The sequence below is a fragment of the Gracilinanus agilis genome, chromosome 6, assembly GCF_016433145.1.
Source record: "Gracilinanus agilis isolate LMUSP501 chromosome 6, AgileGrace, whole genome shotgun sequence".
NCBI lineage: Eukaryota > Metazoa > Chordata > Mammalia > Didelphimorphia > Didelphidae > Gracilinanus > Gracilinanus agilis.
Genome location: NC_058135.1, coordinates 97,334,783 through 97,599,695, shown reverse-complemented (window position 1 = coordinate 97,599,695; position 264,913 = coordinate 97,334,783). Strand labels below are relative to the sequence as shown.

The 264,913-nt window shown below is 37.6% G+C and overlaps 2 protein-coding genes across 3 annotated transcripts; one reads left to right on the top strand and one right to left on the bottom strand.

The window, feature by feature from the left end:
• Positions 1-64,190: 64,190 nt before the first annotated feature.
• CLCN3 (chloride voltage-gated channel 3) lies at positions 64,191-154,869 on the top strand. 2 transcript variants are annotated; one of them, XM_044681438.1, is made up of 14 exons: positions 64,191-64,347; positions 76,891-77,066; positions 117,340-117,497; positions 119,478-119,577; positions 122,254-122,441; positions 123,283-123,405; positions 124,335-124,541; positions 131,098-131,178; positions 132,321-132,866; positions 138,554-138,740; positions 142,490-142,888; positions 145,937-146,153; positions 150,515-150,590; positions 152,391-154,869. In XM_044681438.1, the coding sequence occupies exons 2-14, from the start codon at positions 76,907-76,909 to the stop codon at positions 152,547-152,549; spliced, it is 2,601 nt and encodes an 866-aa protein (XP_044537373.1). In that variant the 5' UTR covers positions 64,191-64,347; positions 76,891-76,906; the 3' UTR covers positions 152,550-154,869. The 2 variants fall into 2 exon arrangements, with proteins under 2 accessions (XP_044537373.1, XP_044537374.1); XM_044681439.1 differs by lacking the exons at positions 64,191-64,347; positions 76,891-77,066; positions 150,515-150,590 and adding an exon at positions 89,714-89,792.
• Positions 154,870-156,624: 1,755 nt separating this feature from the next.
• LOC123251527 (histone PARylation factor 1-like) lies at positions 156,625-177,796 on the bottom strand. The gene is made up of 8 exons (XM_044680807.1): positions 177,691-177,796; positions 174,005-174,164; positions 169,944-170,130; positions 168,931-169,029; positions 167,129-167,276; positions 163,429-163,516; positions 158,948-159,120; positions 156,625-156,882 (listed from the first exon to the last, which is right to left on the bottom strand). Exons 1-8 carry the CDS (start codon positions 177,736-177,738, stop codon positions 156,751-156,753), a joined length of 1,035 nt encoding a protein of 344 aa, XP_044536742.1. The 5' UTR covers positions 177,739-177,796; the 3' UTR covers positions 156,625-156,750.
• Between the last annotated feature and the right edge of the window lie 87,117 nt (positions 177,797-264,913).

The following is a 264,913-nucleotide window of genomic DNA, read 5'->3' as shown; positions in this document are numbered from 1 at the left end:
CTCCCTGACTCAAGCCTCTCTCTTTCACCAATCACACCTCCACACAGCTGACCAAGCAATTTTCCTTAAGCATACACATGACATGTCCAACTCTCTCCACAGGTGCTAGTGATTCCCTATTGCTATGTATTGGTCCAAAAATTCTGGCAAGTAATTTAGAATTATATTGAAAGTCAGTAACTGCATATCCTCTGTGAGCCAAGGATTCTGCTACAGAAGAACTGATCTAAAGAGGTCAAAGCCAAAAAAGTCTCAAGTATAACAAAATATTCCTAATAGCATTCTGGATGGTAGCAAAAAAAATGGAAATATTTCATGGGTAATGGCTAAATAAACTGTGGCATATTATACTGTAATAGAATATTATTGTTCTATAAGAAATGTCAAATATGAGGAATTCAGGAAAAATGTGGGACGATCTGAATAAAATAAAGCAAGTGAAATGAGTAGAACCAAGAGAACAATATCACAACTACAGAATGGCGACATTAAAATGAAGCCAAGTAATTGTAATGCTCGATTTTAGCCCTGGAGAGGAGTTGAGAAAGCATCTTCATCACTCTTTTATACCCTTAACATGAATACTGACCCTCCCTTGTGAATTTCTACAATAGCATCTCCAAAACAAACAATATTATGTTTTTTCTCAGTTGCCTAAATGAGAGTTTCCAAAAACCAATCTCTGTACACTTAACAATCCAGCCAAACTGGTTTACTTTCTATCGAATGTGTCATACACACATCTATGCCTTTGCTTGAGAACATCCCCAGCCCACTTCATGTACTGAAATCCTACTAATTCAAATCTTTCTATTGCCTCCATAAAGCCTTCACTGGATGGTAAAGACCTATTATCCCTTGTGCCTTGCACAAAACTGTTTTAAAAACTTTCTAATGTTCTTATCATGGCTATGAATGATAGTTATCCACAATGTGTCTTATGTTTCAACATGTAAACTCCATGAAAGCAGAAATTGTCTTATCTAAACTTTGATCTTCTCTAGGACCTAATATTGTACTGTATATAGTAGGAATTTAATCAATATTTATTTGAAGAATAAAATCTACAAAACTAGACATCATTATAAACAAGTTATTTTACTAGTTTAAAAAAAAGCCAACTTTTTAATGACGCTTTCAAACATCCTTCAGTGCATTTAACAGACATTTGTACCACACAAAAAAAGGTTTAGGATAATTTTCTCATAATAACCTTGTGAAGTAAGTATTCTAAGTAATATTATCTCCATTTTTTGGTAATGGAACTGAAGCTCTGAGAAGTTGTGACTTGTCATCAGTCATATCTCCAGTCTGCCTCTAAATCCAGGGCTCTATGACACTACACTGCCTCTTAGGTGAAAAAACCTGACTTGAGTCTTACATCAATGTAACATTATGCATCAGAAAGTGGAAAATAATTGTCTTATCATAAATAAGGAATCTGTAACTTTTCCCTCACAAATCAAGAAGACTTACTTGCTAGTAGGTAAATTTCAGCTATAAGGAGGGAGAGAAGAGTCAATCAATAAACATTCTGACAGTATTTACTATATGCCAGCGAGGTGGTACAACCTCAGACACTTACTAGTTGTATGCCCTGGGCACATCATTTCACTATCTGCCCCAATTTCCTCATCTGAAAATGAGCTGGAAAAAGAAATGGCAAACCACTTCAGCATCTTTGCCAAGAAAACCCCAAAGGGGTCATGAAGAGTTGGATATGACTAAATAACAACAAGGCATAGAACTAAAAGTGCTAGGGATAATGGAAGGTAAAAGAGAGTTCTTACTCTTGAGGAGATCAAAATTTATTGGGGGAAGACAACATGCAAATAATTATATAAAAACAAGTTATATAGAGGATAAACTAGAAATGACCAACAGAAAGAAAGTAGGGGAATTGGGAAAGGATTCTTGTAGAAGTTGGAATTTTAGTTGAAATGTGAAGGAAGCCAAGATTTGGAAATGAGGAGGGAGAGAATTCTAGCTATTGGAGACAATTAGTAAAAATATCTGAGGTCGGGAGATGGAGTGTCTTGTTCTAGGAACAACAAGGAGACCAGGCTCACAGAACCACAAAGTAAGTAGAGGTAAGTAAGATTAAAAAGGTGGGGAGAAGGGAGGAGAGACTGTGAAGAGCTTTGAAAGCCAAAAGGAGGATTTTTTTGATCCTAGAAGTGATAGGAAGTCACTGGAGTTTATTGTCTAGGGCAGTGATGGGCAAATTTTTAAAGAGGGGGCCAAAGGAAAGGAAATGCTCGTCTGTCAGTCTGTTTCTAAGGCAACTCTTTCAAAGTTTCATTGTATTGTATCCAATCATTGTATCTGTCAGATTAGGAATAATGTCTCACAGCAGGATAGAACATTTCAGGGGGCTGCATCTGGCCCCTGGGCCATAGTTTGCCCATCACTCATCTAGGGGGATGTCATGGTCAAGCCTTCACTCTAAGATCATTTTGATGGCTGAGTAAAGGATGGACTGGAATGGGAAGAGACTTGAGGCAGGCAGACCAATCTAAAAGTTACCTCACTAGGGTTAGATATGAGATCATGAGGGCCTACATCATGTTACCAGTGTCAGAAGAGAGAAGAAATATATACCAGTGTGATTACAAAGATAAAATCTACAAGCCTTGCCAAGAAACTGGATATAGGAATGAAAGTGAAAAGTTGAAATTACACCTAGATTTTGAACATGGATACTTGGGATAATGGTGTACCCTAGACAGTAACAGCAGAGTTATGAAGAAGAAGAGTGTAGGGAAAAAAGATAAGAAGTTCAGTTTTGGTCATGTTGAATTTAAGGCACAAGAAAAATCATTTGATTTGGAAATAGAGGACCTAGATTCCAATCTGTAAGCCTCAAAAGTAGAATTTGTGAACAAAATATGTAGAGATAGCACAAAGGCATTTAGAACATGATCAACAGGGAATGAGAATTTGAAAAAACCTCTTACAGGCTGAAGCAACTGAAATGAAGGAGTAAAGGAAGCCACGCTACCGCTGGAGCTTATCAAAGCAATTTACTCTTTCTATATTTTCCATACAAGCAAAATATTGTGGAAGCCATTATTAATTCCTTGAAATAGCCCACTCCAAAAAAAAAAATGCTCTAAAGGCTAACTCCATAATTCTGACTGAAAGTTCCCAATGACATATAGCTTTTATAAAACATATTAATTTAACATTGGACAAGCAATTTTTTACATGGAAATAATTTATAGATAACATTGAACAATTTAAAATAATATTAGGGCACTTTATTAGAAGCATCTAGATGGATCACATAGAGCACTGACTCAGAAAGATCCATGTTCAAATCCAACTCAAGACAATTAGTAGCTGTTTGGCCTTGGGCAAGTCACGTAATTTCTGTTTGCCTTAAATCACTGGAGAATGAAATGGAAAACCATTCCAGTATCTTTGCCAAGAAACCCTCATGAGCAGCACTGGCATGCTATGATTCAAGGGGTCACAGAGTCAGACAAGATTGAATGACTAAACAAGGGACTTTATAAATTTCATTACCACTTTTTTATCTACCTTATTTCATCTCCAATTCCATCATCTTCACAATATTGTTATATCATAAAAAGAATGCATAAGTCATTTTAACTATAGCTTGAACTATCACACAAACATTTATTATATGACACTCACCAAAGCAATAAAGGAATTCTTCTTGGGCTTGAATTTTTGGGTTTTACTCACATCAGATAAAGTGAAACAGGCCTGTCAACAGAGACATGAGAAGAAAAGAAAAAGAAAATTAGCCTAAATCAGACCACAGGAGAACTCTAAAGATGCAGAACATGTAAAATATGAACAAACAAATAGAGAAGTTAATCTTAATGTTTTAAAGCAATTTTATAAAAACCATTTCCCTTTTCTAGCTATTTTATTTTTATTGGAGCAGTATCATTTTTGTCTTTGAATCTCTAGAGATTTCTATAGTGCCTTGCATGTGGGTGCTTAATAGAGGTTAATTGAGTGGATATAAGGTATTGGTAAATATAAAACATATTAGCAATGAAGTAAACTGATATGCACCCTTATCCATTATTATTCACCTATGTCAACTTTTGAAAGGCTCCTGTCACTTGGTTTTTAGAAGCCTTCACAATTCTGACAGCAACCTACCTTTCAAGCCTCATTATTCTCTTTTCTATACTCTATATCTCAGTCAAACCAGTCTTCTCTTGGTTTCTCATAAAGAATACACCCTTCTCCTATCTTTCAGTGCTTGCACTTGCTCTCTCTCCTACACGGATTGGATTCCTCTTCACTTTGCTTCACCATAGCCTTTCTTCAGGATATAGCCCAAACATCACCTTCTAAATGAAGCCTTTCCTGATCCCCACGACTGCTAGCTCTTGCCTTGTTGTATTCATTCAACATTTATTCAGAATATACTTATGGGCACATACTGTATCCATGGATAGAAAATAAGCTACTTGCATGGAGGGAGTTTCAGTTTTTCTCTTTATATTCCCTGTGATTAGCACAGTGCCTTACTATAGCTGAATAGTGTAAACTTTACACTGTAAAGTCTCTCAATTAAGATCAAGAAACTTTCGATTAAGTTCCAATGTGACACACAAAGTCAGAGGGAGGAAAAAAACAGTTCCTGCTTTCAAAGAGTCTATATTCTATCAGAGGAAAACAAAATGTGTCACACAAAAGTAAATTTGAAATACAAAGCAAGGATCTGGGCTGGTACAAAGAATTCCCAGGTGATACTAAAGCAGTTTGGCACTTTCTCTGCAACTTAGTTTTTAGGAGAGTTGCATAGTGAACTAAGAGTAACAGAATTGCCCAGGGTTACATAGTTCCGTATGTTAGATGTGGGACTTGTAGCTAGGTTTTCCTAGCCCTATCCACTAATGTCTCTAGCAACCTGCAAAATAAACATTATCTATAAGCTTCCAAGGGCTGGGGGTACTTCAGTTCTACAAGTACCTGTAATTTCTTATTAGCTCTGACCATACCCTTAGAAGGCAAAGGAAAGACTGATTTGGAAACAGAGAACCGGAGTTCCAATTCGTAGCTACAAACTTCCAAAAACTGAATTTGTATACAAATATAGGATCCACATAGACTTTAACTTGTATACAATATAGTCAACAAAAAGCTGAACCTGTATACAATAATCAGTCAGTACAAAGTAATCTTAGACCATGATCAACTTGGTTCAAGGTAAGAGATCAAGAAAGACCTTCAACTGAAATGAATGGCTAAAGCAATTTGCCAGATATATAGCATATGTATATATACATATATATGATAAATTGCTTTAGCCATTCATTTCCCAATTAGGATGTAAGCTCCTAGAGTGAATGGACTTGGCTTTTGATTTTGCATTTTCTTTGTACTCCTAGTACTTACTCCAGTGTCTATCGTAGAGTATTTTATAGTATATTTTATATAGCATTTAACGTTTATTGACTGAGGGGCATGCCACAAGTCTTCAAGACTCAACTCAAATGCCACCTCCTGTGTGAAGCTTTCCCCAGGCCTGTTTCCCCCTGAAAACACCTACCTTGTATATACAGCATATATCTTCTATTTGTCATCTCTTCTATCAGAATGCAAGTTCCTAATCATTAAGCCTGGCACATAGTAACTACTTAATAAATGCTTGTTGACTGAGAGACACACTAGAGTCCTTGGAGATTCAGCTCAAATTCCCACCTTCTGAAGGAGATGTTTTTCCTCTCCCCTCTTTCTTCTACTGAAATCTTCTCTGAAATTACCACTCCTTTAAATTGTATACATGTGTCACCTGGATTCCTTCAAATCCCAGCTTCTATAGGATGCCTTTCCTGATACTTATTAATTCTTAGTAATTTCTCTGTTATTTCTAATTTATCCTCCATATATAGCTTGTTTGTATACATTTGTTTGCATGTTACCTCCCATTAGACTGCTCTGAGCAAGGTATCACGCTAAGTGCAGAAAACAAACTTCTTATTCTCAAGGCATTCCCATTCAAACATGGGAGAAAAGCAGGCAATCACTGCATAGTCATTAAGCATTTATTCAGCACCTGCTTGGTACCAGGCACTAAGTGCTGTGACCAGTCTCTGCTCTCAAAGGGCTTCCATTCAAATAGGAGAGACAATAGGCAAATAATCATGTATATAGTCATTAAGCATTTATTAAGTGCCTGCTGGATACCAGGCAGTAAAGGCAGAGGCCAATCTCTGCTCTCGGGGCTCTCATTCAGGCAAAGGACACGGCAAACAGTCAGGTCCCCCGTCAGTCAGGAGGGATTCATGGAGCGCCCGGCTGAGCCAAGCCGGGCCGGGCGGAGGTGGGCAAGCCAAAGCCTAGCAGAGGCGGCCCGGTCCCCCCAGTCCCGGCGCGGGCGTTGGCACGGTCTCCAGGTCAGTTAGTTCGAAGCCGGCTCCATCCCCATGACTGCGCGGAGATGGGGGCGGCCCGGGGGCCACTCCCAGCTGCTGCCCGGGTCGGAGCCGGAGACAGCGGGCTTCTAACGGCCCAGCAAGCGCCTGCAGCCCCCCGGCCCTGGCCCGGCCCCGGCCCGGCCCCACGAACCAGCTTCCTGGCGGCGTCAGTTCTCCGTCTCTCGCCGACTTAGGGCTTCTCCAACTTCTCGGGTGCGGGGGGCAGCTTCTGGGCCAGGGCGAGCCCCGGCCTCCGCCGGGCCCTGCCGCCCCGCTGCCCCGGCCCCCCAGAGTCCGGGCGGCGGCAGCACAACGCGTGCCCAGGCTGGGCTACCTCACCAGGACCCACCCACAGCCGGCCGGGCTCCGGAGCCGCGAGCTGGAGGAGCGGGAGGGGCCGGGGGAGGAGAGGGAAGGAAAAAAGGGGGACGCGCCCCTCCACGCTGACGTAAAGACGCCACGCGCCGCCTAGAGACACGCCCCCTCGCGCGCCTGCCGGAAAGCCCCGAGGAGAAGAGGAGATCAGGGGCGGGGCCGAGGGCTGTAAGGGCACGTGGGCGGGAGCTGTGGGCACTTGAGGCTGGGGGTGTAGGCTTGGAAAACCTAGAGGCGGTCCGGGTGGATCGAGAGGGGGCTTTTAGGCCAGCTCCCTGGCCCGAGGAGCTCGATACCGAGGAAGCCCCCGATACCAGGCCAAGGGGCCTAGGGGCGAAGCCAGCGAGGCGTAGGGCCTCGTGCAAAGGAGGCCGAGGTCCCAGCGGGGCCGGACGCGCAGGCAGGTAATGAGGGCCTGGAGCAGGGCGAACGAGTTGGGAGAGGGGAGAGAATACCCTGGAAATAGTAGAGCAAAGAGGGTGGCATCACTGCGAGGTTAGGGAGAAAAAAGCATGCTACAGGGAGTGCAGAGAAGAGAGACCTGAACCCACAGTCACAAAGACCTGAGTTCGAGTTGTGCCTCAGATGTCAAGCTTTGAGCTCTATAAATTCAGTTTTTCCCAAGTTTAGGATTAGGAGCAAACTTTTTGTTCTTATATGGAGAAGGATCTGTAAGAGAACCGGTGCAGGGCAGCGGGTTCTAGAAGGGACCTCAGAGACCATATCTAGAAATTTTAACAACTTTTGAAACTAGCCACCAGGATGTAGGAGGTCCTAGGCCCATAGGACCATAGCAAGAGAACTGGAAGGTACCAGTTCTTGAAAGAAATAATTTAATCCAATCTCTTTCTTCTTGGATGAGGGAACAGTGGCCCAAAGTTACACTGTAAATTGCAGACCCATGAATTGAGTTAGTATCTTTTGTTTTAAAGTCGTGAACCCTTTCCTTTGTACTATGCTGTTTTCCTAGGGTGTGGTCAGCACCTATGAGAAAGGACCCAGCCTGAAGAAATTACCGTTCCTTGGAGGACTGAGATCCCTACCTACTGTTGGCTTGTTTGTTAATAAATAGCAATTCAGATCATCTCCTCTGTGGCTCTGCCATATTCCATTCATGCAAGCACAGGCTACTTTTTTAAAAATACAATTTTATTTTAAAAATATTTTTCTATACATGATTCTTGTTGTCTCCCTCCTTTTTTCCTCCCCCCTCCCAGAGCTAACAGCAATTCCATTGGGTTATACATGTATTTTCACTCAAAACTTATTTCCATATTATTCGTTTTGTAATAATCTTTTAAACCCTAAATCAATACATACAAGTGATAAATCATATATTTTCTTCATTTCTACTCCTACCGTTCTTTCTCTAGATGTGGACAGCATTCTTTCTCATAAGTCCCCTGGGATTGTCCTGGATCATTGCATTGCTTTTAGTAGCAAAATGTATTACATTTGATCATCCCACAATATTTCAGTTACTGTGTATAATATTCTTCTGATTCTGCTCATTTCATTACACATCATTTCTTGTAGGTCCTTCCAGTTCTTATAGAAATCAAGCGATTCACCATTCCTTATAACACAATAGTATTCCATCACCATCATATACCACAATTTGTTCAGCCATTCCCCAATCAAGGGGCACCCCCCTCATTTTTCAATTTTTTGCCACCACAAAAAGCACAGATAAATATTTTTGTACAAACAGATCCTTTCCTATTCTTAAAAAATCTCTTTGGGATATAAACCTAGTAGTGGTATGTCTGGATCAAAGGGCATGCATTCTTTTAAAGCCCTTTGGGCATAATTCCAAATTGCCTTCCAGAGTGGTTGGATCAATTCATAACTGCACCAACAATGCATTAGTGTACCAATTTTGCCACATCCCCTCCAACACTTACTATTTTCCTTTACTGTCATATTGGCCAATCTGCTACGTGTAAAGTGGTACCTCAGAGTTGTTTCGATTTGCATTTCTCTAATCTGGAGGGATTGGAACACTTTTTCATATAATTATTCATAGTTTTGATTTCTTCTTCTGAAAACTATCTCTTCATATCCCTTGATCATTTGTCAATTGTGGAATGGCTTGATTTCTTGTAAATTTTACTTAGTTCCTTATATATTTGAGAAATTACACCTTTGTCAGAGAAATTTGTTATAAATTTTTTTTTGCCAATTTGTTGCTTCCTTTCTAGTTTTGGTTACATTGGTTTTGTCTGTTCAAAACCTTTTTAATGTGATATAATAAAAATTATTCATTTTACATCTTATAATGTTCTCTATCTTTTGCTCAATCTTAAATTCTTCCCTTCCCCATAGATTTGACAGGTATACTATTCCACATTCCCCTAATTTACTTATAATATCACTCTTTATATTTAAGTCATATACCCATTTTTAACTTATCTTGGTATAAAGGGTACAGACCACTTTTACCAATCTTTTAGTTCTAGACTGCCCTCCTTATGTTAACCACTCCCATATCTAGTTGTTTAGCAAAAATCTTAAGCCTCTCTATAGTTTTCAAGGAGTGGTTGCTGTTTCTCAAAATTGTTTCACATTCTTCTTTTGGTCCCCTTTTTGGCTAGCATAGCAGCTTGAAAGTGTTGCCAAACTCCTTTGCTGGAATTAAGTTAATTTCTTTTGCTTTATCTCTATGGAAAATAGGTGGTTGGTGTTATCCTCTGACTGATTCCTTTCTACTGAAGACCAGACTACCAGACTAAAAACATTTTGACTCCTTTATGCTATTTTTCTTCCTTTTAACCAACTAAAAATGATGGTGTTACATGACTGGGAAAACCTGAAATTTTCTACTATACTTATATTTGTTTTTTAGTTTTTAGAATGCTCTTTGCTGAAAACATTGGGATTATTCCTGTTATTTTCCAGGGAAGCATCAGAGCAACTAAAACATTTATCTTTCAGTAAGAAAGATAATATAATTAGCTTAAGAGGTAGATAATAGAATTTACATTGAAAATTTCTTCTTTGAAATAATTTTATTATAGATAACTTTATTATATAAGAGACACGCTGTGGTCTACAAAAAATCTTCATTGGATCCCTCAAGTTGGCATTTCTTGTTTCAAGTAGGCCAAGTTTCTTGGCATAACCCATTACTTAAAAGTCTTATTCAAATACATGGGCACACACACAAAGTCCATGCCCATCATCATGGCATGAGGCCTGTGAGTCAGTGCTTTACTTCTAGCCTTGGCAAGGTAAGGAGACTCCCCTCTCCCTGCCCAGATTCCAGAAAGAAAAAAAGGAAGGAAGGAAGGAATAGAGGAAAGAAAAGAAAAAGATTGTAAGTGGCAGGCTTACATTAAGGACATGGAAAGAGAGCACAAAAGAGATCTAGAAGGGACAGTTCTAAGATAGGAAGACAGTAAGTTTCCTGAAGTTGTCTCTGGAGGGAAGGGAGAAGATAATACCTAGTAGGAGTAGATAGCTTGGGGAGCAGGGACCTTCAAAAGGATCCAAGAAGTTGAGGACTAAAAGAAAGCCATTGTTTTTCACCATTTGGAGTTTATTGGTGACTTCTGTGGGAGCAGCTTTGATTGAGAATTGGGGTTAGGAGCTGGGTTGCAGAAGTTTTAGGAGAACAAATCTGAAATTTGTGTCTTCAGAAGGCTTTTCTTTTTTAGGAAATGTTGAAGTACATCATTCTTTCTGAGACACAGAAAATTTATTCAAAGTTAAAGAGAAAGTTCTCTAAATTTCTAAAAATAATCACAAGATTAAAAGCAATAAAGCAAAAGCAAAATCAGTTAATGTATGAAAACAGACCATTCATTTGAACATTTATTAACTGTACACAGCAGTATGTGATTAAACTCTTGTGTCTGTGTATTGTCTCCTCAACTGGATTATAAGCTTGACAGGGACTTCTTTGTATTGCCAATAGCCTTAGTCCAGAGCTGAGCATATCATAAATACTTAAAGAAACTTGTTGAATAGAATAAAACCTATTAAGTTCACTAGAAAACAGTTAAGTATTTGCTACTACCTATTCATATGTTTAATATCACAAACATGTTTAAAATACTATTAAAAGTAACAAAAATTGTGGACTGTTAGGTTTCTCATCAAAGTAAGCTGTATATTTATATATAAAACAAAGGGACAAGTTTCACAATTTAGAAATAATTTTGAAGAAATACACTTAAACAGAAGTAGTCAAAATTTTTAAGGCTTGAAAAACAAATTTCTTATCCTTATAAAATAGTTACAAATATTTCTTTTACCTCAAGGATTGTTAATGGAAATATTTTATCTCTTATCAGTTGGGACACAAGAGAAGCAAATCACAGATCTGATTCACTACTTCTTTCTTTTGTTCCCCTCCATATTTTCTAACGGTTATCTTAATAAGATATATTGACTCGGTTTATCTGAAACCACTGTCAGAAACTTCTTGACACAAAGAGCCCAGATACACTTTTGTGTATAGTTCCAAATTGCTTTCAAGGTTTGGATTAATTTACAGCTCCACAAACATTGCATTAATATACTTGTTCTCTCTCTGTGTCTGTCTCGGTCTCTCTCTGTTTCTCTCTCTATCTCTCTCTCCCCCTCGCCCCTCTCCTTCCTTTCTCTCTCTCCTCCCAACATGCACATGAAGTTGGGGGCCTTTCTGGATTGGTGAAAATCCCAAGACTTTTTCAGCCAGTAAACCCTGCCCTTAGGACAAGACTTGTTTCCATATGAGAATGAGGAATTACACTCAAACCGAGTGCTGAAATATCCTTCTTGTTATACATAGGTATAGCTATAGCTAAATCAACATCCATTTGTTAGCTGTTGTATGAGCTGTAAATCATTTCTGGACCAGCCTGAGTCTGGCATGCTCCTAAGACCCACCAATAATTGTCCTTTTTTAACATTGTTTCCAGTATAATAAGTATGAGGTAGGATCTCAGAGGTGTTTAAATTTATATTTACATTACATTACATCTTATCATTAGTGATTTGAAGCATTTTTATATGAATGTTAATTAAAGAACTTAAATTTCTTCTTTCAAGAATGCCCTACACATATACTTTGATAGTTTATCTATTGGAAAATGGTTCTTATTCTTTTATATTTAAATCAGTTCTTTATAGATCTTGGATATCAAACCTTTATCAGAAATAAATTTTGCTGAACTTTTTTAAATTCCCTTCTAATTTTGGCAAGGTGGAGTTTCTTTGGTGTAGAAGCTTTTAAATTTAAGGTAATCAGAATTGACTGTTTTCATCTTCTTATATGCTCTTCAGTGATTGTTTAGTCATGAACTTCCCCATCTTTAATTGTGAAAGATATCATCTTCCTTGCTGATCTAATTTATTTATGATATGACCTATTGCATCTAGGAAATGTATCCATTTGTGCTTTATTATGGTATTTGTAGTGTGATGTGATGTGTGTTGGTATAAATCTAATTTCTACCAGACTGCTTTCCCTTTTCCCCAGTAATTCTTGTTGAATAGTGAGTCCTTATTGTAGTAATTATAGTCTTTTGATTGTAGAAGAATAAGTTATTTTCATTTGATTCTTTATGATCCAAACTGAATCTGTGCCACTGATAGACTTTTCTGTTTTTAACCAGTACCTAATACCTTTAAGGATTATGGCTTTGGAGTATAGTTTCAGATCTAATACTATGGTCTTTTTTTTTTTTTTAATTTTTTTGAGATTTTTGGCCTTTCCTTTTCTAGATGAATTTCGTTATTATTTCCAGCCTTCTAATCCTTTAGTAGTTTGATTATGGTACAGAATAAGTAAATTAATTTGATTTTTATTATATTGGAGTAACCCAACCTGTTAGCTGTTAATTATCTTTTCACATATTTTGTTTTTATTTTATGGGGAAGAATAGTTTGCAGTTGTAGTTATATAATTCCTTTATGTTTCATAGTGGCAGGTTCCCAAATATTTTATATTTTATGCAGCTATTTTTCATGGGATTTCTCTTTCTCTTTTTGCTACTCAGTTTTGTTGGTAATGGGGTAGGGGGCAGGTTGGTTATATACATAAGTATTTTATATCCTGATATTTTGCTGAAGATATTGCAATTGTTTAGTTGACCCTTCTCTACCTTACATCATATATCTGTAAAAATCAATTATTTTACTTTCTTCTTTGCCTCTGCTTATTTTCTGTATTTTTTAAAATATATTTTTAAACCCTTAACTTCTGTGTATTGGCTCCTGGGTGGAAGAGTGGTAAGGGTAGGCAATGGGGGTCAAGTGACTTGCCCAGGGTCACATAGCTGGGAAGTGTCTGAGGCCAGATTTGAACCTAGGACCTCCCATCTCTAGGCCTGGCTCTCAATCCACTGAGCTACCCAGCTGCCCCCTATTTTCTGTATTTCTTAATGCTATGCTTAGCATTTCTAGATCTGTCAGATATTATTGGTAATAAAGGAAATCCTTGCTTTTTCTCTAAGCTTGTTATAAAGTCCTCGAGTTTATTTCCATTACATATAATGCTGGTTCTAAGTTTTAGGTAGATTTTATTTACCATATTAAGGAAAGGTCCATACATTCCTTTGCTTCTGTAGTAGTCAAAAAGGTTTGTGTGCCAAATTGTAAGAGTTAAAAAAGTTGTAGTTGCTGTTTATAATAATTAAAAATTAAACTATTGAGTATGTTAGTAGCTTTATTACAGCAAAATAGAGATAGTAAAGAGAGGGAAATGTAGGAAGGAGGTAGAAAATATTGCCTAGCTAAATACCCCAAGTCCAAATCCAAGTGCCTCCAGACCACAAGTGCAAATCCAAATGTGAATCTTACCAGTCCAGGAGAATGTTTCCAGCCAAGCATTTCACCAATATTTTGGGGTATTGATGGTGGGGGGGGTGTATCTAGACTCCCCCCTTGTTAGCTTTTAAAGGGCCAGATCAGCTATCACTTACCCCCACCCTAGGGAAGACTTATGAGGGAATAAACTCAAAAAGGTTCCCAAACTGACAAAGCTGTAGCGGGGATGTTGAAGGAAGGTGTTGGGGTTCAGTTGTGACCCCAATGGGTTGGATCCCACCCTCAGAGCCAGCTCAGTTCAGACAAGCCTCCCCCACTCCTAAGTTCAAATTAGCTTTTGCCCATCAAGATGGAGTCAGGTAATGGTCTGCCCCTCAGCCCCAAGATCAGTCACCTCCCCCTTTCCCACTCAGTGTAACTGCTCCAGACTCTAAGTATCAAACTATCAGAGGTTTTTTAAAGGATAACTTAAATTCAGGATACAGGGGGGAAAGGTATAGGGGAATTAAGGAAGGAGGGAAAGGATGAACTTCCCTAACAACTATGTCTTCTTCCCAAGAGAGCAGCTCTGGACTTCTTCTGTGGCTTGGTCAGAGTAACCCACTCTCTCTTCTCCCCTACAGTCTCCTATGAAATATGTCTAAACTAATATAAGAGGGAAGTAACAGGATCAATGGATTCAGTCAGGATCAGGGAAGATTCTCCCCCTCATTCAAGGCCACTCTCCCAAGAGTTTGGACTCTCTGACCAAATTGAAGAATTGCTGTTCGATGTCTTCTTTGTTGGTATTTGTGATCTCCCAATAGTCACTAAGAGAAGCACAGAGGAACCCAATTCACTCAGGATCCACCCCAAAATCCAAACCTCCCAACCAAAGAACCAACCCCCCAGGGTCCCAGTCCAGTCAGGAGTGAAGTGACAGTTGAGAAGCCTCTTCCAAACTCCTCTTGCTGTTGGCCCCTCCCAAACGGAATTCTGAACGGACAACATTCTACTGGGCTGTTTCAGGGTCCCTTCCAACTCCAATTGCCTGCTCCTCTTTACAAATTCAGTTCACACTGTTACACCAACAAAAAAGAGAATCTGATGCCACAAAGACTGAGGCATCAAAGAGAGTCTCACGCCCAAGAGAGTGCCCTGCAGAAGAGAACGTCCAACTGAAGACAGGAGACCTTAACCCAAGTGAGTCACCGAAGCCAAACTCCTCTTTCAGCGAGAGCCACCAACACAGAATCTCCAACACTGAATGAATGCTCAGCTCTTCAGTCTCCCCTTTATAAACCCTTTTCTCACATAACTTCCTGTCTTTCTGGTTTCTACTTCCTTTCAATGCGAGCTGATCTATCTCTGCACATCTCAATGGTGTCGTGGAAAAATTATCCACCACCCTGATATAAACAATTTAGGTAAATAAAGTCAATTAAATCAAAATTCTCCAAGTTGAGGCAAAAAGTTAGATTTTTATTAGAAGAGGACCAAGTCTTCAAGTAAAACTGGAATCTCGCACATATTACACAGTTGGACCCCAGGGAGAGATAATGCCCAGCAGCAGTCCTGGTTTATATACTAGGACAATAACAAGGAGAATATTTCCAAACAAATCTTATGACATATCACAAAACTTAACATCATATAGACCTTTTTTAGAAACCATTGCCCAACTACACAGCTGATTGGTTAGTTCATTTAGGAAAACTCATTAGTCTAGAACAGTGATGGGCAAGCTTTTTAAAGAGGGGGCCAAAGGAAAGGATATGCTCATCTGTCAGTCTGTTTCTAAGGCAACTCTTTCGAAGTTTCAATGTATTGTATTCGTCAGATTAGGAATAATGTCCTGCAGCTGGATAGAACTTTCAGGGGGCCACATCTGGCTGTAGTTTGCCCATCACTGGTCTAGAAGGTCAAATAACAAGACAATACCCTTATTTAGAGAATAGTGATGACCATTACCTCAGATTCATGGAGGAGAGTGCATGTGTTTGCACCATATCTGGACATGAAACTCAGATGGTCAGCATCTTATGATAGAAGGGAAGTGCAAACTTAGGGAGGAGTTAGAAATCCCCTTAGAAATAGTTTTATGCTTTAGTTAGAAATCCTTATAAAGATTTGATTGTATCTGTAAAGTTTCAAGAGGATCACATGATCATAGGAGGGAAAAGTGGAAGAAGACCTTTACACAGAATAGGTATCTAATAAATTCTTGATTTATTTTTAAAGAATGCCTTTTAACTTTTAAGGCTATACATATGATACTAACCATACTATCTTTGTTTCTAGGAATATATATCAATGATGAATAGTTTCTGGCTAATACAGGTGCTTCTGATAAAAGAAACAGCCCCCACCCTCCATCTCCTTTGATGGGGCTCCAACTCTTTATGGAAAAAAAGTGGATTGCTAAGGTTATGTCCTGACTATTGGACCCATAACACCATTCTGCAATACTGAGTAGTCCATGCTCTGCCCTCTGCTATTTCTACCTGTTGGATCAACTGCACTGGGCCTAAAGATTTATTTGGATTCATCAGACATAGAGGTGGGAATGGGAAAGCATTGGATATGTTTTTTCAGTACTCCATGAATATAAGGTCACGCCTTTTGAACTAATTTATGCCCCTGAAACTTTTTAATTGACCTAACCTTTTAGCTCTTGTAATTGGTAGGTGCTCTACATTCCTGAATGTCCCTGGGTATTAACTTTCTCACTTTCTGACCTTCATACCCAGAACAAGAGAAGATTTGATCTAAATGGTGGGTCTTGGCATATGCCCTCCTTAGGGCCTGGACTATCTGGAATAGTACTAAGCAAGAGTGAAGCAGTATATTATATTATTGCTGTGTTATATAGTCTTATGTGTGTGTGTGTGTGTGTGTGTGTGTGTGTGTGTGTGTGTGTGTGTGTGTTTTAATGGTAACTCTTAGAATTTCTGGGGGGAAGAAAAAAGGGTAAAGCAGGAGTAGCTTATCCCAACTAAATCCTCCTAAGTATGGGGTCAAAGGTAGGCTGTATGGACAACCCTAGCTAACCATAATCTTCCGTTGCAAGGTCAAATGGAAAGGAAGTCTCTTAACATTTGAAAGCTCAAAACAATATAAAATGGATGGTCAAGAACCACCAGAGCTCACTTCTTTAGAAATTCAAGTCAGTATTCTGTGGCCATTTATGAAGAATCTGCAAAGCTTATGTTAAATTTCCTGTTCAGGTATGAAGGTTGAAGACAGCAGAAACAAAGGCCAGAATATACTGATTTGATAACTTGAGATTCTGGCCTGGCAGCCATAGAAGTCTTCTTGCCTGGGTTATGACTATCTACTGTGTGAAGGAAATTTACCCTCCCCTTCTGGTGTCTCAAATATACGGAAGCCAGGGAGTATATCTAACAGTTTAGCTAACCATGAAAGTCAAATGAATGTTAAATTTGTTTATGAGATTAGGGTTTTAGAAATAAACCATGCCAGGGCAAGCTGCCCCTTGCCACTGTGGAGACTTCTCAAGACAGATGAAATTTTTTATTTATCTTGAAAGGATTTCCCTAATCCTTGCTGGTAGTGCTGAAGCAGTTTTAAAACTGCTCTAAGCTGAGGTTTTCACCTCCCCATCCCTGCATGGATGATTACCATCTCCTGCCACAACCCCCAACTCCTCCTATGAGGGACCATTTTGTGTGAGCTTTTGAGCCCAACCCAGGCAGTCCTGACCTCTGTCAGGGCTGCATGCAACCACTTCCTCCTGTGGAGAGCAGCAGAAACAGCAGCTATTGCTGCAACCAAGCATGCTTAGCACCCCACAGTCAGTGAGCTCAGTGCATCTAAAGGCCAGGGCATGTCCCTGCAGCTAGCCCAAAAGATGTAGCCCATACCCCGCAGGCGACTGCCAACCTATGGAACTCCATGGTGGCCCTACCCTGACATACTTAGCCCCAGCTGCTGGGCCCATGAGGCCCAGTCCATCCCCAAGCTCATGCCCCTCAATGTAGGCACTCCTGACACTTTTAACACACAGCCTAACAAACCCATGCTTCCCACACTGCAGGTGGGAACCTATTCAGGTAATAGCTGCTCCCCACCCCCCCCCCCCCCACAGCATCCTATACACATCTAGTATGTATGTATGGGCTTTTCCCTTCAGACCTGCCCCCAGCCCTGACGGGCACTCTGGACAGTTCCTGCAGCCTCTAACCCACCTCGAAGCATCACCTGCTAGTCATTAATAAAAAATACATGCAATTTAACAAATTAAATGGAATAAAATTAAATAATATCATTCTAAAAAAAAAATAGGTCTCCGCTCACCAGAACTGGCTACCACATATCACTCTTGTTCTAGTTTTGTTGTAGAAAAATATAGATTTTAGTTAGCAGGGACTAGACTTGACTGGCAAGAGAATTTAGAACCTTGAGAGTGACGCAGGGACAGTTTGAACCTGTCTTTGAGGACCTGAGGTCTAATAGTGGATTTTGATGAGACATACCATCTCTGAAGCTGTTTCCTTGGATTTTGGTAATCTATCAAGCATCCCAGTGTAAAAGGAAGGTAGAGAAGTGGATTTGTCTTTTGGGGTGGACACAAAGATCATCCCTTCTCCCTCTCCACACTTTTGGATTATCTTCCTGTGTTCAAGTCTCCTGTGGCTATCTGTGAAGACATCATTGGAAATCTTTTTGAGATCCCCGTAATCTCCTTTCCTAGCAAGACCTTGTTCTTAACAGTCTGCTGATAGATTTTAGCCAGTAGAGTAGTTTTATCCATCCTTATACAATGGCCTTAGTTACCATACTCCTTCCTTGTTTGTCCTTTCCCAGATACCTAGGTTGACACATTGAACCCACTGTGTAATCAAGCTGTTTTCCCTGGTTGTTTCCCCAGCTAAGTGTTGTTACCTGTGTGTTATTTATTCCAGTCTCCCTTAGTAAGTTTCCTTCTTTCAGGTACCCATTCCAGTTAATCTACTCCAATTTCCATACTTTAATTACTTTATTTCTTCAGTTACCCTTTCCAATTCCCTTTAGTCAGTTACTTCAGTTTCAATGCCATGTATCAGTGGTGAGCCTATGGCATGTGTGCCAAAGATGGTACACGGAGACCTCTCTATGGGCATGCAGGGTGCCCTCTGCAGAGTTGCTCTCTTCCCCCTCTCCACCCTCCCACTCTCCTATCCTTGTCTGTGATGAGGAGCTGGGGGGTGGGGAGAGGTTTCTCCACTTCCTACACGGGGCAGCCACACTCCCTAAAAGATCTCCACTTCCTTCCCTGCCAACCATCAGTCTGGGGGGTGACCAAAGGCTAACTGTGCACCCTCTGCCCGCTGCTTCCCCTCCCCCCCACTGTTCCCCCTTTCCCCTGTGGATTACACTGATAAGCAGGCACGGTTGGTTGTAGGGGTGGGTTCTGTGGCCACAGGAGGCAGGCTTCCCTGGAGCCAGTCAGCTGGGAGCTGGCCCTACCCCCAAACAGAGTTGGAGCACTGGGGCTCTGAGCTGTCTACCCCCTAACCTTGCCCCACCTTCCTGGCCCATCAAAGCCTGGCAGCAGTCCCTTAGTCCGGCCAGCCCCTCCTTCCCCCTTCTAATGCAGGGGGCAGGGCACTGCACACAGTGGAGGGGTATAGCCTAGGCATGCAGTCTGGGGGGTGGGGCAGGGCACAGCACCAGGTCCCTAAAAGATTCTCCATCATGGCCATATATAAACCTGTTATTGAATAATAGATTGCACCATTTTTAATTTATTAAGTGAGATGCCAACAGCCATGCTTCTTGCCATTATTCCAGTTCAGTAGTACATTGCTTTTAAAGCTTTTATTACCTTGCATAAATTTCTTATTTAATCCTAAATCTATATCCTGCTAATACATAGTAGACTAGTTTTAAAAAATGCCAAAGTCCATCTCTGTTGATTTTAAATTAAACTTCAAGAAAGTTACATTTTTATTAGAGTATTGGTAATATATTGTGATGCTTTTAATTATTTGATCCCATAGAGCTCCCAGCAACCCTCTAGTGGTGAGTCCAGGCTTGCCTCAAGTCTCTGGTGGGCTCCAGCTCCCAATGTCACACAACTGGTTCTGGGCCCAACCTCTAACCCCACTGCCTAGGTTGGGTTTTATCTTCCTCAGCAGCAGCCACGGCTAGGGCCCCAAACAGACAGGCAGAAAGGAGCTAGGGAAGGAAGACTAGGGACCTTTCTAAATACAGAGAACAAAAACCTTCTGGGTAGAAAATCAACTAAGTCCTTTTTTAATTTCTTTAACAGCACCTTATGAGTTAAGCAGGACATCATGACAGGGAAGCCCTGAACATAGATTTCCTGACCAGATTTTTCTTTGGAGAGATAAAAATGGGAAATATTGGTCTAAAGTAGAATCATGTATGTCAAAGAAAGAGATTGTTTCTCTATGTAAGAAATGGTCTGTTTGTGTGTTCAGCTGGCCACATTTTGGCTCATTCAAGAATAAGGTCTTAAAAGAATTGAAACTGGCAATTGGCATCAAAAATCCCAGAGAGTTTTCCTTTTGGTTACTTCTGTCATATTGCTTTTATGGCTCCACCAAACCAATTACTACCAAAAACCTCTCAGTTGAATCTGAAAGAGCATAGGTATTACAGCCAGAACCTTGCCTTATTTCAGAATCTAAAATTGGCACCCTGGCTTCTTCCCAGCCCTCCTGCCATGAGGCTACTCCTTCTCTTGATCCAGCCCATCCTGACTTGATGCCAACCCCCCCCCCAATGATGCCCCTCTGACCTCCCATCCCACCTCTGGTCCCATCTCTCTCCCCCTGCCCAAAGTCTCCCTTACCTTGCCCACCCTATCCTTTGCCATGCTCAGCCTCTCTCTTACCCTGCCCATTCTTTCTCTTACCTTGCCCAACCTCTCTCTCCCCAAACCCCTACCTCCCACCCATCTTCTCCCTCCCCCTGCCTAGTCTCTCTCTACCTCTCTTCCCCCTTTCCCCACGGTATCATGGATATTGTGCTCATCTCCACCCAAACAACAAACAAGCACCAGATACCCTAGACAACTCCAATATAGACTTTTCCCCCCAAGGGATGTTCCCACCCATGATAGATGAGGGATTTTGATCAATATTAGACATCACATGCCCTTCAGTCCGAGGGACATTGGCAGATTCATGGAGAAAACTCAATGGGGATTAAAAAGTTTGAAAATATATTTAGGATGTGTAACCCAAATTGGTCTGATGTTACAGATTTTCTTCATGCTTTGTTTATAGAAGGAGAAAGGAACATGATCCTTTCTACGATAAATGTGTCTCAACATGAAAATGCAATGTGTTGTCCACTGAAGAATCCCCACTGAGACCCAAATTCTGCCACAGATTATACACAACTATGTGAGGCCAAGGAAGCTTTATTAAAGGGAATGAAGTAATTGGACTAACTTTTACCACATTGAACAGGGAAATAATGAGAGACCATCTCAATTTTATAACAATTGTTGAACTAGGATCTAGGTATCTTGGCCTGGATGTCTCCAAAGAGACAGATTCTAGGATCATACAGAATCATTTTGTAAATCACTCTTCCAGAGAAATTAAGGAATATTTTCAAAACAGTTGCTCAGATCAGACTAGCATGGACACAGAACAATTAAAGTGGGTAGAAATATATATGAAGGCCATGAAAGACAAGAAAGGGGAATTAGAAAGGCAAAAGAGGGAAAAAGTTGAAATTGGAAAAGTGAGAAAAGGAAAGCTGAAAAAGAGGAATTAGAAAAGAAAAGGAAGAACAAGGTAATTGAGGCGGTTACTTTAGCTCTTGTTTTAACAAATTTAGTTGAGGAGGTCGTAGTTCCTTTGAAGGAATCCATGAAAACACTAGTTGATAAGCAATTAATAATTGCTATTTTTCTGGAAGTCAAGGTCCTGTAGCTGTGGATTATAGAAAGAGGAGCCAAGAAAATAGAAACAGAAACTGGAGAAATAACAATACTGATAGAAACTCCAATAGGGCTAGTAATTCAAATGAGACCAATCATAACTCACACCAAAACATCTGTAATGGAGCTTGTGCTTACTGTGAAGACCCCACCCAGTGTGGGGGATTCCAGAGAAATACCCAGAGATCTTTATTAAGTGGGGGTGGGGGGTGGGGCAGAGAAGAAACCCTGGAGTTGGGGAGTTGGCGGGGTGCCTTTGACTTCCCAGACCCTGATATTTTAATGTCAGTTATCCCAGTCCACTCCCCTCCAGAAAATAAGAGTCTCAAATGTCCCTAAAAGTTTGGAATCCTTGTTATGATCACCTCCTAGACACTGAAGCTTCCAGATCAATTTTAATGAGTAAACCTGATTCTGAATGTAATTGTATTGATTCTTTAAATGTAGTATGTATATCAGGAATACCCCCAAAATGTCTCCAAACTCTCCTTGGGACCCCTGTCAGAACAACATTCTTTCCTTCTAATGCCCAGTTCCCATACAAACTTGCTAAGGAGAGATCTTTTGTGCAAATTTAGAACCATGATAACATGCTGCCCAGATGACTATATGATGTTAGAATTGCCTGAGGAATCTCTAACCTTGTTCTCAGTTCTGCTTTCAGTCAGTCAGGAGGTGAAACCTCCCCCTTCACACTTTGAAATCCCAGCAGATATCTCTGAGTCTTTCTGGGCCATATCTTCTTCCAATATAGGCCTACTTAAGTCAACTGTTTCTATTTAGATTAGGACAAAAGATGGCACACCTCCTTCTATCCTTCAGTATGCCCTATCAAGAGAGGCAGTTGAAGGAATTTTCTCAGTGATAGATTCATTAATTGAACAAGGGATAATAATTCCATGTAAATCTGAATATAATATGCCTATTCTCGCTGTAAGGAAGGCAAAGCCAGAACCATATGGAAAACCTAGTTATCAGTTTGTACAAGATCTTAGTGTAGTAAATAACATGTCATAAAGAGACACCCTGTGGTTCCTAACCCGGTTACAATTATCTCATCTATTCCCAGCATAGCCACATATTTTACTCAGGTGGATTTTGCGCTCTGCATTTTTCTCCATCTCCATCCATGAAAATTCCAGGAATATATTTGCTTTTTACCTGGAAAGGTTCCCAATGGACATGGTCAAGGTTACCACACGGGTTCTTCAACAGCCCTACCCTATTCTCACAAATTTTAAGACAGGATTTAGCTAATATTTTTCAGGAGAGCTGTCTAATACAATTTGTGAATGATTTGCTATTAGCTGCACTAGACGCCTCAATATGCCAGGTAGACAGCAGACATCTCTTGGAGCTACACAGGAGAAGCCACAAGGTCTCTAAGGCAAAAGTTCAGTGGTGCTGTGGTGTCTTCCAAAAGTAAAATATTTAGTTGTGTTCTAACTGCTGGAGCCCACTCCCTTTCCCCCAAGTGCATTGAGGCTATTCAGAAGCTGACTGCCCCCTTTACTAAGAAGCAACTGAGAGCAATTTTAGGGGCAACAGTTTTGTAGGTAATAGATCCCTCGCTATGGGAATATTACTAAATCCCTTGTGGCTCTGACAAAAAATTCAGCCCCTGAACTGCTCCTATGAGATAAAGAAACCTATCATCTCTCTCAGAATTAAACCAAGCTATTTCTATCTGCCCCTGCTCCAGGAATTCCAAATTACAAAAAGCCATTTACCTTGTATATATGTATGGACAGAAGGAATGTAATCTCAGGTGTTTTAACTCAGCCTTTGGGTCCTGTTCAGCCTCCTGTTGCTTAGTATTCAGTATAGTTGTACCCAGTAGCTGCAGGAGCTCCACCCTGTCTTAGAGGCATAGCTCCACAGCTTTGTTAGTAACCAAATCTGTTGATTTAATATTGGGGTGTCCATTAACCATAATATGCCCACATAAAATCAAAGCATTACTGTTAAGGAATAGAACACAAGTATTTTCAGATCAAAGACTTGCTATGTATGAGATAATCTTGTTCGGGAATGAAAATATTATCTTGAAACACTGTACAGTCCCAAATCTTGCAACATTGCTTCTAGATTTGCCTTGTCCATGACCAAAAAACCTCGTGATAATCTTTCAGACACATCTTTAGAAAACCCAGATTTGGTTTTATTCACTCATTGTTCTTTTATGAGGGATGGCTTATCCTACACTGGAGCTATGGTCACAGAATGTGTCACTACTTGGTCAGCTTCCTTGCTCTCAAATATTAGTGCTCAAAGTGCAGAACTACTGGCTCTAAAACATGCCTGTACACTTGCCAAGGTAAAGAAAACAATGATTTACACAGACTCTAGCTATGCTTTTGGTATATGCCAACTCTAGCTATGCTTTTGGTATATGCCATGTGGTAGGTATGATGTGGCTCCAAAGAGGGTTTCTAACTTCTGATAGAAAGTGTATTGCAAATGCAGAGATCATTAAAAGGATGCTTTCTGCTTTCCACCTACCTGCAGCTCTGGCTATAGTCCAGTGTTCTGCACTGACCCTGTCTCTAGAGGGAATCATCAGGAAAATAATGCAGCTAAGCTTGCTGCCTTAGAAAGACCTGAGTTGATTTTAACTCTGACACCTAGTAACGAACTAAATTTATCCCTCTCTTATAATGAACAGGAAGTGAAAAAAAAGGAAACAAAAGCAAAACAGATTGATAAGGAGTGTGGGTTTCATCTGGGAAGTCCATATTCCCTAGAAGCTTCAATTATCAAATATGTTTATCTGTTCACAGGAGTAGCCACTTTGGCTACATCTATTTGTGCTAAAGTAAAACTAAGAAACTCAATGAATGGGACACATAAATCCATGTTTTTCATGACAGTTACAGTCTCATCCCAGGTAAAGGAGGATTTCCTATGGGGCTTGGTGACCCCCTAGACAGTTATATGTTTGTAACTCTTAAGCTTACTCTACCCTTCCCTAAGGCTGGTATGGTACATGTAGTTTGGCTTATGATACTCCATGAGTATCAGTGTGAGACCACTATATTGGCTTTGTAGACAGTCCATGGCCAGGATTCTAGGTTCTTGATGGCATTCCAGACTCAAAAGGTCAAGGCCAAATTCAATAGCATCTTCATTAGCAGTACAGAGGTTTTTCTGGGCACTCCTGCTGAATTTTGGAACATTGGCAGTGATAGATTCTTTTGGAAATATCTTGTCTAAGCTTGAAAGATTGGCTCAAGATACAGCTCAAGCCATCTCCTGTACTACTAAGCTCTTTCCTACAAGAGGAGATTAACTCCTTAGCAAAAATAGTTATACAAAACCGACTGGCTCTTGGTGTGCTTATAGCCGCATTGGGAAGTGTTGTGTGCCCTTATTAATCAATATTCTTGTTCTTATGTATCTAGATCTGGAGAAATTGTGACAAAATTCATGAGCTTCAAAGGATTTTAAATGACACTCAGCAAATTGCTGTAGAGACTCATGCAGCATCTGATGATACATGGTGGGACCTCTCATGGCTGCAGGGAACTAGTTTGTTACTATAACCAAATGGGCTCTTCTAATCTTGGAAATTATGGACTTTTAGAATTTTATTAGCTGTTAAACTACAGTTTATACCAACCTTTTACAGATGAAAAAATTATGAACAATCACACTGTGGGCTAAAGAGGAAATCGCTCTTGTTTTCAAGTGAAAAATCTTTGTTTTATCTCTGTTTGACTGACCCATTGTTTAATGAGATGTGAAATATGATTTTCTTTTTGGCTTTTTTTTCTCTTTCTCTTTCATCCCAATTGGACTTTGATTTTTTCTTCTCTTTTTTACTTGAGAATATGGAATCAGTATTAGTATTTTTTATTTTGAAGGATAAGTTTACAATACCTATTAGCCCTATAACATTGCATACCCAAAAGCCTTAGACTATGGAAGTCTGCCATTGATTGTTAAATACTATGGGACTTTAATATTTGTGTCCGATTTCAGAAGAAGGGACTGCTAATGAGCCACTGCACAATGCAAAGAAGCACAAGGTCAAGGAGACCAGAAATCCCTGTGGGATTGGTAAGTATCTGTGCCAAGACAGAGAACTTGTCTTAGGGGTTCAAGGAAGTGGCTATTTGGCAAATCCAGACATTGGACTTCCCCTTGCCTAGTTTTTACAAGAAGCCTGGTTTGGCTTTCACTTTGGCTTTCTTACCCCTATGAATGAAGGAAGAATCAGACCAGGGAATCATACTTCCCTTTTATCTCTGACTTTTGTCCCTTTTCTCTTTTATAGTATGATAATTTTCTGTAGTACTGGCTGCTGACAGTTAAATGCAGTATTGCTGCAATTGTCCTGCATGCTTGTAGGATATAAGCTATCTCACTTGGGCCTTGCTGCTAATTAAAGAACCTGTTGAAATTTTAATTTTTACTCATAATTTTTATGCATATTGAATTTGGTATATATATTTTAATCTACTTTTTTCTTTTTTATCTCCTCTTGTTTTTTTTTTTTTTTTTGCGAATTGATTCATATACCTCCTAGCTTGGCCATGCATCCTGGGGTGATTCTAGTGTTGGTCAACACTCTCCTAGGGTGGGATGGGGAGACTGTATAATTATCCAAAAATCCAAAGTTTAAGATCTTTTAAAGTAATTTTAGAAAAAAGAAAATCACCAACACCCTGGACCAGGAAAGTGGATCTTCTGGAGAAGACATTATGGGGATGCTTGTGGAAATCACACACTACATTAAGAAATCCAAAGTGAACTTTTGAATATAATGAACTGAACTGAAGGGGGTTGAACCTATCATTTATTCTGATTGTAAACTGTTTTGCCAAAGGATAGTCCCTCTAATTGGCTTTTTGTCAATGCATCTATCAATCATTTTTTCCCTCTTTCCTTCTTATTCTCCAAATGGTTGTAATTCCCTCTATATAAAGGGCAATATTTTATACCCCCTAGTGAGAGAATCTTAAGTGTATAAACTCCACATGTGGAATGATTCATTGGGGAAGCCTGACATGTTAATCTCCTAGAAAATCCAAGTGAGGAGATTTGACATGCTGGTCTCCCAAAGAATCTGAGGGGAGGGTTGTATGAAGGAAATTTACCTTCCTTCTCTAGTGTTGCAAATGTGGCATCATCCTCTGTCAAATACCTGCATACCTGACGTCAGATTAAATGTAACACTAGTATGAAGGGCAGGGAGCCAAGGGAGTATATCTGTGAGGGACAAGGAGGTAGTCCTGCTTTCTCTTTACTTACCTTGGTGCTTGTTATTGCCCAAGGAGCTACTGGAGAGAAAGCAGCTGAAATGGGGAAACTAGATTAGGAAATTACCTCTCTCTTATTCCTTTCCTTCTCTTATCTCTATCCATAACTCATAATAAATTTGTTAAGCCTATCCAGACTCATATTTTGACACTAGCAAAGTGATACTTTACGTTAAAAGTCATGTCCTTTAACAAAACAAAATGTTTGTCTTATTTTAAAATAAATTTAAGTATGAATTGGATATGATAATAGGATTTTGGTGGACTTTTAAAGAATAAGAACATGGATGATTATATCCATTTTTACTTATATGATAAATTTTTTTAACTTTACAAGTATTAGAATACAAATTTTGTATAAGAAAATATAAAATCATGAGTAAAGAAAACACAAAAAACAATAATCCATAACACTCTTTCCTCCCTCCTACACATGTACCCAGATTTTGAATTAATGTACATATAACTATTAACATCAATTATTTTTTGACTAATCCAACCCCACTCCCTGCTGAAAGGCAATTTAAAGCGGACTAGCCTTGGAGTGAAGCCTGGTTTCAATTATGTCTTTGGCAGTACTAGCTGTATGACTGTGGGCAAATCATTTAACCTTAGAGCAACTCCCTATGGTGCTAAGTTACAGATGTGTTGGATAATAGTGTGTATATGCTTTTCATTTTTTCCCCTCCATAATACTTCATAAGCATCTTATTATTTGAATTGTTAAAAACTGTTTGTTTTAAATGATACACAGGATGATTGGTGGGTATACAGCTGGTCTTGAATTCAGTACTTAGGTTCAAGCCCTGCAAGTCTGTACAGCTTAAAAGTACGACAAAAGGAAAATGTTAGCAGAAAAGTTAAGTGTATTTCTTATGACACATTTAAATTGTCTGAATTCTCCAGTGAAAAGAGAGAAGAGGTCATGAAACAAGACCTATCAAGGTATTGCTTTCAAGAAATAGATTTATTCTAAAATCCTATCTCTATTTAAATTAAGAAATTGTTCTAAAATGTACTATGAAAATGAAAGTTTAAAAATTCAGTATTTGTAGTGAAGACACCTAATAAAATAGGATTCAAACTAGGAAACATTAGATGAGACAATTGTAAATGGAAAAATAAATAAACAATAATTCTCAAGAAGCATCAAACAATTCAGTTAATTTCCTTAAAGAAAAATTAACAGTAATACAAAAAGATAAAAGATGATTAGTAATATTATCCAATATCAAGACAACAAGCATTTATTAAATGTCAACCATATGCCAGGCAAAAATAAGAAATTAAAGGCTTGAATTACTAAGCAAATGAGAGGATGATGAGATAATACATTCTCTTCAAGAATACATGAATACTCACAAAAATTGATTACATAGAAGGAATAGAGATCATATGCAAGTTTGAAAAAGCAACAGCTTTGTCAACAACATATATATTACATATACTCTTTTTTCATGGATCAAGTAAAAGAAAAATGGCACGGAAAGCAGTAAAAGGGGAAATTTATAGAAACATGGCAATAATGGTATACCATATGAAAATTATTGGGTGGAAACCAAAGCAATTTTTAGAGACAAACTTATGTCATTACCTACACAAATAAAAGAAAAGGATGAATCCAGTTTGAAAAGGTACAAAGCAATAATCTGAAGGAAAATTTTTAAAAGATTATAAAAACTAGATAAATAGAATAGAACCGTCCCCCATAATGGAATTGATTAAACTAGGTTTTTCCAAATTCTACTAATTAAGATGGACAAAGTTTGAATTTTTTTTAAAGTAGGAAACACTGAAATCAGAAAATTACAAATAATAAAGTAATCACAACAAACATTAAAAATATTACATGATTTATACAATATACTCTAATGGAACAAATATGTTCTGGCCCAGTTGTATCAAATAGAAATGGGGCCACTGAACTGACAAAGATCCCTGCAGGCTGCATATTGACAGGAAACCAAACATTTCTTATTTTATTAATACGTTAACACATTAAAATCAGAAAGGTACTACTTTTAATTTAGTTTGAGCTGAACAGTGTTGTTTACCACATGCCTTGTGTTTTTGACACCTCTGCTCACTGATGTGTCTTCCTCCAGTGAGGCCGGCTACCTGTTCTCTGTTCTAAACATACAACTGAGGAGTTAGTGTCTTACCTCTTTAATGTTATTGACTCACACTCCTCTTCTGGTGTAGTTCTACCATTATTCCAGGTTCCATTTACTTATTTGCTCTTAGTTTTTACATATGGGTATTTACTGTGAAGATGTAATAACAAAAGTAAAAATATTTTCCTTAGTGTCCTGCTTTGTACCTTGGTCTCTACAGAGAGTGTGCAAAAACTTAGTACAGTTTCTACATAGCATCGATCCCTCTGTAATGAAGGATATATTTGAGAGTATTTAGATGGCATGGGGAGGACAGACTTGAGTGTGAGTGCCTGTCAACTCCTCTCAATATATCCCTATTACCAGGACAAAGGAGGGGATTTCTCTATAATGATGACTAACCAGAGAAAGGAGCCAGCACTTATGGCTTGAGGGAAGCCATTCCTAACTGGTGAGGTGGGTGATATCTCTGACTGGATAAGCACAGACCCTCCCCAGACAGAAGCCTCCCCCTTGGGTAAAGCCCACACTGTAGGGGGTCTCACTCAGAATGGAGTCTGACCTGAACAGCCCTCTCAGACCCCTTTCCCCTCTCTGTCCCTTGTAATGACTTGTCCTTTTATCTGACTGCGAATTGTTTATTAAGGTGAATCTAGGTAGCTGAAGATGGGGAAGATAGAGGTAATCAGGGAAAACCCTAAAAGTTTAAATCTACAAGGTCCTTCCCCCTGGCCAGCTTTAAAATGGCTGAAACCAAAAGTTCACCTTCCCTTCCCCTTAAATCTTATTTCTATGCTATATGAACTAAGGTAGGGTCCTTTTGTAAGGCAGAGTATGGGTTGAGTCTTCAGGGTCCGCACCCAGAGTCCTAGACCCCTCAGGGATCAGGAGATCTCAATCTCCTTTCATTGGTATTAGATGCTAACAGCAACACCAGGCTTTTGGGATATGACTGTTCAAGAAACCCTTTGGTTTCGCTTCCCAATCGGTCCCCTAGTGAGCTACTCTCCTCCTCTCCTTGAACCAAAATCCCTCCTCCAGGATTCTTTCTCCCACGATGCCTTGCTTCCTCCAACGGACGATCCATGTCAATCAGCCTGCTTTCAACATTCTAAAAAGGTTGCTTCCAACCCATACTGCCTTTACACTACCAAGTTTATGCCCAAGTATGGAATTATTACCAGATGATTCCTTGTCTCAGTTACTGGTAGTTAGAGTCACACAGGCACTCCTTGATCCTGTGGATACTTTGGGCATGATGCTGAAGTGATGCAAAATCCAGCGTTGATTTGACTTCTGGACTTAGGAGCAGCTAGGTGGCTTGATGGCTAGAGAGGCAGGACTAGAAATGAGAGGTTCTGGGTTCAAATGTGGCCTCAGGCACTTCCTAGCTGTATGACAGTAAGTTACTTAACCCCAATTGCCTAGCTCTTAACACTCTTTTGCCTTGGAACCATACAATAGTGGTCATAAGACAGAAGATAAGGCTTTAAAAAAAAAAAAGACTTATCAGCCCATCTTCTTTTATACTAACAAATTAGAGGTATTAGGGTAACATCATGTAGATTTAAAAGATTGCCGTTGGAGCCAAGAAGACATGGGTTCAAGTCTTGCTTCTGACATAATAGCTGAGTGACACTAGACTTAATGTCTAGTCTTGTAAAGTTCTCTATATCATTGAAATCACAAGTCCAGGCCATATGCCCTTAGAGATCCTGAAGACTATTAATCTGTAAAATACACATTACCGAAACTGACAATATAAAGTTAATCATTCAAGCTGAAAATCTTCTAAGAACAAATAATTACTACTTACATAAATTATCCAAAATATGAGAGACTATTGGCAAAATGGCTACAGAGCCAGCTTTGGAGTCAGCATGGCCTATGTTCAAGTCCACACCACCCACTGCAGGACTGAGTAAGTCATTCAACTCAGTTCCTCAGGCAACACCATACATTTTAAATAGCAACAGGTCTACATTAATGAGGGGGATTTTGTTCATAGAGAGTTTCCTACTCAGATGAAGTCACAGATCTGGACACCTTCATCCCTAAGACAAAAATGTACAAATACCGAAAAGGAAGGAAGATTATTCTAATGCGTTTGCTTAGACAAACACGATATTGCTGGCAAGGATAAAAAAAGAAATGTTTATACCAGTTTCAACTATAAATAGAGATGGAAAATAGCATTAAAATTATCAGTATAATACAAAATTTAAACACCAAATCTTAAAAATAATATGTGATTATGGGACAGCTAGACAACACAGTGAATAGTTCCAGACCAGGAGTCAGCAGGACCTGGGTGCATATTCAGATACTTCTTAGCTATGTCACCTTGTGCCAGTCACTGAACCTTGTTTGCCTAATCCTAGCCACTCTTATATCTTAAAATCGACACAGATAGAAGGTATGGTTTGTTTTTTTTAAAGGGGGTTAAAAATAGTATATGATTATGTGAGTACATGGTGTGAAAAGAAATTCTTGGTTCTCTTTGTCTATTCTGAAACAATAACTTAAATGTCCCCACTTAGTACCTCACTAGATTGTGAGGACAGGATTAACTCTCCTTTGTCTACTTTTGAATTAATCAACAAAAGCTGAATACACCCATACTTAACCCTAAAATAAGGGAAACTCTTACTATAGGAGTTTGCACCTTCAAAAGGAAGACTACAACCTATGTGCTAACTCATCCACATGTGAATGTAAATTGGATGAAAACTCAGAAACGAGTGAATCCTAGGAGGAGAATTAACACCTTTAGGGGTGACAACTCAATCCCACAGATAATGCCCCTGGGCAGGGCTGGACAATTTGGAAACTGATTGGCCCTGTGAAAAGGGGCAAGAACAGGAAACCACCATAAAAGCCACAAAATCCCTGAGCAGTCAGGGTGGTAAAGTTGAGCCTAGTGGAGAGTGTCTCCTGGAGATAGTCTTAGAAGGAAGAAACTTCACTGGAGATTGTGGCTTGGATTGTGGCATCAATTCTAACTTCTGGACTACTTCTTGCCTGAGTAAAAAGGGCTGACTACTTTCCTAGTTTCCTAAGAGACTAGCTCCCATCTTGGAGGAGGCCTTGTAGTTATTCACTACTGGTCCTCCTGACTGAAGACTAGTATAGGTATTTTCTCTAACCTCTTTCACATTTCTCTACTTTATTGTTTTTTCTCTATTTTGTAAATAAACTTCTGACTTGAGATATAATAACTCCAGTGACCATGTTGTTTCACATAATTTTAAGTCCAACCACTAAATTTAACCTTTGCAATAGACAAAAGTCATTAGACAAAAATTCATTTGACTAATAGCTATTTTAAAAGTCTAGAAGTAGAGGGCTTTTTCCTCAAGAAAATTAAAACTCATTCAAACCAAAAGCCAACAAAAAGAATTTTCACTAAAAAAGTTCTAAAACCAGGAAAGATGTTTAAACTCACTCTTATATATAGTGCTGAAATTCTACCAGATGATATATAACTGAAAAAAAATATTAAAGGGATCATCATTGGACACGGTGAGGTAAAAATATCAGTATTTTCAGATGACAATACCATATCAAAAAATCTAATTATTAAATTTTACTGGAAATGATTTGAACAGGATCTGAATTCCTGGAAGAATTCCAGCTGGAGGATAGAATTAAACATTAAAAATATAGAATATAATATTCATTAATAAAAATGAAAAATTACTTGTAATTTTTTTACTATGCATAAAGATCAATAGAGTGTCATTAAAATGAAACTTCACTTAAAACAATATTTTTTAAAAATCAAACATTTGAGAACTGACCTAACTACAAATACACTTAACTCAAATAGGGATAGCCATTTTAAAAAATGATTGAAAGGCAAGCTTAACTAATTAGAATGAAATTTCATGTTCATGGATAAGGCAGATTAAAATCTAAAAATGGCATTTCCAAAACTAATCTACATATTTAATGCAATTCCAGTCAAAATATCTTCTTTATAGAAGTAGATAAAATTTAATGAAATTTATGTGAGAAAGCTAAATGATTAGCAAGAGGCACACCAAAAAAGAAAAGTTGGTACAGCTGCTACTCTGACTGTAAAACATTACAAAGCAATTATTATTAAAACTAGTTCTGAAAATATACAAGGAGCTAAATCAATTGTATAAAAAATCAAGCCATTCCCCAATTGATAAATGGGAAAAGGACATGAATAGGCAATTTTCAGATAAAGAAATCAAAACTATCAATAAGCACATGAGAAAGTGTTCTAAATCTCTAATAATTAGAGAAATGCAAATCAAAACAACTCTGAGGTATCACCTCACACCTAGCAGATTAGCTATGTTAGGGTCCGAGTCATAGCCCACCACCAAAGAAGACCAGCAGACAATGCAGTTAGGCAAGAAGGGCCATTTATTGATCTGGTGCATACCAGGGGAGCTCAGCCTAAGAGTTCCGTCTGTGGCTCGTGAGTACAGGAGTTTTATGCCCGCCCCTTATCAGCCTAACGGGTTTGCAGGCATCTCTTGCAGTTAGGGCGTTGACACATCTATGTACTTGTCAGGGGTCTACAGTTTAGGGCGTTAGCACTGGGTCAGGGGTCTGTAGTTAGGGCGTTGACACATCTATGCACTTTGTCAGGAGCCTGCTTGCCATGTCTTGAAACGATATGTTTTGCAAGGGTCAAGCAGCTCCCTGCCTTGGCCTCCTTCAGCTAAAATGAGAGAAGGGGAGAGCAATGAATGTTGGAGGGGATGTGGCAAAATTGGGACATTAATGCATTGCTGGTGGAGTTGTGAACTGATCCAACCATTCTGGATGGCAATTTGGAACTATGCTCAAAGGGCTATAAAAGAATGCCTGTCCTTTGATCCAGCCATAGCATTGCTGGGTTTGTACCCCAAAGAGATCATAGATAAACAGACTTGTACAAAAATATTTATAGCTGCGTTTTTTGTGGTAGCAAAAAACTGGAAAATGAGGGTATGCCCTTCTATTGGGGAATGGCTGAACAAATTGTTCATATATATGTTGGTGATGGAATACTATTGTGCTCAAAGGAATAATAACCTGGAGGAATTCCATGTGAACTGGAAAGACCTCCAGGAATTGATGCAGAGTGAAAGGAGCAGAGCCAAAAGAACATTGTACACAGAGATGGATACACTGTGGTAAAATCAAATGTATGGACTTCAGTACTGGCAGCAATGCAATGACCCAGGACAATTCTGAGGGATTTATGGAAAAGAACACTACCCACATTCAGAGGAAGAACTACAGGAGAGGAAACACAGGAGTAAAACAACTGCTTGAACACATGGGTTGATATGGACATGGTTGGGGATATAGACACTAAATGACCACACCAATGCAACTATCAATAATATGTAAATAAGTCTTGACTGATCACACAGGTTAAAACCAGTGGAAATGCACATTGGATATAGGAAGAGGGGTTGAAGGGGGGGGGGGGTGAAGGGGAAAGTAAAGACAGGAATCATGTAACCATGGAAAATTTTTCTAAAAAAATAAAATATTTAAATCTAAAAAAAAAAAACCTAGTACTGGACAAAAAGATCAAGAATAGTGGAATAGATAAAAATGCCAGCAAATTATTCAAAAACAAAAGATTTGTTCTTAGCAGATGTATTTTGGGGAAATTGTTTTAGCAATCTGTTGGGAAATGGATATAAGCCACTTCTATCACTATTCCTGGAAGAATTTCAACTGGATGATAGCATTAAACATTAAAAATTTAGAATATAATGAAAAATGCAAGGCTTAAAAAAGCATAAAAGTACACATTATTTTCAACTATATAGGAGGTAAAATGGATGAGAATGAAGGGACAAGCTTTGTTACAACAGTTTGAGGGATGAATTTTATATTTAAATGTAAGTAATTGCAAAACAAAACTAGTATTGATATTCATTTCTGTTCTTAGAAATTATTTTTAAAACTAAGAAGAAAATAAGTAGAGGGATACTTTCTTGGAAGGGAAAAAATAGAAAATAAATTAAAGGTAGAAAAAATTTTGGAGTATTTGGTTTTTTTAGTCATTTTTCAGTTATGTCTGACTCTTTGTGACTTCTTTTGAATTTTTCTTTGCAAAGATACTTGAATGGTTTGCCATTCTCCAAATCATTTTACAGATGAGGAAACAGGCAAACAGGGTTAAGTAACTTGCCATAACTATTAAGTGTCTGAGGCCAGATTTCAATGCAGGTCTTCCTAACACCAGGCCCAGTACTCCATCCACTGGGCTACCTAGGTTAAGAAATGTAAAATTAAGGAAGTTCATGTCAACCTTAAAAACATGTCAGAGGGGATATGGCAAAATTAGGACACTGATGCATTGTTGGTGGAATTGTGAACCAATCTAACCATTCTGGAGGAAAATTTAGAATTATACCCAAAATGTTAAAAAAAAAACTGCATACCCTTTGATCCTGTAATACCACTATTAGATCTGTATCCAAAGGGATTGTAAAAAAGGAGGAAGAACCCACTTGTACAAAAATTTTTAGCTGTTCTTCTTGTGGTGGCACAGAATTGGAAATTAAGGGGATGTTTATTAATTGGGGAATGGCTGAACAAATTGTGGTATGTGTAAGTGATGGAATACTATTGTCCTATAAGAAATGATGAACAGGATGATTTCAGAAAAAGCTAGAAAGATCTATATGAACTGATGCAGAGTGAAATAAGCAGTATCAGGAAAATGTGCACAGTAACAACAATATTGTGAGATGATCAACTGAGAAACACTTAGCTACGATCAGCAATACAATGATCCAGAACAATTCTAAGGGGCTTATGACAAAGAATGCTATCCACCTCCAGAGAAAGAACTACTGGTGTTAGAATGTGGATCAAAGCATACTATTTTTTATATTAGTTTATTTATGGTTTTATTTTGAGGTTTGTTTTATAGAGTATTCTATTACAACAATGACCAATATGGAATTATGTTTTGCATGATAACACATGTATAGTGCAGGTCAAATTGCTTACCATCTCTAAGAGAAGAGAAGGAGACAATTGGGATCTTGTAATTTCAGAAAATGTATGTTGAAGATTATTACATGTATTTGGGAAAATAAAAAATATTTTCCCCTCTCTATACACCAGAGGGAGCCCATTCACTAGGAAACATTCTCAAGAATATATTTCTCAAATTTTAGATGTAGATATATAATTTCATCCTATTAGATCATTATTCAATATTAATTAAAAGCTAATTATATCAAAACTTTTTCTAGGCTTGGAAAATAGAAAATTTCATGACAACATAACGATTATAGTCTATTCTAAAACAGCAAATTTGGGAGTCTTAATTACCTTAGATTTAAAAAAAATGGCCCAACAGAGACTTTTGATAGGAAAATGAGGTCTATACAATAGCTTCAAAACTAGTAAATGTCACTGAAGGTATTATTATGAGTGTTTTACAGATGAAACCTCTCTGAGAAGTTGAGTTACTTGTCTATGATCACCTAGCTAATGAGTGTCAAAGATAAGATTAAAATGTAGGTCTTAATGGTTCCAAGAGTATTGCTTTTTCCATAGATTACAACCACAAAACAGTCCATTACTACTTCATTTTACATTTTCTTCTAGTTTAGAGAAATTACATTTTTAAACTCTAGTAATTAAGGGACTGGCCAAAGAGGGCCCAGTTCTTGGGTCATGGGGACAGGGTCTTGCCTCAGTGTTGTGTTGATGGTTGCTGATTGATCAAGGTGGTGGCTGCTGAAGTTTGGGGGTGGTTGTGGCAATTTCTTAAAATAAGACAACAATGAAATTTTCTTTAACAATAGACTCTTCCTTTCATATGAACATTTAGAAACTATCATAGGGTTATTAATTGGTCTGATTTAAATATTATTGTGTCTCTGGGAGGCCTGAGGAAAGGGAGGGAGACTGGAATGGTTGGTCAGTAGAGAAATCAGAAAACACACATCAACCAATTAGGTTTATCATCTTATATGGGTGTGGTTTGTGGTGCCCCAAAACAATTACAGTAGTAAAATCAAAGATTAATAACTACAGATCATCATAATGGAAAAGATTGAAATATTGTGAGAATTTTTTAAATGTGACACAGAGACATGTTTTTGGAAAAATAATGCTGATAAACTTGCTTAACACAGGGTTGTCAGGAACCCTTGATTTATTTTATTTATTTATTTTAAAAAGCATAATAAATGAGGAGCTTAAGAGCCTGCTTTCATCCCAGAGGGACTAAGGTTTGGTGAGGAGTCCTTTGGTTGACTGTGATGCTGGAGTTGTTGATGGCTTAGAAGGCACTAAGCCAAAACTGAGTTTACATACAGTATATTTGATATATACTTCTTTTAGCCTCTGTGTGTGCATACCCATATGCTTTGCCTTATTTACAGTGAGCAAGGCAAGAATTTCTGCAAGCTTCTGGGTGGAGAGACAGGCAGTAGCCACCCTAATTCCCACCTAGTGTGTAAATAGAATCAGCACTAGCCCATTCCTAGTTAGACGCGTACTTAACCTAGGCATAGAAATGACATCACCCTCACCTTCCTTAGTGGGGAGGGGAGATGAGTTACCCACACATGACAATAAGTAACAAATCAAGAACAAGAGACGGCCCTTTGGGCAGTCCAAATCAGTGTAGAGGCTGCCATTTGTCCACTTGAATCAGAGGTGGACCCACAGGAAGTGAGGAGAGACACTTTCTCTTCAAGTATGTTGGTTACTTCCTGGGGAAGGGAGTTCCCGCTTTGAACTTGGTGCTGAAGGATCTCTGGAGAGACCTCAGGCAGCTTCTACTCTGAATGGTCACGTGGGTAAGTTAGGCTGACTTCCTTGGCCTACCTAGGCCACTTCTAAACTCTGCCTTAAGCAGGCATTAGCCTATCTGGTTGCTAGGCCTTGAGGCTTGTAGCCTGATTTATTTAGTCTTTTAACCTTCTCTCCCTTTCTCTTTATTCCTATACCTTTTACCTTCCTAATTGAAAATAAAACTGCCTTAACCTGATGGCTGACTTGGGTCTGATTTAATTATGGAATCAACCTGAATTGTTGATTCCTGGCGGCCACACTTTAAATACATATCTATAAAATACCTAAATTTTCTCTCTTACACTAGATAGCATGTATACATGCACACATGGTACTTTTGTGTCTTTTTTATTTATTCTTTCCTGATGTTAGGTGAACATGTACCTCGAGATGGAAGTGACCAGGTTACAACCATGCAAACTTCAAAAAGTTGGAAGATCCCTTAGAGCAGTGATTCCCAAAGTGGGCGCCACCGCCCTCTGGTAGGTGCTGCAGCAATCCAGGGAGGTGGTGATGGCCACAGGTGCATTTATTTTTCCTATTAATTGCTATTAAAATGAAAAAATTAATTTCCAGGGTGCTAAGTAATATTTTTTTCTGGAAAGGGGGCGGTAGGCCAAAAAAGTTTGGGAACCCCTGCCTTAGAGGTTCCCCACCAATTGAACACAATAACAGTTCACTAGAGGTGATAACAACAGCAGTTGAAGAAACTGCAGGTGGAGGTGGAAACTGTCTCCTAGTCTGGACTAAAGAGCTTAACTTACATTTATTTCATTTAATTTCTTTTTATATCATTTAATATGAAACTAATTCACCTTATGTAATCCTTTAAGTAATATATGTAATAGACTGTGAGAAAGGCTAGTCCTAGTTGTTTATTAACTATGTATAAGTAGTGATAGATAAGATAAGAAGAGAAGAGCTCCTGTTGTAAACTTTCTTACATTAAGTACACATCTTTCCTATCTCCTGATTCTGAATTAAGATAACAGAAGCAATCATAGAGTCTGTTATAAAAACAGGACTAGAATTTGCTTTTCTAAGAATGTATGTCAGTAAAGTAGGGTCCTCAGATTTTATGATTCAAAGAGAACTTTGTATATCTTTATACAAAATTGTCTGCTATATTTTTACAACTTTTATACAAATATTGTCTGTTATAATTCAATAAGTCTTTTCCTAAAATATCGTCTTAAGATAGTAGTGATAGGATCAATAAAATGCTTGGACCATATACTAGAATTTATTAACTATAGTTAACATACTTTGAATATTAGGTTTTGTTCATCAAGGATTTGTATCAACTGTCAAAACAACTGTCAAAAACAACTATGAATATCTACAAGATGTCTTCCATCACAGAGTTGGAATGATGATGGGACCCCTGATTTTACTTATCCTTGAATGAAGTCAGTTTTTCAACACAGTATTATGGCCCAGAAATTTCTTTATTTCTTTACAGGATGTGGTTTGTCTCATCACTGAGTCTGATCAGGTCAACAGGGCACCCCAAATAAACAGGCATGCTTAGAGGACTCACAGCTGAATAATCCCATACATGAGTTCCCCTTTTCTTAGAGATTATATTTCCTCCAAAACAGAGATCAGGTAGAGAAGATTATTGGTTATGGACTCTAGAAAGGTATTGGTGTAGTGTGCCTATCTTGTACTTTAGGTTTGAACACAAAATTGACATCTGTGTGCATGGGGAGGATGTATGCCTTGCTTTGGAGAAATTATTTCATTACTATTTTACTAGCTGACATATTGTAGGCACTTACATTATAATTGACGACTATACCTTTTCAATAAACAGCTTTTTATCAGAGTTAATTGATGGTATTTGGTTGTTTGCTCTTAGCATACTAGATAGGGGCTCAGGCTTATTCCTAGAATCCCAAGGGAGGAGAAAGCTGTTCTCCCCTCTGGGAACATATCCTGCCAATGCAGTGCAAAGTGGGTAAGTGAGTCTCAAAGTGGATGCTACATATTCACACCTAAAAACTTTTCTCATATCTCACATTCCTTTTAAAGATGTTTTCAACCAAAGTACAATAATGAAATTTTAAAATGTATGTAAGAATTGCTCTACTTCTACAAAGCCTTATCTATTGTATATCAATGGATATCCAGAAATTTCCAAGACCCACTGCAACTCCTCTTCCCCTGTACCAAGCATTCTTTCCTTTTTTTCCTTCTTCTTCCTGTCCAGTTACCATCTGTTCTACCTAGTCAAGGATCAGTTCAGGCTGGCATCTGGCAGTATCAACTGGGTCTTTTTAAGTAAATCATAGGAGATAGCTGAGTAGTACAGTAGATTGGTAGCCAGGTCTAGAGACAGGAGGTCCTGGGTTCACATCTGGCCTCAGATACTTCTTACCTGTTTGACCCTGGACAAGTCACTTAACCTCCTTACCACTCTTCTGCCTTGGAACCAAAACAAAGTATTGATTTCAAGGTCGAAGGTAAGTGTTTAAAAAAAAAATAAAGTAAATCATGCTCTTCCTGTGAGCTGCCCAGGTAATCACTAAAATGGAAATGTATTTGATCTGGATAACCCCGCAAAAATCACTCAAGTCAAGGGGTTCAAGATAATCTATGAAAATGCCCAACCTATTGTAGTATAAATATCTGAAAGTTAACAAGTTTTTGAAACATGCCATTTAGTGGTTAATATTAGGAACAATGTGTTCATTTCTACTTAATCAAAAATAGAATTGGCTGATGTACTTGTGCCAAGCAGTAGACCTGGACATAGGAACATTATTTCAGAAAGAGTGATGAGTTCTTGCTACATAGGCTAAAAAAATTCAGAAAGAAATAGAAAAGCTAAGGGTATGGATGTGAATTCTTCCTGTCATTCCTTCTTCCAACCCTTTTCATGCTTGAACCCCTGCCAATTACTAGAGAATCTGCCAATGGGAAGTCTTAAGGTCCCACTATTGAGAAAGTAAAAGGAAATAAGAGAAGGACAAATCTCAAATCTTCCTTCTGGAAATATCTTTGATCATATTTTTTTTCTTCCATTTGTGCATTTTGAAATGGCTATAAACCCTGGGAGACTACATCTCCCAGGACTTTCTTCCTCAGACACCTCCCACTTCCTTTGTGGGAGGTGTCTGAGAAAGATATATAAAGAAGAGGAATCACAGGTTTTGGTGCCTTTTTTGGAGAAGGAAGGAGAGAGCCTTTTTCCCTAGCGAGCCTTCGTCCCAAATAGCTGTCAGAGATCTATCTCCTAACTTACCCAGATCTTTCTTTCCTAACCCAAATAAACCCAGTTAAATATCCCTATAGTCTAGCATGATTTTTATTCTGTTCCGAAGGGCTCAGGTTAATTTCCCCACCAGGGCTGGGTGCTACCCTGGCTTCCTTTCCTTTCTTTCTCTCCTCATCATCCTTCTTTCACCCATATCACACATTGAAACAATATTATATCTGTTTAGGTTTTATACTCCTAATAGTCAAGTACTAGAATTCAGGTAAATTCTGAGTTAAAAAGAAAGTTTTAGTCAAAATTTAGTTTCTCCTGGAAACCTAGTCATGAAGTGTCACCTTTTTGGTATAGAATAAATGTAATAGAATTCTTACCTGACTTGCAAACAAACACAAAAATTGAGTTAAAGCTGGGAAAGTCTTACATTAAGACTTGTAAAGCATATTTTAAATTTCTTATAACAGTCTTGCTCCCAAACATAGTTGATCATTTCCCCAATCTATTTGTAACTCTGGTCATAGACTACCAAAAGTCAAAAGCAATGTTTTCATTGGTAATCCACTAGCCAAGAGAAAAGCCACAAATATTCAGATTAAAGGTAAAAGGTTCAAAAAGTTTGAAGGCTACAGTGCCAACATAGTTGACATGGAATCACCTCCTTACTGATGTGAACCTCAAATTCCTGAGTCTGGCTGTGAAGTGCAATCATACTACATGACTGACTCTTACCTGAAGTCAAACAGCATTAAAAATCTTTTCCCTGCTTTATCCTTTATAGAGCAAAAAACAGGATATCCCACACAGTCAATTAAATTGGTAATTGAAACCCCTGAAATTTGGATGTGCATAGCTATATCGGTACCCCACTCTGTATCCATTCTTTTCCTTTCTTCTGATCTTGTCCTTTCCTGTTCTCCCTGCCACTCTTCTTCATATCCCTGCTCTAACACCCCTATTCTCCCTCCATAATATTCTCCTATTAAGATCTTTCAGAAGACGGCAACCACCAATCCAGACTGAGGGATGTGGATGGGAACACAAAAGAACAAATAACACATCACCCCTTTTTCTGCAGGAAACAGTTGTTTGTTTGTTTTTTTAAACCCTTACCTTCCATTTTGAAATCAATACTATGCTTTGGTTCCTAGGGAGAAGAGCAGTAAGAGTTAGGCAGTGGGGGTCAAGTGGCTTGCCCAGGGTCACACAGCTAGGAAGTATCAGAGACAAGATTTGAACCTAGGACCTCCTGTCTATAAGCCTGGCTCTTAATCCACTAAGCCACCCAGTTGCCCCCAGGAAACAGTTTTGATGATCAAGACCATCGCCCACTTATCCTTGGACTCATGGCCCTTCTCCCTTCCTTCCCCTGCCATGAATGAAAGATTATGGGACCAAAACCCCTTTTCCCCTTCCTTAATCCCTGCTGATCCCAATAGCCCCCACCTCCTCTGCACCAGCTGGAACTCCAGAACAAAGCAAGTAGTTCTATTTTATAGGGCACTGTTACTTCCCATGCTATGACCTGACAAATCCATGATGGATTGATGTTCTGGACTTATAGTGTCTGTACTATTCTAAGGATTATACAAACCTGGAAACCAAAAGACCCCTCCCCCCAAAGCCAACCCCCTTAAGGCTATCCAATCATCTGGATACAAGTATCCAAACTTTGCCCAATAGAGACAATCCAGGTTACCTTATCCAAGACCACCACCCTATAAAATATTGGTCTCTTCTCTACCAGGTGGAGACTCCTAGCCATCTGCTGATTGTGGGCTTCACCCTTGCTCTCCTTTCCTCTCCTCCCCTCACTCCTTTCCCACAATATAACCTTGCTATATTACTCAACCACTCTGTCTCATTACTCTCAGGTCAGAGAGGGTGGTCAGAAATCAGACTCACCCGTGAGAACTATTTCCCTTAGGCCCCATACACCATTCACCCCCTTCCCCCTGGATATTGAGAGATTCAAGCAAAATACTCCTTCCTTTGAAGATGAACCTACTATAGTTATTAAAAGGCTTGAACGCATTTATCGGACATATTGTCCTTCATGTCTAGATATAGAAAATTTGCTCCAAACTTTTTTGACAGAAAGAAAAATAAAATCATCTCTCTTGTTAATCAGGCCCAAGGAAGGGGAGCAATTCATTGGCCCTAAACTGAACAATGAGTAAGATTACTTAAAACTATGTCAGGCTAGAGAGCGTACTAAAAGCAATGAGGACTTGTTCTGATAAATCTGGTACATGGATGAAGTTTGAAAATCTTAAGCAAAAAAACAATGAAAATCCCTCCCAGTTTATGGATAGACTTATTGAGCTGGGAGGTAGATAGATAGACCTGGATCTTTCGAGAGAAAGAGATATCAGGCAGATAAGAAAGCAGTTTGTAGAGAAGTATTCTAAAGCAGTCAAAGATTATTTTGAAGCCAACTGTCCAAATTGGTCTAGTATGGACCTTGAAGAACTGAGGAAAGTAGCAGTTTATGTATTTAACGGTCACTAGAGGAAAGATGAAGATAATAGTGTAAACTGATTTTATCACTATGCCAAAAAATGGCATTATAAATTTTGGACATTATAAATTTTGTCTAGTTATACTAGATCAACTGACCAGATGGCTGGAAGTAATTTCTAGCACCTAAGCCGCAGTGGCTTTTCTTGCCAAGGTACTCTTCTCTTTCTTTTCTTTCTTTTTTTTTTTTAAACCCTCACCTTCCATCTTGGAGTCAATACTTTGTATTGGCTCCAAGGCAGAAGAGTGGTAAGGGTGGGCAATGGGGGTCAAGTGACTTGCCCAGGGTCACACAGCTGGGAAGTGTCTGAGGCCGGATTTGAACCTAGGACCTCCCGTCTCTGGGCCTGACTCTCAATCCACTGAGCTACCCAGCTGCCCCCATAAGGTACTCTTAAAAGAGATTATTCATCTCTTTGGCCTGCCAGCACAAATTGATTCAGACAGAGGAACTCATTTTGCCAATTTGGTTCTGTTCCAATTTATTCGTGTTTTCACTCCCAAATTCAATGTACCATATCATCCCCAGGGCTCAGTCCAAGTTGAAAGAATAAATAGGGATCTTAAGATTATGATTGGAAAATTGTGCACTGAGACTCACTTAAAATAGCCTGAAATTCTTCCTCTAGCTCTATTTTATCTTTGAAGCAGGCCCAGGGAAGATCTACACATTTCACCATTTCAGATGCTTTTTGGACATCGTCCCATACAGGCTAAGGTGTTTTCTCCTACATACACATCATTACTGGGAGAACAGGGGCAGGGAAAGATACTTCTAATGCTTCCTATATATAGGACTTGTAGATCAAATTGCAAAAACTCCATAAATATATAGAGCTGCAGTACAAGCAGGACCTATAGATTTTTCACTTCACGACATAAACCCAGGAGACAAGGTGTACATAAAGAACTTCCAGTGCACTGGAGCAACTCAGCCTGCCTGGGAAGGTCCACTTCAAATCTTCTTAACCACTCCAACAGCTATCAAAATTGGAGAAAAGGACTCTAGGATTCATTGCTCACTTGTAAAATGGTTACCTTCTATTGACGCTGCTTGACTGTTTCCTGTCACATGCATTGGAGATAAAAGTCCATAAACAAGTGCACACTGTTTTGGCTGACACATTGAATTCCTGAATTTTTTTAAAATTGCTTTTCTTTTTGTTTTTTTTCAATAGAATATTTGAGTTTTTCCTTTCTTATTTTTTGTACTTGAAGTATATTTAAAAAGGTTTTAGATTTTGAAGGATAAATTTACAATATCTATTAGTTCTAATATGAATGCATACCCAAAAGCTTTAGACTATGGAAATCTGCCATTGGTTGTTAAAATATTGTGGGACTTTGATTAATAATCATGTCTGATTCCAGAAGGATCACAATAGAGCAACTGTACAGTGTGCCAAGAAGCACAAGGTCAAGGAGACCGACAATCCTTGTGGGATTAATGAGATCTACACCAAGAAAGAGGATTTATTTGAGGTTCAAGGTAGCAGCTGTTTGATTTATGTCAGACACAGGTCTTCCTTGTGCCACATTCTAATAAGTACCTTAGTTTTGCTGCCATTTTGGCTCTCCTATTCCTGAGAATGAAGGTAAAATCAGACCAGGGAAATATACTTCCATTTTACATCAAAATCTAGTCCCTTTTCTCTCTTATAGTATGGCAACTTTCTGTAGTCCTGACTGCCGATTGGGTAAGTGCTAGATTACTTCATTTGTTGTACAGGCTTGGAGGACATAAATCACTTTAACTGGGCCCTAAATAAGGACCTCTTATGGATTTATTCTTGCTTACTCAGAATTTTTATGTACATAGATTTTAATATTTTGGTTTTGATTTTGATTTTCTTTTCTCCCAAAGTTCTTTTCTTCTATTTTTTTCTTTTTTTATATTTTTGGTTTTTCTGTTTGACACTTGATTTATATACTCCATAACTCAAACATGTATCCTGAGTTGATCCAGGTGTTGGTATAATAGGTAACTTCTGGAAAAAGATGGAGAACAGCTTGAGTCATAGATCATCAGTTATAGAGCTTGGAATTTACCTATATGGCATGAGCCAAGGGCAAAAGACAGTTGAGACCACCTCTATAAAAGTCCAGGGGCAGAAGACTTTGGGGTCTTATTCTTGAGAAGGGATTTCTGGAGAGGGAAGTGGGTGGTGAAGGGAGGGTAGGCTTATAGACCTGCATATCCAACACCTATCCTTATTGCCTCAAGCACTCAATTATCCTATTACTGAATAAGGCTGAGAGATAAACATCAACATCTGCCATCAAGAAGAACATCACAATCCCATCCTTTCACCTGGTCTAGACCATGGCAGGGTCTCACCAGGGTCTGTGAGGGAGAGAAGCATCTCCAGCAAGTTGCCAGCCTGTTGCTCATTAATTAGCCTGTTCTAACTCCTATAGAAGTAACATGGCCATTCCCAACACCACTTCCCTTATCATGAACCCTACTCCTTTGAGTTTATAGCATTAAACCCTTTGAAACATATCTCGAGAGAAGACTGGTATCTTTCTAAGAGCTAGTGAACAATTACAGCCAAAGGGGAAAGGAATTTTACCCAGATAGCAGTCATTCTGCATTATCCAACCCAATACCAACAACCATCTTAATTAAAACCTTTAACCTTTAGGAGTTCTAGGGTAATATGGCGGTAGAGTAAAAAGCAGCTGCTTAACCTCTCCTAACCCACACATATAGGACTTCTCAAGAGGACATAAAAACAAATCCAGACGAACGAAGGGACCCCACAACAGGGTGCAGCATTGAAGGTACATGGGATTGGGGGCATTTCCATGCTATAAAGGGGTGAAATAGCTCTTACTAAAACACGAACTGAGAAACCCCCTCCCCCCACACATCACCTACAGGGCCAAAGCCAGCACACAAGAGTTAGAGCAAGTGTGGGGCACCCATTGAGTCCTTGGCAGCTACCTGGGATCACCAGGGCCTGCTCCTGAGAGCAGCAAGACTTAAGACCCCAAGAAGCTAAAGAACATGCAGACTTTGAACTCAGACCTTGAGCGCAGGTGCGGATGCAGGTGCAGACACGGATCCTGAAAGCAGGTGCGGACCTTGGGTGGGGACCCAGTGCAGAGGGGTGCATGACTGTGGAAGCAGCTCCCTGAGACTGTTAAAGGAGCTTTGGGCAGAGGAACAAGCAAGGGGACCAACAGGAGGCTTGACCCTGAGAACAAGTAGACCTGAGACCTCGGGAGCCTAAAGAGCCCAGAGAGACCCTGGGCGTAAGTATAAAGCTGAGAGGGCACTGGGCTAAAATGGCAAGCCAGACACAAGAACTCCAGAAGAAAAAGATCAAGAAGAAATCTTTAACACTCAATAACTTTTACACAGAAAAAATCCAGATAACAGAGCAATGGGCAAAGGAGAACAAATAAGTAATCATATCCAGACCTTCCCAAAAAAATGAAAACTGGTCACAAGCTCTTGAAGAGTTCAAATCTGAGATTATGAGAAAGATGGAAGGGATCTGGCAAGAAAATAACAGTTTAAAGTCAGAATTTCGCAATTGAAAAGTGAGGCTCAGAAGTCAAATGATTTGATAAGCAAATTGAAGACAAGAAATGACCAGCTGGAAGCCTTGAAAAACCAAACAGACAGATCGAAAAGGAAAACCAAAAGATTATAGCCAAAAACCAGTCTCTAAAGGCTAGAATTGCACAATTTGAAAAAGATGCCCCCAAATCAAAAGAATTGATAAGCAAATTGAAGACCAAAATTAAACAGCTGGAAAACAGGATAGATGAAATCAAAAAGGAAAATCAAAAGATTATAGCAGAAAACCAGTTCTAAAGATAAGACTTGGGCAAGTAGAAGCCAATGATCTCTCAAAACAGCAAGAACAAATAAAACAAAGTCAAAAGACTGATAAAATAGAAGGAAACATGAAATATCTCACTGAGAAACTGACAGATCAAGAAACAGGTCTAGAAGAGACAATTTGAGAATCATTGGTCTTCCCGAAAAAGAAATTATTCAGCAAAACTGCCCTGAAGTTCTACAACAAGAGGGCAATATAGACATTGAAAGGATCCATAGATCACCCTCTATACTAAACCCTGAAAAGACAACCCCCAGGAATATAATAGCCAAATTCAAGAGCTTCCAAGTAAAAGAAAAATCTTACAAGAAGCCAGAAAGAGACAATTTAGATATCAAAGAGCACCAATCAGGATCACACAGGATCTGGCAGCCTCCACACTACAAGACCACAAGGCTTGGAATATGATATTCAGAAAGGCAAGAGAACTGGGTCTACAACCAAGGATCACCTACCCATCAAAACTGACTATATACTTCCAGGGGAAAGTGTGGGCATTCAACAAGACAGAAGATTTCCAAGTATTTGCACAGAAAAGACCAGTACTAAATGGAAAGTTTGATATCCAACCACAAAAACCAAGAGAAACATAAAAGGGTAAATAAGAAACAGAGGGGAAAGAAAGAAAACTCTTATTTTTAAATTTGCCTCTTTAAGGGATTCAATAAGATCTAATTATTTGTATTCCTATATGGAGAAATGTTATATGTAATTCCCTGTAGTGAACTCTATTCACTATTATAGTATCCACTATTATAGTAATTAGAAGAATTATTCACAGGGAGAGGTTGGAGTACTAAATGGTCTAAGATGATATGGGGGTGGGTGGAAAAGAGGGGGTTGAATAGTAGATGGCACCAAGAGAAACTTGAATGAATAAGAAAAATAGGATATTCTATTACACACAAAGAGGGCATGGGAAGGGGAGGGGATGAATACTATTATAAGGAGAGGAAGAGAGCATTAAGAGGTAATATTTAAATCTTACTCTCAGTGGAATTAACCCTGAGAGGTAAGAGTAGCTATATCCATTGGGATATAGAACTCTATCTAACACTACTGAGAAAGTCAGAAGGGATAAACCAAGGGGAGCAGGGGAGTGGGGAGGTCAAAAAAGGGAGGGGAGGAGAAGGGGGAGAGAATTCATTAGGCTTTAAAAAGAAATAGAGGGGAATAATAAGGGAGGGGGTAGAAATGGTAGTAAATCAAGGGAGGGGACAAGGGTTACTGGTTCAAAACAAATCACTGGTTTTAAAAGGAAATAGCCTAAGAAGAAAAGGTAGAACTAGGAGAGGATACCAAAATGTTGGGGAATACACAGCTGATAATTATAACTCTGAATGTGAATGGGATAACCTTGGCCATAAAACAGAAAAAAAGAGCAGAGTGGATCAGAAACCAAAATCCTACCATATGTTGTCTGCAAAAAAACACATATGAGGCGGGTGGAAATACACAGATTTAAGGTAAAGGGTTGGAACAAAATATTTTGGGCTTCAAATGAGAAAAAGAAGGCAGGAGTGGAGATCATGATTTCTGACAAAGCCAAAGTAAAAATAGATATGATTAAAAAATACAGGAAAGGTTATTACATGCTGATAAAATGCAGTATAGACAATGAGGAAATAACAGTGTTCAATATGTATGCACCAAGTGGCATAGCATCCAAATTCCTAAAGGAGAAACTGGCACAGCTCAAGAAGGAAATAGATAGTAAAACCATACTAATGGGAGATCTAAATATTCCTCTTTCAGATCTAGATAAATCAAACCAAAAAATAAATAAGAAAGAGATAAGAGAGGTGAATGAAGTCCTAAAAAAATTAGATTTAATAGATATGTGGAGAAAAATAAATAGGGACAAAAAGGAATACACCTTCTTTTCAGCTGCACATGGTACACTCACAAAGATTGACCATGTAATAGGGTATAGAAACATTGCAAACAAATGCAAAAGATCAGAAATAATACATGTAACCTTCTCAGATCATAATACAATAAAAATAATAATTAGTAAAGGAACCTGGACATGCAAATCAAAAACTAATTGGAAATTAAATAGTATGATTCTCCAAAACTAGTCAGTTAAAGAAGAAATCATAAAAACAATCAACAATTTCATTGAAGAGAATGACAATGAAGAGACATCCTACCAAACTCTGTGGGATGCATCTAAGGCAGTACTCAGGGGGAAATTTATATCCTTGAGTGCATATATTAACAAATTAGGGAGAGCAGAGATTAATGAATTGGGCATGCAACTTAAAAAACTAGAAAGCGAGCAAACTAAAAATCCCCAGATGAAAAGTTTATTAGAAATACTAAAAATCAAGGGAGAAATTAGTAAAATTGAAAGTAAAAGAACTGTTGAATTAATAAATAAGACTAGAAGCTGGTATTTTGAGAGAAACAGATAAAAAAGACCAAGTACTGGTTAATCTAATAAAAAATGAAAGAGAAGAAAACCAAATTAACAGTATCAAAGATGAAAAGGGAGACCTTACCTCTAATGAAGAGCAAATTAAGGCAATCATTAAAAACTATTTTGCCCAATTATATTGCAATAAATATAGCAATCTCAGTGAGATGGATGAATATTTACAAAAATATAAATTGCCTAGATTAATAGCAGAAGAAATAGAATACCTAAACAATCCCATATCAGAAAAAGAAATTGAACAAGCCATCAAAGAACTACCTAGGAAAAAATCGCCAGGGCCTGATAGATTCACAAGTGAATTCTATCAAACATTCAAAGAACAACTAATCCCAATACTATACAAATTATTTGATATAATAAGCAAAGAAGGAGTCCTACCAAATTCCTTTTATGACACAAATATGGTACTGATTCCAAAGCCAGGGAGATCAAAAACAGAGAAAGAAAACTACAGACCAATCTCCCTAATTAACATAGATGCAAAAATCTTAAATAGAATAATAGCAAAAAGATTCCAGCAAGTGATCAAGAGGATTATCCACCATGATCAGGTGGGATTTATACCAGGAATGCAAGGATGATTCAACATTAGGAAAACCATCCACATAATTGACCATATCAACAAGCTAACAAACAAAAAGCACATCATTATCTCAATAGATGCTGAAAAAGCCTTTGACAAAATATAGCACCTATTCCTATTGAAAACACTGGAAAGTATAGAAATAGAAGGACCTTTCCTAAAAATAATAAACCGTACATACCTAAAACCATCAACAAGCATCATATGCAATGGGGATAAATTAGAAGCCTTCCCCATAAGATCAGGCATGAAACAAGGATGCCCATTATCACCTCTATTATTTAACATTGTACTAGAAACACTAGCAGTGGTAATTAGAGAAGAAAAAGAAATTGAAGGCATCAAAATAGGCAATGAGGAGACTAAGCTATCACTCTTTGCAGATGGTATGATGGTCTACTTAAAAAATCCTAGAGAAAAGGGGGCAGCTGGGTAGCTCAGTGGATTGAGAGCCAGGCCTAAAGACGGGAGGTCCTAGGTTCAAATCTGGTCTCAGATACTTCCCAGCTGTGTGACCCTGGGCAAGTCACTTGACCCCCATTGCCTACCCTTACCACTCTTCTGCCTTGGAGCCCATACACCGTATTGACTCCAAGGCGGAAGGTAAGGGTTTAGAGGAAAAAAAAAATCCTAGAGAATCAACTAAAAAGCTAGTAGAAATAATCAACAACTTTAGCAAAGTTGCAGGATACAAAAGAAATGCACATAAATCATCAGCATTTCTATACATTTCCAACACACTAGAGCAGCAAGAAGTAGAAAGAGAAACACTATTTAAAATCATCCTAGAGAATATAAAATACTTTGGAATCTATCTACCAAAACGAACACAGGAATTATACGAAAACAACTACAAAACACTTTCCAAACAATTAAAACTAGATCTAAACAATTGGAAAAACATTGATTGCTCAAGGGTAGGATAAACTAACACAATAAAAATGACCATCAAATTAATTCATTTATTTACTGCCATACCTATCAAACTACCAAAAAACTTCTTTACTGAATTAGAAAAAACTATAACAAAGTTCATTTGGAAGAACGAAAGATCAAGAATATCAAGGGAAATAATGAAAAAAATGTGAAGGAAGATGGTCTAGCAATACTAGATATTAAACTATACTATTAAGCAGCAGTCATCAAAAAGGTATAAGCATATGAGAAAGTGTTCTAAATCTCTAATAATTAGAGAAATGCAAATCAAAACAACTCTGAGGTATCACCTCATACCTAGCAGATTGGCTAAAATGAAAGAAGGGGAGAATAATGAATGCTGGAGGGGATGTGGCAAAACTGGGACACCAATGCATTGCTGGTGGAGTTGTGAATTGATTCAACCATTCTTTTTTTGTTGTTGTTCTTTTTTTTTTAAACCCTTAACTTCTGTGTATTGACTTATAGGTGGAAGAGTGGTAAGGGTAGGCAATGGGGGTCAAGTGACTTGCCCAGGGTCACACAGCTGGGAAGTGACTGAGGCCGGATTTGAACCTAGGACCTTCCATCTCTAGGCCTGGCTCTCAATCCACTGAGCTACCCAGCTGCCCCCTGATTCAGCCATTCTTGATGGGAATTTGGAACTATGCTCAAAAGGCTATAAAAGAATGCCTGCCCTTTGATCCAGCCATACCATTGTTGGGTTTGCACCCCAAAGAGGTCATAGATAAACAGACTTGTATGAAAATATTTATAGCTGTGCTTTTTGTGGTGGCAAAAAAACTGGAAAACGAGGGTATGTCCTTCTATTGGGGAATGACTGAACAAATTGTGGTATATGCTGGTGATGGAATACTATTGTGCTCAAAGGAATAATAAACTGGAGTAATTTCATGTGAACTGGAAAGGCCTCCAGGAACTGATGCAGAATGAAAGGAGCAGAGCCAGAAGAACATTGTACACAGAGACTGATATACTGTGGTAAAATCGAATGAAATGGACTTCTGTACCAGCAGCACTGCAATGACCCAGGACAGGTCTGAGGGATTTATGGTAAAGACACTACCTACATTCAGAGGAAGAACTACAGGAGAGGAAACGTAGAAGATAAACAACTGCTTGAACACATGGGATGAGGCAGACATGATTGGGGATGTAGACTCGAAACTACGACACCAATGCAAATATCAATAATTTGGAAATGTCTTGATTGCTGACACATGTTAAAACCAGGGGAAATGAGCATCGGCTATGGGGGGTGGGGATTGTGGGGGGTGAAGGGGAAATTAAGAACATGAATCATGTAAACATGATAACTTTTCTAAAAAAAAAATTACTTAAAAATAAAACACCTTTAACCTTTAACCTAACCCAAGGCAAGTAACCAGGGGAGCTGTGTAGAACAATACACAGCTTCTCAGTTGATAACTTTGGCTTGGGCACTGTTTACAGGGTCAAGGGCTTAGCTGAGATGAACATCCATAAACCCTGGTGGTTACCAGCACATCTTGGTGGCAAACCAGGCATCCTAACCTCACTTAGACTAGATCCATCTACCATCTATGGATCTTGGGCCAGCTGATCAGGCCCACCTAACAGAAGCACCACACACCCCACTTGTATAACATTGATCAACACCCTACTCAGGAGGGATTGTATAATTTTTGCAAAATCCAAGATTTAAAAAAATTTTTGAGAGAAATTTCAGGAAAAGAAGCTCACTAACTCCTTGAATCAAGAAAGTGAACTGTTTGAAGAAAGTGCCATTAAGAAACCTACACTGCATCAGAAGATCCAGAATGAATCTTGGGATGTAACTGATTGAACTAAAAGGGGTGAAACATATCATTTATTCTGAATGGATACTCTTATGTCAAAGGGGACTGCCCCACTTGTTTTTTTTTTTTTGTAAAAGTACTTAGCAAACACTGGTTTTGCTCTCTTTCTTCTATTTCCCTCTTATCTCCAACTATTACAGTTTCCTCTTAGAAAGTGTAATATTGTATGAACCTTTAGCTAGAAGATCTTTAGAGGTATAAGCTAGTTATGTTAATGATTCATTGGGGAGACTAGTCCCCCAAAGAATCACAGGGGGGATTGTGAAGCTAGAATTATATCTCTTTGTTATTTCTAATGTAATCAATCAGCAACCTTTAGTTTAATCAATCAAAAACTGAAAACATCCCAACTTAACAGTTCATCAGTCACTAGGTGGAAGAGTTCACAAGTCAAAAACTCTCACCTCCAAAGGGGACTGCCCAGCCCTGGGTAAGGATAAACAGTTTTGAAGCTGTGATTGGTTTCTGTGAAGAGGGGAAGAGACAAGAAGTGATGTGGAAAAAGGACTATAAAAAGGCCATGGCTTCCTTGATTCAGGGCTGCTTCTTCTTTCTTCAGATTTTCTGGCTAGGAGTCATTCTTGTCTTGGTACTTGAAGAGATGCTTCCCTTGGATCCTTAGGTGGTGAGTGAGGTGATTCTTTCCTTGGTTCTTCAGTGAGGAGACCCTCTCTATTCGTTGGCTCTTTGGTGGGATACTTTCTTCAATGTGAGTTCTGGTGAGATTCTTGGCAGTCTTAGCTTTGTGTGCACTGAAGGTTCTCAGAGGATTCTTCAGCGACTTCTGGCTCTTCAGATTTCGGCTTCCTAATTAGGACTTTGGATGCTGGTGAGATTTGCTTTCAAATTCACATTTGTGGTCTGGAGACATTAGGATTAACTGTTATAGGCAAATTTATAAGATAGAGTATAGGGCAAAATCTTGGCTGGAGGACATGAACATTCTTTATGGAATGCAGGGAGAGAATGAACTGTCAGGGCTGGAGGAAGGAGATTTTGGAGCTGTGATCCTGCCTACCAGTTTGTCTATACCCTGTAACCTGTTGGAGATCTCAGGAGTGAACATCCAGCAAGAGGCTAAGTTGAGATAAGGTTAAGCCTCTGCAATTTTGTGGATAAATTGCAGTCTGCCTTTCTCCCTAGTCCAGTGATGGGCAAACTTTCCATTTATTTATTTATTTATTTATTTGCTGCTTGGGTATTGTCTTTTTTTTTTTAAATATTTTCCCTTAGTTACATGTTTCATGTTCTTTCCCTCTCCCCCAAACTCCCCTAACCCCCCCTTAGCCAACACACAATTCCACTGGGTTTTACATGTATTGATAGTTGGACTAGAGTTATAGTTTAGTGTCTACATCCCCAATAATATCCCCATCAGCCCATGTGTTCAAGCAGTTATTTTTCTTCTGTGTTTCTCCTCCCACAGTTCTTCCTCTGAATGTGGCTAGTTTTCTTTCTCAGAAGTCCCTCAGCTTTGCTCTGGATTCTTGCATTGCTGCTAGTAGAGAAGTCCGTTATGTTCGATTGTGTACAGTCTCTGTGTACAGTGTTCTCCTGGTTCTGCTCCTTTCGCTCTGCATCAGTTCCTGGAGGTCTTTCCAGTTCACATGGAATTCCTCCAGTTTATTATTCCTTTGAGCACAATAGTATTCCATCATGAACAGATACCACAATTTGTTCAGCCATTCTCCAATTGAAAGGCATCCCCTCATTTTCCAAATTTTTGCCAACACAAAGAGTGCAACTATAAATATTTTTGTACAAGTCTTTTTCTTTATTATCTCTTTGGGGTATAAACCAAGGACTGCTATGGCAGGATCAAAAGGCAGATAGTCTTTTAAAGCCCTTTGAGGATAGTTCCAAATTGCCATTCAGAATGATTGGATCAATTCACAACTCCATCAGCAATGTATTAGAGTCCCAATTTTGCCACATCCCCTCCAATATTTATCACTTCTTTTGCTGCCATATTGGCCAGTCTGCTAGGTGTAACTTTTTAAAGAGGGGGCCAAAGGAAAGGAAATGCTCATCTGTCAGTCTGTTTCTAAGGCAACTCTTTCAAAGTTTCATTGTATTGTATCCTACTTGTTGTATTCGTCAGATTAGGAATAATGTTGAGTGGGCCATGTAGAACATTTCAGGGGGCCACATTTGGCTGGCAGGCTGTAGTTTGCCCATCACTGCCCTAGTCCATTGGATTTTTTTTTTAATTTTAAACCCTTAACTTCTGTGTATTGACTTATAGGTGGAAGAGTGGTAAGGATAGGCAATGGGGGTCAAGTGACTTGCCCAGGGTCACATAGCTGGGAAGTGTCTGAGGCCGCATTTGAACCTAGGACCTCCCGTCTCTAGACCTGGCTCTCAATCCAATGAGCTACCCAGCTGCCCCTCCATTGGATTTTTACTAGCTGAGGAAGAATTTGGTTCCTGTACCCTGAAGTCATCAAAAGATCAGCTTGGACCAGTTCTGAGAATCCCCTTGTCTCCAAGCCCGCAGCAGCCTCTCCTGTCCCAGGCAGCCTGCCTGCCTGTCTGTGCTAGTGTTAGAGGAAGCCAGCTTAACTCCCTATTCTAAGTGGCAGTTGTTTGAGCTTTCCTGTTAGAACAGTCAAACCTCTCCCATTTCACCTTTCCCTATTATCATTAAACTGTTTCTTATCAATTCTTGTTGTTCCTTCTCTACAACCCCAAATGACCCACAGTAGAGTGATTGAAATCCATGGTAAGCAGAAGGGCAGTTAGCCCCAACTGCCATTCACCCATTCTGTGCGTTTTCTGTCACTATTCATTCCCCAAGCTCAGTCCTTTCGTCCTTTCCTTGTTTTTGTTTTTGTTTTTTTTAACCCTTAACTTCTTTGTATTGGTTCCTTGGTGGAAGAATGGTAAGGGTGGGCAATGGGGGTCAAGTGACTTGCCCAGGGTCACACAGCTGGGAAGTGTCTGAGGCCAGATTTGAACCTAGGACCTCCTGTCTCTAGGCCTGACTCTGAATCCACTGAGCTACCCAGCTGGCCTTCAGTCCTTTCCTTGTGAGAGTGGGTGTGATCCCCTTGTGTTGTTAGTGTTTGGCAATTAATAAGACTAACCCCAATATTTCCCCTTCTCCCCTGTTTATTTAGTTGCTTCATAACTTAGGGTATTTTTAGCTAGTCAGTACTTTCTATCACTTTATCTACATTTTTCCACTTTCACTCTTTCTACCTCTTTGTAAATAAAGCTGCTAAAAGTCATTTTGACTTAAACTATAATATTTTTTAAATTGGTGACCACAATATTACTTTAGAACTTTCACATTAGCATAAAAACCTAAATTTAAATTCTTACACTGTCATACCCCTAATAGGTCTGTATTGCAAAGATACTGATTTTTTAAAAAGTGGAAAGGACATACTTATACAAAAATATTTATAGCTGCTTTTTTTTTGTAGAAGCAAAGATTTGGAAATTGAGAAGGAGTCCATCAACTGGGCAATGGCTGAACAAATTGTGATATATGATGGTGATGGGGATACTATTGTGCTGTAAGAAATAATAAACAGGATGATTTCAGAAAGAACTGGAAAAATCTACATGAACTGATGCAGAGTGAAATAAGGAGAACCAGGAGAACATTGTATACAATAACTGTAATATTGTAGGATGATCATCTGTGAATGGGTTAGCTATTCTCAGCAATATAATTATCCAGGACAATTCTGAAGAACTTATGACAAAGATTGCTGTCCACCTCCAGAGAAAGAACTATTGGAGTCAGAATGCAGATCAAAGCATATACTTTTCCACTTTAGTTTATTTGGGTTTTTATTTTGGTGTTTTAATTTTATATGAATATTCTCTTATAATAATGAACACTATGGAAATAGGTTCGGCATGATAATACACATGTTTCAGATTGAATTACTTGCCAGCTTAGGATGGGAGAGAGTGACAATTTGGATCTTATAACTTCAGAAAACATATATGGAAAATTTTTATTATATGTAATTGGGAAAAGAAGGTATCTTTAAAAAATTATAAAACTGAATTTATTATTTTAAATTTGTCATTGTCATTAAGTGTCCAAAACTGAATATATTTTCTTTCCCTCCAAATTCTTCCTTCTTCCAGACTTTCTAGTACTGTCGTCCAGACACCAAGGCTTGAAAGGTTGCTTGTTATCCTCAACTCCTCCTTTATACTTCCTCCACAAAGTCAATCTGTTCAGTCTAACTTTTCTCCTATAAATGTTCCCTACTTTCTGCCAACACGGTCACAGTCTTAGTCCAGGCTCCTATTACCCCAGAGCTATTAGGATAGCTTTCTAACTGGTCTACCTACTTCTAGTTCCTCTCTCCATTAAGTATATATATCATGTCAGTTGCCCTGCCCTCCACTCAATGAGCTCCAGTGGCTCCCTATTACCTTCTAGTGCTAGCGCCTTTCCCTCTCAGATTGCCTTCCATTTTCCCCATGTCTGTCTTGTATATACCAAGTTATATGTATTTCAAGGGAAGGGACTATTTTTGCTTTTGTATCCTTCAGCTTAGTCCTGTGCCTAAGATTTAGTAAGCAAATGCTTACTGAGTGAGGGATTTATTCATCATAATCTATATTTAAAGTGATGTTTTTAATTTTATTCTTTTCCTGAGGTGTGGAAGAATAAATAGGTAACAAGTGATTAGGTAAGAATATGGAAGAAACATTCAAAAACCTTTCCCACAGAGCTTTGACAGTACATGGCATATAATAATAGAAGCTTAGTAAATGCTTGTTGACTAACTTTCCATTAAAATGCTTCCAGATTGACAGAAGCTAAAATTAAATGTAGAAAATGAACCAATGGGTTCAGTGTAGAGGGACTAGGTAGATATTTCCCAAATTGGAAAGGGGGAGAAGGGAACAAATATTTTCAAGCACCTAGAATATGCTAAGCTTACAAATGCTATCTTATTTGAGATGAAAGGGATGTGTTAATATAGAAGAGACCCTTTCTTTGGTGGACCCCAAGATAGTAGAATTGGAATTAGATAGCTGATCTTATAAATTAAGTTTTATCCAATTTGATTAGTGGTTTTCTTTTCTTTTCTTTCTCCTTTTTTTTAAACCCTTACCATTTGTCTTAGAATCAATACTGTATATTGGTTCAAAGGCAGAATAGTGGTAAGGGCTAGGCAATGTGGGTCAAGTGACTTGCCCAGGGTCACACAGCTGGGAAGTGTCTGAGGCCAGATTTGAACCCAGCACCTCCAGTCTCTAGGTCTGGCTCTCAATCCACTGAGACACCCAGCTGCCCTCTTCTTTTCTTTTTTTAGATCCTTACCTTCTGTCTTAGAATAGATTCTTAGTACTGGTTCTAAGGCAAAAGAGTAGGCTAGGCAACTGGGGTTAAGAGACTTGCCTAGGATAAACATAGCTAGAACCTCCTGTTTCTAGGCCTGCCTGGCTCTCTTTCCACTGAGCCACCTAGAAGATGCCCAGCATTTTTCTTATACATACTTGTCTCATAACTAACCTGAGATTATTAGGGCAAGCACGAGTGCTAATAAAAGCACTGAATACTCTACCTCTTGAGTAAAAAGACAGGGTATTAATTGAGATCCAAGTATATGCAAAATAGAAGTCTAGACCAGACCAGTACATGAGTTTCCTCAGAACATCATTTAAAAGACTGAGAGAGAATCCTGAGACTGATCACAAAAATTTAGCTTGGTAGCTCAGTACTGAATGAAGCTACATACAGGGAGTGTCACACTCAAGCTGCCTTCCCAGAGCAGCTTATGCTGTTTGTATATCCTACTTTCTCTTCATAATGTTGGCATGGTGACAGACTTATTATATTATGCTTCCTTCTGTAATATTGAAAAATTAATATTGAAAAATTAATATTATAGAAAATGTAATATGCTAAATATAATATTTAGAAATTTGTTTGGAAATACATTAGTTAAAAAAATTATCGTGGTCACCGTTTTTAAAATAATTAACCCTTAAGTCACGAGGATGATAGTAGCTTTTAACAATATAATTTTAGTATAAATATAGTCCAAGAAATAAGGAGGGAAGGAAATTAAAAAAAAAATGTCCTAGCCTACCACTCTAATCTTACCAGCCCATGAGAGTGTCTTCTGCCTAAGCCACCAACTTCCAGAGAAGGACTCCTTCTCCTCTACAGTCTCATTTCTATTTCTTCCTTCTCCATGTCACTTTCTTTCCCTGTGCTCTGGTCTACCGCACCTCAGGAACCAATCAAAGTCTCTGTTTTTAGCATTCCAGCCACGTTAATGGGCTGGTTTAAATGAGCAGAAAGTTCACAACCCTGGGAGGAAGGGGTTCCCTTTACACACCTCTGCTTCCATCATGCAATTACTCATGGCTCAGAAACTAATTGTTTAACCTTGATATACTATTTCTGAAGTGGCATAGTCTCTTTTCACTAAATCTTAGAAGCAGTCTTCAATCAATTCAGTAAGTCTTGTACTTTGTAAATACTTGGAAGTACTTATTATATGCCATATATATTTTTTTAAACCTTTACTTTTCGTTTTAGACTGAATACTGTGTATTGGTTCCAAGGCAGAAGAGTGGTAAGGGTTAGGCAATAAGAGTTAAGTGACTTTTCCAGGGTCACACAGTTAGGAAGTATCTGAGACCAGATTTGAACCTAGAACCTCCCATCTCTAGGCCTGGGTCTCAATTCACTGAGCCACTTAGCCTCCTCCCATACATTTTTATAGTGTAGTTCTCAATCCAGATAAAACAAACCAAGAAAATTCTAGTTCCCTTTGGATCAAAGGTTTTAGAAATTGTAGGTTAATCAAATATGTACCAGGAACTGGAGGAATTCCATGTGAACTGGAAAGACCTCCAGGAATTGATGCAGAGTGAAAGGAGCAGAGCCAGAAGAACATTGTACACAGAGACCAATATACTGTGGTAAAATAGAATGTAATGGACTTCTGTACTAGCAGCAATGCAATGATCCAGGACAATTCTGAGGGATTTATGGTAAAGAACGCTACCCACAGAAAAACAACTGCTTGAACACATGGGTTGATGTGGACACGATTGGGGATGCAGACTTGAAACCACCACACCAATGCAACTATCAATAATATGTAAATAAGTCTTGATTGATGACACATGTTAAAACCAATGGAAATGTATGTTGGCTATGGGGGGAGGGGGTTGAAAGGGGTTGAAAGGGGGGGGGTGAAGGGGAAAGTAAAAACATGGATCAAGTAACCATGGGAAATTTTTCTAAAAAAATAAAATATTTAAACCTAAATATATATATACATATATATTTACCAGGTATAGAGCTAATCACTGAGAATACAATGAAAAGTTCCTGTTCCTCTGGAATCAGCAATAGTACCACTAGGTCTGTATCCCAGAGTTCAGAGATAGGGGAAAGAGACCTACTTGTACAAAAATATTTGTAGCAGCTCTCTTTGTGGTGGCAAAGAACTGGAAACTGAGGGAGTGTCTATCAACTGAGGAATGGATGAACAAGTTGTACTATTAGATTGTAATGGAATACTATTGTACCATAAGAAATGACAAACAGGATAAGTTCATAAAAACTTGGAAAGACTTATATGAGCTGATTCGGAGTAAAGTGAGCAGAACCAGAACAGTGTATACAGAAACAGAAATATTGTATGATGATTAAGAGTGAGGAACTGTAGGAATAAGTTAGGCATAGTCTGGTTTTCTAGGGTTAGTTGAAAGAAGGAAATTTTTTTTAACATTTATTAATATTCATTTTTAACATGGTTACATGATTCATGCTCCACCTTTCCCCTTCAACCCCCCCCCCCCCATCCATGGCTGATGCGCATTTCCACACCCTCAATCATGTCCACCCTGACCCATGCGTTCAAGCAGTTGTTTTTCTTATATGTTTCCTCTCCTGCAGTCCTTCCTCTGAATGTGGGTAGCATCTTTACCATAAATCCCTCAGAATTGTCCTGGGTCTTTGTATTGCTGCTGGTACAGAAGTCCATTACATTCAATTTTACCACAGTATATCAGTCTCTGTGTATAGAGTTCTTCTGGCTCTGCTCCTTTCGCTCTGCATCAGTTCCCGGAGGTCTCTCCAGTTCGCCTGGAACTCCTCCAGTTTATTATTCCTTTTAGCACAATAGTATTCCATCACCCGCATATACCACAGTTTGTTCAGCCATTCCCCAATTGAAGGACATGCCCTCCTTTTCCAATTTGTTGCCACCACAAAAAGCGCAGCTATGAATATTTTCATACAAGTCTGTTTATCTATGATCTCTTTGGGGTACAAACCCAACAATGGTATGGCTGGATCAAAGGGCAGGCATTCTTTTATAGCCCTTTGAGCATGATTTCAAATTGCCAGCCAGAATGGCTGGATCAGTTCACAGCTCCACCAGCAATGCATTAATGTCCCAATTTTGCCACATCCCCTTCAGCATTCATTACTCTCCCCTGAAAGAAGGAAATTTTAAGAGAAGCCCTGGGAAAGAATTCTGGGTAAGAAAGGAATTGTGGGTCTACAACTAGAAATAACTGAACTTCACTTCTTTCTTGGATTTTGACCAAGCTAGAGGGGAGGTTTTGTCTCTCTGCCTACAATTCCCATCAAGCTGAAGGAGGGTTTTTCCTCTGAGAGATTCTCTCTGGAGGATTGAGATTTCTTGGAGAAGTCCTTGGCATCTAGGTAGAGGATTTACTTGGAGGGAAACAATTTTCCTGAGTCCAGGTTTCATCTGCCAGTGGTCCAGCTGCCAGAATTACTATTGGTTAAGGTAATCCAAAGCTTTCCATCTATAACTTTGGTTACTTAATACAGCAGCCAAATCCAGGGTTTCCCCCCCTTTCTTTCTTATTAATTATTGGTAATAAGTTTAGATTAAGTCAGATAGCATTGGTGGGGTTTCTTAGCATTGGGAGGATTAAGCAGGGCCCATAGAAGAAAAAGAAGGCTCTCCTTCAGCAGGAGACTTAGAAGTTGGTTGGAGTTAGTTTGAATAGTGCTAGGGTCCTACCTACCAGTTTCTTTCTTTCCTTCCTTTTTAAAAATAAACTTTATTTTCATAAGCCAAGGATTTTTGTGCTTCACTGGCCCTGGGGAGTTCCTAGGTGGGTTGTAACATCTAACATCCTTCTAAGACTCTTCCACAATACAGAACTAATCTATTATCAGCAAAACAAGGTCCCAAGATAACCCTAAGGGACTCAGGATAAAAAATGTTATCCATAGCCAAAGAAGAAACTATTGGATCTGATTGCAGATCAAAGCATGCCATTTTTCACTTTATTTCCTTTATGAGTTTTTTTATTGTGTGACATGTCTTCTGTCATGACATGGGGAATATGGAAATATATATTACATGAAAGCACTGGTATACTTTACCTGGTATAAATTATAATAGCCCCATACTAAAATTACTTATTGCTTCCACAATCCTTTGATTGTATACAGGTACTTGGGGAGGAGTAGTGCAGCTTTTTTCTGTTCCTTATTTGACTAATTGTTTTAAAAGTCTGTTTCTCCCTATATTTGGGGTGCAGCCTTAAGCTGAGGAAGGGGCCTGGTCCAGATTTGTTAGGCAATTGGCATGCATTGTTCAATAAATTGATATGTTCCAAAGAATAAAACCTTTGTTTCCTCAGTCATTTCATCCTTTACTCATCTACACATATATGTACATTTATACTATATTTTCTATACATATATAAAATGCTACTATGAATAGTTTGTTATATTTTATTTATGTAAATATATTGAATATGTATATAAAGTAAATGTACTTTATATATACTATATTAATATATTATATATAGTACTATACAACATATATACAAAAGTAGCATATATATCTATTTCTGTGTATATATGTATATGCACACACACACACACACATATATTGTTGATTAATCCTACTAGCCCCTTTGTGACTCCATTAGAGGTTTTCTTGGAAAAGATATTGGAATAGTTTGCCATTTCCTTGTCCAGTTCATTTTACAGATGAGAAAAAAAAAACTGAGGTAGAGGTTTAAGTGACTTGGCCCAAAGGTCATACACCTAATTAAAAAGCCGAGGCCAGATTTGATCTTGAAGTCTACATAGAAGCACTTTTTGGTGCTACTGACTGAATCTATTATCTACTGAATTTATTTTCTTTTAATAAGAAATGATTGAAGAAACTGTAGTATAAGAATGTAGTGAAACATTACTGTAGGAAATGCTGAATAGGAGGAAATCAAAGAAGCATGGGAAGATTTTTTTTTAAATGCCTTGATGTGGTGTGAAATAAAAAGAAAAATATTCAGCGTAGAGGAGAGGGCTATGAGAGCAGAATACTGCATACACTGTCTTTGTTATAAGAGAAGATTCATGGGGGCGTGGGATAATGAGAAATGACACTGATGTGGAAATATAAATTATTTTTTAAAATAAGAATAAAAGGAGAGGATTGCTCAGTATGGAGTAGGAGACCTGGGGCTTATCCCCACCTGTCAGATCAAGTCCACCAGGTGGTTAAGGCTTTTCACAATATGAGTATTGCTACTTAATTCTTGTTAGAAGAAGCTGACATTTGTACAGTGCCTCCACGTTTCCAGAGCGCTGCATACGTGCGATATCGTTCCGCCATACCCGTTTCCCTCACCTCCCTGTGGAGAACACACCGCCAGCAGGTCGGCTGACCCAGCGGAGACCAGGCTCGACCAGAAATGGATATTCTGTTCACGTTCACGCCCACGTTCACGTTCACGCCTAGCGCGATGACATCACCACGCAGACGTCGGCGACGGCCCGCCCGGCCTCTTCCGGCTCCTTCTCCTCTATCTTCCCTGGGTCGGTCAGGTCTGGCGCGAGTTCTGATCCCCGTCCAGTAGTCGTTGTCCAGGTCCGCGGCCTGGATCCTGGGGTGGGGTGACGAGGCAGGGCTGGAGGGCTTGGCGCCGGGCCGAGTCGGGCCGGGCAAGGTCCTCCCCTGTCCCTCCCCCCGGGAGTTCCAAGCATGGGTCCCGCCGGCATCCGCTGACGGCTCTTGAGGGGGATTCATTTTATTGTAGGGGAAGTGGGCTGAACCGAAAGCGAGAAGCAGCTGACTTCATGCCGCTCCCGTGCTAGTAGGAGGACCCCCCCCCCAAAAAAAAAAGTCTCACCTGGAAAACATTCCTTGTTCTCTTCATCATTAGAAACAAACCATCAGGTATCTCCTCAGCCGCGATAGTGGTTGAGTTTGCTTTTTTTTTTTTTTTTTTTTTTTTTTTTTTTTTGTCCGTGGACGCTCCCCCGCGTAGCCAAGGCTCCCGGGTGAGACAGATGCAGGATACCGAGGCCTCATCAATTCCAGCCACGGTTTTTGCTATGCCTTTGAGCTGTGAGGTGAGTTAGAACGTCTGGCAATAACGAGTACCTTGGTAGTTGTCACGTTTAAGGCTTGGAGCTGGGTTAGGGTGGGGGGGACCCGCCAGAATCCGGTCTATCTGCCTCAGCAGTCCTGCATGGTGGCTTTCTGTGGTGGCTGACAGATGAGCCCATGTGATATTTAACTCACACGGATTCTTTTTACACCTTGGTACTTTCTTCATCCTTGCCAGTTCACTCCAGGAGGTATCGTCGAACCTTTTTACATGGCGCTGGAAGGAAGTAAAAAATTTAATGAAGATTATTTTTGAGCACAGACTGTTTTTTTTTTAAATTGTGTATTAAGCACCGCCCAGTTTTGAATGAATCCTTTTGATGTTGCTCTCTAGGCTAATAAAGATAACTAAAATTTATAGAGGGCGTTAAGGTTTTCAGAACGCTTAATACTTGTAATTTCTATTGTTTATTGTCCACATTCATATTCTTTCTCCCTCCCTCCTCCTTCCCTCCCTCCTTCCTTTCCTCCCCTTCCCCTCCCCCCCTTACTGGATAAAAGTAAACAAAAAAACCAACACTTTTTCATTACAAATGATTTATTTCAAGACTTAACCTAGGACAAATTTGAAACCTTTAAATATGATACCTTTACCATTGTGGTTTATATAATTGATATACTTGATTGAAGTCCTTCAAAAAAAATCTTTGCTATTTTCACTTCTGCAAATATGTAAAATTGTTCTTCTAAGTCTTTTTTATCTTTCAGGCTAATGTGGGGATATTTAACTGATGTAAACTAATCTCTCTTGCAAGTCAGTAGAAAATAAGTTTACAAGTACATATATATGTACATATATATATATATGTATCAGTTTTATATATAAGATGTTCTCATTTGTGTTCTGTCCCCAGGAAAGATATCTGAAAATCACATGCAGAGACTACAGGGCTTCTCTTCTCTCCCTCCCCCCACCATTGAGAATAGTTGTGACCTTTTGGTTAGCAGCCATTGCAATATTTGGGACAATTTTTGTGGCAGAAAGTATGGTGGAGATTTGAAATGAACAGATTCTCCTCCTGTAGTGGTAGTAGATTTAAGAATTTTCTAATGTTTCCTATAGTTCAGTGGAAGTCCACTTGGGAGTGAAAGGTTGGTGTGCCATGGCAAGGGTATTGGTTGTAGAATCAAGAGCTGAAAGGATCATATAGATAAATCAGGTGGAGGCCCCTCCTTTTAGAGATAGGGAAATTGAGGCCCAGAAAGTTTGTGCCTGGTCCAAAGTAAGTTGTAGAGATGTCCATTTCCATTTCCATAGGTTTGCCCATGACATCGATGATGTGAATGTTGCCTGTTTTATTAATGAACTTCAGGATTAAAGAGTCATTGCTGGTATAGAGCAAACTATTTTCATGCAGCCTAGTGTACAAAAGTAGTATTTCCAGAATAAGTAGCTGTGAGTTTTCAAGATTTTCCCCCTTGTTTATCATTCTTTTTTTCATCATTTTTATACTTGTATTTCTCCATCCAGCCCTATATACTTTAAAGACTATCTGTTTTCTACTAATCTTGGCCTTTATTCATCATAGTATGAAGATAATTCAGTAATTCTTAGTATTTAAAATTATTTTTGCTTTTATATCGCTGTACACAAAACATCTCTAATCCAATGTCAATATTAACATAGCTGTTACAGCAATCAATTTAAGTGCAATAAAATGTTTTAAGATATTACTTTAGTGTATGTAGACATCTGTTCATATATACATCTAATTCTTTAACATTTATACACACAAATACACATTCACATATAGATTTTGTGAAAGATTGATAAAGGTGACTTTATATTTCATTAAATTGGAGAATAGGGAAAAGGATCCTCAAGACTCTGCTCTTCCTCAGATCTTTTCCCTATCTATTAGGGCAGACTTACAAAGACTTTGGGACATACCTTTCTCTTTAGGGATTCAATTCTGCTCTATAAATGGATAAGTGAAGGTTCCATTCTTGAACTTTCTTTGGTTCAGTAACATATTTACAAGACATCTCCAAATATATAGCCTGTCACTAAACATGGTGATGACACAGCTTTTTATAATCTTTATACTATTTAACTTCATCTTTAAAATGTCCACTTAAGCTTCTAGGAAAGAATACAGATCTCCTCCACACAAGGAAATTTATAGAAATTTTAAAATTAATACTACTCCTTTGTTGGCAGCTTTGATTGCTTTTCCTTAATATTTCTTGAATCATCTCTTTTCATTCTTTTATAAATACAACCTTATTTTGAAGCATGGATTAGCAACCTATGGGAAGAATGTCAAAGAGGATGCATGGGTTGATCCTGGAGGTAACTGGAAACCTTTTAAATTTATTGACTGGGAGAGAGGGAAGTGTGTAACATGATTAGTTCCAAACGTTTATAGATTACTTTGACCCCTTAGAGGGTGGACTGGAGTGGTAATAAATTGAGGTAATGAGATCAACTAGCATTAATCCACGTGATGGTGGCAGTTATAAAAGTGGAAAGAAAGAATGTATATGAGCTATTGGGAAAGTAGAACTGGCAAGATTTGACAATAGATTTGGATATTCACTATGAATGATGAGGTAGGAGGACACTGAGCCTGAGTGAGTGTGGAATGAGAGTGTTGCCACCAAAAATGTCTAGGAAAATTTGGGAAAAAGGAGGGTTTGAGGGGAAAAGATAATTTCGAACAAGATGAATTTGGGATATTTACAGGCCATCCATTTCAAGATATCCAAGAGGGAGTTGGTGATATGAGATTGATGATCAGAATAGATATGGGAAATCTTCCAGATAGAGAAGGTAAATTGAACACCTTGAGATTGATGCGATCACCAAGCAAAATAGTCTGTAGAGAGGAGTGCTGAGGACAAAAACCTGGGAGATACTCATGTTTAATGAGAATGACTTAGAAGAGCCAGCAAAGGAGACTGAGAAGGAGTGGTCAGTTATGTAGGACAGTTATAAAAATGCTCTTTTTGGCATTTAACTGATCATAAACTGTCCCCTTCCTACCTTTCTAATCTGACATTTACTTTCTTGGTTTCTTTCTACAATCCAGCTACACTTGCCTACTTCTTGTCCCTAACACTGCCTTCTTTCATCTCCTTTGCATTTGTACTGACATTCCCACATATTCGGAATACTATCCCTCTCCACTTCTGGTTCCTAGCTATATTATGGAGATCAGAATTTAGTTCATATTCCACTTTCTACAAGAAGACTTTTCTGGTCTTCTGAGTTTAACTTTCATTTATACCCACAATATCATCATGTCTGTACGAAGTTATTTGCATATTGTATTTTTCCCTCTTCTCTCTGAGAATGTGAGCTCCTTGAGAATAGGAACCCTGCTTTTGCCTTTCCTTGTATTCACAGGATTTAGAATGGTGCATGGTAATGAGTAGGTACTTAATAAATGCTTCTTGACCAACTGACGGAAGTAGTAGCCCTTATTGGAAGTATGGTCGTGAATTTCCTTTGCTTTTGACTGTCACAGTTCCAAAATCTGTGCTTATTTTCCTGATTTCATGTAATATTCCCTAAGTAGTGTTTGTTTGACTATCTTCCCTTCAGAGCTGCTGGTATTTCTGTTCATTGCTGTTAGTTCCTACCTGAGGGCAGGGTCTGTTTCTATTGATTCATTTTATATTATTACTTAGTATTTTTACCTTGTGGATGTTGGTTGTTAATACTTTTTCTTTTTCTTTCTTTTTTTTAATAATGGTAATCTCTGCACACAAAGTTGCTCAGTATATTGGATAGAATACTGTTGGCCCTAGGAAGAGTTTTTAAGTTCTGCCCATGATACACACTGACTTTGTGGCTGTGTTTGAATCATTTAACCTCTGGGAACCCATGGAAAACTTTAGGACTTGTGAGTTGCAGAAAGTTATTAGGAAAAATTACTGGGAAATTCCTTCTACCAGTATGTGTTAGTAAAAGGAACTTTTTTTTTTTTTTTACATTTTTAAACCCTTAACTTCTGTGTATGGCTCCTAGGTGGAAGAGTGGTAAGGGGTGAGCAATGGGGGTCAAGTGACTTGCCCAGGGTCACACAGCTGGGAAGTGTCTGAGGCCAGATTTGAACCTAGGACCTCCTGTCTCTAGGCCTGGCTCTCAGTCCACTGAGCTACCCAGCTGCCCCTAAAAGGAACTTTCTAATAGGGAATTCACTATGACAATGAATTACAAATTTGGATGATGAGAAAGACTTGTTTGTGTATGATGAGGTTGAAAGTGATATCGAGATCATGAAAGTGGTAATAAATATAAGGAAAACATAAAAAACTTGATTTTGTTTCCTTTTTTTCCACCGTTGGCAGAGTTACTTTTTTCTTGGACATCAGAGCCAGCTAGTCTGGTTGTGACTGCCTAGGCTAGTCTTGTGAAGCTAACTCAATATTGCTACTGCAGCTGCTTTAGAGCTTTTGCAGAATTTTACAAAGTTAGATGGTTGAAATTCATATTGGGCTTTAGGAGTTATTCAGATTAAGCTACTTTTTAGAAAACTCAATAAAGGTATTGAGTAATTACCATGTGCCCTGACTTGCCGTTATGCCTAGGAAGTATTAGAATGAACAGTAAACTTGTGTAGAATTGGGTTTTGACATTTATTAATGACTGGGATGGTAACTCAATCTTTCTGATCTTTGGGTATTTTATCTGAAGTGAGGATAATGAAACTTATACTTCCCATTTTGCAAGGTTATTATGAGGATATAAAGATGTAATATTTGTACTAAATATAATCTATTAGAATTCTAATTTCAGACTGTTTATTTCAGACTTTCCAGGAACAGAGAGCTGGCCTCAAAGCTAGGAAGTGCTGGATATATAAGTCGTGCCACTGACCCAAACCAGCTCTGTGACCTGGGCAATTCATTTGATCCCTAATTGCTCTAAGATAGAGAAGTAGAACACACACTTGAATGCTGCCAAAATAAGATTAAAATACAATTGGGAAATATGTAACAAATAAAAATATAATAAAACATCGATAATGTTAATCTGTAGTTCTCGAAGTCAATATGTACCTACAGGAAGAGCGTAAAAATGCCTGCCTTTGGAGGCAGCTGGGTAGCTCAGTGGATTGAGAGCCAGGCCTAGAGACAGGAGGTCCTCCGTTCAAATCTGGCCTCAGACACTTCCCAGCTGTGTGACCCTGGGCAAGTCACTTGACCCCCATTGCTCACCCCTTACCAATCTTCCACCTATAAGTCAATACACAGAAGTTAAGGGTTTAAAATTAAAAAAAAAAAAATGCCTGCCTTTGTTGGATCTGACCCCTTTAGACTTTGTCTTGAGGCCTTGATAGTTACCACACCCCTGCCCAGAATAATTTTCTGAAGGGAAAGGACCTGCTTTTACTCTAGCTAAGTGCAACTGTATTCTTATTAAATAAAATATTTTCCATTTGATAACTAAGTAACCTTTAAAAATGTTTATTTTACTTTCACGAAGATCGTGGACCCTCTCTCCTTCTCTACTCCCTCCCATTGAGAAAGTAAGGGGGATCTGTCCCTTAACAAATTGTCTTAAAAAAAGGCCAAATCAGCATCCTGAGCCCATTACCTCTGTCGAAAAGTCATGTTTCAATGTGAGTCCTCGGGAATCATAGTTGGTATTGCATTGATCAGGGTTCTTAAATGTTTCAAAGTTGTTTGTCTTTACAATGTTGTTATTATATAAATGAGAAAACCTTTTGTTAGCTGTTCAACAGTTTATGAGTGCCTCTTTTCATTCCAACATCTAACCTTAGGCCTGATAAACAACTGGGGGAACATTTAGTATTTATGAATGGGTTAGGCTAACAGTAAAAATTGCAATTTATATATTTATACATTGAATGCAATTCTTATCAAATTGTAAAGGGCTTCTTTATAGATGTAGACAGGACTTCTGGGATGTGGAACCAAGATGACAGAGCATCTCTGTGCCACTATAAAAAATCCTCTCCAAACAAGATTAAAACAAATAACAGGAGTGAAAGAACTAACAAGGAGACAAAGTGAAACAACTTTCAAGAAAAGAAAAACCCAAAAGTTAGGCAAAGGTATGGGTATGGGAGTGAGAGGAGAGCAGAACCAGCAAGAAGTTATAGCAAGGAGAGAAGAGCAAGCCAAGAGCAAACCACCCCCACCTCCACTCTTAATCGGCTGACTGAGGTTCAGGATTCTATGCCCCAGCCATCATCCAAATCCTGAGATCCTGCCTGGGCAAATACTGGTACAAGCCAACCCATACTCCTTGAAATTTCAAACCTGTGGAGAAGTCCAGACCCCAGGGAATTCTAGTCTGGGCTTGAGATAAGAATTTAGTTCACACTTTGGGGTGGTGGATAATACTAAATACTAAGTACTGATCTTTTTGCCTAAAGCTCATGGCAGAGCTCCAAGACAGGACAATCAAGGGTGTGCCAGATTGGATCAAGTATACAGCCTCTGACTTGATCAAGATCAGAGTGAGATCAAAAGCTTATACCTAAATCTGGGGCAAGTCTTTAAACTATCAAAATCTCAAGGGTCAATTGAATTGGTAGGGGGAGGGGGCTCTTAGAGCTCACAGCCCTCATACCATCATCCATCCAAGCCTACCTGTAATTAAATAGGAAAAATGAGCAAACAACAACAAAAAAAAGCACCTAACTAAAGAATTTTTATGGAGACAAAGAGCAAGGTACAGGTACAGAAAGGAACAGTGAAGGCAAAGGAAACACAAAGTCCTAAAGAAAATTATGGATTGGACAGATTCTGGAAGAGCTCAAAAAAGAATTCAAAAACCAATTAAGAGAAGCAGAAGAAAAGTGGGAAAGAGAAGTGAAAATGATACAAGAAGAAATGAGCCAATTAAAAAAGGAGAACCAAAAACTAACAGAGAAAAATCAGTTTTTAAAAATCAGAATTGACCATTTAGAAACTAATGATTTCATGAGAAATAAAAAAAAAATAAAGCAGAATCAAAGGAATGAAAAAACAGAGGAAAACAAACTATCTTATTGAAAAAAATACCTGACCTAGAACATAGATCTAGGAGAGATAATTTGAGAATAATTGGACTACCTGAAAGCCATAATCAAGAAAAAACCTTGAACATTATATTACAAGAAATTATCAAAGATAACTACCCAGAGATCTTCACACAAGAAAATAAAATTGAAATTGAAAGAATTCATAGATCGCCTCCAGAAAGAAATCCTCAAATGACATCTTCAAGGAATAAAATGGCTAAATTCATGAGCACTCAAGTAAAGAAGAAAATTCTGCAAGCAGCCAGAAAGAAACCATTAAAAAACCATGGAGCTACAATCAGGATCACACAGGACTTAACAATTTCTCCATTAAAGAATCTAAAGGCATGGAATATAATATTCAGGAAGGCAAATGACAGGTTTACAACCCAGAGTCACCTATACAGCAAAAATAAGTATATTGTTTCAGGGGGGAAAATGGACATTCAATAAGATGGAAAATTTCCAAGCATTCCTGAGGAATAAGCCAGACCTAAACAAAAAATTTGAAGTCCAAACACAAGACATAAGACAAGTCCAAAAAGGTAAATAAGAAAGAGAAAATTTAAGGGACTCATTGAGGTAAAAATATATGTCTAAATGGAAAGAGGATTCCTGCAATTTTTGAAAATCAGTCTTAATAGTAGAGAAGATAGAAGGATTTTATTCAGAAAAAGGTGGAGAAGTAAGCTTATTTTGATGATAGGATGTATCTGATGATATATACTGGTAAGATGTGTATGTAAATGTGATGATAAGGAATGATATGTACATATGATATGATATGTATGTGTATGAATGATATGTAAAAAATCAATCAAAGGCTGAAAGAGAAAGTTGCACTGAGAGAAAAAGGAAGGGAGAGATAGAATGGGGTAAGTTATATAACATAAAGAGGTATAAAAAATCATTATAGAGAGGGGAGGATAAGGGTGGTGATGGGTAATACTTTACTCTCAACTGGCTCAGAGAGGGAGAAAAAGTATACTCAATGGGGTATAGAATTCTATCTTACCCTAATCAGTGGTGTATAGAATTCTATCTTACCTCACAGAGAAATAGAAAGGGAATAAGAGAAGGAAAGAGGGAACCAATTGGAAGGAGGGGAAAGTATGTGGGGCAGGGGTGACAAAAAGCAAAATACTGGTGAGGAGGAACAGAGAGAAAGGGAATAGAGCAGGACTTAAAAGGGAAAATATGGTGGAAGGCAATATACAGTAATCATAACACAGAATGTGAATAGGATGAATTCACCAATAAAATGGAAGCTGATAGAGTGAATTAAAAACGAGAATCTACTATATGTTGTTTACAAGAAACACATTTGAGATAGGATGATACACACAGATTCAAGGTAAAAGGCTGGAATAGAATTTATTATGCGTCATCTAAAGTAAAAAAAAGCAGGAGTAGCAATCATGTTACCAGACAAAGCTAAAGTAGAGATTAATCTGATTAAAAGAGATAAGGAAGGAAATTACATTTTGCTAAAGGGTAATATAAACAATGAAGTAATATTATTCCTAAACATTTATGCACCAAATGGTATAGCATCTAGATTTCTAAAGGAAAAATTAAGAGAGTTCAAGGAGGAAATAGATAGTAAGACCATACTAGTAGGGAATCTCAACCTTCCCATTTTAGAACTAGATAAATTGAACCAAGAAGTAAGGGAAGTGAATGAAATTTTAGAAAAATTAGAGATAATAAATATCTGGAAAAAACTGAACAGGGATAAAAAAGGAATATACTTTCTTCTCAGTAGTACATGGTACATATACAAAGATCGACCATGTACTAGGGCATAGAAATACTGCAAACAAATGCAGAAATAATAAATGCAAGTTTTTCAGATCATAATTTGATAAGATTTACAATTAATAAGGGCCCATGGAAAGACAATTTTTAAATTAATTGGAAGCTAAATAATCTTAATTCTTCAAAACTGATGGGCCAAAACAGAAATCTTAGACTTCATTAAAGAGAATGACAATGAGGAGACAACATATCAAAATCTGTGGGATATAGTTAAAGCAGTACTCAAGGGGAAAGTTATATATATGATTGCCTATAGCAACAAAATTGAGAGAGAGAAGATTAATGAATTGCGTTTACAACTTAAAAAATTAGAAAAAGAACAAATTAAAAATCCTCAGATAGGGCAGCTGGGTAGCTCAGTGGACGGGAGGTCCTAGGTTCAAATCTGGCCTCAGACACTTCCCAGCTGTGTGACCCTGGGCAATTCACTTGACCCCCACTGCCTACCCTTACCACTATTCTGCCTTGGAGCCAATACAAAAGGTAAGGGTTTAAAAAAAAATCCCCAGATAAAAACTGAATTGGAAATCATAAAAATTAAAGGAGAAATTAATAAAATTGAAAGAACTATTGAACTAATAAGACTAGGATCCTGTTACTTAAAAAAAAAAACAAACAAAATAAAGTACTGATTAATCTAATAAAAAAGAAGAGAATCAAATTAACAGTATCAAAGATGAAAAGGTTGATCTCATCTCTAATGAAGGGGAAATTAAGGCAGTTATTAAGAACTACTTTGCTCAATTATATGACAATAAATATGACAATCTAGGTGAAATGGGTGAATTACAAAAATATAAATTGCCCAGATTAACAAAAGAAGAAATAGAAAGCTTAAATAATCCCATCTCAGAAAAAGAAATTGAACAAGTCATCAAGGAACTTCCTAAGAAAACATCCACAGGGCCAGATGGATTCATAAGCACAAATTATTTGACAAAATAAGCAAAGAAGGATTCTTATAGATGTAGACAAAATCATAGTGAGCTTTATGTGGAAAAAAAATGTCAGGAAGACTATTAAGGAGTATATTTTAAAAAGAAAGGCAAATGAACTGAATTTTGTCATTGTAGTCCTTAAAACACAAAGCAGTTGTCATTAAAATTGATACTTGACTAAAAAAAGATCAATGCAAAAAAAGAGAAGATGGGTTGGTCATGTGGCAAGTGTAAGGGATAACTGACAGATGGCAAGGATGGTTCAACCGATACCTTCTCCAAGGGTTTCAGCAGGTTTCACTTCTAGCAATTGTTCCCAATAGTTCTATTGGGAACATAGTGATAGTGAAAAGAGTTGTACAGGAGAGGCAGGTATGGATACACTTGCCACATGACCAACCCATCTTCTCTTTTTTTGCTAAACAATCCATTGAGGAAATACTTTATACAGACCACCCACATATATATGTATGAATATATGTACCTATGTAATTATATTTACACATAAAATAGTGTTTGACAAAATTTTAGACTGATACTTAAAAATTAACTAGGTAGTTAGAATATGAAAGCCCTTGTTTTCCTTATTTCAAAGAGGTTTTCAGTACAACTGATATACTGGCAAGGACACTTAATTTGAAGTAAGAAGACCTCGATTCAGATGGCTTTGAGAAGTCACTGACCATAAGACTCTTTCCTGTTCTATAAATTGGAGGCAACAATATTTGAAAGATATGCCTCACAGCAAGGAAGGGTCAAAGGATATAACAGCAGAAGAATAAAGAGATAATAAAGCATTTTTAAAGCATTATGTAAATATATACTATTAGTAATATCAATACTCTTCCTGCAATTGTGTTATAGCCAAGAGTGTTATGTCTTTATATTTCTATTTTATCCTTTGCTAGGTAGTAGTACTGCTTAATAGTTTCCAGACTAGTCTCACAACTCCATGGAGGTTAAGTGAATTACTATCTAAATTAAAAAGAAATAAATGACAGTCAGTTTTCAATCAGTTTTCACTTATAGTTTCTATTATACTTTTTGTTATCTTTGAAGAAATTAGAAAAGCAAAGATAATCCTGCCTCAGTGATTATCAACTGAGTTACTAGTGGAAACTGGTTACATTTCTCTGTTTTTGATGAATACTGTTTTCTCCAGGAAATTTGTATTTCTGCAAATGAATGTCAATATTTTTTGTTTAATTACATTTTTACAAAAGAGTCATATAAGTTAGTTATGAGTGTAGGTTTTTTTAGCTATTCTCTACCATTATTTTACTATAAGCAGATTGTTTTTGACATTCATTTCTTAACATTTGTTTAGAAAATCTCAATATAACAGTAGATAATAATTTCTGCTCCTTTTCTTTATGTCTTTGGTATAACTCATATTAGGGGATTTTTTTTAAAACCCTTACCTTCTGTCTTGGAGTCAATAGTGTCTATTGACTCCAAGGTAGAAGAGTGGTAAGGGCTAGGCAATGGGGATTAAGTGACTTGCCCAGGGTCACACAGCTGGGAAGTGTCTGAGGCCAGATTTGAACCTATCACCTCCGGTCTCTAGGCCTGGCTCTCAATCTATTGAACTACCCAGCTGCCCCCAGGGGATTTTTTTAAATTAAGTTTTATCATGTTTTTAGATACATATTTTCTTCTATCCCACTTTCCTCCCACCCCTCCTCCTTCATTGAGAAAGCAAGAAAAGCATCCCCCTATTAGAAATATGTATAGTCAAGCAAAACAAATTTGTATAGTCAAACAAAACTAATTTCTGCATTGGCTAAGTGCAAAATCAGAAAGTCAATCTATACTCTTGAAGCTCTTAGCAGTTTCAGGAAGTTGGTAATATATTTCAAGTCCTCTAAAAAATTGTGGTTGGTCATCTAATAAACTCCTTTTATAATGCTATACCTTCTTGAAGTCTGCTTGTACAAGACTAACATTTCAGCCCATACTCTTAGATCTTTTAAGACGTCTATCACCTGATACACTCCTGTTAGAAGCTCATTTTTGAGTCGGACAAGTTTAGAGGTAGAAATGGCATAGAAATCATCTGGTCTAATATTTTAATTTTATAGAAAGGAAATTGAAATCTATTGAGTTACATTAGTACCTAAAATCATCTCCAAAATAAGAAAAGCCTATCTCTTAGAAATGACAAAAACATTGTATCCTAAGAGTGTCAATCCTTTGTAGATCTCTTAGATATAACAAAATTGGATCAAATAGGCTATGTTACTATAACTTGGCATATGCTTTACTAGGTCCTTTCCATTATCATATATATGTATATTTTTGCTTTTTGGTGAAGAGTAAGCAAGTAGAAATTTAAATAATAAATAATGAATACTAGTTCTCTATATAATTACAATGAATATTGAAAATAAGAATGGTAAATATTAAATCGTGGTTTTATTTATTGATACTGATCATTAAAAATATAATTGTGATTTAATCTTTCATTAGGTAGTAACCATCTACTTACCCCATGAACATAAACTCATAATATAAATACTGAATTAAAGAATTAAAGAACAGGGATATGACATTGAAAAACCAATAAAGCAATCATTCAGCACCTGATTTGTATCTTTGAAAAAGAACTTTTAATAAGTAAACGGTTCGTACTAGATAAGTGTAATATTTCCCATAAACATTCTGAAATGTCATTTAGATTTTGTCTTTTGGCATTGTTTTAAATTGCATGTTGTAATATTACATATGAAGAGAGAGTATTAAAACAAAGCTCTTTTAAAATTTTCTTTAGTTCATCAAATAACTAAATGGAGTCTGAGCAGCTGTTCCATAGAGGCTACTATCGAAACAGCTACAACAGTATAACAAGTGCAAGTAGTGACGAGGAACTTTTAGATGGAGCAGGTGTTATTATGGACTTCCAGACCTCTGAAGATGACAATTTGTTAGATGGTGATGCCTCAATTGGTAAGTTGACGTTCCAGCTTCTGTTGTGGATGATGAATATTGTTTAAAGTATTTATACTGAGTATTTCATTAATGCTAGATTTTACAAAAATAAACTATTTTGCTCTTTTGTTTATAGTAGTTCACTGTTTTCAAAACTGGTAATAATTTTTCCTTTCTTTTTAACTTAATTTCATATGAAGAAGCTTGATTTATAGATAATTTAGCAGTTGTGCAGGACCTGGCAATGTGTAGTTTACAAGATACACTGAAAATGAGACAAACATAGAGTGAAGGTGAGGGGCTGGAGTAGAAAATATCATCCCTCAGCTGATCCAGAGAAGGCAGAGGTAGCAGACACGATCTCTGACAGAGTTGGATATAATTGGAAGGGATGAACAGGGCAACTATATTATGTTGGGGAGGAGGACTACTATAGATAATGAAGCATTATTAATATTGGACTTGTAGTCATCAAGTTGTGATAGCACCCTGATTTTTAAAGGAAAAATAAATGAAATACAAATGGAAATAGATTTAAAAAAATAATAGCTGTAGACTTTGATTTTGCTTTCTCAGAACTAGATATCTAACTAAAAAATAAGAAAGAAGTTAAGGAAGATAGCTATTTGGAATGCCCTTTCTGGTGTTTCTGGTGGGACAACAATGGTTTAGAGAGCAAACTATTCTGCAAAAGTCTTACTTTAACACTCTTCCTACTATTTAAGTAATCCTACATCCCTGAGGGGTTGTGGCACAGGAACAAAAATTCCACTGGGTAGGACCAAGCTGGAAAGGCTTCTTTTAGAAAGAGTATGATCCTGGCAACAGATTATGTCTTCCATAAGTAGACATATCTAGTGAAATGTGGCCCTGGTAATATATGTTAACTGAGAACCACATAGTCTAAAGTGATCAAATTAAATGCTGAAAGGAACATGGAGAAACAGACCTAATATTAGATTGCTGGAGCAGCTGTGAATTGTTTTTTAGAAAACTAGATGGAAATATACATGAAGAGCTGTAAAGCTGTTCATGCTCATTGACCTAGAGATCCCATTTCTAAGGGTAGGCCCTATGGACATTATTGAGAGGGTAAAAAGTTTTGTATGTATGAGAATATTCTTGGAAGTTTTATTTGTTATGATAAAATAACTGGAAATAAGACAAATACAATGAATGGGAAAAGTGACTGACTAGATTGTGATATTTTATTATAATGGATTGTATTATTATGTTATCAGAAATGACAGATATTGGAAATATATAGAAAATAAAGGAAAATATGAAGAGATGAAAAGAGAATAAGAATAATACATACCATGATTACATTAAAAATCAAGAGAAAAAAGTATCCAAATAAAACAAATACAAAGAGAACTCAAAAGTAGAGGATGTTTATATTGATATACATATGTAATTTACATATTTTAAAACAAATTGTAAGCAACGTTGAGTTTGTGGTTTTGTGTATAATCTTTTTTATGCATTTATTTAGTTAAATGGCTTTTGGTATTAGTAATGGTTATTAAGTATATCATAAAAAATTACTCAATTAAAAAAAAGTGTATTTGACAGATTTTATACTATAACAGTTGTTTCTAAACTTTTCATGGTAAAGAATAACTCTTTCTCTTCTGAAGCAATATAATTTTTCCTATAGGAGATAAGTGAGGCTGATAGATTTTTGGGGGAATGAGAAGGATTCAGGTGAGGTAGTGGGAAATTGATAATTTTGGAGTCAAGACAGGTATTGAATGTTCCTGGAACTGGCAGCATGACAATCTCTCTAAAGCATCTCACCTTTATTTCAGTTGGCTAAGATGTTGGAGCTGCTTTATTCTGGATGGAACAGTGATGGGGACAGATTTTAGTCATGCTCTAGTCTAGAGAGTGAATCATAGTAGTAGCTGCCTACACGCTGCTATCATGACCTGTATGATTGACTAGGAGAACACAATTGACCTTTTGTGAAACTCTTGGAGTACAGTGGCTTTGCAAACTGTTGGTGGGAAAAAGAGCCTCTTTAACTTTTTGCCTTTGCCTTGATTCAGAGAAGCTGGTGGTGTTGTTAGAAGGGTTTGGAATAAGGACAGGGTAATATTCTAGGTCTGCATAGATCAGAATAACAGAAGAAAAGTGCTTGCTTTTTATGTAGTTGTGTGTGGCAGTTTTTTATGAATTTGAAAAATGTTTAAAAGTATTTGCACTTATTAGTTTTGTACCCTTGAGATTAAGAAAATAAAAAGTTATTAGCTATTTTAAAAACATTTGACTTTTTCTATGTAGACGAAGAAAATAGTGGAAATAGTACACTAAAGTATAGGAAAACATGTTTAAAGATCACAGTAAAGATAATAAATCAGCTAGCATTTATTGGTTGCCTCTTTTGTGTTCTGCACTGTGCTAGGTGTTCTGGGTACACAAAAGACAAAAAAAGTAAACCTTACCTTTACTCAAGAAGCTTAACTTCTACCTAACTTCTACAGGGGTATGAGGGTGGAGTTCATGAATGCAAACAAGTAAATAAAAAAATAACAAAGCACCTTTGAGAGTGTGATCTGGGATCAGGAAAGGCCTAGGATGCTGAACCTGAGATATGCTTTGGAGGAATCTAGGAATTCACTGAATCTGGTATGAGGAAAGTGAGTTCCAATGGATTACCCTTTTTGGAAAGGCATAGAGGCAGGAAATGGAATGTCATGTACTTGGGAACTGCTATCAGGTTAGTTTGATTGGAATAGAGAATGCATGAAAGGGAATACTGTAATAAAATAGTAATAATTAGGATTTAAGATCACATATTTAACTTCTTGAGCATTAGTCAGTGGAACTAGATTTGGGCTGGAGGATTTCATGGTGAATTTTGTTGTCTGTCACCACAGAGATAACCAAGGACAAACCACTTAACTTTGCTGCATTATTTCATCATCTGTAAGACATGGTATTTGCACTCATAAACTGTAAAATTCTACATAAATTTTGTTCATATGCTTTTAATTTTTTTAATGTGGAAGAGTCTTAAGATGTTTATCTAGTTCATTCTCTTCATTCATAGATTGGGGAACTAAATCCAAAGAAGTTAATTGACTTGTCCAAGGTCTAAAGGGTAATAAGCTGTGTCATTGTCAAGATTCAAACTGGGGCTCTGAATTCACTTTTCTTGATGAGACCTTTTCCCTTAAGAGGATATGCTATTGTTATCAACATTTTTTATTCTATGACATCTTGTTTGCTTGCCATTGGGCTTTGTTTTTAAAAATAACTAAGTTATTTGGTCCCAATAAATTTTTTTTAATGTTAAAGGTTTATCTGACATTAGTTAATCTTGTCTTCTCAGTGCAAATATTATAGGATTCATTTGATTAAGAACCAAAGTTTGTCCTAATGGCTGTGGCCAAATTAGAGAGATTTGCCGAAGATTCAAGATGGCTGAAACCTTGAAATACTCTGTTTTGAACTAAAGAGCATTCAAATCTTCAGGTTTATTTAGATTGTGTCAAACTATATTGCAGTTTTTAAGATTTTTTTTCTCAGCAGTTCTTGTCATTAAAGAGGAGCCATACAATTCTTGCATTATTGATAATGAAGTATATATAGTCATGGTATATAGTCGGTTATAGTAATATACTCAAAGATGCTAATTTTACTTTTACTAAGTATATATATTTATAAAAGTCATTATGGGTTTCCAGTATGCGAAATAACAGTCAGGTACATTGGCAAATGATTAAAAATACTTTGTTTGGTCTAGTTTGGTCATATTTTAAAAATAGCTTTATTTACTCCCCATGTGAAATAAGTTAATTACCTTTTCCCAAAGATGAGGGACACAGAACTTGGCATAAACGAATAGAGAAACTCTCATAGGATTTCCCATCTCTTATAGGTCTATCTTTTTATGAAGTGGGTTAGAGATAGAGATATGAAGATCAAGGGGGAAATATTTTTATTTTCACTTTTCCCCTGAGGACTTCAATTCCTATCCAAAAAGAAAAAAAGGTTATACATATATTTTTTTTCTTTTTTAAATTTTAAACCCTTAACTTCTGTGTATTGACTTATAGGTGGAGGAGTGGTAAGGGTAGGCAATGGGGATCAAATGACTTGCCCAGGGTCACACAGCTGGGAAATGTCTGAGGTCGGATTTGAACCTAGGACCTCCAGTCTCTAGGCATGGCTCTCAATCCACTGAGCTACCCAGCTGCCCCCTATACATATTTTTACAGTGATAAATAAAATACAACTTAGAATACACTCATCCAAAATGATTTCTGAAAATGAAATGATTGGGAGACTTTATGTAAAAGTATCTACCATTTCAGACTATTACAATATTTTACATTGATATAGTAAAACTCAAGGACTATTAGTCCTGCCTGAAAGGGTCACTGCAACATCAGTTGTAAAATATGTGCTTTGCTACTATAGGGAGACTTAAGATCCTAGGTCAGAGTTTTAGGGCTAGAAAAGGGATCTTAGAGATTCCATCCTGTTTAACTCCCTCATTGTATACATAGGGATACTGAGAATTTGAACCCAGATTCTTTGAGAGCAAATCTACTGCTCTTTCTAGGTACCATGCTACTCCTGTTTTATTTGCTTTGCAATAAATCTGAAAGTTCCCTGGTTGATGGTGCTGGGAAAATATTCACATTGTAATTGCTTTAGGTTTGGTGACATTATTTGCAGAGAATCTCCTTACTGACTTTACTGGGAGTGCTAAAACCAAGAACACAGAAGACAGATAATGATTGAGTTGACTAGGAATTGGGCTTCCTCTTTGCCAGGAACTAGCCTTCTTTGCCCGAGGCCTGAATTTAAAGAGGACAATGGAATCTAAAGAATAGAGAGGCCCATTCTGCTGCACTAGTCCCTGAAGCCTTTGGGAACTCTAGTAACCTGGCTGTCGCCCCTCCCCCATTTCCAAAAGATTATTCAACCCCCCTCTTCCTGTAACAGATTTGGAAACTCCTAGTACCATGGTATGTGGTGCTATGGAGGAACCCAGATTGCAGTCTTTCTGACCTCTATTAAAGACCCTCTGTTATAACTACTTTGGTAGTTGATTTTTTTCAGGTTGTTGATTTCATATTGTAAACTTACCTTTAATAATATCAGGAAGTTGGCAAAATGTGAAAATTAATGTTTAGAAAAAACAAAATCTATAATAAGGAATTAGGTCTTAATGATACATGTAAAACCCAGTGGAATTGTGCATCGGCTAAGGGAAGTTAGCGGGGTTTCGGGGAGAGGGAAAGAACATGAAACATGTAACTATGGGAAAATATTCAAAATAAAAGGAAAAATATAATAAAAAAAAAGAAAAACAAAATCTTCTGGAAAAAAAAGAACACAACAAATCCAGTACACTATTAATTCCAAGACAGAAGGCAAGTATAAAAAAAAAAAAAGAAGAAGAAGAAGAAAAGGGGTAGCTGGGTGGCTCACTGTATTGAGAGCCAGGCCCAGAAGATGGGAGGTCCTGGGTTCAAATGAGACCTCAGATACTTCCTAGCTGTGGAACTCTGGGCAAATCTAAACTTAATCCCCCATTGCCTAGCCCAGCGATGGGCAACCTTTTGAGCTTGGTGTATCAAAATCTGCCAAAAAACCAAGCATAACTTGGGTGGTGTGTAACTTTGAGAAAAAAACCCCATAATTTAGTGATATTTATAGTTTAAATAACAAAAATGTATAATTGTAATATATAACTGTATTTAACAAACCAAAATAGGTATATTAATATAGGTAGAATAGTCATCTATAGTGCACAGAGTGTCTATACTATACTACAGCAAAACTTATCCTTGGCATATGGCTGCATACTTCTCTGTATGCAGCCGCATGTGTCATCGAAAATGGCTACGGTGTCATGGGTTTTCCATCACCAGCCTAGCCCTTACCACTCTTCTGCCTTGGAACTAAAATCTAATATTGATTCTAGGATGGCACGGGAGCGTTTTTAAAAATAGATTTATTTATTTTTGCCAGCTAGTTTGTGCTTTTGTATCTAAGAAGAGGGGAAGGAGAGCATAACAGGTGTGTGGTGGACAGTGTATATAAAGGCACAAAGGCAGGGATTGAAATGACAAGTGGGAGGAATTATGAATAGTCTAGTTTGTCTGCAACATGGTATTATGGGGCAGAATACGAAATCAGCCTGGGAAGGTAGGTTGGAGCCAGATTATGAAGAACTTTAAATGCCAAACAGAGCAGTTTGTATTTTACTTTAGCGGCATTAAATAGGAAGCCACTAATGTTTTATGAGCAGGGGACAGACATGATGAGAACTGTGTGTGAGAGATATTGTGAAAAATGTGAAAAAATTGAAATGAGGAGAGATTCAAAGTGAGGGTGAACAATAGGAGGCTGTTGAAGTAGTCTAGGTGAGAAGTAATGAACTTCTTCCTCACTTCTGCCTCTTAAGGTCTTAATCCCTTGTTTCTTTGCTGCAGTTCTCAGTTGAAGTGCCACCTAAATCATGAGGCCTTTTCTGATCTCCACTATTACTAGTGCTTTCCCTCCCCACTCCCAAATTACCTTGGAGAGTATGACTTGGCAGCTAATTGGATATATACACAATGAGGGAGAGTGAAGAGTCAAAAGTGTTTTCTACTTACTAAGATCACATACCTGACCTTCTGGGTGGTCGTGCTACTGACAGAAAGTAAGGAATTTAGAAAGAGGGATGTTTTGAGGGGAGACAGAGTTCTAGTTGGTTATGTTGCCTTTAAGATGTCTTAATAGGCTATTGATTAGAGATTTTCCTCTTGTTAGGTCCTCAAATGGAACTAGAGCTAAGGTATGAGAAAAGGGCAGGATAGGTAGCTGGGCACCTGTGGCTATATATGATCATTGAGCCTCTGAAAGCTAATGAAATCAGCATGAGGGATTGTAGAAGGAAACAGGGTCTCTGAGGGTAGAACATGGTGATAATAGCCAAGGAAACTGAGAACTGAACAGTCAGGCAGATAGGAAGAGAACCAGGTGAGAGCAGAGTAAAACAAAGTCCCTTGGAGGAGAAAGTGTTAGGTTTGCAGAGAGCTCAGGTCTGAGAAAGAAAGACTATCAGACTTAGAATTAGAGAACATTTATGATCTTTAAAAAGAACAGTTTCCATCAAGTGGTAGGTTCAGAGACCAGTTTGCAAGAGTGAGAAGAGGAGTAGAGTTGAGCAGGTATAACTAGTAAATGTTCATGATTTTCTCTGAGAGTTTGGCTGGAAAAAGGAGAAAAGAGATAGTCTAATAAATTGAGAACATGCTAGGGTCCACCAAACATTCTTTAAAGATGGATAAGAGGTTGACATTTTTGTAGGCAACAGAATAAGAGCCAATAAGTAAAAGGGCAGAGATAGCAAAGAAATTGAGGGTAGATATATAGATCTGGGAGTCATGAATTGAGAGAATAATTGAAATCACTACTAGTAAGACAAATACACATAATAATTGCTTGTTGAGTGATAGTAAAAGTAAGTTTAGTTGTGATTAAAGTGCCATATTTCTGTTTTTATGGCTTCAAAAATAATTAATATTATCAAAATTAATGTTTTTATTTGGAATTAGGCAGATGAGGTGACCAAAATATCTATATTCTTTGACCCATTAATTCCTTTAGTAGGCTTATATCCCAGGGAGGCAATTGTTAAGAAGTAAGTCCTATATACTCCAAAATATTCGAAGCATGACTTTTTTTGTGGTGACAAAGAGTTGGAAGCAAAGTTAATTGGGGAATGACTAAACAAATTATGGTGAATGAGTGTAATGGAATATTACAGTGCTGTAAGAAATTATAAATATGATGAATACAGAGAATTGGAAAGATATACACAATCTGATACAGAATGAAATAAGCAGAGCCAAGAAAACAGTGTACACAATATATACAACAATGTAAATGGAAAGAACAACCACAAAAAAAAAATTGAAAATTACAAAAAACAAGTATGGATCCAAAGAAGAAAAATAAGAAAACTTCCCCTATCCAGATCCTTTGCAGAGTTGGAAGGTCTAGATATGATGCATTGCATATATTTCCCAGGTCTTTATTATATTGATCAGTTTTATGAATTTTTTTTCTCCTTCACTTTTTTCTTTTCATTAAAAATATTTTTTGTTATCTGAGATGGCTCCCTGGGAGGGTAAGGAGAGGATACTGTGAGAAATTCTCATGATATAAGAAAGCAAAAGATATCAATATCCTGGGCAAGCCGCTTAACTTTTTAAAAAGTCTCAGTTTTCTCTCCTTTAAAATGAAGATAAAAATAGTATTTATCTCACAGGATTGTCATATGAGTAAAATAAATAATACATAATGGGTTTTGTAAAATCTTAGAGATATATAAATAATAGCTATCATTATTTAAGTGTTTTTTATTCATTCATAATGATCTTAAGTAACTAAAATTTTTTTTCTTAGTTTTCTGAAACTGCTTTTTACTCAGTAAATACATTGACTAGTACAAATTAAAATGTACAAAATATTAGTATCATTTCATTTGTACTGGACCACTTTTCACAGGAGAACAGACATTTTAGTCAAGTCAGTTTTCCTTTATTGTTGAATATACCAATGAATTTGTTTTGCTGTCCACTGGAGATGAACTTTTTTTCTGATGTGACTTGACCCATAATAAAAACCCATGCTTACAGTGGAAAGTAGAATTTTCTCTTATTAAAAATGTGCATTAATTAAATGTAATGTCAAAAATTCACTTTAACTACCCTTAGTTGAACCCACATTTCATTATTTTCCAGACATGTCCTATGCTTTCTTAAATTGCCATCTTATTCTTTGAATGCTCTTTCTTCTCCTTTTGACTCTTAAATTCTACCTATCTTTAAAGTTCAACTTTAATATGCTTTAACAAATTTTCTTTGCTCCTTCTCAAAAACAATCTTCTCCCTTTAAGACTTTACAAAGTACTTTATTTTTCCTCTTTTCAACACACTGCAGGTGTTGAGTTGTCTGTGTTACTGTTATATTCCTTTTCTAGGCTCTAACTCTTTGATAACAGAGATTGTATTATGTGAAACTTTATATTTCTCCAGTGCTTAAAAGTATTCTATATACACTAGATAATTGATAAATGTTTCTTCAACTAAGCTAAATATAGTTACTTAAATCCCACTTTTCCATTCCTTGTAGCCCAAAGAATTTTTATATTCATATTAAAAATAACGTATGAGGTGGTTAAATTTGAGGCTGATAACACTTTCTCTAAAGTTATTATGGGTGAACATTAAGTTTCTATTTTTGCCTGCTCGTGATCTTTCTTGTTATACAAGTTCCTAGTAAAATAACTTGACTTGTCCTGGTGTAAATATTAAGCATGTATGGTAAAAAAGTCTTGACAAACCTACAAGTTGTTTGTAATCTAAAACAGTATCATTTTCTTAATATTTTGCAGTGTTTTGAGGAGGAAAGAAAATGTTTTCTAGTTAGTTGACTTCATAGAGGTATCATCGCTAAAAAAAATTTTACTTGGTATTTTTAAGTTTATCCATTTTGTGTACCGCTTGGGCACCATTTAACCCTAGTTATTATAAGTCAGTTAAAGCTAGTCTGAGTCAAAGGCTTCATTTACAACACCCTCTAATCTGTAGACCTTCCAGCCCTGCAAGTGGATGGGAAGCACTTTAGCTTAGAATCAGCAAGTTTAGGAGATTCATTTTGATTATTTACAACTTTTCATATGTATTTTAAAAGTAATCTAAGGTTCAAAGATAAAACTTTTTCTTCAGAATATTGGGTAAATATATTCTACACTAAGGAAATTTTTGATACGTCAAAAACAACTTTTCTGTTCAATGTTGACCATATGTCTTTTACTTTTCCTCTTCCTGTATTACCAAACTTTATGTCAGGAATAACAAGTTGTGAAGATTTCTAACAATGACAATAAAACACATTTTAATTTGGGGGTATCAGAATCAATATGTAAAAGAAATATCTTAACAGTGCTCTGGATATAATAGGCCTATATAATATTCCTTCTTTGTGCTGATAATCTATTGACATAAAGATTTGTGATTATGACTACTATTTTGAGGAAGACATTTCTAGATGAACATAATTTATACACTGTACAGGAATAGTCTCTTTGCTATTGCTTCTTACCAAAAACCAGATTCTATGTGTAGTTGGAATGGAAAGGGGAACAATCTTTATATTGGCTTCCTTATGTTACACTCTGGATCATTCATGATCCTTCTTGATAGCTCCTTTAGTATAATGAGACTGTAGTATTCTGCTTAGCTTTAGGAGAATGAGTTCATATCACTTAGTAAAGTTTCAGTGTTTGAAATTTGGTCTTAAATCATCATCAACAATATTATTAGGGGGCAGCTGGGTAGCTCAGTGGATTGAGAGCCAGACCTAGAGATGGGAGGTCCTGGGTTCAAATCTGGCCTCAGACACTTTCCAGCTGTGTGACCCTTGGCAAGTCACTTAACCCCCATTGCCTACCCTTACCGCTCTTCTGCCCTGGAGCCAATACACAGTATTGACTCCAAGATGGAAGGCAAAGGTTTTAGAAAACAACAAAAAAACACCAAAAAAACAATATTATTATTTCTTGGATCATCACAAGAACAGTTTTGCTTTATTTCTGAATCTGTAAGACTGTCCAACAAAATTGTATTTATGTTGTAGAAATAATTGGAGTCATAAGATTTAGAGCCTGAAGGGGACAGTCTTTTCCCTTATTTTATAAATAAACTAATGCCTTAAGAGATCCATGACTTGTCCCAGTCACACAGAAAGTCAGGTTTTGGATGTGCTTTTCCTATTACTATACTCTAATTTCAATGTAAATGAGAAAAAGATCAAGCTTACCTGTATGCTTGGAATATATTTATGTGTTCATATCTGTATACATGTATGTGTGTGTAGCTCAAGAAATAGAAAATTGAAGCAAACAAATATAAAATATTTTGTGAATAGGTATAAATCCTGGGTATTATATTAGTATGTTATAGTGGAGGGAATGCTAAACTTGGAGTCAGAAGATCTGGATTTGAATTTTGGCTCTACCACTTGTGATGGTTATAGGAGAATCACTCAATTCTGTTTTGAAGCCTCAGTTTCTTCCTCTGTAAATGGAGATAATAAACTACTTCACAGGATTATTATAAGTAAAATGGGTTTGGTAAACTTTCAAGTATGATTAGAGACTTTAGCTCATATTATTTCAAACTATATGTGTAATAGATATGTATATATATAACATGCGCATACTTATATATAAAACATTATATACACACATACATTTGTTAAGTAATATATAAAATGAGTTTTTATATCTGGAGGGGCAGCATGGTTTAGTGGAATCAGGAGTCCTATATTTGAGGCATTGTTCAGATACTTACTAGCCATGTAACCTGAGTAGGTCAGTCATTTCAACCTCTCTATGAGCCACAATTCCCAAATTTGTAAAAGAAGGATATTACTACTTACCCCATGGAGTTTTGTAAAGAACACATGTGTGTATGCCATATATACATGTATGTATACATAAAGAATGTAACCTTGCATTAGGTATAAAATCCCATATTACCTAGTTTTCACATATAATTAAATGATTAGATCCTCTTCTTTGTATTTTCAATCTCTTCATTATTTAAATTTTAGCAGCTAGTCCCTTGAAAAGAATGCTTAGGGGGGCAGCTGGGTAGCTCAGTGGATTGAGAGTTGGGCCTGGAGACAGGAGGTCCTAGGTTCAGGTCCTGCCCCAGACACTTCCCAGCTGTGTGACCCTGGCCAAGTCACTTGACCCCCATTGCCCATCCTTACCACTCTTCCACCAGGGAGCCAATGCATAGAGGTTAAGGGTTTGGAAAAAAAAAAGAAAGAAAAGAATGCTAAGGTGATGGGTTGAGATCATTGTATTCAGCTGGATGAACTTGGACCTTTCTTTATGGAAGGTTGCTGTACATTGAGCTTTTTATTAGTGTAGCTATGCAAAATTGTTGTCATTTCCTTGTAGCTAGGGTGTTGGAGTGCCTTAGTATGTTGTTGCCTGAAAATGTAGAGAATCCTGATTTGTTAATTTATTCTTCAGTTGAGGTCATATTGCTATATACAAAATATGTATTTATAATCTAAGCAAATAGACATACATTGCAACATGCCGGATGCACAATGTGTATCAAAGGAAAATAAGTATGGTCCATTTCAAAACCCACCTTTTTCATACATGACTATTAAAAGAGTAAAGGTTTTTTTTAATGTTAAGAAAAATTGCAAGAGTTAAAAAATGTTTGTATTTTCTTCCTTTAGTTGCTTCAGAAGCTATGTGTTTCCCCCACCCCCCAAACCAGTTTTGTCTGTTATTACTTGGAGCTTAGTCATCTTTTACGTAGCTGAGCCCCATTAAAAAGGCTGTTCCGCCCCTAAACCCTGCTAGATTGTAGCCACTAGCAACCGGGCTGCAATAATTTCCCTTTGATGACATCATTGGCAGTGGAAGGGCCGGCAGTGGCTGGAGCGGAGGAGCAGCCGCCGTTCTAAGCCGGATCAAATATGGCCCCTTCGCAGCCTGCCGCCGCCGCCACCACTGCCGGAGAGCCGGGGCTCTCGGGCTTTTAAGCAAGCAAGTCAGCCCTTTCTTTTATTTCCTCCTTCCTTCCTTTCTTTTTTTTCTTTTTAAAAATTTAAGTCTACTCATGGATGTTTCTTCGGATCCTTATTTGCCCTACGATGGGGGAGGAGACAACATTCCCCTCCGAGAATTACATAAAAGAGGTAACTGCACCCCGGGGTCGGAGCTGGGTTGCGTGCATGCCTGCGGGCCCACCGCTGGGCCCTGGCCGGCTCTCTTGCAGCCTCCGCTGTCCTCCCTTCTACTCCTCCTCGTAGTCTTCTTCTTCCTCCCCCCCCTTCTTTTCCTCACTCTCCCTCCTCCTTTCTTTCCCTCCCCAGCCCTCTTTCTTCCTCCCTTTTCCCTTTCCTCATCCCCTTCTACCTTCTCTCTCTTTTCCTCTTCCTCCTTCCCCTCCCTCTCCTCCTTTTGCCACCTTCCGCTCTTCCTCCTCCTGAACACTGCTTTCTGTGCTCTCGTGGTCTGGTCGGCTGGGCTTGGGGGAGGTGGGATGAATGAGAGACTACAGTATTTTCAGGTCTTTATGCAGTCCTGCTTTTTTCCCTTCCTCTGTGGCAATGTAAGGTTGCTTCAGATCTCATTTGAGAATGCCTCCATCTTCCGTGTATAGCAGGCATATTTATCACTTGTTTTACTGGTTTACTGGTTGACACTGGAAAAACAATAATATGCTTTACTTCTTTAGAAAACAAATCTTTGATAATGGAGAACATAATTTTATTATTTTTCTTTATATTTTTTCACTTAATATCAATTTGCATTTGTCTGGATTTTTTCCCCCACCATGCCTGGGGAAGCGTTTCTTTTTAAACTTATAATTTCTTTGTAAAAACATAAATTTTGATGTGATTTCTGCACATCAGATAAATTTGTTTTTCGTACAATTCAGCCAATCACATTAACTATCTTGGCATAAGTTTTTTGGTCAGCATTTTTATTTCTGATATTTATGCTTTATTTTATTCTCTCATTTTCATTCAGTTGACTTATTACAGTCTTGTCACCATTTAATGTTTTAAAAAGGTGTTGATATTCACTGAAGACAATTTGGTGTATCTTTTTGGATGAGGACTTGGTTTATAAACTGAAATTCCAAATTTATTTTGCCTTTACTCTTACTCTTACATGGAAAAATAATTAGGCCATGAATGTATTTTGCTTTTCAGCTTATAGATTTCAAGACTTTGTATGCTAATGTTATCTTATACTTACTTTTAGCAAATTGCATTAGAATTAACAACTATTTTATTATCCTATAAGGTTTTGGGTGATTTCTTGATTTTTAAATAATGAACTTTGTTCAGTAGAATGATTTAACTTAAAAAAAATTAATCTGAAATGCTTTTTTTTGTTCATAATTAACTGCTTATGTTTCTCAGCCTCTCAGTTTTACAAATAGTCCTTTCTTAAAACAGGGGGAAAAAGGTGAAAGCTAAAAGAAGGTGAACTTGTTCACTAGTTGTAACATTATTCACTGCATGATAATCAAGCAATAAAACAAGATAGCCTGTGTTTTCTCTGGTCTATTACAACATGCCTTCAATGTGAATGATAATCTTGGGGATCGAGAAATTTGAATCCCTTATATGAAATCTGTCAGCCCTTGTAGTACTTGTTTTACAGTGTATCTTTTATGGTCAGCTAATGGAAACCATACTATGATCTGTGAGGGAGATGGCATAATCATTATTAGTAGTCACCAATGAGGTACTTATGTTCTTTAACCTGTGTGTAGTGTAGTAAGTCTTCATAGTTTTAATACTAAGTCTGTTTTCTTAGGAAGTTATTTGTTTAACATCTATAACAGGAAGTCCTAACTTGAAATCCTCAAACTTTAAAAATATATTTGATAGCTATTTTATTATATTTGGTTTTTGTGTTGTATCCAATTCATTTTTTTTTTTTTTTAAATTTTAAACCCCCAACTTCTGTGTATTGACTTATAGGTGGAAGATTGGCAAGCGTAGGCAATGGGGGTCAAGTGACTTGCCCAGGGTCACACAGCTGGGAAGTGTCTGAGGCCGGATTTGAACCTAGGACCTCCTGTCTCTAGGCCTGGCTCTCAATCCACTGAGCTACCCAGCTGCCCCTCCAATTCATTTTAACCGTATTTAAAAACATCCTGAGAAGAGGTTCATAGACTTTTCCATACTGAATCCATAACACAAGAAAGGCTAAGGATTCCTGGTCTAGCGGATCCCTAATCATAGGAATAAAATGACCATGGATTTGTTACCAGCTTTAGCAATATTAGAACAGAGGTGGAAGAAGATTTGCTTTTAAAACTTGATAAAGAATTTTTATCCCTCTAAAGAGAATAAAGATCATTTAAAGCTATTAAAGCTTAAGGTACGTTAAACATTTTGGGATACTTTAAAAGGGGTTTATTTTAGGGATTTTTAAAAAGCCTATAAACCAGTTGTGTTATGTAGGCTAAGTATATATGTAGGTTATTAGAGTAAGGTATAAGTATGTGAATGGATGATATATATTGGGTTATTATATGGAAATGGGGCTGTGTATAATATTCTACTGCCTTTTTAGAATAAGTTTGAAGAGAATTTTCCATTTTCACCCACATAATGTCTCATCTTAATGTTGACAGACCCAGAATCTAGACAGATAGACAATGGAGTCACAGTTTGGCTTTTTCTATGATTTTGTGCATGGGTTTGAGAGAGGCTCTTGAAGGTTTGGATTTTTCCCACCTTAAAACAAACCAACTATAACAAAAAATCCTTTGCCTAAAAATCTTGTAACTTATATTCCATTGATCACAAGCCTATTAGCACATATTGACAGTGACATCTAGTTCTGTGACAGACACCTGCCCTAGACACTATCAGAAAAGTGAATCCCTACTTTCCAGGAGTACATATTAGTAGTGAATATAATTATATACACAAATTATTACAAAACTGGGCAGTAACATGGTATATGAATTGTATGAATACTATTTAGTGCAGAGGAAGGAAAGTTCTTTTCTGGCTGTGGTATCTAGAAAATATTTCATGGAAGGAGGTGGCATTTGAGCTGGGCTATAAAGAATGGGTAGGATTTTCATAGTTTGGGTTAGGAGAAGAATTCTTCTCAGAAGGAGAAATCAGCTTAATTGAGCTAAAGTGAAGAAAAAGGAAATAGGAAGGTATGTTTGGGGGGTTTAGCAAATTGGATAGAGCCAAGAGTTTTCTTTAAGCATATAGTTGGAGATAAGGTTCTTATTGTGGAAATCTTGCACATTTTAGGCACTTAACAAATTTTTGTCAACAACAAAAAAAGAAAAGGGCTTTGGATCTTTCATCTTCTTCTGTGAAGCTTAGACCATTTCTTAACAACCTGAATGCATGTGTTATTACAGCTTTTTGGTTTATTTTCTGATGGCTAAGTTTCTTCTCATTCTGTATATATTACATATCATCAGCTAGGATTCTTGACACTTCATTATGAATCCAGGTAGTTCTTTGCTCCTAACTCCAAAGGGAGATCCTGTAGCTCATTTAACATACTGCCATGGGACTAGTGGGAAAACAATTTTAATATACTTACTTCATCCAAAAAGAAAATTAAATTCCTTTGGATTTTTTCTTTTTGTAATCCAACTTAATAATGATTATAATTTGATATAAATCAGAAGAACAAATAGTATTTATTTGCTATCAAGAATTTTGTTTTTGTACTGAAATAAGAATAGTACATAGCCTTTCTTTAACTGTCTGCCTTTGCTACGATGCCAAATTTTAATTTCTTGTTACCTACCTCAGCTCAACTGTCTAAAATTAACTGACATTCTACTATAGTTAATTTTATAATGTCATGATATGCCATAAAGTCAAGTGGTATTTGAATTTGTGACCTTCCAACTGGATAGGACACCTCTGCCATATCCTTGTGGGACTTGTTTTTTTTTTTGAGTTGGATTTTTCATGGATTGTAGGCCTCTCCTGTCTTAAGTATTTGTTTTTAAATCATGATACATTTAAAAACGTTGAGATTTCTTTGTTTCTTTTATGAATTCTTAAGCTTATTAATATCTTAACTGTTAAGCCTTTTATTGGTATCTTCAATTTTAATCTGTTAGGAAATGTTGAGAGTATTATTTTATTAAATGATTACATTATACATAAAATTATAACATATGTCTAACAAATTAAAAGAGAATTGGGAGTTTATTTTACTACAGATAATTTTATTTCTTAAATTGTGAAGCTGTGTTTATCAACAAACCCATTACCTTTATCTCCCTAATCCATGATGACTATTTTTTATCAGAGGGCTAACTGGGGAGACCAGATGAACCCGAGGTTTAGACCCTTTCTCTTCTTTTACTAATTTAATGGACTTCTTAGATATTGCTTGCAGGTATTGTTTCCTTTGTACAATTCTTGAACACTTATTTTTCCAATCTTCCAAATTCAAATACCAAATTGAATTTTTTAAATGTCTGTGATGGAATAGTTTATGTCATCATATAGAGGCTAAGCTTTAATGACCCAGGTTACTTGGTTATTTTCCTTTCTCCTAAGGCAGTAAGTAAGAAGTAGTTTTACATTTTGTGTGTCTGCTTGTTGATATGAAACCATAAATTGGTTATCCTTTGGGAAAAGGCATAATCATGCTAAAGGTGTGGAGGCTGATAATTTCTTTGAGCAAATTTGGAATGTAATCATAGTGCTCCCTGTCCTTGCTCCTTGGAAATAGGTTGATTTTTTTTTTACCTTAACTTTTTTTCAAATAACAAGCACTTATTTTTCTTTCTTCCCATTTCCCCTACTGAAACAAAAGCTATGTAACATGGATAGCCAAGCTAAACAAATTCCCACACTGATCATGTCTAAAGAAAGTATATAAAATTCTCTGTCTTCAGTTCTTATGATTGTAATGAAATTGTACTTCATGGTAAAAAGAGGTTGGAAATGAGCATCTGGGATAAAATTAGGAGAGCTCATTCTATTGACATAGATATTAAACTACTATTAGTGAATGGAGTGTTAGATTGCTCCTTGTGGAGCAATGCCCCTTTAAAAATATGCTAAGTGCCTCTGTCAGAAGATAGTAAAACTCTCCTAATTTCCACATATCCCAAAATGTGTCTTTTCTATAGGGGAAGGATGTGTAGAAATGAGGGTGTAGAAAGTAGACTGTTGGTATACTTTGACCATTTGTGGAGAAAAGGTGTATAGATATATTAGAAATGAACTTCATATTTAGGAGTGAGATAAATAACAACAGTTGTCCAATTCAATTTGGCTTTCATTTATTTTAGATAAAACAGGCTCCTTGCCCACATATAGCTTACAGTTTAATGCTAAAACTAGAAATATAGTGTGGAATAACAATTTGAAAATTAATGAGTTATATTTTGCTTTTCTCTAAAACTCTCTCATGGAGATTGTCAAATGCCACAAAAGAGGAAGTTCATTTCGATCAGCCCTTAATAAATAAGAATGTTTGCTTTTCCACAGATGTATTCGAATTTTACAGAGCCTTCTATTTCACATTATGAGCTGAAATCAAGACAAAAGCCTTGTATGAAATAAATTTCTTTTGAGAAGAAAAACAGAAAATAATTCCAGGAATTTGCAAATTTTTTCTTGCTTTGCCTACTTTTTTCTCATCATTTCAGTTCATAAAATTATGTCCCCAGTTTGTTTATTTGTTCTTTCTCTCTTTTGTCTATGAAAGCATTTAGAGATAAGAATTTCCCCCTTCAGCTGCTTTACCTGTATCCCTTATATTTTGATATATAGTTTAATTATTATTACTTTCATAGATGAAATTTGCAGTTTTTAAACTAATTCATTCTTTTACCACCCAGTTCTTTAGAAATGCTTTATTTAGTTTACAATTACTTTTCAATTTTTTCCTCAAGAGACTTTTATTGAATGCAGTTTTTATTGCATTATGATCAATTAACTTCTCCTTAGATATTGGGTTGTGAGTATATATTAATTTGGTGAGTGTATATTAAATATAGATATTGATTCTTGTCTACAGCGACTTTAAGCATTGTGTAATTTTCTTATTTCTCTTTATCTTGTTCTTTTTCTGAAATACCCTTGTTACTCTTACTTTTTTTTTTTGAGTTCAGCTGAAACATAATAGATTTTGTTTGTTTTCTATGTAAATCTTCATTTTGTATTAATTAAAAAATTTTATTTTGAATCTTCATTTTTCATGTTTTTTATAAATCACATATTGTTAGATTCTGTTTGCTAATAAGCCATTTGCTGTTCTTTTCCATTTTATAGGTTAGTTCATTGAATTCATGTTCATGTTTATGAGTATTAGTTGTGTATTCCTCCATCCTAACATCTTTACTTCTTTTCTCTTTACTCCTGGCCCCCTCTTCACAAATTAGAAAGTGCTAAAAGGGACTTGGGATCACACTTGGGATCTCTAAATGAAATATCTTGTTTCTGATGTGATACAGCTCTTCTCTTCCACTTGTCCTACCTATAATCCCAGGTTTTTACTTTCTCTCTTAATTTTTAATCCTCATTTCATGTTCTTTCTAATCTCCAGTGTCTTGTTTATGACAGTTCTCTTGCTGAATTTGCCTTCTCTCTTAAACTTCTTTCTTCCCCTCCTTTGTCCTTGTCACCTTATTTCTGTACAGCACTGGAAAAGAAATAGAGCAGGAAAAAATATTTCATTACGTGGTAGCAACATCTTATGACCAAAACATAGGGAACTGACATAAATGCATAGCACCCCAGTAGATAGAGCTGTGGTTAAAGGATATAGGCAAAGTTTTTACTTTGAAATGATAGCATTTCCTCTGTATATTTCATCTGTTGTCTTTCCATAATTTCACCAGTGTACAGATTGTGTCAGTTGTATGCTTTATATATAATATGAATCAAAATTATTTTCTTTGTACAGAGAAAACTAATAAAAGCATAGAATCCTAAAGTTGAAAAAGACTTTAAAGTTCACCTAATCTGAGGAGAATGGGATAGTGAATGTATAGAATTAGTGTCAAAGTCAAGAAGTTTTACTTTGATTCATTGTCTCTGGAAATTTTCTTAAGAATATAAAACTGCATCAATAGAGAGAGAGTTGCTTTGCCAAGAAGTCTCTTTACCAATGAAATCACATAATATAATCCATCTCCCTAATTCCTGCTTTTCTTCTAAAGTGTTTCTGATAAGTAGTAGACATGCAGGTTATTGGAACACTTCCATTGATAAGAAAATTACCCCCTTATGGGAGGCTTAACTAACTTAGCTGTTAGGATAGTTTTCCTTTTATTTTAAAAAAAAATCTATTTTCTTACCATTTCTGTTCACTGGAATTACTTAGAAAAAATCTTAAGAAAACCTTTCAAACATTTGAAGGCATCTATAATATATTTCCCCCACTCACTTCTCTCTTTAATTTAAACAAGTTAAACCTTTCTTTTTGGAGATAGTCTTCAACCAGAAATGTTTTTAAGTCCATTTACTATCCTGTATATACACCTTCATTGTATACACTGACAAAAACTAGTATCAAGAACTGAACACAGAATTGAGATGGATGTGACCTAAACATTACCTAACGAGGTGAAATTCTGTTCAACTTTTGGACAACTCGGAATATTAGGACTTTATCAGGAGAAATGCATTTTACCCAAATTATAATTAGGCATTCGTAGTTTGAACTTGAGACTGAAGGGGACAAAAATTGAGTTTTATGAAACATTTTTTTCCTTTGAGGAAATGGAAACTTTCAAAATAAATGGGAGTGGGGAGGAAGCTGTTATTTTTTTGAGATCTTTAGTGAGAGTGAGAAAAGATGAGAATATAGGCATAAAAATACCTATGTGGCTATAGTATCCTGAGAGCTACTTGAGAGGAGGACCTTTATATAAAAGTTGATTTAAAAGAAGGGTCAGGATTACAGCCAGGTGTCTTAGTGGATAGAGTGCCAGACCTGGAGGTGAGAGGACCTGGGTTCAAATTTTACTTTAGACATTTTCTAGCTGTGTAACTCTGGGCAAATCACTTAACCTCAATTGCCCAGCCCTTATTGCTCTTCTGCCTTGGAAACTGATACTTGTATCGATTCTAAGGTAAGGAAGGGTTTAAGAAAAAAAAAAATTAATGTATCAGGATGAGATTTTCTTGGGCTATTTTTTAGCTGGCAGTAAATATCAACTAAATCAGACACCATTTCTTGCTCATCATAGACAATTATTGTTTGGTGACTTGAAGTTATCTTTATCTCAAAAAGATTGAAAGGACACAAGAAATGAGTTTTAAGTGAAAGACTGGGAATTTAAAGACCTGAATTTTGCCACTTCTATGGTCTGAGGAAAGTGACTTCACTTCTGGGCCTTAATTTTCTCTCTATGAGATAAAGTATGTTAGACTACATTATTTCTAGGGGGCCAATGTTGATCTAACAGAATTTTTCGTAGAATTAAAATGGAAGAAGAGGTTGTGATATGTTTTAGATCATGAACTAGAAGTTTAACTTATTTTTATGTCTGGATCTGTGATTTGATTATCCAGAGAGTTCCCAGTGATGATGAATTTGCATGTCTTAATTACAAAAATCTACAGTATATTGAAATCATATTCCCACTAGCTTTTGCTGAGCACTTGCTGAGCAGCATTTAGTAGGGCCTAGACCCAATTCAGATTGACCTGGCCCTTTAGCTTGGGTGGCGACTGATGTGAAAGAAGTAAATAGGCCATTTTCACTTGCTTCTTCTCTCTGGCTTCTGGATTTTGACCCTCAAATTAACATTCAGAATTCACCTGGAATTATTTAAAGATTACATGTTATTAAATAACTCTCTCAGATCTGTTTTACAATTTTTTTTTGCTACAAATAATCTTACTAATTGCTGTTTTACTTCCTGTCCACTACCAGCTCTGTCCACTGATAACATTTTCCCCAGAGAATATAATTGTTGGATCACCATATTGTAGTTTATTACTTATATTTTAATAATAGTTGTATTTTATAATCATTTTTCTGTCTAGCTTATGACTTTAAAACATAACTATTTCTTTTAAGTAATTCTTTCAATGTTACCTTATTACATCCAGTTACAAATATTTTCCCTCCCAGAACGTATCTCAAAGGAAGTAGAAAGTTGTGATGGAAAATTATCATTGCCTAATAGATATTTGTCACAAAATATTTACATAAATGTGGCGAAAGAGGGCAATGAAAAAATGAGATCATTCTCCTCTTGGCATCTGATCTTCAGTTCATTTTCTTTTGCCAAATTAAAAGAATAGAACAACCTTTTAGAGACAATTTAGTGCCTTTTCCTACTTTTCTTCTTTTCCAGCATTAACTCTCTCTTCATTCTTACTATTTTAGTTCAGTCCTTAGTTTAAATGAACTAAACTTTATTATAGTGTGATTTTACAATATGTGCTATTTTGGGAGTTAAAAGTAATCTGTTGTAACTGACTTGCCTAGCTCAGGATAGGTTTAAATAGTCTCTTGAGGAAACTCACTTAGTATAGTTCTGGCTCTTACAAAATCAAGGACCTGTTCTGTCAATCACTGTGCTGGGCAAAAGTGAAGATAGTTTCTTCTCTCAAGGAGCTTCAGTAGCATCTTGTAGATGGAGAAGTGCAACATATTCTTAGATAATCTAACATAGCATATATATAAAGTAAATATGAAGTGATGGAATGAACACTAAAACTGGGGTATCTAGGAAAGGCTCCTCCTCAAAGGAAGGGGTACTTGAACTGGACTTTGTTTTTTGGGGGTAATAAGTCATGTCTATACTTTATTATTATTTTTTTAATCAAGTCCATTTATTTATATAATTAATTTAGAATATTTTCCCATGGTTACATGATTCGTGTTCTTTCCCTCCCTTCCTTCCCCCCTCCCATAGCCAACTCGCAATTCCACTGGGTTTTACATATGTTATTGATCAAGACCTATTTCCATATTATTAATATTTGCACTAGGGTGATCGTTTAGAGTCTATATCTCCAATTATATCCCCATCGAACCATGTGATCAAAGACATGTTTTTCTTCTGTGTTTTTACTCCCACAGTTCTTTCTCTGGATGTAGATAGTGTTCTTTCTCATAAGTCCCTCAGAATTGTCCTGGATCATTGCATTGCTGCTAGTAGAGAAGTCCATTATATTTGATTGTGCCACAGTGTATCCATCTCTGTGTATAATTTGAACTGGACTTTAAAGGAAGTTGGGTCTCAGAGAGACAAGAGGTGAGAAAAGGAGAGAATTCAAGAGATGAGGGACAATCCTGTACAAAAGCTTAGAGGCTGGAGATCTCCGTTCTTTATATTAGAAACAACAAATAGGCCGAACATTTTGAGCCAAAATTAGGTTATGGCCTGATAATGAAGAAGGACTTTAAATACCAGAGGTATTTCTTTTTTATTCTAGAGGGAGGCAAGAGAGAACCAATGCATCTTCTTGGGGAGGGGAGTGATATGGTTGAATACAATTGATTCTTATCCTTTTCAGTAATTTTTTTTTCCCTTAACCTACCCCTTCTGTCTTTTCCACATTTTTTTCCACCTAGCACTCTTTTTTCATTGATGAAAAACATTTTTAAACTTACAAAAAAAGCTCCTACTTCATCTCTCCCAGTATTTTTAATTGAAATTTGTGCCCAAACTGTGTTTCTCTTTGAGGCTTTGCTTTGTAATATTTTGGAATCATTCTTTTTTTCTGAGTTTGTGTTTTGAGCATCCTTGTCACCATAGTATACAATAATTTTCTTTTTCTTTTTTCTCATTTTATTATTTCTTTTATTTTTTTAGAAAAATTTTCCATGGTTACATGATTTATGTTCTTTCTCTCCCCTCCAGACACCTTCCTTCCCCCTCAGCTGACTTGCATTTCCACTGGGTTTTACATGTGTCATTGATCAAGACCTATTTCCATAATATTGATAGTTGCACTGGAGTGGCTGTTTAGAGTCTACATCCCAAATCATATCTGCATCAACCCATGTATTCAAGCATTTGTTTTTTTTTTCTGTGTTTCTACTCCCATAATTCTTCCTCTGAATGTGGCTAGTTTTCTTTCTCATAAGTCCCTCAGCCTTGCTTTGGATCCTTGCATTGCTGCTAGTAGAGAAGTCCATTATGTTCAATTGTACCACAGTGTATCAGTCTCTGTGTACAATGTTCTCCTGGCTCTGTTCCTTTCACTCTACATCAATTCCTGGAGGTCATTCCAGTCTTGTCACCATAATAACTGTGTGTGTGTGTGTGTGTGTGTGTGTGTGTGTGTGTGTGTGTGTGTGTGTGTGTGTTTCTCTCTATCCTATTTCTTATAGTATTAACTGTTGCTTTATTCTAAAATCTAAGGCATAGCTTGGCCTGAAGACACTCTGGTCTGAGCTCTGTAAATTCTAGATGTTGGTTTAGATTTGAGCAGCAAGAGATTTGCTGGACTCTCCACTGTTAGCCAGTTGAGAAGCTCTATTGGTTCAGAGTGATACAACTATTAGGCTTTCTTTTCATCTGAGAATCATGCCCTAGTTAGTCTTCTGCAGACTTCATACCGAGTAAGAAACTGGAACAGAGACCCCTCTCTGCTTCCAAAGTTTGAGCCACTCTGCTACTGCTTCCTACTTAATTTCTTTTCTCCTTGCCCAGTTAAGGACCATACTGTGACCCTATACTCCTTACCCCTGTGTTCAGATTGCTTCCTTCGTCCTCCCTGGATCTGTGACCCACAGTGAGGTAAGTGGGCTATGAAGCTGACAATTTGCAGCTCTTTACCCACTTTGCATGAAATTGTACCCTCTCATGAGTCTGAGATCTTGTCTTGCCTTTGGATCTAATACCTGGACATTGGAGCGTTGCCTGGTGGTGTGCTTCTGTACACAATGTCCAAAGACCTTTCTATTTATGTTAACCTGGGCCAGACAAATGAATTACTGTTATTTTTTCTTTCTTTATTTGGGAGGGTGGGAATTGGTTTGGTGCATTTTCTAGGTACGTTTTGGAGGAGTTTTGGTAGGGGAGCTCACTATAATTCTCTCTGTTCCTCTGCCATCCTGATGCTGTCTGTGAATGATGTTACCAAAGGGAACCTGGGACTTGTAATATGAACCAACCAGACTTCTCTCTACTCTAAAAATAAAATAAAACTAGAAGCATGCCTTTAGAACTTGCTATCAGTAGGAATTTGTTCTAATGAGTTTCCTGATATTGTAATAGAAAACATTAAAAGTTTGATGAACAGTGGTGTTAACTATCCTTGGAACTCTCTCTCTGTCTTTTTTCCCCCTTCTCATTTTCATCTAATTTTTATCATATTAACCTTTTTATTCTGAATAAGAAGTAAGGATGGTAAGATGGAAGCAGTAGGAAGGTGGATATATGAGAGAATAATAAGTGAATTAATCAGTTATGTTTATTTATTAAGTGCCTGCTGTGTGCTAGGCAATGTGCTAAGAGCTAGGAATATAAAATAGGCAAAAGATAGTGGTACTTCTTTCTGCTGATGCAGATTGCAGTGCCTTCATGACAGTATAATAGTCTTTGAGAGTCTTTGTGGATGAAATATTCACTGCACCTCGCCAACCTGATGGATGAACTTATCTGAATTTGGTTCTCAGATAACAGACATATATATAGTCTTATCATTGGACTGTTAAGTAGCCTGTCCCTCCTGATGGAAACTGCCATGGTCTTGTAGTCCCCTCTGCATCATGGAATTTCAATAGAAAGCTCCTCTAGTCTTTATAAAAGGGAGCTTTTGTAAAGCTAAAATGAATTTTGAATTTTATTGAGAAGGAAAGTTTCCTAAGGCTATAAGAAGTCTAACACTCAATCATGTCCTAAAAGCCTATGAATACCTCCCCAAACTAGTGGGAGAAAGGCCTGTCTTGGTTAGGCCAACATAACAGAGAAAAGGTCAAGGACACAGGGACAGCCTTTTCATTGATCCTTTGCTACCTCATCCACACAGCAAATTGATATTTTTTAAATTTAGAATATTTTTCCGTGGTTACATGATTCACAGTTCCCCCTTTTTCCTCCCCCCTCCCAAATCCGACATGCAGTTCCACTGGGTTATACATGTATCATTGTTCAAAACCTATTTCCATATTATTAATATTTGCAATAGAGTGATCATTTAAAGTCAACCTCCCCAATCATATCCCTATCACATTATGTGATTGATCACATATTTTTCTAATGCATTTACATTTCCACAGTTCTTTCTCTGGATGTGCATAATGTTCTTTTCATAAGTTCCTTGGGATTGTCCTGGGTCTTTGCATTACTGCTAGGAGAAAAGTCCATTATGTTTGATTATGTGATAATGTGGGCAGCTGAGTGGCTCAGTGGATTGAGAGCCAGGCCTAGAGACTGGAGGTCCTAGGTTCAAGTCTGGCCTCGGACACTTTCAGCTGTGTGACCTTGGGCAAGTCACTTGACCCCTACCGCCCACCCTTACCACTCCTGGGCCAAGGACGGTCCCTAGCCAGATGAAAAAGGGAGGAGGGTTGGGTGTGGGGCTAGCAACCCCACCCTGTAAAAACTACATCTGCTAAAGAAACTGCAACCTAAAGTAGGGGCAGCTGGGCTAGCTCAGTGGATTGAGAGGCAGGCCTAGAGACGAAAGGTCCTAGGTTCAAGTCCGGGCTCAGACACTTCCCAGCTGGGTGACCCTGAACGACTGCGTCCCATTGCCTACTGGTTGTGGCCCTATGCTCCTAGAATGGAGTCCCAGGATTAAAAAAAAAATGTGATAATTTATCAGTCTCTGTGTACAATGTTCTCCTGGCTCTGCGCCTTTGGCTCTGCATCATTTCCTGGAGGTCTTTCCAGTTCACATGGAATTCCTCCAGTTCATTATTCCTTTGAGCACAATAGTATTCCATCACCAGCATATACCACAATTTGTTCAGCCATTCTCCGATTGATTGACACCCCCTCATTTTCCAATGTTTTGCTGTCATAAAGAGTGTGGCTATAAATATTTTTGTACAAGTCTTTTTCTACATTATCTTTTTTGGGTTCAAACCCAGCAGTGGTTATGGCTGGGTCAAAGGGTAAGCATTCTAATTTTTTTTTTTGAAAATTCTAATTAATTAAGAGTATTTTTAGGGGCAGCTGGGTAGCTCAGTGGAGTGAGAGTCAGGCCTAGAGACAGGAGGTCCTAGGTTCAAACCTGACCTCAGCCACTTCCCAGCTGTGTGACCCTGGGCAAGTCACTTGACCCCCATTGCCCACCCTTACCAATCTTCCACCTATGAGACAATACACCGAAGTACAAGGGTTTAAAAAAAAAAAGAGTATTTTTACATGGTTACAAGATTCATATTCTTTCCCTCCCCTCCCCCATATCCGTTGTGCAGTTCCACTGGGTTTTACATGTGTCATTGATCAAGACCTATTTCCATATTATTCATATTTGCTCTAGGGTGCTTTTTTAGAGTCTACAATCCCCAATCATATCTCCAACAACCCATATGATCAGGCATTTGTTTTTCTTCTGTGTTTCTATTCCCAGAGTTCTTCTTCTGAATGTGGGTAGCGTTCTTTCTCATAAGTCCCTCAGAATTGTCCTGGGTCATTGCATTGCTGCAAGTAGAAGTCCATTACATTCGATTTTACCACAGTGTATCCATCTCTGTGTACAATGTTCTCCTGGTTCTGCTCCTTTCACTCTGCATCATTTCCTGGAGGTCTTTCCAGTTCACATGGAATTCCTCCAGTTCATTATTCCTTTGAGCACAATAGTATTCCATCAGCAACAGATACCACAATTTGTTCAGCCATTCCCCGATTGAAGGGCATCCCCTCATTTTCCAATTTTTTGCCACCACAAAGAGTGCAACTATAAATATTTTTGTACAAGTCTTTTTCCTTATTGTCTCTTTGGGGTATAAACCCAGAAGTAGTATGGCTGGATCAAAGGGCAGGCATTCTTTTATAGCCCTTTGTGCATAGTTTCAAATTACCATCCAGAATGGTTGGATCAGTTCACAACTCCACCTGCAGTATATTAGTGTCCCACTTTTGCCACATCCTCTCCAACATTTATCACTTCTTTTGCTGCCATATTGGCCATTCTGCTAGGTGTAAGGTGGTACCTCAGAGTTGTTTTAATTTGTGTTTCTCTAATCAGGAGGGATTTAGAACACTTTTTCATACGCTTATTGATAGTTTTGAATTTTATCTCATGAAAACTGCCTATTCATGTCCCTTGACCATTCCTTGAATGGGGAATGGCTTGATTTTTTTGTAAATTTAACTTGGTTCCCTAAATATTTGGGAAATTAAACCTTTGTCAGAGAGTTTTGTTATACAAATGTTCTCCCAATTTGTTGCTTTCCTTCTAACTTTGGTAGCATTGGTTTTGTTTATACAAAACCTTTTTAATTTGATATAATCAAAGTCATTCATTTTATTCTCTTTTGCTTGATCTTAAATTCCTTCTTTTCCCACAGATCTGACAGGTATACTATTCTATGTTTACCTAATTTATTTATTCATTCATTTATTTATTTACTTTTTTGTTTGTTTGTTTGTTTGTTTTTTAAGCCCTTAACTTCTGTGTATTGGCTCCTTGGTGGAAGAGTGGTAAGGGTGGGCAATGGGGGTCAAGTGACTTGCCCAGGGTCACACAGTTGGGAAGTGTCTGAGGCTGGATTTGAACCTAGGACCTCCCGTCTCTAGACCTGACTCAATCCACTGTGCCACCCAGCTGCCCCACACCTAATTTATTTATGATTTGACTCTTTATATTTAAGTCATATACCCATTTTGAATTTATCTTGGCATAGGAATTAAGATGTTGCTCTAAACTTAACTTTTCCCATACTGTCAAATTGATATTTTTAAATAGGTCTGATCATATTACTCCCCAATTCAAGAAGCTCTTGTCATATCTAATTGCATCTAGATTAAAATACAGACATTTCTGGTATTTGAAATCTTATACAATCTGGTTCTAGTCTACCTTTCTGCATTTTACTTTCCCATCAAACTGGCCTCCTTGCTCTTCTCTTTTCTGTTTTCTGCACATTGGATTATACTTACAGTATACTTAGAATATATATGGCATACTTATAGAAACCCCAGCTTTCTTCAAGGTTGTGCTTAAGTACAGTGTGTCCCACTGTGGCTACTAAGCCAGTAAGATCTTGAGAGGTTTTACCACAGTTGGGCAGAAATGGCTTGTATGAACATTTGGGATGGAGAGGTTTCTAAACTTATACGTTTCCTGTTTCTTTGGAGCTACTGCAGTTCTGCATTCCATGGCTTCCTTCTTGCTGCATGTAACATGTTATTGGACACACATGTCATTGTGCACACCACCCAAAATGCTTTTTCTTCTCAACTTTGTCTCTTGAAATCTAACTCTTCCAGGCTCAGCTCAAGTTCTACCACTGAAGTAAAGGGCTTTTCTGATTTCCCCAGTTGTTTGGATCAAAGGATCCAAATTCCTTTGTGTGCATGTTTTTCCCCCATCGGAATGTTTGGCTCTTTAGGGCAGGTGTTGTTTACATTTCTATTTTTATATTCCAAGGACCTTTGAACAGTGTCTGGTATGGGTTGGCTCCTAAATGTGGATGGAATTAACTTGAAACACATATGGATGTGTTTCAATGTGTATCATTCAGAGGGAAATATTCTACCTGGTAGATGGCAATGTAACAACTGGATGGCAATGTAGTCATTCCCACATGGATGTGGGAGTAGTTACCTTCACCAAGATAAGTATACTCTGCTACTGATAAGATCACTCAGGGAGATAAGGAGAAAAAGGAAAGGACTCAGAGTCAGGTAACAAGAACAGTAATTCTTTGGAGTTTACAGATAAGGGATGGGAATGAAGATTGGAGATGATGGCATAGGTTCTGCTTTTTCAGACTATTACACTGCTCTAACCTTCATTTCATCCCTTACCAGCCTTGTAGTCCAGCTCTTCATTATTGTTTACCTTTTTTTTTAAATAACCCTTATCTTCTGTGTTAGAATTAATACTGTATCAGTTACAAGGCAGAAGAATGATATGGGCTAAGCAGTTTGGGGTTAAGTGACTTGCCCAGGGTCACACAGCTTGGAAGTGTTCCAAGACCAGATTTGAAAACCTAGGACTTCCTACCTCCAGACCAGGTTCACTATCCATTGAGCCATCTAAGCTGTCACTGCCTTTTACTTTTGAATCCCTTGGCCATTTATCAAACTCTAGCTTTTGATTACTCTGACTACCCACTCTTCAGCTTTCTCCACTTATTAACTAATCTCTTAATTGCCAGTTCTTAAATGGTATTTTCTCAGTTCTCATTCTTCTGGACTTTTAAGTCTTTTGACACTGTTGATTACTCTCGTCTTCAGTATACTCTTTCCTTTCTGAGTTTTTGTCATGACCTCTCTCCTGATTTTCCTCCTACCTGTCTAATCATTCGTCCTCAGTCTTCTTTGCTAAATCTTTATCAAAGTCATGTCCTTTAATTGTGGTTGTTCCACAGAGGTCTCTACCTTTTACTTAATTTTAGAGAATACAGTTTAGTTATTAGCTAATACTTAAATACTTTAGTACGTTTATGATCTCTTTAAGTGGATATATTGCCATTCTCTCTATCATACAGACCCCAACTCATCTATCCTTTCTTATTTTCTGTGTTTCTTGCCCACAAAATGAGGGGGAGACTATATTCTCAGTCTTTTTACAGTTGCTAGATATTATTCCCCTCTTGTCTTTCTCCCAACATGACCAGTCCACTTCATTTTATAATCATGTTTCTTTGCTGACACCCCTTATATGTAAGGCATGTATCATTGGAAATATATGGGAAACTATCAACTTCCAATGGTACAATATTTATTCAGTTTAACTATTAAAGAGTTTAAAAATTAATGATTTATTTATTAAGGTATTTGCCATTTAATAAAAACTTTCTTTGGAAATATAAAGTACTCTCTAGATATTATAAGCAAAAGAGATGATCAGATGGCAGACTATATTACTGATAATATGTCTGATTTGCTTTTTTTAATCTTAGTCATAGGAAGATGCTTCATTACATCTTGGCAGACATTACTGGTCAGATTATCCTATAATCTCTTTCTATTTTTATCTCAAGTATTCTGGGAGAGGCATTTTCAGTTGTTATGCATACTTTCATTAGTTGCAAAATTGTTTAGAACCATGGTGAGAAATTTGCCCCCTTCCTATCAGTTTAGCCTCTAGCAATAAATGTTACATAAATTTAACTATTATAATTGAAACTTCAGATGATCTTTTTATTGAGCTTCAGGATAATAGTCTGTCTTTGTATTATTTATGTAACTGTTTACACTGCCATTAATATGAAATAAATTTGGATAGAAGAAAGAGTCCAGGGCTCCTATGGGTTTTTTTTTTGTTTGTTTCATGGACCCCTTTAATGTCTGATAAAGCTTTTGGATCCCCTTCTCAGAATAATATGTATAGATTTACCAAAGAAACCACTTATTGAAATATAGTTATTAAAATATTTGCAAGAAACACCAGTTCTGAGAGGCTTCAGGTTTAGAGCCCCTGATCTAAGTTTGAGTATCCTTTAAATATTTTAGCAAGAATATCAGTCTTTTTCATTATACGAAATTGTGTATAAATTAAACATTTTCAAATTTAGCCATTTTATGATTTCAGTTATTAGTACTTAGTCTTATATTGTGATTTTTTGATTGTTACAATTCTGACAGTTTGTGGAACCAGAATTGAATTGAATAGGAGAGAGTGTAGGCTAGATTCTAGCCTTTGAAAAATTACATAATACTTTTTTTATTGACCCTAAATCTTTTCCATGAAATTGAAGCTCATCTCTCGGACAATGATAAGTATTCTTGAGATGATGCTGTTATATCTAGTAGTCATGGAATGCCATGCATTTAAAATTGAGGATCATAAAAAACGACAGTAGAGTGAGCATGAGTAGACTATAACATATTATCAACAAAGATCTGTGTAAAAGAAGCTGCATAAAGAATAACATTGGAAAGATAGATATGATCATTAAAGAAGGTGGGCCAATTTAATTTATGGGAAAACTTACCTTTCAGTGGAATTGGCTATATGCCAAGAAATAAATAAATTTCCTAATATTTTGGTGTTATATAACTTGCTGAAGATTTAGGGCAGGACATGGACAAGAGCTACACTTGGAAAGAGACATCCATGATCCTTGTGTATGTGAAAAATTATGATTCCGTTTACTATGCTCTAAGAATTCAACTCTTAATTCTTTTGTTTGTGATACTAACATTTGAACTAATTTGACATTTCCTTTGTCCTATCTCCTTTTCTTTAAGCATTAGAGGTATGAGAAGAAGGCTTATTGAAAGAAAACAAGTTTAGCATTTGTTACTCCTTTTTTTAGTACTTCCATCTCCTTTTGCACTTTGTATAATATTTCTTGTCCGTTTTCCATGTTAAATCAGCAAATATCTACCCCTTAAAAACGTTTATACTATTTGGGAAAACAGGGCTGCCCTTTTATTGATATGTAGTGATATGAGCTTTTTCCTTATAGAGTATTGATTGTTGTAGTGGGCATTGTGGATATAGCACATGTGCCTCCTGCATGCCTGCATGTGCATGTATGTGCGTGTGTGTGTGTGTGTGTGTGTGTGTCTTTTAATTCATGTGATTTCATTTGACATTTCTGGAACTATGTCAGAAATTACACTTAGGCTTCAAACTGGAAGACTGTAAGAGGGAGATTTTAGATATTTATAGATATATATTTAAAGTGTGGCCGCCAGGAATCAACAATTCAGGTTGATTCCGTAATTAAATTATACCCAAGTCAGGATCGGGTTTAAGGTAGTTTGTTTACAATTAGGAGGGTAAAAGGTAGGGAAATAGAGAGAGGGAGAGGCTAGTCCAGGCCTGCAGAGGTCTGGATGGAGAGAGAAGGTTAAAAGGCTAAATAAATTAGGCTACAAGCCACAAGGCCTAGCAATCAAATAGGGTAGAGCCTACTTAAGGTAGTCTTGGAAAAATGCCAAGGTAGGCCAAGGAAGTCAGCCTAACTTACCCATGTGACTATTCAGAGTAGAAGCTGCCTGAGGTCTCCCTGGAGATCCTTCAGCACCAAGTTCAAAGTGGGAACTCCCTAGCAGGAAGTAACCAACATACTTAAAGAGAAAGTGTCTTTCATCACTTCCTGTGGGTCCACCTCTGATTCAAGTGGACAAATGGCAGCCTCCACACTGATTTGGACTGCCCAAAGGGCCGCCCCTTGTTCTTGATTTGTTACTTATTGTCATGTGTGGGTAACTCATCTCCCCTCCCTACTATGGGAGGTGGGGATGATATCATCTCTATGCCTAGGATAAGTAGAGTTTTGACTATGAATGGGCTAGAGCTAATTCTATTTACACAAGACCTACCATCTTTTTATATGAACCTGGTTAAAAAGCTCCTTGCAAACTCTCTCAGACTATTGGTGAAACCCAAGCTTATATGTGACAGCAATGTAATATGACAGATGAAAAAGCTAATGCCATCTTGGACTCTATGGAGAAGCTTATCTTCAAAGAATAAGGAGGTCCTGCTACTCTCTACCCAAGTCAGACTATATATGGAGTAGTGTTTGGTTCTAGGACCACATTTTAGGAAAGACATTGAGAGGAATGAGGATCTTGAAATTTCTCAAGTTCTAGCAATATGGAGGTAGGTTGAAGAAACTGAGGATATTTATTTCACCTGAGGAATAGACAGTATGATGTTAGCAGTTTCAATAGTGTCTGATTCTTTGTAATCCCATTTTGAATTTTCTTGGCGAAGATACCAGAGTGGTTTTCAAATTTCCTTCTTGAGCTAATTTTATAGATGAGGAAACTGGGTTAAGTGACTTGCCTAAGATCACAAAGCTAAGTAAGGGTCTGAGGCTAGATATAAGCTCAGCAAGCTGTGTTAATTCTAGGCCCAATGCTCTAACCACAGTGTCATCTAGCTGCCCACAAAATATGATAATGTTCTCTTAAGTATTTGAAAGGTTTGCAACTGAAAGAGGAATGAGGATTAGAGGGTAGTATAGTGGGGGGGGGGGGGAAGTAAAAGCCCTTTCTGACTCAGAAGTGCTGCAGAATTATACCAGAAAGATAATATGTAGATTTTATTTGTAAATAACCTTAAGGTATAGTTACTCCCTGTGTTGTAACCACTACTTAACATATTTGCCCATCATTTTATTGCTTCTTTGAACTCAGGGTATCAACAGAATTTGAGAAAGACACCCGGCACTTTGCCTAGGTGTGCTTTAGTGAATTTATGAAAATCACATGGGACAGGAAGGCTCATGGAATGAATTGCTATCTGGATCTTGGGAGGAAAAGACTGTGTGATAGAGTAGAAAGAGTAACTGAATTCAAATTTTACCTCTGGCACTTTGTGATCTTAAGCAAATCACTTAATTTTCCTGGGCTTTATTTTTCTTTACTGAGATGAAAGCAGCTGGGTAGCATCATAGATAGAGAGCTGGGCATGGAGTCAGGAGGGTCTGAGTTCAAATTAGGACTTGGATATTTATTAACTGTGTATCCTTGGGCAAGTTTGCCTCAAATTTCCTTATTTATAAAAATGAACTGAAGAAGGACATGGACAAGCCACTCCAATATATCTTTGTCAAGAGAACTCCAGATGGGGTTGCGAAGAATTGGACATGACTAAGAAGACTGAAAAACTACAACATGAGATGAGGATACTGGTCTAGTTTGCTTTTTTGGGTTTCTTCTACTTTTGGATCTAGGATCCTATGAACTAATAGGTATTGGGTTATTTAATAAATTGGAATTTTAAGAAAGATTGTTAGATAACTTTATGAGCTGTTAGATATCATATTACAACCAAAAGTTATTTTAGAAAACAAATGTCCAACATTTCCTATTCTTTAATAAGTTTTACCTATTGTTTCCACCAGTGTATTTCCATTTCCCCAGTCCTTGGAACTCTCATCTCATTTTCATTAATGTAATATGCTCTCAAAGAATATTGCCAATTGTTGTTCTCTAATTATTTACCAAAACATTAGAATTATAGAGCAAGAAAGAAGCGAGCCTTAGACATCATCTAACCCTTTTCCCTCACTTAACACACGAAGAAACTTAGATCTAGAGAGATTGTATTTGCCCAAGATTAATTTGTGGGGGAACCCAAATAAAAATCTGAACTTCTGGATTTTCAGTCTGGTGTTCTTACTGACCTTCATTTTGAATATCTGAGCATTCTAATCCAGGTCCCCATCCCCATTCCATCTTAGACTGTGGTAACTTTTTCTTTGCCGCATTTCTTTTTTGTTTCTGCAATCCATTTTCACCCAGTAATGTGAACAGTTTTATGGTTGTTCATACTGTATTTCTGCTCTTTTCTGAAATCTTTAATAGCTTGTGGTTGCTTTCAATATAAAATTTGAACTCATTCTTGAATGCTTCAAAATTGCTTATAACTAGATGATCTCTTATCTGACTCATTTGAAACTATTCTAACCAATATCACCTTTTAAAAACTCCATTTCCAATTCAGTTATTTTAGTCTGTTAGCTCAATTTTCAACATTTATCATAATAATTATAAAAGCTCTTACCAGTGTGGTACTTTACAGTTCATGGAGGGCTTTTCTTAGAGAAAAGTTCAATAAGAAAGAGCACTGACTGATTTTAGAACAAGAAAACTTACATTTGATTCTCAAACTGATCTTGTGTGTTCTCCAAATGAGCCACTTCGCATTCTGATTTCCTTACCTGTAAAACAAATAATAATTGTACTATTTGCCTGACAAGAGTATTTCGTGTAAGATGATGATAACCATTTAATAAACATTTTGTGTGAGATGATAATAATGATAGCCCTTTGAGATAAGTAATATTTGTCTGTAAATAATCTACAGCTTGGAGAAATTGTGATTTGTAGTTTTACAACATAACAAGTGGCAAAGTTATGGCTCCAATTTCTTTAGTCTTTTGACTATCTCATGTCTCATCCTTCAAAACTTTACATAAAATTAACCTCAGGATAATTGTTTTGGTCCTATTATCATTTTGCAGGATTTCCTTCAAGATATATATGTAAATATAAATGTTAGTAATTATTTAATTTTTACTGATTGTCATTTGCATTTTTATGTAATTTATTTGTCTCAGATAAAAATCTTTTGAGGTAAGAGTATTTAAAACTTTCTTTACCTCTTAGAATTATAGTCTTATAGAATGGTGGAATTGGATCAGACCTGAGAGATATATCTGTTCTGATATATTCTATTCACAAAACAGGAAGTTAGTGGCAAATTCAGTGTCTGCACCTAGATCTCCTGGGCTCTGCTGCTAGGAAGATAAAGATTATATATCTTTGAGACAAGGGTAATTAGAGAAAGTGAGGAGGGGGACAATTGGGAGATTCTGAGGTTTGACTGATGGGCTGTCATTAACCCCAGTCTGTGTGGTACTTTGATGTCTGGGGTGCAAGCAAAAGGTATACACTGTCAGTAATATATTTGTGGCAAGAATTCTTGATGTTTGAGGTGTAAGCAGAAAGGTACATATCAGTGAGGAGGTAAGTTATGCATAACCGTGAGAAGTTACCATGTCTGGAGGATGGGCTGAAGGTGCACATTTATATAAGGGGCTCAGATCATAAGTGTATATAGGACAGTGATGTTGAATCTTTTAGAGACCATGTGCCATGTGCCATGTCCCTCTCTGTTTCTTACAGGGATGGAAGTGCTCCCATTGGGCTGCTGGGCAGAGGGGGAGATAAAGTGAAAAAATGTCCTCAGGGTAGTGGAGGGGAGAAGGGAGCAGCTCCGATCAGTCCCTCTGCCTTTCTAGTAAGAAGCTCTGCTGGACTGCAGCTCACATGCCCACAGAGAGGGCTCTGTGTGCCATTTTTTGGCATGTGTGCGATAAGTTTGTCATCATGAATGTATAGGACATATCTTCCTTACATCTTCCTTACAGATCTCAGTGTTTACACAGCTGCCTCTTATTGCACCTGGGCTCTCTCTGGCAACTTTGCATTCCTGAAGTCAGAGGCCAGGCTGTTTATCATGTATCCTTTAGGGCTCAGGGGTCTCCATGATTTCTAGGGGGTCTCAGGTTCCACCATGTAACAGTCAGCAGACTGTTGTATAGATGAATAAAATAAATTGTTCTTTGTTGTTAAATAAAAATCTATTCACTGAAAGCATCTTCTGGATAATTGGATAGCATTATCCTTTTTCTATGTGGTTTTGATTCCTTGTACTGTCTTTATAGTTTCAGAGCTTTTAATTCTATATAGTTTGGAGTTTGTGAGATTTGATATGGCAACATCTATCAAAATATAGTTCTTAATTTATTATGAATCACTGTTGTTATCTGAAGAGCTGTGGGTAGCAGATTTATCTGTGGTGATCTTCTGGGTCCATTACTGTTTATTTGTTGAGTTTTAAAGGCTATTATAGTTTGTATTTGTAGTTATATTTGTAGTTGTATTTTAATTCTAGTTCTTTTACAGGAAGCCTTCCTAACCTCTCTTAATTCTATTGCCTTCCTTCTGTTTATTGTTTATTATTTATCATGTATAGTGTGTTGACCTGAAAAAATACAGAACTACCAGCATAGTTATAATAAAGGTTTTTAATGGGAGCCAACAGATAATAATCTGGGAGGCCATATAGAATGAGATAGCACTGGGCCTTCTACTGTACTGCAGAAAGGGGGATGATATTAAATAGTTTTTTGAAAGTGTAGAGACCACAGCTAGGTCTCGTGAGTTCACAAATGGGGAGAGGGAGACTTAATAGCTGGAGGCTAACGTTACTGAGGAATGGGTTTCTTCAGGTTTGATTGTCCTCTTTCTAAATCAATCTTCAGGCCAAAATGAATGTTGTACTCAAAATCTATTTTACTTTTGAAGATGCAAGTCCTTTGAAACTAAAGAATAATAACAATAATAATATCACTTAGGGAGCCCTAACAATCACTGTAGATTTGGCAAGTAAATAGTAAAAACTTGTTCAACATATAATAGGAGTTGCAAAAATTCAGCACCTAATTATTAGCTAAAAAAACATGATCAAGTGGTTTACTAACCTTTACAAATAGACAATAAGATGACCAATCATTAAACATTAAGAGCCTACACTATGTGCCAGGCCTGATACCAAGTGCCAGAAGAAACAATCCTCTGCCCTCAAATGGAAGGGGGAAACATGCAAATGTATACAAAGCATGCTACTGATGAAGTTATTTTTAACTTAATCCTCCTATAGACTTGTCCAGATTGTTAAAACAAAGAATTAAAAATAAAGACAATAACTGAACTGATTGAATCTCTCTTGTCTAATTTCCAGAAAACTATACTTTTGGCCTGAAGATTGATTTAGAAAGAGGACAATCAAACCTGAAGAAACCCATTCCTTAGTAACTTTAGCCTCCAGCTATTAAGTCTCCCTCTCCCCATTCAACTATAACATGAATATTTTCTAATATAGTGACATGTAGAGTGCCATTTAAAAAATGATAAATTTATATTAAATATATACATATAAATTCATTTTAAATTTTTATAATTTTTTTAGAAATGGATAGTACTCCTGATAGAAAAATGGAAAAGTAGTTTGGCATAAAATAGATATATAATGCCATCTCATAGCATATTTCATAATAAACTAACACATAGAGATCTTGTCCTCCTTGTATAGGCAATTATTATCTGTTGGAACACTTACTATTTATTGATCTGTGTTAATGAACACCCTTAAAAATTACTTTTTCTCAGAGCAGCTAGGTTTGTCAGTGGATAGAGTCAGGCCTGGAAATGGGAGATTTGGGGTTCAAATGTGACTTCAGACACTCTCTAGCTGTGTGACCTTGGACAAGTCACTTAAACTTCATTTCCTACTCTTTTGCCCTAGAACAGATACTTTGTATCTGTATAGCTAAGGAGATTTTTGTTATTTTTTTTAGTGTCCCTTGTAGCACAGGTTGAGAAACAAGCACCATGCTGTTTTTTTTTTTTTTTTAATTTTTTTTTTTAAGTATTTTTTTTTTTTTAAACCCTTGTACTTCGGTGTATTGTCTCATAGGTGGAAGATTGGTAAGGGTGGGCGATGGGGGTCAAGTGACTTGCCCAGGGTCACACAGCTGGGAAGTGGCTGAGGCCGGGTTTGAACCTAGGACCTCCTGTCTCTAGGCCTGACTCTCACTCCACTGAGCTACCCAGCTGCCCCGCACCATGCTGTTTTATTAGTCATTTTCTCCTTATATTTTACTCAGTTTTGCTGGTTAAGTGATTCTGGATTATTAGACTCTTTTATTTTCTGATATACAGTACTCAAAGCTCTCCATTCCTTTAGGACAGTCACTCTCTGTGGGCACTCAGTTGCCCTTCCCCACCCCTCAATTTGTCATTACCTGATGACATTGTTTCACATCCCCCCCATCCTTCTATCTGCTAAGCAGCCAAAGGGAACACATAGGGGGTAAGGTGGGTGGCTCACAGGCGACGGAGCTGGAGGGAAGTGGAATGCTTGGGCCACTCTCCTCCTCTTCTCCAAACACTCTGAGGACATTCCTTACTTCTCCTACCCCTCCACCCAGCAGCCCAGTGGGAGCTCTTTCTCATTGCTCTGTGTGAGGTAGAGGTTGGGGCATGGCATGCAGTCTTGGAGTGGGGTGGAACATACACAGGTGGGCACACTTGGTCCGGGTTGGGGCAGGGTCTGGTACTTTGTCTCTAAAAAGGCTCACTATCACTGGTTTAGGCAGAGTTTTGGTCTGGATGTTGGCTTGAACCTAGAACTGTAGATGTGTGTTTGTGGGGTGGGGCAGTGAAGGGCCTAGTTTTGGCTTGGGCTGTACTGTGTGTAGCTACTTGCTGGTTGTGCTCCCCTCTCACCCCAGTGACCCAAGATGCTCTCTGCCTACCTTTCAAGTTGTTCTATGTATGAAAGTTGCTTCACTTTACTTACATGTTGGTTCTTTCACTCATTATTAATTTTGAAGTGTTATTTTAAGGTTAGTTGGAGAGAATTCTCATAATGATTCGAGCTTTCCCTGTTTCTACTCTGCCATCTTGGTTCTGCCCCCTCTATAAATATCCCTCATACTGCTTCTTAATGAATTCTAAATTCAAGCAATTTGGGGGGGGGGGATCTGTGAATGTAAAACATGTACAAATACATTTTTACACGAGGAAGATTGTGCTGTCAGCTCTTACCAGAAGATACTGATTATTTTCATTGTGGGGTTGGTTTTTAATATATTTGATTTTTGATTTTTAAACCTTGACATTAGGTATAGATTCCAAGGCAATAGAGTGGTAAAGGCTAAGCAGTTGAATTTGTGACTATCCATTGAGCCTCCTAGCTGTCCCTGATTTACTTACTTATAACCAGCATTTTAAGTACCAGAAGGACAAAGGTTGACATAATACTAAGCAACCAGAGAAGTAATGTGTAGTGGAGAGGGAGTTGATGGTATCAGGAACTTTTGGATTCACCTCTCTAACACAGTAATCCTGGGTGAATCCCCTACCCTGTCAGAGCCCCTGGTAACTAAGGGTATAAATGGCAGAGGAAGGGGCATATGCATTAGTTAGAGAAGTTCTCTATGTCAATGTAATAATAAATATGGTTTATCCCCACCCCCTCAAAACCTTTTATTATTTCTTTGCTTATGAATAAGCTTATACAATATTTCATAGATAGTCATCGACTTTCTCAAAACCATTATTTTTTTATTCTTTTTTCTCCCTAGGAACACATTATACAATGACAAATGGAGGAAGCATCAACAGTTCAACACACTTACTGGATCTTCTTGATGAACCCATTCCAGGTGTTGGTACATATGATGACTTCCACACCATTGATTGGGTTAGAGAAAAATGTAAAGACAGAGAAAGGCACAGACGGGTAGGTGATATAATTTATAATAATGTTTTGTTGCAATATGCTTAAAATGAGCTTAATTTGAATATTTACTTTTAGCCATTGACTTTGTGACTCTCCCTCTTCTTTCTACATAACAAATTTTGCTTATGTTCTGCAGCCATGATGCCATTTTAAGATAAACTTTTCAAACAAAATGAAATTTATAACCCCTGTGTAATGTAGTTTTCTATAACACAAAATTCTGTAAGACACCAACAGTGTTATAAAGCCTAAAATCAATTTATCAATAAAGGAAAATAGTTTCTTGAAAATGAAATATGGCTAATACTTGTGATGCCTTTATGGATTTGTGACTTCATCTGTGTAGGTATTCTGCCTTGAATTTGTGGTTCAGAACTCCTTTCATTTCTTGCCACTCTCTGATTCTGAGTCTATTGGGGCAGAGGCAGGGAGTAAGTATTGTTCTATCCACTTATTACTTCTCAATTTTATTACTTTATATTAGGATGCCTTTGATGCCTCTCCTTGGGCTGTTAGTAATATGCTACAGCTTACCTGTGCCTACTGCCTATCCATTGCCCTTTAGGTTACTTGTAAGTCACATGTCATATGTATAAAATACTGATTTGGATTTGGAATTGGAGTGTTATTTATAGAGTTTGTTTGCCATATTGATTCATGTTTACTTTTGAAACATCAGGAAATGGACAGTTGGGCAATATCTGAGAAGTTTTCACCTAAATAGGGTTCTAAAATCAAATGTAAACCAAAAAAGGGCACATGTCATTGATGTTTTATGAATGTGGTATCTTGAGAACCATAGACAAACACTAGTAAAAATCAAATGCACACTCAGATTTAGCCATATGATTACTAAGAATTGTGGTTAGAAAAAGAGAGAGTACTCTGTAACTTTAGGGGGAGAATAATGTCTGTTTTCAGAAGATAATCAAGTGTAAATTAGGTATCAAATTGCCTATATCACTGAGAGATACTTCATAAAGACACAGTCTAGATGTAATTTAATGTGATATCTAATTAAACACTGTAGTTCCTCTTGCTAAATAGAGAAAGCAACATAGTACTTTAAGGAACAGTTATCAGAGCTGGCCTAAGTTGATTAGTAATAATAATAATAATAAATAATGATAGCCCTTATATAGTGCTTCAAGATTTACAGAGGCCTTACAAATGGTATCTCATTTCATCCTCACAATGACCCTGACTCATAAATGCCATTATTATTATTTTTTGAAACTGAGGCAGCGAGGTTAAGTGACTTGCTCAGTTACACAGCCTATATTTGAATTTAGATCTTCTTGACCCCAAATCTAGCACTTTATTTATAGCATTGCATCATGTAGGTGTTTCTTAGTAACAGAGTAGAGAGTAATAGCTCCATCCAGCTCTCATGGCCCTCTGGTCTTTATTGGTTGCATTCAGTTTAGTCTGAATTTCAATGATATACTTCTGGCTTTGTGATGGCTTAATTTTCAGGTCACACAGGTCTAGTAGAACAAAAGAAGGTTGAGTAAATTTCTAAGTACAGCAGCACAACTACTTATATTTATAATTTAAGAAACATTTATCTAATGCTAGCTTTGTGTGAGACACTATGTGAGACACTGGGCACAGAGGCAAATGAAATAGTTGTTGCCTTCTAAGAGCTTGTCTTGTACTGAAATATAGATGTTTTGGCTTTTATACTTGAAAATAATGTGATTACTGGGTGAGTGCTTGTGTGAGATGTGCCTGAAAAGATGTGTATAACCGTTATGTATTCCTGAGTGTATGTGTTTTGGGGTATATATGTATGTATGTATGTATGTATGTTTTCTGGTTTGCAAAATTTGACACTACTTACTAGATATTTGCTCTTTTCATTTGTTTTGTTCAGAGAGAGCTATTCAGTTTCTTCTGGATGAAAAATTAACTAGTAGAGTTTTATTTTGATTTCTGTTTGCAGTTTGAGAAATGAAGTTTAAACATTTTAAATTTCAGATCAACAGCAAAAAGAAAGAATCAGCATGGGAAATGACAAAAAGTTTGTATGATGCTTGGTCAGGATGGCTAGTAGTAACACTAACGGGATTGGCATCAGGTAAAAATGTTTTTTAAAAGGCTTTTCTGCATTTTGGAGATAGAAATAATTCTTTCCTGACTTTATGTTTTTTAATGCTTTATCTTTATTTTATTTTAATAACAAATTTCCACATAAGCTTTCAAAGTTAAAGGATTCATGTTGTCTACCTCCTTTCTTCCCTAACCCCTCCTGGAGTTGACAAGCAATTCATTCTGAGTTATACATGTGTTATCATGCAAAACACATGGACTAGTAAATTTTAAAAACATTTCTCCTTTAAATCCAGTTCTCAAAAAATTTATTTTCAATGCAACTGTAAATCAATTGCCGATCACTTCTTACTACTAAGGCACTAATTGCTGCAAAAGTAATCACTACCGTATTATTCACATTCTAAAAAAGACATGTTTAATATTTATTTTATAATTACACTAGAATATTCAATGATATAAATGTAAAAGTCAGCATTTAAATCACTAGAATATTTTCCTTAGAATTCTTATTTTAGAAATTATAGTGTCACTGTTCTTTAGTATTCAACATTCAAATGTCAATTATTTTCTCTTTGAATCTCCTAATAAGACTTAAGGATAATCATTACTTCATTTTTGTATAATTCAAACATATATGTATTCGTTCTTTTATTTATTTGTTTGTTTGTTTATTTAAGCCCTTACCTTCTGTCTTGGAATCAATTCCAAGACAGAAGAGTGGTAAGGGCTGGGCTCTGGGGGTTAAGTGACTTTATGCTTTATTTTTTAATGGATTTATTATTTCATTGATGTGGAAGTTTGTTTCATTGTATAAATTATAGTCTACACACCCCTTTCTGGGAGATACTTAGAAATACTTCATGGGCGGGGGGTCCATTCAACATGTTGGGGACTCATTTTGTCTCTTTAATGTTACAGAGCTAGATACATGTGCCCTCAGTCCTTTCCCCTTCCACTTTCACAGTGATGGTATTTGAGTGACAGAGAAGGGGTCAGAATGTGTGAATTGAATTGATTTTAGTAGTCTATGGAAATCCCTGTCTAGTGACCAGAGACATTACAGGTAGAACTGAATCATAATCTTGTTGACAGTCTCACTGTAAAATCAACCAGATGACTTAAGGAAATTACATGTAAATGGAAGGATGCTCACAAGTTTTCTCCTGAGGGCCAAATAATAGAATTGATTTTATTTTGTATCCAAAGGCAGCACGAAATATCATTTCATTAAACTCTTGATATATATGGTCATTTTGTATTGCATTGGTCATGATGAGCAAAAGGAAATCAGATAATTTTACCTTTATGAATTAGCATCTTGCAAGGGATGAATTCTGTGTAAAACTTGATAAAAAGGATTTCCAGACAAATCAGTATATACTTTAATACTTGGCAATTTCAGTGCAAAGGTGTGAGGATAGGAGAGAATAATGAAAAGTAATGGCAAACATATGTCAAGATTAGGAAGCAAAAAAGAAACAGAGGCTTATAGTTAATAAACTGCCAAGAAGTTTGATGCTGTAGTATCATGAGCACTTGATCTACATAAATAATTTTGTGATAAAGAAAATCAGAATTGGAGAAAGGAGATTGCCAGATGGGCTGCTAACATTTCCTTCAGCAATATACTAGCTCCTTGGAGCAGTGAGGAAAGAGAGGAGGGAAAGAACTTGAATCATGTAACCATGGGAAAAATATTAAAATAAATATTTACCAAAAAAAGAATATACATATATATATGTGTGTGTATATATATATATATATACTAACTGTGAAGCAGTTGCTACAGCAAGGAGGTCAAAAAATGAAGGGGGTAAAAGAAGGAATATATAAATTTCCAGGGTAGTAAACAGAATAGTTGATTGCCAACTTCTGAAGTCACTAGTATTTCTGAAATGTATAGGAAAGATTCAGGTATGGGCATGAACTCGATTTTCTACTGCATCTTTTGACTCTTCTTAAATTTAGGGGAGTAGTTCACATCTTATCTTACTAGAATAGATATTTCCCCCCCTCCTCTCACATTCTTTTTGACATATATTAAAGCAAGCCATGCTACATGGTCTAAAAATAGGGTATATTTTATGAATATGTAAGTTATAGGAGGTTGGAAATTCATATCATAATGCTAGGGTCTGACCAACAGCAACTTGTTTGTGGTTTTTTTTTTGTTTCATTTTTGAAAAGTAGACCATATATAGATTAAATAGTGGGTGAAGTAATTATTAAAATATACTTACAAACAAGAGTGGATAATTTCAGCTAAGAAATAGAATTTATCATAAAGTTAGAAATCTATGACAGTTGTAGCTCTCTGTTAGAAATTTGAATAGAAGGTTGTTGTGCAATTGAGGACTGAGAGAAGAAAGGTTTTTGCTTGAATTTTGGAGCTCAAAAATGAGCTTCCCCACCAAAATTTTGTCACATAAAGTTAAAATCCTAGTTGTTAGAGCAATTTAAAAAGTACACATGGAAATCAGAATTTAAATCCATCTAAAGCTTTCAAATCTATTTAGTAATTGAGCATAAAGGTGCTTATATATGAAAAACAAACATTGGAGATATAAAATATTAAGAGTTAGGGTATGAAATCTTAATTATTCAGAGTAAAAATAATAAGTAAGGTGCAAAACTTGACATAGTACCCTGCAAAAAGGTGTTGAGCAAATATTTATTGAATGAATTAATACTCTTTTATTAGGAGCATTGGCCGGATTAATAGATATTGCTGCTGACTGGATGACTGACCTAAAAGAAGGAATTTGCCTTAGTGCATTGTGGTACAACCATGAGCAATGTTGTTGGGGATCAAATGAAACAACATTTGAAGAGAGAGACAAATGTCCACAGTGGAAAACATGGGCAGAGTTAATCATTGGTCAAGCAGAGGTAAGTCTTGTTCTCTCTCAGGAATAAATAGTTGATCAAAGGACCTATATATGAGATTCTGTACAAGACAAATTGTGAAATCCTAGTTTTAATTACTTCTAATATAGCATCATTAAAATTACAAAAACAACTTGAGGAGAAAGTGAATCACCCAAAAAAGAGGTAAAATAATTAACTTCCTCTAAGAGATACGGGAAATTAGAAAAGTCAGATCATTGCTATGATTAAAGAATACATTTTTGACTGCTTTTATTAATAAAGAATGAAGTTAGCAGTTTAAGTACTGTGTAAACATATGTATATGTGTTTTAAAATACTTTTGTTTAAGCATGTGTGGAAACTAAAAATAAAACAATTAATAGTTTGGCCAATGGCACACTTACTGCTAATAGAACAACAGGTACTTACTTGGCCTAATTGAATGGATTTGTGCTTAAGCCAGGATTTAGAATTAACTGTAGCGGTACTGCATTCTGCATAAATAATGAACTATGGCAGTATAGTGAATAATGTTACCATGTTTCTAAGTTCTGTTTCTACTGAATAGTGTGTGGGGGTGCAGCAGGTGTATGTGGGTTAGGCAGAGTGGAATACCTGTCCTGACCGTCATAGGCCTGAAGAAAGGAAAGACACCCTGGAGAAATTGACTTGGGTGTCTTGGTGTATGGATATATAATCCTTTTGAAAACTATGTTAGTTCTAGGCTTCCTATAGATCTTCCATCATGATGAAACGAAACCAGTCATTTTCTAATGCTACAAGCATTTGCTTTTGTGTTAGTGGATGCAATATTATTAGTTTAAATTCATTGAATACTGAATTGTTTGGGTTTTTTTTTCAGGGTCCAGGTTCTTACATAATGAACTACATAATGTACATTTTCTGGGCTCTGAGTTTTGCATTTCTAGCTGTTTCTCTGGTGAAGGTATTTGCTCCATATGCCTGTGGCTCTGGAATTCCAGAGGTAAGATATGCAGAATTTAACAGCATTAAAAATTTAGCAATATGTTAGGATGGATAACTTCTTGTCCTTTAGAACTGTGTTTTCTTAGAAAATGATTTGCTAAATATAAGATAAGCTTATATAGAGCTTTTAAAAGTTAAAAATGACTTAGACATTAAAATAATCATGTACTATTTATTTACTCTTTAGACTTCTGATTGCCTTTGGTGTTTAACTGTGATAGCTAAGAATTTTTTTTTATTTTCAATTTAGCAGTAATAGAGCAAATATAATGCAGTTATTTAATGCAACAGATAATTTTTTTAAAAGCAAAATACTCAATTTTACTTAGTAATGTGAAGTAACATGTATTTCTTCTCTTAATTTAACCAGTATAAGAACCCTTGTCCATGCTATGCTTACAGCTGCTATTTATACATTCGCACATTAGGTCTAGAATTTAATAAAAATGTGTCTGTGGCAAACACTTCTAATGGCACTTTTTGTCAACATTGTTGTAGAGATGTTATACTTCTGCATATATTTATGACTAAACTTTCTATAAATGTCTTAATTTCCTGAGGGGGGAGGGGAACCAACAAAACTTAACTCTTGACAAAATTTCAAAAATATCTTAAGTGTAATTTATTGATAAGAGTAATATCCAAATTAGCATTTTCCTAGCTTAAAAAAAATGCAATATTCCTGACATTGAGAGTATTAGGTCACTTTACTACAGATAACTTATATTCATTCTTTGTAAGATCATATCACAATCTTTGCCATCTTGGTAAGGAATTAGAATATAATGTTTTTATTTTTATACATACAAACAATATTAAAGGTATCAGACTACCAAATATAATCTAAAAAATATTTAATATAATTTGTAATAAGTAAAGCAAAATAATTTTCTGAAATAAAATTAAATTTGTTTCTTTTTCTTATAGATTAAAACAATTTTAAGTGGATTCATCATTAGAGGCTACTTGGGAAAATGGACTTTAATGATTAAAACCATTACATTAGTCCTGGCAGTAGCATCAGGTTTGAGTTTAGGGAAAGAAGGCCCTCTGGTTCATGTTGCCTGTTGCTGTGGAAACATTTTTTCCTACCTCTTTCCAAAGTACAGCACAAATGAAGCTAAAAAAAGGGAGGTAAGTGCTTTATGGTATTCACTTATTCATTTGGTAGAAAAAATCTTTCAAAATCCAGCCTCAGACACTTCCCAGCTGTGTGACCCTGGGCAAGTAAATTGACCCCCATTGCCCACCCTTACCACTCTTCCTCCTATAAGTCAATGCACAGAAGTTAAGGGTTTAAAAAAAAATCTTTCATATCCCAAAGGCAGATTTCAATAATTCCTGAACAGAATAAGGATCTAAGATTACTATTTATAGCAGGTAAGCCAATATGACTGGATTGTAGATTGTGTTAAGGGGAGATAAAGCAGGAAGACTGGAAAGTTTAGTAGGGCCAAGTTGCAAAGATTCTTCAAAAAAAAACTTTATGTGTTTTATCTTGCATTTAATAGAGAATTTGATCCTAAAGTTTATTGAGTAAGAAGAATTCATGTTTTTGGGCTTATGCTTCAGGAAACTCATTTTGGTATCTATATAGGGGAGGAATAAATTAGAAGGCATTGAAATAGTATAGGCAAGATATTGTGGCTGTATGAGTGGAGAGAAGGGGGCATAGATGAGAAATGTGAAGATAGAAATAAGATTGGTGAATGGATAAGTGGTTGAATGTGCGCCAGTTGTTAAAAAAGACAGGTTATGATATTGAGTGATTGGACAATAATAGGTAAATTTAGAAGAGGAGAAGTTTGGTGGAGAAAGATAATAAGTCCTATTTTGGTCATGTTGAGATTGAGATGCCCATGGGACATCATTTTCAAAATGTCCAATAGTTGGTGATGCAAGACTAGAGCTCAAGAGAAAGACTTGGATAGATTTTTGGAATCATCTGCATAGAAATGATAATTGAACTCATGGGAATTGATATGATCATCAAGTGAGATAGCATATAGAAAAAAAGAGATCAGCACTGAGTCTTGGGGAATGCTCACTTAGTGGGAATGGCATGAATGAAATTTGAGCCAAGGTTTGACTGAGATGCAGCAATCAAAAAGGTAAGAGGAGAAATGAGAGAACAATGTCACAAAAACCTAGTTAGGGGAGAACATTTTGGAAGAGAAGAGAAACATAAACATGAATGTCAGATGTTGCAGGGAAATCAAAAGGGATGAGGACTAAAAAACATTGATAACTTTGGAAAGAGTAATTTTAGTTGAACATTTCATTCACTCAAGCTTATCTTTTGAGTATTTTGTTTAGAAGTAGTTGTTTGTATATTACCACTTCCATGAGTCGGTTTGTGATCTCCTTGAAGGAAGTAAATGTTTTTCTCTTTTTTTTAATATCTAGCACTTAGCACAGTGTCTGGCACATAGTAAGTGCTTAATAAATGCCTGTTGACTAGAGAGGGCAGCTATAATGCTTTCTGGAGGGCATACTTGCTGTCATCCACTATAGTTTGTTACTAGAAAGGCAGAGGGTCTTGGGCTGTGGAACTGCTCCTCTCTCCCCTCCCCCCCCCACACCCTCTCTACCACACCTGATGACATTTTTTTGCATCCTCTACTCCTCAGCCTGGCAGCCAGTGGTAATACACAGAGCGTAAGGTAGGTGGGCTCACAGGCAGCAGAGCTAGAAAGAAGTGGAGTGCTCTGGCCACTCCCCTCTTCTTCTCCTCTATACTCAACGAGGACATTCCTCACTTCACCTGCCCCTCTATCCAGCAGCCCAGTGGGAGCACTTCTTCCCTCCCCTATCTGGGGTAAGGGGAGTGGTGGCACAGGCTGCATACAGCACTTGGTCTGTGGGTGGTGGGGCACAGTACATAGTCTCTGGGGGCAGGGAGTGGGGCATGGCATGCCATCTCTAAAAGGTTTGCCTTCACTGCTTTAGAGGGTTGATAGTTCTTGAGGCTTTTCTCACATTTCTGCCTAGTTTTAAAATCTAGGTAGTTCCTAGGCTTCCCAGGTTCTAGAGACAATTTAGACCCAAACCTGGATTTCTGATGTCTTTGGAAGAACTCCTAGAACCAGAAATTCTCTACCCTGCCTCTATAGTTTAAACTTGAAGCCTAAGAGTGTATCCTAGAGAGGTTCCTCTGGGTTTTTATGCTGTGCTAAGAAGGGTCCTTGTTGGCCACCAGAGCCACTCATAGCATGCTTGGGAAAATCAGCAGTTTACATTCATCTGGTCTGTTACCTATATTATTGCTAGTTATAAGATGTGTAGAATCCTTTTGTAAAGTGTTCATTGGAATACCTAGAAACATTTTTTTTCTCATTTCAGTCAGCAGTGCATTATTTTGATTAGTACTCTAGTCTGTCTTTGCCTGATTGCCTTCAGCTCTTTAAAGTATATTCACATTTAATTCCTTTTAATTTTGATATCTCTGCCTGTATTTTTATTTGTGTAACCAATGTGGAAATTGAGGCACACGAGAGATTAAATGAATTGTCTCCTTGCTTGTAAGTGGCAGAGACAATGCTGGAACTCATATCCTCTTGCTTCCAATCCTTTGTACTTTCCAATATACATAGAATCTCAGAATTGGATGGCAGCCACCCAGCTCATCAGAACCTTCTATTCACCTAGGCTTTCAAAGTTCTTAAAATCTGGCTCCAATCTACCATTCCAGGCTTGCTAACATTGGTTCCCTTTATGTACTCTGTGTACAAGCCTGTAGGCTTGTCTGCTGTTCCCTTTATCAAACATTCTCTTTAATGACTAAATGCTTTTGATCAGGCTATGCCCCAGGCCTGGAATATAGATTTTTATGTTTATTTTCTTGAAGAATGATTCTATGGACAGAGACTCTAAAAGGGAACAAAGATCAAAAGAGATGAAGAGCTCTCAGAAATCAGTATATGCCATAACTGTGGCATTCGTTGTAAATGGAAAGAACAATAATCTTCCAAATCAAAATTGACTCTGAAAATATAATGACCAAGCTTGGCCCCAAAGAAGAGAAAGAATGTGCTTCTCTTTCCCTTCACTGCAGCAATGGATAGATGACCAGGGGTACAATATGAATTTTGTTCATTAGTTTTGCTGAACTGCCTTTTTCATTTCTCTTTTTATTCTTTGTTGCCTTTTAAAAAAATTTAAATTCTGGAACTTAACAAACAGCAAGAAAATGAGCCTGCTATATAATAGGAAAAGAAGAATGTACATGAAACAGTGAATTTGTTACATAAAGCTTGCTTTTCCTCTTAAGTAAATCATAAATTTATCCTATAACTTGTAGAGCTATCTTCCTTGTCCTGATCTTCTGTTCTCTTATGTACTTTTATTTTTAAAAAATGCTTCAATGACTCTCCTTCTCTATTTTTGGCAACTCTGTTGTTAGCTCTTCACCTCTCACCCAAGCTTTCCCAGTTTAAAGAAGAAAAAGAAAAACAACCCTTATAAGAAATATGAAGGGACAAGCAACACAATTTCCTACATTGGTTATGTCCAGAAATGTACTTCACTTTGCATCTTGAATCCATTACCTCTCTTATAGGAGGTGGGAAACCTGCTTCTTCATTAGTCTTCTAGAATTATGATTGGTCATTGAATGTAGTTTTTCAGAGCTATTTTTCTTTACATTCTTATTTTCATATAAATTGTTCAACAGGCTCTACATCAGTCCCAGGTTTCTATGAAACTATTCTTTTTTTTTTCATTTATTATAGTCAAAATAATATTCCACATAGTATTCCAGTAATGTTCACATACCACTTGTCTGGCCATTCCCTTATTGATGGACACCTCCTTAGTGTTTAGTTATTTGCTTTAGCAAAAAGAGTTGCTATAAACATTATACAAATGAATTCCTTTCCTCTATCTTTCAGCTTATGGTCCACAGTAGTGGATCAAAGGATATATACAATTTAGTGATCTTTAGTCCATATTTTAAAATCGTTCTCCCAAATAACTAAGTCAATGCATAGCTTCATTAATAGTATGTTAATGTGCATGTTTTCCTACAACTCTTCCAATACTTGCCATTTTCTTTGATTGTCATCTCTGCCAATCTGATAGACATGAGATGAAACCTCAGAGTTGTTGCATTTCTTGAATTAACTGTGATTTTGGACATTTTTTAATTTTGCTGTAGAAAGATTGGGTTTCTTCTTTTAGCCATTTGTTTGTTTGGAATGACTCAGGTGCTTAGTTCCTTGTGTATCTTTGATATGAGATCTTTATTGGAAACCTTTTTGTAATGATTTTCCCATTTAACAGTTTTCCTTTCTAATTTTAACCACATTAGATGTTTTTGTGTAAACACTTTCCAGTTTTATATAATCAGCATTTGTCAGTTTTATTTTCAATGAGTCTACCACTTCTTTGGTCATGAATTATTCTCCTGTCTAACTAGAGGTGATCTACCTCCTAATACTATATTTTGTTGATGTGTTGGCTTGTTTTTGCTCAGCTGTTCTTTTCTTCTCCCCAGAAGGGATGCCTCTAGGGGAGAGAAAAAAGGGAAGGTTATATTTGGAAAGGAAGGTGATATGAAAACAACAGATTCTAATTAAAACAAAAAACAAAACCCTTACCTTCTGTCTTAGTATCAACTATAAGATAGGAGAGTGGCAGGGTCTTGGTAATTGGGGTTAAGTGATTTGCCTAGAGTTATAGAACTAGGAAGTGTCTGTGAGGCCAGATGCAAATTCAGGTCCTTCCAACTCTGGCCTGGTACTTTATTCCCTATATTATCTAGATGGTCCAAAAGATACTAATTTTTTTTAAACCCTTACTGTGTATTGGCTCCAAGGCAGAAGAGTGGTAAGGGCTGGGCAATGGGAGTTAAGTGATTTGCATAGTCACACAGCTAGGAAGTGTCTGAAGCCAAATTTAAACCTAAGACCTCCCGTCTCTAGGCCTGGCTCTCAATCTATTTTTAAACCTTTACCTTCTATCTTAGTATTAATACTGTATATTGGTTCTAAGGCAGAAGAGCAGTAAGGGCTAGGCAATTGGGTTCAGGGGACTTGCCCAGGGTCACATAGCTAGGAAGTATCTTGAGGTCAAATTTGAACCCAGGACCTCCCATCTCTGGGCCTGGCTCTGAATCCACTGAGCTTACCCAGCTGCCCCCTCTTTTCTTCCTTCCCCCTTCCCAGAGATGGTAAGCAACTGAATCTAAGCAATATATGTATTATAATACAAAACATACTTCTATATTGGTCATTGTTGTAAGAAAATACTCATATAAAGCCAAAACCTCAAAGTAAAAACTCAAATAAGCTTATAAGGGTTAAAATTAATGGTTGGATAATAATTATATGTAATTTTGTGGTTGCCAATATTTATTGTATCTTGAGCCAGAAATTTATTTACACATATTTATAAAATGGAGAGGAAAAAATAGAGTAGAGAAATGTGAAGAGGTTAGAGAGGTTATCATTCCTATCTACCTATGTTTTACTTCAGGTCTGCTTAAGTGAAAGGCTGACTCTTTTCCTGTTTTCTGAAGAGACTAGCTTCCATCTTGGAAGAGGCCATGTGGTTACTCACTACCAGCCTTCCTGGTTGAGAGCTAATTAATCTCTGCCTGAATTAAGCAGTTAATCCTGTCTTCATTCTAGTGAGGTACTAAGTAGCAGTACTTAAGTTAGTGTTAACTCAAGATAGACAATAGAGTAAAGAATTCTCTTTCACAAACTAAAGTGAAAATTAGTATGCTTTGATCTGCCTTTCTGACTAAAATAGTTCTTTCTCTGGAGATGGATAGCATTCTTAATCAGAGCCCTTTAGAATTGTCCTGGATCATTGTATTGCTGAGAGCACCTAAATCTTTCACAGTTGATCATCATGCAGTATTGTTGTTAATGTGTTTGTACAGTGTTCTCCCGCTTCTGCTTCTTTCACTCTGTATTAGTCGATGTAGATCTTTCTAGCTTTTTTGGAAATCATCCTACTGATCATTTCTTACAGCACAATGGTATTTCATTACCAACATATATCATAATTTGTTCATCTATTCCCCAGTTGACGGACATCTCCTTAATTTCCAATTCTTTACTACCACAAAAAGAGCTGCTATAAATATTTTTGTACAAGTAGATTCCCTCCCCCCCCTTTAAATTTTTTTTTTCTTCTCCCTTTTTAAAAATCTCTCTGGGATGTAGGTCCAATAGTAGTATTATAGGGTCAAAGAGTATACTTAGTTTTTTGACTCTTTGCTCATAGTTCCAAATTGCCCTACAGAATGATTGGACCAATTCACAATTTCATCAACAGTCCATTAGTGTTCCAGTTTTCCACAAGCATTTATTAAGCAAACGGTAGATGATATAGTTTCAGATGAGGAATTCATTATCCTCACTTTTCCACATATTTGGGAATATTTGTCCAAATTGTTAAAGTTAAACTAAAGGAGTTATTTTTTTAAACAAGAACATTTGGGGACAAAGATGACGACATTCATGAAGATTTTTCTTAAAAGTTTCTTAATCATAAATAGAATAAAAGAGCATGTCAGGAAGTAAATGAACTATTACTTCCTCTTGGTACTTATGGAAGAGGCAGGATGGTGTTCATTTCACTAAGGAATTTTGATGTGCTATATCAGAATAAATATTGACACTTTGCACGTTGGGATTTATAATAAAGTCTGAGATTAAATTCTTGTGATATTTTTTTCTAGGTGCTGTCAGCTGCCTCAGCAGCAGGAGTATCTGTAGCTTTTGGTGCCCCAATTGGTGGAGTTCTTTTTAGTCTGGAGGAGGTATGTAAAAAACTGCAATGGTAGAATGCCCAAAATTATGATTATAAATAGATCCTTTTGACAGATATTTAATAAATTTTCTTTAGCTGTTGGGCATATGGATGAATGAAATGTTAATTTGATGTATTTTTTCTATCACAATTAATATTTCTGATTGAATGTTGCTTTATTGACTGATTGGATAGAGACCCTGTGAATTTGTTAGGAAATGTTTCATATACTCCTTTTGAGTTACTTAAATTGTAGCCTTATGTTACATTTTCATTTTGAAAATCTTAGCTTTAATTTCCGTTAAAATGGTATCTATGAATTTTTCTTGTGATTTAAAAAATTCTATCAAAAAAGCAATTTTTAATAAAAAAAAGTTTTAGTCTTTTCAGAGCAGTGCTTTTTTTTCTGCTTCCTAGACAGGCTCAGGCTCTGTCCTTTTTATACTGTGGGTAAAAAAAGTGTTGGTTCTTTTTTTTAATATGCTTTTTTGGAACCATTTTTTACATTTTAGTGGCTTTTCCTAAACTCTGCTCTATGAAATATCGGTGTGTTCCAACCAGTGTGATAAAGGGTCTATGAGAAAATCCTAATGTTAGTAATATATTTCTCTTTGAAAAAGTAAATATGAGATTATAGCTATGTTAAAATCCTTAATTGTGTTTACTGTATTCTTGGCCCAGGGGTATTCATTCCATCCTTAGTCTGGGTCAGTATTTAAACTCTGGCACCTTGATATATTTTGAGCCAAAAAGGATCTCTTGGCTAAGTCATTTTGGGAAACACTGAGGTTAGGTGGATACAATTAACTTTTAAAGCCCTTTTGAATATATTTTATAGTTCAGAGGATAAGAATGAAGGTACTTTTACTTTAAATTATTTTAAACTTCTTAGGAAACTAATTCTAGGACCAGTACTTAAAGTAACTAAGTGTTTATAACTAATTTAAATGTATCTTACTACTCTGTTTTGTAGGTTAGGGAGTGATAATTTGAAAAGCACTTGTAGTAAAAGAAAAACACACACACAATACACACACTCACATATGCTCTCTGGTAGCCAAATGTAGAAGATTTATATTTGCCAACTATTTCATAATATAAAGAATATTTGTTAAATTAATAACCAACATTTCTTCATTTGTTTCTTTGCAGGTTAGTTATTATTTTCCTCTGAAAACTTTATGGAGGTCCTTTTTTGCTGCTTTAGTGGCTGCTTTTGTTTTGAGATCCATCAATCCTTTTGGAAATAGCCGCCTGGTCCTTTTTTATGTGGAATATCATACTCCATGGTACCTTTTTGAACTGTTTCCTTTCATTCTCCTAGGGGTTTTTGGAGGCCTCTGGGGAGCGTTTTTCATTCGGGCAAATATTGCCTGGTGCCGTCGGCGCAAATCCACAAAGTTTGGGAAATACCCTGTTTTAGAAGTCATCATAGTTGCAGCTATTACAGCTGTGATAGCCTTTCCAAACCCATATACAAGGCTTAATACCAGTGAACTGATTAAAGAGCTTTTTACAGACTGTGGACCTCTGGAATCCTCTTCCCTCTGTGACTACAGAAATGATATGAATGCCAGTAAAATTGTGGATGATATTCCTGACCGTCCAGCAGGCATAGGAGTATATTCAGCCATATGGCAACTGTGCTTAGCACTCATATTTAAAATCATAATGACTGTCTTCACCTTTGGTATCAAGGTAAATATTAAAGTTACCTGTAATTTAAGTAAGTTTGTTATATTGAAGTATTTTCCAGGATGTACTTTAAAATAATGGATTTACCAGTTTTTAGAAAGCATAAAATAAAAAAACAGAAACCATAAAAATAAAAATAATTTTGAACTTGTGAATTTTATTTTGAAGGTAGTATAGGATTTGTTTCACTAACATATGAGAGCTCACTTTTTCTTAGAAGGTTTGCTTTTGAGCAATTTTAAAAAAAAAGTTCCTTAAAATTTATCTTTACTATTAATACTTCAACTTATTATACATCTTGTACATTGACTGCCATGTCTGACTTGGAATACTATTATGCTTCTGCATGATTTATAGTAGGAAACAAATGTCCAAAATATATTCTTCCCCAAAAGGTAGTCTACATATGACTGTTTGAAGTTGGCATAGATGCATAGATAAATCTTCAGATCCTTGGTCTTATCATTTCTTGTTTCTGAGTTTGGGACAAGTCACAGATACTTTGCTTTGAAATTTGACTGTCCCTTGTGTTGGTTTTCATTAAGGAAATCAATCATTGGTGCTTCTGAAATATAACTCATCTTCTCTATTTCATGCTTTAACTATGCTCTATTGAACCACAAGCGTAGAATTAGCTGCCACCTCTTTTTTCCTCGCTAACTAACTAATTAATTAATTAATTAAGGATATTTTTCCATGGTTACATGATTCGTGTTCTTTCCCTTCCCACCTCCTGGGAGCTGTCACTTCTTCTACTTGGTAGATCTGAATGTTAATTGAAAAAGATCCTGTTTTGAGAACTTAATCCTATCCCCATACTTAGAAGACAGCATAATAATATAGAAATAAAGGAGGAAAGAAAAGATGTTGCTTGCGAGTCTCCTTCCTCTGTCGACATTCAATGGTCTATAAATCCTAGACACTTACTATAAGATAAACCAAAGAGGTTGTCACTATTGAGTCTGTCATTGAAGTTTGACTGTAAAGAAGTGGTAAAAGATAGACACAGGAAAAAATAGGGATTATGAGATCACTATATAATAGTAAAGAATTATAATGGTAAGAATATTATTAATAAAATTTGGTTTTGGTTGGCATTATGTTGATTCCAATGATTTTCTTGTATCAAGGTAGATTCATTGAATGTTTGTGACTTGGAAAACTTTAACTAAAGACATTAGCCTTAGTTTAATGTTCTGTCTTTAAGAAGGATATTTGACATTTGATCACTCAATTTGGATGCCTCTTTTAATAACTATGGTATGTAAACTAACCCCATGAGATCATCTTTTTCTTGGTTTTGTGGCCTCCTCATTAATAGTTGGATCAATTTAAAGCCAGTGTTTTAGACAGTTTTGAATTTTAAATGATTCTTTCCCTCATGTCTGCTACTCTTCTTTTTTTCTTCATTAAATTTAGTATTGCTATTTTAAGTAACTTAAACTAAATGTTAAGAGTATTTAGCATGGAGCAATAGTAATAAATATGTGAGGTTTCATTCTTCTTTGTCATTAAGGCATATTATATATTAATTTTGTACAAATCTGTGCTTTTTAAACTAATTCGTAGCATAGTTGATCTAGTTTCCACTCTTATTAGTCAACTTAAACTGTTCTCCAAAGTTACTGATGATTAAGTACTATATCCAGTGCCTTTTTTAAAGTGGCTATCTTCTTTCTTAATTTCACTGCAGAATGTAACACTGTTGACCACCTTCTTTTCTTCCTAGATATTCCTTTCTTTTGGGGTTTTTGTAATATTGTTTACTGTTGGTTCTCAAAAGATTATAGATCTAATAATGTAAGGGACCTCAGAGGCCAACACCCTTATTTTACATCTGAGTAAATTCCTTAGTCCCGGGGAAGAAATGACTTGTCCAACATCACATAAGTAGTCAGCAATAGTGGCAGAATTTGAACCAACATCCTCTGACTCTGTAGTTAGGGTACATTCAGCTTCCCTAGCTTCCTGAATGATTCTTCTACGTCTCTTGTGCGACATCATCCTCCATACCTAACTTTTCAGCTTTTTGCTCATTTCTCCTCCTCATTTGCTGTGTAGTCCAGCCAAACTGACCTACTTATTACAGGTACCTTTTCCTCAGTGTCAAATCTTAAAATCCCAGGCTTCCTACTTCCTGTAAAGACTTTTAAAAATCCCACCATAGACCCTCTGAAATGACCTCGTATTGACTTTTTTATTTTTTATACATTTTGCTTCCCTTAAAAAGAATATAAGCTCCTTGATGGTAGGGTTTCCCCTTTCCTCAGCATAGTATTTGGCACATAGAAGATTCTCAGTAAATGTTTGTCAGTTGATTGATCAGTAAATTTTAATTTTCACTTGTCTTAGGCAAGGATTAGAATTATATTTTCCAGAACATTAATATGTGATGCATCTATTTATTTGAAATATGTTCAGTTCCGCTGTATAATTTATAGGAATAAGAGGGTATGAGTATCAATTAGGTCATGTTTGTGAAGTATTTTCAGCTCCCAAGAAAAAAGGGTTTTAATAAGCTCAGTGATTATGATAATTAATATCATTCATTTACTATCATGGAATTTGTCAAATACTCTTAACATTAAAAGTCCATGGATGATATGAACAGATTTTATGTTGTATGTCTAGATAATTCTGGTTACACAAAAATGAACATCTGTACTTATCCCATTTGAGTAAAATAAATGTTTAATTCCATCTTGTTATAGAATTTATGAAATATGAAAAGGCAAATAGCTAATTCTTTTTTTAGCAAATTAATTGATAATTGAAATTGCCATTGCTGCATTAGTGTCACCAGCTACTTTAACAGTGCCCATTTCTTCATTTCAACTTCTCACAGAATACAAATCACCATACTATCCTGGTGGTATTCATATTAGTTTTAATGCAGATATTTCTAATGGAATTTTAAGCTGGGTATAAAAGACTTTGCACATTAACATCATAGAATAGTTTTTTAGCATTATTCAATTTCTCTGGTAAATAGAGAAAAAGAGTAGCTGAACATTCCTAGAATAATATTTTGGTGTTTTTAGCAATTCCTTTCATATTTGACCTCGAATCCTTGAAAGCTACTCAGTTTTTGAGCCTTTCAAAAGCTAGACTAGAAAGATGACATTTATTCATTTTACAGACCTTTAGATTTGCAAAACACTATAGTTGGTTACAAATGAGAAACAAATATAAGACATGGTCTTTGCTGCAAAGGACCATAAAATATAAACTCTAGTAAGGAAGATACAAGATATACAGAAAAAAACTGTACCATAAATTTAAGTGCAAAAAAAGTCAAAAGTGGTGAGGCAGGTAGAGAAAGAACACTACTAATTGGGTTATTTTCTTTCTTCTACATGGATTATATGGACTACTATAATTTGTCTGTCCTCTTGTGATTCATAATTGGGAAGCACGGTTTTGAAATTTCTTCTTCTATATATCTCTTAATTGAGTATAACAGTTATTACCATTTTCAGTTATACTGTTCTGATGAATTTTTACAACTTGTCACAACTGGCACAGACAAGGCTTTTTAATTACATCTTATGACCCTATTCTCAAGCAGCCCAATTTTCTTTTTGTTAGCTTTAATTGCTAGGAGGCAGCTGTGGCTCAAAGGTTAGAGCCGTGGCCCTGGAGTCTGAGTTCAAATCCAGCCTCAGATACTTCCTAGCCTCATGACTTTGGGCAGGCCATTTACATTTACATTTAACCTCTCTGCCTAGGAGGCAGCAGATGGCTCAGTGGATAAAGTGCTGGAGTCAGGCAGACCTGAATTCAAATTTGGCTCAGACATTTAACTAGCTCTGTGACCATGGGCCTGTCACATAACCTCTGATTGCCTGACAAAAGGATCCATAAGATCACTGGAGAAGGAAATGGTAAATCTCTCCAATATTCTTCCCCCACAAATCCCAAGGATAGCTGTGGTCCATGGAATCATGAAGAATCAGACATGACTAAATAAACAGCTGCTAGGAAGTTTTCCTTATGGCATGTGAATGTAATAGAATGTTCCTGTGCTGTAAGAAAAGATGAACTTGGAAAAAATAGAGAAGCATGGAAAGATGAATAGATGCAAAGTGAATTAAGCAGATCCAGAAAGATGTATCAACAATGTAACTGGATAGAAAACTGATCCCAGAACAAGTGAAATTGAATTATGGGATATTATAATGAAATAGCATTTTTCTTCACATCTTTGTGGATATGAACATATACAGCTGTGGGACATTGCACATGTCAGACTTTTCTATCTTGATTGATTTTGCTGAATAGTTTTTCTTCCTCTTAAAAAAATCTTTAGTTATAAAGGATAATTCTTTGGAAAGGAGTAGGGAGAATAATATATGAAAAAATAGAGGCAATAGAAAAAAAAGCTAACAATAAAGATCTTTTTTTTTTCATGTAGTACTTAGAAACTAAATGTTATACTCCAGGTGTGATGTGATTGGAGCCCAGCATAGAAGGAATGTTGCATCTCTCCCTCAACACAGTGCTTGTCCCAAAAAATAGCCTAAGATTGCATTAGTTTCATCATAATCATAGCATTTATATAGTGCCTTATGTTTTGATTACATTGTTTCACTTGATTTTTCTAATTTTGTGAATAGATAGTGCAGCTATTCTTCTTTCTATTTTATAGCTAAAGAAATTTGAGACATAGAAAGGTAAAACATCTTTCCTAGGGTCACACAGGTGGTAAGTGACAGAAGGGAATTCATATATATTTATATCTTCTGACTCCTGGTCCAGTGTTTTTCTCCTTACAATTCAGCCATTCCCACCTGTACTTGACATGTATTACTAGCTGTTCTAACAGTCTTTAAGTCTGATTTTTTTTTCAGGTTATGTGGATAGAATTATTTTCTCCATCCTGTCATGGTAAAATGGTATATATTGAATAGCCCTATAACAGAGTTATTATCAGGAAAAGTAGAACTTTGAATCAACAAAGAAATATTCTTAGATTAAATGAAATAAAAAAAGAAACCTTTGCAATGCTGGCACTGAGTAAAAGTATCCTGTGTGAGAGAAGAGATATACTATATTTTTCTAATCTACAAGATTTTGAGTGGGCTAGATGCTCTCTAAGGCTCCTTTAGCTTTAAGTCCTATCCTTGTGGGATGTGGTGCTATTTGATGAAGAATAGTAATAGCAAAGGCATATAGAGAGCTACCCTTCTGACACATAGTGGCTGCCTGGCTCTGAGCAGATCACGTCCCCTTTAATGGACCTCGACTTTATTGACATCACCAAGCAGGTCCCATTTGGCCAGGGGAAAGGATGTTCCTCACCAGCAGTTCCCCACTTCAACCATATATTTGGTCAAAATAGAAGAGAACAACAAACACAAAATGGTTACTCCAGCCCACAGAATTTTGTTACATGTGTTTATAAAATGTGAGGGAAATAAGCCACAGTGATGGGTATCTGCTCATAGAGATTTTGGGACTGTCACTTAAGTAGTGAGCCAATGGAACATAACTAAGGAAACTGGAAAATTACCAACTTCTCTAGACTAGGAATGTTTTCACATTTGGGCAGCCCAGGGTCTCACAAAAAAGAGGTGCTTAACAAAAGCTGGCTCCATTGGTATTTTAAATTTCTATACTTAAAACTTTAAAAAAACAACATGAAGTTTTAAATGTGAACTTCACCAATAGTCTTGTTGCTCTAATTATAGGTTCCTTCTGGCTTGTTCATTCCCAGTATGGCAATTGGAGCCATCGCAGGGAGAATTGTGGGAATTGCTGTGGAGCAACTAGCTTACTATCATCACGACTGGTTTATCTTTAAAGAATGGTGTGGAGTTGGAGCTGATTGTATTACCCCAGGCCTTTATGCCATGGTGGGCGCTGCTGCATGCTTAGGTAATGTCGCACCAAAAAAAGCACCTGCATTTCCTTTTAAAGGTGTTAACTGAACTGAAGCAATGGTACTATTGGCATTAGTGAGTACCAATTATGTTGTCCTGCTATTAGATTGCCTCTTATTTCAGAAGCTCAATAGTATGCCAAAGTGTCAGTACCCAACAATCTATTTTCATTAGGTGTACATGGAGTGTTCTGCATATTCCTATGTCTCCTTTGACAGAATTTAATTTTAATCAAAAAAGCAGTTCATAAGAAAAGACTATATTAAAACCAGAAAATTCCTAGTTCTGGGTCTTGTGATAGACGTATTAATTTTATTTCTCTTTAATACACAGTAGATAGTACCTGTGTTTTAGTACCTATGTTTTACATAGAAAGTTCTTCATAACTGATTTAACAGTTGTGTCCAAGTCCTATTTAACAGTCATTTATAAGCATAAGCAAGAATCGGTCACTTCTTTCAGTTGGCAGGAATTTACCTCCTATAGAGTTGGCACTGGCAAGAGCTGTGAGCTATAAAAAAAACTTAATATATCAGGCTACATTTGTTGTTTTTATCAGCGACAGAGGCAGCCATAGAGTACATGCTTAAGAAAATTGTGAGTGGCATGGATGGGTGGGTAGCTCACAGGCTGAGTGGTGTATTGGAGGCGAGTATTGATGGTGGTCACCTCCCCCACTCAGTATAACTGCTTCAGACTCTAAGTATCAAACTATCAGGGGTTTATTAAATGATAAATTAAATTCAGGGTAAAAGGGAAAAAGGTATAGGGGAATCAAGGAAGGAGGGAAAGGATGAACTTCACTATCAACTATGTCTTCTCCCCAAGAGAGCAGCTCTGGACTTCTTCTGTGGCTTGGTCACAGTAGCCCACACTCTCTTCCCCCTACAATCTCCTATCCAATATTTCTAAACTAATATAAGAGGGAAGTAACAGGATCAATGGATTCAGGCAGGATCAGGAAAAGGACCCCCCCCCCCTTTCAAGCCTGCTCCCCCAGGAGTTCGAGCTCTCTGGCCAAATTGGAGAATTGCTGTTCAATGCCTTCTTTGTTGGTATTTGTGATCTCCCAATAGTCACTCATAAAAGTACAGAGGAACCCAATTCTTTCAGGATCCACCCCAAAATCCAAACCTTCCAACCAAAGAACCAACCCCCCAAGGTCCCAGTCCGGTCAGGAGTGAAGTGACAGTTGAGAAAAACTCCTCTTACTGCTGGCCCCTCCCAAACAGAATTCTATCAGGGTTCCATGGGGTTGGTCCCCTTCCAAGACGAATGCTTAGTGATCCTTGATTTACCCAAATTCCACACTTACAGTGGCAAGACAGTATCCCAAAAGATCTGGAGAGGCTAGACTGGTTGCCTTAATGAAATAAGATGAAATTTCATAGAAATAAAAACAAATTTCTGTTCAGGCTTGCGTTCCAAAATTTGACTTCATAAGCATAGGTTGGGGAAGTGTATATAACTAGGTAGCAGTTGACCTAGAAAAAGACCTAAGAATTTTACTTTAGTAAAACCAAGTCAACACTGAGTCAACATGACAACATGCCAAATGTGTAGCACTCTGATCTCAGGAGCTAATGATGCATTGAAAAAGGCCTCGTGTCCAGAACAAGGAAAGTGATAGTCCTGTTATGCGTTTCTCTGGTCATACTACATTTGGAACATTGTACTTAGTTCTGGCTATTCAAATTTTTAGGAAAGCTAGAGTGTGTCTAAATGAGAGCAAGTAGAATAGTGACTGTGACCTTTGAGGATCGGTTGAAATACCTGGGGATAATTAGCTTAGAGCCTTGTTGGTGAACCAATGACACATGTGCCAGAAGGGGCTGCCCCTCTGCCTCCCAACCTTGCCTGAGAACATTTCTCACATGACCCACCCCTCTGCCTACCAGCCCAATGGGAGGGCTTCCCACCTCCCCTGTCTCGGGGTAAGGGGTTAGCGCACATGCTGCATGAGGGTGCAGCTTGGGCACTTGGTCTTTAAAAAGTTTGCCATCCCTGGCCAAGAGAATAGAAGATTTAGGAAGGGTATGGGAGCTATAAGCATTGGAACAGTTGTCATGAGGAAGAGTAAACTTTTTTTCTGGTCATAGTGGCTAGAACTTGGAACAAAGTGTTGAAGTTGCAGAAAGGCACATTCAATTTATTAATTCCTTAACAGTTGTTCAAGAGAGCCATTACTGTAAGAGATAGTGAGTCCTTCCTTGCCATAAGCATTTGAAGTCTTCAAACAGATTGAATGACCACCTCTTAATAATATGGCAAATGGGATTCTTATTCATGTGTTGCTTGAACTATATTACCTGGGAGGTACATTCTGACTAATGATTCTTTGTCATCCTGTGCTATAATAAATTCAGAAAAGAGGGAAATAAGAGCTATAATAGTTAGGGGAGGCTATTTGAAGGAGATGGGACTTTTGAGATAGGCCATAAAGTATGAATAGGATTTGATCAAGAGAAGAAGAGAATTCCAGGTTAATAAGCCGAGCAAAGGCACAGGGTTGGAAATGAGCATAATCCTGAAATTGGGTCTCACTAGAGTGGGTACTATGGTTTAGGGAATATTAGAAAGTTAGAAAGGATGGGCAAAGTGAAAGACCTTGAAAGTCACCTAATGGAGTTTAGGCTTAATAAACAGGCATTAAGAAGAAAATTTTTTTCCTTCAATAGTATGATAAATTGGTGAAAGGAAAACCTTAGGAGGTAGTTAAAATAGTTACTATGATAAGGTACTGGACTAGGTTGTATATTGCAGCAATGGGGGGTAGGGTGGGGCGGAGATAATGAGTGGATGCAAGTTTTTTGAAGGAAAAATCACCAGGACCTGCTGATTTTTTACTGTTTGGTTATGGGTTATGGTGTCATTTATAGATACAGGAAAGTTAGAATAAGGAATTGATTTGGTGAGAAACATTTGAGATGGCTTAGTAGATAAAGAGCATCATCGATTTGGAGTTAGAGAAATTATATGACTCTGCCTTGTGATCTTGGGAAAGATGGTTTACTTCTCTCAGCCCCTTTCCACCTCTGTAAAATGAGGAATTTGGATTAGGTGATCTCTACGGTCGCTTTAGTCTTTAGAATTTAGGAATTTTTGACGAATTTAGTTAACAATTTGATGTAACAGTGGGTCATTGAAATCATAAGCCCTTTAGGTAGTTAGGTGTATCATTAGAGTTCCAAGGACAAGAGTAGAAACAATAGATTTGGGAATAATGTATATAGAGGTGATCATTGAAGCCATGGGAACAGACAAATTTAGATCTGAACTAATTATTAGAATACTAAGGTCAATTTCAGCCTCCATGACAAGTGTGATTAGTATGTCACTGGGAGTGAAATAGTTGTCATGGTTTCCCAATCTTGACAAAAATAAAAGTAGATTTTTATAAGTGCACAAGTGTAAATGACATATGGAATATGTCATTCCATATTGAAACCATTGCAACTTCAAAGACAAAATCACTTTAATGGGACTTTTGGGATTTTATAAGAGGCAAAGTAAAAAAAAAATATTACTGATAGTAATTATGATTCTGCCAGAGGTATGTTTTTCATTCCTTGTCTTTCTGATTCACTGAAGCAATTTTATGCTACCTGTTTTTCAGTGATTTGGTCCTATTAATTATAAATAGTTGATATGTAACCACATTCTTTACTTAGTTCAGAGAAAAGTAATCTAATAATGGTATGCTTACAGATCTTATTCTTATCTGATTAGTATTGATCTTTACAGGTGGTGTGACAAGAATGACCGTATCTCTGGTGGTTATTGTTTTTGAGCTTACTGGTGGCCTGGAATATATTGTGCCCCTCATGGCTGCAGTAATGACCAGTAAATGGGTAGGTGATGCCTTTGGTAGGGAAGGCATTTATGAAGCACACATCCGATTGAATGGATATCCTTTCTTGGATGCGAAGGAAGAATTCACCCACACAACACTAGCAGCTGATGTCATGAGACCTCGAAGAAGTGATCCACCTCTTGCTGTCCTGACACAAGATAACATGACAGTGGATGACATAGAAAATATGATCAACGAGACCAGCTATAATGGTTTTCCTGTCATAATGTCAAAAGAATCTCAGAGACTAGTGGGATTTGCCCTCAGAAGGGACTTGACTATTGCAATAGGTAATAATTTTTCAATATTTTAAGGCTGTTTTCTTGTTTGTATTTGTTTAAAAAAGAAATAGATTGTGTTCATTGAACCAGTGCCATATTGATGAACTCTAAAATCTATTTTTTCTCCCCAAGGAAAATTGTATTCTCTCACAAGTTTTATTTCTACCAAATAGAGTTTATTCTCATCAGTAATGTCTATCATTAGAGATAGGAGGCACATTTTCTTTAATAAATGGAAATAGAGTAAAACTGAGTAAGCTGATATGAATTATTCATAGTACTCTGTAATTTAACCAGCAGCTCTTCTTCAGCTAGCTACATAATGCTTTTTAAAAAAATTAAATTGTTAGATAACCTAAACTCTATCCATGTTCTTTGATCTCTTCCCTCGAACTTCAAATTAAATAGGCTTTTCCATTAAGCTTATGATTTAGATTTATTGTATCGACTTGAATAGATAGCTCCAAAAGAGGAAATTCTGATTGTTCTGATCAAATGCTAGATTGAAGATAGGTAATTTTCTAGCAACCAGCTTTTGTGTCTTAGGGAAAGGGAAGGTGGAAGATTTGGTTTCAGGTTGCAGTCCTGGTTTATTTGTCCCCAGGGAGTCTTAGAGAAGGTTAAGTGTGCCAAAGTATGGTTTAAGAAATGGAATGTGGTGACTAGATCTAATAATGGTCATTGTACTCAAACTTGGAGAGGGGATGGCCTTTCTATGTAAAATGAAAATTTCCCTTGGTTTTTGAGATAGAAATTTCCTATTTCTTCATAGAAGTGCATCCACTGACTCCCTTTCTTCAGGTATTAGTGATAGCCAAAGGAAAGTAAAAGAAATTGCAAAATTAGTGTAATTGTAAATAAGAATAGAACCTATTGATTAAGTGGAGGGGATGCATACCAAATAGGTTAAAGAACATGAGCTGATGTTTTTAGAAAATGAAGTACAAGTGATCAAAAACTATATTGAAAATGTTCCAAGTTATTAATAAGAGAAAACAAAAATGAAAACAACTGAGGTTTTACCCTATCCATAGCAGATTGGCAAAGATGATAAAAAACAGACATAATTGGTAGTGGATGTGATATGGAAAGACTAACGAGTTGTTGGTGAAACCATGAATTGGTCTACTTAGTCTAGAAAACAATTTTAACCTATAGTAAAAAAGAAATTTAATTCTTTCTCCCCTTTTACCCAGAGTGAGTTGCTGGGCATTTATTTTAAAACTCATTGCTGGGCATTCATCCCAAAGATATTAAAGTTAGAAGGAAAATAGATATACCACAATATTTATAATAGCACTTTTATGGTAACAAGAAATGAAATGGAGTGACAGCCTTTCTGTTGGGGGTTTCTGAACAAAGTATGTTTAGTATAAGAACACAAGTCCCATTCTTACATTAGTAAATGTCCTGGAATGTACTATAAGAAATAGGAATTCAAAGTACTTGATTTGACTTACATGAACTGTTGTAGAGCAAAGTAAACAGAATAAGGAGAACTGTATACGTAATTAAGAAAAAACAACATGAAAAGACTTAGAGCTCAAATCAGTTCACTAACCTGTCTTGACTGCTGATGATGAAGGGACTGGCGATGAAGTGGGAAAAGTTGTAGAGTATAGGTATCTAATGGTGCATATATGGTTAGATGTGATCATTAGGTATTTGTTTTCTTTAGGTGAACTTTTTATTACAAGAGAGATTTCTATAGAGGAGAGGATAGCTGGGAGATGGCAGATGTTTTTAAAAAAAGACTAATATTCTCCCTATGAGAGTTGATGTGGCATAGAAGATAAGAAAGTCATCAGAGTAAAGGAAGTGCTCAGATTTTGCCTTTGACTGACCTTGTGACCCTGGATAAATCACTTAACCTCTCAATGCCCAGACAGTTCTCTTAACCTGAGATCTATGAACTTGTTTCTTTAAAAAAATTGATAATGTTGTATTATTGTATTGACAGCCACTAATATGCTACCTCTCACCTACTCTTTATAAAGAATATATTGACTGGGGCCAGTTAGGTGACTCAGGGGATAGAGAGCCAGGCTTGGAGATGGGAAGCCCTGGATTCAAATGTGGCCTCATACATTTCCTCACTGTGTGACCCTAGGCATGTCACTTGATCCCTATTGTCTACTCCTTGCCCCTCTTTTGCCTTAGAACCATTACAGAGTATTGATTCTAAGATAGAAGGTAAGAAATTTTAAAAAAATAAAAGACGATGACTGACAGTTTTTCCCCTCTTTGAATGTAAACCCTTCAGAATATCTGCTTTGTGTTTGTATTTTTCCATGAAAATGTAGCTAACTATGTTGAATACAAGAAAAGCAGACTGAAGTAATGGATAGAGGATTTGTCTTAAAGCCAGGAAGACCTGAATTCTCTGACATGTACCGAGTTTGTTAACTTTTGCCAATCACATTATGCCTCTTAGAGCCCTAGTGTTTCCCCTAGCTGGGTCATGATCCACCCACCTGAAGAGTAGCATGCCCTCCCTCCTGTGATGCTGTAATAGGGGAGGAGCCACGATCTCCAGGGCCACCTGCTCTTTCAGAATATCCACCTATTGGGACTGCCAGGAGAAGTCCAAAGAGGCTACAGATCCTTGTAAAAGAGAGTTGGGCTGACAGGATGGACCCATCTTTTGTTAATTGCTTTCTTACCCCTATTAATAAATGATGTTATTCTTAGGGGGATGGATTAAACTGTATGCTGGAGACACAGTGTCAGCCTGCATTGAGAGGGAGTCCTCTCTCCTAGAAGTTCCTTATACCAGTAAAAGCCCAGGTTCCTATTTGCTGTTTGCACTATTTCATAGCCAACTTTGAAAATTCACCAATAATACCTTGCTTCATAAGGCAAAGTAGGATTTAAAAAATAATAATTAAGTAGCAGTACTCCACCCATCAAAGTTTGACCAGCTTCTGAACTCGGTTTCTTTGTTAGTCAGGAAACATGAAGAATCATGAATTTTCTTTTTAGTACTGGATAAGCAGGTTGCTTATATGACCAGCCTTATTCTTCATTTGTATTTTTTGTTCTCTTCTGTCTTTTCAGAAAGTGCCAGGAAAAAGCAAGAAGGTATTGTTGGCAGCTCCCGTGTTTGTTTTGCCCAGCATACCCCATCTCTTCCAGCAGAAAGTCCTCGGCCCCTGAAACTACGAAGCATTCTAGACATGAGCCCATTCACCGTAACTGACCACACCCCCATGGAGATTGTGGTGGATATTTTCCGCAAGCTGGGTCTGAGGCAGTGCCTTGTAACACACAATGGGTAAGTCTGGTACCAAGAAAGTCAAGCCACCAGCTAGAACAGAAGAGACAAGTCTTTGGCCTCTTTTGTGGAGGCCACTTTGGAGGGCAAAGTTCAGCTGCCTTTCAGATGGAATGTACCATGTTTTTTCCCCTGGAATTTCATTGGTGAGCAGTCAGATTCCTGCTTACCTGGGAATGTAACATAAATAGCCTAAAGTTAAGTTTGATTGAACATAGATGAGAATTCCTATTATCAGGAAACATCTGGACCTACAGTTAATCCATATAGAACCCTGAAAAAAACATTTTTTTTTGGCCAGTGCTTAATTTTTCCATGGTTGTCTCACAAAATTATTAAGGTTTCTATTTCAGCTTTGTTTAGCATAAGTGATGCAGGGTAGGGAGTATTTGACTAAAGAAAATTCATGGATTAACCAAACATTTCATCTTAACCAAGATTTTACATTTCTTTTCCTGTCTTCTCACTCCCTGCTACCTTGGAGAATCTTTTATAAAAGCCACTAATGAGCAGCAAAATTTTACTTTCCTCTTATTTTCCTAATGGTTGAATATTTGTCAGATTAGTCATCAAAACACCTAAGTAGTTCACGGGGGCTTTGCAGATCAGAGCACTAATATTTCTCTTTGGCCCCACATGCCCTTAAGTGCGCTGCTATTTTCTTGGACCGGGGCATTTCCTTTAGCCTTATCTCCTTCCCCTCCTTTCAGTGTGCATTATTTTCACATTTCTTGACTACCTCTCCCTACTTGGCCCTTTTCTCTCATATAACCTGCCTCATCTCAATAGTATGGAAATCCAACCTCGGTTTTATAGTTTAACATATCTAGAGAGGAGCTAGAGCCTCTGGAAGATTACTGTGGGTCAGTGGCACATAAAACTTGGATTTACATTCTTATAAGCATTGTAACTGAGTAGACATGCTGAAAATCAGTAGAGTAGCCAAAAAATTGAAGTGGTTAGAGGGCTATAAAGGAGAAACTGGTGTACAAACTAACCTCTGAACCAGAACTGAGATAAGATTAGATAAGGTTTGAAAATTAGATCCTCCTGTTCATTATAGTTACTAGGACTTTGATCTTTATTAATAATCTGTGTGGTTTACAAGGGGGAAAATATGCGCCACGTTAAGCAGAATTTTCCGACGTTAAAATGTTTTTGTATAAAAATATTAGTAAAAGTATCCCTTATTGTATGAGCTTTTGTAGCCTATCTGGCTCCTCACCTCTCCTAATCCTAGTGCCCTCTGCTTTAAAGCGAGGAATTGTTTGTAATATTAAACTGTTGGAGACATTAAACAATGCTCTTTAGGGACCATGAAAATCAGGACAAACTAGGTCCTTGGAGTTGGAGAATAATGTTTTGAAGACGATGTATAGAAAGCGAATTTATAGATATAAAAAGCAAATGGGTTGGAGTTCCTAGGATGTGACCAGGGAAGAAATGTTACTATGCAGTAAAGTGGTAATTGCCAAATTGTTCTGCCCCAAAATCCGGTTTGGCAACAGAAAATTGGCACTTCAGTCAAAAAGGAAGGTCAGATAAAGAGTATTCTTGTGTATGTGTGCCAGCAGGACTTGGGTTAGATAAGCAATGCAGAATCAGACTTAAAATTCTATCTCATTGGGGCAGCTGGGTAGCTCAGTGGATTGAGACTCAGGCCTAGAGACAGGAGGCTCTAGTAAATCTGGCCTCAGACACTTCCCAGCTGTGTGACCCTGGGGAAGTCACTTGACCCCCATTGCCCACCCTTACCACTCTTCCACCAAGGAGCCAATACACAGAAGTTAAGGGTTTAAAAAAAGAAATTCTATCTCATCCCTGCCCACTGTGCTCAGAGCCAGTATTAGGCAACTGAAGTGTCACATAGTAAAACTGGAAAGAAATTACTTGAAAGACTATCAGTTAAAATCTAGAAGTTAGATTTTTGAATGTTGCATATCCTGATTGGAAAGGAGATGTACAGTAAGATACCTGTTAAGCATGCCTAACTGTACTGTTAGATTTTGCTTAAAGAACAAACATACTAACTAGGGAAAATGTTTCAGAAGCTTTTTTGGCCACAAATTCATGGTAGTAGTTAGCATTTGAAGTTCTGTTATGATCAGTAATTCCCATAAATACTCTGCTTGGCATGACCACTTCACATATATAATAAGTACATAATGTATTGACCATGACCTACCTCATTTAATTTTCATATTTCATTTGCTGATAAGTTCTCCATTAGGAAAATTGGATTGCATTATTATATAAAATGAGAGGGTAAAAACTATGAGGCCTTTTCAGAAAACTAAACAAACATGTAAGAAATCTCAATCTCTCTCCCCTCCCCCTCCCCCTCTCCTCTTTCCTTTCTTTCTCCCCCTACACACCCACACACACCCACACACACACATGCACACACATGTGCACTTTCCCTAATTTGGTCTTTGAGAATGCTGATATGCATATGTGTTTATAAGTGGCCAGTCTGGGGGCATTTACTTTAGATATCATATATCCAGGACTGGAAGAGGCCTCAAAGACCAACTAGTCTAAGCTCTTAAATTTATAGCTGTTTCCTAATTCATTCCTGTGAGTTGTGTAAGGTGTTAATGGAGAAGATATGTTTTATCTTCAACTTAGGGCAGAAATGAAAAAATGAAAGAAAAGTAAATCATAGTCACAAAGCGTAGGCGGAAATTTAGTGCTTTTCCACACTGAGGTTCCAAGTATTTCTCAATATTCTCATAGTTCATACCAGATTCTCAAGAGTTGGAGAATTGTAATAGTACTTTGGATAAAACATGCAGGAAACTAGACTGTTCATTCTGTCATCAGGAGAACGGTTACAGATGTTTCTCTGCCCAAGATCCCATTTGATGTTTGCCTGAATACCAAAGGAACTTCAGAAAATTAAGGAAAAGCCTCTTTTAGCACCTTCAGAGAATGCACTAATGGCTCACAAACCCTGTTTTGATAGCTATTATTTGTTTTTAATAGTGACAATTTCTTATGATACTGCTTTACTAGAAAGAGAAGACATATATTCCTTACCTGTACTTAATATGCCATTTCCTCTCCCTTTGCAAAATTCATAAATCACAATTGATTTGAGAGTTTTCCCCACATTTTCATGTCTCTGATACTCCTTAGCTCATTCTAATGAGTTAATTTTCTAAGAATATTGCTTCTTGATTCGCTTTTTTAAAAAACCTGTACCTTCTGACTTTGAATCAGTACTCTGTATCAGTTCCAAGGCAGAAGACTCATACCAAGTCATGCAGCAGCTAGGAAGTGTTTCGAGGCCAGATATGACCCCAGGACCTCCCTGCGCTAGGCCTGGCTCTCAGTCTGAACCAACTAGCTGTTCCCTCCTCTTTGCTTTTTAGAGTACATGTTACTCCAAAGGTCTTATAACCAGGTATTCTGAGGTTTTGCCAGATAATTGAGAACAGAAGTAATCAGGCAGGGAGACATTTAATTTGAATGATACAAATACTTGGATTTGCTGAGTAAGCAACTAATAGGCACATAAACAAGAGTTTTGTTTTCCAATATACATACTCGGGGACTATGGTTAAACCCATGGAACTACACTAGAGAACAAAACAATTGTATATTTGTTTTATATGATGATATATAAGCAGTCAGAAATTTGTCCATCTGTGTCAAACTAATTTCATTAGCTTTGCTTAAATGTGTTCATTTTTATATTGAACAGAGAATGGAATGGTTTTTAGAAATGCATTTTCAGTTTGACACCATCAGAATTCTAGGATCTTGGCATAAGACTTGAATAAGAAATGATTTACCCCAAATACTTGAAAGTTAGTATGGTTGTCTATTAAAAACATCTTTTGAGTGTCCACTACGAGCTAAAGTCCAGTTGATATTAAAATCATAGCATCCTTTTACGGTCCCGAGTCCTTTTTCTTCCTTCTGTTACTGAGGTTGCTTTAAATCGTTGCTGCCTGTTTATCCTGGAAATGAGAAAACTTTCTTTTTCCTATTTTAAGGAAAAGAAATATTATGCTAACATTTGGATTTTATTCTGAGAGGCACGTGAAACACATATAAATCTTTAGGCTAATTGTTTAGCTTTCTTTCCATTCATCTTGGATGTTTGCCTGTATTTCTTTTGACTTTGGTTTTGTTTTTGACTGTTTTAAAAACATTTTGTTATTTTGTAAAGAAAGTAGGAGTCTAATTTAAATGGCATTTTCATTTTAAAAAATTTTCTAACTTTTATCATTAAGAGTATTCTTACAGTTCATGTTTTCATTTTTCTTTCTCTAATTCTTGGTCATTATGATTGGAACCTTTTTTCTTTCATTTAATTTCCTGCACAGTTATTAGCATAACATGATCTGTTTCAGGATTGTCTTGGGGATCATCACAAAGAAGAATATATTAGAGCATCTCGAGCAACTAAAGCAGCACATCGAACCCTTGGTGATTAGATATATCAGATCTCCTAATTAGACACCCTAGAAGTCAGGAAGCATGAAACTTGTGAACTGTTCAGTGCTCGCTTACCCTGAAACCTGCTGAACAACCAAAATCACACTGTGCGATCAATTTGTATTTGTTTCAGACAAATTGTAATTGTAAAATAAACTTGGAAATGTATGCCATTCCACGCCTAGAAATTAAGCCACAGCTACTTCTCTCATCAAAATTGTTAGTCATGCTGTATGCGATGCAAGAAATTAAAGGTGTAAAGTGGTATTGGAGATTCTAAAGACGACCCCTGGCAGTCATCTTGGTTTAGTGGGTGCACCAGGTTTAGAAGAAGCCTGGCTAGAAGAGGTTCTTCCCCAGTCAATAATGTTCTTGCATTGAAAACAAGTCTATTGAATTCCTTTTTTACTGATCTTAGCAATGTAAGGATTGCTGATCAGGGCAAAAGAAAAGTCCCTGGTGGTCTTTGGTCCCTTATCCAACCAGAGCACAATTTGCGGGTGTTTGTTAGTAGTCATTAGTCCCATCCTGCCCTGCACCATAACCTTCCAAGTCATGTCTTTTTAAAAGGAACGAATTCTTTTTCTTTTGGTGAGTCAATGTATGTCCTGCCATTTCATTACTGAATTGTACCTTGATCCATGTACATGTTTCCAGTATCCCCTGATCCCCTCCTGAGGTCAAACGCACTTTTGTTTTTACTGGCTTCATGTCCTGGCTGTTGTGTTAACTAAGAACAGTTTTGTTATTTCACCTTAATTATCCCTTAGAAGTTGTCTTTTCCCTGCAGTAGTCATACCTGTATTAAGTCTGTCCACCCAATTTGCTGCTTAAGCGCACAACTTATTACGTATTCCTGTTGTATGCTAATATTTCACAAGTGTTTCATGCATCCTTTTAAAAAACAACCACCAAGTACTAACCAGAATAATGTGCACAGCTGCTCATTCATTCCGCTTCTGCTTCTCCTGTGATAATAATACCTTTTAGGGTTGCTTTATGCCTTGATTTTTCACTTAACTTTTAATATAAGCTAACAACAAAGATTTTCATAAAAGCACTGTAATTGAATTCTTTGACCAAAGTAAAGAAAGGCAAACATTGATGAGCACGGGAGAACCCTTGGGGTGTCAGCTATGTTTCTGGGGGGAGAAAGGGAAAGTTCTGAAGCTTGGAAACCAAGTTCTGTAGGGACTCTTCTATGTATTTTGATCTCAAATGTATGTGCTTTCATGAAGATAGCATCTTAATATCTGGACAACCCAAAATAAATTGGGGGGGTGACTGGGAATTTATTGACAATTTCAAAAAGGCGGGAAATAATTTGGCTATCAAAACATTTTACTACTATCTTGATGCCTTTCTTCCAGATGGGATAGATGCCATTTTCTATTCATACTTCTGGTTGTTTTGTTTTGTTCTGTTTTATTCCTCCTCTTTGGTTCCTTTTTTGTTGGCATACATTGATCAAAATTTCATTCTGTGGAAGCCAAATAAATGAGCTCTCCAGTGGGGCATGGATGTCTGTGTGTGTGTCTTGGTGGGAAGGAGACCACACTATTAGTGACCATCTCATTTGGGCGGGCCTCAATTCTTCTTTTCTGACTTAAAAGATGGTTGCTTGTCATTTTATTATTATTACTTTTTACAAACTCTGTGTTTGAAACACAGAAATCAGGCCGCTTGCTTTGCTCTCTACTCCTGTCAACAAAAAGGATTTGGCTACAGACTTAGCACCCCTTCTCCGTTTCCCTTTTATTTTAATAGCCATTTTCTGTTTGTCCCTTTCAGGCGCCTCCTTGGTATTATAACAAAAAAAGATATCCTCCGTCATATGGCCCAGATGGCAAACCAAGACCCCGCTTCAATAATGTTCAACTGAATCCCATAGCTGAGGAGAGAGAGCAAATGGAAGAAGAAGTTCATTTGTTGAATAGCACAGTGCTTTAATCTGAGGGAATCTGCGGCATTTTTCTTTTTTTTCGAAACCAGGCAGTGTGTGAGGAGCCAGGCTTTGGCAACACAGTTTGCAAACCATACTGCTGGGATTAGGAGTTGGTTTGGGGAGGGAGAGCAGAGAGAGAAAAGAGAATCACGTTTTCACCGTCCAACAAGGAGCAACAGCCCATCGACTCGAATCGTTCTGCACTGGATGCGTTCTATGTCCGATCTGCCATGATAGTGCAGCATCAGCGGAGCAGGAGGGAGCTCTCCACCACCTAGCCTGGAACTCTAGAATTGAAAAGACATGTTCCTAGTCCCTGTTTCTGGAGGGATCACTTTGAATTGAGCCATCTTTGAGACTGCAATGTCTTCCCCTTGCACCCTTCCCCTTTTTTAACCATTGAACTGTTGTGTTTAACTCCTGAAATGTATAGTTGTTGAAATGCATCACCTTTCTACATTCCAGAAGATGTTGATTTCTCTCTCTCCTGAGCTCTGTAACAAAGCCTCTTTAAAATTGGTGTGCCCTTTTGAAGCACTCCTTTCTCATATTGAGATGTACTGTGATTTTACTGAGGTTTCATCACAAGAAGGGAGTGTTTCTTGTGCCATTAAACATGTAGTTTGTACATCCTCATATGCTTGGAGCAGTACAGACACTGACAAAAGCTGATCAAACAGGCATAACCTTGAATGAAGCATGTATGAAATTTGGTATGCTGTAATTTCAAACAATTTAACAAAAGCAAATGACTTTCAAGGTTAACTAGAATTTTTTTTGGGGGGGGGCTCAGACTTCATGGATAATGTGACCTGGTCTTATGCAAACCTTTTGTATTATTGATAATACTCTGATATACTCTAATACCAATGCTGTGCAGCATTAGGAAGAAATATTGCTGCTCAGATCGTAAAGAGAAGGAATTATTCTGTATAGCTGTATCTGGTATTAATAAGTGCATGCTACAAACACTGGACTTTTTTTTCTTGAAATTAGATCAGTCATTTTTTCTTTTCCTCAGAAACAATGGAAGATGTTCCATTGCTGATACTGAAGAAGAAAATGTAATTCATAACTTGCACTAAATGTATATTTTTTTCTTAAAATTTTACCATTCTTATTTATATTTTTATGGATTAAAATTTATTAAATACTGATCAGTTAATATCTCACTTAAATAATTTTACCTTTTTAATGTGATTTTTATAGACTAATTCAGACTCCTTTACAAATATGGAGGAATGAACAAAAGTTTACATTGGGAGTGAGGGTTTAAGAAGAGATTGTGGTTATTTTACTTTATGATCTAATAATATATGCATATTGGCTTTGTCTCTCCTAACTTTCACTGCCATCACCTGGAAATCTTTTCTGGTCTGTTCCCTTCTGAAAAGTGATACTTTAACTGGAAAGCTGCAAATGATGCAAAACATTTTTTACATACCGACAAAGACATGCTTGCAGACCATTGACCAGTATTTTATTTTATGGTCCCCTGGATTTGTAATAGCAAACATTTTAGCTAAGACTCTTTAGGAATGAGTGAAACTGTTACTTACAGCATTGGATAGAATTTACAGTTTCCCATATCATATTCTTTGGCAGGATGGATGAGCAAAAAAAAAAAAAACAACAGTGGGATGGGTGGGGAATCCCCAAAATATATGCCTTAATCGTGGGATAAAATACGAGGAAAGACAACACGCAAAAAGTTAACTCACCGCCATGGGATTGACTCAGCTGTATTATGCTGATGTGTTTTCATTGAGGAAATGAAAAATCCGTCACAGATATTCAGATATATCCAAAGCCTGGAGGGGTAATTAGTCCAGTTCACAGGCCTAGGAATAGGCCTTTATTTTCTTTAATAGTAACCTACTTAGGAGACAATGAAGCCATAGCAAGGAATTGTTAGCTTTCTTATTTGATGCAAATGATTTCCCTCTAGTTGCTTTTAAACCCATGGTGGCATGCCTGCTGTTGTTCAGAGATAACCCCTTTGTGGCTCTTTTGGACCTCTATAGTCAGCAGAACTGTTTCTGACTCAGTTTTGCACATTTCTAACCTTTTAAAAGTTAATAGACATTACCACACTGGACTGTCTGTCTGTGCTCTATCCAGCATGGGTTTCTTTGGACGGCTGCCCATCTTTAAAAAATTTCAGGAAACACCAATTCTTGGCACGTCATGATTAAACATGAACCTAAACTTGACATCCATTTCATTTTCCAGGTTCTTTTCTGGTTTTTGCACCTCCCCCCCCCCCAAGTCTTCATCAGCACCCTCTCATAATCTGATAATTCAGGATGATTCTGTACATTAATTCTATTCCTTTGCATGAAATAAAAAAAAAGTTGGCCATCCTGGTGTGTCTTCCTGCTGAAATACAGAGGAAATGCCATGTTCGTGTTGTGGGCAATTGCTCCAAGTGTGCTTGGTTGGTCCGCAGTGCTACCTTGAGACGTTGAGGGTGGGATTCCTTCAGCCAAAGTGATGACCGTGAAATACATGTGCCTGTGCTGTTCAAGCGACTTACCAGTGTCATCTTTGCAGCCTTATTCCGCTTCCTCATTTGAGCAGGGCTGGGCGGTGAGAGGAAGGGGTGATGGCATCAGCATCTCTTTAGCTTTGGTTTGAACAATTGTTTCAGTTATTGGTTCATGAAGACTGCTTAGTTTGTTCATCTGATGTTGCCTAGATATGTACTTAATATTGATCTTAAATGTTTTTATTTATACTAGTGTAGTAGAGCTGCATATCGTCACAGTTCAAGTGATTACTGTGATGACTTGATTAGAAAACCTATTAAAATCTATATATCAATTTTTCGTTGGCTTTTAATTACATTCAGTAAGTCTTCCCACTTCATGCTGCTTCCTTATGCAGTATAGGCTTAGTGTGCCCAATTTACTGTCCCTTCCCGTGGGCCCCAAATGACAGCCTTTCTCAAGATTCAAAATAGTTTTCTAATTTTCAGGCAAGAAGCAAGTTGGTATCCAGCTTCAGCAAGGATATTTTCCTGCCATTGTTTGTTTGCTCTTTAACAGGGTTTGTAAGCAGAAAGGTTAAGCTTTCACTTCTAAAACTATTTTAAAGTGTTGGCTTTTTCATTTTCACTAAGAAAAATGTAGTTCATAATGGATTTTTTTGTATTAGGCGAGTGTGGTAACCACCACTCCTGGGAAAATATTTAGCTAGAAAGACGACATTCCTTGCCCCCAGAGAGGTGAACTGTTTCTGAGTTAGTTACAGGTAGTATCCCATTCCCCTAGTAGGCTTAGATGCATTTGTGCAAGTCTTAAAGATGTGGTTTCTAGGGGTTTTGCTTTTCTCTGGAGTTGAACTTGGATACAAAGCACTTATTGATTGGTTTAGTGGTTGCAGTCTGCACGGGTGCAGTAGCATATTTTCTTCCACCTGTTTAGCACTTTGATGGCAGCATAACAAGTATTTCACAGATGAAAATGGCTTGGGGAAGTTGTGGTAATATAACTCATGGCAAAAATGAAATGGAAACTTAAAATTCATGCTGAATGAATAAGAATCTTAGCTTGGAGAAGGATGGTGAGGGGATGATAGCCAACCTCAAATAATTGAAGGGCTCTCATGAAGAATAGGGATTGATATTGATTTGTTCTACTTAGCCCCAGAGAGCAGAACCATCAACTATAGATTGAAGTTGCAGAGGCCAATTTTGTTCAGCATAAGGAAGTTTCCTAAAAAGAACTATTCATTAGTACCGAACCTCATTGTGGCAAGTTTCCCTGAAGCTGCAGCCCCTTCAGGTGGTGGGGCTGACTAACTGGCGGGGTGGGGAGGAGAGACTATTAAAGAGGTTCTTGTTAAGATCCCTGAAGGGTAAGTATGGGTCCCCGGGCATACAGACAAGACACCAGCTTTTGAAAGCTTTCCACTGGCTGCCCTTTTAGGCTATAAGAAATTCTTTTACTATTTATTTACACATTTTAACAAACCAAACAATTTAGCTGAATTTTATAAACTTTATTTAATCCCAGCTCTCATCTTCACTTTTCTTTCAATAACAAAAACAAAAAACAAAAACTCCATTTAATAGTTTAGTGCTCCAAACACTGTCAAACATTTAACATCTTAAAACACTTGCTTTGTAACAACATCTCCCATTCATGGTGCAAGTTGGTCTACTTAACATTTTACAACAAACAGTGCTTTTATACCACTTCCCATTCATGTTGCCAGCAGATCCACATTTTCTTTGCTTCTTTTGGCCAGATGGGCTTCAATGATCTCTGCAAACAGATTCCTCTTCAACAGCTTATAGGCAAGAGGTAGAAGCTGACCAATAACTTTGTGAAAATACTGAAAATTAGAAGAAACACACCCAGCCAAAACAGGCCCGTCAATAGCAGATGAAAATATTACATGCTCAACTAAGATTTCTTTGAAGTCACTTTAGGTGCCTACAACCTCCATTATATTAAACTGGCATTTTGTTTAAGTGTGACAAGTGAACAAAGGCAAAGTCATTCTTCATTTCCCAGCAGAAGTGAACAGAAAAGTAAAAATGGCATTTTATATGTAAAGTAGGATTTTGTTAAAACACAATGTTTTAACACAATAGTGAAGAAAATTCAGACCAGAGATGCCAAGCTTGTTGCCTGCAAAACTCCTGCATGCAGCTAGAACCAGATTAAAATGAAACTGGGAAATGCTGGACTGAATAAAAATACAACAGTTTGTGGTAGTCAAAGTTGGTTTGGCACCAATGTTTTCCCTTAGGTGTTCGTTCTAAAGATAAAATAAAAGAGCCAGGTTGGTTTTAGAAAAATATGAGAAGACTTGCAAGAAATAACGGAGTGAAATGAGCAGAACCAAGAGAAGGTTGCATACGGTAACAGCAATACTATTCTAAGAAGATCATTCAAATTAACTATGATAAAATGCCATCTACTCCCAGTGAAAGAACTGGTACATAGAAGCATATATTGTACAGTTCTCACCCACACAATGTTAACCTAGTCTTAATGTAGGGGAGGGAGACAAAATCAACTCAAAATGTAACAAAAACATAAAACTTTTTTAGAAGATGAGATTAAAGTATATGAAAAACACTGAATCTAATGTATAAAGGCATTGAGACTACTGTGAAAAATGGCTTTAAAAAGTCTGAATTTTATATTTTTAAATTTGAATTTTTAATTGTTTCTTTTAGGCTTTGCTCTTAAATCTTTAAGAAGAGATATAAGCAAAGCAGATATAAGCAACTAATTTTTAAGAGTCCCAAATTCAAGGCAACAAGATTGACTTTTTTTAGTTGTCATCTTAATACATTATTAAAGCAGTAAAATGTTCCCAGCTCTGCACTGACTGAACAATGAAGCAAAGACTTGGGGTAACATTAGCCAAAGGACCTTTGAGAGATTCTCTCGGTGTTTCCTTTCATTTTCCCTAATAACAGTATGAGCAGAGCAGCATTCCCTTGGTCACAATTCAATATAAAGGATATTTCCCCCCTAATTTCTTTAGATATTTCGAACATGCTTTTAAAAAGGCAACCGGGGGTGGGGGGAGGATGGCAAAAGGAGGGGGGGGGCAGCTGGGTAGCTCAGTGGATTGAGAGCCAGGCCTAGAGACGGGAGGTCCTGGGTTCAGATCCGGCCTCGGACAGTTCCCAGCTGTGTGACCCTGAGCAAGTCACTTGACCCCCATTGCCTACCTTTACCACTCTTCCACCTAGGAGCCAATACACAGTATTGATTCCAAGACAGAAGGTAAGGGTTTTTTTAAAAAAATAAATAAGGCAACAGGCTCCGGGGTATGGAATGCTGGTCTCTAGATCAGAAAGATCTGAATACAGATACCACCTTTCACTGATAGGTTTAGGCTAGAAGGGACCTCACAGAAGCCACTGAATCCAAGGAGATCGAGCCTGGGTCACAGAGCTAGTAAATGCTTGGAACACAGATCCTTTCTCTGACTTAAAGCCTACAGCTTTATTCATTTACACAATGTGTCACTTGCCATGTGACCGACTAGCCAAGGAGTTTGACCTACCTTGGTAGAAAGCATTCTCCATAAAGAGATTCTTCATATAGGTAAAATGTCTCAGTGAAATGAATGGCAAGCACATGTAAGAAACTAATAAAAAGTCATCTATAAAGTCACAAACTATAAGCAAGTGTCCTAAATCTCCAGAAACTCATTTTATATAAAAATTAACTTGGAGGCAAAATATTTTATATGAACACCACAGTTACTCAAATCTCTAAAGTCTGCTAGCATAGAAATAAATTTCAAGAACAACCAGAACATCTGCTTTAAATCATTCAAAACATTTTGAGTACTCTCTGAAGTGCCATTGACCCTGATGGACACATGCATGAATTGCAGAGCTTTGATACATGAAGAAATGACCAGTACTCACCTGTGAGCCAAAGCAAAAAAGGTCAATTCCTAGCTCAAGTCCCATTCCATAGTCGCACTCATCATTAGCAAACTGAACAAAAGTCACCATTTCCTGAATGGGGGCAAATGCTTTCAATCTCTGCTCATCACTTGAAGCCTCAACAATCATTTTGCAAATTATCTTAAGATTAGCTGAAATGAGACATTTAAATAAAATTTAGGTTTTCAATTGGATTCGTGAACAAGCTATAAATTTTTATAAAAAATATCTCAGCAGCAAAAAAGATCCATAGCATGTCAATCTTTTACGTCTTCCTATTCAAACTAATATTGTTTTCACTTAGGATTCTGATAAGAGAAGAGGATCAGAAAGCCGGCCTCCTTTATTTTCTTAAGGCCATTTCACTGGGGTTGGTTCCAGTAGTAAAGTCATTCCTAGGTTACTTTATAAAAGCAAAAGAGAAAGTGATTAGTGAAGACAGGCAATTCATTGCAGAGGCATTTTAGCCATGTAGTTCATAGATTTTGCCCGACAAGAGCTGAAATGAAAATTAAGCTGCCTTAAGACTTTCTCTGTATTCCAATTTAGCAGTAAAGAAAGCTTAGTGAAAAAAGTAGCTATTTTCCAACATAAAGGGTTCAGTCCTGAGGATGGAGGATTGAAAAAGTCAAAATGAGAGAGATAGGAGGGACCTGAAAGATCCACCAGTCCAACCACTTCCTTTTTATAGATGGAAAAAAAAAGATTATATAGGTGAGCAGCAGAATCAAGGTTAATATCTAGATTTCCTGATTGCTATTCTAGAGCTCTCTTGAGACAGTAGAAAAGGCTTTGAATTAGAGTCAGTGGACCATGTTGTGAACTTTGACCATCTTGAAGTGACCTTTACTTCAAGTTACTTACTTTACCACTGGGGGACTTCCATGTCCTTATCTCACTAGACCTGACAGTCTTTAAAGAAAAACTTCCAGCTCTCAAGTCTAGAGCACGTTTCTGAAAAGGTTTCTGCAATTACCATTAAGTGAGACTCATGTTAGAGGTAAAAAAAAAGATTCCACACAAGTTGTTAGCTACAAAATACCTAAGAACTCAGAAAAAGTCACACCCTGAATATAAAAAAAGTCCTATCTTATAGGTTAAAAAATAAGAATGCAACTGATCACTCTCCACTCTAGTGGACGCTGAGGTAATAATGTGGAAGAAAAGAGCATGTGGATTGGTTAGCTCAGCCTAGGAACCTTTAATTTGTTGCTATATGGATTGTGCCAAAGGAGGAGCCTCTATTACCCCCTCTCTGGATATCTCAAAGATTTTGTTTATCTTTATCCCTATTGCTTCCTTAAAAGTATCAGATAGTCTTCATGGTATAGTCGAAGAATATGGATTGGAGGCACTGGCTCTGTGTGATCTTGAGACAATCCCTTGTTTCCTCGGGTATAAAATGGGGAGCCACTTTTACATGGCATTTTATTTACATGAAAAAAGTGCTCTGAAAATTCCAAAACATTGTACAATTATTCTCTACAAGTATAATTTCTTCATGTCCTTTCCCATGCATAAAATGGGGAGACATTTAAAGGAGCCTGAAACTTCTAAAATTATAAGGCAACGCTTTGTAGTAATTAGGCCCTCATCTAAGCATTTTCTGACTTCCACATCTTTGCAAGGTCTGTGACAACTACAAGGACAAGTGATTGGCAGGTAGAATCAGTTTCCCCAGGTCCATGAGGAGGCCAGACAATTTATTTCCTATTTTACTGTTTTGTAATGGGTTTTGAACCAAGTCAAGAAGCTTGGAAAGAGATAGTACAAGATGATTAGATTACTAAATCACTAACAGAATAGGAAAGAAAGAAAAAACCAAACTAAAAATTCTGGAGACTCAAAACAATATTAGTATGGCTTTCTAGGTATGTGGCAGCCCTTATGGCTTAAGGAAGTCTCCCTTCAGATTACCACTAAATGAGAAAAATCTGCTTTTGCAATCCCAAAGATGTTCATTGTTTAACAGATATGTCCAAACACAATCTGAATTTTGAAATAAAATCCCCTTTAAAAAATACCCAAATTTAAAAAATGTAGTGGTAACAATATCACCCATTTGCACTCATCTGCTGATAACACCAAATGGAATGCTCTGTTCCACAGGCCTTGAGGCGGAAGGGATTCTAAAGATATTCTTTTATAAATTTTTATACCTTTTATAGATGAGCCTGAGAAGATGAATGGGAAGTGACTGACAGGTCATACATAGAAGGAGCAGAGCTAAATTTTAAAGGGGCCAGTGCCAACTACTATCTCCTACTTAGGAACTTTTGGAGACTCTAGACAGAATGTGGGGTTATGATCAGCTATGCTCTTTCCCCTCCGGCCACATGGCAGCAGTAATGACTTGGAGGTCCACTGGGGCAAGTCTGAGTACTGATTAAAGACCAGTACAGGGGAAGATAGGCCAAGGGAGCACTGAAGCTCTCCAATAGGACACTTTACATGCCTTCCAACATTGTGAGCTGATTTAATACTGGGAGGAACCTGTGGCTCAGAGACCGTGGGGTCCTGGTTCAAGATAACAGAATGAGCAGCAGAAGCCAAGGGAGACCCTGATCCTCTACCTCCAGACTGGCATGTCAACACGTCATATAATTTCAATGTTAGCACTATTCTGGAGCATATAGTTAAAGAGTTTTCTTTCAATTTGAGTTTTAAAATTTTGCTATATTTGAAGGTACAATTTCATTACTTAAGCAGCTAGACAAGCAGTGGGAACAGAGAAAAACCTGCAATTCCCTTAAAACTTCTTTATTTGTTTACTTTTATTATCAGAATAAATTTATGCAAATTATCATCACTTGCACATGTTGCTTCCATACTCCGACTCTGCTTTGTGACCTCAGGCTGCCCACCACTTGCCTGGCAATGATCTGCAGAATGAAAGAGGGGCATATACTGCTTTAAGGAAAGCAACCCTGAAAGTGGGATTAGGTGTGGGCCATAGATTGTAAATTATTGCAGGTTCATGATAAAGTGGAGGGGAAGCTCTAAGGGCCTGGACAGGACAAGACAGACCCAATAATGAGGGATGCCATCAGTAAACAGTAGTCACACAGTGTCTGCTGGGACAGAGGAGGGGCACAAACTGTTGTTCAGGAGAACAACTAATTATCCAAATCCATTTGATCAGCAGGAATATATCAGTTAAGGGTAGTCTGACACATAGTCTTATTTCAGGCTTCTGAATGTCTAGACATGCCCCTAGATGTAGGGACACATTATCAACTTTATATTTAAGAAAATGTCAACATTTATCTCCCAATTACCACTCAGCCTTTATTGCTAGTGTTGCTAAAGGTGCTAGTCTGTGTCTGATGGGAGCAGAAATCTAGAGACAAGAATGGGGGGGGAGGGGAGGGCAACAAGAGATATTAGTGAAGATAAAGATCAAATTTTTTCTAAATGACTGACAATATTCACTCTTGTCAAAACCATTCTGCTTTTTTATATGAAATGTTTTATTATAAAGATAATGAAAAAACCAGGAGGTACCAAGAAAAATCTTATTTTTCTGTCTAGACTGTTACTTGGAATTCAGGGGGGTCCCATTTAAAAGTATTTTACAAATTTCTTGTGGACATGTGGGGGACTTTGAAACTACATTTTCCGTGATCCAATGGGTTTCCGGTTTCTGATGTGATGACGTCAAACAATGGGAACCAACATAGAGAGTGACTTAAAATTAGGGGTGGAGCTGGGTCTCGCTCTCTCTGGTACGAGGCAGACAAGATGGAAGGAGACACGGACTGGCGGTATTTTTGAAAGAGTCAGGTGTGGTCTTATATACTTTTACCAACATGGCCATGGTAATTAAAATATTATTTTTCCTCATAATATTGGCCTTTATCATTTTTAATCCTTACAAGACCCAAGTTCAAAACTAGTCCTAGAAACTTACTAGCTGTGTGAACCTGAGCAAGTCACTTAACTTCTGTCTGCCTCAATTTCCTCAACTGTAAAAAGGGATATTAATACCTATCCCTAAGGATTGTTGTGAAGATCAAATGAGGTAAATAAGGCCTTATCACAGTGTCTGGCACACAGTAGGCATTTAAATAAATGTTGTTTCCTCCTTCCTTCCATATACATTTCTCTTTCTTTAAAAAAACCCTTACCTTCTGTCTTAGAATTGATACTAAATATCAGTTTCAGGGCAGTACAGTGGTAAGACTGGGCAATAGGGGTTAAGTGACTTGCCCAGGGTCACACAGCTAAGAAGTGTCTGAGACTAAATTTGAATCCAGGACTCCCTTCCCTAGGCCTGGCTTCCTAAGCTGCCCTTCTTCCCTAGACTTTTCAATTGGAATCTCCCTAAGTCAAATTAGTGCCTCACAATAATGTCTAAGTCCTTCTTCCCTGCATCATATATTTCCTGGCAAATTCCGAAACCTTACAAACTAAACAACTCTCCCACACCAATGATCACACTCCGCTCTTATATATATTACCATCCGTTTCGGGGAGATCTCTGTATCCAACATCATTTTTGTCTATAGGGACAACCAAGCCTGCAGTGTGAAAGGTCTTTGTCACTACCTAAGACGAGAGGGGAAAAATGTACAAATTAGCTGCAACAGAAAGAATTCAAGAAACCCTTTTGACCATGTATGAGCATGATCATGTTTAGGAAATGGACTCTTAGGTAAAAGGATAATATGCAGTGATATCCTCCCTACAATTCATGACTATAAGCGAGTAAATGACTAGCTTGTTAATCAGCACAGCAGTCACCCAGGAATTTCATGCTTTGTCCCCAAGAGTCATGCTGTCCCCAGAAGGAAGAGAGTACATCTTCACAACCATTAAGGTCAAAATAGTTTTCTTCCAAGTGAAATCATATAAACTTAGATCTGAAAGGAGAAATAAGACAAAGAAATAGCAAGTGCTGTTTCAAATTCTTTTTTCTGAGGCGAATGTATAATTTACAAGGTATTAATTATATAGAGATACAAGGTGGAAGGGACTGACCAAAGTAGCATTTTAGCTAAAACTTTTAAGAAGGTGGAAAGGAAGAGGACTTTCAAGTTATAACCTCTCTCTCGAACTCTTTCTAACTCCTTGTGACAACCACCCAACCCCCCCAATGCCCCATGCCTTACTCTGGTTTACTTTACTTTCTAATGACTTTTCCGGTGACACTTTAAGTCTCTCACACTACCCCAAATCCTCACAGGTCATCAAGCCCCCAAACCGACAACTTTCCCTAAGCTGCTATCCCTTTCTTGAAATTTCTCCAAACTTGTCCAAGTTTCTATGAAAAGTTTGATCAAACACACTTCAAGGTTATAATCTTTTAAAGTGTCATGTGCATTGCTATGTTATCAACAGGTTGTTGCAAATGTCATTTTTAGAATAAAGGAAAAATTGCTATAATCCAAGTTAGATAGGTATAGGTGAGTACCAAATACCTTTTTTTTTTTTTTTTTTTTTAAATCTTTGGCTTCTGTCTTAGAATTGATACAAGTATTGGTTCTAAGGCAGAAGAGTGGTCCATTAATAGCAATGTAATTGGGGTCAAGTGACTCACCTAGGATCACATAGCTAAGAAGTGCCTGAGACCATATTTGAATCCAGGACCTCTAGGCTTAACATTTATCCACTGAGCCACCTAGTTGCCCCCAATCACATATTTTCTGATGATAAAAATAACCTGCTCTTTTCTTAAGTTCCCCTAAATTCTAGCATAAGACTATTTCTTCCTCTAAATTTTAAAAGTACTTTTGTCTAAGCTCACAGATAATGTACACCAAATACCTAACCTTCTGGTGCTTAAAGCTTACACTTGATTGAATAAATCACCCAAAAGGAAAAAGCAAAAAACACACATACTTACCCGTATAGCCAATTGGCTGTGTTTCTACCCCAAAAGTGAATCTGATAGCAGCAGGCCAGTAATAGCATTATAGCTGTGATTTAGATAAAAGTTTTTAAAAACTCAAACAAGATTTTATGGGACCCTTATGAGATTCAATCCCCTTTTATCCCCTCCCTGGGTCACTAAAAGTTATAAAGGAAAACAATCCTTACAGAGGGGGAAATAGGCAAACTATCTATTTTATCTTTAGAGCAACTAAAAACCGTACCTGAGAGAAAATGGAATAAGAGTCTGTAATCTTCCAAAAAACAAAAGGTGACTGGACAGTAGTGGGTAAGCTGTCTTGTTAAGCCAAAGCAGAAAGATCCATTAATAGCAATGTAAGACAGAAGAAATGATGGCAAAGTCGACGACTTCTTGTTTAAGTGTTTTGCTACATATTAACTTTACTAAGGTCTGGAAATAATTTAAGTAAAAATCTTTCTGAAAGATGTTACTCTGGGTTTCTGTTAGTAAAAAGAATAGTATTCTACAAGACAAAACCTTGAGAGTTCATTTAGTGTACCCTTCATTTGATAGATTTTTAAAAAACCTAAATATCCAACTCACCCAAGGTTATAATAATTAGCGAGAGGGCTGAAATGCCATTTTTCTTTCTGCTGTAACGAAATGTTCTATTCTCAAATTCAAGGGAAAACTCATCAATCTAGGTGGTGTCTGAGACATTTAAGCTCATTATTCTCTTCCTAGAAGTTAATATTATACCAAAACTAGACCTTCTCTGCCAAAACTAATGACTAAACTGATGACTACAGTGAATTCCTTAGATGCCAATTATGGAATCTGTTAACAAATGCTTATAAACTAGTCCTTGAAGTATTATCTTTAGCCAGATTTATACCCCTACCCACCATTATTATGATGATGCTAGAAACAAGAGAGAGCAATAAGATCAGAAATTATGATAGACCATACTGGGATTTGCCATGCTGCTCTACAAGATCAAATCCCGTCATTAATTCTAAAACAACTTTGACTATGAGGAATCTTATTAAAAAGAGTATATTACATAAGAAGTCTGAAGATAAAATAGAGCCGATACACATCTTCTCAGGGCAGCAGCAGCTGCTATATACCACTGCTATCAGAGCACCATCCTTGAAGATGGAATATTAAGGGTACAACGAACTGGATTAAAGAGATCCGATTGTATACAGTTTACTCAGGAATAAAGTATTTTACATTGCCTGACCTGTACAAATGAATTATTGTTCATTGTAGAAAAACACTAAATATGGTACCTATATCTTCTTAAACAGCAAGAATACCCTCACCTCTGAGAAGAACCTTTCTAGTAATGTGATTGTATTTTCTCCAAAATAGCAGAATCTTTCTGGCTGCCTTGCCTATAGCTAACTTCTCTGTTAAATTTCAGAATGAGTTTATTACTGCAACAACAAAGGCAGTCACATATCACAGCAATACCTGCTACTCAGAAAAGGGAGGCTTACATAGCATGCATTAGAAAAGATACTATAAGGAAATATACTGTCCCTAATGTTGAAGGAAAAAGAGATAAGGATTTAGTTAAAAGGAGAGATAAGAATAGCTGTCCCGTCATTTCTCACAACTATATGAATGGAGTGGGGGTGGGGGCAGCTGGGTAGCTCAGTGGATTGAGAGTCAGGTCTAGAGATGGGAGGTCCTAGGTTCAAATCTGACCTCAGACACTTCCCAGCTGTGTGACCCTGGGCAAGTCACTTGACCCCCATTGCTTAGCCCTTACCACTCTTCTGCCTTGGAACCAATACACAGTACTGATTCTAAGATGGAAGGTAAGGGTTTAAAAAAAAAAACACTACATGAATGGCTTTTCAAAAAGTAAAGTATTTTAGTACTTAGGTCAGTACTAAAGGTATTATAGAAAATACCCCAAACATCACCTGAACAAACCCAGAACTCATCTGAAAAATAAAGTAGAATCCATTAAGACAAACAAAAAGTTTTCATTTGCCTTCACAAAATATTTAATAGACCCGCCACAAAAAAAAAAAAAAAAAAAGAGAGAGAGAAAAACTGTTTGGCATTTTTGCTCTGCTGGCAGCACAGACAAGTATGTACCTTCTGAGATAAAGCTGTAGACAGAGCACATTTAACAATCTAAGGGAACCATTCGCTCTTCAGTGTTCCTTCTAGTCGACAAGGTAGAAAGCCCCCAAACACTAATAGTATCCAGCTTGCTTTAGGCTAGGGGAAGGGCAGGGAAGCTCAGAGGTGAAAGGAAAGCAAAAAAGTTTTTGCACAGGTATCAGTGGAACAAATTGAATCCATACTTTTTTATCTCTCTGCTTCATCTTCCCAGTTTTCTGTTCCAAGGCAAAACCCAACTTTTTGGCTGCTTCTGTTAACTTTCTAACTAGATTTTGTAGTTCAGTTTTCTTTTCATCTGTTTCCTCTTGAATTTTTTTCATCAAAAATAATCTGAAAGAGAAAGTCAAAATAAAATTTAAAAATGTTTACAGGAAATGTTTCTGCTACCAAGCTCACTCCAAAGTCTGGTTCAGTAACAGTTTAAAGGGAGGAATAACTATATTTATGCTGTATATTAGAGAATAAGGGGTACATGCTAACAAACATACCTGATTCCATAAATACTAATTAAGTATTTACCACGTACAATTCACCAGAGAGAAAGACAAGACCAAAGTGGGAAGGAAACAACATGTACACAATTAAAAATAAATTATATACAAAATGATATTTTGGGAGCAGCCAATTTCCTCAGTGGATTGAGAGTCTTACAGACAGGAGGTGCAGGGTTCAAGTCTGGCCCCAGGCATTTCCTAGCTGTGTGACCCTGGGCAAGTCACTTAACCCTCGTTGTTTTACCACTCCTCTGCCTTAGAACCAATACATAATAAGACAGAAAGTAAGAGGCTTTTTTTTTTTTTAAAAAGGTTGTTACTTGAAAAATATTTAACTAAAAAAAAGTTAAGATCATCTTTTACTTTATTTACTTCATGAGTTTTTTAAATATATGTTTTTCTGTCTTGGCATGGGGAATATGAAAATTGAATTGTATGAAAGTAACTGGTATCTATATCAGACTATTTTATTGCCTCTGGGAGCAGGAAAAAAGGGGGGGAGAATCTGAATTGCAAAATGGCAGAAAACAATTGTCAAAAATTGTTTCTACACATAATTGAAAAGAAAAGCAAAAAAAAGAAAAGCTAAGAGATTGATAAAATATTATTTTCAATGTTTCAAATTTTCCCCTCTATAACTAAAATATTTTAAAGCAAACTATACATACTATCACTAAGAAAAATTTTTTATCACTAAATTTGTTCACAATATATAAGATACATAATAAAATCATAAAACCATATGATTAACACTTTAAAGAAAATTAATCTTACAGAAAAAAAGTATTATTTTACTCTAGTCTTACTAATATTGTAACTTTGGATATGTTTGTCTTTAGGCATCTAATAGTGGCCAGTAGGTATATCAGGTTTGAAAATTCAGCATTTCTGTTCTAATTCAGAGGTCAGGGTAATTAAAGGATGAAAACCCTATGTTTCCTTCAATAAAATATTTTCCTGGTAGTAAAAGAACAAATTTATTTAAAAAATTTGCTACCAGGAATGGCTAAACAAGTTGTGGTATATGACTGTGATGGAATATTGCTATGCAATAAGAAATGATGAGATTGAACAGACAGTGAGGTAGCTCAGTAGATTGAGACAAATCTGGGTTCAAATTTGGCTTCAGACTTCCTAGTTGTGTGACCCTAGGCAAGCCACTTACCCATTGCCTTGCCCTTACTGCTCTTCTGTTTTTGAACCAATACACAATATTTATTCTAAAGTGAAAAGTAAGGGGTCTTAAAACAAAACATAGAAAGACCTACATGAAATTATGAAGAGTGAACAAGCATAACCAAGAGAAAATTATATATAGCAGCAGAAATATTGTTTGAATGACTGTGACTATCAACCTGCAGAAAAAGAATCAATAAAAAGAAACATGCAAAACACATAGAAAATAAAATTTGTTATCCCCTCCCGATACTCCAGAAGTAAATGAAATCATTGTAACCATAAAACTGAGAGGAAAAAGTATTAAATCTTACTTGACTGCAGCAAATACATTTTCTCCATTTTGAACAATTGTACAACTTATCTTTGCCTCATTTACGCCAACGTATTCAGGAAGTTCATCAGGTGAATCCCTGTTAAAACACAAAAATATTGAGAGGCTCATAATATTTCTTGCAGTGTTCAGGAAAAGAGGAGTTTAGCTGATAAAGCTGTCAATTTAGGTCTCCAAAATTTCCCCTAAAAGTACATGAGAACAAATTGCTAGGTGTCAAGATTGAGTAAAATGTTGTCTCAATATGAGATTTGCTGAATATAGCTATATCTTACTGACTAGTGACATTTCGGGAAGCAAAATGTTTTAAAAATGTGGTTCTTCTAGGTAACTTCTGAGAAGCACAGGGCTTAAAAATATGATGTTATTTGTAATTTAACCTAAAATTAGATTAAAACCTACTTGTGTAGCCCAGAAGAACAGAATTTATAGAATGAGCAATATTTTATTCATTTGTACTCTACCAAAAGATTATGGGACAAAAGGAATTAAATTAGCTGTCACCTGCTATATTGCTACTACCTTCCTGTACCCTCTTGAATTTACTGAACTAATTGGTCCTGGTTACCCTTCTGGCTAGATACAAAAGCTTCTTTCATCCAACTTGGGTAAGAAAGTGTTCTCTCTTACCAAGGCTCTTTTGAGCACATGGGTGGCAAAGATGGAAAAAAAGGAAGTGAGGATTCCCAGCATATTTCTCACAGCTCCCCTAAATTTTAATTGAGTAATTCAATGAGGATTCTCAATTTCCCAGGAGAAAACACAAGAGGAGAGCGCATTACAAAAGTTCACCTCTCTTTAGAGATGGGTTGCACTGGTTAAGGCAAGAAAAATAGTCAAAAGAGTCCACTCATTTAGCTATCCACTAAGCTAAAGACAATGTGTAAATCACTGAATCATAAAATTCTACTATTGGGAAAGACCTTGGGTTAGTCTGGTGTGAAAAGATTTAGTTGCTTTCTAATCAGAGGAGAAAAAAATCAAGTTTCTTACCTGTAATACCCCATGTGATATTGAGTTTTGTCATCTCCATTAATGATGGTCTGGAACTCAGGAGGATCATAAAAAAACCTCCAGTGAAGGTTGAAATTTAGGTCTGTTGCTTTGTTTTCCACTTTGTGTTTTCCAGAAAGAATATCAAAAGGACCAACAAGTTGGAGCCCGTAGCTTAAGAGTGCATCTGTATATGAAATTAAAGTATACAAAGGGAAGAAATAAGTTTCTGGCAGGAAAGTAGTTTTAAGAATACTGTCTATTCAATTGCATATTCTTAAGTATTAATCCTACAAGGATGTTTTTCAACATAAAACAGATCTTTCTAGTAGCATGTAAAGATCGTCTATTCAATTCAGACATTTCTCAAGGGACTATTTGTGTAAGACACTGAGCTAGTCTCTAGGTTAAGTTTTTTATAATCACTGCCTCTATTTCCCCCCCACCACTTGAACTCCTAGTAACTAAAGTTTTCACTCTCACCATTTTACTGAAATCCAGTCTTTTCCAATAACTTTGAATTGCAACATCCAACAAAATTCCCTTGTGTACATTCCCCTTGATCTTGTTACAGCAAATGGCATTTCTGCCTACTTCCCTCCCTGCTGAAAGGCCCCTCCTCCCCCTTGAATTCTGTGAGAGTTGCCATTTTGGTTCACAGCCTACTTTGCTCACATCTATTCTATAGTGAGGGTCTTCTGCCCACTGCATGTCAGTTTTCCCCCTCAGTTCAGTGCTTTGTCCTCTCTTCTTTCTCCCTAAGAAAACTCAACTGCTCATATGGCTTCAGCTGTTGCCTCTGTGTGAATGACTCCTATCATTCAACCAGTAAACATTTAATAAATGCTACTATATTCTTAGGGACCGAGGATCCAAAGACAAATATAACAGTCCTTGCCTTTAAGGAGTCTGCAGTCTATGAGGAGAGATTACATGAATATAAGTAAAGATATACAAAATAAACAAAATGTTAAAAAAGGGGTACTCAAAGCTAAGGGGATCAGGAAAGAACTCATGTGGAAGAGTAGTACTTAAACTAAATTTTGAAGGGAAGGCTTTATTAAAAAAAAAAAAAAAAAAAAAAGAGGTTGGGAGGGAATGTACTCCCAGCATGATGACATCTCATGAGCCCTTTATAGCCACTGAGGTCATGGAAGGATAGACAGAAGTAAACTCAGCTTAGATAGGGTAGGAACACTAATCTGCCTTCGTGAGAGACCTGGACAATGGTTCTCTATCAATGACCTCCCTGCCTAAAGATGAGGGCAAACTATAGACCAGAGGCCAGATTATAACAGGCCCTCTTTCATCTTGATCATGTCATCTTTGGTTCTTTATTCCAAGGCAGCAAGCAGGCAGCTACACCTTGTTTCCTTAAGTATTCTTAAGTTTCTCCCTAAACTTTGTCCTTGGTAGGAAAAGTGGGACAGGAAAATGGAGAGATGGTCCTCTTTGTTAGAGATCCATAAAATAAATTCCTCTTCAATTTGCCAGGAGTTTCATGTGAAGGGATAGCTAAGTACATAATAGATTTGTTAGAATAAATGGCAAATATGCTCAAATGACTATGATGCCATTCATGTGAACGCTCCTTTCAATAACAAAGATGGCATCAATGAATGGATGGATAAATGCCTGCCCACCCTTCGGGAGTCTTGATAATACCTTCCCTCCATTGAGTTCTCTCCAAGGGGTTCACCGAAAATGCTTTGAGGCCTTCCTCACCTTTTCCTAATATTGTATGGATAACTAAGCGCATGAGATACCTCTTGCCACTGGGCAGCCTATAATCTTTTTGGTCAGATATTTCTTTGATGATATCCTTTACTCTGGTTCTTAGAAGTTACTTGTTAAGTGCTGCAGCCTGCTCACACTCAGTGGATGTGCCTCTCCACCATGGTCCAATGATTTTTGGAGATTATAGTTTTCCAGTTTTATGATTGCAGTCATATATCATCATTGGTAGAACAGTGGTATTAAAAAAGGGAATCTTTCTTTTAGGGAGAAGTTAGTTATTAAAGGAGAATTGCAATTTCTCATAAGCAATCTATCCTATTTTCCTTCTCATCCTGTCTAAAGCTAGGCCCAATTCACTATCCATTTTTATTTTCTAAGATAAACACATTGAAAAACAAGAGCTTTATGTTGTTCATCTAATTGAATGCCATAATCTGGGACAATAAGCATTCTCCATCCATGTGGTGGTTAAGTCAAACTGAGTTATTATGAATTCCTTATCTAGAAAGTTATGAAATCTGGACCTTGAGTCAAACAGCAAAATGAATCTGCAGAGAAATAGATGGAAGATCTATCTAGGAGAAATCTCCTTTCAACTTTGACTCTGTACTGTATCATCTTCTACCTTTGTAACAAAAATACATTTTTTTGTGCCTCAACTGATATTAATTAATAGGCCATATGTGGTTATATTTTGTAAAGGAATCCTGCATAATTTTTAATTATTCACAGGAGCTACTTTGTTATAAGTGAGCCTTAAAACAATATTTTCTTCTACCAAATATGAACAATAAACATAGTGGGATCTTCTCCTTTTAGTTAACCATGAGATAGTTAAGGATGTTGTCTATCATAAAATATTACTTGTCTGCCTGTTCCCTATTAATACCTGCACTCAATACATGTATTAGTCAAATTTCATACAGATTAGAAAGCAGGCAATTAAGTTGTTGCTGTTCAGTTGTTTTTCAGTCATGTATGACTCTTTGGGATCTCATCTGGGGATTTCTTGGCAAAGATACCAGCTATTTGCCATTTCCTTCTCCAGCTCTTTCATAGGCAACTGAGGCAAACAAGGTTACGTGACTTGCACCAATTCAGAGTTAGTGACCAAGGCCAGATGTGAATCCAGGAAGAAGAAAGTAGGTATATGTAGGCAAATTATTATTTGAATAAAAAACATAAAAATGTATGGCACATATTAAGTGCAAAGGGAAGGGGAATAAACATTTATATGGTCCCTACTACGTATTATGCTAAATGCTTTACAAATATTTGTTCCATTTGATCCTTATAACACCCTGGAAGGTAGATTCTATCTACTTTCTCCAATTACATTTTCCCAATTCTGAAGGCAACAAAAATAATTTTCAAAACTGTACAGCACTCATTCATGAGGCTGTTAAATACAGTAAGGTATTTGGATAAGACTTTATAAAGTTCCCAGAGATTGTAAACAAACTTATGTCAAAGAAAACCTTCTCTTTATAGAATATTCTATGGAAAAATTCTTTGATTCAAAGAGACTGTCATAAATGAAGACTGTTCTTCTATAGCCATTTGGAGTTGATGTCCTTTCACTTTAACCTCCATACAGCCAGATTAATTTTCCTAATAGTTTTTATCCTGTCACTTCTTATAGTCTTCAATAACTTTCTGTTACCTACAAGATACAGTTCAAGGGCAGCTGGGTGGATTGAGAGTCAGGTCCAGAGATGAGAGGTCCTGGGTTCAAATCTGGCCTCAGACACTTCCCAGCTGTGTGACCCTGGGCAAGTCATTTAACCCCCATTGCCTAGTCCTTACCACTCTTCTGTCTTGCAACCAATATATATTATTGATTCCAAGGAGGAAGATAAGGGTTTAAAAAAAAGATACAATTCAAATTCCTCAGCATGCCACCCAAGGACCTCCATCACTGGACCCCACCCTATCCTCCCAACATTCTCTTCCACTAGTCCTCTTTATTATTACACCTATTAAACTTCTGCTCTAGTCAAGCTTGTTTTTTTTTTTAATCCTTCATGGCTTTTCTGGGCATAGAGGTGAAACTTTTGTCTAAATGGGAAGCATATACTTTATATATGATTTTAAAAAGCAGACCTAAAGTTTTTCAAAGATTATCTTACATGATGAAAATGGTTCCACCTTATTCACCAGACCTTTGCTTGCCACGATTATTTTAAAAAACCACCAAGCTACATAGCTACATCAAATTTACCATAATTTTCAAGAACATTTATATATTATATATTATTATACATATATATTTATATATATTTCCCCTTAGTGGTGTCTATATCAGGATTTTTTAGGCCTCTTACCAGCCGGTTTTTCAGGATTAAGTTCTTCGCAGAATTTCCAAAAGTGATAGAAATCTTCAGGCATTGAGAGCTTATAGAGATTTTCCACTTCTTGTCGAAGATCATCTGAGACATCTGCCCGGCTAACTCCTTTCTTCTTAGTGTATTTTGATTTTTTATGCTGCAAATTAGCACAAATATGGTATGAATCTTGACAATAACTGGAACTTTCCCTAAACAACACCAACGTTTCACATCCCTTTATGGGGTATATCAACAGCAGATAGATTTTCTTTGCAAACATAATGGGTTTGGTGTGTACTCGTCAAGAGTAGAGTTTCAACCTGTCAGTGAGCAGGAGAGTCACTGTCTACTATTGGAGAACAAAAGGGAAGAGTCAGTCTGTGAAAGATACATATGCTTTATTAAGATTACAGGAAACAGTAATATGAAATATATGAAATAAGGAAAAGAAAGGAAAGAGAAAAAAGAAAGGCAATTTAAAAAAGCAAGAAAGGAGGGTCTCTCTGATTTGCTTGGTTTTGTAATCTGTGGCAGAGGGTTTTATATGAATACATTTCATGTTAACCATGGCTCAGGACTGCTGAGAGGGAAGACAGTGGTCACTGAGACAGCAGAGGCTTTCTTCTAGGTCCCTCTTGGTACCGTTTCTGAGGTAGTCATTCACAACTACCTCCTAATTACTGTCTTATGCCTATGGAAAAAAATGTGTACAGAAATTAGATTATACACATGACTGGAAGGTGGGAGGGAGATAGAGAAAGAGAGAAAAGAAAGGCAAAGAGACCTTAAAACAAGGTTCTTTCACCTGGGACTGATTAAGTTTAAAAAAATGTTAATATAATTGGCTTCCTTTGTAATTCTATTTATTTAATTGTATGAATTTAAAAATATTATTCTGAGAAGAGGAATCTGTAGTTTTACTATACTGCCAAAGGGGTCATGATATAAAAAAGGTAACATCTATAAAAGAATTTTCCTAGATTTGGTCAGGAAGTTTTCTTTAACAGATAGAGAATACATATACCCACTCCCCTTCACATCTTTTGCATGTACAAAAGTAATGTAGGATAAAGGGAAGTGATTAACTGGGGGGAAAATCTTTGTATGAAATACCTCAGATAAGGTGTGAGATCTAAGCTATAGAGATCTCTAATAAAAACATAAGGTCAAGAGCCTAAACCCCATAGAAAAATGGTCAAACTAAGTTTAAACAGTTCTCAAAAGAATGACAAGAACTAGCTACCATTTAAAATAATGTTCTTATCACTGATAAGAAAACTGCAAATCAACATAACCCCTGGGAAATTTATTCACCCCCTGCAAACTGACAAAGATGGCAAAAGCTGTGAAATGTAAAATATTGGAAGGGTTGTGGAAAAATGAATTATTGTTGGGAGTTATAAATTAGTCCAACCATTCCCCAATTTGAAAATATGTGAATAAAGTGACTAAAAAAAATATATATATGGCTAGACAAATTGCAGCACATAAATATATGTGATATTAATTGAATTTGTTTTCCTGGTGCTTCTTAGACTTAGTACACAGCCAGAAACATATTATGTGCTTGAAAATGTCATCATCTAATCTAATTACAGTAAAGAAACAATAATTTGAATAATGGAGAAGGAAAGGCATAAATTAATGCAAAGCAAAGAAAGCAGAACCTTCCCCATTAGAAGATAAACTCCTTGAGGGCAAAGGCTATTTTGCCTTTTATCTTAGCACAAAGTATAAATACTTAATAAATGCTTGTTAACTAAACAAGAAACAATAATCACCAAGACTACAACAATAAGTGAAAAGAACACCACCACAACTGAAAATTAATGCTGTGAAATTATAATGATTTAAGGATGGTCTCAAAAAAGAAACTTGAGAAATCACTTCTGGCTTTTAAGAAGTGTGGGACTGTGAGAGTGGAACAAAGCATGTTTTGTTAGACATTTAAAATATATTGATTAATTTTGCTGAACCTTTTCCTTTTTAAAAAATTCTTTACAACAGTTTCATATAGCATGGAGAACAAAATCCATCATTTAGAGAGACTTTTACATATAAATCCTAGGCTTATCTATAATCTTTGGTGTAAAGGCCCTCTAAAACTTGATTCTAATCTGCCTTTCCAGCCTGATTTCTTTTCCATATCTGAGTTGAGATTTTAGAACTGCCAAAAACATCGTTATTTTCTAACTAAATCTTACTCAGAAGCTAAAACTAAGCGTATATACCATATTAAAATCACAAAAATACCGTATATTAAATGGACCCAATAATCCTTGACGCCACTGAAGTAAATGATCAAAACACGACATTTAAAAATCACAAATAAAAAAAGTCAGCTCACTAACACACTAAAAAAAGTGTTAAAGCCTTTTTATTATTTATTATTTATTATTTCTTGAGCCAATGCATTCTACTTTTGGAGACCTCTAATTACGAGTCCAGATTATATTTTATTTCAGGGGCAATGGTGAGCCATTGGTCTTTGTTTTGCTTTTTAAACCCCTTACCTTTCATCTTAGAATCAATACACCATATTGGCTCCAAAGCATTAGAATTGTAAGGGCTAGGCAATAGGGGTTAAGTAACTTGCCCAGGGTCATACAGCTAGGCCAAATTTGAACCTAGGACCTCCTGTCTCTAGGCTTGGCTTTCAATCCAATGAGCCATCTAGCTGAGCTGCTACTGGTGTTTTGTGAGCAGGGAGTGACAAGGTCTGAGGAGTACTTTTTGAAAAACTTTTGACAGCCATGTGCAGTATGACCAAAGAGACCTAAAAAATAATATGTTTGTTTATCAAATGAATTTCCATCCTTTAATTTTTCTAGAAAACTCACTGGGGACTCAGGCAAAAATTTAGGATTATAAAGTTAAGGCAGGAAGGGCCTTTGGAAGCGATCTAACCCACCTCCTCTCTCATTTTACTGTAGGGGAAACTGAAGTTCAAAGAAAAGTGACTTAGTGATATCAATTTTAGCACCTAGTAGGTGTCAGGAATAGAGCTAAGTGCTTTGTAATTATTATCTCATGTGATCCTCAAAACAACCCCAGGAACAGTCCTAATCATTTTTAAGATGCTACCTTTGCAACAGGCACCGTGTTAAAGTGTTTTATAATTTTTACCTCATTTGATTCCCATAACCCTGAGAGGTATATGTTATTATTGTCCCTATTTTACAGTTGGAGAAACAGAGGCAAAAAGCAGTGAAAAGAACTGCCAAAGGTCGGTCCGGGAAGCTGAACTGGAACTCGCGTCTTCCTTATTAAGCCGCCCCCGCCATTTGCATATAGTGCCCCCTCCCGGTAGTAGGACAATCAGAACATTCCAGAACCCGACTTAGGCTTCGAGATAATCTATGGGGGGGGGGGTCCCCCCTCTTCCCGGCTTCTCCCTACTAAAAGTGAGGAAACTAATGAAGCCAAGAGAGGGGTGGCGATCTGACCCGCCCCCAGACATTCAGCCAACAGCAGGGCAGGAGATATTCCTAGAGGAGTAGGGGAGGAGGGGAAGAATTGGAGACCTCCGAGGTCCTTCCTCGATGATAGTTGCGGTGTGTGAGAGAGGGTGGGGGTTCCAGCGCTACTGGGGCCACCTCAGCCTCTCGCAGAGACCCAGCCTTAGATGCTGCCGCCAGCACGACTGAGCTTTCCTCCGGGGGCCCGCTCTCCCTGGAGCCTACCTGTGACCCGGACCCATCTCGAGACTTGCGCTTTCGGCGGCCTCTCATGTCGCCACTGGCCAGAGAAACAGCCCCTTCACAACCGCCTCCTACTCTGAGTGCCACAGGCAACTGCTTCCGAGGTCAAAGGTCAGACCCTCCAACCAATCGGGAGCTATCCTTCTTGCCTCTTTTTCCACAAACACACACCCCCTTCCACTTGCCAGTACAAGGAAGAGGCTCTGCCTACCCAACGGTTTCTATGGTGTTAACGGAAGCCTGCTCCACCTCCCCCTCTGGAGCCCTCCGGCCCTGCCCACTAGTGTGTGTTTGGAGCCCGGGAAGAAAGGCCCCACCCCCTCCACAGTTCTAGAGAAAGAGCTCTAAAGCCAATGAATGAAGAGCCTTAAGCTAAGTGATGATGGGCTCTGTGCTAAGCGCTGGGGATTCTAAGAAACTCGCACTTTTAAATTAAATGTTTTTCAAATCATAAAAATTGTATTTTTTGCCCTTCCTGTCTCCTTCAATCACTGAAAACCAAAACCAACCAACTCCACAAATCCCCAAACGAAACAAAAACAAAAAATCCTCCAAAACAAAGACCCAACGCGTGGGATAAATATATGCTTTTGAAAAAATAAACTCCCATTTTGAAAAAAATAAAAAAACTAAAGCACCCCGACTCCATCTATCACCTCTCCGTCAGGAGAATTCATAGGTGGTCATTGTTCTTTAAACAAAGTTCTTCTAGGTTTCAAAGTTGTTTGCTTTTATAGTATAATTGTTGTCATATATATCATTCTCTTACTTCTGATGATTGAATCAGTTGTTTGTTTGTTTTTTTTAACTCAACTTTCTGTCTTAGTAAAAATTATTAGACAGAAGGGCAAGGGGTAAGCAAATGGGGATTAAGTGACTTGCCCAGGATCACACAGCTAGGAAGTATCTGAAGTCACATTCGAACCAAGGCCCTCCCAACTCCAGGTCCTAGTGCTCTATCCACTGACCCATCTAGCTGCTTCTTCATTAGTTTTAAAAGTCCTCCCAGGCCACTCTGAAACCATCATGTTCCTCATTTCTTATATCATCATATAATATTGCATTCATATACCATAATTTGTTTAGCCATTCTTCCAACTAATAGCTAAGAATGATGGCATGTGTGTTTACATGTATATCACATTAAGGTTTATAAAAGACTTTTACAAATATTATCTCATTTTACTCTCAAAGCCACCTTGGGAAGTAGGCATTACTATTATTCCCATTTTACAGATAAGGAGATTGAAACAGGTTAAATGACTTGTCCAAGGCCACACAGCTAGTGGCTTGGGTAGGATCTGAATTTCAGATTCCTTGACTCCAACATCCAAAACTATAGACATTTTGCCTACTGGCTACTATGGTCAGAAGCCAGAGAACACACTTCATTCTAACTGAAGCCCTGTTCTTCATCCAATACACCAGATTGTCCGGTGTGTGCATGTATGTCTACGCATCCTTGCGAAAGAAGATACCCAAAAGGTTATTCTGCAAAATTCTAATAGCTGAGAATGTAGGCCTACACTTAAACCACCAGAATCCTGGGCCAAGCCACAGTCTCAGAAACCAAATGGCAGTTACGTGTCGTCATCCGAGCTAAGCTTGTCCCTTATATCACCCAAGCTAAATAAAAAAATCACAGAAGTTTCTAACCATTATCTATAGATTGGGTGTGGCCGGAAGATGAGATACAAATATAATAACCATAGCATTTCTAAATACCTCAAAGTTCTTGTTAAATTTTGCTACTTTGGAATAAATTGTCCAGAGTGGTGGTGATTATTCTCATTTCTGTTCCAGGTTTGTGATTCATCCAGATGAGAAATGCCCAGTGTGGAAAATCCTGGTCCTGATACAAATGGGCAACCCATCTATTAACTCATCGTCTTAGAGAGTTGTCTGGGGCTACTGAAAAATACAGAGACTTAGCATATGTTGGAGGTAGGATCTGAACCCAAATCTTCCTGACTCCAAGTCTGATGCTCTTGGCCAGCCTGCCTTTGGTACAAAGTTATTCTGAATGACAAATATCAATAACTGACTTTCTAGAGTGCTATAAGGTTTGTAAGACTCTTTATATATGTTATCTTGTTTGGTTCTCACAGAGACCACTCCAGGCATCACCATTCCCATGTTAAAGTTGAGGAAACTGAGGCTCAGAGACACTAAGTAACTTGCCCATAGTCACATAGTCTGTAGATAAATCCGAATTAAATATAATAGTAAAAGTTTATGATTAAAATCCGAATTAAATATAATAGTAAAAGTTTATGATTAAAATCCAAAGCTCCCTGATGCCAGGTTCCACTTTCCTCAAAGAGCTAGGGCAGACTTGAGAGAGCCAGGAAGTTCTTCAAGACACTGGGAGGATGTCGTATTTATGGGATAAATAAGACCAGAGTAAATTAAAAACCAAATTAGAAATGATTTCCAACCTCCTTGGAATCTATGACTGACCACAGCTCTTACAGCTGGCTTCTTAAACCATTTTATCCGCATCATCCATGCACCCTGCTGGATAGAACAATCCCAGGACTCTATGAGTCTTCAGTCTACCAAGATGGCGGCAATGCTCACTGTAATGGGCTTATGGACAGCGAATTCACTGCAGTTTATCATTGCACACAACATGACATAGCTCCAGCCTTATGTTGAACCATAGCAGCTGACCAGCCTGGCAAGGAGCAATCTGGCATTCTGGAGCCTGGTGTTGGGCTCTCTGGCCAGTCCCTGGAAGATGGCAGCAGAGAGGAGGAGGAGACTCGATCTCAAGCCCTGGACCTTGCCAGGCACTCCCCTGGCCTCCCTCATGCTGCTGGACAAGATGTGCTCCCAGCGAAGCAGCCTGGTCAGGGAGCAGGAATCCAGGCGACCCAGCAAGCAGATGGCAGCTGCAGAGAGACGCCCACCTGTGCCCACACACAGCATCACGGATATCATGGCAGCCAATCATAGAATCATGCTATAATTCCCCAAAAGAAAAGAGATAGTGTAAGAGGGAATAGTCGACATGTCCAAGAATTTGGAGATAGTTAAGTAAATGGAGGAACTTTAATATCATAGAATACTGTGACTTAATTAAGACCAACTGGCAGAAGGGCTACAAAGAAATACATTTATGAAATAAAGTACAGTGAGGGGAAAAAAGCGGAATCAGAAGACTAAACTCCCATTCTAGGAAGACAAGGAAATGAAGACAGGGAACTGGGGAAGAAGGGATTAGATGATCTCTAAGCCCACATTAGACTCTGGAATATTCAGTGTATGCCCACCAGATGATGCAGTGGTTAGAGTTCAAGACTTTGAGTCACCCTAATTAATCCAGTCTTGGATATTTTCTAGTTGTGTGACCTTGGCTAAGTCACTTCAACTGTCTGCCTTTGTTTGCTCCTTTATAAAACGAGGGACTCAGACTCAGTGATTTCTTAGGGCCCTTCTAGCCATAAATTGACTATTGTGGTGGCACAATGTCATGGAAATTTCCCAGCTATGTGAGCCTGGGCAAATCACATCACTTCTGTTTGCCTTAGTTTTTTCATAACCTCCTAGGGTAAGGATCAAATGAGATAATAATTGTAAAGCACTTGGCTCAGTGCTTGACATATAGAGAGCACTATAGAAATGTTTTTATTATTTGACTATTTAGTAATTCTATAGATGCTATTATCATCAATATTATTATCATAGAAAGCTTCCTCCATCAATGCTAGCCTGAACTTTGTCAGAAATTTATAGTCTTAACAATTGTCTAGTTGAGCACTGACTGGTTAAATGACTTGCCCAGGGTCACACATCTAGTCTGAGAGCAGATTTGGATTCCAAGCCTGACATCTCTATCCACTTTACCACCCAACTACCTCTCTTCTTAAGAGTTTTTAGCACCTGGAACGGTGCTTAAACAAATCAAGGATGTGCCTAAGAAACCCTCAAAAAGCACCATTTAACTGTTTTGTTAGGGTCAACAAAAATATTTTTTGACTTGCTAAATGATCTCCTCCAAGAAACAACCAAAAGCTCCTGAACCATTGGGCTGGACAGCAGAATTCCCCTTAGAATTAACCTCCAACAACTCTGTGGCTTCAGGCATGATGGGTTAAAAAGCTGCGGGGGGACAGTAAAGAAGGACCCTTCTGGGTTTTCCCCCTTTTGGGGATCCACTTTGTTTTCTTTTTCTTACGCATAGATTTTTGGGCTAGAACTCAGAATAAAGCCAGAGTTCTTCCCAGCAGAGCTCATCGCCAAGATCCCAGAGGCTGCAGATCTCAGTTAAGAGGGCCCTGCTTGGATCCCTGAGAATTTGCTGGAATTCTCTCAGCCACAGGAGGGCCCCCTTGTTGTTTCTGAAAATAATCCGCCATGGCTGCATCCTTGTGGGGCACATGGCTACCTCTGCAGCTTCTCCTGCAGGGAAACGCAGGGACTAAAGCTTGGGGCCACTAGAAGGTACTTTAAAAAATGAAATTAGAGCTTCATGAAACTGACAGTGATCTGACGTTTTGCAACCCAGTCATTTTTGTATGGAAAACGGTCTGAAAAAGAGAGAATTGTATACTTGTGAGGGATTTCAGTTTTATCCCTTCAAGATGAAAGAATGAGAAGGGGCGGCTAGGTGGTCTGGAGTCAGGAGGGGCTGGGTTCAAATGTGACCTCAGACACTTCCTAGCTGGGTAAATCACTTAGCCCCAGTTGCCTAGCCCTAACTGCTCTTCTATCTTAGAACGGATACTAAGACAGAAGGTAAGGGTTAAAAAAAGAAAAGAATGAAAGAAAAAGAAGGAATAAGCAGAGAAAAGATCACTGTCATCAGGTTTTTTTTTTTAATTAAAAGAGACTGTGGAATTTATTTTTATGTAATTCTCTCATGTTATAGATGAGGAAACTGATGAAATAAGGTTCTAAAGGTAGCCAGCAGCACAGTTGGGATCTGAGCTCAAATCCTGGATTTGCTGGCTACTATCTGCAAGTTATTCATCATCTTTTGAGTCTCGGTTTCCTTACTTGTAAAATGGGGGCATTGGACTAGACAGATGCTGTGGTGCTTTCCGGGTTTAATTCTATGATCTCTATGTTCAGCCTAGCAAACTGAAGCGAGGCACCTCACAAGAACATAGCTGTCCAAATAGTAAAGACTTTTGGCCACAGTCTGTCATCAGACTATGAATGAGGGCAGCAATAAGTTGCCATCAATATAGGCACTTCATACTTTGATGGATCTGCTACCCAGCCTGGACAATGTCACAATTAAGAAATGAAGGAACAAACTTATTCTTATCAGTTGGCTTCCTTTAATTGGTCACCATCATTGCAGAATTAGAAGAGAGCCTTTCAGAACTGAGGACCATTACAAAAAAAAAAAACCTTTACTTTCTGTTCTAACTCTAAAACAAAAGGGTTAAGTGACTTGCTCAGGGACACACAGCTAGAAATCACCTAAAAGGCCAGATTTGATTTGATCTCAGGTCCTCCCATCTCCAGTTTTGATGCTCTATCCACTGAGCTACCTAGCTGTCCCAGAACTGAGGATCATTTTGTAATTTTCTTTGTTTTCTGTGCTGCTTCATATGAAACAAAAACTCAACAAAGGCCCAGCCAACTGGCAATTAGTCTCTCCAGATTTAGCTGGGCTAGTACTCAGGAAGGAGAGAGTTTATTGCTAGGCCTAGACTCAAGACCGTTCCCAATATGGTAGGACCTGCCAAAGTTTGTGCTCCGCAGGCATTTCCCTTCAAGAACTCAGGTCAGTCACCTCTCTACTCTTGGGGGAAGTCATGAAAGAGTGCTTTGTGGAGATCTGCTTTGGAGGAAGGAGGACATCATGGATCAGGATGGGGAAGAGGCTGGGAGGAGAGGGAGAGTATTCCAGGTAGGACAAGGGAGGCAAAAAAGAAATGAAAGCAAGCACTTATTAAGTATTTGCTGCATACCGAGCTCTGTACTAAATTCTGGGATAGAAAATAGAAAAGCGAGAGACAAGGAATACATCAATAAGATTTCAGCTATCAGTGAAATAGAAAAGTCCTTAGGGAAAGGAGCAAGCAGGTGGTAATCCATCTTCTTTAATATCATTTCCATTGATAAAACCATATCCATTTCTGATGCTGAGCTGTTCAACAGTGCCAAGGACTTTGGCAGTATGAAGCATGAAACAAAGACCTGTCCTTTGAGACTTTATTTAAATTTCCAGGTCTCGCCCCTAAAACTTTCTTTAATCAGCCGAGCCTACAGCGTTCTCTCCTTCCAGATCATTGTGACATTTCTTATGTGTTTGACCATAGAGGTCCAGCCAATACCCCTCAATTCAGGGGGTTTGAGTCAAGAAGGACACTGCCACATGCATCCCTCCGAGGTTAAATCATATCATTTATGACGTGAAAGACCCAGGGCAGGAACCTGGGTAGTAAAGACCATGCAGTTACACCCCAAATCCCAGGATGCCAGAACCCTGGGCCATGTAGCAGCCCAAGTGTCATCAGAGGAGAATGTTTCCAGGAATTGCTTAGGACTGGTCTGTGTAGGTTATGTGACCCTAGGGAAGTTCCTGCAATCATGGACTTTTTAATATAATTTTAAACAATTGGTCAGCAAAACAAAAATCCCAAGCTTCACATCAGGTCATTTCACATCAGCAGTCAGGAATGGTTTGGGGGAAATTAAGTATTGCAGAGTGACTGATTGTGGATATGCCTTAACACTTGACCAGTCACCAAGTGGATAGGGCACCGGCAAATTAGAGATCATTAGGGGGAACACCTGAGTTGTACAGGCACAGGATAAGGACGTAGAAAAGTAAGGTAAGTTTTGGAAAACTCAACCTTTCAGCTTCTGGCTACCATATGTACATGTTGTTGTTCAGTGACCCACTTTGGGGTTTTCTTGGCAGAGATATACTGGAATAATTGCCATTGCCTTCCCAAGCTCATTTTATAGATGAGGAGATGAGGCAGAGTTGAGGATTTGGCACTTTAGTGTACCTGGAAAACCCTCGACAGACCCTTGACATAGCCTCCCCCTCTCAGAAGGATGTTGTATCAGTTAGAATGAAAAGGCAGCTTCCTGCTCACTCTGTTCCTTTGACTTTCCCAGGTGGTTGTCTGTTACTAGACTTCCTGTGAGGAGATGGAGGGATAGACATCCCTGTTTCCTCCCCACTCTAAGACTGCTTCCCCATGAAGTATGGGTGAGCTTGTTGGGGCCCCTGATGGCCTTTGCCAGTTAGTGTTTCCTTTCTGAGTATGTGGCCAAGCATCATCCTAGAGATGGGCACATTAAAGCTCAGAGGTGACCTTTCGAGTTCAAGAGGTTCTGGGTCTGTTGAGTGGAACTGATTGGCAATAAAGGGACTTTCTTTACTGGGGAAGTTGACCACCATTAGGAAGATGTCCTAAAAGAGTATAGGCAGTGCAGAAAGGAGGCAAAACTTGGTCTTGACCATTACTGTTCAGTGGCTCTATAAACTGTTTCATGCTCTGAGGTTTGTGTTCACCTCCCAGCATAGCAAAATTGTGATCGTAGCTTAATGACTTGCTTAGTGAATGAAAACATGAAAAAGCATTTATTAAACATTTCCTAAGTAGTTAAATCTGTGCTTAGCACTGGGAATACAAATACAAACAAGCCAGGGAGTTCTTTTCCTCAGGAAACTCCCATATGAATAAGTGGCTAGAGCTGGAAAGGGAGTGGCCAAGGGCACAAGAGTGCCGCCATGTTTTTGAAGTAGCATGGTAGCCTGGTTCCTGGCGAGGTAATAGGAACGGCCACTAATCTAGCCCAAAGTCCCAGGGCAGAGTCTAAGATCCGATGAGAAGAGGAGGAAGGCCAAAGTGCAAGTGGCATGGTTTGAAAAGGACTAGAAAGCACCTAGGTGGCACAGTGGATAGAATGCCAGGCCAGAAGTCAGGAAGATTCATCTTCCTGGGTTCAAATTTAGCCAAACACTTAATAGCTTATTTGACTTTGGGCAAATCACTTATCCTTGTTTGCCTGTTATCTCACCTGTAAAATGAGTTAGAGAAGGAAATGACAAACCACTCCAGTATCTTTGCCCAGAAAACCCTAAATGAGGTCACAAAAAGAGTCAAATGCAACTGAGTGACTCAAAAGGAAGCGCTTAAAATTTGTTATGCATGTGATTGGTCTTTTGGGGTTCCTAGCATGAAAGAAACAAATGCCCAGTTCCATACCCAATTCAGATTATAAATTGAGAACCATTCAACTACCCTCTTTTGGGGAGACCCTGGATATGAGCCTTAATGAATTTTCCCCCAGAATGCTGGGAGCATGGGGAAAGGGAGCCTAACCCCTCACATTCAGGGATATTATCTCCCCCAGGACTAAATCTGATCTAGCTATGTGTATGGGTGCTGAGCAGAAGGACCCTTTAAGGAGAAGTGGGCGTAGTGTGCCAGTCTTTTGGGTACAGGAATAGATATTTAAATTTTAGATCAGAAAGAAACAATTCTAGGGAGACAAGGCAGAAGAGGAAAGATTAAAGCTGAAGAACAACTCAAATTACAGAACAGGGGATATCAGAAACAGGTTCCATAGGGATGTCTCTAAAGCCTGTTCAAGCTAGGTCCTCTGCACCCTTATCTACTCATCAGGTACTTAACAAAGATTCATAGATTTTGAGTGGAAAGGAACTTTGAGGCCACTGAATCCTATCACCTCATCTGACAGATGATGAGTCTGAGGATCCATGGGTATTATGTGACTTGCCCAAGGTCACACAGGAAACAGAGAAGTGGCAGAGACGGGATTTGAATTTGAGATCCATGAAGCAGAAAAGATGCTGGATGTGTCATGAGAGAACCTAGGTCTGGTTCTTAGCCCTACCCACTTCCTCTCTGTGTGACTTTGGGCAAATGATTACCAACGAGGTCTTGAGGTCCTTGTTAAAAATTAAGTTTGCTTGTGTATCACATTCATTTTTGAATGCAACATTCATTTCTCTCTTACCAGGGAGCCTTCCTTTACAACAAATTAGAATAACACACATGAGAAGTTCAACAGAATCGATCCATTGGTCATGTCCACCAGCAGATACAGTATTCTACGTCCATTATCCTTCATTAATTCAGCAAAAGGAAAGAGGTCTATTTTCCTTACCTTTTCTCTGAGGAAATTAGGCTTGATCATTGTAATTACCCAGGTTCTCTCAGTTTCAGTGTGTTATTGCTGCTTATATTGTTGCACTCATTATTTACTCCTGATGCCTATTAGCACCAGTGGTTAGGACTACCCCCTTCTCCTCCAAACTGCTCTCTCCAGCATCATTGAGTAACGTGAGCCACCTGGTTCCCCCCCCCCCCCACTGGCACAAGGGCCCTCTTGCTGCCTCTGCCCCAATGGTCCCTGCTCTAGGGGAGACTCTGGTACTATCATCTTCCTGAGATTGTCATGTTCTTTTCTGTATCCATCTTTACATAACTGCCAGTTGCCATGGTATTCTGTGCAAACAGACCCTCTCTTGTTCTGCTGTGATTCTGCCCATAAAGTCAGGTCTGCCCCAGAATTGATTATTTGGGGCAGGGTGCTAATGGTTTGGTTTATTGAATCCCTCCCTCTACCTGGCAGGCCCCTGCACTATGTGGGTGACTAAGAGGCCTTGGGAGGAATCATTCCTGATTGTGACAAATGAATTGCCTGCCTCCCACTTGGGCACTGAGAGAGGTGGGTGTTGGAAAGGTAGGATGTCAGTCAAAGCTTCAGGAGAAGCAGGGTGCTGGAGTGGTCTGCCGCCTCGCTTTGCAGAAGGATTACAGAATAAACAGAAGCAGTAGAAAAGTTACTAGTCTTCAGTCTAGTCCCTGGAGAACAGAGGATGGGGAAGCACCTTCCTGGTTTGGGTTTCCAGGTGGGGGGCTCTGGCTGTGACTGTTGTAGCTAAGGTCATTGCATTGGTTAGTTTAGGGTAGCGAGGCAGTGCAGTAGTGGGGCACTTGGCCTGGAATTAGAAGGACCTGAGTTCAGAACTTGACTCAGATGTTAACTGTGTGATCCTGAGCAAGTCACTTAACTCTTAGTTTGTCTTAGTTTTCTGATCTGTAAAGTGTACTTGAGAAGGAAAAGGCAAACCATTTGAGTATCTTTGTTGAGAAAATTCCAAGTGGGGTCATTGAGGAGAAATGATGGAATATTAACAAGTAGGTTGATTTTATCTACTTATTCTTTCTTTGTTAAGAGGGAAGGATTATGGGAGTGGTGTGAAATGGGGTGAAGTATCCAGAGAAGGCTGGGATACTTTTTTAAAAAAGGTAGCAAGGAGGCAGCTGGGTGGCTCAGTGGATTGAGAGTCAGACCCAGAGGAGGTAGGGGTTAAATTATTTTCTTACGGTCTCATAGGTAATAACTAGAGCTGAGACTTTCTCCCAGATCTTTTGATTTCAGGTCTAGGGTTCTTTCTCTCATATCATATGGCCTTGGAGGCCTTTCTCTTATTCTCATATCTTGAAGGTATCTATATGGCATATAGGTTTTCCATCTTAAGTAATGGCTGGATGATCATAAAATCACAGATCTAAAACTGGAAAGGACCTTAAGGGGTCCTCAAGTCCAGCATCTCTTATTTTACAGAGGAAGAAGCTGGAGACCAGAGAAAGTGAGAGACTTGCCTAAGGTCATACAGAGAAGAAGCAGCAGAACCAAGACCTGTGACTTCAAGTTCAGCACTGCTGCACTACCACTCATTGACCTCCTAAACTATGGCTTCTCAGTATAGTATCTGACCTGTCTCCCTCCTTTTACAATCATACAGATTCTTGATGATGCCTTATGTCATTTCTTGCATCGCAATTATCTTTGGTAATTAATATGCTGAGTCCTGCTCAAATCCACTGTCCAACTTTGCAGGGTTTTTCTGTTCATTGGCATTTCAAGTGTTCCTTGACTAGCAGACATAGAGCACCACTGGGAGAATATTAGGACTTGGGAGACAGGCGTTTATAGTAGCAAAATGCTTAATTATCACTGAAATTAATGCATAGCTTGTCTTTGCAGAGGGTGAGGACTATGAATGTAGAACACTGGACTTGGTGGATGTCGGTTACTTGTGTTGGTCAGTTTTGTGATGTGTTGGCCAGTTTTGCTGAACTGTTCTTCCTCCTTCCTTTAATAATTTATATTGTTGTGTTCCCTCTCAACTTGTATTCACACTGCCAGGGCTGGGTCCCATTATGGTGACTATTACCCTCAGGTGACCATGTGGAACGATACTTCTAAGACCAAAGCTCATGAGCCCCCACTAATATGCTTTGTATCAGTTATCAGCCAGTTGACTCAATCAGCTTTTATCAAAGACATCACTTAAACAGTATATTAACTACAACTGGTATTTCCCCCAAACCCTGCAGAGTACTCTTCTAATATTACATGTAGCATCCTTTGGAGGAATGAGGTCAGATTTAAAGTACAATAGTTATATACATACATATATATATATATATATATAAAAAACTATTGTTATATATACGTATATATATACATATATATAAACACACACACATATATGTATATGTTTGGCGAAGGATAACTCATCACTCCTGGTACTTAAGGAGCTGTACATCCTTTCTCTTTTTTATGAAATCCTCACATAGCCTCCCTTACAGCAACTGTAATTAGCTCATATGCCGCACATCATTCAGACTTTAACTTTTTCATCTTTTTAACGCTTACCTTCCATCTTAGAATCAATACTGTGTATTAGTTGCAAGGCAGAAGAACAGTAAGGACTAGGCAATGGGGGTTAAGGGATTTGCCCAGAGTCATACAGATAGGAAGTGTCTGAGGTGAAATCTAAACCCAGGTTCTCCTTTCTCTTGGCCTGGTGCTCAACCCACTAAGCCACCTAACTCCCCCTACCCAGAAACTTTGATCTTAGGGTACTTTTTTGCTTAAGAACAGGAAAGAACCACAGATGTGGAAGCAGCTAAGTAGTTGGTGTTACATGAGGCTAGGTGGGATACAGGGCAACCATACTCCTCCTTCACCAGACTCTAGGCCACTTGACATAGCTCTTAGATATCACGGACAAAAAGTGAGAGAGAGATGGAGGCAGGTATCCCCTTGTATGGGGACTGAGTTCTGGATCAGTAGCCAATTGCAAGCCCCTGAGTCACTGCTTCTTTTCCATCAGCAGCCAGTTAGGAGACTTTCCCTCATTAAACGGCAGAAGCCCCCACTCACACATGGCAAGAAGTAGCCTCCCCTAAAGCTTCCACAAGACTGAATGGAAGTAGGTTGAGAATATTACACCAGAGCCAAGAGACAAATGCCTCAGCTCCAAGTCTATTTGGACCTCCCCTGGATGATGCTGTTTCCCATTCTCCTCACTCCCCCTCCTAAACTCCAGTTTATTCTCACATTCCCATTTCTTCTTATAGCTGCTCTTCACAAATATGTTTAATTTCTATATATAGTTCCTTTTTCAAAAGGCAGATTTGCAAGGAAGAGGAGGCTGGTCTGACTCTGAGTTAGATCCAAGAGCTGGAGAAAGATCCAGTATTACTGATTGACAGGCAGCTTGGGCTGCAGAGAGCAGTGGATGTGTTCAGTGGTATGTGGGCTATGCCACTCATTCCCACACTGATGTAAGGAGAAGGACAGCAGGCTCTGAGGCTTTCTGGCCAGCCTTCTTTAAGGGTTCCTTAGGCTTGATACCTGATTTGTTACTACTCTCCAGTTCTTCTCCTGAACTCCTCAGAGTAAGTGAGTTGGGCTGATGTTCCCATCAGTCTTCTTGATTGCAAGGAAAACTTCTTTACTCCAGATCAAAGATATTCTAAGGGAAGAGGTCTGACCGTATCACTACAGTGCTCAAAATCTTCCATGGCTCTCCATTGCCTTTAGAAAAATATAATCTCTTTTAGTTGATATTTTAAGGCTTTTGCAACCTGTTCCCAACTTCATTTCCTCAGCATTATTTCATATTACTTCCTTTTTTCCCTCTTTTGGCTAAACAGAACTACTACTTATTCCCTAATCTTGTCCCACATTCTAATGGACCTGGAGTCAGGAAAGTCTGAATTAAAATCTGGCTTCAGATATTTACTAGTTGTATGACCCTGGGTTGTCAATTCACTTTTTGTCTTCCTCAATTTCCTAAAGTGCTACCTAACACCCAGTGTTGTTGGGAAGATCAAATAAGATAATTTGTTTTCAGTTTGGCATCTTTGTATTGTAATATTAAAAATTAATATTATACTAAATGTAACATGCTAAATGAAATATTCAGAAATTTGTTTGAAAATATATTAGTTTTAAAAAGATTATTATATTTTGTTGTATTGTATATAGTATTATATTTTAATATAAATATAGTCTAAGAAAGAAATAAGTAGGGAAGGAAATAAAAAAGAATATTTCCTAGCCTACCCCACTAATCTTACCAGTCCACGAGAGTGTCTTTGACTTGAGCTACCAACCTCCAGAGAGGAAGCCCCTCTCCTCTACCATCTCATTTCAATAACCTCCCTCTCCACCTCACTTCTTTTCCCTCTATGCTGGTCCACTACATCTCAGGAACCAATCAAAGTCTCTCTGTTTGGAGCATTCCAGTCAAGCAAATGGGCTGGTTTGGATGAGCAGAAAGTTCACGACCCAGGAGGAAGGGGTTCTCTATACACAATTCCCTCTGTGATTCTTTGGGAGTTGAGTATGTTGAAATCTCCCAGATTTACATGCCTAGTCTCCCCAATGAATCATTTCACTTAAATAGCTTATATCTCTAAAAATCTCTTACTAGAGGTGCATACAGTATCAAGAAGTCCGATTTCTCCTTCTGCCTCCAAGTCCAGATTTCTCTCCAAAAATATGAACAAGACGGTGGTCAGCTTCTGCTCTCAGTGCAGCCTGAACTCTGAAATTAGACTATCCCCTCCACCACATCTCTCTCTCTTTGGATCCTATTTATTTTGCTTCCTGCCCCAGTCCCCCATACTCTCCAACTACCTGCTGCCTGTCATTGTAAGCATTATTTTCTTTTGTTCTGTATGGATTCATACAAATCTTTTCAAGTTTCCCTAAATTTCTCTTATTCATAATTAAAAAAACCCCAACAACTTTTGCCTTTTGTCTTAGAATCAATACTGAGTATAGGTTCCAAGGCAGAAGAACAGTAAGAGCTAAGCAAATGGCCTTAAGGGTCAAACAGCTAAGAAGTGTCTGAGGTCAAATTTGAACCCAGGACCTCTCAGCTCCAAGCCTGGTACTATCCACTGAGCCACTTAGCTGTCCCTATTCAACATTTCTTACTGTACAACAATGTTCCATTTTATTCCTATACCATTTCCCAACCGTTCCCAATTCAATGAGCATCTACTTTCTTTCCAGTTCTTTTTCATCATAAAACAAAAAAGAGCTCTGCTATGAACATTTTGGAGTGTATTGGACTTTGTTTCTGTCTTTGACTTCCTTGAGCCAATCCCCTCATTTTATGGATAAGATAATAGATCCAGGGAGGCTAAAGTGATATCCAAAATTACAGATCTGATGAGAGAGTGTCACGTTTATTGAATGGAAATGGAAATGTTTGTTGAAACCTGAGACTAGAACACAGGCTTCCCAACTCTCAGTCCTGAACTCCTTTCATTACCTTCTACTGTTGTATGTCATGTATTGTAAAAACTGTAATTTAACAGTGAAAAGTTAGGCAGATAGTTAGTTACATCGGATAGATTGTTGGAACTAGAATCAGAAAGACCTAAATTGAAATCCTACCACAGAGACTTACTAGCTGTGAAACCCTGGGCTGCCTTAATTTCCTTGTTTATAAAATGGAGATAATAATAGCATCCATCTTCTATGGTTCTTATGAGAATTAAATAACAAAGTAAAATGCTTTACAAGTCTTAAAGTACATATAAATTTTAGCTACTGTTTTTAAGAGTTCCATATTTTAAAATACACTGCTTTGTCAATTTGGTTGCAAATTACTTTCATGAATTCAATTTTCTTTATGAGACTGGTGTCTAACCCCAACCTCAAACTCTGATTATTCTTTTCTCCAGTCTACATTTTCATCTGCTTCCAGGACACCTCTGTTGTAACAGCCTATGATTATCACTCAAATTCATTGTGTCTGAAATGGAGCTCTTCCTCTTTTTCCTTTTCTTAAGATGGCTCCCCTTTCCCAAATATCCTTTTTCTGTCCTTGGTTCCACCCTTCTTCTGTTCTCCCAGGATTCTTTTAGCTGTTCCCTTTCTTTTTCATTCCTATGACTGCCATCCTGCTTCAGGGCTTCATCATCTTACATCTGCATCACTGTAGTCACCTTCTAGATATTTCCTGGGTTTGAAACCCCTCCTCTCACCAATTAGCTATAAAACTGCTTCTTTCTTAAATACCACTTTAAAAAAGCAAACAGGTTTCTTGTTATGTCCTGAGTCAAATATGAACTCATCTATCTGACTTCCATGTGACTCAGTAAGCTTGGCACGAGCTATTTAAGCAGCCATTGCTTCTCTGTGCTCCCTAACATGCCACCTTCTCTCCATCTAGCCAGTTGTTGGACATCGTTCTCCCTGTCCCCCTGCACATTTAGCCCCCACGCTTTCTCTGTGCTGATTATTCCCTCCACCTGGAATCCTGCAGCTTAATCTAAATCTTGCTTTAGGTAAACTCCTTTATGGGAAAAACGTGTCTCATATATCTTTATATCCTCTATGGTGACTAGTATAGTGTCATGCATGGAAAAGACAATAAATAGATCATGAATGAATCAATCCCATCCTCCAGGGTCCATATCAAATCCCATCTCCTCTGTGAATTTCTCAGCTACTCTAATCCAAGTTCATCTCTTCTCTCTCTAAATTTAGAGTGAAGCTGACAGAATTTAGCCCTTAATTATTCTCCAGTTGTTTCCCTGTGTTCATTTGTCTTGCTATATTTCTTATAAGCTTCATGGTGGCAGAGGTTTTGTCTTATGCTTTTATTTTATTGTCCACAAATGCTTCACATTGTACTAGGCCTATAGGAGTACTCAGTGTGATAGTGGGTACTTCGGGGGCTTACATGGTACTAAAAAGTGAGGAAGGGCAGAAAGTCAGACAGAAATAAAGGAGAAGGCCTTCAGATACAATAGAAAGATTCTAAACCAGAGTCTGAGGATTGAACAGCTCAGCAGGATATGAAAAAGGCAGCAGAAATGATGACCATGCCTCTTGGACACAGATTGTATTCCTACCTTTGCCCTTATCCACTCATCTACATCGGACCCCAGTAGGAGTCTGGGAAGTATAACTGGCTGAATTGTTACTGATCACCATAAGCCAATGAAGAGTCCTTGGCTAAGGGAACTGGACTTGAAGACGGAAGGATTGATGAAATAGATGCTAGGTCCTTCAGTCTCCTACTTGAAGGTGACCAAGCCCAGAGCTGAGATTCTGAAGGGGGCAAACCCTTATCCTAAGCTTCATGTTTTTTGCCACAGCTGAAAGGGCAACGTCATGGTCTAGCAGAAAGAGAACAATACATTCCACTTGAAGAGCACTGTAGCACCCAGCCTAGACAGTGGTTGAAGGTAGCGAAAGATTTCATTACATATCTAATATTGAGCCCAGAGAATCCAATACAGATCAACTTGTCCAGATGATAGTCCCTGAGAAGTGTGGCCAAGTAATCTGGCCAACCCAGTCTGGCATCAGCTCCTCAGTGGCAGAATGACCTTCCTACTTCTGTCCAGCAGCAGGAGGTCTTAAGGGGCTGAGTGATCCATCTGGCCCAACCTAGCAGCAAGCATGCCCAGTGGTCAAGAAACCTGCTCAGTTCAGTGTAGCAGTTAGTCAATAAATTTTTTATTAAGTTCCTACTCTGGGTCAGCACTGTGCAAAGCCAGTCCTTTACTTTAAAGAGCATTCTAATGTGGATAAGACAACAATACAAAAAGAATTTGAAAAGCAGAGTGGGAGGGAAGATATTTGAGGCTGGGGCAAAATGGAGAAGACCAGAAAAGTGCTGCCAGGTTGGAAATTAAGAGATAAATGGTCAAGGTTCTCTCCTTAAATAGAGATTCTAGGGGGCGTCTCTTTACCCTCCATTCAGAGGAAGGGTTGCTGAGGGCAGAGGATTCTGATAAGGTATGAATTCCAAGGCTAAAGTGATCTTCAGGTTTCCCTCCTTAAATGGAGGTCTGGGGAAGAGCTCTCTACCCTCTAATAAGAGAAAGGGGCCTCAAGAGCTGATTAAGCCATATAGCCAACATACTACCCCTGAGGAACCAGTCCACTTGGGGAGAGGATTGAGCCATCGATCAGAAACATCACAACCCATCACCAACTTATGAGAAACCTCTGGATAGTGGGACCTTGCAGTCTAGAGTTGTGAGTTGTCTTGGTCATGTGTGTTACCAAAAAATGTATCTCACTACCATTTCCCTTTAAATTCACATACACATCTTCTCTCTCCCCAAACTTCAGACTCTGTATTTATGGGAAGAGTCCTTTACTTTTGGGGAAATACTTTGTAACCATTTCCCTTATAATACCATTTGAGTAAATGCCATTGCTAAAGAAAATTAGCTGATTGTTAAAAGGGAATAACACCAGTTGGGGCTCATGAGCTAGTTTTAGAAAGGATTGCTTCTCATAGGGTTATCTCTACAATACTGGGAGTAGTATTAGTAGTATCACCAGTCCTAGTGCAGTTTGGGGGAAGTGAACTTCAAAGAGGCATTATAGTCCACACTCATCTTTTCTCCCTCTAAATTTATAGTGTGCCCTACAAAGTTTAGCCCTTAATTATTCTCCAATTGTTTTCTGTGTTCAATTCATCTTCCTAGATAGATTATAAGGTTCTTACAAGGGCTTTGTCTGATACTTCTTTTGTTTTGCCTATAAATTTCTAGCTTTGTGCTCAGCCTATGGGAGATAGCTAATAAAACACTTGACTGATGGGTTGCAGTGAATTCTCTATAATCAATAATCTAGTATGATTGTCTTCTTTAGTCTTGGCTCATGTTAACAGCCACTCTCAATAATGGAAGTACCTAGCTGTCTATAATAGAGATACTTGATCTATGTTGTTTACACCCTGAGAAATAATTATCTCATCAACTCCCCTAATGTCTCCACACCTTCCAATGGTATGTGGCAGGTGTTGAATTGTTATTCCTAGAATGAAGGAGGCAGAAACGACATGGCTAACTTATCAACTAAGACTGAAACCACCAGCGAAGATTAGAATGGAAGGTTGATAGGAAGAAAGAAAGCTTTTACTTGTTAAAAACAGATCTATTGCTAATCAGCAGGAATGGGAATGGAAGTATGCAGAGCACAGTGACAATCTAATGGGTCTGGGTAACATTAGACTAATGTATCTAAATGAACATGTGATAGGGCAGAATGCAGAAATTAAAATACGAGTCTTTCCAGATGGATCTCTATTAATTCATCCAGTTAAGTGCTTGCTTCATTTTTTTTATTCTGCTGCTGATGGGAAGGATATTAAATAAAGAACAGCTCTTCTGCTAAATGTACAGATACTTCTCTTTCTCCCTTGAGTATTTTTACACACACAAATATTTCAAGAAGAAAATAAAGAATAATGGTTCTCATTCAAAATCACTCTCCCTCCTCTCCTTTTTTCTTATGATTTGATATAGCCACTACTGCTGCCCACAGAGAATTAAAAAAAAACACAACAAAACAGAATGTGCTTTGTTTTTACCAAGGGAGAAGAAAAGATTAAATTAAAATAGCATCCAATTTCCTTTAAAAAGAGTAAAATAAAAAAATTAAAAAGAGTAAAATAGCTAATCAGCATTCATTCCTTCACCTCTATCCCATTGTTCTTGCCCCTCTTTATTTCTTTCTCACTTCTACCTCCTCTTGGCTGGAGATACAAGGCTGTTGATTCCTTCGATACGATGAGAAGATTCAAACAGTGAGATAGGACTGCAGAAGATATCAGATTCTTTTCCCCTTGGACCAAAAGTCCTTATATCAGAACCTAAAACTTGAAAGGAAAGGAAGTCCTCCATCATCTTTTAATCAATTTGTAGATTCTCTCCCCTTTGTCTCTCTCCAAAAACGCATACTGTCTTTTTAAAAGCAGTCTTTTCTAAATACTGAAGAATTGCTGGAGCAAGGGAGATATGAGAGTAGGTCTAGATTTTACATCACTTTCAATTAACTCTGACACTGAAAGCTGTGTGACTCAGATTGAATCGCTATTCTTTAGTAACTGAAGATGAATCTCAAAAATTAATGAATGCTGCCGAGGTTAAGAAGATCTAGGCTTTTATGCTTCTGTAACCTTATTATTGGTTTGACTCTGAATATTTTAAGAGTCAAAGGAGGAAATTATGCATGTAAATATGGTAGATTTCTAAAGTAGCATAGTTGGAAGAGTTGATAGACCAGAAATCATTTGATATTTTTAATCATTTATCAATTCATCAAATGTTTATCAGGTGCTTATTCTATTTTACGTATTGTATTAAGCATGGTAGAGAATGAAAAAAAAGAAAAAGACATTCTCAGAGAGTGGATAATCTTGTTCCGTTTCTCCTCCAATTATTCCTTCTGCCAGTGAGTTTCTCATCTCAAGGATGAGAGTTCAGAACCTTCAATCAAAGGAAGCAACCTATCTCTTAGTGGAGGTGGGAGGTCCATATGTTTTATACATCACACATGATTTTGGACTTTCTTGATGTTCCTATCAGTTATGTTGATTTTTTTTCCTCTCTAAAAAACCCCACTATTTGTCATATGTGATGGCTCTAAGGGAAGGGAAGGATATATGGGATACCATGGTTATATAAGAAACAGAAAACTAATAATTTTTTTTAAATTTGAGGAATGTGAGTGAAAGGTTTCTTGAATTCATTTCTCATTTCTAGCATCCCATCCCCAGGGTCTTGGTATTTTTTTAACCCTTATCTTCTGTTTTAGAATCAATGCTGTTAATTGGTTCCAAAGCAGAAGAGTGGTAAAGGCTAGGCAATGGGGGTTAAATGACTTGCCCAGGGTCACACAGCTAGGAAGTATCTGAGGCCAGATTTGAGTCTTAGTGTCTTAATCACCCATCTTCCAAATTCCTTATGGTGCATTAAGATATGTGGAGACGAGGAGGTCCATGGAAGAGAAATTTGTTCTCTTACAGACTGAGTAAACACACATGTCCTTCCTGGATCTTGATGGAAGGAGAATTCTAGTAATCACTTCTCTGCTTCCTGACATTATTTTTATGGGTCCATGTTTATTCATATTAAGCTCTGAAAATGGAGTAGTAAGGAGCTTTTACTCTGGATTATTTTCATCATATAATAGTTGTGTGACTTTGGGCAAGTCACTTGTCCTCATCTGGACTAGATAATCTCTTGATTCTCTTCCAGCTCTAATAGTCTATGATTCTAAGTTGCCTTAAAAAAATCCTTGCTGAGTTATTTACTCTGGCATAATCTTTTATGGACAACCTTTCAAAATCGAAATTCATCAGAAAGTTCCCAGAAAATACAAAAGACTTTTTCATTCCTCCCTTCACCTTTTCTTCCTTATTTGGATGACTTGTGACTGTGATTTAGTGCAATTATTCTCAAACTTTTTGGCTTTGGGACCCTTTTAGACTCTTAAAATTTTTTTGAGGACTCTGAAGAGCTTTTGTTGGACATGTGAAATTTGAGGTATAGAAGGAGGAACATTCAGTTGTAGTTGTCTTGTAGATGATTGAGATAAATTGAGTGTCATAACTCAAAGGGACCTTAGTGACCATCTATTCCAACTTCTTTATTTTATAGATTAAGAAGCTGATGCCCCAGGAGATTAATTGAGTTATCCTAAGTTACATACTCAGGTATCCTGACTCTCTTATTAGCATTCTTTCCATTATTCCAATAAAGATGAGCTTGTGAAATGGCAGCATTAACAGATGCAGATTGGGGAATCACCTTCAAAGAAGTGATAGTTGAACCAGTGCATGAGATTGCAAAGGCAGAGAAAGGGGAAAAAGAAGGGAAGAGAAGAGGATAGAGACAAGATTTGTAAACAGAAAAATCTCAAATTCTGATGATTTAGTTTTAAGGACTTAAATCTCACATTTTGGGAATGGAAAAATAGCTAATTAAAACACAGAGCTCAGTAAATGATTCTTAGGTGCAGAGTATAGCTATAATGCATTGATTGGTGAAATAAGTAGGAAAATGGGTGAGGTTTTTGTGGTCTGAAGCCTCAGCCTTGGATCATTCCCACCATTCATCACCTTCACTCCCACATGCATGTTGCTGAATGAAAGGGAAGAAAATCACTCAAACATTTTGCCTCAGTCCACTACAAATTTATGTTGCATAACCTCAACTGGACCCTCACTATTGGTAGTCAATCCTACTCTTCCTCTATTATCATTATCCCACACTCCACATTGGCTCTTCCAAGCCTATTCATCCCTCCTCAAACCTCACATGGCTCCCTCTCTCCCTATTCTTTCATTTTCATTTTTTAATTTTTTTAATAATTTTAATTTTTTAGAAAAGTTATCATGGTTACATGATTCATGCTCTTACTTACCCCTTCACCTCTTCCAACCTCCCCCCCCCCCACCCCAGCCGATGCACATTTCCTCTGGTTTTAACATGTGTCATTGATCAAGACCTATTTCCAAATTGTTGATAGTTGCATTGGTGTGGTAGTTTTGGGTCTACATCCCCAATCATGTCTGCCTCAACCCATGCGTTCAAGCAGCTGCTTTTCTTCTGTGTTTCCTCTCCTGTAGTTCTTCCTCTGAATGTGGATTGCGTTCTTTTCCATAAATTCCTCAGAATTTTCCTGGGTCATTGCACTGCTGCTAGTACAGAAGTCCATTACGTTGTATTTTACCACAGTGTATCAGTCTCTGTGTACAGTGTTCTTCTGCCTCTGCTCCTTTCGCTCTGCATCAATTCCTGGAGGTCTTTCCAGTTCACATGGAATTCCTCCAGTTTATTATTCCTTTGAGCACAATAGTATTCCATCACCAGCATATACTACAATTTGTTCAGCCATTCCCCAATTGAAGGGCATACCGTCATTTTTCAGTTTTTTACCACCACAAAAAGCATGGCTATAAATATTTTTGTACAAGTCTGTTTATCTATGATCTCTTTGGGGTACAAACCCAACAATGGTATGGCTGGATCAAAGGGCAGGCAATCTTTTATAACCCTTTGAGCATAGTGCCAAATTGCCATCCAGAATGGTTGGATCAGTTCACAATTTCACCAGCAATGCATTAATGTCACAATTTTGCCACATCCCCTCCAATATTCATTACTCTACCATACTATCATTTAGCCAATCTGCTAGGTGTGAAGTGATACCTCAGTGTTGTTTTAATTTGCATTTCTCTAATTATTAGAGATTTAGAGCACTTTCTCATGTACTTATTGATACTTTTGATTTCTTTATCTGAAAATTGCCTATTCATGTCTCTTGCCCATTTATCAATTGGGGAATGGCTTGATTTTTCTTATACAATTGATTTAACTCCTTGTATATTTGAGTAATTAGACCCCTGTCAGAGTTTTTTGTTATAAAGATTTTTTCCCAATTTGTTGTTTCCCTTCTGATTTTGGTTGCATTGTTTTTGTTTGTACAAAAGCTTTTTAATTTAGTATAATCAATCATCCCATTCACATTCAGAGTTATAATTATCAGTTGTGTATTCCCCAACATTTTGGTATCCTCTCTTAGTCCTACCCCCTTCTTCTTAGGCTATTTCCTTTTAAACCAGTAATTTGTTTTAAACCAGTAACCCTTATCCCCTCCCTTGATTTACTATCCTTTCTACCCCCTCCCTTGTTATTCCCCTCTTTTAATTTTTAAGGCCTAATGAATTTCTTCTCCCTTCTCCTCCCCTCTCTTTTTTGATCTCCCCACTCCTCTGCTCCCCTTGGTTTATCCCTTCTGACTTTCTCAGTAGTGTTAGATAGAGTTCTATATCTCAATGGATATAGCTACTCTTCCCCCTCAGGGTTAATTCCTCTGAGAGTAAGGTTTAAATATTACCTCTTAATGCTTTCTTCCTCTCCTTCTTATAATAGTATTCATCCCCTCCCCTTCCCATGCCCTCTTTGTGTGTAATAGAATATCCTATTTTTCTTATTCATTCAAGTTTCTCTTGGTGTCCTCTACTATTCACCCTCCTCTTTCCCACCCACCCCCATATCATCTTAGACCATTTAGTACTCCAACCTCTCCTTGTGAATAATTCTTCTAATTACTATAATAGTGGATACTATAATAGTGAATAGAGTTCACTACAGAAAATTACACATAACATTTCTCCATATAGGTATACAAACAATTTTATCTTTTTGAAGCCCTTAAAGAAGCAAATTAAAAATAAGAGTTTTCTTTCTTTCCCTTCTGTTTCTTATTTACATTTTCATATTTCTCCTGTTTTTTTTGTGGTTGGATATCAAACTTTCCATTTAGTCCTGGTTTTTTCTGTGCAAATACTTGGAAATCTTCTATCTTGTTGAATGACCATACTTTCCCCTGGCAGTATATAATCACTTTTGATGGGTAGGTGATCCTTGGTTGTAGACCCAGTTCTCTTGCCTTTCTGAATATCATATTCCAAGCCTTGTGGTCTTGTAGTGTGGAGGCTGCCAGATCCTGTGTGATCCTGATTGGTGCTCCTTGATATCTGAATTGTCTCTTTCTGGCTTCTTGTAAAATTTTTTCTTTTACTTGGAAGCTCTTGAATTTGGCTATTATATTCCTGGGGGTTGTCTTTTCAGGGTTTAGTATAGAGGGTGATCTATGGATCCTTTCAATGTCTATATTGCCTTCTTGTTGTAGAACTTCAGGGCAATTTTGCTGAATAATTTCCTTTAGTATGGAGTCCAAATTTCTATTAATTTCTGCTTTTTCAGGAAGACCAATGATTCTCAAATTATCTCCTCTAGACCTGTTTTCTTGATCTGTCAGTTTATCAGTGAGATATTTCATGTTTCCTTTTATTTTATCAGTCTTTTGACTTTGCTTTATTTGTTCTTCTTGTCTTGAGAGATCATTGGCTTCTCCTTGCCCAATTCTAGCCTTTAGAGACTGGTTTTCTGCTATATTCTTTTGATTTTCCTTTTCGATTTGGTCTATCCTGATTTATAGCTGTTTGATTTTGGTCTCCAATTTGCTTATCAATTCTTTTGATTTGGGGGCATCTTTTTCTAATTGCCCAATTCTAGCCTTTAGAGACTATAATCTTTTGTTTTTCCTTTTGAATCTGGTCTTTTTGGTTCTTCAAGGCTTCCAGCTGGTCATTTCTGGTCTTCAATTTGCTTATCAATTCATTTGATTTCTGAGCCTCACTTTCTAATTGCAAAATTCTGCCTTTTAAACTGTTATTTTCTTACCAGATCTCTTCCATCTCTCTCATAATCTCAGATTTGAACTCATTTTTTGGGGAAGGTTTGGATATGATTACTTTTTGTTCTCCTCTGCTGTTTGCTCTGTTTTTTTCTGTGTAAAAGTTGTTGAGTGTTAAAGATTTCTTCTTGATCTTTCTCTTCTGGGGTTCTTGTCTCTGGCTTGCCATTGTTAGCCCAGCGCCCTCTCAGGTTTATCCTCATGCCCAGGGTCTGTCTGTACTCTTTAGGCTCCCGAGGTCTCAGGTCTAGTTGTTCTCAGGGTCAAGCCTCCTGTTGGTCCCCTTGCTAATGATCTCTTAGTGGCCAAATCCAATGGCCTTTTCTCAGTCCTCATTCTTCTTGACCTTTCAGCAGCCTTTCATACGATTGATTATTCCTTAATACTCTTGTCTCTTTTGGGACACCACCTTCCTCCTGGTTTTCCTCCTCCCTCTCTGATTGCTCCTTCTCCGTGTCTTTTGCTAGATCCTCCTGTAGATCACACTCCTTAACCACAGGTGTCTCTCAGGGATCTCTCCTGGTCCCTCTTTTCTTCTCCCTCTATACTACTTCACTTGGTGATCTTATTAGCTCCCGTGGATTTAATCCCGTCTCTATGTTGATGATTCTCAAATTTATCTTTCTTGTCCTAATCTTTCTGCTGACTTCCTTCCTTTCTGACACATCTTAAACTCAGTAAGTCCAAAACTGAGCTCATTATCTTTTCCCCTATTACTGTGAGGGCCAGATCATCTTCCTGTCTCTCAGGCTCACAACCTAGGAGTCATCCTGAATTCCTCACTATCTCTTGTCTCCTCCTTCCCCAATCCAAGCTATTGCCAAAACCTTTCAATTTCATCTTTTGAACATCTGTCCAATATACCCACTTCTCTCCTCTGACACTGCTGCCATAATAGTGCAGACCATCATCATCTCAAACCTGGTCTACTGCAATAACCTGTTGGTGGGTCTGCCTGCTTCAGATCCCCACCCACCACTCCAATCTACCCTCCATTCAGTCACTAATGTGATTTTCCTCAAGTGCAGGTCCAATCATGCCATGCCCCTACTCAATAAATGTCAGTGGCTCCTATTGACTCTAGGTGCAAATAGAAAATGTTCTGTTTGGTACTCAAAACCCTTCATAACCTAGGTCCCTCCTTCCTTTCCAGTCTTCTTATAACTTACTACCCAATAGATTTTCTTTGATTCAGTGACACTGGCTTCCTGGTTGTTCCATAAACAAGATATACTCCATCTTTTAACTTGAGCCTTCTCTCTGGCTTATCTCCCATGCTTGGACTATTTTCCTTCTCCCCTCTGACTACTGACCTCCTTGGCTTCCTTTAAATCCCAACTGAAATTGCACCTTCTACAGGAAGCCCTCTCCAACCCTTCTTAATTCTAGTGCCTTCCTTCTATTCATTATTTCCTATTTATCCTGTATCTAGCTTGTGTTACATATGTGCCATCTATCTATCTACCCATCCATCTATCTATCTATCTATCTATCTATCTATCTATCTATCTATCTATCTATCTATTCATCCACCCATCCATCCATCCATTCATCCATCCATCCAATCTATCTTTCTTTGTATGTTGCCTTCCTCATTAGATTGTAAACTCTTTAAAGGTAGGGACTATTTTTGCCCCAGCACTTGGCACATAGTATAGGCATGTAGTAAAGGCACCTAATAAATCTTTATTGATTGATTGATTGATCTGAACAAAAGTTTACAGTCACTAATCCTAAAGCTAGAGAGAGCCATTATCAGATTGCAAAGTAGTCTTTATTTCTTTGGTATCCTTCCACCTACTTTTCTGAGTCCCTCTTGTTTTTTTCTGGTACCCTTCTGCAGCACTTTCTTCCCAAGCCTGTTATTCTATAAGGTATTCTCTTCCTTTTTTCTTTATTTCTAGCTCATTAAAATTCCCATTTCTCCATTTTGTCCATCTTATCTTGTTATTAAGAAGTAAGGGACAGGACTGGAAAAGGTGAAGGTTACTTATTCATATTACTATGTAAATGTCTGACAGTCTATTTAAGCCTCCAGTTGTATTTAAAATCAAGATTATACTTGTTAAAATTAAATTAATCTCTTGATGGCAGAATTTTGGGTAAAAAAAGTAGAAAATTTCATGAATCATGAGGGAGAATTTTCCTGTGATGGGCCCTATCACATAGCATACATGTGAACAACCTCATAGTTTATAATCAGAAAGGTCCAGTGGAAGGATCTGGAGTCAAGGATCTGCATTTAATAATTATCTTTGTCACAACTAACTCTGTTACCTTGGATAAATCACAATTACTCTGAGACTCAGTTTCTTCATTTGTAACTTGTAAGATGTTGGATTAGGTGACCTCTGAGTTCCTTTCCAGTGCTAAGCCTGTGATCTTAAGGCCTGTCAGGTTGGAAATTCAGGATTTCCCTACTTTTTCACCTTAGAATATAACAGGAATAACAAAATCTGAGATAGTAAACCAACATATCCTTGGTTGCCAGGTTGTTCTTTTTTTAGCCACTAGGGGGAGCTGATTAAATTTCTTATAGATGTCAGAGTACTTAAAAAAAAAAACCACAGAAGCAGTTGAAGGAGAATTTTGGCAGTTATGTGGTGGGGCAGATGGACACCTATTTATATACTACGGACTCCAGAATTCCATTTGTCTCTAATTATGCTAAAAAAATAAATCCTTTGTTCCCAAACACTATTTTGTATTTAAATAGTGCCATTAGTGATAAATTGTTGTTAATGTTTTTTGTTTTAAATCTGATTTTCAAGCACATTTAATTGTGTTTAACCACTCAATTTAGTGTCAAGAAGATGAAATAATTACTAGGAAGTTTTCTCCAAATGAAGTCTTCTCTAAATACTCTTAGAGAAGACCTGCCTCATGAAGAGAAACAAGCCGATTTTTTTTGATCCTATTAATTTTCTCAGCAACAAAATCAGTATCAAGATCTTGACTAGCATATCTTGAAAATATATGACAAATCTTGCTTATTCATATGATTATAAAGCACGTCGGTCCACTCTGTTGGGGGAGCTGATCAATTCAGCTTTGGAACTCCATCCTGATTTGGATAGTTCTTCTGGATAAGTGATCGCAAACTCAGCTAACTCACTATATCTGGACATCCTCAGACTTCCCATCCCAGCCAGCCAGCCAGCAGAGGCAAATCAATACTCCTATAACTATTCCAAAGGGCAAGAAAAATGAACAGGACCGTGACTCCATGAACAATCTCTGTGACTCCACAGATGAAATTCCCCTCCCTGGGCTACCATTTTTCCATGTGTGTTCTCTACTAGAATATAAAACTTTTTTGAGGGCAGAATAGTCTTGCTTTGATATTAGCATCTCAAGCACCTACTACAGTGCCTTCCATATGCCAGGTTCTTAATAAATATTTTTCAGTCATGGATTCAAGAATGCTATGGATAGTGTTATTAACTCTCATAGATTCATTGGGAATCGGGAAGACTTGTCTCAGAGGCTTCTTACTCCTAGGAAGAGGACTTTTTTTTCCTTTGGCAAGGTTATTACTAGAGGTGGTACTGATACCAATTCTCTCAAATCAGAGAAAATCTCCAAAGACTGAATTATATTGATTCAACAAGTATAAATTAGGGTCAGACAACATATAAGGAACATTTCTGCAATACATCTGCGTGACTGGAGGTTAAGACGCTAGCACTGCAGAAGGAATGAAAGACAGAGGGGCACGAGTTCATGATATTATGGAAAGAGTACAGAACTCAGAGTGGGACTTGAGTTTGAATTGTGTCTCTGCCACTTACTCCTGTTCTTAATTGCTAGCATTTATATTTTATTTATATCATTTTATATTTATTTATATTTATTTAGTTTCATATTTTTAAATTAAAATAAAAATTTTATATTTATAAACTTATTTTATAAATTTTATTTGTTTACATTATTTTATATATTTATATTATATTACTTGATTTAATTTATATTCATACTATTTTAAATATTTATGAATATATTATAAATTATTATTTATAGAAGTAATATTAGGACTATATTATTTTACATATTTATAAATTATTATTTATATTAGTAACAGAGCTATATTATTTTACATATTTATAAGTATATTATAAATTATTATTTATATTAGTAATATGTCTGTGTTGTTTTATATATTTATAAACATATTATAAATTATTATTTAAATTAGTGATATAAAATNTCTATTATGTTACTTTGTATTTAGCACTTATAAATAATTCATAATATATAAGTATATAAAATAATATGAGCTGAAATAAGAAAGTGAGGAAAATTGATATAAAATTATATTACTTATTAGTAATATTTTTCTATGAAGCCATTTTCCTCTTAGTCTCTTATGGTCAGGCAGAAACAGCATGATTTCAAGCCCCATAGCTATCAAAATGGGCTGGGACCTTTTTTTTTTTTTTTTAAAGACCTTGAAAGGATTAAAGTCCTTTAATCAGTCACTGATTAATTTGATCATTTAAAAGTGAGGTGGGTCAGCCAACTTCCCCTGTTTTTTTTCCTTATTTAAGTAAAGACCCACCTCCCCTGTGATGAGGTAATGAGGGAAAGAGTTAAAGTCTCTAAGTCCACCTCCTCATTAGCTATCTTCTAATTAGAGAGGTCTTGAGATGTTCAAGGGAGGGACTGAATAATAAGTGCCCAACTTGTATTTATAAACTAATATGAAGGAACTTCCTGGTCTTTGATCATTGAGAGGATCACTGACATTAATTTATTGGTTAAATGCTATACTAATCAATAAATTAATGTTCTTACTCCCAACTCAGCCTCCTGAATATTTTTAATTTTAACAAAGGAGAAAGAGAGGAGAAATGGAGAAAGATGCATCTAGTTCCCAGGAAGCATTGTTCTCTAGGACTGGGGCTTCCATCACTCCATATACCTTGTTAAAGATAGTGTCAGCATCACATGGGGTTTCCATGATCTCATCTAGACCTTGTTGATGGTGGTGAGAGCAAGGTTGAGGGTTTCTATGATTATGATTTCTGGGCTGGAACCCAGGGTACCAGATGTTGCTGCTGCCAGTGATGCCACTCTGACACCTTGACTGTTGAGCCAACATACATAGGAGGGAAGAGTGGACTCATACATACCCTCCTGAAATTGGTGGAAGGGAAAGAGATAGTAGTTTAGGGAAGTAGGTCATGAAAATATTTGCTACTTTTTTTTTTTTTTTAATACACAATGTGACTTGCCCCGGGTCACACAGCTGGGAAGTGTCTGAGGCCAGATTTGAACCCAGGACCTCCCATCTCTAGGCCTGACTCTCAATCCACTGAGCCACCTAGCTTCCCCCTGCTACTTGATTTTAATTAACTTCCATTTATACCATATGTGTTTCGTATTCCATAATTGTTTGCATATTGTTTCCTTCAATGGATTGTGAGCTTTTTGAGAGCAAGAGCTATCTTGTACCTTTCTTTGTATTCCCAGCCCTTAGCAAAGTACCCTGCACATAGTAGGCACCTAATAAATGTTAACTAATTGATGATGTTGCCATATAGGGATCTAATTGACTATTTGGGATCAAGAAAGATTCAGAGAAATATCCGTATCTATAAGGATATTTTGAATAGATGTTGGATTCAAATAGATCCTAGGAACCCAAAGATGGCAGTGGGTTCTACTCACATTCCTGCCAGTGTTCTGTTGTAGTGTTGTCTTTAACCCTGCTACTAGTCCACTCTGGGATTTTCTCTAATGCTATTTTTCCTCCATTTCATTCAGGAAAGACATCTTGTGGGGAGATTCCTGGTAAACAGCATTGCAATAAATGGTTTTCTGCTATGTCAACAGATTTGGAATTCTACCTACTTTTTCTTGAGATTGCGTGAGGAAACCTTTGCAATAATGCTAAAAAAAGGGCAGGAAATGGAGGCAACACATCATTTAATGTTCAAGAAGAGAAACTATTCAGATACTCGAAGATGGGTGCCCTTCCATGAAACTCTAATTTTGCTGAGATAGTCTTAGAATACCAAATATTCTTGGTATGTGCTGTGAATAGATTAATAAAAATACTCCCTTCTGTCTTTTTGAAGGACATTTAGCACTATTTTCTTTTTCTCCCAGAAAAAAGGTAATGGAACAGAATAAAGAGAAAATAATATGAACTTCAAAAAGAATTTTTTAGGTTAAATATGAGAAAGAAGGGTATTCAACACTTTAGGTATTATGTGTCAAAGTCCTTTATTAGGACCAAAAGGATTTTCTAGAAATTTCAGATAATCAATGTGGAAAGTAGTAGGCCCTTTTATTTAGCATACTTTAGAGCACGGGTTGGCAACCTTTTTGGCCGTGAGAGCCATAAACGCCACATTTTTTAAAATGTAATTTCGTGAGAGCCGTGCAGTGCTCACAGTGCCGCTCCTGTAACAGCACCTGAAAAAAAATGGACTTTATGGCTCCTGCAGAAAGAGCCAGATGAGACTTGAGAGCCATACGTTGCCGACCCCTGCTTTAGAGAAAGGGAAGGCCATATGATTTAATTGTACTTGTACAAACCTTCCTCCATTTCATTCCCCATTTCTAGTGCTTTACCCACAACTTTGAGTGAGCAGCTTTTCATATATATAACTGTCTGAAAAAAAAATCCTGGGACTCCATACAAATATATTGCTTTGTAGGTCACCATGGCCAAACAATTCATCATCTATTGGCTGGTCTTCTGGGGACAGTCTGTTGCTAGGACTATTTAAAACCTTTTTAGGGGAATTTGCCAGGCTCCTATGAGAATATCTTCAAAACAGCCACCATTGCCCCCATGCTATAGTAAGTCATGAATTTAATACTTTACTGGAAATGACCACAGCATTGAATGAAAAAAAGTGTCTGCCTACAAGTGATCTCACTCTTTTGAGAATGTCATATTCTTTTTTTTTAAACATTTATTAATATTTTTTAGAAAAGTTAACATGGTTACATAATTCATGCTTTTATTTCCCCTTCACCCCTTGAGGTTCCCATCCACCATGTCCGATGCACATTTCCACTGGTTTTAACATGTGTCATTGATCAAGACCTATTTCCAAATTGTTGATAGTTGCATTGGTGTGGTAGTTTCGAATCTACATCCCCAATCATGTCTACCTCAGCCCATGCATTCAAGCAGTTGTTTTTCTTATATGTTTCCTCTCCTGCAGTCCTTCCTCTGAATGTGGGTAGCGTTCTTTTCCATAAATCCCTCAGAGCTGTCCTGTGTCATTGCTTTCTGCTGGTACAGAAGTCCATTACATTCTAGTTTACCACAGTGTATTGGTCTCTGTGTACAATGTTCTTCTGGCTCTGCTCCTTTCACTCTGCATCATTTCCTGGAGGTCTTTCTAGTTCACATGGAATTCCTCCAGTTTATTATTCCTTTGAGCACAATAGTATTCCATCACTAGCATATACCACAATTTGTTCAGCCGTTTCCCAATTGAAGGACATACCCTCATTTTCCAGTTTTTTACCACCACAAAAAGCATGGCTATAAATATTTTTGTACAAGTCTGTTTATTTATGATCTCTTTTGGGTATAAACCCAACGATGGTATGGCTGGATCAAAGGGCAGGCATTCTTTTATAGCCCTTTGAGCATAGTTCCAAATTGCCAGCCTGAATGGTTGGATCAGTTCACAACTCCACCAGCAATGCATTAATGTCCCAATTTTGCATGATGGCGAGCCAGCCAGGAGACATAATGCAAATAGGCAAAGAAATCTTTGGCATTAAGGAGGATGATTATATAAGGGATCAGCTTTCTCATTCCATATCACACACATTGGGTGGGAAGCATGAATCAAACCATTGCAAAGAATCACATCAAGAAAATTTGCAAATGGGTTTAGAATTAGATGCAACAGTTCTTTCCCATGCAATTGCTTTAGACACAAGGTCACAGTTAGAGATTAAAGAGCAAAAAAGTCTAGAGGTTGGCAAGAAAAAATGACCCACTGATTTAAAAGATGATAGCAGCTGTGTAGGAAAGTCAAAATCCACCTTTCTCAACCCCTTAGCTACAGAATTTCATCCTAAACTTTGGGGAAGAGATAGGGAACAGTTGCCTTCTTCTACAATCAGTGTGGCTGAACATAACATCGAGACTGTTACTGTGATTGATAAAAATAAAAATCATCTAATGTCAGTCACAAAAACAGTAGGGCAAAATAGGGAACAAAAGTCAGCTTTTGAATCAGTAATTGAACCTGAAGTGTTGAAGGGAACACAATCTAACTATCATACAATCCCGGAGACTACTGAAGGAGACATTGCTGATTTGAGGCTTGACAATTCTTTAAAGAGCAGAGTGAAAGATAGAACAAATCAAACTTCCATTTCTGAAGCCCTTAATGAAAGCCAACATGGAATTTGCAATAGTGACAATGACTTACAAGCTCTCAATGAGAGTATGCTCTTTAAGCCTGCTTTCTGTAATCCGGATTCTAAACTGAACTTGTCTAATGGTGCTACAGGAAGTTTGGGTTTAGAAACAAAAGACCATATGCAACAAAGAATCAATGACAAGTGTACACAAAATACTGAGGATTCTTTATTACCCTTAGTGCCAGTGAAGTCCAATGACAGTGGAGAACCCTTAGTTACTTTAGAAATTGGGGGAGTACACTATGAGGGATTACTCGACACAGGGGCAACTTGTTCTGTACTACGAGAACCACCTGAAGGATGTCAATTTCAAGGCAGTTTAAGAGGAAGAGGAGCTTCTGGGGTAGCACAACAAGTCCCAAAGCTAAAAGTTAAAATGTTAAAATTGGGACCTCTGGGGGGCAGCTGGGTAGCTCAGTGGAGTGAGAGTCAGGCTTAGAGACAGGAGGTCCTAGGTTCAAACCCGGCCTCAGCCACTTCCCAGCTGTGTGACCTTGGGCAAGTCACTTGACCCCTATTGCCCACCCTTACCACTCTTCCACCTATGAGACAATACACCGAAAAGTACAAGGGTTTAAAAAAAAATTGGGACCTCTGACTCTTGAACACACCTTCCTATTGATGCCATCATGTCCTTCAAACCTCGTGGGAAGAGATCTTCTATGCAAATTGGCTGCAACCATCCAATGTCAAACAGATGGACAAATTTATTTACACATACCTAAGAGATCTCTGAAACACCATCCCATTTTATTTTTAGACACATGTAGTGAGGAACCATCATAACAATCAACTGATAACATCTATGAGGTTCCAGATGATATTCCAGATTATGTGTGGGCTAAAAATTCAAATGAGGTGGGCAGGATATTGTCAGCGGAACCAGTAAAGGTAGAGGTGAAAGAAAGCTTACCTCCAAGAATTCCTTAGTTCAGACTTAGTCAAGAAGTGATAGAAGGAGTGAAACCCATCATAGAGAGTATATTGGAGCAGGGCATATTAAAATATGGATTTTCACAATACAATACACCAATCATGCCAATAAAGAAAGCAAAATTATCTCCTGATGGAAAGACTCAATGGTGTTTAGTTCAAGATCTAAGAGCAATAAATGACCATGTGCAAAAGACCTATGCCGTGGTACCAAGTCCATCGCAAATCATTGCAGCAATTCCACCTGAAGCTGCTTGGTTTACTGTTCTGGACTTGAGCTCTGCGTACTTCTCTGTTCCCCTGCAAGAGACAGCCAGAAGCTGTTCGCTTTCTCCTGGGAGGGTAAATCTGTCTTCTGGACGTGTTTGCCCCAGGGATTTGCAGATTCAGCTTCACTCTTTTGCCAAATTCTGCAGAGAGACCTTGAGTCGATAACATTCCTTGACAGCAAAATGGTACATTATGTTGATGACATCCTGCTAATGTCACCATCTGCTGAAGTCTGTTACACTGATAGCGTACACTTGATCAAAGAGCTAGGCAAAAGGGGCCATAAAATCTCCAAATCGAAACTTCAATTCGTGAAGAAAAAAGTAAATTATTTAGGATTCATCCTAGAGAAAGGCTCCAGAAAAATTTCCAAAAAGAGAACACAAGATATACAAAATTTGAGTTTGCCTAAGACCAAAAAGCAACTCAGGGCAATCATAGGAATAACGAGCTTCTGTAGAAACTGGATTCCAGGTTATGCTTACATCGCAAGACCTCTGATAGAGCTAACCAAGAAGGAAGTTCCAGAACCCTTAAAGCTGAATAAAGAACATATCCATGCATTAGAGAAATTGAAATCACTTACTCTATCAGCTCCAGCCCTAGGTATCCCTGATCATGACAAACCATTTCTACTATATGTGCATGAAGACAAAGGGATAGCCTCCAGTGTTCTCACACAAACATTTGGAAATAGACTTAGACCAATTGCTTACTACAGCTCTAAGTTAGATTCAGTGATTTGTGGTATGCCTAGTTGTTTAAAAGCCATAGCTGCTGTAGCCATCATGATTAGAAAATCTTCATCCTTGGTATTAAGGAGTGAACTGAAAGTATTTTCCCAACACCAAGTGGAATCTACTTTAAGAAACACCAACTTACAGGCATTCACTTCTCAGAGATTATCAAGATACCAAGCGATTCTGTTGGCTAGTGAAAATATAACTTTTCACTGGTGCAGAAACATAAATCCTGCAACTCTGATTCCAGATTTACCTCTGGAAGGAGAAAGTCTACACATCTGTGAAGATGCACTTAACATCATGCATAAAACGAGACCTGATTTAGACGATAAGCCAATGAAAGACCCTGATATTACCTTATTTACAGATGGATCGTCATATGTAGTAGACAATCAGAGATATCACCGGAGCAGCCATAGTGACAGCCTCTGAAACCCTTTGGTACTCATCATTACCATCTACCATGAGTGCTCAAGGAGCAGAATTAATGGGCCTAATCTACGCTCTAAAAACTGCAGAAAATCTAAAAGCTAACATTTTTACCAATTCTCGTTATGCTTTTTCGAGCGTCTATCATTCTGCCATAATTTGGAAAAATCGAGGTTTCATTACATCAAATGGCAAACAAATAGCGTATGGCAACTTAATTAATCAGTTGTTGGATGCAATCCAATTACCAGCCCAAGTGTCAGTAATCCATTGCAAAGCTCATACAGAAACCCAAGGACCAATCGAATTAGGGAACAAACGAGCCAAAGTGACTGCCAGATATGCAGCAAGATATGGACCTCTGACAATTCTGAACTTACCTTTGGTGGAGGAAGAAGATCTAAAAAATGCATACTCCCCAAAGGAAGTGAAGGATTGGAAGAAACATCACGGTGCATACCTTGTTAATGGAGTTTGGTTAGGAGCAAATGGAAAACTGATGTTACCTAAATCCTTATATTACACATTTTGCAATGCACTACACCAGAAAGGGCATTATGGAACTCTGGGCATGGCAGATTCTATAAATAGGTATTGGAATGCAAGGGGCATATATGAAGTTGCTATGAGAATTTCACAGAGGTGCAAAATTTGTATGCGTTACAACCAGACAATCACAAAAGTTCATAGTCTGGGAGGAAAACCTTTAGCTTACACACCATTTGAATGCTTACAAATTGATTACATCACAATGCCAAGGCGTAATGGTTATAGATATGCTTTAGTAATAGTGGATAGATTAACTAAATGGCCAGAAGCTTTTCCAGCAAAGCGTAACATCTCAGCTTTTGTTGTGAAAATCTTACTAAGAGAATTAATACCTAGATTCTCTATGCCATTACATATTGCATCAGATTCTGGGTCCCATTTCACAAATAAGATTCTAGCTACAGTTTATGAAACATTAGGAATTAAAAGACATCTACACTCAATATTTAGGCCGCAATCTAGTGGGCAGATTGAACGAGTGAATAAAAGTCTAAAAAAATCTTATAGCAAAATTATGTGCAGAATCTCATATGAAATGGCCTGATGCATTGCCATTAGCACTATTCCACCTAAGAAGCCAACCCAACAGCATCACACATATTTCACCATTTGAAATGCTGTATGGACATCCACCATTCCATGGCAAAGCACCTCAAAGCATTCACAAATTATCACACCTAGGTATGGAATGCAAGCTATATGAATATATCAAATTGCTCAAGCAACGATTAAATCAACTTCACAAATTAGGCTTGATACATCAAAGAGTACCTTTTGATTTTGATCTACACAACTTCCAACCCGGAGATTATGTTTACACCAGAAACTTCGCTAGGAAGACTGTGTTAGAACCCAAATGGCTTGGACCTTTCCAAATAATATTAACAACTCCAAGTGCAATCAAAATTGAAGGAAAAGATCCATGGTTCCATGTCACCCATGTCAAGCCAGCTAAAGACATGTCCCTACAACAACAACCACAAGACCCAGAAACTATGCAAAACAAAGATCAATTAGCACCAACTGAACAATCAAGCAAGTCCTCAGTAAATCCAAAATCTATTCATAAGACCATAGAAACAGAGCAACAAACAGAACAACAATCAGAGCATGAATCAGAAAAGCAGAAGTAGACCAAGAACCAGTATACAATCAGATTTTACACCCAAATGATTATCCCAATCTCAATCACTTAGAAGAATCATCTATAAATAATTATGATAATGAAAAAGAATCAATGAAGGAAGAAGACACAACATTTGATTTGCAATCAATACCAGATCTAGAAACTGATGACGACGAATGAATGAAAGCACAAAGACTTAATCACGAACTTCTATTTTTTGGTTACCTATAATAATCATCTTTATTAAAATCATAAAAGAAAAGAAGAAGAGGAAATAATCATATATGATAGATATTTAAAAATTTGTTCCTGACACAAGTCAGAAGGTGACAAGCGCTGGTGCATCAAAGCAACACAAATCAGAAGTTGACAAGCATGGGTACATCGAATATCTCACTTGTTGCTGACTACGCAGATCGTCACGAGGACAGCAAACCTGAGAACTACAAAGACATCCGTGACCAAATACATCTATCGTAAAGAGGACATCCACACTGTGAAGAGGAACATCGAATCAGCGTGGGACGCATGTATTTGGGAAAGAGATAACTTACACCCAACAGAATTCTCACTGCACACAACACTAGATTCCATCCAAGCAGTACATGCTAATTGCAAAAGAATTCCAGTGGAGTAAGTATGTAACACGTCATTACACGGATAAGTCAATAGACAACACATAAAACATTTTCCTGACTTCACATTTACATGTGAAACATAAACTTTCACTTAAGAGAGAAGGGTATATCTGTCTTAGTAAAAGAAAGTCTCTTACTATGGTACAGACACCGTTCTACTCAAATCACCTGACATGTCATGTACATATGTAATTTTGATTAGTAACCATTAGCAATAAGTTTTACTAACACACAGGGACAGTTTAATTAGTTTAGTAAGTTAGTACAGGGACAGATCTTTCTAAAATTTTCTTTGTAAATATCGAACATAGCAAAGGTCTATGGTTTAACCAATAGACTTACAAAAGATATAGGCTTACTTATTATTACTAACATTTCTAACATAGGCATAAGTGTACTAACCTATTCATACACTAACTTTAGCAAGAGAACTACAATTTAGAAGCATATTTGCAAAAAATATTTGCAAAACTTTTCTTAATTAATATTATCTGAGTAGTTCATAAAATTAGGTAATGCATAGATAGGATTCATTACTTTGTTCTAGTTAGCAAAAATTAGCCTTAAAAATGTGTGAATGTTTATAATGTAATTTGTTTTCCTTTCTGTTCAAAATTTTTTTTTTGGAAAAAATGAAATCCCCATTCCTCTCCTATACTTTTACCTTATCCCATCTTAGTTTTAGCTTATTTAGTTGTAGCATAGTTTAGGAGATAGCAACCTTTTATTATTTTGCAAACTTAGTTAGGGATAAGAGCTTAGTAAGAATTTAGCTTAGTATAAGAGTAGTAATCCCTTAGACTTTAGTAACTATTAAAATGGTGCTAGATGCACATTTTGAAAAGAAAAGGGGCATTTGTAGTATACAGAATTGGGGTCATATAGTTTTTTCTAGCTTTGGCTGGGTTCCAAAAGCTGTTAGAGGTTTGGAATCTTGAGGAAAAGGCAGTTGGCTGGATCTTCCGTGGAGGGAGGTTGTGAATCAGCTGAGCTGCTTTGATTACCTAGCTTTAATATTGAAATTTAGCCTAGCTTTGATATATTTACTTAAGAAATTATTATTTTAGATAAACCCTTTCTATCTTCCTATCCTAATACCATCCCTGCTTTCCCTCCCTTACCTTATATGTCTGTGGAGTTAATAAGGAGAGTAATTAGAGAGGAGTTAAATCTGTGAAGGGTTACCTAATTGACAGCATTAATTATAGTTAGTCAGTCATCATTTATTCCCTTTAGATAGTAATAGTACTTTGTAAATCTGAGTTTAAAGGCAGGCCCTTACTCAGACTCCATCTTTACTTCCCTTCCCCCACCTAAGGTTCCTGAGACAACTGATAGGGCTTTCCTTTGATCCACCTTCCTAACAAACATCCTTCAAACAAAATAAACCCTTTTGTGTTTCAATAGCCCTATTAGTGTAATTTATCTGTTAATTATTAAGAGGGAAGAAGAGGGAAAGAGACAACATACTCTGGGCTTAGAGGGAAGCTGGGGCATCCATCTTGAAGGAAGGTGTTACTTCAAAACAAGTCCCTTCCTGTGAAATTAACTAAAGCCTGTTTGTTAATTTCAGTCTAGTCTATTTCCCTCAGCTTGTGTTTGAGTCTAAGTCCCAGTCTGTAAGACTGCTGTGTTTGTCTGTTTAGTTTAATTTCTCCTCTCCCTGAAGATCTCTGTTTCCCTTCTGTGTTATACTCCTGACTTCAGTCCTATTATACCCTGAATCTCCTTTAGTCCCAGCCTACTTGTAACCGAGATTACCCACTTAGCAAGTCTCCAACATCCTCCTTTCAATTCCCTTATCCCAAACACCTTTCCTCAAATTACCCACATTTACACACATCCACTCCAGCATTCATTACTCTCCCCTTCTTTCATTTTAGCCAATCTGCTAGGTGTGAGGTGATACCTCAGAGTTATTTTAATTTGCATTTCTCTAATTATTAGAGATTTAGAACATTTTCTCATGTGCTTATTGATACTTTTGATTTCTTTATCTGAAAATTGCCTATTCATGTCTCTTGCCCATTTTTCAATTGGGAAATGGCTTGATTTTTTATACAATTGGTTTAACTCCTTGTATATTTGAGTAATTAGATCCCTGTCAGAGTTTTTTGTTATAAAGATTTTTTCCCAATTTGTTGTTTCCCTTCTGATTTTGGCTACATTGTTTTTGTTTGTACAAAAGCTTTTTAGTTTGATGTAATAAAAATCCTTTATTTTACATTTTGTAATTTTCTCTAACTCTTCCTTGGTTTTAAAATCTTTCCTTTCCCAGAGATCTGACAAGTAAACTATTCTATTTTCACTTAACTTAATTATAGTTTCCCTCTTTATATTCAAGTCATTCACCCATTCTGAATTTATCTTATTGTAGGGTGTGAGATGTTGATCTAAAACTAATCTCTCTCATATTGTTTTCCAAAATTCCCAACAGTTTTTGTTAAATAGTGGATTTTTGTCCCAAAAGTTGGGCTCTTTGGGTTTATCATACACTGTCTTGCTGACATCACTTACCCCAAGTCTATTCCACTTTTCCTCCCTTCTGTCTCTTAGCCAGTACCACATTGTTTTGATGATTGCTGCTTTATAGTATAGTTTAATATCTGGTACTGCTAGGCCCCCTTCCTTCACATTTTTTTTCATTATTTCTCTTGATATTCTTGATCTTTTGTATTCCAGATGAACTTTGTTATAGTTTTTCCTAATTCAGTAAAAAAGTTTTTTGGTAGTTGGATAGGGATTGCGTTAAATAGGTAAACTAATTTGGGTAGAATGGTCATTTTTATTATGTTAGCTTGTCCTACCCATGAGCAATCAATGTTTTTCCAATTGTATAGATCTAGTTTTAATTGTTTGGAAAGTGTTTTGTAGTTGTTTTTGTATAATTGCTGTGTTTGTTTTGGTAGATAGATTCCTAAGTATTTTATATTGCCTAGGGTGATTTCAAATGGTGTTTCTCTTTCTACCTCTTGCTGCTGTGATATGTTGGAAATATATAGAAATGTTGATGATTTATGTGCATTTATTTTGTATCCTTCAACTTTGCTAGAGTTATTGATTATTTCTATAAGCTTCTTAGTTGATTCTCTAGGATTTTTTAAGTAGACCATCATATCATCTGCAAAGAGTGATAGCTTAGTCTCCTCATTGCCTATTTTGATACCTTCAATTTCTTTTTCTTCTCTAATTGCTACTGCTAGTGTTTCTAGTACAATGTTAAATAATAGAGGTGATAATGGGCATCCTTGTTTCACTCCTGATTTTATTGGAAAGGCTTCTAATTTATCCCCATTGCATATGATGCTTGTTGATGGTTTTAGGTATATACTGTTTATTATTTTTAGGAAAGGTCCTTCTATTCCTATACTTTCTAGTGTTTTCAATAGGAATGGGTGCTATATTTTGTCAAAGGCTTTTCCCTGCATCTATTGAGATAATCATGTGATTTTTGTTTGTTGGCTTGTTGATATGGTCATTTATGTGGATGGTTTTCCTAATGTTGAACCATCCTTGCATTCCTGGTATAAATCCCACCTGATCATGAAGGATAACCCTCATGATCACTTGCTTGAGTCTTTTTCTAGTATTCTATTTAAGATTTTCACATCTATGTTCATTAGGGAGATTGATCTGTAGTTTTCTTTCTCTGTTTTTGGTCTGCCTGGCTTTGGAATCAGTACCATATTTGTGTCATAAAAGGAATTTGGTAGAACTCCTTCTTTGCTTATTATGTCAAATAATTTGTATATTATTGGGATTAGTTGTTCTTTGAATGTTTGATAGAATTCACTTGTGAATGCATCAGACACCAGTGATTTTTTTCTTAGGGAGTTCTTTGATGGTTTGTTCAATTTCTTTTTCTGATATTAGATTATTTAAGTATTCTCTTTCTTCTGATGTTAATCTAGGCAATTTATATTCTAGTAAATATTCATCCATATCACATAGATTGCTATGTTTATTGCCATATAGTTGGGCAAAATTGTTTTTAATGATTGCCTTAATATCCTCTTCATTAGAGGTGAGGTCTCCCTTTTCATCTTTGATATTGTTAATTTGGTTTTCTTCTTTCCTTTTTTTGATTAGATTTACCAGTACTTTGTCTATTTTATCTGTTTTTTTTCAAAGTACCAGGTTCTAGTCTTATTTATTAATTCAATAGTTCTTTTACTTTCGATTTTAGTAATTTCTCCTTTGATTTTTAGTATTTCTAATTTTGTTTTCATCTGGTGATTTTTAATTTGTTCAGTTTCTAGTTTTTAAGTTGTATGCCCAATTTATTGACCTCTATCCTCCCTAATTTGTTAATATATGCACTCAGTGATATAAATTTCCCCCTTAGTACTGCTTTGGCTGCATTCCATAGGTTTTGGTAAGAAGTCCCATTGTTGTCATTTTCTTCAATGAAATTATTAATTGTTTCTATGATTTGTTCTTTAACTAACTAATTTTGGAGAATTGTATTATTTAATTTCTAATTAGTTTTTGGTTTGCCTCTCTTTGTATCCTTGCTAATAACTATTTTTATTGCATTATGATCTGATAAGGTTGCATTTATTATTTCTTCTTTTCTGCATTTGTTTGCCATGTTTCTCTGCCCTAATACATGATCAATTTTTGTGAATGTACCATGTGCAGCTGAAAAGAAGGTGTATTCCTTTTTGTCCCTATTTATTTTTCTCCATATATCTATTAACTCTAATTTTTCTAAGATTTCATTTACCTCTCTTATCTTGTTCTTATTTATTTTTTGGTTTGATTTATCTAGATCTGATAGGGGAAGGTTCAGGTCTCCTACTAGTATAGTTTTTTTTTTAATTTTTTAAACCCTTAACTTCTGTGTATTGACTTATAGGTGGAAGATTGGTAAGGGTAGGCAATGGGGGTCAAGTGACTTGCCCAGGGTCACACAGCTGGGAAGTGTCTGAGGCCAGATTTGAACCTAGGACCTCCAGTCTCTAGGCCTGGCTCTCAATCCACTGAGCTACCCAGCTGCCCCTCCTACTAGTATAGTTTTATTATCTCTTTCCTCCTTGAGCTCTGCCAGTTTCTCCTTTAGAAATTTAGAAGTGATACCATTTGGTTCATACATGTTGAGTACTGCTATTTCTTCATTGTTTATTCTGCCTTTTATCAGGATGTAATTACATTCCCTGTCTCTTTTAACCAGATGTATTTTTATTTTGGCTTTGCCTTCTTTTTCTCAGTTGAAGCCCAATATATTTTGCTCCAGCCTTTTATTTTTACTCTATGTCTCATGTGTGTTTCTTGTAGACAACATATGGTAGGATTTTGGTTTCTCATCCACTGTGTTTGCTTCCATTTTATGGGCGAGTTCATCCCATTCACATTCAGAGTTATAATTATCAACTGTGTATTCCCAGACATTTTGATTCCCTCTCCTTTTCCTGCCCTTTCTTCTTTCACTATTTCCTTCTATACCAGTGTTTTGTTTTTAATCAGTTCCCTTAACCCCCTCTCTTATTGTTCTTATTGTTCTTTAGGGTGTTTTTAATCTACTCATGCCCCCCACCACACACCCCCACCACCCTTTCCCTCCCTAATATTGCATTCCTCCCTACCAGTCCTTTTGTTATCCTTCTACTTTTCTATAGGGTTTGAATCAGTTCTCTGCCCCAATGGATCTTATTGTTCTTCCTTCTTCAAGTTAATTTCAATGTACTTAAGAATTAAGTATTTCCTTTCTCCAACCTCTTTACCCTTCCATTATATTGGTTTTCTCCCCTGTTTGCCCCACACGCTTCTTTATGAAATATAAATTTACTCTATTTTGTCCTTTTTCCCATTTCTCTTAATATTATCTCCTTTTTTAACCTCTAGTTTTATATATATTTATACATACATACATGTATATATGTATGTATATATATATACACATGTGTATATATATATATATACACACACACACATACACATACACACATATATCTTGACATTTCATCATATACAGTTTGTCCCTGTTCCCTCTAAGTATACTTCTTCTAGCTACCTTGTTGATAATTTAAGAGTTACAAGTATCTTCTTTTCTTATAGGGATATAAGTCAATTGAACTTATTGGGTCCCTTAAAGAAAAGGTGTTTCCCCCCCCAATCTCTTAATTACCTTAGGGTGATTCTCTTGAGTTCTGTGTTTGGGCAGCAAACTCTCTGTTTAAGTCTGGTTTTTTTTTTTTTTTTTATGAATGCTTGGAAGTCTTCGATTTGGTTGAATAACCATATTTCCCCCTGCAAGAATATAGTCAGTTCTGTTGGATCTTTAATTCTTGGTTGTAGACCCAGCTCTTTTGCTTTCTGGAATATTATATTCCATGCCTTCTGGTCCTTCAATGTAGATGCAGCCAGATCCTGTGTTATACTAAATGTGGTTCTCTGGTATCTGAATGACTCTTAGCAGTTTGTAATATTTTTTCCTTGGTCTGGTAGTTTTTTAATTTGGTGATAATATTCCTGGAAGTTGTCAGTTGTGGATTAAATGTAGGAGGTGATCTGTAGATTCTTTCAATTTCCACTTTTCCCACTTGTTCAAGAATGTCAGGACAGTTTTCTTGTATAATTTCCTGTAGGATGATGTCCAGGCTTTTTCTTTGGTCATGATGTTCTGGTAGACCAATAATTCTTAAATTGTCTCTTTGAGATCTGTTTTCCAGGTCTATGGTTGTGTCAATGAGGTGCTTCATATTTTCCTCAGTTTTTTCATCTTTTTGATTTTGTTTTATATACTCTTCCTGCCTTATGAAGTCATTTGCTTCTAGTTGTTGAATTCTAATTTTTAAAGACTGAATTTCATCACTGGCTTTTTGGTCATCCTCCTTTCGGTCTGATTTTCTTTGTAGATCATCTTTCACATTCTTTGCTTCATTTTTCAGCTGGTCAATTTGGGCTTTTAAAACATTATTGTCTTGTTTTAGATCATGTATTTCCTTTTCCCAATTGTATTCAGCTTCTGTTGATTGTTTTCTGAGTTCTTGAGTTCTTTGAATTTTGAGTTCTTGAGTCAATTGAATTTTGAGTTCTTGAGTTATTTGAATTTTAAGTTCTTCCAAAGCCTGTGTCCATTTCACTGAAGTTCTATGGTTTTCTTGGTGTTCCTTTATCTTCTTTTGATCCATTTGCTCTTTGTTCAATTTCTGGATAGAAGCTGTTGATTGTGGTTTCTTTTTTTCTTTTTCTGTTGTTTACTCATATTTTTTTCCTTCTTTCTCTCCTGTAATTGGCTGTAATATTGGTTCTCTGATCATTTTTTTTTATCTTTGGGTTTGGGCTATTCAGCCTGGGAGTGCTTCTTCTCTGTTTTATTGATTAATTAGGTTAATGGGACCTGAGGCCAGACTTTTGCCAGCTGGTGGTAAAAGCTAAAGAAGTGAATTTGGCTACTTTCACTGTAGTCTGTGGGGGAGGGGCTTTGGAGCTTCCCTGCCCTCTGAAAACTCCTTATCTGCTGTATTGGTAGGATTAAGCCAGGTGGGGTTGACCTGTACAGGTTGAATTGCCCTGAGATCAAAACCTTGAGAGAAGGGGGAGTCAGTGCAAGATGGAGCATATGTTCACCCTCTTTGGGTTTCTCCCCTAGCAGCCTCCCTGCTGTCCATGATCAGAGCCTTGAGATTGGCACAGCTGAGCCAGCGAGACACTCCATGGGACTAGTGCCCCAGCCCACCCAGAGATTCCAAGATCCACTGGAGACTTAGCTCATTAGGTGGAGGAGGGGACCTGGGATCTTCTTCCTTTCTTTCCCCTCCCACCTGACAGTTCCAAATTCAGGCTTTTTTTCTCCCTGAAAACCCCGCCCCCCCGCCATGTATTTTTTACGTTGGGTACAACTGGAGGATCCCCTAGCTCTGTTCTGTTGTCAGATTTGGTTTTCTGTTCCTTCTTAGCCCTTTGTCCTTGATTGGTGGTGAAGGGCTTTACAGAGGTCTGGAGCCTTGCTGCTTCTACACCGTCATCTTCCCAGAATTCCTGTATATCCATTCAAGCCTTTAAAAAGAGAGTCTAAGGAATTTAAACAACTTGCCTGCTATACATGCTGGGTCAGAAATGGAATTTAAATCCAAGTGCTCTGATTAGAGAGTCATTGTTCTTTCTACTTTATCATAATATAGCATTATATATATATATAATGTTATATATAATAGGCATACTATACAACAAATATTATATTAAATATTATCATTATTATACATTATATGTAATATAACATAGTACTATATTTAATTAGTATGCTTTCTCCTTACTACCTGATAACATCTCTTATTTGTTCAGCCCTTTCTCTGGAATTCTCTATATCTCTAAACATCAGTACTTGGAACATTGCACCTAGAAACTTCTAGTTACTTGACTGATAGATGATTCCCAGCCTTTGGCTTCAGGTGTAGAAAACCAATTATACCCACTCAAGTAAGACTTCTTCCTTTCCAATGAAACACCTGAGAGATGGTGATTGGGGGATGGTTATGATTCATTAGCTGCCTAGACCCCAGAGCTGCCTTTAACCTTAGATCCTTGAGTCCTAGACTATCATGAATCCACTTTCTCAAATGGCCTTAAAAGCCATTGTTCCTGAGGCACCCCAGTGATATCCTGATTGAATCACTTCACTATTATTTCTCAGATAAGTTTTGGAGGAATTAGTCCTGACTAAAGTTGTGACAGAGGCTAGGGGTCTATCTTAATTTAAAGGTATTAGTTTTCCCCCACTAGAGGAGATTAAGGAGCTTCTCTGTTTTGGAAATATCAGTCTTTTTTTGTATTTGTTTTTGAAAAGATTTTTATTGATAATTTTTGTTTTTACATAGCCTTCATTTCCCCCTCTCTCCTTTCCCCTTCCTCCTTCCAGAAGATCATCTCTCAAAAAAATGTTATTTTTTTTTATAAAAGAGGAAATTTTCAGCAAAAGCAATTGATTTGTTGAACAACTCTGATGTATTTGCAATGGCCATACCTATATGGACTCCAACTCTGCAAAGCAGAGGGTGGAAGTTTCTTCTCATATATGAAGTATCTGTGTGAGAGCTGAATTTGGCTGTCTAATACCCTTCTCTTGTATACATTGTCTTATGAGATGATAAGACCTTCTCTCCTCCTCTGACATGTAGGACTACTCTGTGAGATTGTATAGGCTTCATGTGCACTAGCTACATCAACCTTCACTCTTTGTTGCTGATTCACTTCTTTTTAAATTCTCTACATGGGTTCTAAAACAATCAGAGGATATGTGCTGATATTTCCTCATAAACTAATAGAAAATGTACAGTCTTATTAATCACTTAGCTGAATCCCCACCCCAGTTTATAAATAAAGCAGTAAAATTTATTTTCTTGTAAACTCTTATTTCAATTTCCTTCCCTTTACTCCTAAGTTTCATAGGCTAAACAATATCAATGTTACTGGCTTCACAATTTATTGACAATTTAACAAATAATATAAAGACATTTAAGTCTTCTAATAATGTTATCTGGTGGAAAAGATCACTGTCAGAGCCACCTCTAATTATTAGTGACAACTGCTGACTCACTCCTTCCCAGAAACTGAAACCATGGCTTAATTCAGTTCTCTCAGGATGGCAGTCTCTCAAGAATTCCCTTCAATGATATCTGTCTACAGCATATTTCCTCACAGGATAAGAGGCGAACTCAGTTCTTCCCTAAAGATCATACATAACTCAGTCTCTCAGGAAAGAAGTTTTCTTAGTCCTTTCCTTTGATGCCTCATATAATCTCTCTACAGCCATGATAGTTACCTCTAGATAACAGTTAAATAAATTCTAAGAGTTCATTCTCTCTTAAAAATACAGGATAGCATCTCCATGGAAGTAACCATCTGACTTTCTCACTATTTCCAGCTTTTTTGAGTTTTCCCAAGTGACATATGGCCTTTCCTTCTCCTAAAACATACCAAATAAAAGAGCCTGTTGCTTTCAGCATTGGTTGGCTTGTCTTTATTTTCTGCAAAGTTCTTTTAGTCTCAGAAAAGGGCTTTAGCACATAATAGCTAAAACACTTAATGCATTTCTTGATTGTATTTTATCTAAATGAGAGTATATTCTTCTTCAGGGCAGAGACTATTTTTTTTTACCTCTTTTTGAATTCTCAGAATTTAGCACAGTACCTGACACATAGATACCTACTAAACATTTATTTATTGATTTGATTATTTTTTATTAAAATTTAGTATGATTTCCCTTTTTGCTGCCCTTAGAGATAGAAATGAATTGATCACTCCCTTTATTAAGTTATCATATCATTAAAGTCCATTTTCACAAATAATTCCTAAACCATTTCTTCTTCAGACTATATTATCTCAAATCCTACTCCTCATTTTCTAATGCTATAATTATATTAATGACTCTCCTCTGAGCTTCTCCTCAGTCTTCTCATAATTCCTCAAAGTTGGAATTGGACACAATATTTGAATGAAGTTCTGAATTTCATGGAATATCACAGACTTAGCTTTTAATTTCCACTTTTGGTACTATCATGCTTTCAGAGTCAGGTTTATTCAACAGTGCAAGGATCCATGACAACTCCAGAGGACTGATGATGAAAAAGGTTCTTAGCTGCCATACAAAGAACTGACTGAATCAAAATGCAGATTGAAGCATGCCATTCTTCACTGTATTTTCTCTACGAATTTTTCTCTAACATAAGCAATATGTTTCTTCTTTCACAATATGATGAATGTGGAAATACATATCATATAATACATGTACAATTTATGCCATATTACCTGCCATGCTAGAAGGGGAAAAGACTAGGAAGGAGAAAACATGGATTGCAAAATGTTAGAAAATAATTATTAAAAGTTATTGACATGTAAAAAAATAAAAACAAATTAAAAAACGGGATAGAATTTCTCCCAGAAAAAAGTCAGTTTATCTTTTAAGACCAGAGATGACAACTTTTGACTAATTAGAACTGTCATAGCCTTTCATTCTTACTCATTATTAGAGGGGGAAAAATCTATTCAAATATGTACTAGTAATTCAATTTCTTCTATGGAGTTTTATTTGTTTTCAGTATATGCTATATGAGCTGTAAAATTCTGAAAATATGAAATTTTGTCTTGTTAATGCTGAATGTAGTTTTGTTACGATTAAAAATGATAAAGACTGATATAATAATATAAATTAGTATTTTAATTAAAGCCATGGCCATGCTGGTAAAATATACATAAGACCGCGCCTATCTTTTATATTTACCGCCAGAGACCATTCTCTCTCCCACTCGCTGGTCAGCTCTTCAGGAAAACCAAGAGACCTTACTTTCGGATCTCCTCCCATTTAAACTGTCCTATGCGTGGGGGACGTAGGTGTCCCCACGCCCAAAGAACCGGAAACCAGAAACCCGTTGGACCACAGGAAATGTAGTTTGATAGTTCCCATGTGTCCATTGAAAATATATATACTTTTAAATGGCATCTCCCAAATTCCAATTATACAGTTTTAACCAAGATTTCCAGAGCAGAGTGCTGAGGATTCAGCGTACAGTTTCTTTCTCAATATTCCCATGAAATATATGTAGTGATTGGCTGGCAGCTGGTATACTGCAGAAGAACTGAGACTGCGAAATAGCATGCAAGGGTACTGTCACTAACTAGGTTCCAGCAAGTCTTCACCTTTCCAGGCATTAAATTTCTCATCTGTGAAATGGGCAAAGTTAGTTGTCAAAATGACAACAAAGTCTAGGACAAAACAGTCCCTAAGGCACAAAACCCTTTCTATTCAGCAAAATGGGATTCTAAGGAAGGCTAAACAATTTAGTTAAGATAACAGACACCATTCAGAGAGTTAGTGAATAGTGAGAAGGCTGAGTGTGTTTTCCAGGAGGACCAGCACCTCTGGTGTGTGGGCTTTCCACACTTTACTCCTCCTCCACCTTTGGTGTTCACTTTTCACCCACTCTCACCTGTGGCTCCAAGAAGCTGTAGCAGGCACAACAGTCACACCCCAGTAAAACCATGTTGGCAGATGGCAGGTTGAGGGAAATCTATGAACCCCCAAAACTGTTGGTGAGTTAGAGGGATGTCACTCCAAGCATATGAAAACTTACCCCAGAAAAATGGGTAGATGAGAACAATTTGTTCCAATGGCCATGAAGGGGGCTGAAGCAGGTGCTATGGAGCACTTAAAGTTTGGTCATATGTGGAAGATGCCAAGGTCATCCACTGCATCTTGGACCATCACCAGTGTGGGAAATATATGTAAGGTAATGGAGTCACCAGGGATATTATAAATAAACTAAGTGGTTTGTGGGAACACACACACTGGGGTTTAGGAGAGACTGGACCAGGATGGAAAGACCAGAGTTTACTGGATTCCCACAGGAATGGCAGTTGATCTTAACTGTCACGCAGCTTCCCCTAGGCCAGAGTCTAGAAACAGGCTGACAAGGTAAAAGGGACTTAACAGCTTTAATTATGTTTGACTAAAAGGTGGGAAAGGTATTTCTATACTTAAATTCTAAAGGATAAAACCACAGGGCAATGGGAGGACTTATTCTACTCTTATCTAAGTGATCTAAACTAACAGGGCCCAAGGAGCTATAAATGGAGTCTCTGGGTGACTACCTCAGACCTGGAATCTACTAGGCTTGAGCAGCTCAGCTAGGGGTTTTGTGGCTTTGGGATTCTCACTGCAATCCACTGATGATCTCTGGATGCCAAGAGCCAAGGTTGTCTCAGGAACCAAGTTGTGAAGTTGTGCTCAAGTCTCTGTCCACCAGATAGATCCCAAACTCCTCCTCTTCCTTGGCACAGGACTGTAGATCTTGACCCTTTGCTAGATGCCACCACCACACAAGATCCCAGGGGAAAATCAGGATACAGGATGTCCTTTTACTCTGAGTGCTCCCGGGGCTAACCACAGTTTGTGTTAACCCCTAATGGAGTCCCTTCTCAGAGCCAAGTCACTTCTTCCTGCTCCTTCATTCCAACCTGGAATTCCCAGCTCCAGCTCCTTCCTGCTTTGTACAACTTAATTCCTAATCACTAGCTAATCTAATCTTCCTCACAACACCAGCCATACTGAATTTTGTCTTGTCACTGGACTTTGATATCTCTGAAAGAGACAGTGAAGCTGATGATAAGTCTCCACAGCAACAACTAGTGAAATAGTGGATCAGGTAGTAGAGAGCTGGCTTCATATCAAGAAGTCCTGGGTTTAGATCCTTCTGTGGGACCCTGAGCAAACCACTTAACCTCTCAATCTCCCTAGGCAACTATAAACTTCAGAAAAAATGCTGATTTGCTTTGGTAGAGGGAGTTTTCTACATTGATAAAATTATAAGTCCAGGACAGTAGGTCCCCTTTATCTCCCAATAAAGAGGGATACATTCTAAAATATACCATGGATGGCTGAAACCCTCTCTCTCTGCTTCTGTCCCTTGGTTCTCCACTGCCTTCCACTTTCCTACCAAAACAAAACAAAACATAAAACCCTAAAAAAAGATTTTAAAAAGTGAATATGGAAGCAGAAGAGACTGCAGCAAGGGGCAGGGCAGGCAAGGGTTTAACCACTGATAACTGAAACTTTGGCTTTTTTTATTTTTAAAGCCATGAATCAGAGTCCTACTGTATTTTTTTTTAAGTCATTCAGTGGCAAAGCAGGAAGCAAATCTATAAGATTCCTAATTCATAGTCTAGGATCCCTTTGTCTAGGTTACTTAACAGATAATATCCTTTCTCTTTTTGTCTTTCTTTCATTCACTCTTATTTCTCCATGGCCTACTGATTACTAGGAAGTCAGCTACAGTCCTTTCATTGAAGGGTAAGTATAGCTCTGGCTGAGAGAGACCTAGAAAAGTTGAGACACCTTCTTCAAAGGCTAAATGCTCTGGAGAATGTTTTAGGCACTAAGAAGAACAGGATCTAGAGCTGTAGCTTCTCAGAAAAAAGAAGTCCTCATAAAAATTCAAGATCTAATAACTTTTATTATGTATCTTTAATAACATCACAGATTTTTGAAAGGATTGTCAATACTAAAGTCTGTTGCTGCTGATGTTATGTGTCTGCAATATTAAAAAGGCTTTCACTGTCACCAGTTTTTATGCCTTTGAAACCATTAAAAAGAAAAAAAATAAGAAGCTCTTTCTTCCTCTATTATTTATTCTTTTCCCTTAGACGGGGGTGTATCTTGGAATTAGGGATAACCTCATACCAAGAAGAACAACACTATTATTCTTCTGTTCTAAGAAAGTCTGCTTAGGAGAAAAATGAATACATTTAAATCCCAAGCTTAGCTCTATCTAGAAAGAAAAATGATTTGAGTAGTGATGTGAGATAAGATTGAAAACCTCATCCAAGACTGATATAGTACAGGGTTTCCCAACTTAAGCTCTACTGAAGATGGGCAGAATATCTAAATTCCCTATCAAGGTACCTACCTCTCTGGCTTCTGGTTGGCTTCAATAGCTCAAGGGATAGGTCCTGAGGTGAAGGGGAAAGAAAAATGGAGATAAAGGAGGAGCAAGATATAGGGATAATGAAGAATCACTTAATCACAAAGTAATTTAGAGGCTTTGATAGTAAAATTTTGTTGGACCAGGAAAAAATATACCAGGTACCAATTCTGGTCTAGCGATTGATGTTTAGATATAGTGGGAAGATGTTTGTATTTGGAGTCAGAAACTTGTGTTACTTTATAACCATGAGCAAGTGAATGATCATGATCATAATCATGAGCAACCAGAGCAAGCTCTTGGAGTCTTGATTTTATCCTCTGTAAAATGGCAACAATAATAGTAGTATTGCCTACTTTGCAGAATTATTGAGAAGATCAAATGAAGTAATTAATGGAAAGCACTTTTTAAACCTAAAAGACCTTATAAACTATTATTTACATTTAATATTAATTTTTACTAGACATAATTTCATCTGCATGGGAAGCTTCTGGAAAAAAAAACTTATTCAACCAATGAAAATCAGTACCTTCTTCCAGATTCACAGTCTTATAGAGCTGCCCATGGCACTGATTGGTAAAACAACTTTCTGGGGGGTATAGTTAATTGTGCTGATATCATGGTTCCTGAAAAACCCAAGGAGCTTTGTTAACCAACAAAGTCTTTTTCTGTGGATCTTCTGGTCCTTTCTTCTGTGGTGCGACTCTGCAGTGGGTTTCTTCAGTGCTGAGATACCCAGGCATTGGCTGGTTTCTCTCTCTTTCTGGGACCTAGGTGTTGTAAGATTAAAATTAATATCCAATAACTCCAAGTACTATATTTTATGAGATTTATGAATAATCACTTAAAGTAGAGGAAATTAAAAGAACAAAAGTAAAAGCCCGAGTAAAGGGTTTTCCCAACCACATTAGCTGGAGAAGAGAGAGCAAGAGGAGGGGTTACAGAAACTTTATATCCAAAATGTAAGAACGCAATGTGAGGATGAAAGTGGGATTCTGGAAATGGAGTCCTGGGGTACAAAATTCTAATTACACAGTGTTAGTCTTGCCCTCTCTCCTACTGTGGCCTCAGGATTGACTTCTTGCACTTTGGATCTTTATCCAAATCATTCTGCAAGGCTCAGTCTGGGATCTTCTTAACTTTTCCTAATCTACTATCTTGTTTGGTGATCTCATCAGCTCCTGTGGATTCAATGATCATCTTCTCTATTCAAGTGATTCCCACATCTGTATAATAATGACGATAACTAACACTTCCATAGTGCTTTAAGGTTTTCAAAGTGCTTTACTGATATTTTCTCATTTAAAAGGCAACCTTCATCTCTTTCCTATGTCCCAGTCCTGTATCACCAGCCAGCTGCCTTTTAGACAACTCTAATTGGATATCCCATAAGCAGCACAGATTCAACATGTCCAAAGCAGACTACATCCTCTTTTCCCAACAAACCATCACTTCTTCATAACTTTCCTATTATTACTGAAGGCACCATCATTCTTCCAGTCATCTAGGCTCACGGCTCCAAGGTTATCCTCAACTCATCACTTTGTACTCAACCTAATGCAATCCAATAAATATTTATTAAATGTCTATGACCTGCCAGGCACTGTGCTACATGCTAAGGATGCAATAAATAAAAAGAAAGACAAAGTTTGCCCTCAACAAGCTTACAGCCTGCGGATTTAAAAATTAATATTCAATATCTCCAAAAGCATAACATTTATAGAGATGTATTAATATTTAACTAGAGAGCTAGAGAACACAGAGAACGTTCCCCACTCACTTCACAGGGAAGAGAGAGGGTGTGGCAGAGTGAACCCAAATTATATATAGACCACCAAAAGATGCATGTATATGAAAGGCAAAAGGAATTGTGGGTAATACAGAAAGGAATCCTGGGCAATGCAGTTCCAGGGGTTCAAGATTTTCCAACTATACAAGTCTAAAAGGGGAGACAACATCCCCAAAACAGGCAAGGGTAAGGGGAATGGGACACTATATGGTACCCAGGGCAGGGAAATCTCATTCCACGGCATTGAAACCAGACAGGCCAACAGATACAAAATTGAGTGACCTAAGAATTCAGGGTTTGCCATCTATGACAGAAAGCATTAGGAGGAGATTGGTACTCTGCCCCCCAACCCTCCAAACATGGCAGAGGAGGAGGCTGAAGGAGATGGTATCAATCAACACTTGACTTAGCAGCAAGATGGTGAGTTTAGATAGATGACCTTATATTCCATGGAGTTGAAACCTGTAAGGGCAAAAGATGGAAAGTGAGGCTCACCTCACATATTCAATCTGTTGCCACATCTTGGGATTTTTACCTTTACATTTCTTGTATAAGCCCCCTTCTCTCTGCTCACACAACCACTACCACCCTTTTACAAGCTTGCGACCCCCAACCCCTACATGTAATCTGGAAAGGAAAAATATAATTAAAATCTTAAAAAGCCAATGAGAGAACCAACATGCAAACACATATATACGAAGCTAACTATATACAGGATATATAGGAAATAATTAACAAAGGAAAGGCACTCGATTTTCCCCTTGCTGTGGCTTGGGGATGGGTGGTTTGGGACTTTGTCTGACTCTCTTTCCCATTCTGGTTTGGGCAGAGGCAACTTGAATGGTCTGGCCTGTTTCCTTCTAGCTCTCATGTATGTTGCATATTGGGCCTTGTGGCACCCCTTGCTTATTTTCCATGGATTTCTTTCTGTTTTCTTATGTATTTTTGAATTGGTTGGAGGAGCTTATATCAGTTATCTGTGGATTTCTTTATCATGGCTCTTTCTGGAACATTCTAAGAGTTTCACTAGAGCATTTGTGGGAGATCTTATCATATTAACTCAAAATTCCTCCCCAATTAATCTTACAAAGAAACTGAGATGAAGTGAATTGTTCAGGGCAAATTTAGAATATGAACTCAGATCTTTTTACCTCTTAGAGTCTTTCTATTTTACCAGTTAGATGACTCAAAGTATAGAGGATTAGACCTGAAGTCAGAAAAAACTGAATTCAAATCTGGCCTCATCCCCTCTTTAGATGTGTTACCTTGGGCAAGTCACTTTTTCGTTAACTGTAAAAGAAGATATCTCCAAGAGTTCTGTGACAATCAAATGACATATTTGAAAAGTGGTTGCCTATATATAGTAGGTGCTTAGCAAATGCTTTTATCTCTCATATGAACTTAAAACATGTGATGCCCCCCTGCTGCATTCAGATCCTGAGAATCTGTTTGGATCCAACCCCTGTTTACCATTATGGTGCATCACAATCCCCCATTTTACATTGAATTCCTGCATCTCAACTGCCTTCAATCCACCAGCAGAAAACACGCACTGTCACAATAAGCAAAGGGACATGTACTAAAATAGAATTGATAAATAACAAGGAATTAAAATAAGCAGCAGGCAGGATCTCCATCACCTGTTTCCTGAAACTACTTCCTCTCCATGCTGCCTGTCACAGGAGGGTGCAAAAACCACTTATTTCTACTCCCTAGGCTGCTTTGGCAGCAGACTATTGTACACCAAGGAACAGAAAAGTGTAATGACTTGTCTGCTGGATGAACACAGAAGCCTCAAAGTCTCATGAGTCCTGAGGTCTCCATGTCACCGCATTTGGAACTGGGGAGCACTGAAGTCCTAGGTTCGGGCTTCTCTGAACAGGAAGCTCTGCAGAGGAGGTGATAGAAACCATCAATTGCTTCCCGACACTGGAGTAGTAAAACCTCAGTGTCCAAAAGGAGCTGTCCAGTGGATAGGAAGAAAGATTGCTGTCTCAGAGTCCATAAAAGAAGAGCCAGCCTCATTTTAGTTGTGATAACAATTAAGGCAGTTTTGGGCTGTATCCCAGCTTGGAAGGCTATCATTTCCCTTCTTTTTCTTCTGCTTTCCCTCAGTTTTCTCCTCTCTAAGGGAAGGAAATGAAATTCTGGTGTGATGTTAATTCTCATTGTCAACAAACCAAATCTTTTAAACGAGGCAGCCTTCCATTTCCCCAAGGTTACACAATTAGCTGTCAAGCTTTAGAGCAGAGATTCAAAGCCCAGCCTCTCCTGCTTCGGGGTAAAGTACTCCTTGGACTAAATCCATTTGCCTTTCTTTTTTTTTTAATTTTTAAATTTTTTTATTTAACCCTTACCTTCCATCTTGGAGTCAATACTGTGTATTGGCTCCCAGGTGGAAGAGTGGTAAGGGTAGGCAATGGGTGTCAAGTGACTTGCCCAGGGTCACACAGCTAGGAAGTATCTGAGATCAGATTTGAACCCAGGACCTCCCGTCTCTGGGCCTGGCTCTGAATCCACTGAGCTACCCAGCTGCCCCTGCCATTTGCCTTTCTAATGATGATATCAGTGAGGAAACTGAGGCCCCGAGACAGAGTCACAGCAGTGAGAAGAAATGAAGCTATATGACTTCAGCAAAGTGGCCAATTTGAATTGAGGATATTAATCATTGCTCAGTAATCCCAGTCCCGAATGATAATAGATTAATAGAAATTATATATCATATATGCATATATGATGTACGCTATATATGTCATACATCATATATGTGCATAGAGACAGATATTTTATATCATATATGCATATGTAAATATGTTGTATATATGTATATATAAATATATTCATATCTCATGTATGTATGGAATATATATTTTTAAATTAATAACCAATATCTCCAAGTAGAACATTTATAAAGTTTATTAATAATAACTAAAGTAAGACAGCTAGCTAACCCAGCCTGGTCATGAGAGAGAGAGAAAAAAAAAGAGAAAGAGACGGAGCCTCAGAACTTATATCCAATACATGAAGATGCAAACATGGACAAGGGGAAAAGGATGATGGGAGATGAAAGGAATTCTGGGGAACATAGTTTTAGGGGTCCAAGGACTTTCCAACTATACAAGAAAAATATATTATACCATATATGTATACATAAATATATTCTATATCATATATGTATAGAACTATGTATTATTTCGTGTGTATGTATGTATATACATATACATATATATAAGATATATGTGATGTAATTAGTTATTTTCAGGTTGTCTTCTCCTGGAGACTGTGAGCTCTTTGAAGACAGGCAGGGCCCGTGTTTTTGCCTTCCTTTCTATCTGCAGCCCATAGCCCAGTTCCTGGCCCTTAACACATGCTTGTTGACTGCCTCATACCTAGCCTCATCTTATTTTTTATCTTCCTTGAGAAAGTTTGCACCATTAGGGCACAGCCACAGTAAAATTGGGCCCTAGGGCTGGAATATTCTTTGCCACATATAATATTCATTATGATGTGAATGTGTACAGCCTGAGAGAGTTCCAGAATCTTAAAGGTAGAGGGACCATACATGAACTGGAACCCCTTCTAAAATATCCCAGACAAAGTGGCTGCTTCCCTTCACAGATATGAATTGCAGAATTTTTGAGCTGGAAGGGCCCTTGAATAGCTATCTAGTCTAACTTGTAGGAATCTCTAATAGAATATGGTCACTCAGCCACTGATTGAAGTCCTCCAAAGGGGCAGAACCTGTCCTCTCTCAAGGCAACACGTTCCTTTAATTGTCAGGATGTTTTCTTGACCTCTGCCCTAAACTGGCCTCTTCGGGGTTTCTTCCCTTTACCCCTCTTTCTGTCTTCTAGGGACACAGAATAGGTCTTAATCCCTTCACCGTGTGACTGCTTCTCAAGTATTTCAATAAACTATCCTGCTCTCCTGAGTCTTCTCTTCTCCAGGTTAAACATGTCCAGTTCCTTAAATTGATATTCATGGCCTCAAGCCCCTTCACCCCTCTGATTGCCCTCCTCTGCACATTCTCCTGAAGTCCTCTGGATTTTCCATTGAAGACTTCCAGTGATAAAGAACCTCCTCCCTCAGGAGGTAGCTGATTCTACCTTATACAACTCTAATTGCTGAGAGTGGAAGGATTGGGAAATCTCCTGAATTTGGAGTTCAGAACACCTTTCTCTCCCACATCACTTTAAATCCTGCCTCTGGAGCTAGCTGGGTCAGCATGGACAGCTTTTCTCTCTCTCTCTAGAAGGTCTATGGTTTGTGCATTGAGGATTGGTGAAAGTGCTTGTCCAGCCTTTTTCAAGGCTGTTCATCCACGTTTGGTGTTTGCCTTCACCCAACTCTTACTTCCAAGAAGCTGTAGCACGTACCTCAGTGGCTACACCTCAGTGAAACTCTCAGAATACAGGCTAAGCAAAGTTGAGGGTAACTGATAGACCTCAAACCTGTTGGTGAATTAGGGGGATGTCTACCCCCAAGCATGTCGTTTATCCTCCTCGAAACAAAGGACAAAGAGGATGGATAACTTCTTGACAGATCATGGGACTGTGGGATTGATCAGGGATTGGGGAAAGGAAGACTTTGGTCCTATGACCAATCACTTTTCTCTATCTCAAGTATCCTCTTCTATAAGGTAGAGTTAATAATATTTCAGCTACATATCTCACAGGATTTCTGTGAGATGATCATAGATTTAGAGCTGGGAGGGACCTTAGACGTTACTGAATCAGGAGCCTTCATTTTATTTTTTCCTCAAAGACTTCATTATATATTTTTCCCAATTGCCTGAAGAAACGCTTTTTAACATTCATTTTCTGACCTTTGGCAAACCACATTCTTTCTCTTTCTCCCTCCCTTTCCCTTCTCTGAGGCAGCAAGAAATATGATATAGATTGTACATGTGTTCTCATGCAAGACATATTTCCATTTTTATCACATGAAAGAAGACACAGATCACATATGCAATAATATACTACTGGGGGAAATAAAGCGAAAAATGGAATGCTTTGATCTGCACTCAGATTCCATGGCAGTAAGTCCCCTCATTTTGTAGACAAGGAAACTGAGGCTTGATTTCACAGGGTTACTCAGCTAACATTGTTTTAAGGCAGGATTTGAACCCATGTTTTTCTCATTCCAAGCCTAGAGCTCCTTTAATAGACTTGAATTGGAGCTGGGAGAAATCTAGAAATCTTAGGAGTCACTGAGTCCAACTTCCTCATTCTAGGGATGAGAATCCAAGAACTAGAGGGATCACACATATAGTAAGTTTCTGAAGTAGGATCACATCTTCCTGACTCTAGGCATTTTGTAAACCTTAGTGCTGTGGAAAGGTGACTTATAGTTATTATCAGGATGCTTCCCCTTGGATTGAGCACGAATCTGCCTCTCTACAACTATGGCAGCATAGAATTGACCCCCTATATTGCTTTCTAGTTGTCTGAGCTCTAGAAGGTGGGGAGGCTGAGTGGGGCTGTGCTCTGAGTGGGCTGGCTCTTGTGTGGTAAATGCCAGGGTTGATTTTTAGGCTCAGTCTGTCTGTATCAGCAATCTTGTGGTGTGGGTGTGAAGCAGGGAGTGACTGATGGTGGTGGAAAGAGCAGCTTGTTCTCTCTCTGGTCCCAGGAGGGCCCATTGTTCACATACTCCCATGAGCAAATGTTAAGAACTGAACTGATGGGGTCTTAAAACTGCCTTTTCCTCTTGTTTTCCCACAAAGATATTGCCTTCTAAATGGAATTTAAAGAAAAAAAGAGGAATGAAAGAGATTAAAGCCATCCAAAGTTTATAATTCACTTGTGGCTGACCCTGATTATTCTCAGGCATGGTGTAATTGTGGGGCTGCAAAAAGGAATTGGCTGAGGCTGAGTGGTACAATTAAATCACTAGCTCTAGAGTCAGAAGACCTGCCTGGGTTCAGATCTTGCCACTGTCACTTAATATCTATGTCACCATGGACATGATCCCCCTTGGCCTCAGTTTCCTCAACTGTCAATTGAAGGGTTTGGGGAAGAGGCTTCTTCCAGCCTTTGGTAGAGGATGAGGAACTACTGTAGGAATATAGTGAGATAAGCCCTGGAAAAGGATTCTGGGTAAGAAAGGAATTGTGGGAGTATACAACTGAAAAATAACTGAACTTCACTTCCTTCTTGGATTTCATCTGAGCTGGGAGTGGGTTTTGTCCCTCTGCCTACAATTTCAAGCCAAAGGAGGAGTTTTGCTCTAAGGGATTCTCCCTGGAAGGTCACTAGACCATCCCTAACTATATTCCTATACTACCAGAAACTTTCCCCAACCCCTCTTACATCCAATGCCTTCCATCTGTTAATTATCTTCTATTTGTCCTGCATAAAGCTTGCTTTGTATATACCTGTTTGATTCTTGTTCCTTCCTTTAGAATGTGAGTTACGTGGGGGCAAGGACTATTTTTTGCCTTTTTTTTTTTTATAACCCCGGTGCTTAACATGATGCTTGGCACATAGTAGACAATGAATAATATTGATTGATTGGTTGGTAGGTTGGTTGGAGGATTACTTTATAGTGCTACTCTTAGAACTCCTCAACTACCTGCCTTCACATTTCTAGGTCTAAATCACTCAAAACAAATGTTCATGTCTAAGGTCTCTTCTGACTCTAGAGATATGATCCTAATGTCAAATCAAAAGATCCATGGAGAAAATTCTACAATCCTTTTTGGGAAACCCATTCCACAGGATGAGAGAAAGAACTTGAAGGGAGATTAGATAGCATACAGTACAACTCCAATTTTGCAAGGAGGAAACAAACCACCAAATGTTAGTTGACTCCCCTAAGGTCTTCCAGAGAATGAGTGGCAGAGTAGGTGAAATCTAAAATGTCAAATACACTACCAAATTCCTCACTGGCCATAGGGTTGTATTAACCTTGGAAATATTGTGTTCCAATATGATGGTGGCAAGCATGTCTTCTAACCTCATATATTCCAAGTAGTTCTTACTATGACCCTAAATTCTCCCACATCAAGTTCAATCTGAGTGTATTCTCAATAGCATTGGAACAAATAGATGTTCCTGGGGCTGGAGGTATGTTCTTAATGACTTTGGTATGACAGGAGGAGTGCTTACTTTGAAGTCAGTAGGGGTGGGCTTTAACACTTGCTAGCTGGAAGATCAGTTAATCTGGGTTCAAATACCACCTTTGCCACTTATTGTCTGTGCAGTTTTAGACAAATCATCTAACTTCTCTGGGCTTCAAATTCTGTAAAATGAGGAGGCTGGACCAGTCTTTTTAGTCCCTTTCAGCTTTAGACCTATGACATCTGAGGCTTATGCCTTGGTTTCTTCATATGTTAGAGTGAGTATAATAATGCTTGGACAATACCTGAACCTCACAGGGTGATCGTCAGGATCAAATCAGAAAACATCTTATAAACCCCGTGAAGGCAGCCCATTGTAGCACATACTACCTCTTTTACTTGTGCAGGTTAGAAGACCTGGGTTCAAATCCTGTTTCTAATAGTTCAATATAATTAGATTCACATATATAATTATACACAAAAACTTAGGTGGCCTTGGGCAAATCACTTAACTTTTCAGGATGACAGTTTCCTTATCCATATAGTGAAGGTGATGAAACAGATAACCAATGAGGACTTTCCAGCTTAAATTCATTGTTGTTCAGTTGTATTCAGCTCTTTGTGATGTTATTTTGTGTTTTCTTGGCAAAGATACAGTTGCATGGGAACTGAGGATCTTTTTCATTTTCTGTAGACATCTTGATATGAGCTGAGTTTTTATGGCCCCACTGGAAGTACTAGACAGAGGCCAAAAGAGCCAAATATTTATATTCTCTGGGAAAGTCCTGGGTGGAAGTGGGGAGAAGTGATGAATTAAAGAGATTTGTGGGAGAAGTTCCCAAGATTGACCCTAGTCTGAATAAACTCAGAGCCTTGGTTCTAGGTCATATGAAATAGATATCAAATCAGAGTTATTTTAACTGTCTGCTTTATCTTCTCAGCTTTATCTTTGCTTTTAATATGGTATTGATTTTGATCTTTGCTCCGAGGAATGCCTTTACCATACCCAGATAGCAGATTCTGAAATGACTCTCTTCCATAGCTAGTCATTTCCTGTCTGTTAAGATAGCATCGATTTCATTGTTTTTGTGAGGTTATTAGAGCTCACCATATCTAGCATTTTCAGGCTCTCTTCTTCAAGAAAGTATTCATGACACATAGACATGATGCTTCTGTGTAGACCCTAGGCCAAGGGTTCTTAAACTGGTTTCTATGGACCCCCAAGTCATCTGTTTGTTAGATTTGGGGTTGTCCACTAATTTGTTTGGGAAAATTACATCTTTATTTTCATACACCTCCAACTGAAATTTAGCATTTCCTTCAATTATAAATTTCAGGAAAGAAAGAAAGCACACACCAAACTCCAAATCTTTTCTGAGAATGGGCCTCTAGATTTCAGTAGAAAGCTAAAGAGATCCATGGCACAGAAAGTTAAGAACCCCTATTTTGAGCCTTTGGCCCCTTTGTGTTTCTTGGTCTTGAGGCATTTTTTCCAACATATTTTCCCCTGACTTTCCCCTTCCCTCACCTTTTATCAGTGTCACAGAGTGGCAAAGTATAGGTTAATTTAAGTTGAAGAGTCTTGTGGAATTCTTACCAGAATTTCTTCACCTCCTCATCAACTGCAATTAAAGTGCCATTATCTTCACCTGGGACTCTTTTTGTGGGAATCCATTGTGTGTAAGAAGCTCCTGGTTTAATTGTCCTCAGACAGTAGACACAGTTTATTGCTGGGATCTTACTTGAAACCATTCTAGTACTGTACCACTTGGAAGAACCTGAGCTCTACCGGGTCTCTGAGAAGCCAGGTTGCCTCTACTGCATCAATATTGTTTTGGAGCAGAGCTGGGGTAAAGGACATCATCATCACCATCACCATCACCATCACCATCATGGTGATGAACTTATCAGTGCTAAAGAATGAGCAATCATCATCTGTGAATGTGATTCTTACAGCTCTTTATTAGTACTATGCAGTCTCTCTGTCTCTTTCTCTCTGTCTTTCTGTCTTTCTCCCTGACTCTGCCTCTCAGGCTGTCTGACTGTCTGCCCATCTGTCCATCTTTCTGTCTCTATATAGTTCTGCATTACAAGCTGTCTACTAGATAACTCAAATTGGAAGTTCCAAGAATGTCTCAAATTCAACATATTTCAGCAGAATCCATTATCTTTCCCCTTCCAAATTGTACTATATCTAGAGAACAGCTTTAGGCTCTCAGGTTTGCAACTCAAGAATTAGACCTAACCAGTTATTTTCTCTCACCTTACATGTCCATTTGGTTGGCAAATCTTATTGGTTCTATTTCCAAAATATCTTTTGCATCCAAGTCTTCCTGTCTACTCACATGGTACCTAGTTCAGGCCCTCATAACATCTTGCTGTGGAGTATTGAGATAGACCAAGTACCTCTCCTCTCCAGTTAATCTGCTCCATAGCTGTCAAAGAGATTTTCTTAACGTGCAGTTCTGACCATGTTACTCCCTTATTCAGTAACCACGGTGGTTCCCTACTGCCTCTTGGATCAAATACATATTCCATTTTTTAAAGCCCCAACAACATGGCCCCAGCATACTCTTCCAGTTTCATTATATATGACTTTCTGTATTCCAACGTTCAGTCAGACTGGCCTTCTTGTTGTTCTACACAAATGATACTTTCTCTTCCCTATCTGTGCTTTTGAACTGGTTGTTTCCATACCAGGAATGCACCCCCTTCTCAACACTGCCCTTTAGAATTCCTTAAATTTTTTAAGACTTAGTTCAAGCACCATTTTCTGAAGGAAGAGCTTTCTGAGACTGCCATCTCTTTGGTATTCCTTCTCCAAATTACTTTGTATTTATTTTAGTATATTCTATATGTGTTTATGTAACCCATTTACAACCCCAAGCCTGGGATGGTTTCCTGAAGGTCATCCATGGGACTTTGAGGGAGAGAAATGTTACTCCTGATTGAGAGACCCCCAAGCCCTTGACACAAAAAAATGGAGAGATTTAGAGAGACTGGTGAGAAAAGCAGAGAGAAGAAATTGAAAAGACATGGGAGGAAGGGAAGAAAAAGTATCAATTTTTGAATGACTGAGTTGAGTCCCTGGAGCTTCATACCCTTAAAGCAGGGGATGGCAACGTATGGCTCTCGAGCCATATCTGGCTCCACCTCCTGACCAGCCAGTCTGGGCAGAGCCCCAGGATGAGCCCCAGGGGGCCGTCAGCCCCCACCCCATATTCCAGAGCCTTCCACCTCCATCCTCCTCCTTCCGCAGGCATTTATGGCTCTCATGGCCAAAAAGGTTGTCGACCGTTGCAGGGATCTGGCCTCCCAACATGTGCCTGCAACACCAGAGACATCTTAGAACTTACTTCCCCAGTGATATTGTTCTCTCCTTGGTTATATGATATTTTATCTTGGTGCCTCCTCCCTTGTATATTATTTCCTCCGTTCTAGTCTTTGTAGCTTCCCTGATTTCCATTTACTGTGGTTTGGATAAATTTTTTTGGTCAGTTTTCAAGATAGATTTGTATGAAATAGCTTTCAATAGGAGGGACCTAATCTGGCCCAGTAAGCTACATGTTATCCTCCTTTTAGAGTAACTGGGGAAACTAGTGTTTAGTCTAAACACTAAAAGTATCTCACCCGTAAGCCTATCAATATTTGAAATGTGTAGTTGTAGCTCATAATATCTTTTGGAGATAGTGAAGTAATAAAAGAATGCCCAATCATGGCTGTCTTGGATCCTTTCCTGACTAGGTTACTGGTGGTGCAACTAAGGCTCTTCCATTCTCCACAAAGGTGGAAATTACTGTCTCTCCAGAGATGAGATGGGCCAGATCCCAGGTTAGATATGTTAAAAAAAAACCATATCTCACAAGGGATAGTTGTTCTTGTTATATGACTAACAACCTACATTTTACTTATTTACGTACATATTATTTCCCCAGATAGAATATAAACTCCTTGAGGGCACGGGCTGTTTCATTTCATGTCTTTGAATCCTCTGAGTACAGTGATTGGCATATAGTGGTTTTTTTTTTCTGGATTAATTAAGAAAATTTTTCCATGCTTCCATGATTCATTTTCTTCTCCTCCCTTCCTCCCAACCCCCTCCCATAGCCAATGAGCAATTCCATTGGGTTTTACATGTGCCATTGATCAAGACCTATTTCCATATTATTACTATTTGTACCATAATAGTAGTTTCTAAATAAAATATTATCAATTAATTGATTTGTTACTTAGGTTCAAATATATAGGAAGATAATTTTTATTAGATTTAATTTTATTTTTTCTCAATTACATGTAAACAAAAATTTAACATTCATTTTTAAAAGTTTGAGTTTCAAATTTTCTCTCTCCTTCCATATATTTCCTTGAGAAGGCAAGCAATTTGACATAGATTATACATGAGTGGTTATGCAAAACATTTCCATATTAGCCCCACTGAAAAAGAAAAAGCAGACAAAAAAAGAGAATAATGAAGAAAGTTTAAATAATATGTTTCAATTTGCCTTCAGACTCCATCAATTATTTCTCTGGAGGTGGATAGCATTTTTCATCTAAGTTCTTTGGAATAGTTTTGAACCATTGTATTGCTGAGAATAACTAACTCATTCATAGATGAATGCCATACAATATTGCTGTTTTGCATACAATATTCTCCTGGTTTTACTCATTTCTCTTTACATCAGTTCATGCAAGTCTTCCCAGGTTTTTCTGAAAGCATCCTGTTCATCATTTCTTTTCTTTTTTCTTTTTAAATTTTAAATTTTGAGTATTTTCCCATAGTTACATGATTCATGTTCTTTCCCTCTCCCCCAAACTACCCCATCCGCCATAGCAGATGCACAATTCCACTGGGTTTTACATGTATCATTGATTAAGACCTAATTTCATATTATTGATAGTTGGACTAGAGTTATCGTTTAGTGTCTACATCCCCAATAATATCCCCATCAATCCATGTGAACAAGCAGTTGTTTTTCTTCTGTGTTTCTACTCCCACAGTTCTCTGAATGTGGATAGTTTTCTTTCTAAGTCCCTCATGTTTATTATTTCTTATAGCATAATTGTATTCCATTGCAATCATATATGACAGCTTGTTCAGCCATTCTCCGATTGATGGGTATCCTCTCAGTCCCCATTTCTTTGCCACCACAAAAAGAGATGCTATAAATATTTTTATACAAATAGGCCTTCTTCCTTTTCCTTTTATCACTTTGGGGATCCAGACCTAATAGTGGTATTTCTGGGACAAAGAGTATGAATAGTTTGATAGCCCTTTGGCAACCTGTAACTTTTTGTGCCTCAGTTTTCTATCTGTGATATGTGGATGATAATTCTTACGCTACTCACCTCAGTGGCTAGGAAGAAAATGTTTGTAAACTATATAGCAATATAAATAAATATAATCTCTCTATATCTGCGTTGTTATGAAACAGAAAGGCAAATTATGAATAAAAACTAATCTTGGAGACTTCATTCTAAATTTACAAGTACTTATTAGTAAAGAGAAAGAAAGAAAGAAGGTTTCCAGCCTTTCTAACTTAAGTCCACAGTTGAGTTACTTCTGCTCTATCAGGTCTAGAGCCATATAAATTTAGTATAAAGTCACCAAGATTAATTGATACAGTGTAACAAAGACTTGGTCTTGGCATCAGGATAGCCTGACTTAAAATCCTATCCTTGACATAGTCCCAAAGGAGTGAAGTTACTAAACTTTTTAGTGCACTGGAGAACTTCCTATGGCTATAAATTGCAGAATAGAGATTGATCTGTTTTGGTAAAGGAAATGTCCTCATTGGGAGTCCCCTGCACTGTCAAAATGACGGGTCTGTACATAAAGCCAAAGCTGTTCAAGTACAGTTTGAATTTTTAAAAAATTGTTGCAAAATTAGAAAGATTAAATGATGTGCCACATAGTTTTACTCATTAGTATTTTGTTGTATTCTGATCTTTGAAAATTTGCAGTCTGCATGTATGGGAAGATTCACTATTATTTAAAATGTTTGACCAAAGACATATGCTATTTTCCAAGTCTGTCAATAAAAGAGAGTTTATTCTATTTTTAAATGGATTCAGGTAAAATATTAAAAAAAATAAAGATGAATAAATAGATTCAGGAACTCTAGTTAGTTGCTAAGTATTGTCCAATAAAAGCTCTGTGGGGTCCACTTTCATGAATAGATAGGATTCCTGTATAAATAGTAGAATAATGGTTTATGTATATAACAATGATTACTCTGGCCCCTACTACTGAAGGTCAGGTATTGTGTGCCAAAGCCATGCTACATAGGAACGGATGCTCTTAAAGTACTGAAAAACAGCCTTTTCTTTTAACTATGTCAAAACTATTCCTAATCCCCTAATGCAAGGTCGGCAACCTTTTTGGCCGTGAGAGCCATAAACGCCACATTTTTTAAAATGTAATTTCGTGAGAGCTGTACAGTGCTCACAGTGCGGCTCCTGTAACAGCGCCTGAAAAAAAATGGACTTTATGGCTCCTGCAGAAAGAGCCAAATCTGGCCCTCAAAAGAGCCAGATATGGCTTGAGAGCCACACGTTGCCGACCCCTGCCCTAACGTCTTGTTCGTTCCATGAATTTGCTTGGCAAACCCTGTCATTCCAGGCAAATTTTAGCTCAGGTCTCATGGTCACATGTTCTGATTTAATCAAGTTCAAATTATGAGTTTGGAAGAAGTTTGGGTAGAGTAACTAGCTTTGTCTTGCCCCCAGAGCTCATGCGGCGGGTGGACTGTGTTTTTAAAATTATAGCTATTATAACATCATTTGAGTCATTGTTGTAGGCCACAGCATGGGGAGGGCTAAGAATATGAAGTTTATTACAGACCCTGAAAAAGAGGGTGTTTCTTGTGTTTTCTAACGTCTTTCTGAAAGTTTTCTCCTTACTGTGACCCATCATGACTGAGGTTGTGGGCATTAATTTAACTTTGAAAATAACTTTTGAATAACACATTGCCTCAGAGCAGAGGTTCTTAATGTGGGGTCTGCAAATTTGTATTTAAAAAATATTTTGAAAATCACATTTCATTATAATTGATTCCCTTTGTCATCCTATGTATTTTAGCATATGAGATGGCATGCATACGTTTCACCAGACTGCCAAAGGAGTCCAAAGAAAAGGATTAAACAGAAAAGATGAAAAACTTCTGCCTTAGAGAAAGCCAGAAGCCTGCATTTAATTCTATAAGGTAATAGACCCTAGGAGAACCCAGTTGAGAAGTCTTCTGCTCCATACAGTGGAAAGAACAATGGAGTTTTTAGGTGGTAATCCTAGCCTCAAGGGCAGCAAGGTGGTGCAGTATATTTGGGCTTGGAGTCAGAAAGACCTGAGATCGAATTTGATCTCAGATATTTAATAGCTATGTGACCCTGGGTAAGTCACTTAATGCTGTTTGCTTCAGTTCTTCATCTGTAAAATAAGCTAAAGAAGAAAATGGCGGACCACTCATCATCTTAGCCAAGAAAACCCCAAATGGGGTTACAAAGAGTCAGAGATGACTGCAATGACTAAACAACAACCACTTAGTCTTAAATCCTAGCTCTGTTCCTTATTACCTATATATATGTTAAATCATTTACCTCTATGGACTTCACTTTCCTCCTTTGTATGTAAGGGTTGCAATTCTTCTGATTAATCAACAGAATAAATTAGGTATTAAAGAACAATTTCATCAATTTCAACAATATCATCACAACATTTGGTCAAGCCCTTAATTTGAAAAGTCTATAGAACTCTGGGCCAGCAGAGGAAAGGCAGATGACTCCACATAGCAACCATTTTTTAATTGATGGAGAAGATTGAGCCATACCTTTTGAGCTATGTATAAAAAATAGAAAATCAGTAGAGAGAGAGAGAGTAATTTAGTGGTAGAAGACTCCAGATTTTGGAACCAACAGGATGGAATTGCTCTTGAGGTAGGGAAGAGAGGCTTTCTCTTTTTCTCTTTTCCTCCTCTCACTTGACCATTTTATTGGACAGATTGGACCAGTAGGAGGCAATGAGCCTCAGTGGGAACAGAGAACAACATATGGAGAGCAAACATGTCTTCTAAGAAAAGAAGAGGCTAAATTTCTTCTTCTGGGGTCCTCTATGGAAGGTGACAAGTCTTATTGATGATCCCCAAAGAAGCTGAAATGAGGGATGGATGCCATATTTTTCCATGGAGGCTGTGAGCACATGGCAGACTCTGTCTATTATGCTTGTTATTTCCTGATCTTGGGCAACAGAGTGTCCAGAGATGGAAGTGACCTATTAGGTGAGGATCTGTGTGAAGGGTTGGATGATATGGAAGTTCCATCAGTGTCTGTAGCATTGTTCATTAGAGCAACAAAGGATGAAAGTCTCATCTACAGTGGGAACTGAGAAACACACTAAGGACAAACTAGACCCACAAGCAAAAGGCTGATTCAGGAATATGACTACTCAGGGTGGAGACAAGTATCAATTATGTACTTCACAAGGGCATTGATCCTCGGGGCCTGGTAGAAAGCTACATGTAAGGTGAATTCTGAGATGGGGATTAATGGGCTTTCAGTAATCAGTAGTTGCACCCTTTTGGTGCATGTATTCTCTATATATGTGCCTCACTCCTTTTGTATGTTGTTTGAACCTACTCTCTTCAGTAACATTTTATGTTCAATGAGATAATATGCACTCAGTTTAAGGGAAATATTTTGGTGCCAACTCTTCTTACTATATGAAACTTATGAACAAACTGTAAGAATTTCAAAATATAATGAACTCTTTTTTATTGACAGATTTATGAAATTGTGTGTTGTGTTTGGAAATGCACTTTAATTAATAGAGAATTATCTCATACATGTGATTATAAATTTTCAAAGATTAGTATATAATAAAATATTAATAAATTAAACTATATCTTTTCAATGAAACTATACCTTCTTAATAAACCTTTTTTGGTAAATGCTAATGGAATCCAACTGGTTGATTTATACTAGTGGAAGCTTGTAAGTAATAGAAACCCCAATCCCTCAAGGTTACCTCTAGAACTCCAGGGAGAGTCATGTCATCTACCATCTGGAGACCCAATCTACTAATGTAATTACGTAAGAGCTGGAGAAGTTGACCCAGGAAGCTACAGGTAAAAATGGGAATGTTGGACTTCATGATCTCAAATTTCCCATTAAGATCTCTTGGGCCTTAGTTTTCTCATATGCGAAGTGAGGGAGTTGGACTGGATACCCTTTAAGGACCTTCCTAGATCTACATCTATGGACCTATGATTATGATTATGATTATGTAAGGGGATAGTCCTGACTAGGTATAGTGGTCCCAAGCCTGCTCAGTTCCTTGAGTAAAAGACTCTTGCATAGTTATAGTCACAAATCAAAGGAAAGTTTTTGTTTTATTTGCTCTTTGCAATTTCAGCCCCCAGCCCAGTAACTTCCTTATTGGCCTGAATTAAATTGGATTGGTTATAATGTGTAGTAGTGTAAGAACTAAAATGGATACAAAAGGATAGATTTTAAAATATTATGGTTTTAAAAGATTTATTAACAGCCATTAGAAAAATGTAGCCACGTGCCATATTAAGAATTAGTTTGAAATACTCAGGCCCGGTCACCTCTTCCTCCCATCCTGGCTCCACTCCAAATCACCAAAGAGGAAGTACCAATCCGTTCTCTCACTATTTATCCTTCTGTCTACATTATTACACAAGATAGGAAGCCCATTGGCTCATGGGAAATGTACTTTCAAGAAGCCCTGAATGTCCACAGGAAGTTTAGATCAGGGACCTCAAAATTAGTTCAAGGACCCCCAAGTTTCCAAAATCACAGTAGAGTATGTGCATAGATTTTTCCAGTCCTGCTTACATTATTTCGATTGTAGAGCTATATTTGAACAGAAAAACAATCTCATTCTCCTACTCTTCAACAAACATTCAAATGCCACAAACATTTGTGAAGCACTTTCTATTTGTAAAGAACTCAACCTGGCATTAGGGATACAAAGATAAAAAATGAAAGTTTCTGCCCTCAGAGCTGAATTCTAAAGGAGAAATTAAATTATATAAAGAGACAAATATAATATAATGTTGGCAATGATGAGAGCAAAGAAGGGATTCAGCCAAAAAAGCTCTAGTAGCATTTAAAGAGTGAAAGAATTGTGGAGTTGACCAGATCAGCTTGTCAAAATTCCTTGACCTCTACCCATTGCTCTACAGGGTTCATCTATCCTCTTCCTGAACACTTCCAATGAGGAGGAAACCATGGTTTTATGATGCTTCTCATTCCATTTTTGAATAATGCTAAATATTAGGAAGTGTTTCCTAACACTGAGTCAAAATCTATATTCCAACTTCTATCTACCCCTGAAACCAGATATGGCTCTATTCTACATGATGGCACTTCAGGTACTTGAGAACAGCTTATCTTGTCCCTCTTTTTGAGTTTTCATGCAAATTCTTGTCTGGTGTGGTCTTCAGTCCCCTTAGAAAAGCAACATGATAGGATGGAAAAGGTATTGGAGTTAGAAGACTTGGGTTCAAAACCTGGATATAATATTATCTGTGTCAATAGTCATCAAAGCTTCAGAATGACCCTAAGAGGATTTGTTTTTAATATATTGAATTATTTCTATTTATGAAACTGAATGGAGGGTTGGACTCATCCTTCATTTTTTGTTCTTAAGGAATTTAGAGAAATGCTCCATCCTGGAGAATCTTACACTGTAGGCAGATGGGAAGATTGAGATAATGAGGTTCCGTCTAGCTAACCAGCTCAGTCCAGATGTGTCTGAACTGAGAATTTCATTTTCTCATTAAAAATCACTAGAGAGGGGGCAACTAGGTGACTCAGTGGATTGAGAACCAGACCCGGAGATTGGAGGTCCTGGATTCAAATCTGACCATAGATACTTCCTAGATCTAGTCACTCTCCCATCTCCCTCACCTACCCCTTATTGCTCTTCTGCCTTGAAACCAATACATAGTGTTGATTCGGAGATGGAAGGATTAAAAAAAAACAACAAATCATTAGAGGAAGACACACATGACCAGGCAGAATTAGATTTCTCTCCCCAACAGGGCATAGAGCTAAGTATATGACTTACCACCATCATCCAGAGAATGAGGAGGATTTGAGAGTTTTGATGGTTTACCTTCTGATTGACTATTCACCAGAGATGTCTTGAGTAGCCAAGGGAGGGGCTAAATAATAAGCTTCCCCAAAATTGTATTTTGGGATCTGCATGAGGGAACATCTTTGTATTTGATCTTAGAAATCTCTGATCAATCAATTTATTGGTTATTGTTTACCTGATCAATAAATTGATTTTCTTACCCAGAAGCCAGTGTCTCAGAATTTATAATTGTTACAATCCCAAAGGTTATATGATCCCCAGAACAATTGAAAAATGAGTCATATATCATCTTCCCTGGGATAGCCAATTGTGGAACTTGTCACCAATGCTTCACCTACCCTTATACCATTAGGAAAAATTCTGCTTACCCCTCCTCCCCGATCACCTTGTAGCTATAGCAGGCACCCTTCAAAGGGCATCCCTCAGCATGAGTAAAAGGCCCACACTGCCTATTTTTATTTTTGGTAGAAGGGAGTGAATCACACAGGATAAGAATGCAGAGATGGGTTGTGATTAGTATTATAGACCTTTTCGTATTTTTTCCCCAGATCCATCCATCTTTTGACCTTCAACACAACGCAGCGAGCACCATCATACCAGGCTCCAAACTTGAGTGTTATCTTCAACTTCCCACTCTCACTCACCCCACATATCTAATCAGTTGCCACATTTTGTCATTTCTACTGCCATAGTAGCTTTTGAATTTATCTTTTTCTCTCTATTCCCATAGCAACCACCCTAGGCTAGGCTCTTCTCAGTTCTCACCTGAACTGTCCTAATAGCCTCCTAATTGGTCTCCCTTGCCTCAAGTTTTTGCCCTTTCCAATCAATGTTGTACATAGCTGCCAAAGGAATTTTTCTTAAGTGCAGATCAGATCAAGTCACTTCTTTTCTCAATAATCTCCAGAGGTTTCCTTTTGACTCTAGATTTAAAATTTTCATCTTTATCTCATCTTTATTTAGAGGTGATTAGGTGACAATGGATAGAATGCTGAACTTAATATCAGGAAGATCTCGGTTCAAGTGCTGTGCTACCCTGGACAAGCCACATATCCTCTCAGGGCTCCAGGCAACTCTCTTAGACTAGAAATTATAGCACAAATTTTTAATTTGAATTGGTAGAAGGAATTTCCTCACCAGGGAGCTCTTGCTACTAAATAAACTTCAGTGGCTCCCTATTACCTCCAGGAACAAGCACAAAATGTTCTATTTAGCATTTGTAGCCCTTCATAACTTAGCCACTTCCTCCCTTTCCAGGCCTCTTACACTTTACTCTAAACGTGTATTCTTTTATCCAGTGGCACTGGCCTTCATGTCCATGAACTCTGTGAACAAGATATTCCATTTTTCTTGGCCCTGTGCATTTTTCTCTGGCTGTTCCCCATGCCTAGAACTCTCTCCCTCTTCTACTCTGACTACTGATCTTCTTGGCTTTCTTTATGTCCCAACTAAAATCCCACCTTCTACAAGAAGACATCTTCAACCCTTCTAAATTCTAGAGGCTTTCCTCAATTAACGATTTCCCCTTCCTCCTGCATGTAGTTTGTATTGTACACATTTGTTTACAGGTTGTCTCCATTTGATTGTGAGCATCTTAAGGGCAGGGACTGTCTTTTGCTCCCCAGTGCTTCACACATAGAAGGTGCTTAATAAATGTTCATTGAATTGAATTAAGACCTCTCTCCTTCCCCATGACATTCCAGGATTGCTGATTTAGCCATCATAGCCTCCAATTCTTTCAGAATACCTCTTATAAAGTGAATGGCAAGGAGAAAGAAGACTGAGGTGATCAGGGAAAGGACCATGGATTCAGTGGCACCTGAGGTGAAATATGGAAGAAGAGGATTCACTTCCATCAGGCAATTGATGATACAGGATTAATGTTTGTTTTAGGTGGGCACACACTCATTCAGAGGTCAAGGATAAGATATGAAGATATTAAATAAAAAGGGCAGATAATAATAATAATAATAGTAAACTTTTTGTTGAATACTACTCATTTTCCACCTGGCTGCACTCATGTGGAATTCATCATGCCCCGCAAGAACCTGATATGCTTTTAAGATCACATCTATCAGAGGATTGTGGCAAGATGGTGGGATAAGGCAGGAAATGACCTGGCCCTCTAAAATTTACCTCCCTTCCCCACATAGTTTAAAATAATATCTCAAAGTAAAGTGTAGAGTGGCAGAAATAATTAAAAGTCAGGTAAAGAGGACTAAGAGAGATCTGACCTCTCCAGATGGTGATCTGGCCAAACTGAAATGCTGATAAGCTGAGTCAACAACAAGCACTGTGGTGGGTGTTCTTATGGGGAAAACCAGGGGAATTGACTTAAATATTATATGTGGGTTCAGAAGGGTGTGTAGGAGACAGGAATGACAGAAGGTAGGACCAAACAAGTTAGGGAGACTGGGTGTAACTGCTAAGGAAATGTCTGTTAACAGAAGTGACAGTTAGGCTTAACTGCCACCCTGCACCATCTAGACAAGGGTCTGTGGAAACTAGAAAGCAAATGACAAGAGTTTGTAACAAATTTAACTCAGGGAACTACGGTAAAGGATGGGAATAGGGGTTTCTACACTTCCAGACTATGGGCAAACCACAGGGTCAAGGGAAGGATTTATCTACACTGAACAGAGACCTAAGCAAAACAAAGCCCAGAGAATTGCAGGACTGAAGTGGGAATCCTCACGGCAGAGTCCTGACACACTCCAGAGATGTTGCAGCTCCTCCAGGACCACTAGCTGTACGCTTTCAGGTAGGTAGATCTGGGAGCTGACCCAGCCTAAGTTAACCTGCAACTCAGATTGGGATTAATAGTCTCTACCAAAATCTCCCACAAGTAGATGTCAGTCTTCCTTCAGAATCCCAGGAAATCAGGGTGCAAACTCCACTTCCTCTGAGGTCTCCCAGGGTCAGTTACAACTTGTCCCAACCACCATGGAGTCCATCCCAGAGAGAGAGGCCATACCTCCTGCTTCCCCATTCCAATTGGAATTCTCCAGCCCTTCCTGCTAGGTCTCCTAAATAATAACTGGTAAGTAATCTTCCTCACAACAGTGTGTAGCAGGAAACCTGGGCTTTAAGAGTTTTCACCCCACAGACTGTATGTGGGGTTGGGCCACAAGGGTCCTGGACTGTTGACCAGAGAAGGCGCTATGGCTTTGGGCAAGCAGGAGTGAATACACACTGGTGAGTGGGGTCAAAGAGGGGTAGACGCCCTGCTGGCTGTGGTCCCAATTCCAGTAGAGCAGAGTCTCTGGTTTCTGTTCCAGTGTAGAGGGGCCAGCCACCTCGGGGACTGGGGAGCAAGAGAATTTGCTGTGGCAGCAGTGCTGGGGTCCCTGATCATCCCTCAGGGGTGCAGAGGAGAACCTAAAGTCACTTGTGGTACCTTTACAAAAATTGATCATATGTTAGGGCATAGCGACTTTATAATTAAATGCAGAAAAGAAGAAATATTAAATGTATCCTTTTCAGATCATAATGCAATAAACACTGTATTTAATAAGGGACGATGGGTACATAGATCAAAAACTGTAGACTAACAATTTTTAAGAATGACTGGGTTAAAGAACAAATAGAAAGAATGAATAATTTTATTAAAGAGGATAATAATTAGACAGCAAACCAAATCCCGTGGAACTCAGCAAAAATAGTAATTAGAGGAAAATTTATATTTCTAAATGCTTATATCAATAAAATAGGGAAAGAATAGATCAATGAATTAGGTATGCAAGTAGAAAAAGAACAAATTTAAAATTCTCAATTAAATGCCAAACTGGAAATCCTAAAAATTAAAAGTGAGATTAATAAAAATTGAATGTAAGAAAACCATTGTATTAATAAACAAAATTAGGAATTGGTTTTTTGAAGAAAAATAACTCAATATAACAGATAATCTATTGGATAATATGATTAAAAGAGAGAAGAAAATCAAATTATAAGTATCAAAAATGAAAAAAGCAAAAATATGTAAATGAAGGAAATCAAAGCAATTATTAGGAGCTACCTTGCCCAATCAACAGGCCAATAAACTACCTAGATTAATAGAAGAGGAAATCCAGATATTTAAATAATTCTATTTTAGAAAAAGAAATTGAACAGGTTATACATGAGCTTCTTAAGAAAAATGTATCAGGACCAGATAGATTTACAAGTGAATCCTATCAAACATTTAAAGGTCAAGCAATTCCAATAGTAAATAAATTACTTGGAATAATAGGCAGAGAAGGAGTCCTATCAAGTTCCTTTTATGAAACAAATATGGTTTCATAAACCTACATAAACCTAAACCAGAAAGAGCAAAAACAGAAAAAGAAAATTATAGATCAATTTCACTAATGAATATTGATGTAAAATTCTTAAATGGAATACTAGCTAGGAGATTACAACAATATATTACAAAGATTATATTGTGACCAAGTTGGATTCATACCAGTAATGATTTAATATAAGGAAAACTACTAGCACAATTGATTGTATCAATAACAAAAGTAATAGAAATCATATGATCATATTAATAGATGCAGAAAAAGCTTTTGACAAAGTTTTGACTCATTCCTACTAAAAATACTTGAAAGTACAGGTATAAAGAGATTTTTCCTTAAAATAATAAGAAGCATCTACCTAAAAGCAACAGCAGGCATTATTTTTAACAAGAGATAAACTAGACATCTTCCCAATAAGATCAAGAGTGAAATAAGGATACCATTATCACCAATATTATTCAGTAATGTCTTAGAAATGCTAGCAATAGCAATAAGAGAAGAAAAAGAAACTAGAGGAATAAGAATGGTCAATAAGGTAATAAAGCTATCTCTTTTTGCACATAATATGATGATATACTTGGAATATCTTAAAGATTAAACTAAAAAGCTAGTTGAAACAATTAATAATTTTAGCAAAGTAGCAGGATATAAAATAAAACCACACACATTATCAGCATTTCTATATATCACTAACAAGGCCCTAAAAGAAGAAATGTGTAAGAGATAGTTTATTTAAAATAACCAAAGACAATATAAAATATCTGGCAAGAGAAATCTAGGAATTCTATGAACATAAGTATTAAACATTTTATATCAATAAAGTCAGATTTAAATAATTGGAGAAATGTTATTTATTCATGGTGGGCTGAGCCAATATAGTAAAAATGACAAATTAACCTAAATTAATCTACTTATTCAGTGTCATTCCAGTTCAATTACCAGAAAAAAAAGATCTAGGAAAAAAGCAAAAACAAAATTTATTTGCAAGAACTAAAGGTCACGATATCAAAGGAATTAATGAAAAAAAATGTAAAGGAAGAAGGTTTAGCACTGCCAGATCTTAAACTGGCAATGATTATCAAAATTATTTTGTACTGGCTAAGAAAAAGAATGGTGGATCAGTGGAGCAGAATAGGTATATAATACATAGGAGCAAAGGATTATAATAACCTTATGTTTGATAAACCTAATGATCTAAGCTTTTAGGATAAAAATTAATCTAACTGGAAAAATTGGAAAAGTCTGGCAGAAACTAAGTGAAGATCAATATCTTACACCACTTACCAAGATAAGTCCAAATGGAAACATGACTAGTCATAAAGGGAGATATCATAAGCAAATTAGAAGAACATAGCACATATTACCTATTGGATTTCCTGGATAGGAAAAGAATTTATGAATAAGCAAGATATAGAAAGAATTGTGAGATATAAAATGGATAATTTTGATTACATTAAAATAAAAAGGATTTGTGTAAATAAAATCGATGTAGCCAAGATTAGAAGGAAAGCAGAAAACTAGGAAGAAATTATTATAGCAGTTTCTCAGGTAAAGGCAAATAAAAGCAGATTCTTAGATAAAATCTCAAATATATAGATAACTTTATCAAAATCTTAAGAATATGGATCATTCCCCAGTTGATAAAGGGTTGAAGGATATGAACAAGAAGTTTTTTGATGAAGAAATCAAAGCTATAAATAATCATATGAAAAAATATTCCAAGTCATTATTAGAGAAGTGCAAATTAAAACAACTCTGAAATATCATCTTCCGTCTATCACAGGGGTTCCTAAACTTTTTTTGGCCTACCACCCCCTTTCCAGAAAAAATATTACTTAGCGCCCCTGGAAATTAATTTAAAAAAAATTTTTATAGCAATTAATAGGAAAGATAAATGCACCTGTTGCCATCACCGCCCCTCTAGATTGCTGCAGCACCCACCAGGGGGCAGTGGCGCCCACTTTGGGAATCACTGGTCTATCAGATTGGCTAAAATGATAGAAGGGGAAAAATAAATGTTGGAGGGGATGTGGAACAATTGGGACAATAATACACTGTTGGTGGAACTGTGAACTGATCCAGCCATTTTGGAGAGCAATCTGGAATTATGTCTAAAGAATTATAAAACTGTTGTATACCCTTTGAACCAGCAATTACTCTTATTAGGTTTGTTTTCCCAAAGCTATCAGGGAAAAAGGAAAAGAACCTACATATTATTCTAAGATATTTATAATAGCTCTCTTTGTGGCGGCAAAGAACTGGAATTTTAGAGGCTGCCCATAAATTGGGGAATGGCTAAACAAGTTGTGGCATATGATTGTAATGGAATACTACTGTGTGGTAAGAGATGGCCAGCAGGCTGATTTTAGAAAAACATGGAAAGACTTGCATGAAGTGATGAAAAGTGAATGAGCAGAACCACAAGAATGTTGTATATAGTAACAGCAATATTGTTAAAAAAAAAAAAACCAAATGTACAAATGTCCACTTCCCTGAGGAAAAAACTGATAAATAGAAGTATATGTTGTATGGTTTTATATCTATGTATTTATCTAATCTTTCTCTATTTTTGTTAAATGGTAACCTTCTTTAGTGCAGTGTGGGAAGCTTGGAACTCAAAATATGAGAAAGTAAAAAACATTAAAAAAAAAAGATCATATAAACCCTGAAATTCTCACCTCACCTGCACCTCCTCCACCTCCTCAGGCTTCTACCTTCCTCTGAATGGAGAGGGCAAAGGATGGAGAGGAAAGGGCCCCTTCTGGATCTCCCATTTAAGGAGGGTGCCCAGGCCAGCAACTTCTTCCTTTCCAATTGCCAGCACTTTTCTGGACATCTGCACAGTGTTTTTCGACCTCATCCTACCTCCTCTTTTTGACTTCACATGTTGTCTTTCTCCTTTAGATTGTGAGTTCCTATAGGGTTAGCATTATCTTTTGCCCTCTTTCGAATGGCCAACAGTTAGCACAATGCCTGGCACATAATAGACACTTAAGTAAATGTTTATTGTCTCACTGAATATAAACACCCAACACATATATCTATTGAAAAATTCTCTCCAACAGGGATCCTGCATCCAGTCCAGTTACAACAATCTTTGTTGCTCTGTTGTTTCATATTTATACAACTCCTTGTGATCCCATTTAGAGTTTTCTTGGCAAAAATATTGAAGTGATTTGTCAATTCCTTCTCCAGCTCATTTTACAGATAAGGAAACTGAGGCAAACAGGGTGAAGTGACTTGGCCAGAGTCACACAGCTAGTAAGTGTCTAAGGCCATTTTTGAACTTAGGAAGCTGGGTCTCCTTGACTTTAGGTCCAGTACTTTATCCCACTGTTCCACCTGGGAATAAAAAAGTCCACTGGGTTTGAAAATCTCCTTCCCGGCTTTGGAATCAGTACCATATTTGTGTCCTAAAAGGAATTTGGTAGGACTCCTTCTTTCCTTATTATATCAAATAATTTGTATAGTATTGGGATTAGTTGCTCTTTGAATGTCTGATAGAATTTACTTGTGAATCCATCAGGCCCTGGAAATTTTTTCTTAGGGAGTTCTTTGATGGCTTGTTCAATTTCTTTTTCTGATATGGGATTATTTAGGTATTCTATTTCTTCTGCTGTTAATCTAGGCAGTTTATATTTTTGTAAATATTCATCCATATCTCCTAAATTGTTATATTTATTGCCATATAATTGGGCAAAATAGTTTTTAATGATTGCCTTAATTTCCCCTTCATTAGAGGTGAGGTCTCCCTTTTCATCTTTGATACTATCAATTTGGTTTTCTTCTTTCCTTTTTTTTTTATTAGATTGACCAGTACTTTGTCTATTTTATCTGTTTTTTCAAAGTACCAGCTTCTAGACTTATTTATTAATTCAATAGTTCTTTTACTTTTGATTTTATTAATTTCTCCCTTGGTTTTTAGTATTTCTAATTTAGTTTTCATCTGGGGATTTTTAATCTGCTCACTTTCTAATTTTTTAAGTTGCATGCCCAATTCATTAATCTCTGCCCTCCCTAATTTGTTAATATATGCACTCAAGGATATAAATTTCCCCCTGAGTACTGCCTTGGCTGCATCCCACAGAGTTTGGTAGGATGTCTCATCATTGTCATTCTCTTCAATGAAATTGTTGATTGTTTCTATGATTTCTTCTTTGACTAGCTGGTTTTGGAGAATCATATTATTTAATTTCCAATTAGTTTTGGATTTTCCTGTCCATGTGCCCTTACTAATTATTATTTTTATTGTATTATGATCTATGGAACTATGCTCAAAGGCCTATAAAAGAATACTTGCTCTTTGATCCAGCCATACCATTGTTGAGTTTGTACCCCAAAGAGATCATAGATAAACAGACTTGTACAAAAATATTTATAGCTGCGCTTTTTGTGGTGGCAAAAAACTGGAAAAGGAGGGTATGTCCTTCAATTGGGGAATGGCTGAACAAATTGTGGTATACGCTGGTGATGGAATACTATTGTGCTCAAAGGAATAATAAACTGGAGGAATTCCATGTGAACTGGAAAGACCTCCAGAAATTGATGCAGAGTGAAAGGAGCAGAGCCAGGAGAACATTGTACACAGAGACTGATATATTGTGGTAAAATAGAATGTAATGGACTTCTGTACTGGCAGTAATGCAGTGACACAGGACAATTCTGAGGGATTTATGGAAAAGAAGGCTATCCACATTCAGAGGAAGAACTACAGGAGAGGAAACACAGAAGAAAAGCAGCTGCTTGAACACATGGGTTGAGGCAGACATGATTGGGGATTTTGAATCGAAACTACCACATCTACTATCAACAATTTGGAAATAGGCCTTGATCAATGACACATGATAAAACCAGTGGAAATGCGCATCGGCCAGGGGTTGGGGAAGTGCAGGGGGGGTGGTGAAGGGGAAAGTAGGAGCATGAATCATGTAACCATGTTAGCTTTTCTAAAAAATGAATATTAATAAATGTTAAAAACAAACAAACAAACAAACAAAAAATCTCCTTCCCAATATAGCTTTATAGAATGTAACAGTGGTTGTATCTATGGGAACGTGTCTGGAACTCTCCTGAAAAGATCTGGTGTCCCCATTACTTTGCAGTGAAAGGCTCTGAGATGATGAATCCATCTTCTGATGGGTCATTGAGCAGGAAGACTCACTGATTCAGAGGACCTTTAACAGGCAGTGACTTGTCCTCTGCCACACTTCCTTCTTACTATGCACCAAGTCACAACCATCTGCGCCTCTCTCTGGAGGAGGGGGGTCAAGGACTTATTCCCAACTTTGTGGCAACTTCTCTCACATAGCCACTGTCCTAGGCGGTCAGCTTGAGCTTGGCTCTCAAGCTTCTTCTTCTGCTTCACTTGTCTTTGACTGATCATAGGCAACCAAACAGAGATCCTGAGATGGACCTTCGTGGTGTAGCTGCTTTGATGCTTCAAGAGTTTTTGGGACTCTCAATCAGTATCACCTGTATTATGTTTGGTCCTTTAGACAAGATGACCAGTGATAGAAGGATCAGCTCAAACCCTAACCTGGTTGTGCTGGGAAACACGTACTTTGGCTGCAGCTAGAGATCAGAACTCTATCTCTCCTTCTGCTTTTCCCTCTTTTAAACAATGAAGATGCAGAGAGGGGCTGGTGGCAAGTACCCTAGCAGGGGATCCCAAATCTGGGAATCAGATGTGGCTTGATCTTGTTTTTGGCTCTTCTTCCCACTTGGCATGAAGGGAGAGAGCAGACTCTTCTCTTTCAGCTTCCTCCTCCCTGAAACCTCCAAAGACAAGTTCAAAGAGACATCACGAAAATGGTAAGGTTTGGAGTAGAATCTGTTCTTTCCTTCCAGACTCTGAAGTCTCCCTAGTAGCAATGCTTTCTGGGCAGGGAGCTCAGGAACCTAGGGTGAAATCTCATTTTGTCCTGTGAGATGGGCAGTGCAGGTATTAGTGTCCCTATTCTACAGATGAAGAAATTAAGGGTAAATGAGGTTAAATGACTTTCCCAAGACCACACAGCTAGTAAATAACTAAGCTGGGTCTCAAATCTAAGTTACTTAACTCCAAGCCTAGTATTCTTTCCCCTGTATGATAATTGCTCTCAACAATTAGAAAAGTAGGTAGAAGAGTTTTTATGTTCTTTGAAGGCCACACAGTATAGTGAAAAAGCATTAAAATGAGTATTGTTCAACCATTTCAGTCATGTCTGACTCTTCCTGACCCGACTTTGGGATTTTCTTGGCAAAGATGCTAGAGTAGTTTCCCTTTTCCTTCTTAAACTCTTTTGAAAAAAAATTTTTTAAACCCTTAATTTCTGTGTATTGGCTCCTAGATGGAAGAGTGGTAAGGGTGGGCAATGGGGGTCAAGTGACTTGCCCAAGGTCACACAGTTGGGAAGTGTTTGAGGCTTTGATGCCTAGGACCTCCAGTCTCTAGGCCTGGCTCTCAATCCACTGGGCTACCCAGCTGTCCCTCTTAAGCTCTTTTTATAGATGAAGAAACTGAGACAGAGTTAAATGACTCATCCAGGATCATACAGCTAATGGATTTTGAACTCAGGAGGATGTCTTTCTGTTTCAAAACTCAGTGCTCTATCTACTGTGCCACCTGGGTGCTCTAGGACTGAGTATTGGGAGACTGGAAATAGAGTTCTCGTCTATCACTAATCAGATGTTTGACTGAGTGCAGATCATTTTTACCTCCCTGGGACTCAGTTTCCTCATCTGTAAAATGAAGGATTCAGATTAGGTGATTTCTAAAATCTTTGCCAGCTCTCCTGATCCATAACTCTGTTTTGTCTCTGCTACAAACGTCAAAAGATTCTGAATACCATCGGTTGTAGTATGAGTCTCATTTCTGAGCCCTTTGATAATAGTGGCTTATTCTTGTCCCATAAGTTCACAGACAATGTTCTGGTGGTCCCTTTAAGCCCCAGCTAAAATGCAAACTTCTAGAGAAAATCCTTCCTAACCCCTCTTAATTCCAGGGCCTTCCCTCTTCTAATTATTTCCTATTTATCCTCTGTAGAGCTTGCTTTGTGTATATTCATTTGCATGTTGTCTCCCATTAGGTTGCAAGCTTTGGGGGTCAGGGCTATCTTTTCCCTCTTGTTCTATCCCCTCTACTTAGCATAGTTCACGGCCCATCGCAGTCACTTAATAAATATTGATTGATTGATTGGTTCTCTAAATAAGTTCTTAGAAATCACTAATAACTATAACAACAATAATAGCAAGCATTTACAAAGAATTTTAAGATTTGCACTTTACAAATATCTCATTTTATCTTCACAAAAATCCTGAAATTTTAAATATTCATTATATTATACATTATGTGCAATACATAATAATAATGCGCTATTATTATATCTATTTACAAATGAGGAAACTGAGGGAGAAATGGATTAAATGACTTGCCCAGGGTTACGCAGCTAGTAAATGTCTGAGTTGTTGTTGAGTAGTTTTAGTCATGTCTGACTCTTTGTGCCCCCATCTGGAGTTTTCTTGGCAAAGATACTAGAGTGGTTTGCCGTTTTCTTCTCCAGTTCATTTGACAGATGGGGAAATGGAGGCAAACAGGGTTAAATGACTTGCCCAGGGTCATGCAGCTAGTGTCTGAGGGCAGATTTGAACTCAGTCTTTCTGACTCCAGACCCAGCACTCTGCCCAAATGTTTGATACCAGATGATGAACTCAAGGGTGTGTTGAGTCCAGATCCAATGCTCTGTGCACTATGGGGCCATCTAGCTGCTTAAGGCAAAAATCCTGCCTGTTTCTGTCTCGTACTCTACTGTAAGCATTCCTAAGCAGTTCCCTTTATCTGCTCAGACATCAGTGGAATCCATCCAATGAGCGCGTAAGGGTACCAAATAGTGCAGGGGAGGTCTTTACGAGACAGTGTCAAATGAATGAGCAGGGCAGGGGAATGGGAAGTCATGAAAAGGAGGCACCACCTCTTTAACAACTGTTTTAACATATGGTGCCACATCTAGTTAATGATGAGAAAAACAAAATTCATTTGAGCAATCGTCCTCCTGGGAGTTACAGGGAACAATGCACAGAGATCCAGCACTGATTGTCTCAAAACTGGAAATACGTTTCCAGCTTTCGGTTTAATTATTCTCTTATAGTTATGGTCAGGAAAATCTGAATTCAAAGGTCGCTTTGGATATTCACAGTTGGGTGACCCTGGGCAAGTCCCTTTCCCTCTTCCTGCCTCAGATTTCTCATCTGTAAAATGTTGATGATAACAATAGCGAATCTCTCAGGGATGCTGTAAGGATAAAAATGACTGTAAAGTGCTTTGTGAACTTTCAAGTCCTATAGATAAAAGCCCTTGCCATTATTATTACTAATCTCTTGTGTGAAGACAAATAATCACAAAATGTCAGGCATGTTCTATCTTTTTTAGCAAATACAACCAATCGACGTCAGTGTCCACTGGCTAATAAGCCAACAGACAAGTAAGACTCTAGAAAAATAGCTAAAATTTCATGTTCTTCCGTATAGAAACCCTCTGACTCTTGGCTGAGGGTTAATTAGATCTACCTGGATTAATTAGAGGATTGTAGTAATTTACTTACTGTGTTAGATTCTTATTTCCTTATTTCCTCTTTCTCTTCTCAATTGTAAATAAACTTCTATAAAGTCAATTTTGACTTGAGATTATTCTTAATTGAGGATTGATAATCGTTCAATCCTCTGGTGACCATCTTTTAATATACTGTACCCAAAAAATCCCTTTTTCCCCCTTACATTTTTTGTAAAAACTCAAGTCTCTCTTCTGCTCCCCTCTGTGTCCCATTGCTGCCTCTTCTCCATTCTCAAAATTTATTATAGTTAAGGTGGAAGTAGCCCCGAGTATTTGTGATGTATCCAGATTCCTCTGGAGAGCAATGCAGTTTCTAGTCTGGCTTCCTGTGTGCACTGAAACTGCCCACATGGGGGTCACTACACCCATCTGTCACTAGATGAACATTTGTTTTATGGATTTTCCCTTTAGAGGACAATAGAATTTATACCAGTTTTTCACTGTATGGACAAATGCCACGATGGGCAAATTCCCAAGCATGGTGGGCATCCCTCCCTTTACCCCCAACTCTCAGGGTCTGCTTCCCAGCCCTCTGCTAACTAGTCTCCTTGTTATCATGCAAGCAACAGGAAAACTCTCTTGAGCTTTATGATTCCTTTGGTTTTTACCTTAATTTTGGGGGCTCCATTGCCCTCCGAGTCACTCTCATCTCCAACGTCCAATAGTTCTCCATATAATGAGGTGTGGATTTTTATGCTATCTGGTGGGGTGGCCTCTAGTTCGAAACTCCCAAGATTCAATGGCAGGACAAACATTAGAACTGAAACCCCACAACCTGACACCCATCAGTGATAATAACCAGTCTGCTCTAGGAACCCATAGGAGAAAGGTTATTTAAAAGAATTATTTTCACTCCTAAATCCTGTTTCTCCTACTACCCATCCCCTACTCTTTGAGAATGCTAGAAATACAATAAAAGGTAATGTTTTTCATTATAAATTCAAATCTAGGAACCTTAGGGCACAAAATGGGACTGCTCAGTTCTTTTAGACTTTTGCCTAATAGGGTAGTGGAATGATTGGACTAAGAGGGACAAGTGGGGGCAGAGCGGGGGGAGATGTGTTGCTTTTGGCCACTCAGTTTCTGCATTCCTTGTTTGTTCATGTTCTTAGAGGTGCTATAAATACATTTTCTGAATCATCGAGATTATCCCCTCCCTATCCCCCCCCGTTTTTTTTTTTTTTTTGGTTAGAAATTCATTATTTGGGATCTGGGTGAATCATCCCACCATTTAAACATGTTAACCTTTTCAAAAGAGAAGAATCCTTTGTATCCAGTGGAATCATAGGTAGTTCACATCATCCAAGATGTTCAGTGAGAGTCACTAGATTTATGTTAGGACGTATTCCTAATAATCCATTACATGAATCAGCCCCTGAAATAAAACATTCCTTGCAGCCTGTCTCACATAACTTGATGGCTGCAGAGCTAATTAAAACCTATTAGAAGACTAGAAATGGAACAGAAGGTTGCCATTTGAATTGTCATCATAAATATATTCAGATGGCCTCTTTGCTGCTTTCTATTCTGAGATTGTATTTCTGTTTAGGGAACCCTTGCCTTTCCATGACCTTCGTGCCCTCCCCGAAATAATGCTCTTCCCCTGAGATCCCCCAAAGCTGTTCTGGAATCACAGGATGAAAGATTCAGAGGTGGGAGAATTACTGAGCCAAATCCCCTCCTTTTAGGATTGAGGAAAATAAGGCCATGGGAGGTAAAAGATCCCCCAGGCAATAAATGGCAGAACCTAGAGCTGAACCCATGTCCTCTGGCCAGATTTAGAACACTTTCCATGGTGCCTCTGCTAAGTCTTTTGTATTCCTTGATCCCTTTCTAATGAGCTGAATGGTTGGAATTGAAATTGAAATGTCTTGAGCCATACTGGGAAGTATGTGATCCCAAGTAATTATCTCCACTTAAGGTATCACATTATCCATATTGATTCCTTTATTAATGGCTGTCTTCAATACTATTGACCTGGTGTAAGGACATTAGAAAGGCAGATTCTGTTACATCCTTATTCTGGGCTCAGCCCTTGTATCTGGTCTGGAAGAAAGAGGACTTCGAGTTGTTGAACGACGATGAACAGAAATATGTTCTCCTTCCTTCAGGGACTACATGTACTCCCACAAAGCTCCATTTTGAACTGGAAGACTGACCATCTGATAGAGAGCTTGAAGGCTTTGGGGGTTGTAAGACCAATTCTTTGAAGATTAAGCTTGACAGTGTAAAAGTGATCTTTAAACAATCAGAAATTTTCCCCAAGAGAGCAGCGTTGATGGGAAGGCCATTGTTCAGAAGATGAAAGTCTTAGACTTTTTCAGAGCCATTTCTTTCCTAGGTGGCCATCTAGCCCATCTCTCCAGGGTCTGGCTCCTTTCCTTCCTCAAATGGCGAGCGGTATTTGGATTTCAATTTATGTGGTACGTGTTAAGAGGTTGTGGACAGAAACAAGTGGATCTCTATTTTATTGTGTGATTCCAAGCATTGATTTTTTTATAGATCAAAACAGACCAATGAAAAAGAGGTCTC

Coding starts and splice junctions, on each gene's coding strand:
- CLCN3 (XM_044681438.1), top strand. CDS start 76,907: ATGGAGTCTGAGCAGCTGTTCCATAGAGGCTACTATCGAAACAGCTAC. Junction 77,067..117,339: donor AGATGGTGATGCCTCAATTG/GTAAGTTGACGT, acceptor TTTTCTCCCTAG/GAACACATTATACAATGACA. Junction 123,406..124,334: donor GTGGCTCTGGAATTCCAGAG/GTAAGATATGCA, acceptor TTTTTCTTATAG/ATTAAAACAATTTTAAGTGG.
- LOC123251527 (XM_044680807.1), bottom strand. CDS start 177,738: ATGAGAGGCCGCCGAAAGCGCAAGTCTCGAGATGGGTCCGGGTCACAG. Junction 174,165..177,690: donor GAGATGGGTCCGGGTCACAG/GTAGGCTCCAGG, acceptor GCTAATTTGCAG/CATAAAAAATCAAAATACAC. Junction 163,517..167,128: donor TGAAGCAGAGAGATAAAAAA/GTATGGATTCAA, acceptor CTCTCGTCTTAG/GTAGTGACAAAGACCTTTCA.